Here is a 288358-nt window from a genome sequence, read left to right as displayed (position 1 = left end):
CCGATATCCAGTTGCTGCGGAGTCAGCCACTTTTCCACCTGTGTGTTCAGGGCGGACAGGAGTGCTTGTCCGGTGTGACTCTCTGCTTTCAAGCAAGTCAAACCCAAGACGGCGTGACACTGCCGTATCCGGGATGTGGAATAGTACCTGGGGAGCTGGGGGGTGCCGTTGATGTGGAGCAAGACGCAGCAGCAGAAGAGGACTCAGCCGAGGAGGTTATGGAAGAGGATGGAGTAGGAGGAGTAGAGGAGGTGGCAGCAGGCCTGCCTGCAAGTCGTGGCGGTGTCACCAACTCCTCTGCAGAGCCACGCATTCCATGCTTGGCAGCCGTCAGCAGGTTTACCCAATGCGCAGTGTAGGTGATATACCTGCCCTGACCATGCTTTGCAGACCAGGTATCAGTGGTCAGATGGACCCTTGCCCCAACACTGTGTGCCAGACATGCCATTACTTCCTTGTGCACAATCGAGTACAGGTTGGGGATTGCCTTTTGTGAAAAGAAATTTTGTCCGGGTACCTTCCACTGCGGTGTCCCAATAGCTACACATTTTTGAACGCCTCAGACTCCACCAGCTTGTATGGTAAAAGCTGTCGGGCTAATAGTTCGGACAAGCCAGCTGTCAGACGCTGGGCAAGGGGGTGACTTTCTGACATTGGCTTCTTACGCTCAAACATGTCCTTGACAGACACCGGACTGTGGGCAGATGAGCGGGAACTGCTCAAGGTGAGAGACGGAGTGGCAGATTGTTGAGAGGGGGCAAGGAGGTCAGCAGTGGTTGACGTGGCTGAAGATGCTGGACCAGGAGGAGGATGACGGCTTTGAGTTTGTGTGCTGCTTGTACTCATGTGTGATCCCATAGGCGTTTGTGATGTGCGATCATGTGCCTACGCAAAGCAGTTGTACCTAGGTGGGTGTTGGACTTCCCACGACTCAGTTTCTTTTGGCACAGATTGCAAATGGCATCACTGTTGTCAGAGGCAGACACACAAAAAAAATGCCACACTGCTGAGCTCTGCAATGACGGCATTCTGGTGGTGGACACAGCATGCGTTGATTGGCGTGCTGTCGGGCTGACCCCGGGTGCCGATGCATGCTTTCTGAGCCACTAGCTCCTTGCGACAACCTCCCCCTGCTTCCAACTCGTCTCCTGCTCCTCCTCTCTGTCTCCCCATCTGAACTTTCATCCTGTTCTTCTTCTTGCCGAGCGGGCACCCACGTGACATCCATGGACGCATCGTCATCATCAACCGCTTCACTTCTATCTGACAACTCAGCAAAGGAAGCAGCAGCGGGTACAACATCATCATCATCACACCGTACGTCCATGTGTGTAATGCTGCCTGCCTGAGACATATCCCTGTTATCTACATCCTCTTGTAATAATGGTTGCGCATCACTCCTTTCTTCAAACGGATGTGTAAATAACTCCTCTGACATACCAAGTGAAGCAGCTGTGGTGCTAGTGTTGGTGGTGGCGGCAGGCGGTTGAGTGGTATTTTGAGAGGTGCCTGAAGCTAAGCTGGAGGAGGATGGTGCGTCAAGGTTCCAAGCGGAAGCTGTAGAAGATTGGGTGTCCTGTGTCCTCAGAACTTTTCAAGTTCAGGGTACGTGGCCTCTGAAAACTGGGCATTATTCTAGGGCCAAAGGGAATCACAGCACCACGACCACGATGGCCCCTGCGGGGTGGTCTGCCTCTGCCTGTCATTTTTTTTTGGATTAGTGGTACTATGCGTGCAAGCTACTGTGAGACCAGATATGAGTGGCACTGTGCAGTGGCAGAGGTTGGCAGAGTACACGCTGTTGGCCTGACACACCCGCTTGAAGACAAGTAACTGCTATTCAATCTATAACAGTGAAAAACGTTTTTCTTTTTAAAGGCACGCTATAGTCACACCAGATATGAGTGGCAAAGTGCACTTGTAGAGGTTGGCAGAGTGCACGCTGAAGGCCTGACACACCAGCTTGAAGGACACTGACTGCTATTAGCTTACAGTGAAAAACCTTTTTTCTTTTTAAAGGCACGCTATTGTCACACCAGATATGAGTGGCAAAGTGCACTGGCAGAGGTTGGCAGAGTACACGCTGAAGGCCTGACACTCACTTGAAGGACAATGACTGCTATTAGCTTACAGTGAAAAACTTTTTTATTTTTAAAGGCACGCTATTGTCACACCAGATATGAGTGGCAAAGTGGACTGGCAGAGGTTGGCACAGTACACGCTGAAGGCCTGACACACCAGCTTGAAGGACACTGACTGCTATTAGCTTACAGTGAAAAAATTTTTTTTCTTTTTAAAGGCACGCTATTGTCACACCAGATATGAGTGGCAAAGTGGACTGGCAGAGGTTGGCAGAGTACACGCTGAAGGCCTGACACACCAGCTTGAAGGACACTGACTGCTATTAGCTTACAGTGAAAAACTTTTTTCTTTTTAAAGGCACGCTATAGTCACACCAGATATGAGTGGCAAAGTGGACTGGCAGAGGTTGGCAGAGTACACGCTGAAGGCCTGACACCCAGACGCTTGCAGACAACTAACTGCTATTCAATCTATTACAGTGAAAAAAAAATGTGTTTTTAAATGCAAGCTTAAGCTATTGTGACACCAGATATGAGTGGTGGCACTGGGCAAGTGGACACAGTATCCACTGTGAGCCTGACACAGAAGCTGGCAGACAACTAACTGCTATTCAATCTATAACAGTGAAAAAAAAATGTTTTTAAATGGCAAGCTTAAGCTATTGTGACACCAGATATGAGTGGTGGCACTGGGCAAGTGGGCACAGTATCCACTGTGAGCCTGACACAGAAGCTGGCAGACAACTAACTGCTATTCAATCTATTACAGTGAAAAAAAAAATGTTTTTAAATGTCAAGCTTAAGCTATTGTGACACCAGATATGAGTGGTGGCACTGGGCAAGTGGGCACAGTATCCACTGTGAGCCTGACACAGAAGCTGGCAGGCAGGCAACTGCAATTACATTACACAGAAAAAAAAAAAGCAGACTGATGTTCTAGCCCTAAAAAGGGCTTTTTGGGGTGCTGTCCTTACAGCAGAGATCAGATGAGTCCTTCAGGACTGTAGTGGACACTGAATACCCTAGCCTAGCTATCAATTTCCCTATCAAATGAGCAGCAGCTACACTTTCCCTCTGTGGCGAAACCAACCTCGCCACTGGGCCCTGGAGAAGCCTGTTTGCCCGCCTCCTACCTGCTGACTATGGCCCCATGTATGCTTGTCCTGTTTGAGCGGTGATACCGCTGTGAATGTGATTTATAGTTTTAAAGTTATAGCATATTTGTAAAAACTGACTATGGCCCCTGGATTATTTGGGGCATATTGTATTTTATTGTGCGACTGCTGGCCCTTTAAGAACTGTCTGGGGACATATTGAGACTTTGGGTAACAATACCCTTTAAGACTATGGCCCCTGAAAACGTATGGACTTTTATTGGGTGTGTATGGCCCTTTAAGAACCGTCTGGGGACATCTTGTGACTTTGCTGAACAATGCCCCTTTAAGACTATGTCCCCAGACCTGTAAAATAACTTGCCCCTGGCTTTCTCCCTCTTGGTTCAGTAAATAGGGCTTACTGAACCAAGTACCACACAGGCAGACCACCCAGAAGTTAAAGTGTGCAGGCAATTTACCTCCCAGGCTGTGAGGTTACTGCAGGTTAATTGCACGTGGCGGTCATCTTTGTTCAGTCGAATGCGGTCAGCGGTGTATGCTAAAGATTCTGTGGAACTAAAATCGGCTACACATTTTACCGAACACCGCTGACCCTTACCTTCTTCCATACTGAACTTGCAGCTCCAGAGACTAAGTCCCGGTCGTTTTTTCGCATGAAATTGACCGGCCGCACAGCCCAAATCTATGGAACTGTTTTGGGCAGGAAAATGTGCTTGCGGTCGGTCATAAAGGGACCTCCAGCTAACTTTTGATCCACTGGAGGGATTTGTCTGATTTTTGGAAGGGTGTATGTTTAAAGTGTGCTGATTCTAAATATGTGGTTTTTGGGAAGATTGGATGTATGGATTTAAAGTTATAGCACATGTATAAAAACTGTAGTTTTCCTGGCTGTAATAATTATGTTAACTGGTTATCTGAGGGGAGGGGATGTGTGGGTTGTACCATGTATGTTGTGACGAAACCAACCTCGCCACTGAGAACTGGAGAAGCCTGGTTGCTAGCCTCCTGCCCAGTGATTATGGTCCCTGGGAGATAGTGCCCTTTAAGGGACTGAATTGGGGCTTATGGACTGCTACCATAATGTACTGACCCTTTAAGAACTACTTTTGGGTAGGTGGATTGTATTATACTGTCCCTAGCTCTTTAAATACTTTGTGGACAGATTGGTACTTTTGTATATGGCACTTTGGACACATTCGAAGCTGTCGAAGCTGTCAAAGCTGTCGAAGCGGTCGAAGCTGTCGAAGTTACCGAAGTCGTCGAAGTGGCCGGTATCGGACAAAGGACCACGTGGCGGCGGCCATTTTAACTTCGAACACTGCCGACCCTTAACATCAACTCCACTTCGACACTTCGACTAAAGTCGAAGTACAGGCACACTTCGAATGGGACTTAGCCGTTTTTATGCCAGGAATTGACCGACAGCACAGCCCAAATCTATGGAACTGTTTTGGGCAAGAAAATGTGCTTGCGGTCGGTCATAAAACGACTTCCGTGTAACTTTTGATCCACTGGAGGGATTTGCCTGAATTTTGGAAGTGTTTATGTTTAAAGTATGCTGAGTCTGAATATGTGGTTGTTATGTGGATACGATGTATGGTTGTAAAGTTATGAAAGTTATGTAAAAGTACATTTTGAACTGTACACATAATGGGATTAAGTGTCACACTAAGGGGAGGGGATGTGTGGGAGGTAACATCTATGTTATTGGTTATTTTATGCCTCCCCCTGGGTGTGGCCTGTATGTGTACTCATGTAATAAAAACCAGGCTGGGTGCCCCAGCACCTCAGACCACTGCTTGACCCTCAACACGGAGCCTTGTCTCGTTCTTGGGGGGATTCACTGTATGCTGTTGGAGATTGACTGCTAGGAGTGTAAGCTGATGTCTGCTTTTCCTATTCATCTGCTAGCAGCTATTCGTGAGGTTCCAGCTTGGAGTGCTATCTTATTCCCTGGTATGCAGTTCGGGAGTTTGATGCATTCGCCTGTATCTAGTTCGTGAGTTTTGATGTTCTGCAGTAGCTGTGCCTTTCTGAGAAAAGGGGATTATCGCCTAAACGGATTTTAACCCCTCATATGCTGAAACGGTCCGTTACATATGTGATTGGTTATTTTATGCCTCCCCCTGGGTGTGGCCTGTAAGTGTACAAGTGTAATAAAAGCCAGGCTGGATGAGCCAGTCCAGAGTTCCTGTTTTACCCTCAAAGTGATGTGTCGTCTCATTATTGGGGGGGGAGGATTTATTGCATGCTGTTCCAGTTGACTGCTAGGAGTGCAAGCCTATTCGTATGGTTCCTATTCAACGGTCTACAGCATTCATATGCTTGAGGAGATTCATATGCTGAATCGGTTCGGTGATTGTGGTGTCTGCCAGAGTGCTTGGAGTCCTCAGGAAGCGCTAGGAGCATCCATTAACGGAGGTACCAAGTCGGGGTGCCAGGTGATCCGTTACACCCTCCTCTATCTAAGAATGCAGCTTCAGAATGAATCTAAAATGGATGCTGTACAGGAGTTGGGAGGGTCTGGAAGGGAGGGTCTGCTGCTAATTTGCTGGAATGTGTCTGCTGACCGTGAGGCACAGGATCAAAGTTTACTTATAAATAACCATAAAGATAAGCTAAATGACGTCAAAATAGCCACCAGGAAAAGTTAACTCTTTCCTGGATAGGAATGTTTAGTGTGACGAGACTGCCCTCTATAGACCAAATACTTAAATTGCTATCTGGAAGGTAACCACACCTCCAGTTTTCTATTGGTCTATCACCTAGTGAATTTTCAAAAAGTCAAGACAAAGGGAAGACAGGAAGGCAAAAGGAAGCAAATAAGCAAGGAGGTGAGCAGTCGGGGGCAATGCAGAGAAATCCATGACAGATATCCACTCCAGGGCACTCAGAATTTCTTACACACCATCACACATCCATTCAGTTCCTGAGACTACCTATTAATCTGATGAAAATATCTACTCAACTGGTAATTATACTGGTTTCATTTAATTAATCTAAATTAATTAAAATTTTCTAATAGCATGATATATGACTGGATAAATCACGATCAGATTTCGATATTTAGAAATCTTAGTTACTAAAGAATATATAATTAAGCATTCTATTCTGCAGATAGAAAGGAATAATTATATATATATTAATGTGACATATCACATGTTAGCATATTGTGATATTTATCCAGGTGTATTGATTTTCTCTAAAATAAGATAAAATATCTGTTTAGGCAAGTTAAAATACTGCTTATAGAACATGGTAGATTACTCTTATTGGATGGTTCCAGGAAATGACTAATGAGCTGGTTTAAATGTTATTTTATTTAAAATTACATGAGAATAGATCTTAATTACCTAGGAGGTCTAGCCAGCATTGAAAGGGTTATTCTAACTGTTAGCAAAAGTTTTTAGGGCCTTATGCTGCAAGCTTTGTGTAAGTTTCACTTTCGTTTCTCTGTGAAATACTATCATGGGTAGGGCCAGAAGGAGTATTGGGGCCAGAAGGGGCATTAGGGGTAGGGGAGCGAAACTGTGGGGGGTAGTGGGACTGCTGGGGTATCCGTGAGGGACCCTGGTAACCTGGGGCTTGTCCAGTCTGTGGTCTGATAGGGTTGGGGCACTCATTCCTCCAGTGTCCCTGCCGTCTACAGTTAAAACAACGTGTCCCTGTATTAATAAATGGTTGAGAACTATTTCCTCCACGTCCTCTCCCCCTTGGGCTCCTGAATCCTCTTTGGTTTAATCTCCTATCACCTCCAAAACCTCTTTCTCTTGCCTGATTAGGGTCACAATGCTGTAAACCCTGTGACTGATATAACATACTCTTTCCATCTTTACCTATAGCAAAACAACCTGCTGCTTCTCTCTCATGTATTTTCTGCAAAAATTTAACTGGAGTTAAAGTTGACCACTCTGAAATCAGCTGTTTAACTAGCAGTGAATATGCTGGAAGCATATTCCCAATGCAAGTCTGTATTTTTAAAGAACCCATACCACTCTCTTCTGAACCAAGTCCAGCTTCATCTTTCCAACATTTATAAAACCTTTTAGTGAAATCTGTCACTGTCTCCTTTGTGCCCTGTTTACAGGACAAAGCAGTGGAGATAGACTGCTTGTCTTTCCACAATCTTATCATCTCTGTTTTCACTTCATCCCACATAATGTCTCTCCCTTTTTCCGTGGCTAATGGATAAGTACTCACTGTGGTTCCATCAAGTGGGACACTCACAGTGGGCACTCTATTCCATTCCCACCCAGATTCTGAGTCATAATCTAATAATCCATCAATAATTAACTTTATGTCAATCTGTGTCATATTTTGTCCTTGGCACATTCTCTTCAAATACATAATACATGCAGAGGGATTCGTTCTAGGATTTGGAGCTCCCTTAATTATGTCCTTTAATTCTCCTGGAGTTAAAGGTTTCAAAATCAATTGATCTCCTACAGTCAGAAAAGGATATGTCTGCTGTGTGTCTAACTCATCAAGTTCTGCTTCCTCATCTTCCTCATCATCATCCTTATCTGTTCTTTTAATACCCAGTCCCATCTTTTTCTTATACCTAGTTTGGATACCCTTAGGGGACCTTCGCTGGATATGTTTAATCTTCTCATCTTGGGGGGAGATAGAAAGGGAGCTTAATGGGGCAGTGGCTACCCCCTGTGATCCAACAGCTATAGCAAGAACCAAATCATCATCATCTTTAGGTGGCAGGCTGGGATATAGTGGTCTATAGTATGGAGTGTAATTAGGAGGGGGCAGTGATTTGCAGCTATCAACAACAGTCTCTTTAGTTTTCTTTTTATTCCTTTTTATCCTTTTCCCCTCTTGGGAAACAGGGTACCAATGAGGTGCAATCTTAAGCCAATTCTCTCCCCCCCCCCCCCCCCCCCGTCTCATGTATTCCTTGTCCCATCCTGGATCTCCTCATACCAAGGAAAGGATTTCTTATCACCCAAACATAATCCCTTAACCATACTCAGAAAATAATCATCATTAGCCCCGTCTTTAGGGAAGGGAGTTTCACTACCCTGTCCTTGCGTCCACCCTGACATATTGTCCACCCAAGGATCCACTAAATAATCCCCCAGCTCACCAATTCTAGCAACATACTGTTTGCAGGTCTCCCCTGGATTAGGGCAAGGGTATTTTTTAGACTGGGAAGTACCCATTTCAAACTCCAAGAAAATTGGATTTGGAATAGCTGATTATTCAATGGTTAAAGAACAGCTGTCCGGAATCAAAAGTTCCAACAAAACTGTTACTTCTCCACGAGCTGTAGTGCTTAAAATCAGAAATTCCAATCTCTTGCAAAAAGCACAAAAGCCAACAGATATATCGCAAGCAAGCAAAACAGAGGTTGCAGGACAGCCAAAATACCCATCAACAGAGTACAGAGTTTAAAACAATTCCCTTTTTATTTTTTTATTTTTTTTTCTTTCTTTGCTAAAACATTACAGTTTGCAAAAGTTTTACCTGTACATAAACTACAACGCAGTCTGCCAAAGACTGAAAACTACAACTCAGTCTGCCAAAGACTGAAAATCTGTTTTACAACCTTAACAAAGGCAACCTCATACAAAGAGGGATCTCTTGGGACGTCTCCCAAACACAGTTATGTACAAAGACTCATCTCCTACGCATGGAGTGAAAAAAATCTCAAAAGTGAAATTCCCCTTTAAATAAAAACATAGATATGCAATGTGTAAAGGATGGTAAAAGACAAGTAAAAGAATAAAGGTCAAAAAAAGACACCGAATCCTCTTACCTTATCTCCTCCGTTCCTTTAATTGCATCCAACTTCTGACACCAAATTGTTGGGGATAAAATCAGCTATACACGAAACTCTCTTAGTTAGCTGGATATTTTGCTGGAGCCACACCCTCTTGGATAGACAGACAGGATCCCGGGAATCAGCCAAGAAGACAAGAGATGTGTTCTATAACCAATTAAAAGTTTATTTAAATGTCAGTAGCATATATACCCCATTTCCATGTCGGTGGGGGTCATGAGCATTTATTACATAATATGTTTTTCACAGGTTATAAACAGCTGTTTCTAGTTTTAATCTTTCGTCATATAACGCAATACATATTTGATTAAAACCAGATATTTACAAATACCGATATCTTGGACAATTAACAAGAACATTTCGAAATCAGTATTTTTCCCGTAACTAGGATTTTATATAAATCCTATTTCCGAGAAATAAAGATGAAATGCCAAATGTATTCTTTGTTCAAATTAACCCTTATATGGACAGCTAGGATAGATATCAAGATGGATATTTGTATCTACAGGGACAATGCATGGAAAGACTGGGCATAGTGTTTGATCATAAATGCCAGAGGATTGCGATTGCAGAAGTGGGTTTGCTGCCTTAGTTTTATGTACTTCCTGCGATGTTAGTCTATGCTTGTGGGGCTGGTAAGGCCCTTGACATTTAGGAAGAACATTTTTAAGAAGTTAGCCATGGTCGGGGTCAGGGTGTATGCTAATCTGTATTAGTTATGACACAGTTGAGGAAAAGTGGATTTTGGCGGCCTGGCCCGGTCTATTAGCCACTCTGCATCCTCTATGTCAAGCAGTAGGGATTTGCAGAGCCCCATGATCTAGCCAGAGAGGTTGTCAGGAGCCACAGTGTCTGGGATGCTACGGAAGCAGACAGTGTTTCGTCTTGAGCAGTCCTCGAGATCCGCCAACTTCCTTTTGAGTTGGTAGTGATCTTTGTCAACCACTTTGTTGTGTGCCGCGCATAGTTCGTCGTGCGGGCTTCCAGGCGGTTCGTTTGATCGCCGAAATGAGAGATCTCTCTTTTAATCTCGCTGGTTACTCACTTGAGGTCAGTTGGAAGTATAACCCAGAATTCTTGCAGCATGGCATATTGCCCCTTTTTTTGTGGCAGGTGCATCCGTGTAGTGACCCGCATGGGAGTCCATGTCCGGTTTGCCCTCTGAGCTGCTAAAGGCGCCATGCTTTCGTCGCCATCTTAAGTAGGCCTTTGGTGGTCTTTCTTGCATTGATGGATCGGGTCCGTGATTTTCGTATGTTTGGATGGTGCTATCACTTGTACTAAGATCTGGTACCAATTTGCAGGCGGCAGTATTGTTATAACAGGCTAACAGGTCATGTTGGACCTGGAGCTCTCACTCCATGCAATTAGCCACGCCCCCTGTGCTCTTTAGTTTTATTGGAAATTATTGTTGACTTTGAGAAAGAAAATATAAACTTTGTAGCAAAATAAAAAAAACATACTAGAGAAAGAAAGTGAATTTGACAAACAAAATATTGAATTACAAAGGAGAAAAAAACTTGTATTAGAGAATACAAAAAAAAAACAGATGAAAGGATTGCTGATACAAAAAACATGTTTAAGAGTTTTTTCCATAAAATATAATAATTGAACAGACATAAGAAGAAACAGTGCAAGAAATTATAAACCAAATTTCACTAACAAAAGGCTAACTAAACAGAGATCTAATACTGATCATGAAAAAAAAGTAAGATTTGACGTTAGCATAGACTAGAATGGACCCACTATGTCCGCTGAATATCCCAATTGTACAAATAGGGATTTTTTTTAGGGAGGGGGCGAGACCCAAACAAAAGGGCAATAACTAATTATTTTTCTCCAAGACAATCGAGGATAAGTCTAGCCAACCGCTTCACTCCCCTTGCAGATAAAAATACTCCAGACAAGAGGAGGAGAAGAATAATTGTAGAAAATGCGGAGTGTACCTATAATCTTAATTTTAGTAATGACAGGAGGCAAATATTTGCATAACTTTACTGAAAACTCCCAGCAACACAGATCTTAACAGAAGAACCAATCAGAAAACATTTCAACATTACACAAAAGACCCTGTGAGACTAGTCACTTCCTCTTTCTTTGTAGCGAACTCAAAACAATAAAGTCCAAATATAAAGTCAAACATCAAACAAGTGAAACTAACACGGCAATCCAGACTACAACAGTGAAAACAGAACGATCACACTGAAAAGAAACAGAAAGAAGGGAAATACATCTGAAATATGTTGCCCATCATACAACAACTGTTTACCACATATGTGAAATTAATGCAACAACAACTAATGCTAGCAATGCTAATGACAGGTATAATATGGAACAATAGTATTGTGACAAAACCCCTGTTTTGCTTGATCTCTGGAGTCTTTTATTTCGTATGGTGTTCGTGTGTTTGGCCCTTTCATGCTTTTATTAAAATAACCGAACAAATCACCGAACAGTCAGACCACCTACAATGGTCGTGTGCAGCTCATTAACCACCCAGCCATTGCGGTTAGCCACAAGTATTTGTCGAACAACTGGGTGGTCAGCGTTCGTTTGTCGAACACGTGGCAGCGGCCATTTTAAATCGTTGAACGCACAGCGGTGTATTGTCGTCGACAGTATGGAACTATTTTCGGACACATTTTTCAGACGAACATCGCTGAGGCTCACCAACACCCATCCCATTCATCTCCAAGTGCACGAACACTATATCGTTTGGGACATTTAGTATACGAAGGAGACCGACCCCAGGTAGCTGAATCCATGGAGCTATTTTCAGACACATTTTTCACGAACAGAAGGGGAACTAAACCTTTAGCTCCATTTGAACTGTGTTCGTGTGATCTGAGAGCTGTTCGGTTATATTGGGCGATCAGATCCAAGCTATCTGGGGGTATGTTGAACATGGGGATTCTGTTTGGCGAAATATAAGTTATGGATTTTAATACATTTTTGTTATACTGTAAAAGAAAGTATTTCTCTCTACCTGGAGATAATTAACTTTACTCCAACTACTTAAGCCAATTATCTCCAGGATAGAGAGGAGGGATTTCACTGTTTGTGTGGGTGTGTTTATTATTGCAATGTAAAATGATTGGTTACTGTATTTCTTGTCACAGTCTTCCACCAGGTCCCTGTGGGAGTAACCCTGGGTGGAAGATCATCATAAAAGGCAGAGTTGTGGCCAGCATTAAACCAGATCGTTTTACCCCTTCATGAAGTCTCGACTCGATGTTTGGGGGATTGGGAGCTATAATCACTACTTTGCTCTGCTTCAGCTGGGATTTCGGGAGAAGCTACAGGGATAGCAGGATCCGTTACAAGTATGATCTAAATAGTAGAACAAATGTTAGTGAATATGTAACCTAAGGCTAGTCGAGAACAATCAACCAAGTAACAGAAAAAAAAAAAACAGGGTGGTAAGAAAGAAGGGTGGGAAATATTCGCCTCCTGTCATTACTAAAATTGTAATTATAGGTAAACTCCGTTAGGATAATCTACAATTTTATCACATGACAGGAGGCTTCATATTTGCAGTTTTAACGCTGAGGATTCAGAATATTAAAAGGAGCGCGTCAGGATTGTCCAAAGTAAAACACGTGGAAAGTAGACTCCCGCGACCAATCTGTGCATCACATGATATCGACTGCCTATGCGCCTGCCAAAAAAACACTCGCAAAGCTGCAGCCCTGTGTACAGCGTGAGCTTAGCTGATACCTGATGTAATGGCACACCCAGGCATAAAAGGGGTTAAAAGCCATTTAGTAGATCTTCCCCTTCCAGAGACACAGGCACAGCTACTGCAGAACACCAAACTCCTGAACTCGATACAAAATAGCACTCCAACTCCCGAACTGGAACCTCACGAATAGCTGCTAGCAGATGAACAGGAAAAGCAGACAATCAGCTTACACTCCTGGCAATCAGTCTCTAACAGCATACAGTAAATCCCCCCCAAAGACGAGACAAAGCTCCGTGTTGAGGGTCAATCAGTGGTCTGGTTTATTCAGGGCTACCTGCCCAGTATTTATGCAGGTCTCTCACCTGGTGGACACTCCCCTAGGGGACCAGATGGAAGACTGTAACACAGACAGACATATATCACATTTCAGACACACAGAAGTAAAACATCCCCACAATGCATCCTAATTTCCCTCTCTCTATCCTGGAGATAATTAGGAAGTAATCCAATTATCTCCCTGGACAGAGGCAAAATTCCATTATACACGTGGGGACACAAATACAGTAAAATACAGTAAAACATATAATATTACATTTATTACACAAAACCTATACATGTCACATATCCCCAGATAGCTTGGATCTGAGCGCACAAAACTACCAAATTGCGCTCAGATCCCATACACATAGTTCAATTGCCATGGAGCCAAAGTCTTTAATTGCACGAATAGGCTCCATAGCATAGCTATCTGGTCAAATACATTCCCTTAGTAAAAGTCCCGATACATCCGGCGTTCGGCTAAACAGCCACGAATAGAAGCAGGGAAGGCTGGAGGTTCAGCGGTGCCTGCACGTAAAGTGTCCGCTTTTAGTGCACTGATTCTGGGCTGAGCACCACTGTCCCTCCGGGGAGCTCCATAACACCGCCACCTAGCGGCCGCTAACTGTAATCGCGGCCATCCAGTAACAGTCAATTAAGCTGCGGTTAACCGCAGCTACTGGGTGGTCAATCGACTGCACACGCTCGTTAAGCCGTGGTTAACCACGGCTTCAGGGAGGTAGATTGGTGGTACATGCAAGCTTCTGGGCGGCCAATTAACAGCGGCTCCCCACGGCTCTGGGAAAGCTAATAGAAGGCGGTTTGTGCGGTAGACTAAATCTAACGAACGGCTGTGCAGAAAGGCATGAATAAACCTTTCTGCACAGTAAAATGAACTGTTTAACTGCCGGTCCATAATCCAAAGGCAGCAGGCGGGCAACCAGGCTCCTCCAATGCAATGTGGCGAGATTGGTCTCGTCACACCTGATACCTAAATTGTCCGGCCAGACCTGAAGGAAGTGCAACACCAAATCGACGTCCCCAGGGAAGCCTGGACAACTCATCCCCCTCAAAAGGTGACAACTCATCTCCTGATCCACCGGGACATCCCCAAGAGGGATGTGAACCACTGCAATAGCCGAGTGCACCATGTTAATTGATCGGTATGAGTGACCCAACAAAAAAGGTGAGACATATAGTTTGGACTGGAAATAGTAGGTGTTGTAAAGGGGTCTGAACCCCTCTCCACACAACAATTACTCCAAGTATTCTAGGCGATAAAAGCAAATAAATCATACTGTATTTGTGTACATGACATGACCTTAATGGCACTTTACCAGAGAAAATGGATCTAATACACATAGGTCTAATGCCTGGAGACCATGAGTCCATAAAGGTCTTTAGTAGCTTGCGATAAGCCGTGGACCGACCAGGCATTTTGGAAGGTGTCTAAACCATGAGGTCCAGTTTCTATTCTTTTTTTTTTTTTTAAATTCTTTATTTTTGTTGTGCATATTGTGGTAACATCCAGCATAATACACTGCTGCGCTCCAACAGCTGCAGCGAGGTTTAATCAACATAAAACATTTGCATGGTTGAAACATACATAGCAATGATTGTCTTGCACTTTTTAATTGTTTAAGCGTGTGTGAGTTAGTGTCTCAGAGATGGGTTGTAGAGGTACTTGTGTGCGTGTAGTTTGTGCATATTTGGTCTTTACTTTAGATTGGTATTAAGGATGTGTCAGGTCAGGCTGTTTGGTGTGATGCCGTCTTATTGTCATATGTAGGAGGGTTAACTAGCCCGCCATAGGTGGTGCCCCTTATCGTGGGGGCCGCAGGGGGGGGGGGGGGGAGCTGGCCGGTGTGGAGCCATACGCCTGCCCTGTGGCGCCCGGGTCCTAGGTGTTGTGAGTTAAGGGGGGGTAGGTTCTCCGTGGGCAGATGTCGTGTGTGTGGTGCATTAACATTCTGTTGGTAACAAATTATGAACGGTTTATAAACAGTTCTGGTATAGCTCTTAGCGGCCTGGACTGCAGACTCTTAGGGTTTCAAGTTCCCGGGTCAGTAGCCGGTTTGGCGGCAGGAACAAATGGGGCAGCTCGGGAGGGGTTCCAACTCTGGGTGGTCGCCCGTCTGTCTTCATGTGTGTCAAGGGGAGGTAGGCCCAGCGCCGTGAGGAGGGTCGGGGCCTCTGTCATCGATGAGAGTTTATGTATTGTCCCTTTGTGGTTCACCACTAGTAGCCTGGGGGACATCCACCTGTATTTGATGCCAACTGATCTTAGCTGGCTTGTGAGGTGCTGCAGGGATCTCCGCCATTGTAGGGTGGACCTCGTGAGGTCCTGATAGAAGGTGAGGCTGGCGCCTTCAAAGAGGAGCGGTGTCTTGCCCTGCAGTGCTGATCAGATGGAGAGTTTGTCGTGGTAGTGTGAGCATCGCACTATGGCGTCCTGTACTGCCGTCGCTGGGGCTCTGTTGGATTTAGGCAGGCGGTAAGTCCCATCCAGGGTGACTTTTTTGGCCTGTGCAGCCGGCACCAGGCATCTCACATAGTGAGGGAGTTCTTCTGGGGTCACTGTGTCCGGTATGCCCCTTATCTTTAGATGGTTTCTCCTTGACCTGTCGTCCAGTGTGGCTAGGTGTATGGAGAGCAAGTGTTGCGAGGTTTCCAGATGTTGGATGGCTTCGTGTACGGTTTTCATACCTTGTTGCAAGTCAGCAATGTCTCCCTCTGCTGTTGTCACTCGGTCATTAACTTTCTGTATATCTGCCTTCATAGCTGTCACGTTAGCTGCCAGTAAGTTTTTGATTTCCCCCACCAGGTTTTGGAAGTCCTGCTGGGTGACTGGGGCTGATTCATCTCCTGCAGCCTGTGTGGTATGTCCAGCGTGCGGCTGGACAGGCTGTGAAGGGCTCTCTGGAGGTTCTGCGGCCTTGCCGTTCCCATACGGCGCCATTTTAGGCAGAGGCTGCCTCTGGAGCATTTGTTCGATGTGCTGCACCCCTGTAGGTGTATGTGCAGGTGATTTGTGGGATCTGCGTCCCATCTCGGCGGCAATTGCGTTCTGCCGTGCTGGCCGCTCTCCGGACCCACCCGGCGGTGTGAAGGCGCCAAATAGAGCCGCCAGGTCCAGGCTTTGGGTGGTGGGGTAGGCCCCGGTTTTCCGTCTCTTTTTTGGCGTCTTGGCCGCCTGGAAAAACGGCATGTGGTGTGACCGGGTCTCGCCCTTGTTGCTGACAGGTAGGGCACCCGTGTGTCTGGGTGATTTGGGGCGATTTTTATGATTATTTTGCCGATTTATGTCAGAGCTGAGGCGACTTGCGTCCTCTCCCGTTAAGGCTCAGGCTCCGCCCCTTTCCAGTTTCTATTCTAACACCAGCGGGTGAGGTTCTTTTTGAGATCCCGTCAGGAGAAGGGGAAAAAACGATGGCAAGATGATTGGGTGATCGCGAGATAGGTCCAGAAATCATACTTGGCGAGACGAGAAGGAAAGATCCTTTGTGGAGGTATAAATAGCAGATCACCTGTGTCAGCATTGATAATGTGGCCAAGTCTACAGGAGTGCATCCACCGCCTCGCAGTCCGGTTCCAGGAGTCAGCTGAAATACCTTGCGAGTAGCCGATTTGTCCTTGAGGTAAACAGGTCCACATGCAGCAAAACCCTGAGTTCCAACAGAGCGTGCAAATTTGAGCTATCTAGCTACCAGTCACCAGTGTCTCGCCAGTGGTGAGAAAATCAGTCCACTGTGAGGTTGGCAATTCGCGGGAGATACCCTGCATTTAGTATAATGTTGTGTGAGAGGCACAATAATAAATGTCTTTTGTTGTTTCCATGACAGTTTATGTATTGTACCGCAGAGATATTGTCCATGTGGAGCAAGAAGCAACAATCTGAAGGGCTTTTGGCCAGGCTGAGTATGTCAAATGATACAGCGATCAACTCCAGACAATTTATCGGCAACTCTGTCTATTCCTCTGACCAGTGGCCTCCTGTGGAGGCATCTGTGAAATAGGCTCCCCAGCCCCAAGGACCGGCTTGTCCAAATATTGCTCTGCCATTCCAGACTTGCATGTGCAGTAATCATAGTAACCACCTCCTGAGAGGCTTATCCAGTGACCGTAATAGTAGTAGTAGTAGTAGTGTAGATGTTTTGTCTCTAACTGTTGTGTAGCTCAGTACTGAAAGATTGCTTGGATTGAGGAGGACAGGAGGCCCACAAGCCATGTGAGGAGTTGTAGGAGGAGCGCATCCATGCAAAGAATCTGTTGAATCTCCTTTCAGATAGATGCTATCTTCACGGCAGGCAGGTGAAGACCACAGGGTCTATCTTGAAGCCAAGGACCTTGCTGACCTCTGTCTGTTCGCCACGGAGATGCAAAGATTCCAGTGAATGACAAATTAAGGGTGAACCAGTTGTTGGCCAACAGGAAAACCTGAAAGAGATGGATTCCTTCTATTTTAGAATATCGAAAGACGACACAATCATTGAGCTGATGGAAGGGGACGGCGGTCAAATTCTTCCAGTTGTGTGTAGGATCTGGGGCCTGTGGAACATATTTGGCTGGTGGCTTAGAGGGCCAAGGGAGCCCAGTTCCAATAGTTCAGAATCCACCCACAACAGTGCCGGCTTGCGTCTCTCAGAACAGAGGGTAGCATTGGTGTTACCTAGCAAGCAGATAGAGCTCTGTGCCTATTCACGGATGTCACTTGGATGCGATTGTGTGCCCAGGGCAAGGGCCAGATCTGCCAAATATTGCATCTTTGACAAAGGGCCAAGTAAATCTAGTAATTTGTCTTCTGTAGACTTAAGCTCTTTTTCAATATCCTTCTGTGGTATTTACCAGCACGGGCCATGAAGGCCACTACTGTGGTGTCATGAGCTGGACCTGGTGGTCTGGCAGGGTTCATTTGGACGATCTAGGGTGTCTTATAGTGCATGGATCGTTTTAACAGTGGTATACTCAGCACATCCAGAAAAACCACTACCACTTGCCACTCGTCCACCACATTGAGAGGCCTCTCTGGCTCCGTAGAGTCATATGGTATTTGGGGGTTCACCTCGGGTGGTGTGTCTTGTATAACAGAGGACACCCACTATGTTAGCAGTAACATTTGTAACAATGGAACGCTGGCCTAGTAGATACCTGTTTTCCTATTTTTGGGTGTTGAGTCGAACGATTCTCCATACGAATAGCAGTCTCCCAAGTATATTCTCCCAGACAGGTACCCAAACATCAGCCGAAACTAGATGAAGGGTGTAACAGGAATGATTTTAATGGGTGCCACACTGGCTTTTATGCAAGTCACCATGCAAGGGTTACTCCCACACAGGGCCGCCACCAGATATTTTGGGGCCCCTAACTCAGCTCAGGGTATGGGCCCCTTGGGGCCCACCTCCAAATACCACCCACAGGGTCCCCCTCCAAATACCGCCCACAGGAATACACACACAGACACAAACACACACACTGATACAAAAGGACACAGATACATACTGACACACACATACTGAGACATACACACATATACAGACACACAGGCATACATAGTGACAGACAGACACATACTAACATACATACAGACACACATGCATGAAGACATAAAGACACATGCATACATACACACCGACATACATACAGATACATACATGTACAGACACACACGTACAGACATAGATACATGCATATATACAGACATACTGACAGACATACATACATACTGACATACATGCATACAGACATCCATACACACATACACACAGACATACGTTCATAATGATATGCAGACATACATTCATACTGACATACATACATACATAATGACATACAGACATGCATTGATACTGGGATACATACATGCATACATACAGACATACATTCATATATACATACAGACATACATTGATACTGGCATACATACATATATACATACATACAGACAGACATATGCATACAGACATACATTGCTACTTGCATACATACAGACATACATTCATACATACATTCATAATAACATACATAATAACATACATACAGACAGACATGCATATATACATTCATACAGACACACACACAGCTCATTTCGAGCCACCCTCCTGTTTCTTACCTTTTTCTTTTCAGGAGGGTGGCTGGGGCTGATGGGGCTGGGAGTCGGCATGGCTCTCCCTCACTGCCTGGCTAGCGGTCCTCCGGCGCGGAGTGAGCTGGGAGGAAGTGACCACTTCCTCCCAGCAGCATATGCTGTGGCTGCGTTTTTTTTTTTTAAAAGGGGCCCGGTCGCGCTATACCACGGCCACAGCACTGACCGGGCCCTTGAAGATATAGGGCCCATCGGGTGGCCCTAAGTGCGTGAGCCACCCGATAGGCGCCGGCGGCAGTTCCACCGCTACACGTGGGGCCCGGGCCTGTGACAACCATTATGGTTGTCACCCCTTGATGGCAGCCCTGCTCCCACATGGACCTTGTTGGGGACTCCAACACAAAGTTGTACACCAATCATAACATAGTTTCAAAGTATAACACTCCCATAGTAAACATACAATTCCTCCTCCCTGCCTGGTAGATAATTGAATATACAAACAGAATATGTGAACACAACCCCAGTGAAAAAAGTATATAAACTTAAAACAAACCGGAACTTCCCTGTAATAGGTGAAGTATCCAGATAGGTCCCCAAAGACTTCCTCCTGTCTTCAGCAAATGTATATAGATAAAATAGGGGATAATCTGCTAAATACAGATAAAATGGAAAAACATAGCGTTTAACTGTGTGAAGGTGAGTGACACTCAGTGAATTACAATTGGCCACTCACAAATTTTCAGATGGAAAACAGCCTTGAATGAAATCCTTTCTTCAATGGTCAATGTACTTTCCCATCTTCACACTCCCATAATAGGGTTGGAATATGTAGCTCAGAAAGAGAAATATACAAAAGATGTAGTGCACTTCCAGAATGTAGTACATAAAATAGTTTTAATAACTTACATATAAGTATAAAACAAATCACCACTGGGCATCCTACGCATTTTGTCCTAAAACCGGATTTCCTCAGTGACTTGGTACATCAATGACAAGATTATAAAAAACACATTTCCCCCAAAACTTTACAAACACCCCAAAATACATAGCATCCTCTGATAGCCCTGATCTGGGTGACCAACATATCAAAAAATCACCCAGATCAGTTCAGGCTCATAGTAGCGTTTGTTCCCCTAGTTCGTGGGAACAAAACTACCAAACAGCGCTCTCCTAGCTGTTCCTGTGTTCCATGTGAACAAGCTGTTCCGTGTGAACAAGATGGCTGCTGTTTTCTCCTGCACGTGGCGTTCGACTATATGAACAGCGGCCACACCGGGAGAGCACTAATTCCTTGTTCTCTTTGTAGTTAACAATCCAGGGGGGTGGTCTGTGTTCGGTAATTTCAACTACAGAACGGAAAAAAGTTAAATAACAGAAATAACGGGGTAATTTCTTCACATCCCTGCAGGGTCTGCTTAGGCAGTGTCAGATCCTAGGGTGGTATTGTTAAGGATTCTTTTATGCAAACCAATAAGTTTGAATGACTATCTGTTCCTGTCCAAATTAAAAATAATAAAGTTGCGTGCACGCTGAAGTAAGTTCACACTGAGACACGAGGTTCAGGTTAGATGAAAGAACTTCAGAAAATGTAATGGCATCTGTTAAAAAGTGGGTGCGCAGACCCTTATAAAGGCATAATTACATCACTAAAGAATTCAAGATAACAACAAGTAAACATCATTAATTGGTTTAGGTGTTAAGTGGTTAGTTAAATGCCCTCCCAACTGGGTGTACTATCTCGTGTCACTATTGTCGTCATGAACTTCTCCTCCGGATTCCAGCACCATCTTGTTAACACAAAGAGCTCACTCGATGGGAGGGAGGGCGGGGGGGGGGGGGAGGGTGTGGGGGGGGGGGGGGCTTTGGCAGCCATTTTGAGTAGTTTGGCACTGTTAGTTTTCAAGGTTAGTTTTTCAAGGCTTTTAGTAACTTCACATTTTATTAAGACTATCTGCTACAATGTTTCACTCAACAGGATCCTAGCATTTCCTGCTGACACACTATTTCTATGAACAAAGCATTCTTGTAAGACTTGAACTTATGAGGCCTAAGAGAGAAATATAAGAGTAGAGATTTAAAGGGGCCTAATAATTCTACAGCAGTCCCCCCTTAAAATGTTAATTACTAAAAGATAAATCCCCATGACCGCTAATTTGGTGTTAATGCAAAGTGCAAGTCTATCCCTTGTCTGACCCTAACAGGCTGCAGCTCATCCGTCAGTACGGCTCTCGAACACTTCACTCCATGGGTATCCCGCGGTGGCTTGTCCACCACTTCTCCACACGGTAGACTAACCCATACAGACGGAAGCTGACCCTGAGCTGTCCCTTCCAAGAATTTCTGCACTTCGTCGTCATAGGGGAGGGTTTGTAGCGGAATGCAGGGCGATGTGAGGTCTTGATCACCAATTTCTAGATGAGTAAAGGTTGGTGTTGTTTGGTCTACAGTCTTCTGTAGGAATTTTCTGAGGCATGGGAGGACACAACAAACGAGAAGAACGAAAACAAAAATAAAAATTAGTAGAGCCATACCAATATGGACCAAAGCCTTCTGCCAACCAGTCATCCAACCAAACCATTTTTTCCCAGGGATCTGTAACCCCAGAATTCCTTTTCAACTCTGAGAGTTTATTCAATTTTTCTATGGCCAAGGTGACTTTACCATTGGGACCTGTGTTTTCTGGAATGTAGGTGCAACAAGTCATGGTATCGGGTAGTATTTTACATACACCCCCCTTTTCAGCTAAAATCATGTCTAAGGCCAGTCTGTTCTGGAAGGTCATGGGATGGGATGTGGCCTGTAATTGTTCGGCCAAGCCCTGGAGGGCATCCCTGGTGTAATTAACAAAGCGCTGTTGGTTGTAATAGATATAGTTAATCCAATTAAGGTTTTTGTTGGCAGTGACTATAGTGAACAGTGATTCGAATCCTACTGCAACTTCATCTCTAGCTTTAAATTCATTAGGTACCCCCCTAGGCACCCCTATGGCATCTATGTAAATGTGTGGGTCAAAACTGCCCTTTACTGGGGTTTCACGCTTGGTTCTGGCTGGTGTATGTGGGGGACCGGGTGTGTCAGAATGATTGTCAGAAATGATATGAATGGGCGTAATGACTTTGGCTAGGGCACATTCACCCCACCATTCAATCTCTAGTTTGGATCTTAACAGTAAATCCCCACATAACCAGTAAATATCCCCTAGTGACTTGATATGGTGTTGTAACAGGTGTTTAGGAACAGTTCTGTAGGTGGTACAATAACCTTTGGAAAAGTTACCCACAAATTTACCAGTTCTGTCGTAATTAGTATAACAAGTGTAATTACCTTTGTAAATTGTAACTCCATCGGGGGGTTTGACATTTCCAACTAAGAGAGGGTATTCTGCAGTCCATGCTTTGCAGAGGGACTGATTAGAACCATAATGATTGGCAAAAAGACCTAGAAAACAATTCTCTATTTCCAAAGGGATAGTTAATGGAACGGTGCCAAGATGGGGTCGGGCACCACCACATACATAGCATGCGGTTCTATTATGCTTATTGGCATTATATCTCATCCACTCTAACCATAAATTAATATCATTAAAGCCAGTTTCAGCGGCCATGGTATCTTCGAAGGTGGGGTTAGCAATGGCCATCATGTCCTTAAAGGACTGGATATGTGGCTTCAGCGGATTTGGGACCATATGGTCAGCCCCTTGCCACTCTGGAGAGTGGCACATATCTTTGAGATAGAAATGACCTAATTTGTTATAGGAACCTCTCTTCCAATACATTCCCATTACATATTGGTCAGCATCCTCTGGGCCAGGATGCTCAATATTTAACATCAATTTCATAGGTGTACCTCCTCCAGGCTTTCTTAAAGTCATTCTCTGAAGGAGGGATCTACCATGGTCATCTACCTTAGATAAGGCACTTTTTGGTTTGTAACCCCAGGCAGGTCCAGCATTCCATCCTGCGGCCCCCCAATGGTTACAATTGTTGTCGACCACACAAACATAGGGGTCTTTTGCTTGTGGTATATCTTTATAAATGGCTTGGATCTGTGACTTGGGAAATGGGCAATCTACAATGTCACAGTAATCAAAGGTAAATGTGGCTACACGGGTACATGATGAATTATACCAGAAGGTGTACCCATTAGCATCTTTAGTAATGGCCACTTGCTGGGCTTTAAGGAGGCCAATTAAGGGGATGATGTACCAGAAGTACATGGTTGTACAGAGTCAGCTTCCTCTGGGGCAGGTGTCTTCTTGCAATGAGAGGCGTGAATCCAGTGAGGCCTTCCAGCCAGCTTGACAGAGGTGGAGGTGATCAGAAGAACTTGGAATGGTCCGTCATATCTGGGTTCCAGGCTGTGTTTTCGCACAAATTTCTTGACTAGGACCCAATCACCAGGGAGCAGACTGTGGTTGCCTGTGTCAGTATCAGGATCTGGAATTGAAGAGAAAACTTGGGCATGGATTTTGTTTAAGGCACCTGCAAGTTCAGTTACATAATCTACCAAAACATCAGTTTGAAGTTGTAGTTGTTGGGGAAAATAGCAACCTAATCTGGGTGCAGTCCCAAATAGAATTTCATAAGGGGACAATGAGGGCTTTCCTCTGGGTGTATGTCTGACACTGAACAGGGCTATTGACAAGCTTTCTGGCCAGGGCATTTTTGTTTCCTGTGACATTTTTAACATTCTAGTTTTCAGAGTACCATTCATACGCTCCACTTTACCACTACTTTGTGGGTGATAAGGTGTATGAAAAGCAAGAGTGACTCCTAGAGCAGCCCAAATCTCTTTGGTTACTGATGCTGTGAAGGCCGGACCTTGGTCACTTTCAATAACTTCCGGCAGTCCAAATCTGCATACAATTTCTGTGAGTAGATGCCGTGCTGTTGTTTTAGCGGTAATGTTAACCACTGGGTAGGCTTCTGGCCAGCCTGAGAACATGTCCACTATTACTAGCGCATACTCATAGTTGCCACTCTTTTGCATCTGGATGTGGTCTATTTGAATTCTTTGGAATGGATACATGGGTTTAGCCAAGTGTTTCAAAGGGACTTTGGCTGTTTTCCCTGGATTGCATTTCGCACAGATGACACAAGCCTTGCAATAATTATTGGTTAGTGTAGGAATCCCAGGAGCTTCATAATACTTCTGTATAAGAGCATTCATCAGATCTTTTGACAAGTGTGCGGGACCATGTGCCCATTGAACAACTGCTGGGTACAAATTCTTAGGGAGGCAGAACCTGAGGTTGTTGTAATATTGATACCGGAGAAACTGACGGAAGCCAAGCACAGAGAGATGGACACAGGTTTCTTCAGGAAGGAAGAGATTCTTTATTCGATTCACCGACCGGGACTCAGAGGGACTAATGTCACCAAAAAACAGCAAAGTCTGAGTCCTGATCATACAGTGTAGGTCCCTTAAATAGGCATGTAGCTCCTCCCATAATCAGTTCAACCTACACATACTCTTATCTAATTCGGGGCCAATACAAACCATTGTGTGGAAATCTATTCACAAACCGGACTTTACATAGGACACGAGGCCATGCGTTTAGACTGGAAGAAAGAAGATTTCGTCTAAGGCAAAGGAAAGGTTTTTTTACTGTAAGAACAATCAGGATGTGGAATTCTCTGCCTGAAGAAGTGGTTTTATCAGAGTCCATACAGATGTTCAAACAGCTACTAGATGCATACTTGCAAAGACAGAATATTCAAGGATATAATCTTTCAATGTAGGGTAATAACTGCTTGATTCAAGGATAAATCTGACTGCCATTCTGGGGTCAATAAGGAATTTTTTGTCCTAGCTTGTTGCAAAATTGTGCTTCAAACTGGGGTTTTTTTTTTTTGTTTTTTTTTCTCTCTTTTGGATCAACAGCAAAAAACAGGTGTGAGGAAGGCTGAACTTGATGGACGCAAGTCTCTTTTCAGCTATCTAACTATGTAACTATGTAATCAACTGAATAGAGACTAAAATCCTGTTTGACCACATGGCTTGCCCAGCACAATGGAGGAGGGGAAATACTCGTATATCCTGTATTCCTACTTATGCTCCTTACACTACTGATTGTATCTTAGCTACGTGTAACTGACTTAACTGGTACATCAGCCTATGCAAGTGCACATACCACGTGGCAATCTTGTCCTAGTAAATTTATTTTTACTGAGATTCCACCACAATATACTCCATCCTTTAGGACTGCCCCTTTTTGTTTCCATTTTTGTATTTCCTCAGGGGCAACTGTAGCTTGTTGTTCCCGTAGGATTTTCTGGAAGAGTCTGCAGGATAAATATGGGAGTTTCTTCATTTCCGGACACTCTTCTTTCCACTACCTGTGGTTCTCTTGCAGCTTGTTTTGCGGCCTGATCAGCCAGATGGTTGCCCTTTGCTTCATCCGAGTCTAACTTCCCATGTGCTTTTATTTTCAAAACAGCCACTTCTTCTGGAAGTAGGAGGGCGTCCATCAGCTCCTTGATTGCAGAGCTGTGCTTGATTGGTGTACCGGCAATCCTTTTGTTTTCCAAATCAGTCCGAAGTCATGAGCCACGCCCAGTGCATGTCTTGAATCTGTGTAGATATTGGCGCGCTTTCCTTCAGAGATCTTGCATGCTGAGGTTAGGGCTTGTAATTCAGCCTCTTGCGCAGACTTTGTTGATGGTAATGATGATGATTCAATAATTTCTTATGTTGTGGTGACGGCATAGCCTGTATGATATCTTCCTTTTTCATCAGCATACCTTGAGCCGTCCACAAACAGGGTGATGTCGGGATCTATTAGTGGATCCTCGTGTACAGTTGGTAGATGTGTTGTTTCCATTTTCATCTGTTCAAAGCAGTCATGGGGTGTTTCTGGATCATAGTCATTTTCTATGGCTAAATCTTGAAATTCATTTTCCAGAAAGTGACATGGCCATGCCTCTAGATGGTCAGTTGTTGGATATTTAACAACGCCTTTTTCCTGCAGCTGTGATTCATCCATGGTGGCCCATAGTTTTGCCATGGGCCCAAGATCATTCCATGATCTTGTTTTTAATTTGGTAACAGGGACATGTGGAATAGCTGTGTCCCAATGGCGGTACAAATGTTTAAGTTCAGGAGGTAGTTGGACCAAGACCATACTGTTGCCTTCAGTATCACAGTAGAAGTCTTGTGAAATGAGTTTTACCTCGACCAGATGATAGAGCTCGTCTTCATAACAAGGTTCAGGATTAATGGTTGGTTTGTACCACATGGTGCAGAAGGCACATTCTGATCCATCACAGAGAGGTTCTTGGCCATCGCAAAAGGATAAGTTGGGATGCATTCTCTTGATGGTGTGGGCGAGGAGTAGGACATAGGTTTCATCCATGATAAAACCGTAGTATATACCCCCCTCGGGGAGTGGCAGAAGAGTGGACGGATTCAGAACCTGACATCTTTGGAGGGTGACATTGTCAGGTAACAGAAGATGACATTGGAGACGAAGGTGTCTAGCAGGAGTGACATGTTTGAGTTGAACCTGGTTAAGTATGGCAGAAATATAATGAGGAGCCAAAACAATCAGGGGATGTCCAAGAACCAGGTCCCCAGTTCTTTCAATGAGTTCACGAGCTGCAAAAACAGCTCGAAGGCAAGAGGGGGTTCCTCTAGCCACAATATCTAGTTGACAAGAGAAGAAGCCAATAGGCCTTTGGCGGCCTCCAGGTCCATGGGGTTGAGTAAGTACTCCTGTAGCGTGGCCTTGTCTTTCAGATACAAACAATTTAAAGGTTTTGGTATAGTCCGGTAGGCCAAGAGCAGGAGCAGAGGCAATAGCACGTTGAAGAGTACGGAAGTTGTCATGGGCTTCTGTAGACAAGCAGAACGGGTCTGATTTGAGGGCATCATAGAGTGGCTGCATGAGCAGGGAGGCTTCTGGGATCCATGCTCGGCAATAGGAGATAAGGCCTAAGAAAGCATGCAGTGATTTTGTGGTTCTTGGAGGTGGAATGGCCAAAACTGCTCTGACTCGATCACGGGTCAGGTGTCTGGTGCCATGGGACAAACAATGGCCTAGAAAAATAACAATAGGTTGACAAAATTGGAGCTTAAGACGTGATGCCTTACACCCTTGTTCTGCTAGATAGCAAAGAAGTTCAATAGAGCATTGTTCTGTCGTGGGTATGTCATCTCCACAGAGTAGTAGATCGTCTACATATTAAAGTAGGACAACTTCAGGATGGTCAGATTGCCATGGATCAAGGATGGAGCACATTGCTTTGGCAAACTGACTTGGTGAATTTTGTGCCCCTTGGGGCATGACAGTCCATGTGTACTGTTGTTTTTCATGCATGAAAGCAAACAGATATTGACAGGTGGGGTCCAGTGGGACACTGAAAAAGGCATTGGCTAAGTCAATCACTGTGAAGTATTCGGCAGAGGGTGGTACGCCTGAGAGTAGTGTATGTGGGTTTGGCACAATTGGGGTGTCCAGAACTGTGGCCTCATTTACTGCTCGAAGATCCTGGACCATTCTGTACTTCTCGGGTTCACCCTTAGGTGTCTTCTTCTTCACAGGGAACAATGGGGTGTTACAGGGTGATTCACATTTGACAAGAGCCCCTTTCTCCAGTAGTGCTTGGACTTGTTTTGTGATGGCTGCAGCTTGTGCTGGTTTCAATGGATATTGAGACTTTCTTGGTAATTTAGCTCCTGAAATTAGCTTTACCATCACAGGCGGGACTTAAAGGTGGCCTATGTCCTCTGGGCCTGAAGACCATAGTTTCTTGGGGACACTTGTCATTAAAGATTCTGGAAAATTGTTCCTCAGGTCCTTTGCCTCCCCATGGGGTTTTTCTAGATGAAGCATCAAAGGCAGGGAGCACAAGGCTGAGGTGTCTGAATCGGACAGGGGGGAAGATAATTCCACCTGACCGTCTGGTGTGAAGGTGATAGATGCCTGTAGGCGTGAAAGGACATCAGCACCTAGCAGGTTGATGGGGCATGTGGAAGATACCACAAAGCGGGCAAGTAGGCTGGGGTAGTTGCCAACCCGCAATGGAGTTGTCAAAGGACTTTGTCTTGGGAGGCCGTCTACACCAACGCAAGATACATCAATTTTGGAAAGAAATTAAGGATCTGGCAGGTCTTGTTCTCGCAGAACACTTCGGGCTGCACCTGTGTCAACAAGAAATGTAGTAGGTTGACCTTCAATGGGTAAAGTCACAGTGGCTAGTGCCACCCCTTGATCCCCTGAAGACACTGCCATGACAGGGGTTAATGACACAGGCTTGCAAATTTCCTAGTCTTCTGGTTCCTGGGCAGGTGGAGGAGCTTTTAAGGCCTTTGGTGCAGGTGTAGACTTGGGCACTCTCTTGGGCTCAGGGCATTCATTCCTGAAGTGGCCTTTTTCACCACAATTGAAGCAGTACCCATCTTCGGGCTTGGTGCCTTTTGGAACAGGGCCAGGGCGGGACACCATGAGAGGAGCTGAATTGGGTTTTTTAAGATTCTGTGCAGATTCCAGTCCTCTAGCCACTAGGAGTAATTTATCCAGAGGAACAACTCTATATTCAGGGCGTGCCGCAATGATACCCTTGCGTATAGAGTCTTTGATGCCTAGGACAAAGGCACCAGAAAGCATCTGAGAATGAATCTTATTAGTAAGATCAAATCCCAAATCTGAGAACACTTGAAACAGTCTAGCATGAAACCTCTCCACAGATTCACCTTTTTCCTGTATAACATCATTAAGGCCAGCAGCTTGGTCTGCAAGTTTGTCTTTAGCCCAGGCCTTCAGTTGGTTACAGAATGCTATTCCGGATGCATAATCAGTATCGGTCTCAAGCCAGTTTGTGCTGAGGTGGCGGGCTATGCTAGGCCAATAAGCATCTCCGGCTTTTATGGCACAGATGCTTAATAAATCACGCCATGCGGCAGAATACGTTTTCTGAATCTGAACTACCCCTCTATAGAAAGGCATAGGTTGTTTTCCCGGGTCAGGGAGTGATTTCATCAAGGCACTAGCCTGTGTGGGATTGAAGGAGACATATTTAAGGGGAACCTTCTTTCCCTGACCCCGGTATCTAAAAGGGTCGTTAAGGGAACAACGACGCAGGGGCTCTCTGGCATCTGGCAGAATTTGGTAACCATGAGAGCTAACCTCGTCAAATTCATCTTCATATGTGACTTTGACTCCTGTAGGAAGGGGAGCCGCCTGGGGAGTAAGAACCGGGGGATACGTGGGTATCACGGCCGCCGGAAAAGCCAGTGGGTTATTAGCTTGTGGTGAGAAATCATCTGGAAGTACCGGCATTAAGGGCGCTGGAACACTGGGGGCCGCCATATTGGAGGCGTGGAAGGAAGTGGCGTTTGGGTTAAGGGAAGTAGTGGCGATCATGTTGGATGTGGGCACAACCTGGACAGGCTGTGCCAGGGTAGGCGTGATCGGGGCCAGGGGTGTGGCTAAGGAGGGTACGTAGGGGTTCACTGGATAGGGCAGGGCTGTGAGATAAGGGTAGGCGTATGGCCAGGCCATCTGAGCAGGTGTCAGGGTGGAACATGGGTAGTGCGAAAGAGATGGGTAGGGATTAGGAAGGGAGGAAGGATATCCGGGATATGGGTATGGTGATGGGGAGACGGAAGTCTGGGTAGCGGGAAGAGTGGGTGGAGGAGAAGGTGGAGTAGGAGGAGAGGAAGGTGGAGTAGGAAGAGCGGAAGCAGGTGTAGTAGGAGGAGCGGAAGCAGGTGTAGTAGGAGGAGCGGAAGCAGGAGAGGAGGGGTTATTGTATTGGGCAGGAGTAAGACAGAGAGTGAACAGACAGAGAGTGGGCGTAGGGGAGGAATGGCGGACGGGAGAGGTGGTGATGAGAGTTGTAGGACTGATGGGGGAGAATAGGGATCCATCAGAATTCAGGACCGGGTAGACAGGGGCGGAGACTGGGTGAGAGCTAGGGGTGGGGACCATGGTCAGCTGCATGTCGGTCATTGCTGACGGAATTGTGGGAGTGGTCACCCCCTGGGCGCCATGACAGGGCGCTGGCTGAGAGAATCTCCCAGCAACATAATTATTATGATATACAAACAATCTTAAACCTTTGTGATCAATTTCCTCCTCAACCCATCCTTCTTGCTGAATACCTCTTGCTACTCTGTACCAGGCTTCTGCTGTACGGATCAAATCATGGTCTGCCAGCTTGCCTTTCTTTTCTATTAGTAGCTTACGCCAGCTCTCTGGCTACAATCTGCCGCACAGAGGTACGGCAATTCCACATACTTTAGCAATTTTATCAACATTCTTAACCATCTCTTCTCCTTCTCTATCTTCTACCAAATCGCATGCTAACCAACCCTTATTGGGTTTATCTAACAGAAAAAGGAACAGAATGTCTACAGTGCTCGACTGCTACGTAAGAGTGGGTTCCTACGTACGTCTTCCCAAAACGTAGACTAGTCACTGATTCCGCCTACCCAAGGTAGCCGCGGATTGGAGCGTGGCAAGAAGTGTGTGATCAATCACTTCTCTCAACAGAAAAAGAGAAATAGGAGGGGAAAGTGTAAATAGTACAGAGAGTAAGATAAAAGTAAGCACAGGAATCTGTGTGACAGACAATTAAGACAACATTTCAGTGTAAATACAGTGCATGCATCATAGTTCAAATAAAATCAACAGTAATCCCTTTCCTTTACTCGTGTGGACGAAGCCACCTCCTTCAACCTCGTAGTGTCCCCGCTCGAGGAATGACTACCGCTAGTCTCACTACCTGGCGGCGACGGAAAACAGCAGACACCGGCCCGAGTTCCGTACGCCTCCCTCGTTACAGTGGTTCGGACCCGTAACCACCTCTACCCTCACTGCCGTAGTGCCCCTGCAGACCCACCCACAAGTATCACTACCACGTGGTGATGGAGACAGCAATTCCTGCCCGAATCCACACGCCACAAAAGAAAAAAATTGGAATGTTACCAGCCTCAGCGCTCAAGGCTGGAATGTACCACCTCTCTGCAGCAGAGAAAATAAGTGTCCAATGAGGCTAGCTAAGCTGTCAAAGCGACACTATGGGGAACCCCCAGGAAGCAGTGAGTCTACACCGACCTCCACAGATCCCCCCCTCCTCTTTTTCCTAACTGCCGTAGCTACTCGGCACCTAAAAGAGGTAAACAGGTATTAGAGGATACCCAGGAAAACTTCCACAGATCCACCCCCCTCTTTCCTTACAGCCACAGCCACGTGGCTCCTAAAAGGGGTAAACAGGCAAGCACTCAACCCGGGCACTAAGCTAAGGACAACCCAATGCAAACACACCCAGGCAACATATAGTCAACATGTAGGTAAAATAGGTATTAACAAATAAGGTATAGGGTCTCTGGGCAAGCTATTACCTGACTTTGATGTCCTCTCGGCAGCCAATCTCAGACGCTGGGGCAGGTCAATCGCAGGGGCGGGAACATACCGTCCAGGTGCTGCAGCAAGCTCTACCGTGTATTCAGAGGTGATCAATCTCCTTCCTTCCCCCAGGATTCATCCACCCCGCATCTTCTTGGATGGCTGCCCCAGCAGGGCATAACCCAGAGCCCCACGTTGATGCGCCAAATGTTAAGGATTCTTTTATGCAAACCAATAAGTTTGAATGACTATCTGTTCCTGTCCAAATTAAAAATAATAAAGTTGCGTGCACGCTGAAGTAAGTTCACACTGAGACACGAGGTTCAGGTTAGATGAAAGAACTTCAGAAAATTTAATGGCATCTGTTAAAAAGTGGGTGCGCAGACCCTTTTAAAGGCATATTTACATCACTAAAGAATTCAAGATAACAACAAGTAAACATCATTAATTGATTTAGGTGTTAAGTGGTTAGTTAAATGCCCTCCCAACTGGGTGTACTATCTCGTGTCACTATTGTCGTCATGAACTTCTCCTCCGGATTCCAGCACCATCTTGTTAACACAAGGAGCTCACTCGATGGGAGGGGGGGGGGGGGGCTTTGGCAGCCATTTTGAGTAGTTTGGCACTGTTAGTTTTCAAGGTTAGTTTCTCAAGGCTTTTAGTAACTTTTATTAAGACTATCTGCTACAATGTTTCACTCAACAGGATCCTAGCATTTCCTGCTGACACACTATTTCTATGAACAAAGCATTCTTGTAAGACTTGAACTTATGAGGCCTAAGAGAGAAATATCAGAGTAGAGATTTAAAGGGGCCTAATAATTCTACAGCAGTATTAGGCTCTTGCGATCCCGCCTCTTGTGTATGGGGCAGGACCCGTAGTAGGGTCTGTGACAAAAGTAACCTTGCCACTGGCTTTTTAAAAAGCCTTTTTGCCAGCCTCCTGTGACTATGGCCCCTGTAATAAACTGTGGGTAAAGACACTGTATGGTTTGGTATACGGAATTTACTGTACAGATCAGGAATTTGGGTTAGAATACCGCATAAACCACTGAATGACTGGACCACCTGTACAAGAAGTGTACCACCTATTAATGTTATTCACTCAGTAACACTTCGAATTCTCGAAGCGGGTCGAAGCGGTCGGCTGGCATTCGAACACGTGTCAGTGGCCATCTTAAGCTGTGAGCAGAATGAGCGGTGTTTGGTTGTCGAGTACATGGAACTTAAATCGGACACTTGACGGCGCGAACCCCGCTAAACACATACCTTTCACTGATGTTCGGCTATTCGAATGGGAATAAACTGAGCCTACTCCCAAACCTATACGTATGGTATTTTATATTCTACTTTGAACCCCCATAGTCAGACCACACAACCTGATTTCCTGGAACTCTTTTCAGACAGTAATTTTGTGTGCGGTCGGTTAAAATAAGACCTTCATGGAAATCCTGAACCCTTGAACCGATCTGGGTGATTTTTGGATATGTTGTTAACCCAGATTGGGGCTATCAGGGGATATATATATATATATATATATATATATATATATATATATATATATATATATATATTTTAGGGTTTCCATGAGTTTTAGGGGTATTTTTGGGGTTTCATAAATATGTTTTTTTTCTGCCTGGAGATAATTGAGTTAATACAGTATCTGACTAAATTATCTCCCAGGCAGAGGGGAGGGATTGTATGTTTGTATATAGGAGTGTCATGCATTTAAACACTATTGTCACTGGTCTGTGACTTTATACTGTAGTTCCCCACAAGGTCCATGTGGGAGTATCCCTTGCATGGGGACTTGCATAAAAGGCCAAGTGTGGCCCCATTAAAATGAGTCCATTTCACCATAAACACACAGCCTCGTCTCGTGATTGTAGCGAACAGCTATACCTGCTTCAGATTACTATACTGGCTATAATCACTAGCTCTTGTAAGTGCTACACAGCCAGACCTGCTATACTCTCTGGAGGAGCTGGATCATTGTCTTAAGTCCAGAGTGGGTGGAGGATAGCGAGTCCCCAGCCAAGCTGCAGCGGCTAAGGGGCTACGGTGTTTATGGTGTCCTTTGCGGTGCTTATAGTACTCAAGGCAACTAGGAAGCAGCAATTGGTGGAGGCACCTAGTCGGGGTGCCAGGCGGTCCATCACAGGGTAATTTTAACTGAGTCCGTGACTGTGCTATTTATTGTTGCCTGAAAATCCTGCATTGGTGGGGGAGTGTCGCCCATGGTGTCTTGGTCTGTCCGGTAAAGAACAGTGACAATCAGTGGGTGCAGGTTAAGCAGAGACACATGCAAGGTGCCAAACTCCTTGCATAACTGGGGCTCACCCAGGAACCAGCTGTATGGTATCGCCGTCTATCAAAGTTTAGTGCCAAAAAAGAGGGGCTCATCCACTATGTGTACGAAATGGGGTTGCCCTTAAGTGAAATGGGAGACGTGGAAGTCTCATAATTGTGGGAATGAACCAAAATTTCCCCTGTCTGGGGTGGTATCAAGGAGGGGCTCACCCTCATAAGTGTTGCCAATGGTGACATATACGGTCAAGGAGGTTCACCTCAGTAGTAGGTCAAAGCTGTACCTCCGTGGTCAGCAATTATAACCAGTGTATAGTGTAATAGTTCTGCATAATTCAATATATATATATATTTGTGTAAGGGGCAAATAGCCGTATATGGAGTAAGGACCCAGCATAAGCATAGGATAGTATAAAGGGAGCAAGTCGGTTGTGGTGTGCCAAGACCAACGATACGGTAGGCCTGTAAATAAAGAGGGCCCACCAAGGAGTAAGAAAGTAAAGTAAATGGAAAGAAAAGAGAAAGTGTTGAAATGAGGAGTGGGTGGGAGGGTCATTCTGATGCTGACCTCAAGCGATATCAGTCACGTAAGGGGTGTCCCTCATATAGGGGAGTGAATTAATTTAAGCCCCTCCCACAAATACAGGCCAAACTGCCTTAATACTTGTGTAAGGGGAAAATAGCCATATATGGAGTAAGGACCCAGCATAAGCGTAGGATAGTATAAAGGGAGCAATTCGGTTGTGGTGTACCGAGACCGACGATACGGTAGGCCTGTAAATAAAGAGGGCAAAAATGAATAATCAAAGATTTAATACAGTCAACAAATATATACAAATTAACCAGACATTTCCTTAAATGCATTACAGTATTTAATTCCTGGATGGATTTTGTAGGAATCTAAGACCGAAAGTGGACACTATTTGTTGTGGGTAAGATAGTATGTTATCTCTACTGTTGGTGCGTGTTGACTCGTTTCAGAATGTGGTAGAGCCAATAGGTAATGATATATGTGTTTACGTACGTGGGATCGTTAAAGACAATGATCTGTCTGAGTGGTGGTGATGGTAGTGGATTCTCTGGCCTGAGAAAGGCATAAAAGGCAATGTGCATGGCTGGTAATGGCCGACTTGGTAGTATAATTGAATGGTTGTAGATCTAATAGGTCCGATAAGGATGAAAAGTTGGATGGCTATTGGTAATCTCTGAGAGGAACGTGGGGGAACGGATTCCTGAAAACCTCTGAGCATGTAAAATATATAATTAATTGTGTGTGAGAGAGTTTAAGTTCAAGGTGGCAAAAAGAAGCAAAACCTAGGAGAAATGTTATGACACAGGTTGAGCAATGTCATGTTCCAATGAGATTCTTTAAGCCAGGTGAAAAGCTGTGTTATTCATTCTACAAGTATGGGACGAAAGTGCTAGGTGGGATAGTGCACGCTATGCTGCATGAGTATGTCTAATCCATGATTTTGTCTCTGGAACGAAAGAGTGGCCGTGACTGTATGGGCGGCTGTAGGAAGCGTATGATGAACATGCCTGGAATATAAATGAGACAATTGTCGGCAGGGATGTATACCCCCGCCTGGTACATGAAAGTAAAAGAAATGTGATAAGTTGCCAACCAAGTGAGTTCCCCAGAAATATCATGACCTTATGGATGAGTAGTGGCGTTTGTTGATGATATGACATAGTTACATAGTTACATAGTTACATAGTTAGATAGCTGAAAAGAGACTTGCGTCCATCAAGTTCAGCCTTCCTCACACCTGTTTTTTGCTGTTGATCCAAAAGAGAAAAAAAACAAAAAAAACAAAAAAAAAAACCCCAGTTTGAAGCACAATTTTGCAACAAGCTAGGACAAAAAATTCCTTATTGACCCCAGAATGGCAGTCAGATTTATCCTTGAATCAAGCAGTTATTACCCTACATTGAAAGATTATATCCTTGAATATTCTGTCTTTGCAAGTATGCATCTAGTAGCTGTTTGAACATCTGTATGGACTCTGATAAAACCACTTCTTCAGGCAGAGAATTCCACATCCTGATTGTTCTTACAGTAAAAAAACCTTTCCTTTGCCTTAGACGAAATCTTCTTTCTTCCAGTCTAAACGCATGGCCTCGTGTCCTATGTAAAGTCCGGTTTGTGAATAGATTTCCACACAATGGTTTGTATTGGCCCCGAATATATTTGTATAATGTTATCATATCCCCTCTCAGGCGACGTTTTTCTAAACTAAATAGGTTTAAATTTGTTAACCTTTCTTCATAGCTGATATGTTCCATTCCTTTTATTAATTTTGTAGCCCGCCTCTGCACTTTTTCTAGTGCCATGATATCCTTCTTTAGAACAGGTGCCCAAAATTGCACAGCATATTCAATATGTGGTCTTACCAGTGATTTATAGAGAGGCAAAATGATATTCTCGTCCCGAGAATGAATGCCCTTTTTCATGCATGACAATACCTTACTGGCCTTGGCCACTGCTGATTGACATTGCACATTGTTGCATAGTTTGTTGTCTATAACAATTCCCAAGTCCTTTTCGTGTGTTGTTATCCCTAATTCGCTTCCATTAAGGGTATACGTTGCTTGTGTATTCTTTACGCCGAAGTGCATAACTTTGCATTTTTCAACATTAAATTTCATCTGCCATTTGAGTGCCCAGTCCTCCAGTCTATCTAAATCCTTCTGCAGCAAAGTAATATCTTGCTCACATTGTATTATTTTACAAAGTTTTGTGTCATCTGCAAACACTGAAACATGACTTTCAATGCTGTCTTCAAGATCATTTATAAAAATGTTAAATAGAAGGGGTCCCAGAACAGACCCCTGAGGGACACCACTTGCCACCTCTGTCCAGCTTGAAACTTTACCATTAACGACAACTCTTTGTATTCTTTTTTTAAGCCAATGTTCTACCCAAGAACAAGCATTTTCATCGAGACCGATTTCCTTGAGTTTGAACACTAATCTTTTGTGTGGAACTGTATCAAATGCCTTGGCAAAATCCAAATAGATCACATCCACTGCAACACCCTGATCTATACTTCTACTTACTTCTTCGTAGAACGCAATCAAGTTAGTTTGACATGACCTGTGCTTCATAAAACCGTGCTGATTTTTGCTGATAACCATATTCTTCTCAAGGAATTCTTGAATATTATCCCTTAATAACCTTTCAAATATTTTACCAGCCACAGAAGTTAAGCTCACAGGTCTATAATTTCCAGGCAAGGATTTTGAACCCTTTTTGAATATAGGAACCACATCTGCCTTCCTCCAATCCTCCGGAACACTTCCTGAAAGAAAAGAATCTTGAAAGATTAAAAACAGAGGTTCACTTATTTCTACACTTAGTTCCTTAAGTACACGTGGATGGATACCGTCAGGCCCTGGAGCTTTGTTTATATTAACTTTCTTTAGTTGCTGCAGCACATTGTCTTGAGTTAACCAATTACAATTATTCTGCAAGTTTTTAGTAGCAATCATTTGCACATCTATTGCCATGGGTTCTTCTTTAATATATACGGAGGAGAAATAGTTATTTAGAATTCCTGCCTTTTCTTGGTCTTCATTAACTAACACCCCCGTTTCAGTTTTAAGTGTACCTATACTTTCATTTTTGGGTTTTTTGGAATTTATGTACTTAAAAAATGCTTTGGGGTTGGTTTTGCTCTCTTTAGCTATCATTTTTTCATTTTGAAGTTTAGCAAGTTTAATTGCCTTTTTGCACGCATTATTTGCTTTCTTATATCTTTTATAAGATGCATCTGATTTGTCTGATTTAAATGCTTTAAATGCCCTTTTCTTATTTTTAATCTCTTGTTTTACTTCTCTACTAAGCCACATTGGTTTTAATTTGTTTCTTTTATACTTATTTCCCAATGGTACATACTGAGAAATGTACCTTTCTAATATTTGTTGGAAGATGATCCATTTATCCTCAGTGTTCTTTTCACTAAAGAGTTTATGCCCGTCAATATATTGTAAAGCTTCCCTTATCTTATTGAAATTGGCCTTTTTAAAATTATATGTTTTAGTATACCCCATGTGCTTTTGTTTTTTTGAGTTTATTTCAAAGGACACTATATTGTGATCACTATTTCCCAAGTGCTCACCTACTTGAATGTTGGTCAAAAGATCAACGTTGTTTGTTAAAACCAGGTCCAGACAAGCGTCCATTCTAGTTGGTGCTTGTACAAGTTGTGACATGAAGTTGTCATTTAACAAGTTTAAAAACCTAATTTCCTTTGCTGAGCTACTAGTCCCTATGTCCCAATTTATGTCTGGGTAATTAAAATCTCCAATAATTAAAGTGTTACCAAGATTTGCAGCTTTCTCAATTTGCTCAAACAGCTGTTGTTCCTCGTCAATATTAACATTAGGTGGTTTATAACATATCCCAACCAATAGTTGGTTTCCCTTCTTTTCCCCCAAGCAGATATTTACCCATAAAGCTTCCACATTTTCCTCATCGCATTCAATTTGCTTAAGATTTGGCTTTAAATCATGGTTGACATACAAACATACCCCACCACCCTTCTTGTTTTTCCTATCCTTCCTAAATAATGTGTACCCATTTAAGTTAACTGCCCAGTCATGTGTCTCATCCCACCATGTTTCAGTTATGCCTATTATATCATATTGTTTAGTGTATGCTAATGCCTCTAGTTCCCCCATTTTGTTATTTAGGCTCCTTGCATTAGTAAGCATACATTTAATATCATGCGTCTCTTGTTTATTTTGTGAATTACCAACATTACATAGCTTCTCTGTTCTGAGCTTGCCCCTCCCCCCGTCTCCACCCTCCTTATACTGTTCTAAAGCCCATCTCCTTTCTGTCCTATCTCCATTTTGTAGATTGCTATGACCCTCCCCCTCTACTACTAGTTTAAAATCTCCTCCAACCTTCTAGCCATCCTATCCCCCAGCACTGCAGACCCCCTTCCGTTTAGGTGCAATCCATCACTACTATATAGGTTGTACCCAATCGCAAAGTCGGCCCAGTGCTCTAAAAACCCAAAACATGTGCTTAGTTGTCTGAGTAACAACGGATTGATGACCCTGACCATGATTTACCCCATCCCACAGCAGCTGCTACAATGGGGTAGATCCCCCCAAAGGGGCTGAGGTGGTGGAAAAATTTCCAAACCTGGATGCCATGGCCAACAGCTCCAAAGTAATGGTTACCAGTAGATCGTGCCAAACCCCTGGTAGACGCCGTGTCTGACTATCTGGTTGGAGAAGTGTCAGACAATCCTGAAAGGAACATGCTTTTACCATGCCAAGTGGTTAAGAAATTCCCCCTCCCCATGTGCAGGTCTGCTGTTGCTGAGGTGTCTAGGGACATCCTCTGACTGTCATGTTGGAAGTGTGGAAAAAAGGGGAAAGTACTCTGGATGTGAAAGTGTGGTCTTGTGGTATGATTGGCATGGCAGGGAAGGGATTGTAGTTCCTTGCAGTTGTAAGTACTAAGCAGGAGGTAGTGATTGATGTAGTTGAGAATGTTCCCTATTTGTCTTGTGGTAACTTGCGTGTATGGATGCCGACTCAAGTCGTATGCCCAGTAATGTGATGATAGTGTCTGGGCCTTCTGTTTCTTATGGGGTACTGGGACGCCCAAGTGGCCAACCAGACTAAGCTGCCATGAGGCGTCTAGTGAAAAATATCTTATCTTTGATCAACAAGAAGTCTTCTAGATAGTGTGTGACTGTAAGGCCTCTGGATATGTTATCATAACCAGCACAGAGTATCTGCGAATATCGATAGTAGGCTAATCTGTAGCCCGAAAGTTGAGCAGGGAATGGATTGCCCATTTTATGCCATGTAAGTGCCAGTGTGTAGGGTAGATGGTAGCCGTTTACTGCGTTGATGATATTGGTCTTACTTAACCAAGCTTCAACCCATGCTTGAGTGATAGCTGTAAAGGTAGATCAACGGTGTTGTATAGTAAGGAAACTCCTCAGAGGGTATGAGGGAGTTGAGACTTGGGGTAGCGGAGGTGTGTGGTGCCAATAAATCTATGGTTAGTCTTTGTTTAAGGGAAGATTTCCTTGTGACAATACCAATGTGTTTGTGTTTGGTGCCATGCTGTAAAGGGTGGAGATTGGAAGACCCCTCTGCAAATCTTGGCTATGAGTGTGTTTACAGCCAATGGTTCTGTTGTGCTGACTGTAAGTGAGGGCATGCTATATTCCTTGAAGGTGTATTTAGGATACCTGTAAGGGAGCCCTTTGAAGCTCCAGATGTTTAGTAAATCTACTACAAGTCTGGAAGGGTGATGAGTCAGGAGTGTTGAAAATGCATTGGTGTGTACAGATGGTGAGTACGTTATTTGTAAGTTGTATTGGGACACATAGTTTGTCATGTGCCCTGAACCATTTGAACATATATGCAACAGTCTATATGCAATGCAACTACTCATATCAATTGTCTCTGGTAGTTCAGAGGTGCTGGTACCTGGAGCCTGAAAGTGCTCGTCCATTTGTTTGGGACAAAATCCCTTCTGTATGGGTACCTGCACAAATAAACATCTCTACATATTCCAAATGCCAACCCAACCAAGGGATGGTCAGTTCCTGATTTACCTGGAATCCCTGGATCTGACCATCACAGATACATCATCATACATATATATGCCTTGCTTCCCCAATGTGCTGGGATCATACATGCAGGGTTAACGTCTTGTGTGTCATAAGAATTGATTGTACCAGGTTACCGAGTTTCGGTTGGTGCTGGTTGTACAGTAGCGTGAGGCCCAGCCTTGTGAGGGCTGTGGTGACCGACTCGAGATTGCCAGTCTGTCATAAGCCGGGGTGCTAGGAAGAGGTGATTCTTCACCATCTTTTTGAGAAATATTTAAATAACAATAAAGATTGCAATTATTATTTGTACCCAGGGGTCTTGTACGGGCTTGCTAACTAAGCCATAAGGCGAAACGATTAGGCTTGGTGTTTTTTGGTGACTGGTGAGGCAATGCTAGTTGCCAAGTGGCTTGAGAGGCTCTATCTATGCTTGGCGCAAGGGGATTTTGTGTGGCCACCGAACGTTGTGGCAGGATGTTGGCCTCTCGGTGACAGTAACCAGAGAATAGGAAGGGGAGTGACAGGTGAGGCCCTCTCTATGATACAATGCGAGGCGGCTAGCTCACGATTGGCCCGAGGGGTGTATGCCTCCGAGTGTGAGGCGGGGTGTTGGCCTCGCGGGACCACTAACCGAAGCATAATGCAGAGAAAAAAGGGGGTAATACCTATTGGGCCCTGGAACCCTAGTTGCCAGTAAACTATTACTATTCCAGGGAAGGTAAGAGATGGATAACTACATGAGCAGGTGTATGTACCTGGTAGTATGGTATTGAACCTGACAATCCGTATAGGTTTTTTAGTAGTAACTGTATCCTGAATGGATAAAACCGTATGGCATAAGGAAATATGGCATAGACCAAGCTTATCTTAATACGTACAGGATATGTGAAAAGTAAAGTGCCATGATGTGTACATATTAAACATCGTAGCCATACTGGTTAAATATGTATCAATCTTAACCCATTAAGTGCCGTATGTACAAGTGAAAAAGTGGTCTCTCCCCACCTTGTATGTTGTATGTCCCCTTGCAAGGGGAAAGTCTGTTGTGTGAGCAGCGTGCTGTGAAAAATGTATGTGAACTATATTACCAGTTACGTATCTACAGATGCGTCTGCTACTGTGTAAAAATATATGTATTTATACCAGATGTTTGATATAGTACTTGCTATGTGAATTTTTGTATGTCTTATTGAATGGTAGGGGTCAGTGAACATGGTGTGCAAAATGCAAGTGCACTTGAAATCTGCCGAGTGCCCTATAGGTGGCAGTGTAGTTGGATACTGATTGGTATGTGAAATGTTGTTTGTCTATTGACCTATAGGTGTCAGTGTTTTGGTGTTTGTAAAACCCCATGAAAATTGTCAATGTACCTGACAGACCTGTAGGTGACAGTGTTGATAGAACCACTGTTGGTCTTGATGTGAAATGTAAATTATTGTGAATTAAACCTGAAGTTGAGCCCGTGCTGGAGTTTAATTTATGGTTTATGGTTATGTTTAAAACAATCTTAAGTATAATTTATATTGGCTGGTAAATTGTATATGACATGTGAAGACAGTTTTGCTGTTGACCAGTAGGGGTCAGAAATGCTGATTGTATGGTAAAAATACCCTTTAATTCTACCGTTTGACAGATAGGAGTCAGTATAACAGCGAAAATGGGGGGGCGTGGTTCCGGCTCCGTCTAAGATGGCCGCGTGAGGGGAGAGCTCCGCTCCGCCGAACCCCCACAATAGCATTTATTAGCGGCACCTTTGCCATCATGGGGCGCACCAAACGCCCTGAGCACTCCCAGACCTCAGGGAACCCCCAGCCCTCTGGACGGCTTCTTACAGCCGCAGCCCGGGGCGAGCGGCGACCCCGCGACCTCCAAGATGGCGTCGGCTCCAGGACAGGGCCCAGCAAACACCGCTCTGGAGAGGATCGAAAATTCCCTCCGGGATCTAACTGCTGCTATGGCTACTAAAGCTGACCTGTAGGACATAGCAGCGAACATACAAGACACTCTGCGGATGGAGGTGGCAGGGCTCCGCACCGAACTTACCGCACACGCAGGCCGCATCACCGCGATGGAGGAGGCGGACGCGGCCTTTACAGCCAGTATGACATCCATGGACACTGCGGTTGCCAGACAGGGAGAGATGATACTGTCCATGCGCCGCCACCTCGAAGATGTGGATAACCGAGGTAGGCGATGCAACATCCGCGTACGCGGTGTTCCAGAAGCTGAAAGGGCGGAGGAGGCGGCGGACACCCTCAAGGAGCTCTTCCACTCCATTATACAGTCAACATCGCCACCACAGATTGACTTTGAGAGAGCACACAGGGCTCTGCGGCCCAGGAACGCAGAACACGGCCCGAGGGACCTTATTTGCTGCCTGAGCTCTTTCCCGGTGAAGAATGCCATCATGGTGAAAGCCCGGGAACGATCATCTTGGCCCTTTATAGGGGCCCAAGTCTCGCTCTTTAATGACTTGTCCCCTATCACCCTGGAAGCCAGACGAGCCCTTCGCCCTATCACAGCAACGCTGCGGGACCATAATGTGGTCTACAAGTGGGGTTTCCCCTTTGCCCTGATGGCAAGGCATCAGAACCGGTGGATCACCCTGAGATGGCCAGAGGAAGTCCCACGGTTCTTGGGAGAACTGGGCCTCCCGTCAAAATCTGTCCCCAACTGGATCCTGGGCTCGCTGGGCCCCCCACCGAGACCACAGAGGGAACCTAGGCAACGGCCTGCGAGAGCTCCCTCTGCCTCCCAGGCTGGAAGATATCGGGAGCCGACGTCCCCGGAGGAATAATTGCACCCTCCTGCCTCTCCTATGTCGCGCCATCACCGACCCTGTGTAATGGACTCCTGCTTTTGATTGGCGATTCGTGTTCACCTCGACCACCCTGTGACGAGCGGGCTTAACACACAAAGGTACTTTGGGGCATATTTTCGGTGTTTGGGGAGGGGGGTATCGGGACCTGTGGGCCCATGTTGGGGACTTTCACACCTGTGGATCCCATAATTGCTTTATATTACGGCACTCCTGATTTCTAGATCCGTAATACCCGTTATATGCATACCTGTTGGGCTTTTGGGTGGGGGGGCCGTGGAGGGAGGGGGGGGAGATACTGCTTATCTCTCAGCGAGGTTACTCCTACTAACACCATGGGACTCTCTGCCACTGGGACTCCGGAAGGGTGCTGGACTTGGTGCGGGGACATGGGCGGGGGGTGGCCGGGTTGGTGTGGAGGGAAACTGGAGGGAGGGAAATGTTTGAATTTACTGATACTGCCTATTATTATTTGCTGCTACGCCCGGAGGGGCACACGCTGATGTACGTAGTTGTTTATTAGTTCAGATACCTGCGTGGGCAATGTTGGGAATGCTCCCTCGCTTCTCAATAATATTTTACTCTTAGGGCCTGCACACACATAGCCATCCCGGGAAGAACCTGCCTACTAACTTTGCTTCCTATCTGTAGCCCCCCTCCCCCCAGGCTACTGCCTGTTTATATTCGCTGCCATGCTCAGAGGTGCACACACAGTTATATGCAGCTGTTTATTAACCTAGATGTCACCATAGGTGCTGATGGTCACGCACACATGTCTGTCCCAGGAGGTGCCCGCCTACTAACTTTAATTCAAGTCCGATCTCTCTGGTGCATGGGTCCCCTCCCCCCCCGGTGTCTGGGCTGGGGGGGAGGGGGAACTGGGAAGAGGGAAATGATTGTGTTTACTGCTACTGCCTATTATTGATTGCCACCTTGTTCTACCATGTTTAGATGTACACGTGCCGTTATATGCAGCTATCTCTTAGTATCGTTATCAACAGGCTCCCATACGCTCTCACATACCAGGGGGTCTGACACATGCGAAATGTCCATCACTGTCCAACAAGATGGGTCGGCGGCCTGGTGAGGGACAACCGGAGTGGTAGGGGAGGGAGCTAGACGGAGGTGCTTTGTAATGGGGCGGTACCTGAGGAATACTGGATCTCACTGGAAATAGCCAAGTTGCCCTGGACTCTTTTAGTTAATGTCTCTGCTACCTAGCAAATAACGTCCGTAGGCTCTACCATTGATGGCACTCTATAGGGAATTCACACTGCCCACTTGATATAGATAGGGGGGCGGTTAGGGGCGGGAGCCTACTGTCTCTCCGTGAGATATCGTCCGAGCCGAGCTCGAGCCGTGCTTCCACACTTGTACACTTGTGCTGAAAGTGGTGCAGCCGAATAGAGGGTGCTTTGGTCTCCTGGGCTGGTACCGGAGCAAAGCCCCACTAGTGTCGGTTGCTGCACGAGACTACCCCCCTCCGCCCTGGGTAGGTTTGGGACACACCCAAATTCTGTGAGGGTATCGATGACAAGGATACGTACCTCCTTTTAATCACTTTAAGGACGCCTAGTCCTGTATCCCGGACGCCTGAGTCGGACTTATTCCTACACTCACTACACCTGTACTTGGCCTTATTTTCCCTCCCTTCCACCTTCTCCCCCCCCCCCCCCCCCCCCCGCCCAGCATTGGACTGACTGGCGCGCCAACTGGGTGTTCTTCTCGGAACCTCGACAACCCTAACTACCGGCGAATCTGAGTACTATGGCCTACCGCAATGCGCCCCTGAAGATTATCACACAGAATTGTAGAGGACTCAACATCCCTGAACGCAGGACACACCTGCTGAGGGAACTGAAAAGGAAGCAAGTGTCAATCGCCCTGCTGCAGCAGACTCATTTTAAGGAGGGGTCACAGCCTAAACTACGCAATCGGCACTACACCAATAATTACTTTTGCAATCACCCCTCATCACACAAGACCGGTGTGGCCATCCTACTAGCGGCCAACTTGGGTTTTGAAGAACTAGACCGAGTGCAGGACTCGCTAGGGAGATACCTCTTCCTTAAAGGGGTTATAGCGGACAAGATCTATACGATAGCCTCCATCTATGTACCTAACAAGAGGCAAGCTCCTTTCCTTCGCAACGCTCTTCATCAGTTGGAAGACTTCTCAGATGGAATTCTGATTGTAGGAGGCGATTTTAAAACCCCACTGGACCCGACATTAGACTCTTCAACAGGTCATAGTTTCATATCGCAGCGTCACATTAGGTCCATCTGACAATTGATGGAGGCTTTGAGATTGGTGGACTGCTGGAGGGCACTACACCCCTCAGTGAAAGACTTCACTTATTTTTCGGCACTTCATAACTGATACTCACGCATAGACTATCTCTTTGTCACTCAAAAGGGACTCTCCCACCTGCTAGGGGCTGACATTACCCCGTCCACATGGTCGGATCATGGATCTGTCGAAATGGAATTGTCCTCCCCTCTCTACAGACCAAAGGGATGGACCTGGAGACTAAATGAGGCCTTGTTGTTAGACCCGGATATCACAGACCAGCTGCACCAGGCATTGGAGCAGTACTTTCGGGAAAACGACACCCCGGGCATCTCCCCGATCTCCCTATGGGAAGCTCACAAGTGCCTGATTCGCGGCACATTTATACACATCGCCTCGCAGAAACGAAAAGCGTTCATGCACGAATTGACTGAGTTACACCATGCTATCTCGACGCTTGAGCGCAGTCATAAGAGGTCCCAACTGAATGCAGTATACGGCGACCTGATGGAGCATAGGAGGAAACTTAAAGCACTTCTTTTGAAAAGACACCTCAGGTCGGTGCAACAAACTAAGGGCTTTTATTATGCTCACGCTAATAAAGGTGGCAAATATCTTGCACGACTGCTGAAAGGCCCCATGCCCCATAGGCAAATCCGTCAGATACGCCTGTCCTCTGGGGAGGTGTCTCCCTTTCCGGAGAAGATCGCAGAAGAATTCAGGCTCTTCTATAGGAAACTCTACAATTTGTACACGCCTAATGGAGATGCTGAGGCTGCGCGGCACCGCGCGAAGATTCAAGACTACTTGTCTGAAATGGGCATGAACAGACTGTATCAGGACTCCGCAGCACTACTGGACACGCCAATTAGCGTGGAAGAAATAGCCGCGGCCCTGAAAACATCTAAAATGGGTAAAGCACCAGGCCCGGATGGCTTCTCTTTGGGGTACTATAAAAGTTTCTCGGGAATACTTTTATCACGGCTAACCAACGCCCTCAACGCAGTCAGCGAGGGGGGTCCTTTGGGCAGGGACTCGGTCGCGGCTACCATCCTGTACTTCTCAAACCTGGGAAGGACCCGCTGCAGTGCGGCAGTTACCGCCCGATCTCACTGCTAAATGTGGATTCCAAGCTGTTCACAAAAGTTTTAGCTACCCGCCTCAAACTCCTCCTGCCCGACCTGGTACATGCTGACCAGACAGGGTTCATACCAGGTAGGGAAGCCAGAGATAGCACTATGAAATTATTCGCCATCCAACACCACGTTCGGCGGGGAACCCGATTAATGCTCCTATCCACGGATGCGGAAAAGGCGTTTGATCGGGTCAATTGGTTATATTTGCTGGAGACGCTGAAATGGCAAGGCTGTGGAGAGAGGCTCCTTGCATGGATCTCTGCCCTGTACACAGACCCCCGAGCAACAGTACGAATCAATGGGGCCACGACCACCGATTTCACGATCCGTAACGGAACCAGGCAAGGGTGCCCGCTCTCGCCACTACTGTTTGCGCTCCACTTGGAACCTCTCCTGCAAGCGATTAGACGAAACCCGAACATACAGTGCTATGAATGGCAAGGGGTGCACCATAAAGTAGCAGCCTACGCAGATGACCTCCTCTTCTTTGTCCGCAACCCTCGAATCACGCTACCTTGCCTCCTCTCAGAATTCGATAGATTCGGACAGCTGTCTGGATTCAAACTTAATATCTCAAAATGTGAGGCACTGAACGTCACGCTCCCCACAGAGGAATTCCGATCCCTGGAGTTGCAATTCGCGTTCCACTGGTGCTACGGCAAAATGAGGTATCTAGGCGTCTGGGTGACCACGGAACCAGAGGATATATACGATTGCAACTTTACGCCCCTCCTCAAGAATATCCTGGCGGACCTATCCAATTGGTCTTATCCACATATCACGTGGCATGGCAGAGTTGCCGTGCTTAAAATGAATATCCTCCATAGGGTCCTCTATCTCATGCAAACAATACCCCTTGCCATACCAGTGACTTTTTTCTCTGCCCTGAAAACGGGGGTGCTTAAATATGTCTGGCGCAGAGGCCGCCCTCAAATTCGGCATGACATCTTGTGCCGACCTAGGACACAAGGTGGTCTGGCGCTACCTGATTTAAAAAAATATCAGGCCGCGGCAATGCAACGTGTACTGGACTGGCACTTAATGCCGATGTCCAAACAATGGGTGGCCCTGGACAGGGGCCTCATAGGTCCGGCACTGGAGGCAAAGGTTTGGGGGAGATCTGGGAGACGGACCACCTCGGCGAACAACGAGGGGCTGGTCTTGCAGACTCTGTTTAGCTGGCAAACACTGAGGGAGCAGGAACACGTATCACCAATACCCAGCCCAATGATGCTGATCACACACAATGAGGATGTAGGAGGTGGACTCCCAGCGGGAGCATGGCCCATCGAGAGTGAGCGTGCATATATACCCATATATACAGTCCTCGCCGACGGGAAATTACGGGATCTCTCATCACTGCTGGAAGATAGGCCGCGGACACTTCTTTTCCAATTCCGTTATCTGCAACTGAAACATTTTCATGCCTCAATCCCACACAATGAATGACTGCGCAGGGATCTCACGTGGTTCGAGAGACTCTGTGACCGAGGTACCGATCTAGACCACGCGATTTCGACGCTATATCAAAACCTGCTGACCGGAGGCACTCCTACACCGCTGGCGTTCAAACGGCAATGGGAAGGACAACTGGGGAAAGCACTTACCACCCAACAGTGGGACTCAGCGATGCTTTGGCAACATAAGAGCTCTATGAGCTTTTATTACCAAGAAATGAACTATAAACTGATATCCCTATGGTATAGGATGCCGGTACTACTACACCAAATTTTCCCATCAATCCCCCCGGTGTGCTGGAGATGCCAAGAGGAACGCGGCACGGTGTTACATATCTGGTGGGACTGCAGACTTATCACTCCCTACTGGGACATGATCAGGGATACGGTGACGCTTATCTTGAGAGACATACCTGACTGGGATGCAGAATTGGCCCTGCTACACATCTCCACCCAGCCCGTCCCGGTGTACAAGAAGTCGATATTACGACACATGCTTAACGCCGCAAAGGCCAACATTCCGGCCCATTGGAAGATGGATACAGTGCCGACTAGACAAGAGTGGATCCGCAGGGTGGAAGATATCCAGGGGGCAGAGGAAGCCCATGCCATCATCATAGGCCAAGGAACCAAACACGCTGAAATGTGGGCGCCCTGGTTTTTATATATTGCCAGGTACCGACAGGAGGGGGACGCTCAGGGGCGTGCTGCTCAGGTACCAATGCTTCCCCCCCCTTAACTTCCCGTCTTACCTTTCTCTCCCAGGTCACAGGGTCCTGAAGTGTCTGGGATCGGGGCTAGACAGACCGAATACAGGACTGATAGGCGACGCTATACGGCTTATGACAGACAAAGACACCAACAGTTGGAAAACTCATGAGTTAGGACTTGACAACAGACGGTAGATCTTGATTAATGGTGCTGCCTCCAGGGACTCATGCTGCCCTGGACACTTAACAACCTGGACAAGATTTACTTCATCTCACCGACGCCATGACTCCTGGACTGACAGGTGCTCAGTACATTCACGTACAATAGAGACAGTCACCCATGACTGGACATAGACAATCAGGTGACCCCACCACATGTGGGTAATCCAACGATGTGGGGGTGGAGGTGGCTAGTGAACATATCTCGAGCTCTGCTATGGATGATTGTTGCGGGGGAAGGGCCGGCACCCGCACTAGGACTAGGTTCCCTACCATAGGTTCTTGCACATGGACACCTTGGGTGGAGGTTTCGTGCCATGGGAGTGTTGAGTGATGGACCTCTAACTTAACTTAATCAGCAAAGGGTACCTAAGCGCCATTTAATTGATACTAGTTCCTTACACGCGCACCCCAGACCATAGAAAGGATCCCGCTCTTGACACTACCACATGTACAGACGACCCGATGGGGCTACCGGTAGGGGTCAGTGTGTAGGCGCAAATGCAGTGGTTCGTTGGTTTGTACATGAAATGCAATAATGTCTGAGAAGCTTGTAGTACACTGAATGACCGGTAGGGGTCAGTGTGTAGGTGAAAATGCAGTGGTTTATTGTTTTGTACATGAAAAGCAAAAACGTCTAAGAAGCCTGTAGTACACCAAATGACTGATAGTGGTCAGTGTGTAGGTGAAAAATGCAGTGGTTTGTTGGTTTGTACATGAAATGCAATAATGTCTGAGAAGCCTGTAGTACACTGAATGACCGGTAGGGGTCAGTGTGTAGGCGCAAATGCAGTGGTTCGTTGATTTGTACATGAAATGCGATAATGTCTAAGAAGCCTGTAGTACACTGAATGACCGGTAGGGGTCAGTGTGTAGGTGAAAATGCAGTGGTTTATTGTTTTGTACATGAAAAGCAAAAACGTCTAAGAAGCTTGTAGTACACCAAATGACTGATAGTGGTCAGTGTGTAGGTGAAAAATGCAGTGGTTTGTTGGTTTGTACATGAAATGCAATAATGTCTGAGAAGCCTGTAGTACACTGAATGACCGGTAGGGGTCAGTGTGTAGGCGCAAATGCAGTGGTTCGTTGATTTGTACATGAAATGCGATAATGTCTAAGAAGCCTGTAGTACACTGAATGACCGGTAGGGGTCAGTGTGTAGGTGAAAATGCAGTGGTTTATTGTTTTGTACATGAAAAGCAAAAACGTCTAAGAAGCCTGTAGTACACCAAATGACTGATAGTGGTCAGTGTGTAGGTGAAAAATGCAGTGGTTTGTTGGTTTGTACATGAAATGCAATAATGTCTGAGAAGCCTGTAGTACACTGAATGACCGGTAGGGGTCAGTGTGTAGGCGCAAATGCAGTGGTTCGTTGATTTGTACATGAAATGCGATAATGTCTAAGAAGCCTGTAGTACACTGAATGACCGGTAGGGGTCAGTGTGTAGGTGAAAATGCAGTGGTTTATTGTTTTGTACATGAAAAGCAAAAACGTCTAAGAAGCCTGTAGTACACCAAATGACTGATAGTGGCCAGTGTGTAGGTGAAAAATGCAGTGGTTTGTTGGTTTGTACATGAAATGCAATAATGTCTGAGAAGCCTGTAGTACACTGAATGACCGGTAGGGGTCAGTGTGTAGGCGCAAATGCAGTGGTTCGTTGATTTGTACATGAAATGCGATAATGTCTAAGAAGCCTGTAGTACACTGAATGACCGGTAGGGGTCAGTGTGTAGGTGAAAAATGCGGTGGTTCGTTGGTTTGTACATGAAATGCAATAATGTCTGAGAAGCCTGTAGTACACAGAAGGACCAGTAGGGGTCAGTGTGTAGGCGAAAATGCAGTGGTTCGTTGGTTTGTACATGACATGTGATAATGTCTAGGAAGCCTGTAGTACACCCAAAGACCGGCAGGGGGTTTAAACGAATGATATGCATGAACATGCAATGGTTTTAAAACAGACAGACAAAATGCAGCCGTAAAGTGAGGACCTGACCCGTGCATGGTGCCGTGGGACTGATGCCTGGCGTAACGGGTAGGTCGACTTACGGTTTGTGAGTCACTTGGACACCATCCACGGCGATGGATTGAAGAAAGAAGGTGGTAGGCCGGAAAAGCCTGTGGCTGGATTCATGACACAGCTCAGCTTAGAAAACCTCATGCAGTAATCAGGTAAAATGGCGTCTGGATGACCCGGAAGTGGAAATCATTCTCATGCTGACCTCAAGCGATATGAGTCAGGTGTCCCTTATATAGCGGAGTGAGTTAATTTAAGCCCCTCCCACAAATACAGGCCAAACGGCCTTAATACATATGTCAAGGTACCATGATGAGAAAGGCGGAACACCCCTATAGAGAGCAAGCAGAACACCTGATATGATATATGGGGGCTCACCCTAGGTGGTGTGCCTTGTACAATAGAGGACACCGACATATTGCAACTAGTGATGTCGCGAACATAAAATTTTCCGTTCGCATACGGCGAACGCGAACTTCCGCAAATGTTCGCGAACGGGCGAACCGCCATAAACTTCAATAGGCAGGCGAATTTTAAAACCCACAGGGACTCTTTCTGGCCACAATAGTGATGGAAAAGTTGTTTCAAGGGGACTAACACCTGGACTGTGGCATGCCGGAGGGGGATCCATGGCAAAACTCCCATGGAAAATTACATAGTTGATGCAGAGTCTGGTTTTAATCCATAAAGGGCATAAATCACCTAACATTCCTAAATTGTTTGGAATAGCGTGCTTTAAAACATCAGGTATGATGTTGTATCGATCAGGTAGTGTAAGGGTTACGCCCCGTTTAATGCACCGCAAAAAACCGCAAACAGTCCATTTGCACAACTGCAAATTCCCCATTTGCACAAGGTTGGATACCAAGCTAGCCATGTCCCGTTCCTTGTCCTCACTGATGTCATTGAAGGTCTCTTCCTCCACCCAGCCACGTACAACACCAAGGGTCCCCGAAAGGTGACAACAAGCCCCCAGTATTTTTTTTTTAATGTACACTACTGTTACACCAGATATGAGTTGCACTGGTGTGACACTGTGCCCTGGCAGGCCCTGAAATGCACACGTGTGAAGGAAACTGACTGCTATTATATTACAGTCCAAAAAGTTTTTTGTTTTTTTAAATGCAAGCTATTGTGACACCAGATATGAGTGGTGGCACTGGGACCACCTTAAAAATATTGGATATCGCTAAAAATCATGATCACTATATACTTTCTCTACAAACCTCTAAAACGAACCAAACTACTCCATCCGCTATACCACTTTATCCCACCTAGAACTAGTGCCCAATTAAAATACTTGACTCTTACTTGCCCACACTCAGTCATGCCACACACATTTCACCACTACTCTCACTGAATCCCTCTGACTACGGCTAAATTCGTCTTCTACATCAGAACACTACTCCTAAGATTGGGTTGTATCCAGGGGTGGGCTGGGAAGGGGGGCAGGGAGGCAATTGCCCCCCAGGCCGCCCTAAACCCAGGGCCGCCCGCATCCAGCAAAAAAGGTAAAAATCTGAATCCCCTGCCTCTGGTTGGGGACTCGGATTTTTCAACTTACCTCACTCTTCCTGCAACCTGCAGCCAGTGGAGTCAGCTGGCCTCTCCCGATGATGTCAGGAGGAGGGGGTGTGACTTCCACTGCTCTTCTCACAGGACCGCTGGGGAGTCTTGGAGAAGAGCAGAGAAAGTCACGCCCCCTCCTCCTGAAATCACCAGGAGAGGCTGACTTCACTGACTGCTGGCTGCTGTATGCTGGTTGCTGGTTGCAGCTGCCCACCCCTCCCTGGCCTAAGATGAGACTGAGGGAGGGGGGAAATACACTTTATTTTTTTATTCCCCTCCTCAGCCCTGTCCCCTACCTCAGCCCTGTCCCCTTAGTCAGCCCCTGTTCCCTTAGTCAGCCCCTGTCCCCCCTCCTCAGCCCCTGTCCCCCCTCCTCAGCCCCTGTCCTCTCCTCAGCCCCTGTCCCCCCTCCTCAGCCCCTGTCCCCTAAGTCAACCCCTGTCCCACCTCCTCAGCCCTGTCCCCTTCCGCAGCCCCATCCCCTTCCGCAGCCCCTGTCCCCTTCATCAGTCCCTGTCATCCTTCCACAGCCCTTGTCCCCTTGCTCAGCTCCTGTCCCCCTCCTCAGCCCTGTCCCCCCTCATCAGCCCTGTCCCCTTAGTCAGCCCCTGCCCCCCTCCTCAGCCCTGTCCCCTTCCTCAGTCCCTGTCATCCTTCCACAGCCCTTGTCCCCTTGCTCAGCTCCTGTCCCCCTCCTCAGCCCTGTCCCCCCTCATCAGCCCTGTCCCCTTAGTCAGCCCCTGCCCCCCCTCCTCCGCCCTGTCCTTTTAGTCAGCTCCTGTGCCCTCCTCAGCCCCTGTGCCCCCTCCTCAGCCCCTGTCCCCTAAGTCAGCCCCTGACGCCCTCCTTAGCCCTGTCCCCTTAGTCCCCCCTCCTCAGCCCTGTCCCCTTAGTAAGCCCCTGTCCCCCCTCCTCAGCCCTGTCCCCCTTCCACAGCCCCTGTCCACTTCCTCAGCCCCTGTCACTCTTCCGCAGCCCTTGTCCCCTTGCTCAGCCCCTGTCCCCCCTCCTCAGCCCTGATCCCTTAGTCAGCCCATGTCCCACCTCCACAGCCGTGTCCCCTTAGTCAGCCCCTGCCCCACCATTTCCCTGCTCCTTTCCCCGTCTCAGCTCTTGCCCCTTCCTCAGCCCCATGCCCCCCACTAAAGCCCCATAACATCCCCACTAGAGCTCCTCTCCCCCAATTGCAACCCATATCACCCACACCACAGCCCCTTTCCCAAATTGTAGTCATCAACCTACTTCAGCCCCTATCCCCCCTCTACATTTTCTAAACCCCCAATTACAGCTTATACTCTCCACTACAGCCCCTGACCCCCCCACTACAGCCCAGTCCCTTTACTCCGCCCTGTCTACTGTTTTTTAAAGTGTAAAGTTTGGTGTATGTGTGTGTATGAGTATGTCTGTGTGTGTCGTATGTCTCTGTCTGCGTGTGTGTGTCGGTATGTGTGTGTGTGTGTGTGTCGGTATGTCTCTGTGTGTGTGTCAGTATGTCTGTGTGTGTGCACCGGTATGTCTGTGTGTGTGTGCACCGGTATGTCTGTGTGTGTGTGTACCAGTATGACTGTGTGTGTGTGTGCCAGTATGTCTGTCTATGTGTGTGCAAGTGTGACAGTGTGTGTGTGCCAGTATGTCTGTCTGTGTGTGTGTCAGTATGTCTGTCTATGTGTGTGTCAGTATGTCTGTCTATGTGTGTGCAAGTATGACAGTGTGTGTGTGCCAGTTTGTCTGTGTGTGTGTGTGTCAGCCAGTATGCCTGTATGTGTGTGTCAGTATGTCTGTGTCTGAGTCAGTATGCCTGTAACAGTGTGTCTTTCTGTGTGTGTCTATGTGCCTGTCAGTGAGTGTGTTTTTTTTAGTGTGCGCCAAATCAGCAAGTGTGTGTGTGCCTGTCATTGAGTGTCTGTTTAGGTGACTGCCCCCCCTTTCAATTACATGGGAAAGGTGTTTTTACTCTCCTCTTGGTGCAATGGGCCACTTGACTGGATTTGCCCCCCAGGCCTAAGGCTGCCAGCCCTCCCCTGGTTGTATCCATGTCTCGGGTCTTTCATTTAGAATAGGGGCAGCTTCGGTCTCCTTCAACACTGACACTCCAGTGCATATTATTAAAAGATTGGGCAGATGGAAATCCTCAGTCTACAACCGATATATTCCTCATCCCGAGAAAGAAATGAGGAAAGCTTTTAAAAGTTTGGCTTTGTAAATTTGATGCAATAAGTGTGCCCCCCACTAAAGCCCCATAACATCCCCACTAGAGCTCCTCTCCCCCAATTGCAACCCATATCACCCACACCACAACCCCTTTCCCAAATTGTAGTCATCAACCTACTTCAGCCCCTATCCCCCCTCTACATTTTCTAAACCCCCAATTACAGCTTATACTCTCCACTACAGCCCCTGACCCCCCCACTACAGCCCAGTCCCTTTACTCCGCCCTGTCTACTGTTTTTTAAAGTGTAAAGTTTGGTGTATGTGTGTGTATGAGTATGTCTGTGTGTGTCGTATGTCTCTGTCTGCGTGTGTGTGTCGGTATGTGTGTGTGTGTCGGTATGTCTCTGTGTGTGTGTCAGTATGTCTGTGTGTGTGCACCGGTATGTCTGCGTGTGTGTGCACCGGTATGTCTGTGTGTGTGTGTACCAGTATGACTGTGTGTGTGTGTGTGCCAGTATGTCTGTCTATGTGTGTGCAAGTGTGACAGTGTGTGTGTGCCAGTATGTCTGTCTGTGTGTGTGTCAGTATGTCTGTCTATGTGTGTGTCAGTATGTCTGTCTATGTGTGTGCAAGTATGACAGTGTGTGTGTGCCAGTTTGTCTGTGTGTGTGTCAGCCAGTATGCCTGTATGTGTGTGTCAGTATGTCTGTGTCTGAGTCAGTATGCCTGTAACAGTGTGTCTTTCTGTGTGTGTCTATGTGCCTGTCAGTGAGTGTGTGTTTTTTAGTGTGCGCCAAATCAGCAAGTGTGTGTGTGCCTGTCATTGAGTGTCTGTTTAGGTGACTGCCCCCCCTTTCAATTACATGGGAAAGATGTTTTTACTCTCCTCTTGGTGCAATGGGCCACTTGACTGGATTTGCCCCCCAGGCCTAAGGCTGCCAGCCCTCCCCTGGTTGTATCCATGTCTCGGGTCTTTCATTTAGAATAGGGGCAGCTTCGGTCTCCTTCAACACTGACACTCCAGTGCATATTATTAAAAGATTGGGCAGATGGAAATCCTCAGTCTACAACCGATATAATCCTCATCCCGAGAAAGAAATGAGGAAAGCTTTTAAAAGTTTGGCTTTGTAAATTTGATGCAATAAGTGTGTTTTTCTTTAATACCTTTTCACCCTCTTTGCATGAACCCGATTTACATATATTACTAATATGTTTCTGAACATATATATTATATTATTCACTCACTCACTCACTCTCTGGGCCGGCCTAAGACATCATGCTGACCAGGTCCAACGATAAATGACTATGGGGGATAATGTATACCGTATATACTCAAGTATAAGCCGAGTTTTTCAGCCCATTTTTTGGGCTGAAAAACCCCAACTCGGCTTATACTCGAGTCAAGGTCTGTATTATGGCAATTTGCATTGCCATAATACAGACTGGGGGGAGAGGGGGGCTGGCAGAGCTGTACTTACCTGTTCTGCAGCTCCTGTCAGCTCTCTCCTCCTCTGCGCCGTCCGTTCTGCTCTTCTGTCAGCTCCCAGTGTAAATCTCGCGAGAGCCGCGGCTCTCGCGAGATTTACACTGGGAGCTGACCGAGGTGCTGACCGGACGGCGCAGAGGAGGAGAGAGCTGACAGGAGCTGCAGAACAGGTAAGTACAGCTCTGCCAGCCCCCCTCTCCCCCCCACTGAACTGCCACTGGACCACCAGGGAAGGAGAGCCCCCCTCCCTGCCATATATCAAGCAGGGAGGGGGGACGAAAAAAAAATAAATAAATAAAATACGAAATAATAATACAAAATTAATAATAATAAAAAAAAATTAATAATAACAAAAAAAAGGGGGATAAGGACCACTATGGGAGGGGGGGGGGGTATAAGGACCACTATGGGAGGGAGGGGGGTATAAGGACCACTATGGGAGGGGGGGGGTATAAGGACCACTATGGGAGGGAGGGGGGGTATAAGGACCGCTATGGGAGGGAGGGGGGGTATAAGGACCACTATGGGAGGGAGGGGGGGGATAAGGACCACTATGGGAGGGAGGGGGGGGGGATAAGGACCACTATGGGAGGGAGGGGGGGGGGATAAGGACCACTATGGGAGGGAGGGGGGGGATAAGGACCACTATGGGAGGGAGGGGGGGGATAAGGACCACTATGGGAGGGAGGGGGGGATAAGGACCACTATGGGAGGGAGGGGGTGGGATAAGGACCACTATGGGAGGGAGGGGGTGGGATAAGGAATACTATGGGAGGGAGGGGGGGGGATAAGGACCACTATTGGAGGGAGGGGGGTATAAGGACCACTATGGGAGGGAGGGGGGGTATAAGGACCACTATGGGAGGGAGGGGGGGTATAAGGACCACTATGGGAGGGAGGGGGTGGGATAAGGACCACTATGGGAGGGAGGGGGGTATAAGGACCACTATGGGAGGGAGGGGGGGGGGATAAGGACCACTATGGGAGGGAGGGGGGGATAAGGACCACTATGGGAGGGAGGGGGGGGATAAGGACCACTATGGGAGGGAGGGGGGGATAAGGACCACTATGGGAGGGAGGGGGGGATAAGGACCACTATGGGAGGGAGGGGGTGGGATAAGGACCACTATGGGAGGGAGGGGGGGTATAAGGACCGCTATGGGAGGGAGGGGGGGTATAAGGACCACTATGGGAGGGAGGGGGGGGGATAAGGACCACTATGGGAGGGAGGGGGGGGGGGGATAAGGACCACTATGGGAGGGAGGGGGGGGATAAGGACCACTATGGGAGGGAGGGGGGGGATAAGGACCACTATGGGAGGGAGGGGGGGGATAAGGACCACTATGGGAGGGAGGGGGGGATAAGAACCACTATGGGAGGGAGGGGGTGGGATAAGGACCACTATGGGAGGGAGGGGGTGGGATAAGGAATACTATGGGAGGGAGGGGGGGGGATAAGGACCACTATTGGAGGGAGGGGGGTATAAGGACCACTATGGGAGGGAGGGGGGGTATAAGGACCACTATGGGAGGGAGGGGGGGTATAAGGACCACTATGGGAGGGAGGGGGTGGGATAAGGACCACTATGGGAGGGAGGGGGGTATAAGGACCACTATGGGAGGGAGGGGGGGTATATGGACCACTATGGGAGGGATGGGGGGATAAGGAACACTATGGGAGGGAGAAGGGGATAAGGACCACTATGAGAGGGAGGGGGTGGGATAAGGACCACTATGGGAGAGGAGGGGGAAGTAAGGACCACTAGGGGAGGGGAGGGTAAGGACCACTAGGGGAGGGGTGAGTCAGGACCACTGGGGGGGGGGGTGAAGGAACACGGGGGTGGGGAGGTAAGGACCACTGAGGGAGGAGGAGGGGAAGTCAGGACATATGGGGGGGGGAGGGGGCGGCAACATTTTTTTTGCCTACGGCGGCAAATATCCTTGCACCGGCCCTGCACACACTGCATTCACACACTGCATTCATACACACACACACTGCATTCATGCACACACACACTGCACTCATACACACACTGCACTCATACACACACGCTGCACTCATACACACACGCTGCACTCATACACACACACATACGCACACACTGCATTCATTATACACACACTGTAAATAAATATTCAATTAATATATTTTTTTTAGGATCTAATTTTATTTAGAAATTTACCAGTAGCTGCTGCATTTCCCACCCTAGTCTTATACTCGAGTCAATAAATTTTCCCAGTTTTTTGGGATAAAATTAGGGGCCTCGGCTTATATTCGGGTCGGCTTATACTCGAGTATATACGGTAATAAACACAGGTTACTGGCTATGGGGGGGATAATGTGTAATAAACACATGACAGGTGTATAGTCGCCATTTTGGGCAGTCGGAATCCAGGACAAACCAAACCCATATCCTAACCCAATAACACACAGACACTAAGGAATATGGGGAAATTTGTCCACAGCTTTATTAACCAATAATAATAATATTAATAATAATAATAATAATAATAATAACGATAATAAATTAACAGATAAACATGGGTCATTGCCCCCTATACTCCGCCCCCTCGCATCCTGTTCCTTCGGCTACCATACAAAAGGCAATGACCCCCATATAATAACACATATACATATTTATAACATACACCAACATTATTCCAAAGTGCCAACCATCCATTAACCACGGCAGGGGTATACCCGGATACCCCTGCCCCACAAGGTTCTGAGCCACCTCCAGGACTCGAAACCTCTCAACCACCGATGACCACAATTTGTTTATTCCACCTCACGTTCATCCAGGGGAGCCTATTTCCTCTCCTTCAGCTCCCCGTCCCGCCACAAGCTCAGACCTTGACCCCTTAAGCTGTCTGAGCTCCGCCACCCCGAAGAAACAGTGCCATCCGTATACCATCCTGCCAACCCAAGTTGAGCAGGTCCAAACCCACATCCGAGAGATGAACACCATCCGAGCGGTAGTATCCTGGCAACCCTTCCTCCAGCTCAAGGTGCCTCACCACCACACCCCCTACCTTTCGGACAAAGCTTGCCATCAAGCTGTTCACTTTCTTCCTGCACCTATCCATAGCCACCGGATCCCGAGCGTGCCGCCACCGGCGCCGCGGGACAATTTCCGACCAGACCAACATGACCCCCGGAAGCAGGCCCCTCAACTTGTTGATGTCCTGCTTCATCCACTTCACCAGCCGGCGTTGCGGCGTAAGGCCCAGGTCATTACCCCCCACATGTAGGACCAGCAAGTCTGGCGTGTACCCCGCCGCCAGCATCCTAAACAGTGCACCACAAACATCCCCCCAGCAAAACCCCCGATACCCAAACCAACGAACTGCCAACTGGCCTCTCGGAAAACCCAGCTGCTGGCCTTGTGCTCGAGCTGCGGCCCTCCTCTCGGCCCAGAAGACAAACGAATGGCCCACGATCCATGCCACATGCCCTGGGGGGGAGAAAACAAATGGTGAGGGAAGTCTAACAGAGACCCCCACCCCAGCCCAAAACATCGCAGTGTACCATTTCAATTTAGTCAGTTAATTTTTTTTTTTATATATAAAACAGTCCCCAAGTCCATTACTCCAACAAACCCAACCGGACATAGGAACGGAATCTTACCGATTCCCACCTCCCTATCCGCTTCACCACCTCGTCCCCCAATCCCAACCGAGCCGCCTCCGTGGCCGCCCCAATACGGAACGAGTGCGTTCCAAATCGTTCAGCTCGAAGCCCCAACTTACCTAAGCCCAACCGAAAAACTTTCGTGAACTGGAACCGAGAAAGGGCCGATCCGTCAGCATGTACCAACAAAGAACCCCCTATCGCTGGCCTCCTCGCCAGGTACTCCGCCGTAGCAGCCAACGGGCACAAAGCCGAGCCCGGCAAGGCCCCCAGTGTCACGTCCCGGCCCACGCCGCGGACGTCCGTTTTGGATCTGCCAAGGTGCACCACTACCTTCCTATCCAAGACACGAACCCCCGAAAATTGCAGGCCCCCCTGCACCATCTTATTAGCACTCACCAATTCCCCTATTCGGAATGCCCCAAAAAACGCCAAAATAAACGCCACCTTGAACAGCGAAGCCTCGAACCCATCGAAACAGACCTCAGGCAATAGACCCACCAAATCCCCCAGCAGCTGAACCGACACCGGGCGCCTGGTATCTGGCGACCTGCGTCCCTTGCGATAGCCCTTCAGGGCTTGCCTGATGACGAAGGTCTTGGTAAAGTCCTCCTTCCCATGCCACCGAAACCAAAACGCCATCGCCGCCATGGACCTGTCCACCACGGCAGGGGACGGCCCTTTCGCCAGCAACTGACAGGTGTACCACAGGAAAGCATCCTGCAGGGCATCCCCGCCGACTATGGCCAACCCGTCCAGCGACCGCTCCCACAAGCCCCAAACCTTACTGTACGAGGCCCAAGTGGCCGGTGCCAGAGAAGCCTTCACAAGTCCTCCAAGCAGGATGCTCCCAGCTGCCAAATCTCGTCCGGGCAAGCCTGCCCTTCCTTCGATACCCCCGGCGCCGCCAGCCAGAATCGGGACCACTGAAAACGAGACAGAGCATCAGCCACCTCATTCAAATAGCCGGGAACATGGCGCGCGCAAAAAACAACATTCCGAGACATACACAGCAATACAAGTCGCCTAAGCAGCTTAACCACCGGCCTCGAGGCCGCAGACTGACGATTCACCGCGTGTACCACCGCCATGTTGTCCGAGAAAAAGACCACCTTCCGATCGCGCAGCCCGTCGCCCCACAGTGCCATTGCCACGACCAACGGGAACAACTCAAGGAAAGCCAAGTTGCGCATAAGAGGGCTCGATCCCCAAGATTCTGGCCACCTCTCCGCGCACCAGCAGCCACCAAAATATGCCCCAAAGCCCACACTGCCCGATGCATCCGTGAATAGCACCAGCTCGGCCGACGACTGGCCCTCCTGCCGGAACAACACCGTCCCATTAAAATCCCGCAAGAAAGCATCCCAGATGCCCAAATCCGCTCTCATGGCCGCCGACACCCGGATGAAATGGTGCGGGGACCGAACCCCCGCGGTAGCAGCCGACAAACTGCGACTGAAGACCCTCCCCATTGGTATGACCCGACATGCAAAATTGAGCAGCCCAATCAAAGACTGCAGCTGCCGCAGGGTAACCTTGCGCGCCCCAGCCACAGCAGCCACCGCCCCTCGAAGCCTGACCAGCTTATCCCGGGGCAGCCGACATTCGCCCAGCCCAGAGTCAATTTCCAGTCCCAGGAAACTCAGACACGTGGTCGGGCCTTCAGTTTTATCCGTCGCCAGCGGCACCCCGAAGTGGCCCGCCACCCACTCAACCGTCCGCAGCAGGCGCAGGCATTCCAAGGAATCAGCCGGCCCCACACACAGGAAATCATCCAAATAATGCACAATAGAACGATTCCCCGCCTCCTCCCGTACCACCCATTCGAGAAAAGTGCTAAATTTCTCAAAATAGGAGCACGAGATGGAACAACCCATGGGCAGGCACAAGTCCACGAAGTAGGCCCCTTCGAAGAAACACCCCAGTAGGTGATGACAGTCCGGGTGGACCGGCAGCAGCCGAAACGCCGCTTCAATGTCCACTTTAGCCATCAGAGCCCCATGCTCGGCCCTCCTGACCAGTTCGACCGCCCGGTTGAAAGATGCATACGACACCGAGCACAAGTCCTTACTAATACCGTCATTCACCGACTCCCCTTTCGGGTATGAGAGATGGTGAATGAGTCGAAATTTACCCGGCTCCTTCTTGGGAACCACCCCAAGTGGGGAAATCCGCAGGCCCTCCATCGGAGGCACTGCGAACGGGCCCGCCATGCGGCCCAGCCCGACTTCTTTGCCCAGCTTCTCCCTCACCACGTCCGGGAAGTCAGCAACAGACTTCAGGTTGCGCAGCCTCCCCGATCCCCCTTCCCGCTCCTGAAACGGAATAAAAAACCCAGTCGCAAAACCCGCCAGGAGCACAGCAGCATCCGCCCTGTTACCATAGCGGCTTAGCCACGGCTCCATTGCCCTTAGCCTCACTGGGGTTAAGCCCCGGGGAAGCGGATGCACCCCCTCCCCCGGCCGCGACAGCCGCACCGGCGCCTCCGGACTTACCCTTCTTGAAGCAGCGGTTGAGCCCATGCAGCCGGAACACTCGTGCTTGAAACGACAGGTGGCCCCCCATTTGCATTGGCCCTCATTATAGAGCCAGCATAAGCCCTTTGGTAAGGTGGCCGACGAGGCGGACTGCACACCTTGCGCCGGCCGAGTTCTGAAAGGGCTGCGCCTTCTGCGCCATCATCAGCTTCATCCACAGCCAGCCGTTGCCGAAATTGCTCGTCATACCGCCACCACGCCAACCCCCCGTAAGTATGGTACGCTTCCCAAATGCCATCCAGATAGCAAAACAGAGACGAGCATAACCCCGGCGATTTCTCGCCGAGCACGCTAGCCAGCACGCAAAAGGCCCTCAACCAATTACCAAAGGATTTCGGAATCTTGCGATACCGCTTCCTCTTCTCCTCCTCCTCCTTTTTCTCCTCCTTCTTATCCTCCTCTTTGAGGTCAATAAAGTCCTCTAATGGGAGGAGGGAGAAAATCTCACAGAACTCCCCTTTCCATATCTTATCCTTTACGTCCTGTTTCAAGTGAACCCCTATCGGGCCCGCAAAAGATACATACGCGTGCTGCCTAGCCGCGTCGGGGATACCCCCAGTCAACTCAGCCCGCTCACTCCCAGCCTCCCCTACTTCCTGCGGCACCACCATGTCCCCGCCCGAACTAGGCCCCGTGGAATTCCCGACCCGAGAGCCCGTAGCCACAGCTCCCGGAGCCCACACCTGACCAATGCCGCTAGTGTCACCCCCTGCCCCCAATGAGTGGAGTAGTGCCTGAAGTGTGGTAACTAAAGCGCTGGAGTGTAGTGACCCACTGGACTCACCGGCCAAGCCCCCCCGACACCGGAACGGTGGGGGCTGCAGTGCTGATCGCCCGACGTCCAGGAAGAGCAGGGGAGGGCTGGCAGCCTTAGGCCTGGGGGGCAAATCCAGTCAAGTGGCCCATTGCACCAAGAGGAGAGTAAAAACACCTTTCCCATGTAATTGAAAGGGGGGGCAGTCACCTAAACAGACACTCAATGACAGGCACACACACACTTGCTGATTTGGCGCACACTAAAAAACACACACTCACTGACAGGCACATAGACACACACAGAAAGACACACTGTTACAGGCATACTGACTCAGACACAGACATACTGACACACACATACAGGCATACTGGCTGACACACACACACACAGACAAACTGGCACACACACACTGTCATACTTGCACACACATAGACAGATATACTGACACACACATAGACAGACATACTGACACACACACAGACAGACATACTGGCACACACACACTGTCACACTTGCACACACATAGACAGACATACTGGCACACACACACACAGTCATACTGGTACACACACACACAGTCATACTGGTACACACACACACAGACATACCGGTGCACACACACACAGACATACCGGTGCACACACACAGACATACTGACACACACACAGAGACATACCGACACACACACACACACATACCGACACACACACGCAGACAGAGACATACGACACACACAGACATACTCATACACACACATACACCAAACTTTACACTTTAAAAAACAGTAGACAGGGCGGAGTAAAGGGACTGGGCTGTAGTGGGGGGGTCAGGGGCTGTAGTGGAGAGTATAAGCTGTAATTGGGGGTTTAGAAAATGTAGAGGGGGGATAGGGGCTGAAGTAGGTTGATGACTACAATTTGGGAAAGGGGCTGTGGTGTGGGTGATATGGGTTGCAATTGGGGGAGAGGAGTTCTAGTGGAGATGTTATGGGGCTTTAGTGGGGGGCATGGGGCTGAGGAAGGGGGCAAGAGCTGAGACGGGGAAAGGAGCAGGGAAATGGTGGGGCAGGGGCTGACTAAGGGGACACGGCTGTGGAGGTGGGACATGGGCTGACTAAGGGATCAGGGCTGAGGAGGGGGGACAGGGGCTGAGCAAGGGGACAAGGGCTGCGGAAGAGTGACAGGGGCTGAGGAAGTGGACAGGGGCTGTGGAAGGGGGACAGGGCTGAGGAGGGGGGACAGGGGCTTACTAAGGGGACAGGGCTGAGGAGGGGGGACTAAGGGGACAGGGCTAAGGAGGGCGTCAGGGGCTGACTTAGGGGACAGGGGCTGAGGAGGGGGCACAGGGGCTGAGGAGGGCACAGGAGCTGACTAAAAGGACAGGGCGGAGGAGGGGGGGCAGGGGCTGACTAAGGGGACAGGGCTGATGAGGGGGGACAGGGCTGAGGAGGGGGACAGGAGCTGAGCAAGGGGACAAGGGCTGTGGAAGGATGACAGGGACTGAGGAAGGGGACAGGGCTGAGGAGGGGGGCAGGGGCTGACTAAGGGGACAGGGCTGATGAGGGGGGACAGGGCTGAGGAGGGGGACAGGAGCTGAGCAAGGGGACAAGGGCTGTGGAAGGATGACAGGGACTTATGAAGGGGACAGGGGCTGCGGAAGGGGACAGGGCTGAGGAGGTGGGACAGGGGTTGACTTAGGGGACAGGGGCTGAGGAGGGGGGACAGGGGCTGAGGAGAGGACAGGGGCTGAGGAGGGGGGACAGGGGCTGACTAAGGGGACAGGGGCTGACTAAGGGGACAGAGCTGAGGTAGGGGACAGGGCTGAGGAGGGGAATAAAAAAATAAAGTGTATTTCCCCCCTCCCTCAGTCTCATCTTAGGCCAGGGAGGGGTGGGCAGCTGCAACCAGCAACCAGCATACAGCAGCCAGCAGTCAGTGAAGTCAGCCTCTCCTGGTGATTTCAGGAGGAGGGGGCGTGACTTTCTCTGCTCTTCTCCAAGACTCCCCAGCGGTCCTGTGAGAAGAGCAGTGGAAGTCACACCCCCTCCTCCTGACATCATCGGGAGAGGCCAGCTGACTCCACTGGCTGCAGGTTGCAGGAAGAGTGAGGTAAGTTGAAAAATCCGAGTCCCCAACCAGAGGCAGGGGATTCAGATTTTTACCTTTTTTGCTGGATGCGGGCGGCCCTGGGTTTAGGGCGGCCTGGGGGGCAATTGCCTCCCTGCCCCCCTTCCCAGCCCACCCCTGAGGAAGAGGAACTTCCGCCGCTGTCTCGCCGACCGGGGAGCCCTCCCGGTGACCTGCCTGCGAGGAGGCGGAACGGCTCTGAGACCTAGGACAAGGAGAAGAAGTCCGGGGTAGGGTGTAACGGACATCAATTCCCCTCCCGTCATGACCCCGGGAGCGCCTGCTCTGCACCGAAGCCTCCCGCTGAGCTCTACTACCACGCGGCACCTGGGAACCCCTGGGGCTGCGACTCCTCCCGTCTCTACCAGTAGGCCGCCCCCGCCGACCATACCTAGGGGCTGCCTCACCATCCCCTGCCGAGCTGTCCGAGGGGGAGCAGTGCCGACCTGACCTCCCCCGAGCATCCCGGGACCCCAGAGATCTAACTGGCGAGGGGCTGCCACTACTACTCCCAGAACCCGGGCCCCCCCGAAGGCCACAGCCCCCCTGCCGCCTACCCACTACAGAGGATCCTAATCCCCCGCCTACCCCACTTCTCTGCCTATCTACCTCCGGTACCTCCTTCCCCGCACCAACTGCCACAGCCCCTTTACCCTTCCCCCCACGCTTACCAGACCCTGCCGGCCCAGACCCACCATCCACTCCCTTAGGGGACCCGCTCACGGACCTGGCCGCACCCCGAGAACCCCCACGGCCCTTGGAACTCACCCCTTTTAAACCACACTTTCTCTTAGAGGCCCCAGGACCCTCCCCCCATACAACTAGGGCCCGGGCGCCCTCTACCGGCCTACTCCTGCCCCCCCCTGTGGCAGAGCTCCCCCTAGCGTCCTTCCCGCCAAGAGGGCCCTGGCCGGAGCCCTCTGCACTTGCCTGTTGCCTCCCAAGCCGGCCATGTGGTCTCCCGGATCCAGACTCATCCTCATCATCACTCTCCGATAGGGGGGAAGCCCTCCTGGACCTCCCCTTCGTGGTCCCCGAACCACCAGGGGGCCGCCCGGCCACCTCCGACCCGAAAGCAGCAGTGCCCCCGTCCACGATATCCTTCTGCCTCCGAGTGCTCATCCGAGGCTCCGGCCGCACACGGGGAGGCAAGGCCTCGACCACGCGGCTACCGGGCCTGCTGCCGGCCGCAACCGAAACTCCACTGCCTCCGGGGATAACTTCACCGGGCCCCGCGCCCGGACTTAGCCTCCTCGGGGGCCTCCGGGCCCGAAGCGGTCTACCGCCATCGCCGTCCCGATCCGCCGCCTCCGCCAGGGCCTAGCTGGGCCCGTAGCCAGTCCGCACCCTGATGCCTGTGCTGCCGACCTGATCCCCTCCAGCAAACGCTCCACGTCGTCCATTGGCCCTGCAGAGGAGACAAAAGAAATTCAACCAAGCAAAGCCCGCGCACACCGAGGTGAACACAAACTCAACCAGGTAGAAAGTTAGAATGACTCACCTAAAATGGCTGCTCATTTAAATAGCCAATCCTACTTACCCATAATTCCAACCCTTGCTTACTTCCTCCTAAGCCCGCCTCCTAACCCCTGTCAAGGCCTTTTTCCGCTTAGCTGCACTCTAGCTACATGGGGCTACAGGTTACTGTCTATGGGAGGATAATGTATAATAAACACAGGTTACTGGCTATGGGGGGATAATGTATAATAAACACAGGTTACTGGCTATGGGGAGGATAATGTATAATAAACACAGGTTATTGGCCATGGGGGGATAATGTATAATAAACACCCGGTTACTGGTTGTGGGGGGATAATGTATAATAAACACAGGTTACTGGCTATGGGGGGATAATGTATAATAAACACAGGTTACTGGCTATGGGGGGATAATGTATAATAAACACAGATTACTGGTTGTGGGGTGATAATGTATAATAAACACAGGTTACTGGTTGTGGGGGATAATGTATAATAAACACAGGTTACTGGCTATGTGGGAGATAATGTATATTAAACACAGGTTACTGGCTATGGGAGGATAATGTATGATAAACACAGGTTACTGGCTATGGGAGGATAATGTATAATAAACACAGGTTACTGGCCATGGGGGGGTAATGTATAATAAACACAGGCTACTGGCTATGGGGGGGATAATGTATAATAAGCACAGGTTACTGGCTATGGGAGGATAATGTATAATAAACACAGGTTACTGGCTATGGGGGGATAATGTATAATAAACACAGGTTACTGGCTATGGGGGATAATGTATAATAAACACAGGTTACTGGCTATGGGGGATAATGTAAAATAAACACAGGTTACTGGCTATGGGGGATAATGTATAATAAACACAGGTTACTGGCTATGGAGGATAATGTATAATAAACAAAAACAAATAATGAATGCAGCTTCAGAATTAATCTAAATTGTATGCTGTCTCGGAGGTGGGAGGGTCTGGGAGGGAGGGTCTGCTGCTGATTGGCTGGAATGTGTCTGCTGACTGTGAGGTACAGGGTCAAAGTTTACTCAATGAAGATGAATAGGGGCGGACCGAACATCGCATATGTTCGCCGTCCGTGGCGAACGCGAACATGCTATGTTCGCCAGTAACTATTCGCCAGCGAACCGTTCGGGACATCACTATCTGAGAGTAGTGGGGGCAGCAGAATAAGTAGCTTAGTATTCAGAAATCAACAAACAGCCATGGGGACAAAATACTTTGACCTGTGCTTGGCTGGAGCAGCAAAGAAAGAGGATGTGCAGAAGGGTTAGTCTGGCAGGGCCTTTTGTGTAATGTTGAAATGTTTTCTGATTGTCTATTCTGTTATGATCTGTGCTGCTGGGAGTTTTCAGTAAAGAGAGTTATGCCAATATGAAGCCTCCTGTCATGTGATAAAATTCTAGATTTTGAGCAATAAGAGGAGTTGGGCATTTTTTATATTTTTAAAGTTAATTTAACACAGCAGGAATGTTTAATTTTAAATGAAGGTTTAAAGGTTTCTCCAAATGTAACGTCAGATCATTTCCAACTTTTTATAGACACCCTAAAATTCATTAGAAAAATGAGTATTAAAATATTCTTTATTAAAAAAGAGAGAGAATATCCCCCTAAATATGATAAATTGATGGAAGAAAGATCACCAGATTTATTAAGTAATTTCAGACCTAAATCTTTGTTTATTCCAAGTGAAAAGGAAGTTAAGTGGATGTTTTTTAATAAGATGCTGATCAAATATTTATTGGGCTCTAGAAAAAAACTGCAATCAGCCATTTAATTTTTTTTTATTTAGATGATGAAAACACATATTCAAAGTTTTAAAGAAATCCCACTGGGGACTTCAATTAAGAATTTAAATGCCTGTTGGAAGAGGCAAATATAAAATATGTGATTAATGCTAAAGTTTTTTTATTTTTATTCCAACAGTTTCCTAGCATTCCAACCTTTTATTTCCTCACAAAGTACACAAGTCTAAATAGGGGTGGGTCAAGGAGTGGGGGCTGTGTCCTACCTTTATTAAATTCCCTGATGGTCCAGTGTCCTCCTGGTGGTCGGTGGGTTAATGCTCCGGTATGCAGCTCCTTCAGGTGCAGAGATGCAGACAGTGTGATAGAAGTCTTGCGATCTCCCAGAGTGTTGCCATGGTAATGCTCTGGGTGCTTGCAAGACTTCTATCACACGGTCTGCACTCTGCACCCGGCGACGCTGCAGACTGATTATAGGGAGCCCGGTGGCATACAGGGTGTCGGGCTCGCGGTCACATGCTCTGGGCCTAGCTAATCAGTCTGCCTGCACAACCCAGCGGTGTGGGTCAGCACGACCCACTGGGAATCGCCCCGTGACCCACCAGTGGGTCGCGGCCTACACATTGGGAAACCCTGGAGGCATTTTGCCAAGACAAATGTGCAGCTATGCCACCTGCAAGATTTAGGAGCCTTATAGACAACGATTACAAAAGACTACAAGCTGTCATTGATCCTAAAGGGGCAATACACAGTATTAAGAACTAAGGGTATGCAGACATTTGAACAGGGGTCATATAATTTTTTTTTCATATACTGCTGTGTGTGGGTGTGTGTAGGCGATGTGTGTGTAAGGGTGCTGTGTGTGTGAAGGCGTTGTGTGTGTGTGAAGGTGCTGTGTGTGTGTGTGTGTGTGTGAGGGTGCTGTGTGTGTAAGGACGCTGTGTGTGTAAGGGCACTGTGTGTGAAGGCATGTGTGTGTGTGTGTGTTAAACCTGTGTGTGTAAGGGCGCTGTGTGTGTAAGGGTGCTGTATGTGTGTAAGGGTGCTGTTAGTATGTGTGTGTATATGTAAGGGTGCTGTGTGTTTAAGGGTGCTGTTAGTATGATGGTGCTGTTAGTGTGTGTGTGTGAGGGTGCTGTATGTGTAAGGGTGCTGTTAGTGTGTGCTGTGTGTGTGAGGGTGCTGTGTATGATGGTGCTGTTAGTGTGAGGGTGCTGTTAGAGTGAGGGTGCTGTTAGTGTGTGTGTGAAAGTGGGTGCTGTGTGTGTAAGGGTGATGTATCTGTGATTGTACTGTGTGTGTGAGGGTGCTGTTAGTGTGTGTGTGTGTGTGTGTGCAAGGGTGATGTGTGTATGAGAGTGCTGTTAGTGTGTATGTGTAAGGGTGATGTGTGTGTGTATAAGGGTGATGGGTGATGTGTGTGTGCGGGTGCTGTTAGTGTGTGTGTGTGTGTAAGGGTGATGTGTGTGTGAGGGTGCTGTGTGTGTAAGGGTGATGTATCTGTGATGGTGCTGTGTGTGTAAGGGTGCTGTGTGTGTGAGGGTGCTGTTAGTGTGTGTAAGGGTGATGTGTGAGGGTGCTGTTAGTGTGTATGTGTGAGGGTGCTGTTAGTGTGTGTATAAGGGTGAAGGGTGATGGGTGATGTGTGTGTGTGTGAGGGTGATGTATGTGTGAGGGTGCTGTTAGTGTGTATGTGTGAGGGTGCTGGGTGTATGAGGGTGCTGTTAGTGTGTGTGTGTGTGTAAGGGTGATTTGTGTGTAAGGGTGCTGTGTGTGTAAGGCTGATGTATGTGTGAGGGTGCTGTTAGTGTGTGTGTGTAAGGGTGATGAGTATGTTTGTGTGCTATGTGTGGGGGGTGCTGTTTGTGTGCTGTATGTGGGTGCTGTGTGTGCTGTATGTTTGGGTGACTGTGTGTATTGTGTGGGGGCCGTTTAGTAAATATCCCCCCTCCCTTCTTACCTTATGTAGGGAGGGGGGATCCTGCTGCTGCTGCCATCCATCCCTGGTGGTCCAGTAGAGAGTGAACTCTAGCCTGCGGGGCTAGAGTTCACTCTCGAGAGATCTGAGCGTTGCCGTGAACTCACGAGAGGAACATGGCGGAGCTGCGCGGGTCCTCTCCTGCCTCCCTACCTGCATGTGGGCCGGTGAGAGGAGGCTTAGAGCAGAGCCGGCGCTAGGATAGTGCCGGCTCTGCATGAGCCGACAGGGGAGATCCTGAGATCTTCCCTGACGGTCTCAATACATAGACTTGCCGCGGGATTAGGGTGTTTCCAAAGGTATGCAAACTTTTGAGCACAACTGTATGTAAGTAAATTCTTGTTTTTAGGTCATCTTTCAAAAATTGATTTAACATATTTTTGTAGTCAGATTTTTAAATAGTTTTTGTACTCAGCAGGGTCTTCTAGTTGTCAATAGGCTTTTTTGGTGTACATTTGGCATAGTTAATAGACTTCCTCCTTTATTCACTGGATTGATAAAACTTTAAGCTTATGTAATACTGTTTGATTTTTCATCTCCCCAGACCCAAGATGTTAATTTGATTAGGATGTCCCACAGCACATATACTCTTCAGATTTCCTAGTTCCACTCAAAATCACATGATCATGATTAGAATAATATTGTTAAATCCCATCCGTCTAAGGCTGCTCATGTTCATGTCACGTCTAAACATTTGTTACGAAGGAACACAACTGCAGATTTCTTATAGTTTGAATATTTATTATAAAAAGTAAGAGGTATTGACTTTAATTCCAATTTACAGGCACTGTAGCTTTAAGTAATAAACGATAACTGAAGTCCACAATTATAGGCACTGTAGCTTTAAGTAGTAAACGATAACTGAAGTCCACAATTATAGGCACTGTAGCTTTAAGTAGTAAACGATAACTGAAGTCCACAATTATAGGCACTGTAGCTTTAAGTAGTAAACGATAACTGAAGTCCACAATTATAGGCACTGTAGCTTTAAGTAGTAAACGATAACTGAAGTCCACAATTACAGGCACTGTAGCTTTAAGTAGTAAACGGTAGTAATTAGCAGACACTGAATCAGAAAGAGTCTTTTAGTAGTATTAATGAATTAGGTGATAAGAAGTTACAATAGCTGTTCCATAGACTTTAACTGAAGCAAGACAGATGCAGCTAACTGAGATAAAGTATGAGTTGAAGTTAGCTGTAACGGGTTTGTTTTATCGAAGGACTTTGGAGACAGGAAATAACAGCTTTGAGATGCAACGCTTATCACAGAGGTTTTACTTAGCTTCCGGCACATAGAACACTGGTTCCCGAGATCTCCTCAGAGGCGGTTATCCTGAATGGAGAGAGTTCAGCTTTAGTCGTGGATGAGGAGAGGTGAAGGGAACTTGAAGTCTTCCAGTCCGGTCCGGTAACAGAGGGCTTTCACAACGATGTTGTAGCCGGTTCATGAGTACGGAACGTAGTTCAATAATCCAGCGTCGATCAGCTGGTGCGGTCGGATTAAATAGGGAGACCGTGTCATAAAGGGGTGTGGCTAAGCTCCGTGGAACCAGGAAGTAAGAGGATACCATAGTTAAGGCATGACAGTATCCCCTCCTTAATGAGCAACCTCTGGGTGCTATTGACTTGGTTTAGAAGGGTAACGCTTGTGAAATTTGGAAATCAATTTGTCAGCATGAACGACAGAGGAGTTTTCCCATGTATCTTCATCAATTCCATATCCTTTCCATCTGATGAGGTATTGTAAGGAGCCACGATGGATCCTTGAATCCAGTATACTTTGAATTTCGTATTCTTCTTCACCCTGGACCAATATGGGATCAGGAGAAGTAGTGACATTTCTTTGGAAAGGGTCAGGATGATGAGGCTTCAGCAAGGACACATGAAAAACAGGATGTAGCTTCAAAGTAGGTGGAAGTTTCAATTTAACAACATTACGGTTGATAACCGATATTATTGGAAAAGGACCAAGAAAAAGGGAACTTAACTTCTTTGATGGACGGTTTGTAGAGATGTTCTTTGAGGAAAGCCAGACAAGATCACCGATTTTATAAGAGGGTGAAGGTTGTCTTTTTGTATCAAAAAACTTCTTTTGATTGGAGGAGGCCAATTCTAGATTTTCATGCAATTTCTTGAATAAAGAGGACATATGAGAGATTTGATTCGAATCGGAGAGATTAGATGAAGAAACTGTCTGAGCAGGAAATGAGGAAGGATGAAATCCATAAGTGGATAGAAATGGAGTCATTTTGCTGCTGGTATGAAAAGAGTTATTGTATGCGAATTCTGCCATGGGTAACCATGTTATCCAATCGTCTTGTAAGTGAGAGCAATAACAGCGTAGATATTGTTCTAAGCATTGGTTGACTCTTTCAGTTTGTCCATCTGTTTGAGGATGATATGCAGATGATAGTTTACGTTGGATATGAAGAGTAGCACATAATGCATTCCAGAATTTGGAGGTAAATTGAGTTCCTCGGTCTGAGATGATTTCGTCTGGCAGTCCATGAAGTTTAACTACGTTGTCAAGGAATATTTTTGAAAGTTCAGAGGATGAGGGTAACTTCTTTAAAGGAATGAAATGAGACATTTTCGTGAAGCGGTCTACTACCACTAAAATGGTGGTATGATGATGAGAAGGAGGTAATTCCACCAAGAAGTCCATAGAAATGGATTGCCAAGGTCGTTCAGGAATCGGTAAATTCAATAATTGACCGAATGGTTGATGATGGACATGTTTGGATCTTTGGCATACAGAACAAGATTTGACATAAGATTTAATAGTTTGGTCTTGACGAGGCCACCAATAGTATCTTTTAGACAATTCAAGGGTCTTTTTTATACCTGGATGACCTGCCAGAGGAGAATCATGAATAAATTCGAGTACTTTAATTCTGAAAGAGGGAGGTACATAAATCCGGTCTTTAAAATAGTAGAGACCGTTTTTCTTGGATAATTTAATTGATTTAGGAAGTTCAAGAGCATCTTCACTGAGATCTTTAATGTCGTCAATAAGAGAAGATAAGATTCCAATGACTGTAGGCGAAGGAGGTTAAATTTTAGTGTCTTTATGGATCCTGGAAAGGGCATCAGCCTTTTTGTTTCTAGACCCAGGTCTAAAGACGATTTGGAAGTTGAACCGGGAAAAAAAGAGATTCCATCTTACTTGTCGAGCAGACAGTGTTTTATTGGAGTGAAGATATTCGAGATTTTTATGGTCAGTATATATGATTAAAGAGTTCTGAGCACCTTCAAGAAGGTGTCTCCAGGTTTCTAAAGCCACTTTGATACTTAATAATTCTTTTTCCCCTGTAGGATAATTCTTTTCGGCAGGAGATAATGATCGTGAGAAGAAGGCGACAGGATGAAGAGGTTCGTGAGGAGTTTTGTGTTGAGAAAGGACAGCTCCAATTGCAATTTCCGAAGCATCCGTTTCAAGGACATAAAGATATGAAGGATTTGGAAGTTGAAGAATAGGAGCTGTTGTAAACTTTCTCTTTAATTCATTGAAGGCAGTTTGAGCCTTCTCGTTCCAATTGAAGGGATGTTTTTTACTGTTAAGTTGATTGAGTGGGTGAGCTATCTCAGAATAGTTTTTAATAAATTTTCTGTAGAAGTTGGCGAACCCTAGAAATCGCTGTAATTCTTTTACTGTAGAGGGAACAGGCCAGTTGATGATACAATCGACTTTTGAATTATCCATACTTATTGAATGAGGGGAAATAACATAACCTAAGAAGGTTATTTCTTTGACGTGAAAAATACTTTTTTCGGGTTTAGCGAATAGTTTGTGAGTTCTGAGTCTGGATAACACCCATCTGACATGTTTTCTATGTTCATCAGGAGTGTTGGAATATATGAGAATATCATCTAAATAAATGATGACACAGACGTCCAATAGGTCTCTAAAGATATCATTTATGAAATGTTGAAAAGTTGCAGGGGCGTTGCAGAGGCCAAAAGGCATCACCAGATATTCAAAGAGGCCATATCTTGTTCGGAAAGCAGTTTTCCATTCATCATTAGCCTTTATCCTGATGAGATTATATGCCCTGCGAAGGTCAAGCTTAGTGTAGATGGTAGCAGTTTTCAATCGTTCAACCAGTTCATTGATGAGGGGAAGAGGATAACGATTTTTAACTGTTATTTTGTTTAAGGCTCTGTAATCAATGATAGGACGTATAGTCTGGTCTTTGTTTCTCACAAAAAACATACTTGAGGCAGCAGGTGAACTAGAGGGTCTAATGAACCCTTTCCGTAGGTTTTCATCCAGATATTCTTTGAGAATTTGCAATTCAGCCTCAGAGAGAGGGTAGATGTGCCCAAAAGGTACTGGGGCACCAGGTATGAGGTCTATAGGACAATCGTAGGAACGATGAGGTGGGAGCGTTTCAGCTTCTTTTTTACTGAATACGTCTGAAAAGTCTGAATAACAAGAAGGTATCGTTGGTTCTTTGGAGATCTGAAGAATAGGAATTTGCTGTAAACATGTTTCTTTACAATAATGTGAGTTAAAGTTGAGAGAGAAAGGAGACCAAGAAATTTGAGGGTTATGGTTCCTTAACCAGTTGATCCCTATTATAACGGGATAGAGAGGTGATGGAATAACATGAAATACTAGAAATTCAGTATGAATATGATTGGTGGTTACCTTTAGAGGGATGGTTTCATGAAGAATCGGTCCCGAGGAGATAAGGGAGCCGTCAATCACTTTAATAGAAACAGAAATGGTTTTTCGAACACAAGGAATTTTATTCTTTGTTACAAAGGTTGAATCGATGAATACTCCATTTGCACCAGAATCGATGATAGCTTCAGTCATAATTCTCACCTTATCCCACTGTAGTATAAGAGATATAGGAGTGAACTGAGTGGTTGGTGTAGAAGGGAGTGCACTGAAGATCGCAGAGGTATAGGCTTGCCTACCGGCCTTTGTCCGTTTTAATAAGGGACAATCAGAAACTAAATGATCTTGAGAAGCACAATACATGCATAGGTTTAATTGACGTCTTCGGTTCTTCTCTTCAGGAGTGAGAGGACTTCTTATTACCCCTATTTCCATAGGTTCACTTGGTAAGGAAGTCTTTTCAGGAGCTTTTGAGGGAGTGAAAGGTTTGCGGTCTTTAGAATGTAAGAGGGCTTTTTCGGCCTTTCTTTCTCTTAATCTTCTGTCAATGCTGATTGATAAGTGAATTAGAGCGTTCAAAGTAGTAGGGAGTTCTGTTCTAGATAGTTCATCTTTTACAGCTTCAGATAAACCAATTCGAAATTGGTTGCGCAATGTGATGTCATTCCATTGCGTTTCTACTGCCCATCTTTTAAATTCAGCAATGTAATCTTCAACGGGTCTATGTCTTTGCTGTAGTGTTCTGATTGTTAAATCAGCTGTTGCTTGTTTGTTAGGATCTAAATAGAGAAGAGACATGGCTTCAAAAAATTCATCCAGTGAGTCTAAGATGGGGTCATCGTTTTCCAGAAAGGAATGGGCCCATGACATAGGTTCACCTCTTAGAAAGGAAATAACCGAACAAACCATAGTTCTTTCTGTAGGATAAGATCTAGGTTTCAAAGCAATTAATAGTTTGCAAGAGTTGAGGAACTCCCTGTATTTAGAACGATCTCCAGAGAACTTTTCAGGGTTACATACAGCAGGATCACTAGCCGAGTGCAGAATAGTATGAGGAGTATGAGTTTGTAAATCTCTGACATGAGTGAGAATTCTTTCGTTAGTAACTTGCAGGTCTTGCACACCTTGGGCTAGTGTATCAACTCTTTGATTCAGCGTAGTTATCGTAGAATCGAAATCTGCTGGATCCATTACAATGGCTGGATTATTCTGTCACGTCTAAACATTTGTTATGAAGGAACACCCCCCCCCAAAAAAAAACTTATCTCCCTACCTACCCCCCTCACCCTAAAAATAATGAGGGGGGACCCTTTAACTAAAAACCTGTAAAGAAAAAAAAATAAGATAAAAACAACTTACCATTCGATGTTTTCTTTCTTCTAAAATCTTCTTTCTTCAGCCCCAAATAAGGCCAAATAAAAATCCATAATAACCGACGCAATAAAAAAAAAAAAAAAAAACCCGAGCGCAAAAAAAAAAATCCATCTTCACCCATGGAGGGCTCCGCGCAGACTGAGCTCCGCAGGGCGGGGGAAGGCTTATAAAGCCTTGCCCCGCCCTGCAATTAGGCTAAGAACACTCTGATTGGTGGGTTTAAGCCAATCAGAGTGCTCTTTGTCATTTTACAAGCGTGGGAAAATTCCAAAGAACTTTCCCACGCTTGTAAAATGACAAAGAGCACTGTGATTGGATGGCTTGAAATCCATCCAATCACAGTGCTCTGTGTCATTTTACAAGCGTGGGAAAATTCCAAAGAACTTTCCCACGCTTGTAAAATGACAAAGAGCACTGTGATTGGATGGATTTCAAGCACAGGGGTGGGGGCCGGGGGGGCAGTATGTGCCCCCCTTATTTTTAGGGCCCCTACCCACCGCTCAGGGGTGGGGGCCGGGGGGGGGGGGGGGGGAGGAGAGTAGGTCGTCGTCCCCCCCCCCCCCTCAACCACTATTGTGGCCAGACAGCATCCCTGTCAGCTGAAGCCACGCCCACAGCAGTGCTGACAGGCTGTCAGCACACAAAGCGCGTTCACAGTGCTTTGTGTGCTGATAGCCCGTCTGATGCATTCACCCAGAATGCATCGGATGAGAGGCCTTTTTAGGGCCTCTGAACTCGGAAGTCCCTCTGGTGGCCGTCTGATTGACTGCAACAAGAGGTGTTCCAAGCTTCCAATGTAAACACTGCATTTTCTCAGAAAATACAGTGCTTACAAGAAAAAGGCTCCGGGTAGCTGTAGCACTCACCTAAACAACCTCATTAAGCTGAAGTTGTTCAGGTGACTATAGTGTCCCTTTAATTCCAATTTACAGGTACTGTAGCTTTAAGTAATAAACGATAACTGAAGTCCACAATTATAGGCACTGTAGCTTTAAGTAGTAAACGATAACTGAAGTCCACAATTATAGGCACTGTAGCTTTAAGTAGTAAACGATAACTGAAGTCCACAATTATAGGCACTGTAGCTTTAAGTAGTAAACGATAACTGAAGTCCACAATTATAGGCACTGTAGCTTTAAGTAGTAAACGATAACTGAAGTCCACAATTATAGGCACTGTAGCTTTAAGTAGTAAACGATAACTGAAGTCCACAATTACAGGCACTGTAGCTTTAAGTAGTAAACGGTAGTAATTAGCAGACACTGAATCAGAAAGAGTCTTTTAGTAGTATTAATGAATTAGGTGATAAGAAGTTACAATAGCTGTTCCATAGACTTTAACTGAAGCAAGACAGATGCAGCTAACTGAGATAAAGTATGAGTTGAAGTTAGCTGTAACGGGTTTGTTTTATCGAAGGACTTTGGAGACAGGAAATAACAGCTTTGAGATGCAACGCTTATCACAGAGGTTTTACTTAGCTTCCGGCACATAGAACACTGGTTCCCGAGATCTCCTCAGAGGCGGTTATCCTGAATGGAGAGAGTTCAGCTTTAGTCGTGGATGAGGAGAGGTGAAGGGAACTTGAAGTCTTCCAGTCCGGTCCGGTAACAGAGGGCTTTCACAACGATGTTGTAGCCGGTTCATGAGTACGGAACGTAGTTCAATAATCCAGCGTCGATCAGCTGGTGCGGTCGGATTAAATAGGGAGTACGTGTCATAAAGGGGTGTGGCTAAGCTCCGTGGAACCAGGAAGTAAGAGGATACCATAGTTAAGGCATGACAGTTCACATCATAGGCGTGCGCAGCCTATTGTATAAGGGTGTGCACCCTAAAGCACAAACACATGCTGCGTGTGTAAGGATGTTTTGTGTGTGAAGGCGTTGTGTGTGTGTGAAGGTGCTGTGTGTGTGTGTGTGTGTGTGTGTGTGAGGGTGCTGTGTGTGTAAGGGCACTGTGTGTGAAGGCATTGTGTGTGTGTGTGTTAAGGCGCTGTGTGTGTGTTAAAGCCTGTGTGTAAGGGTGCTGTATGTGTGTAAGGGTGCTGTTAGTATGTGTGTGTATATGTAAGGGTGCTGTGTGTTTAAGGGTGCTGTTAGTATGATGGTGCTGTTAGTGTGTGTGTGTGAGGGTGCTGTATGTGTAAGGGTGCTGTTAGTGTGTGTCTGTGTGTGTGCTGTGTATGATGGTGCTGTTAGTGTGAGGGTGCTGTTAGTGTGTGTGTGTGTGTGTGAAAGAGGGTGCTGTGTGTGTAAGGGTGATGTATCTGTGATGGTACTGTGTGTGTAAGGGTGCTGTGTGTGTGAGGGTGCTGTTAGTGTGTGTGTGTGTGCAAGGGTGATGTGTGTATGAGGGTGCTGTTAGTGTGTATGTGTAAGGGTGATGTGTGAGTGAGGGTGCTGTTAGTTTGTGTGTATAAGGGTGATGGGTGATGTGTGTGTGTGTGTAAGGGTGATGTGTGTGTGAGGGTGCTGTGTGTGTAAGGGTGATGTATCTGTGATGGTGCTGTGTGTGTAAGGGTGCTGTGTGTGTGAGGGTGCTGTTAGTGTGTGTAAGGGTGATGTGTGTGTGAGGGTGCTGTTAGTGTGTATGTGTGAGGGTGCTGTTAGTGTGTGTATAAGGGTGATGGGTGATGTGTGTGCTGTTAGTGTGTGTGTGTGTGTGTAAGGGTGATGGGTGATGTGTGTGAGGGTGCTGTGTGTGTAAGGGTGATGTATGTGTGAGGGTGCTGTTAGTGTGTATGTGTGAGGGTGCTGGGTGTATGAGGGTGCTGTTAGTGTGTGTGTGTGTGTAAGGGTGATTTGTGTGTAAGGGTGCTGTGTGTGTGAGGGTGCTGTTAGTGTGTAAGGCTGATGTATGTGTGAGGGTGCTGTTAGTGTGTGTGTGTAAGGGTGATGAGTGTGTTCAGTACCTGCATGTGGGCCGGTGAGAGGAGGCTTAGAGCAGAGCCGGCGCTCGGATAGTGCCGGCTCTGCATGAGCCGACAGGGGTGATCCTGAGATCTTCCCTGCCGGTCTCAATACATAGACTTGCCGTGGGGATTAGGGTGTGACCCGGCACACCCCGTGCGCAAGCCTATGGATCATATGATCATAACCAACCTTTAAGTTGTCATTTAGGTCTTTTTACTGTTCCACGTCCACTGCATTCGTATAATGCCTGTATTTCCCTCTTTCCTTAGTATCCCTTTTCATCACGCTCCATTTCCCATGATTCCAATTGCAATCACATAATCATGCCTCTTTCCATAAGGACTATATTTCCCACATTGCCACCAACGTAAATCTTGTAGAGTTAGTATTTTTTCAGATAATTACTAATTTAACTTCAGCTCCCTTTTACCATTTATATTCAAACCTCGTATTTTATCATTTAACCAAATTTCGAGTGTAAGTTTTTAAAGCGATTTACATTAAAAAATATGTATGTTTGTCTCATACATGTTATAGATACATTTATATATTTCCTTATTTTGTTAAATATAAGTGGGTTTTGGCTCTTATTATTATTTATAAAGTGCCAACAAATTCTGTAGGGCTGTATAATGGGTGTTGAAAGATATGGTATACAATATACACCAATTAGTGGAACGCTATATAAATTTAATGTGATAGAGGGGCTCACTTACCCCATCAATTTTGTGTACACTTAAGGATACACACTTGAAAAAACAAAGAAATATATATAGATGGTCTTTTATACTAATAGGTGATGAAAGTAGAATAACTAGAACCACTCACATGGTCTGGAGCCTATATTATATTGGCTCCGTAAAATTAGCCTTTATGCTATTTGGGCAGCAACACACCCCTTTCCTCAATGGTATTCCTCCAAAGTGTTATGTTTCCTATGGATTTGGAGTGGAACTCAACTGCAGAAATATAGTTAGGAGAACCCTTAGGGTTTTTAGAATAGTAATTAGAATTTAGATGGAACAATTCCTCATTAAGGAGTTTTACGTGAAGGAGGATTGCAAAGAACAGATTTTGTAATTTAAAGGAATACAATACGAAGATAGTTTGAAGTTAACAGTTCATGTAACCTTAATGAATACAGTTTGAAGGTAGATTGATGAGAAGAGTTCCCGTAGCTTTAAGGAATACAATATGTAGAGAGTTTGATGAGAGAGTTCCTGTAGCTTTAGGGGATACAATATGTAGATAGTTTGATGAAAAGAGTTCATATAGCTTTACAGAATACAAGATGTAGATAGCTTGTCCACTAATTGAACTAAGGAGGCACGGAAAATAATTAAGCAGTAAGTATTGAAGTGCCAGTAGGAGGATTAATCCAAATCTATAACTGTACTTGGAAGGTTTCGCAAAGCCGTAAGTATTCCAAAGGTTATCTAAGGTCAATAGAAGGTGGATGGAGATCCATGGTATGAACAGTCCAGGTTCGATACACGTTCAGAAGTTTAGTGAGAGATTGCTTGTAGCCGGTCAGAAGTTCAGGAAGCTTCAAAATAACCAAGCACTTTGAATTTGGCGCGGTTCCTCTAAGTAGCGTGAGAAAGCCGTGTCAGAGAAGGGGGCGTGTCATTGGTCCGTGAACCCGGAAGTGTCAGATTATCGGAGAAGCCGATAGTTAAGTTCTGACACAAAGAAACAGGAGAGAAGGGAAATAGACCAGATGAGTAGCACTGTGCAAAAATGCGGTATATATACTTGTGGTAAGTATTGTGCTCACCTTATTAAGAGCCTTAAGTTCCTGGCTCTGAGGGTGTTCAGCAGTGTGCCAATTTCTGGGATGGCACTTCCCTCAAAGAATTCCTAAAAGGGTTCAAGTACTTAAATAGTATAAAAAGTAAATGTATTGCTTCCAAATTAAAACTCAATATTGTGGAGTTTTGATTTAAAAAAATAAAAAAGATGGAAGTGTAATTTACAAAGTCCAAATAAAAGTCCAATGTCAGCCAAAACGCGTTTCACTCGTCTGTGAGCTTCATCAGAGGCTTTAATGTAGCCTCAGGAATCTTTTTCTTTTTAAATATTCAGTCATTTTCTTAGTTCCTCCTCTTTAGAGTCACATGTTGTGTAGTTAGCCAATCCTGAATGCAGATTTGCTGGAATTGCTGATGTGACCTGGAGACACCTGTGGTTGGGGAGCCCCTGTTGGATAATTGGCTCTCCCATCCATACTTGTATAATTTAGCAATTAATCATTGGTGGCTCAGAGGTATAAAAACGGGTTCATGGTTGGCGGAAATTACATCACGGGAAACTCAGTTCGTCAGATTCGCCATCCACCACCGGAAAAGATAATCCTACCAAAGTATATACATTGATGGTCAGAGGTGTCAGTCATGCACCCTCCACCCTCCTTCCTCTGACTGGCAGAAATGACGCGGCATTCCGAATATGCCCGTCACACACGCCAGTCCTTGGTAGTGCCACCTCCTAATTGTGCTAGGGGAAGGTCCTGGCGCCTGTATAATGGGTGGACTAGCAGACAAGTATTTGTAACCAGACAAGTTGGATGCACAGGAACAGAGGATGTTGAGGGCCCTGCTCAAAGGAGGGCCATGCTAGAGGTAATGGGACATATTGACAAAAAAAAAGGTAATGGTAGGGTAGAAAAGTAGGTTGCTAGAATAGTTTTCACTGACATCTTAGTGTTTTTTATTTTTGCATGACAGTTGCTGAGAGGAAGCAATGTGTGGGGAGGGAAGGCTAATAACAGTATAATGATATGCTTTCCTGAAGTACTGTTTTCAATGATATTTTTAACGTGATGGAGACTGAGAGTCTAGTGGAGTTTAGGATATAACCATACAAGTATAATGTGATTATGATGTATGTAGTGGAGCTCCCTGTACCCCTGGCTGGGTACCTCCGCCAAGGATCGCTTCCTAGCTGGAACAGGGAACAAACCGCAGCACTTCTGCCCACAGTCACCATGGCTTGACTGGGGTCCTCGAACCGCTCCCTCCTGGAGCTGAATGGGGAATTTGCTCTAGACACCCCCAGGCAGTGGACGACACTCAGTCCTGGAAGCTCTAGTCCTTACAAGGACTTTCCTCGTTGAATCGCCCACTTTGGAACAGTGATTAGTGATTAGCCCTTTCCCCTCCCAGCAACTAGACGACACATAGTTCTGGGAGTACAAGCTGAAATATTGGCAGCCACAACTGACCTGAAAATATACTAATGTAAAAACATACACACGATTACATTGGCTCTCAGGTCCAGGACACTCCCATATAAAGCAAGATAGTCCCTCCCCTGTGCCTGAGAGATAATTGAGTCAGCACTGTATTAAACTCAATTATCTCCAGGGACAAAAAACACACATTTCCCAAACACCCGAAAAGTACCTTAATACATGAAACTCCCTAAAAGCTTGGGTGACCAACATATCCAAAAATCACCCAGATCGGTTCAGGGGTTCAGGATTTTCCTGGAAGTCATAATTTGATTGACCGCACGCATGGTCCTATCGCGGTTAAGTGCCACTGGGGACCGACCGGGAACCGCAAAGTCTTCATGCAGAAAGTAGTTCCATAGAATCGCAGCTAAGTGCTGCTGGGGACCAACCGGGTACCTCAAAGTCTTCATGCCGAAAATAGTTCAAGAGAATTTGCGGTTCAGTCCCCCTGAAGTCTAGTCGCAGTTTTGGTCTATGCGAACGGCAGCCAGGGGGCTAGCGTTCGGTTCTATGCGCACAAATGTAAATGCCGAACCAGGGGGAATAAAAGATGGGTCTTTACAGTCACTGACCTGGCCCATAGTCAGTGGGCACTGGGCCAGCTTCCACACTCCTCCAGGAGTTCATGACAAACATCTGTGGAAAGCGGCATTTGTCACAATGCAATTTACGTGCCAATTTCAATTAGGATTTATATTACTTGCCAGATGAGTACACCAATATTACTCAGAGACTTTGAAAAAGCCTTGGTTTTATGTGAAAATCATTAGTGTACTACTGTACTAGTGCAATACTGTTATATATTTTCATAGGCTTAAATTATTTATTTTATAATTACATCTTAGATCCTCACTGTTCTGCTGCAGCAAGGATCAGGGAAGGTTTTCAATTAGGTGAAAGAGGCTGCAAAAACAGGAAGGGGCAGCAAGAAGCAGGAAGGGGCAGCAAGAAGCAGGAAGGGTCAGCAAGGAGCAGAAAGGGTCAAAAAGGAGCAGAAAGAGTCAGCAATGAGCAGGAAGGGTCAGAAAGGAGCAGCAAGAATGGGCAGCAAGGAGCAGGAGGGGCCTGCAAGAAGCAGGAAGGGGCAGCAAGAAGCCTGAATAGGGAGCAAGGAGCAGGAATGGGGAGCAAGGGGCATGAAGTATCTGCAAGGAGTAGGACGGGTCTGCAAGAAGCAGAAAGGGTTGGAATGGAGCTGGAAAGGGCATTAAGGAGCAGGAAGGGAGGGAAGTAGCACACAGTGAAAAGTAAAGTAGGTAAAGTAGGAGAAGGACCAGAAAGGAACAGAAAATGAGCAGAAAGGGTCAGCAAGGAGCAGGAAGGGGCAGCAAGGATCAGGAAGGGTCTGCAGGGAACAGGAAGGGTCTGCAAAAAGTAGGAAGGGGCAGGAAGGGGCAGGGAGAAGCAGGACGGATCTGCAAGGAGCAGAAAGGGTCAACAAGGAGCAGGAAGGATCAGCAAGACGCATGAAGGGGTAGCAATGAGCAGGAATGGGCAGCAAGGGGCAGGAAAGATCTGCAAGGAGCGGGAACATCTGCAAGGAGCAGGAAGGGGCTGGAAGGGGCAGCAAGGAGCTGGAAGGGTCAGTAAGGAGTAGGAAGGGTCAGCAAGGAGCAGGAAGGGTCTGCAAGAAGCAGAAAGGGTCTGTAAGGAGTAAGAAGGGTCTGCAAGGAGCAGGAAGGGGCAGCAAGGAGCAGGAAGAGACCAAAGGAGCGCAATGGTAAAGGAGAAAAAGGTGCAGAACGGGGCAGCAAAGAGCAGGAAGGGACAGCCAAGGGCAGCAAGGAGCAGAAGGGGACAGAAGGAGCACAAAGGTAAAGTAGAAGAAGGGGCAGTAAGGAGCTGGAAAGGGCAGCAAGGAGCAGGAAGGGAGAGAAGGAGCACAATGGTGAATTAGCAGAAAGAATCAGGAGCACAAAGGAAAAGTAAGAGAAGGAGCAGAAAGGAGAAGGAACAGAAATGAGCAGGAAGGAACATCAAGTAGCAGAAAGGGTCAGCAAGAAGCTGCATGAAGCAGGAAAGGTCTGCAAGGAGAAGGAAGGGTCTGGAAGGAGCAGAAAGAGTCAGCAAGGAGAGGGAAGGGGAATAAAGGAGAATAAAGGAGCACAAATGTGAAGGAGCAGAAAGACTCAGAAGGAGCACAAAGGTAAAGTAGGAGAAGGAGGAGAATGGAACATGAAGGGACAGCAAAGTGCAGAAAGGGCAGCAAAGAGCAGAAAGGGACAACAATGACCTTGAACAGGCATACGGTGCACAAAGGTAAAGTAGGAGAAGGAGCACAAAGGGCCAGAAAGGAGCAGAAGGGCGCAAAAGAAGCAGAAAGTAGCAGAAATGTAAAGGAGCAGAAGGAGCCAAGGAGGAGAGAAGACGGTGTCAGACGAAAAAGAAGACTGTTAAATGAAGGAGAAGAAAAGGAGATTGGAGAAGGAAGGACAAGTGAAGTGATCCCTCCACTTCATTCTGGACACCACATCATAAGGCTTTGGTATCTGGGCTTGGCAGGGACACTTTGGACCTTCTCATCTCCCCAGGTAAAAAAAATATCAGTGTTAATGTGTTGACTTTTATTTACTCAGTGTCAGGAAGCACAGAGTGCCACTGGGTAGGGGTGCCACTGATTGGAAGAAGCGGTCAGCTGGCACTCTAAGCCAATCAGTATCTCCCCATTCATAAAAAAGTAAAACATTTTTATGAACCAGGAACTAGCGATTGACTTAGAGCGTCAGCTGACCACTCTAGCCAATCAGTGGCACCCATGCCTGACGTCAATCTGCACTTCCTGACACTCTGTTTCAGAAGCCGAATACCACTGAGCGACCTGGAACTGGAGAAAGCCTTTGGGGTTAAACCATTTGAGAGTGGGTTTAACCCCTTAAAGAAAAGAGAATAGAATAGGGAATAGAAAAATATATTCCCGACACCACAGTTGTGAAAATGCTATTTATCCTGGCTTTATGTGATAATGACTATGCCCCTTCCCTTTATGACACTGTCAAAAGGGGGCCAAGTATGGATGTCATTACAATTATGCCCCACACCCCTGCAGAAATTCCTGTGGCTTCCCATGGTTATGCTAAAGTTAATTGTGTGGTGGCTGGCTGGTACTTCCTAGCCAGCCACAATATTTAAAAAGTAGTTTTTTTTTTAAATACATAAATAAATAAAAAAATTATGGTGTCAATAAGACCTCTATATTACTATAATGGAGGTGTTTTACTCCATTGCCTGCTGAGAAATACAGGGAGGGAGGGGCACTGTCCCCCTCTGTGCAACCATTTCTGGGCATCAGGTGGAGGCTACTTTAAATATAAATTAAATATTCAGAAATTAATATTAGTGCCCACACCCATAGAAAACACTAGGTCCCCAACTTTATTATTATTATGATTAGGGCCCTTACTCCTTTCCCCATGGGTGGGGAAACTAGGCCCTCCACCATTGATATTTAAACTAGGGGATGCACATGGGCTTCCCAGCTGCTAGTTGTAAACATGTATTGGACATTCCCCAACCTGCTTTATGACATGTGGGGGCACATGGAAGTAAAATACCTCCATTATAATAATATGGGAGTCCTATTGATGATTTTTATTTACTTAATTTTTTTCAAGTGGTGGCTGGCTAGCCGCCCCATAATTATTCCTCACAGAGTGGAGTTTTTTTTTCACTATTTACCCACAGTGGACAAGAAGCAGGCAATAGTACATCAAATTATCATTAACCTGCAAAAAGCAAGACCGGCCAAATATTGACTGCATTTTTTTATGTTGTTACATGATCTTTAAAGACGGTGTGCCATTTTTCAATTTAATCTTGTCATATAAGGTACATATTTGTGATGGAACAAGCTTCTTCAGATGTCTAATTTGTACTTTACTTGAGCAAAAGTTATAATAAAGTTGTAGTTTTACTCAAACTTTCTTCCCTAAAAGTTCACACATTACAGCTATGGGATGCCACCAGTGTAAGTAAGGACATGCTGTCCAGGAGGATCATTCGATTAATCAATGCAATTAAGCGGATATTAGCCTGCTGTTTTGACATGGAACTGAACTAAAAAACAATAAAATGTTTTAAAGTGGGCTAGTGGACCCTTTTTGATATGATGAGAAGTCCAACTATCCCTATCCAACATGCTTTTGATGGTGAAAGTTGGACCTGCTACCCGAGAGTTCTTTTTGTCGGGATATAAGATGTCTTATTGTACATTTGAGATATCATATTGTACATTTGGAGTGGTAAAATGGACAGCTCTTGGACTCAGTCATCTAAAGGTTAATCTTTTATTGAACTGGTTTGATGAGGAGTCCAACTATGCCTATCCAACCTGCTTTTTTCGACAACTGGCACAATCTTTAACAAACCCCATGTTCTGCATTAGTGTGGTAGTAGTAGAAGAGTAACTGCTGTTGCTCCATAATTTTTAACATGCCTGTCATTAAACTGGTTTCACCTTTGTTTTTTTGTGAAAAATTTGTTGCTCCTTGATGGATTTTCTACTACTGCAACGTAACACTGTACAGTGTTACAGAAGGTAGCGCTGGTGCTACGTTGTGACAATTGAACCTGCTACCTGCCCTAGTACTTTCTTGTTCTGCTTCTTCTCTCAATAATACATACTTGTGGTATCTTTGCAGATGTTGCTTCATACCAACACTCACTTTCCTCGCCACACAATGTGCACTTTACAAGTCAGTCTTCTTGGAGGCACTCCATCAATTGAAGATGCAGGTAGATTTGCATTGGTGACCGAGAAGCTGTTTGAAAACTAGTTTTTTTTGTTTGTTTTTTAAGTGTCTCTCGCCCTCAAATTGTGTGGAAAATCCTACATTGAAGTACAAAATTGCTTTACTGCACCTCCCTAAATTTTTCAGTTGTCACTTCATCTGTGGAAAAAAAAAGTATTTTTTTTTTCTACCTCTTGATTGGACAGAAAATGTGGCCTATATGATTGGGCAGACCTCTTTTCCATTATGGACAGCTTTTGCTTATTTGCACCCCCACCAAAATTATAAAAAATATGCCTCTTTTTCATTCCATCCCCTTTTTGTGCCAGGAATGGTACTGTGATTCATGAATGAAAAGTAACATGTTTGGGCTTGGGCTTGCATCAGTCAACTTTCCCGAGAATCTGGCATGTGGTAGCTCCCAAATTGGAATTTTATTCGATCACCCAATTTACCAAGATTCTGAACGGCTTGAATATTAAATTCTACTATAGAGATAGGAAGAGACATAGAAAATAGGAACAGTGTAGATGGAAAGTGTGATGGTAGAATAGACTGCATATTGTTTTAGGAAGAGTGTTTTTTATTTTACAGAAAATTGATTTGCTTGAAGACAACATGCTGTCACTCCCTTGAAACAGCTTTCTTTTTGCAAACACGAAAAACATTGATAGGATGAATAAACGCCAAGAGCCCCAGGATAAGAAGTGTGATATCCACCTAGAGAAATATAAAGAAAGACAGATATTAAAAATCAAGTTGTCCTCAAGGCAGTGATCATCAATTGTTATTTAACCCCTTAAGGACCAAACTTCTGGAATAAAAGGGAATCATGACATGTCACACATGTCATGTGTCCTTAAGGGGTTAAAAGGTGCTTTAATTAGAGCACTATCTTTGAGTTCCATGTTGAGTTTTTTTATTTATTTTTTGTGTATAACTTTTTATTGATTTTTGAACGGATGGTACAGAAAGGAAGGGTTGTGGGGGAGCAAAGGCATATGTCAAGTAGCTTGTTATATTTTTGCATAATTTCAACATGTTCATCCTTCATTCGATGGTGACGATGACACAGCATCAAACAGCATACAAATTTCAGGTTTACATTCATAGATTCGTGAAGTACATGTGGGCCAGGTTTGTGAGCATCAAGAGCTCATATATAGTGGTGCTACAGAGGTGTATTGGTATAGGCCTGTTGATCTAGGTTATTTGTCTTATATGATAGGTTTGTGTAAATCTCCCTTGAGTGCAATAAGAGTATTGCCATCACTAGAATGAGAGTTCTTTTTGTTGTGATCTAAGAAGTCTTATAGTACATTTGAGATATCATATGGTACATTTGGAGTGGTAGGATGGACACAGCTGCTGGACTCAGTTGTCTAATCGTATCTGATCTAATCTAATCGTTAATCTTTTAATTGCCGTTTATGTTTGCTTTAGGATTTAACCCCTTAAGGACCGCTGTCCAGTGGAATTACCTGCTCGCTGGCGATCCCCCGCCGGCGATCGCAACGGGGGAACTTACCTGGCATCCCAGGCAGTCCCCCTGGATTTGATCCGGCCCATCTGGGCCATGTGATCGTGAGGTCCTTAGCAGTGCCAGCAGGGGGAATGCCTGGAATGACAGGTAGTCCCCCTGCTGCCTGAAAAAAAACGTTTAATAAAGTTTTAAAACAGTTTAAAAATAAATAATACATACTTAGATCATATATACACATATACATACACACACACAAATATAGGGAACAAGAGGCAAGCACTCACGGTCTTTTGGTTTCTTTAAAACGATTTTCCTTTTATTTCATTGCTTAAAACTTGATCGACGTTTCAGCCACAGTGCATGGCTTTCATCAGGATCTCTTACAGCTCAGCTGAGCTGTAAAAGATCCTGATGAAAGCCATGCACTGTAGCTGAAACGTCGATCAAGCTTTAAGCAATGAAATAAAAGGAAAATTGTTTTAAAGAAACCAAAAGACCGTGAGTGCTTGCCTCTTGTTCCCTATATTTGTGTATATTATGGCATTGGCTTAACAGCACCAGGCAAAAATTCACATTGAAGTGTGTGCAAGGAGACAATAGGAATTTATATATATATATATATATATACACACACACACACACACACACACACTTACACATTCATACACATACACTGTCTAAGTGTATTTTAATATTCATATATACATTATCTCCCAAAAGTGAGTCACATGACATTGGGGAGGGAAAATGGCTAAATGGGCCCAATTTTGACATTTCCACTTAGGGCTGTACTCACTTTTGTTGCCAACGGTTTAGACATTAATGGCTGTGTGTTGAGTTATTTTGAGGGGACAGCAAATTTACACTTTTATACAGACTGTACACTTGCATCTGACAACTCAGCAAAGGAAGCAGCAGCAGGTACAACATCATCATCACCACACCGTGCGTCCATGTGTGTAATGCTGCCTGCCTGAGACATATCCCTGTTATCTACATCCTCTGGCAATAATGGTTGCGCATCACTCATTTCTTCAAACAGATGTGTAAATAACTCCTCTGACATACCAAGTGAAGCGGCTGTGGTGCTAGTGTTGGTGGTGGCGGCAGGCGGGTGAGTGGTATCTTGAGAGGTGCCTGAAGCTAAGCTAGAGGAGGATGGTGCGTCAAGGTTCCGAGCGGAAGCTGTAGAAGATCGGGTGTCCTGTGTTAGCCAGTCAACTATGTCCTCAGTACTTTTCAAGTTCAGGGTACGTGGCCTCTGAAAACTGGGCATTATTCTAGGGCAAAAGGGAATCACAGCACCACGACCACGATGGCCCCTGCGGGGTGGCCTGCCTCTGCCTGTCATTTGTTTTTTGGATTAGTGGTACTATGCGTGCAAGCTACTGTGAGACCAGATATGAGTGGCAATGTGCACTGGCAGAGGTTGGCAGAGTACATGCTGTAGGCCTGACACCCGCTTGAAGACAACTGCTATTCTATTATTTATTATTATTTAACTGCTATTCAATCTATAACAGTGGAAAAAAGTTTTTTGGTTTTAAATGCACGCTATAGTGACACCAGATATGAGTGGCAATGTGCACTTGCAGAGGTTGGCAGAGTACACGCTGAAGGCTTGACACCCGCTTTAAGGACTGTAACGGATCGCCTGGCACCCCAACTGGGTACCTCCATTAAAGGATGCTCCTAGCGTTTCCTGAGGACTCCAAGCACTCTGGCAGACACCACAATCACTGTATCAGAGAAGCATATGAATCCTCTCAAGCCTCTGAATGCTGTAGACAGTTGAATAGGAACCATACGAATAGGTTTGCACTCCTAGCAGTCAAACTGGAACAGCATGCAATAAATCCTCCCCCACTAATGAGACGACACTTCACTTTGAGGGTTAAACAGGAACTCTGGACTGGCACATCCAGCCTGGCTTTTATTTCCATCTCACACATATAAGACCGCCCACAGGGGAGGTGTAAAATATCCAATAGCATCACGGGTGCAACCCACACATCCCCTCCCCTTAGTGTGACACATAATCCCATTATTCATACAGTTTAAAATATACTTTTTACACAATATCTATAACTTCTACAATATTCGTGTCACAAACATAAAACATACATTTTCTGACTCAGCATGCTTCAATTAGGAACACTCTCAAAAAATTTTCAAATCCCTCCAGTATATCAAAAGTTACACGGAAGTTATTTTATGACCGACCGCAAGCACATTTTCTTGCCCAAAACAGTTCCATGGATTTGGGCTGTGCGGTCGGTCAATTTCCTGCATAAAAAGGCCTGACACCCGCTTTAAGGGCACTGACTGCTATTAGCTTACAGTGAAAAACTTTTTTTCTTTTTAAAGGCACGCTATAGAGACACCAGATATGAGTGGCAAAGTACACTGGCAGAGGTTGGCAGAGTACACTCTGAAGGCCTGACACCCAGACGCTTGCAGACAACTAACGCTATGTTCGCCAGGAACTATTTGCCTGCGAACAGTTCGGTACATCACTAGTCTCAGCCAATCGTATGGGGAAGCACTGTGATTGGATCAGGCTACCACTTCTGATGATGTCAGCAGACTGTTTTTTTTTGTTTGTTTTTTAGGTAAACAGCATTCAGAGTTACAGATTTTGGCTTGAATACAGTAAGATTTTTACTATATTTATGGAGGCATGAGGGACCCAGGGGGCTAGATGGTGGTGTTAACACTATAGGGTCAGAAATACATGTTTGTGTTCCTGGCCCTATAGTGTTCCTTTAAGGACCAGGACTCTTTTTTTTAAATTTCTGCAGTGTTTGTGTTTAGCTGTAATTTTCGTTCTTACTCATTTTCTGTACCCACACATATTATATATAGGTTTTCTCGCCAATAAATGGTCTTTCTAAAGATTCCATTATTTTCATCATATCATATAACACTATAAAAAAATATAAAACAAATATAAAATATGACAAAAATATAAAAAAACACACTTTTTCTAACTTTGACCCCCAAAATCTGTTACGCAACTACAACCTCCAAAAAAACACCCATGCTAAATAGTTTCTATATTTTATCCTGAGTTTAGAAATGCTCAATGTTAACATGTTCTTAGCTTTTTTTGGAAAGTTATAGGGCTACAAGTACAAGTAGCACTTTGCTATTTTCCAAACCATTTTTTTCAAAATTAAAATTAAGTTACATTGTAACACTGATATCTGCTAGGAATCCCTGAATAACCCTTCACATGTATATATATTTTAAAAGAAGACAACCTAAGGTGTTAAACTTGGGGTATTTTGACTCTTTTCATGCAACCATTTTACCACCAATCTATGCCAAATTCAAAAAATAAAAATAAATAATTGGTGATTTTTTGACACACATAGCAATTTAAAGGGACACTATAGTCACCCAGACCACTTCAGCTCAATTAAATGGTCTGGGTGCCAGGTCCCTCAGGATTTAACCCTGCAGATGCAAACATAGCTGTTTCAGAGAAACTGCTATGTTTACATTGCAGGTTTAAGCCAGCCTCTAGTGGCTGTCTTCTGGACAGCCACTAGAGGCGCATCTGCGACGCTGGAAGCATTTAATGCCTCCATCACGCAAACCATCTATAGGAAAGCATTGAAAAATGCTTTCCTATGGACACTTTGAATATGCGCATTCGGCTCCGCTGACGTCGGCAGAGGGATCTGACGTGGGCGGGGGAGGAGAGGTCACCAGCGCCGAGGGAGCCCGGCGCTGGAATAAGGTAAGCTGCTGAAGGGGATTTAACCCCTTCAGCGCCACAGGAGGGGGAAAACCGCTTAGTTTTCCTGACACTATAGTGATCCTTTAAGAATACATGTACGGAGAACTTTAAGGTTTATTAACACTTTCCATGCACTAATAATATCACCAGTCTTTGTCAAACCTTTGGTTAGTCATTTTTTGTGTTATTTTTCACATTGTACTTTAGGCATGGATTCTTAGTTCCTGTTATGTGTTACTGAAAAAGAACAACCCGATATGTGTTCAGCAACATCTCCCAAGTACAACAGTGCCCCCAATGTACAGGTTTTATGGGTTTTTACAAGGGTCAAATGTAGGGCTTTCCCCTTTTCCATGTTTGCACATTGAAATGTGCCAGATTGGTTTGCTTGGCCTGTGTTGCATTTGAGACTGTATAGCAGCCCAGGAATGAAAATGAACCCCATCATGGCACACAATTTTTACACAATTTGTAAAAGAAGACAACCCACGGTATTCAAAATGGGGTATGTCCAGTCTTTTGTAGTAGCCACTTAGCCACAAACGCTTGTCAAAGTTAGCATTCATATTTGTATTCTGCATTCTTTTTCTACACAAAAACTGCACTTTTACTGGTGATTTAATCGTTGTGATACGTTTTACTGTTTTAAACACTCATATTTGTGTTCAGCGAAGTCTCCTGAGTATAACAATACCCCCCATGTACAGGTTTTATTGTGTCTTGAAAAGGTACAGCGTCAATATAGGGCTTGCCCAATTCAATTTGCAAGATTGGTTTGCTGGGTTTGTGTTGCCTTTTGAGAGCATATGGTAGCACAGGAATGTTAAATAACCCCATCATGGCATACCATTTTCTAATGTAGATAACCCAGGGTATTCCAAATGGGGTATTTCCCGTCTTTTGTAGTAGCAACTTAGTCACAAACGCTGGCCATGTTAGCGTTTGTAATAGTTTTTTTCTATTTTTTTCCAATTTATATTTTTTTTATATATATATATATATATATATATATATATATATATATATATATATATATAAAATACGTTTGTATGTATATGTGTATATATATATATATTTATATTATATGTGCGTGTATATATATATATATATATAAATATTCTAAAATGCTTTAATTATTTTATAATATATTATACATATATATGTATTAAATATATATATATATATGTGTGTGTATAAAATACATATATATATATATATATTTTTTTTTGTTTTGTTTTTTTAGCAGCCTGCAGGACTGTCTGATAGCTTATACAGTCCCCCTGCTGACAGCTCCTAGACTCCTATTGCATGGTTGTTCTAACGTGAGAAAGATGTCATATGAGAAAAGCGTGATCTTGTGGTTTTCACCCCCTACTTTAAAACCATGCATGTCTGAATTATCTCTTATTGACTGTGTTAGAGGTTCTAGGCTAAGGATGTAAATAATGGGAACTCTGTCTTGTTCCGTTGGTAATGTTGAATTGCTTTGAAGTGAAACCTCTATTCACTACTTTTGCTGTGGGTCCGAAGTGCAACGCAGAAATCAGGGAGATGAACTGCTTTTGGAATCCAAATTTTGCAAGGACAGAGTGAAGGAAGGGCCATTGTAGCCTATCAAACACTTTCTCTGTGTCTAGGGAGACAAGCACTCTCACTCTCCTCGCTCCATAAGTTCAGCAGCTTCCTAGTCTCCTCCAGTCCCTGCCTCCTCCCCACGAACTCCACTTAATACTCGTGGACAATGGTTGGAATGATAGGAGATAACCTATTAGTATATATTTATAGTAAGAACTTGATATCGCTATTAAATAACGAAATTGGCCTTAGGTTTTGACATCTATTGGGGCTTTTTCAGGTTTGGGCAAAGTGGAGATATATGCTAAGAGCATTTCCAGCAATATGGTGCCTATATTTATAATGTTGTTGAATACTCTTTCTAATTTGGGAGCCAGAATATTTGCGAATTGTTTGTAGTAGGAGTTTGTAAAGCCATCCAGGCTGGGAGATTTCCCTGCAGGTAGGTTTTTTTATGGTTTTTTTATGGTTCTCCTGAGTGGTGATAGGGGCAGTTAAGATGTCTTTTTGCATTTTCATCAATGACATCAGATTGCTACGTGTCAGGAGATGTTCAATTTTAGATGTGCTTGGTTGATGTAGTGTTTTGTTCTCTTGGAGGTTGTGCAAGGAGTGGTAATAGTCTGCCATGGTGTTGTTAATGTCCTGGGGTTGGTATATTTTTTGACCTGTTTTTGTTATCATGTTTTGAATTTTGGATTGGGAGTGTTTAGTTCTCAACATGTTGGTAAGCAGTTTTCCTGCTTTGTGTGTATGTCCTTACTTTCAAGTTCTGTAGTATGCATGAAGATTTCGCTAGATGTATGTGGTTTAATTGTTACCTTGTTTGGGTTATGAGTTGTGTGTTTTTGGTCTGTGGGGTGTAAGTAGTTGGCATTTGTGGCATCTCTCAATGTTCTGAGTAACGTTATATATTCTGTTTGTAATTGACGTTTGAGGTAGGAAGCTCTGCTATTTGTCAAACCTCTGACCGATTTGTGTGCCTGCCAGAGTAATAATGGAGTAACTTCGGGAGTATCATTAATGTCAAAGTATGAGGTTATGCAGTCTTTTAGTTTATTTACAAATTCCTTGTTGTGTAATAGCGTATCATTTAAGCGCCATGGGGCTAGGCCCTGAAATTGAAAGTTATCTTGTATTGTTATTGTCACAGGTGCATGGTCATACCATACTATATCCCCTATGCTAAACTGCATGACATGTGGAAGCAGTGTGCCCGACACCAGCAACAGGTCAATCCTAGAATGTGTTTTGTGGACTGATGAGTAAAATGTAAAATCAGTGTCATGAGTCTTACAGTCCATGTTCCGCAATCAGTTTAGTTATAGCTTTACAATGGTTTGAGAGTGCCTTGTAACTTGTGGATTTGTTTGTGTCTAATCTGTAGTCAAGTTCATGGTTGAGGTCTCCACATATCGTAGAATTAGTTTAGGATTGGGGCATTTTTGGGAGCACTTGACGTAAAAAGTTGCGTTGGTGGGCATTAGGACTAAATATCTCCACTATAGTGAGAGGTTGGGCATTGAGGATGCAATGTAGGATTAGAAATCGTCCTTGACTATCTCTTCGTATTTGTAGGAGTTCAAAGGCGACTGATTTGCGGATCAGGAACGAGACACCTCTACATTTTGATGTGTGTTGCATGGTATTGAGTTGAGTATTCATTCAAGCCAAATTTAGGTACCCTGTTAGTTATGAAATGTGTTTCTTGAAAGCACAGTATTTCAGTGTGATTGCGTTTGGCATCGTCTAGTAGGAGTCGCCTTTTATGTGGTGTATTCATACTGCGTACATTATGCAATATATATATTATATTATATTTTCATATTGTATATTGATGGGAGTGTGTGTAGCTGGGCAGGTCAAGATTCGTAATAGTAAACCGTATGGTTTAGTGGTTGATGTTGTAGTTTTTTTTTTTTTTTTTTAATTTGTATTTTATTCGACTTAAAATAACATATACATCTGTTCCATTATATTCGTTTAAGTATACAGCGTGTACATATTTATGTCATAATGGGTATATTGTTGGCAACAGGTAAAACAATAGGGATCTCTGGCCATATGTTGGTCATTCTTAGTTGTCTTTATGGTGAAACTAGGTGGCTAAGTCCCGTAGACCATTGAGTAATAGTGTCCTTTAGAGGGTCTTTGTGCTCTTTCCGACTCTGTGTGGTCTCCGCTACTTGTTGGGTCTTGATTTAGCAACCTTGGAAAGTGGAGTCAACATCTTTACGGTGCTGCTGGACGGTGCGCTGTGCCATTTTTCGATGGTTCTCTCTTGTTGCACTTGATTCGTGGTGGGAGGTGATGTCTTTTGCTGCGGCATGCGTGTCAAACCGGCTTTTTGTAGGAAGTTTTCCAGGTCATCCTCTGAGGTGAGCTCGTATCTCTCTCCCTCAACTTCTGTGAGGAGGGACCCCTCTATGCCCCAGCGGTACCTGATATTGGCGTCCCTTAGTGTCCTGGCTATAGGTGCTAGTTGTCTTTTCTCCACAAGTACGGAGAATGGTGTGTCTGGGTATATGGCTACCCTGTGGCCCTCGATTAATGTTGTTCCTAGTTCTCTGGACTTAGACATTACGGCAGATCTAACGGAGATATCCCGAGTCAGCACAATAACATCTCTGGGTGCCGCGGTGGGCGCTGCAGCAGACTTCCTTACCCTAAACGCCGAGGTGATCAGAGGTAGGTTATGTGCGTCTGTTATTCCCATGGCTGTCAGGAGGGTGTGAGTATAGGGTAGGAGCTGTGTAGTGCCGATCTCTTCTGGGATGCCTCTAAGGCGTAAGTTTCGTCGCCTGTGTCTGACCTCCATTGTGGTGATTGTGCGTCTAATTTGTTTTACCTGTGAGGTAAGGTCTTGTATGTCTCGACTTGAGGTCTGGAGTTTTTCCTCACTGGAGGCTTCCCTTGTTTCCAGGCTACTGATTTTTTGCCGTACCTCCTCCACCTCTGTCTGCACTGTCTGCAGGTCGCTCCTCCAGATCCGTCTCATCTCCGTCAGGAGCCTTTTAATGTCACCTTTTGTGGCAGGTGCTTCGTCCTCCTCAGACTCTGTGGTGTAGGATCGAGGAGAGGGCATTGAGTCTTCCTCCTCCTGAGAGGCTTCAGATGCCTCGGGTGTTTCGCGGGCCTCAGGCGCCATCTTGGATCTCTGTGAGGTCGCAGGCCTCTCGAAGGCCAGTCTGATATCTGGCTCCTGGGGCTTGGTCGGACCTTGGTGTCTCTTATTCTTCTTCCCCATTCTCTCTGCTTGGCGGGGTGTCTGTCTCTCGGGTTGGAGTGCCGCGATTTTGCTGTATTTTCAGTGATTTTTCTCTGTGTCTGAGCGGAGCTCCGTGAAAAGACGTCCGCTCAGTTTCGTCATAGGCCACGCCCCCCCCCCCCGATGTTGTAGGTTTTGATGCTGTGTTGGTTTGAACACTTGTGCCTTTTTTGGATTGGTGGGGTAGGAGAAGTAGAGTAAAATGAAGGCAAGGGGGAAAACGTAAAATAGGTAAACAGAAGTATTTACAAAGGAACTCTCGTTGATGTGGGTGTGAGGGAGAGCATCGTCTCCCGTTGGGTGGCTCGGTTTGGTGGGTTGGTATCAGAGCCAAGATGTGGCTGGAACTAGGATGTTAGTGCCTAGAGGGCTAATAGTGGGTTTGCACTTGTGGCAGATAGATTGTTACAAGATATGTTAAAAAATATATAGACAATGGGTTAATGGGATACCTGAATTTAGCATAGTCTCTTATCGAATATGTATCAAATAACATTACATGGTAATTCAAATACATAGGTGTGAATAGGCTCAGACAAACATATTCTGTCATTTTTTTTCTTTTCTCTTTCTTTTCCTCTCCCCTCTGGGCAAGGTGAAAGTACCCATGTGCCCTCATTGAACAACGGGCTGCATGGGTCTGCATAGCCTATCCTAAGGTAATACCAATGCTTACCCCTATATGCCAAAGGGGTCCTCTATATACATAGGCGAGGAGTATGGACTTCAACAACCCCAACCCAGGACCTCTCCTCAGGATCATATCCCTTCCAATGAATAAAGTATTGAAGAACACCCCTGGAGTGATAGGAATCCACAATAGACTGGACTTCGTATTCATCATGCCCCTCCACCACAACAGGAGCAGGAGCAAAGAAGGGTCTAGTGAACCTTTTGCAAGAAAAGGGTTTCAATAACGACACATGAAAGGTATTCGGGATACGCAAAGCAGAGGGCAATTGTAAGGCCAATTTTCTGGAAGGCACTTTCGGGTTGATTTTCTTGGTACTGAGCCAAACCCTATCACCCTCTTGATAAATCGGAGCATCTTGTCGTTTCTGTCGGCGTATTTTTTCTGCACGGCGACTTTATGAGCCAGGATGTGTTGAACCTGCTCCCACGTGGCCCTGAGGCCACCCAAATATTCCTCTACAGATGGTATCTCCAATGAAGGAAAGACAGCTGGAAGGATGGAAGCCATAGTTGAGGTAAAAAGGGCTGCGGCTCGTGGACTCTCTTCGGCAGGGCCGAATTAACATAGGGGCTGATGGAGCTGAAGCTCCAGGCCCAGGCCCATGGGATAGGCCCATGGATTTAAAAAACAAAAAACAAAAAAAAAGTTTTTTTTTTTTTTTTACTCACTACTCTTAGGGTTGCCAGGTATTTCTCATGTATTTCTTATGGTTGCCAGGTATATTGCCAGAAATATTTCTCAGGTATTTGAGGCTGCCTAGCCGGTGCTGGTATTGCAGAAATAAACAGAGTATAAACAGAGATTATTCTGCAATACCAGCACCGGCCAGTAGGGCCGTTTTTTGTGGAGAGAGGCAGGGATAAGAAGTTACAGCATCTCCCTCCCTGCCTCTCTCTACTCACTGATCCGTGGGGGAGCAGCTCTGCACAGAGAGGCCAGACAGCAGCTCCGGGCCTGCGAGACATAGGGACGGTGAGAGACTTGGGGACGCTGAGACATAGGGACACTGGGGAACATGGGGACCCTGAGACACTAGGGACACAGTGACCCCATGTCTCCCAGTGGCCCCTATTCTCTCAGTGTCCCCATGTCTCCCAGCCAGTGTCCCTAGTGTCTCAGTGTCCTCATGTCTCCCAACGTCCCTGGTGTCTCTCAGTGTCCCCATATCTCTCAGTGTCCCTAGTCTCCCAGAGTCCCCTAGTCTCCCAGAGTCCCCATGTATCTGTGTCCCCATGTCTCACAATGTCCCAATGTCTCTAAGTGTCCCCCAGTGTCCTAGTTACATCGGGACCCTGGGAGACATGGGGGCAAAGACTCTAAGGGACACTGGGAGACATGGGGATACAAACACTAGGGGACACTGGGCAACATGAGGACACTGAGACACTAGGGGACACTAAGAGACATGGTGACACTGGGAGAGATGAGGACACTGGGCGACTTTGAGACCTGGGAGACATGGGGCACTTCCAGTGTCCCCATGTCTCCCAGCCAGTGTTCCTAGTATCTCAGTATTCCCATGTCTCCCAGTGTCCCTGGTGTCTCTTAATGTCCCAGTGTCCCTAGTGTCTCAGTGTTTCCTAGTCTCTCAGTGTCTCAATGTCTCCCAGTGTCCCCATGTCTCCTAGTGTCTCAGTGTCCCCTAGTATAAAAGAATCTCAGGCACTCACTGTGATAGATTTAAGCAGGTTTATTGGACACCACAACGTTTTGACCTGTACCCAGGTCTTTATCAAGTCTCCAGTGTCCCCTATGTATCAGAGTGTCCCCTATGTATCAGAGTGTCTCAGTGCCCCATCTCTCCCAGTGTCCCTGGTGTCTCTCAGTGTCCGTAGTGTCTTAGTATCCATAGTGTCTCAGTGTCCCCTAGTCTCCTAGTGTCCCCATTTCTCACAGTGCCCCCAAGTGTCTCAGTGTCCCCTAGTATAAAAGAAAAAAATCTCAGGCACTCACTGTGATAGATTTAAGCTGGTTTATTGGACACTGCAACGTTTTGACGTTTTTACCCAGGTCTTTATCAAGTCTCCAGTGTCCCCTATATATCACAGTGTCACCTATGTATCACATTGTCTCAGTGCCCCATGTCTCCCAGTGTCCTCTCATGTCTCAGTCACCCAGTGTCCCCAGGTCTCCTATTGTCCCCATGAGTCTCAGTGTCCCCAGGTCTCCCAGTGTTCCCTAGTATCTCAGTGTCCCCAGGTCTCCCAGTGTCCCAATGTCTCTCAATGCCCCCTAGTGTCCTAGAGACATGGGGACACTGGAAGACATGGGGACACAGAAATGCCCCATTTTTGTGTATGTTCATCCCTTTCGGCAGTTCTGGTTATGTGATTTGTGTAAGTTGCGCAGCCTTTTACCCCATCCATAGACTTCCTTATTTCCTGGACACTGCTGTTAGGGGGTATGGGTTTATTTGAAAGCATGAGATTAGTATGTGTTTTCTCATAGCTGCATCCTATGAGTTTCCCTCCAGCATCATCTCCATCAGATACATGACGCTTAGGAGGTAGGACTGTTTTAGTGTTTTTGGTCAATAAGATTTTGTAATTAGGCCCATCATAATTGTCAGCACCAGGCCCACTGGGCTCTTAATCTGGCCCTGCTCTTCGGGTACAATTATGAGCAAACTCAGCCCAGGGAAGCAGTTTCGCCCAATTATCCTGGTTGTCAGAGATAAAACACCGTAGGTAGTGTTCCAAGAATGGTTAGTCCTTTCAGCAGCACCGTTGGATTGAGGGTGATAGGCTGAAGAATGACATAACTTGATATCAAGTTGGTTAGTAAATGCCTTCCAGAATCAAGAGATAAATTGAGGACCCCTATCGGACACTATCTCTTTGGGTATGCCATGTAAGCGGAATACTTATCTAGCAAAGATATCCGCTAATTCGATAGACGAGGGAAGCTTAGGCAAGGAAACAAAATGTACCATATTGGAAAACCTATCTGTGATAGTTAAGACCAAGGTATTACCCTTCCATTTAGGTAATTCTACTATAAAATAAATGGATGTGCTAGACCATGGTTTTTTTTAGGTATGTCCAAAGGTTGCAACAGACCACAGGGCAAGGCATGCGAGGTTTTAGATCAGGCACATACGTGGCATGTTTGTCCATAATCCTTCACATCCAGCCAAAGGTAGACAGGTAGAAAGTCCCTAAACCGGTCCTTAGAATGGCCAGAATAAAAGAAATTACAAGAAATGCCAGAAACAAGCCAAGGTCAAAGCAAGCTAGAAATACACAATAGCGAGGAACGTAGCCGAGTCAATTCATCATCAAAGAATTCATCTTTGTCAAAAATGTTTAACCAAGGGGGCGGGGGCCTGGCCACCATGCTAGCAGGCTGCATGCAAGAGTATCTCCTGCAAAAAAGAGGCCTATTTTGCTGATAACAGCCAAAACATTAACCATCCAGCAACAAATATATGATGATATATTTGACAAACAACTGCAGGAGCTGGGTATATGCCCAAAATAAGGTGATTTTTGAGTTCTTTAGAGGGAGAACTGCTGCTCCTGTGACTGAGGACTACTTGGACAGTGAGCAGAGTGGATGGCCCCATCCTGCTCCTTTGCGTAGGGGAATCACACAGGCTCTACAACACTACATCTTGCTGGCCCCGTTACCTCCCCCTTTGGACTGGCGAGGGTTATCCAGGTCCCCACTGGGGAAGCTGCCCCACTCACCTGCATCTGCATCGAAAAATATTTGTACACAGAGGCATTTAGGGCTGCTTTACAAAATGGCAGTGTGACACCATGTAGCTGACTTAGCCCTGCAACTAGCCACTGACCTCACTAAATATGACTGGCTGTTCGAGCACTTCTGGGAGATGTTGCATCAACAAGCCGGAGACTGGCACCCTCGGAATGCCAGTCTTGAAGAATTGAGTTTTACTCCTGCCACTGGGTGGCAGAAGCACCTTCCCAGACTGGGAACCAAATGGGGTAGATGCCCCCCTTGTTGTCTCATAAATGCAATGACTGTCACATTTACTCTTGATGATATGTCAGTAAAAGTTTCTATGTCTATCGATGCACTACAAAAATAAAGAATTATAACAAATAAAAACGTTTAGCCAGTCATTCCAGAAAATAAATTCCAAATTATTCCAGTTAAATTGATTTAACACTCCTTTGTCTTTTAAATGATTTTTAATAGTTTTTTAAGTAATAATAATAAATATAACAATTATACATTTGTGTCAATGTTTTAACAGTCAATAATGTTTTAACAGTTTGATATATATTATGTTTTAGACATGTGCATTTGTTTTCGGACGAATATGATTTCGTCCAAAATTTCAGACTTTTTCGTATTCAGTTTTTGTTATTCAACTGTGTGTGTGTGTAACCTGTTACTTTGTGCCTGGGACTGTGTGCATGTGAATACACTTGTATTCACACATGGGCCTGCATACATACTTTTATCTGAATGAAATACCTATCACACACAGCAAATAGTGATGTCCCGAACGGTTTGCTGGCGAATAGTTGCTGGCGAATAGTTCCTGGCGAACATAGCTTGTTCGCATTCGCCAGGGATGGCGAACATATGCGATGTTCGGTTCGCCCACTATTCGTCATCATTGAGTAAACTTTGACCCTGTACCTCACAGTCAGCAGACACATTCCAGCCAAACAGCAGCAGACCCTCCCTCCCAGACCCTCCCACCTCCTAGACAGCATACAATTAGATTAATTCTGAAGCTGCATTCTTTTTTTTTATTCTTTTTTTTTTAGACAGAAGTGTGTTATATTTGAGCATGCTAGGCTGAACGTGCGTATATCATATCTAGTTGCACTGAGGGTATGAGTATGTAGCAGTACATTGTTGTGAAAGATGGCTGTCATGTTTAGGGTGTGGCTTGCACGTTATCAACTGTGTATTTATATCAGCAGCTCCACCACTAGTTATAAATCAAGTGTGAGTCGCCCCATGAGATGAGACTAGTGAATAACATAATACATGAACGGTTAAGGTAAAGGCATGTAAGGAACTACGACAATAAACTCTTTAGGAGGCGAAATAATGACATGTTTAAACGCTTGCTACTTTACGATTAGTTAATGTGCAGAGAGCAGTTAATGTGATCAAAGGCATGGTGTGGAGGATATATAGTGGGACTATAGTGGGACATGCTTGGCAGGCTGCTGTTTTACTGCTTGTGCTCATCCGATCCCTTCTGGGCACCAGGTGCAGACCCTAGGAGTCCCTGATACCTGGAACAACAAAGGCAAGTCTCTGGCTGAGTGCCGGGTTCGCGGCTTGAGGTGGTGGAAGCTTGTTTTGTCGGGTGGTCGGATCTGTCCCGGTGGTGCTTCACGTCCGGTGCGGGATTGTGGTGGCTTAAGGTGGAGGCGAGTGCTTGACGTGGAGCAGGCTCTGCATTTCTGTTTGTGCCTCCGGTCCCGTCTTCGATGCCTTTTGCGTTGGTGGATTTTAATGGGGACTGCTTCACTTAGCTGTGGTGGAGCTTGTTGGGGCTGTGGTGGAGCTTGTTGGGGCTTCCTGCTTGTTATTTGCTTCCAAAATTGATTAAAGAGTCTGTCCAGCTTTGACTCAATATCCTGCCATGCTTTGCTGGTACCAGGAGGACACGTGGCTGCCGCCATATTGGGAGAGTCGCAGATGAGTATGTCAGCCTGGGCGGCTGTGCTCTGTGCGTCCATTAGCTCCAGACAGCCTCTTAGGGGTGGACCGGGATAACCCCCACCGGTCCGAAAGGGGGGTAACGGAGCTCCTGCCGGGAAGTAGCTGCTCCTGGGCATCCCAGGATCAGGAGATCGACTGCCTCTCCTGCCCGGTGAGCACCAGGCCACACTTGCCACGCGGAGATAAGTAAGACTCTGTCGAGTTGCTGACCGCTATTAAGCATGTTGGGTCGGTCAGGTAGGAGCAACATTGCTGGGGTGAAATTCGCTTGTTGATAGCTGCTTAAAGTGAGATATTGAGGGAGCTCACACGAAGTGCTTCTTTCCTTCATGACAGCTAGGCCCCGCCCCCCGGAAGCTGCATTCTTAGTGAGAGGAGGGACAGTATAGCTGCTGATGATTCAATAGGGAAATCGATAGCTAGGCTAGTGTATTCAGTGTCCACTACAGTCCTGAAGGGCTCATCTGATCTCTGCTGTAAGGACAGCACCCCAAAAAGCCCTTTTTAGGGCTAGAACATCAGTCTGTTTTTTTTTTTCCTGTGTAATCTAATTGCAGTTGCCTGCCTGCCAGCGTGTGTGTCAGACTCACAGCGTATACTGTGCCCACTTGCCCAGTGCCACCACTCATATCTGGTGTCACATTTAAAAAAAAAAACCACTTTTTTGACTGTAATATAATAACAGTCAGTTTCCTTTACACGTGTGCGTTTCAGGGCCTGCCAGGGCACAGTGTCACACCAGTGTAACTCATATCTGGTGTAACAGTAGTGTACATTTAAAAAAAACAAAAAAAAAAAAACAGGGGACTTGTTGTCACCTTTCGGGGACCCTTGGTGTTTTGTACGTGGCTGGGTGGAGGAAGAGACCTTCAATGACATCAGTGAGGACAAGGAACGGGACATGGCTAACTTGGTATCCAACCTTGTGCAAATGGACTGTTTGCGGTTGTTTGCGGTGCGTTAAACGGGGAGTTTGGTCTGTCACTGTGAAGCGGGCGTAACCCTTACACTACCTGATCGATACAACATCATACCAGATGTTTTAAAGCATGTTATTCCAAACAATTTAGGAATGTTAGGTTATTTATGCCCTTTATGGATTAAAACCAGACTCTGCATCAACTATGTAATTTTCCATGGGAGTTTTGCCATGGATCCCCCTCCGGCTTGCCACAGTCCAGGTGTTAGTCCCCTAGAAACAACTTTTCCATCAATATTGTGGCCAGAAAGAGTCCCTGTGGGTTTTAAAATTCGCCTGCCTGTTGAAGTCTATGGCGGTTCGCCCGTTCGCGAACATTTGCGGGAGTTCGCGTTCGCCGTTCGCAAACGGAAAATTTTATGTTCGCGACATCACTAACAGCAAATAAACCCAGCACAAATATCACACACATCCAATACACACATATATCACACACAGTCAATACAACCACTACGAATATTACAGTGCCGAATTGCGAAAATCCCGAATTTCGGAATGCCGAACCGAATATTTTTCCCATGCACATGCCTATTTCTCAGATAACAGGGTTATATCTGTCAACTGTTTAAAGTAGACTTACAAATCACATGGAGCAATGGAGTAACATTATTAATATATTGTTACAGATACTTAATGAATGATTCTTTGGATCGTAAATTCTACAATAATTGGCCAATTCTTGGATGACATAAAACAAAACAGCAAAATTCTATCAAAGTATCTATGTATTACTCACATACAAGGGGTCACTCTGTAGATGCGTCCGGATAATGTAAAATGCTGGATATTGCAAGAGCAACACGACAGCTGAAAGAGACATTACGAGTCCAAACAGCTTCCCAAAATGCTGGTTTGGAAATCTAAAACACCAAAAGTAAGTGGAAAGATGACATCAGTATCAGAACAAAAAGGAGAAAAAAGAGAAAATCATCACAATGATTTTTGTTTTTAGCCAGATGATTAGTTATTGAGTTTAATGTTTATAGTTTGGTCTCTTATTGTATTAATCATTGAAACATACTGACATGTATAGATTTATTGCATAAAGAATGAGTTGTGATAAGGAGACATTCACAAAACTGAAGCTGAATATTTAAGATTTTTTACAAATATTTAACCCATGCAGGGTCGGAATTACCATAACACCACGAGGCAGTGGCTTTGGGACGATAGGCATGAGAGGGGTGGCATGGTCAGCGTGGAAATCAAAGATCACACTCATTGGCCAGGAGAGCAGTAGTGGTTGCTGGGGCAGTGTGTGCAGCATCCAACCCACACAAAAAGGAGACTACTGGCTATTGGCAAACCAGCAGCTTAGTATGCTCTGATCCAATGGGCCAGTGTGCATATGTATGTGTAAAAAGGACAGAATAATCTATCCAGAACAGAGTGGAAAAACAAGGATTGAACTGGGTATATACTTGAATCACAACTCTCAAAAATTTCAACTGGTTAGATAAGCCCCCATTAATAGCTTAAAAAATGAACGCATGTATTAGCTATAAGGGTCAAAAAAAGTTGGTGCATCAAATAAGACATACAACATGAAATAGAAAATGAAAATAAAATGCAATAGAATAAAATAAAATAAAATATCAGTTCATAGTACCAATGTAGCAAGAAGTATAAAATGTGAAACCAATAACAAATGATAATAAGACAATGTATCAATATGTACCAGCTTAAAGATATCAGACTCCTGCTGCTAAATAGTAGGAGCTGTAGCCACCTGTGGCCGATATATTATATAGAACCTATATTTGCAAATATAAGGTTTAGGTACAAAGTCTTCTTGTTCCTAATTACCTATTGACCATTAAATCAGTCTCTTCAATCATGGATGTCTTATGATCTATAGGGAACAGAAAATGGAGACATAGTTCTCTCTGTTTTCCCTTTATTCAAATTAACAAACGGTTAAAAACACTTACAAAATGTATGGAGTTATGAGCATATCTGTGGTAACAAAAGGAGTCCTGGAGCCAGATTGTAGAGAAAGCGCACACTTAGTTAGTTAACTTAGATTTTTATAATTCAGTAGATAAAACTACCGACCACCGACCACCGTTCTGGCTCATTAACTACAAAGAAAAACAACAGATTAAGTGCTCTCCCTGTGGGGCCGCCGTTCATATGACTGAACGCCATGTGTTGGAGAAAACGGCGGCCATCTTGTTTGCACAAAAGAGGCAGCGGGACTTGGCCATTGAGTGTCTGGAACTAAAATCAGACACTCAACTTCCCAACCGCCGGTCAGCACTATAGGTAGTTTTGTTCCCATGAATTAGGGGAACAAACGCTACCCATGAGCCAGGTTAGGTTTTTAGACTTCCCGAAATGGAACAACCACTACCTCTGAAACTGTGGAACTGTTTTGGGTATAGGATCTTGTGCGCAGGGAATATGATTTTTTTGTGGAGTTTCTATGGATTTCAAGGTACTTTCTGGGTTTTGTTGACATGTATGTTTTTTTGTGCCTGGAGATACTGGAGTTTAGTACAAGCCATGACTCAATTATTTCCCAAGCATAGGGGAAGGATTATCCTATTTTATGTGGGAGTGTCCTGGACCTGAGAGCCAACGTATTTACAGTATGAATTTTGTCATAGTCCCCTCTCAGGTCCATTGGGGAATACCCCTGGAATATGTCACTGTAAACCCTTTTGCATATAAACCAGCCAGTTGGCCTGCATAAAGTCATCCCTGTTGTACCCTTCATTTAGTCTTTGTGGGGAGGTCAGTCTGTGTGTGTATGGGTGTGTGGGGGTCAGTCTGTGTGTGGGAAGGTCAGTCTGTGTGTGAGAGGTTCAGACTGTGTGTGTGGGGGTCAGTTTGTGTGTATGGTTCAGTCTGTGTGGGGTGGGTCAGTCTGTGTGTGTATGGGTGTGTAGGGGTAGGTATATCTGTAACTGGTTACGAATGATATTACAGGTTACATATTACAGGTTACAATAATTGCACATGATTATTTCTATTTTTATTTAGAGTTGTTATTTCTGATATATTACCATTTGGTTGACATCTTATGTGTCACATCCTGTTCCTAGCTGTGGATCCTTCTGGCTATGGCTTCTGGTATCCAGTACTCGTTTTACAATTCTTGTTTAGTTTTTCTTGGTTTTTCTGGTTTTCTATTCTATGTCTGGTTTTCTTTTTGCTGGGTTTTCTGGGTTCATTCCTGGAATTCCCAGTCTCTTTCCTTTAAATGTTTGTTTTATGTTGCCACACCTGTTCCTTTTCCATGATTCCTTTTGTTTTGCAGGCAGTTGCTCAAGTCCTCTGCCTTTTCTTGCAGGTAAGTGCTGTATGTGCTTTATTATGGTTTATTTAGCAGACATTAGGCAGAGTAGGACCTGACAAATATGGGTTACATTGGCGTTGTGGCAGGCTTATGCAATGTATGATCATATAATGTAACTAAATCCCCATAGTTTTTCCCATATAGTACTTTGTTATGTCTCCTCTTGTTTTGCCTTGTATCTCTAGTTTTGTTTTATTTTGTCTTGTATTCCGAGTTCATGTACAGTCCTGTCCTGCCCTGTTCTTGTTTTCCTCATGTCTTTTGTACGTGTTCTGGGTTCTGCTTTCTGTCCTTCTCCGGTTCTGGGTTCTCCTAGTTTTGTCTTGTTTTCTTGTTTGGTGCCTATCCTAGCCTTGCCTTGTTTCTGTACTGGATACATTCCTGCTGCAGAGCCTCCCTATTCAGCTCCTGGGAGGTCTGCTTATTTCCAAGCTCCTAGTTCCTGGGATCCGCTGTAGCTGCATCAGGGTCCTGGTAAGTGGCCGCACAAATGCTGGTGCTCAACACCAGGGGGCGTGCAGTTACCCTGCACCAGTCCCTGCTAATCCACTTCCACTGTGACTCCTACTTCAACATCAGGCATACTGGGTCCCGGTCATCGGACTGCCACCCTGACATTGTCATTGTGATGTTCTTCCCACAGGTGCATTTGGGAAGATTAGTCAGAGGAATTGTTCCTGCTTTGACAAATGTGTCCTTTTAGGTTGGTAATTTGGTTTAAGTTTGGCTTATTTCAATAAACCTTTTGACTTTACAATTAACATGTAAAATTCCTTTGGTGCTTTTGTCAGACCAGAACTGTAGCATTTACAAGTGTCTTCTATTCATGCCAGCTTTTGCCAATTTCACTCCTCGCATCTAGGTTCTGGGTAGGTTACTCTATTATTACTCAGGCCCACGATCTGGCCCACATCACATGTTAATGTGATGTATGAGGCTTATAAAACGCCTCGTGCTGTTGGAAGCCTGTCTGCCTGCAAAAAAACCCTACCTGGTCTTCATTAATCAATTTAGTAGCTATATCTATTAATCTGTTGGCGAACACCTTCGCATACATTTTTGTATCAGTATTTAATAGCGAAATAGGCCTGAAGTTTTGGCATATATCTGGATCTTTACCTGGTTTTGGTATGTTTATTATTCTAGCCTGTGTGGCTTCTGGGGACATTATACTATTGTTTTTATAGAAATTAAATAATTTGGTTAGATATGTGAATAAAATATTAATACATTTTTTGTACTAGAGCATGGTAAACCCATCTGGGCCTGTGGCTTTTCCTGTTGAGGATTCTTCAATAACTTTGATGATTTCGGATGGGTCTATATCTTTATTAAGTTGTGAGATTTGGGTATTATTCATTTTTGGGATTGGGAGTTTATCTAAAAAAAAATCTTATTTTAACAGTGGAAGGTTGTGGGGTGCTTGAATCGTTCTTTAAGTTGGATAGTGATTGGTAATATTTGTCGAATATGTTGCTGATTTGTTTCGGGTGAAATATTTTTTCACCTATTTCGTTTATTATGTATTCTGTCCTATTGTGGCTGGTTAAATGTCTGAGCTTAGAGGCTACCATGTAGTAAGTGATCACCTAACTTCCATGATCTTGTGGGTGCATCCGCGTATGTTTCTTTTAGGTGTAATATAATCAGTGTATGGTCAGACAAATCAATGCGTAATATTTCTGATTAATAACGGAGTCCAAAGCTGATTCATTCAATAGAAATCTATCTATTCTGGAGTACATGTACCATAGAATAATAGGTATAATCTTTTTCTCCAGAATGTGTCAATTTCCATGAGTCAAACAACCCACATTTTGAAGTGGCCTTTTATTGTGGCCAGCCTAAGGCACACCTGTGTAATAATCATGCTGTCTTATCAGCATCTTGATATGCCACACCTGTGATGTGGATGGACTATTTGGGCAAGGGAGAAGTGCTCACTAACACAGATTTAGACAGATTTGTGAACAATATTTGAGAGAAATAGGCCTTTTGTGTACATAGAAAAAGTCCTAGATCTTTGAGTTCAGCTCATGAAAAATGGGGGCAAAAACTAACTAAAGTGTTGAGTTTATAATTTTGTTCAATGTATTTCAGCAAAATAAAAAGTGACTTTTTGGACGATTTTACCGATGGACATAGTACTGGCTCAGCTGACAGTCACTCTGCCATACTCAGGACTGATTAACCGTCCAAAAAAACAGATGATTTCTGTGGCACGCTCCTCTGTGGCCTATTGGGTGGCTTGGCATGGAGAAGCGGCTGGTCTCTTGTTCTGAGGTGTCCCGTTATCATCTTTGCTCCGTTACACAACCTTAGGGCCAGCATGGTGATCCCAGCCTACACTGACCAAACCAGCACCTCACATGGCTAACTGTTGTATACACCATCATAACTTGACACAACACGTACCTGACGATCCTAAAATGACTGCCAAGTGAGAAATCCTGCAGACTTTCGACCGCTTGTGCCAATCCTTCTGGCTGTGGATAGCTATCCCCTCTGCACCTACTGTGCCGCAACATCCTACCCTGCTGCAGCGCGATACATGGAGTATCAATACATGGCTTCAGAGGGTCATGGAATCCCCATCGGCAGCAACTGCGAAACAAGATGGCGCTGGATGGGTGAGGCCGACTTTCTTCAGGCTTTGGGCACGTTGGGTCTCACAACCCCTGTACTGCTTCCACACTCAGCAGATTCTGATGTGATGGCCGACTGGCCACCCTAATTGACGCATTACAGCACACGAGACAACTAGGAATGCCAGTTGCGCTCTGGCATGAGAGCATGTACCAGTGCCTGGAGGGTGCTTGGGGCTTACCTGCCACCACAGGAGGCCACTGGTCTATTGAGGAGGAGGCGATCTCTGGGGTCCCTGATTACCCCTCAAAGGGGAGTTGGATAAACTCTAGTTACTCTGCTCTATCACAAAGTTCTTTTTTGGTGCTGAAGCTCTTTCTTTAGGTCTGTTTATGGTTTTTTTTTTTTTTTTTTTATGTAGTGCTACTACTAAGCCTTCTCAACCAATGATTTCTTGATGCCAGTGAGATGTATAATATTTTATCTGATTTACTATCGGTGTTTTACTATATTAACTACTTACTAAGTGTTATGTCTACCTATAGTAAGCTCACGCTAATAATTGACTAGCTTATGGTTAAATGACCAATACTTTTTATTTTATCAAATGTTTGCACTCTTATTCTTCTGTTACTTTACCATGTCAACCTAGTTTTGTACGCAGTAAGTTCACAAATCAAGTTAAGGGGCACTTAATATAGACTGATTTCATGTTCTGCTAAAGATGTCTGGTTTTATACCTCGTCTTTGGTTAATCTTAAACCTTGAATGCCTAAGCTACACACTTATTTTAGTGAACAGTCACACATGAGGAACCTGCCTGAATTATTATTGTTTTGGGGGGTTTTTCTTCATAGAATTGTGCAAATACATTCATAACAATATGAAACCATATATTATTAAAGCTTGAGGTTGCTGTTGTGGCGTTGCAAGCCTGTTTGTACTCTTTTGCACAGAAACAAAGATTGACATAAAAAAGCACTGCCTAATTAGATATTGTCATATAGATGAAAATTAGCTTAGGTTAAGAACTTGGTTAAAGTAACCCTTTACGTTCTGTTTCCTGTTCTTTTTGCTTGGATGTGAGTAGCTAGCTAATGGTGCCATGATTTAACCAAGTCAAGAAAATTAAGACAGGTATGTATTTTCTATATTTTTGTTACACCTTAGCTCTTTTGCTTTCTGACTATCCATCATTTTCACACATTATATTTTTCTCACTCATGTTTTCCAACTTTTCTCTGTCTTTCTGCCTTTTTCAATGTCATGTCTGTCACACACAGTGCCTGTCTTTATTTTTACAGTTTTGTCTTTGTCAATGTTACCCCATATATTTCAGGTTCTCTGTCTTCCAGTTTACTAAATCTCTCTTGCTACTCATTTTCCTCTCCAATCTGTCTCAGTCATAGTTATTATAAATGTAAGAAGAAAACCTTACGCTATTGAGAGAAATGCTGCGTTGCCTCCATACAGGAAAGAGCGGTTTAGAACTTGCAGGATAAATGTTGCATAGAAGGCAGGGAGTATTGATAGTGTGGCACTGATTGAGAAAAGCATGCATTGTGTAGCAGTGATAGCCAGTGAAACCACACAGGAATGTAGGTCTGCCGTTGAGTCTGAAATTGACAGAAAAAGAGATTTATGATGCATGATCATGACTGCTCTATGTTCATAAAATACTTATGTTGTTGCATGCTTGGTTGGTGTTTCAGTAATTGTGGTTTTATATATAAGATCAGAGCACACAAAATACAAGGAAGATAGGTTTTCCAAGTTTCCTATATGTAGATTTGTGTTCACCAGGCTCCCTGTTCAGTCTGAAAAAAAGTTTCATGCAATGTCTCTTGGTGTGACATACTAGACAAACCAATAGCTTCCTCAGGAAAACACACTCAAAACACAAAGAAAACACAACAAAAGAGGGCAATCTAACTTTGAGTAACAAGTAAATTAGGCAGAAAATACAGATACTTGCAGACCTGCATGTTATTATTGCAGACCTCCCTTGATCTTAGCTGCAAGCAGAAGCATAACTAGAAACCATGGGGCCAAAGTGTTAAAATTGCCCCCGCCCCTCGATGTGTCTCATTGCCTCCCCTCAGCCCCTCCATGTGTCTCATTTCCCCCCTCCCTGCAGCCCCTTCCATGTCTTTCTTACCCCTTCCCCTGCAGCCCCTTCCACGTGTATTCCCCCTCCCCGCAGCCCCTCCATGTGTTTACCTCCCTCCAGCCCCTTCCATTTGTCTCCTCCCCCCTGCAGTCCCTCCATGTGTTTCTCCCCCCTCCAGCCCCTTCCATGTGTCTCCCCACCTCCCTGCAGCCCCTCCATATGTCTCCCCACCACATCCCCTGCAGAAGAGAAAGAGACACAAAGAGAGGCTGGAGGGAGAGAAAAAGACACACTAAGGGGCTGGGGTTGTAAGAGACACTAAGGGGGGTAGGGTACACTAAAAGGGGATATGATACACTAAGGTTGGTGCAAGACAGACAGATGGGCATATATAATGGGACTGTAAGACACAACAGTGGGATAAATTATACAAAAGGGGTAAGACATTCAAAATAGGGGAAAAGAAACACAAAGAGGATAAAGGGGTGAGAACTTCAAAAGGAGGTTAAGAGACACACAGATGAAAATGCATTGGGGGAATGTAGCCAAACACCCTTGCTCTGGCCATGCCCCTTAGCCAATGTAGCCAAAACTCCTTGCTCCAGCCCTGCACCTTGTGTCTTTCTTTCCATACCCCCTCCCTCCCTTGTGTCATCCTGCCCACTGTTCCTTTTCCACTTGGACCCCTTTAGCCATACCACCTTAATTTCCCCACTTGTGGCCTCTGCTCTACCCCCTCTTCGACTACTATCACAATCCATCTTCTACGTTATGATTGGTGGCTGACAAGCAATGGAGTTGTAGTCCTGTGAGCATACATACTCTTGCACTGGAAGCTCTGTGCATAGCGAGAAGATATAACTTCATATTCCTGCACCCTCTATTGGCATACACAGTCCAGCATCTAACTGAAGACTCTATCCCAGGACTCTGACTATATTACCGTCCAGTTTGCCCACCAATGCCAAATAAATAGTGACTAAACATAATGGAACATGCATCACCTGGCTTCTTCTTTTCTTTTTTTTAAGCCAGAAAACAAACATTTTACACACACATAGAAACTCAAATAAAGCATAGGTTGAAAAGCATATAATAAAGTTGAAATGTAAGATAAGGTTATAAACTTACTATTAAGCAGGAACATTGCTAGGCACAAAGACCAGGGGCTTCAGACCAAGGGTAAATTTTATAGCCTCACTACTTTCATATTACCTCAAGCCCCGCCCAAACCCCACCTAATGCCCCACAGTAAACATACTCTAAATGCATAAAGCACATAGCGTTATGTATGAAGAGTATGTCCTCTTTTTTCGTTCTACAGTTGGTTCTGTTACTTCCTGGCATTTTAGCTCCGTGGGACTAATCTCAAAAGGCAAGCAGAATGCCTGCTTTGCATTGATTTTTAATGAGCTGTAATATAACTTATTTAAATCTGTGATTGGACAGCCAAATAAAGTCGGTGCTAGGGACAAAGGGGAAGGTTTGCAATATCTGCAGGTAGTAGATATGAGACTATTGAAAGGCAAGACTGTATACACTTTGCAAAAAAAAAAAAAAATGCATGTCTGTTGTCTTGTAAATAGTTTTTCTTTGTTTCTTTATTTGAAGCATTCAGCTTGCATACACGTGTACATACTTTGTGCACAAAACCTATCAAGTTCAAATTTAACACCCTATTGCAGTGTTTAATGTTATCTTTGCTTGTGGTACTACTGCCAGTTCTTTTATGTGTAGGCTCACTTGTTCCATCTTGAGTCTAATGGTTCAATGTTTCTACGTGTAGCTGACTTCTAATAATTATTTATGAAATCTGTGTGGATGACAATGTAGGAATATATGGGCTTTTTTGTTGTTTGTAGTTTTTACCTTTGTATTTGCCTTTAAATCTGTCTATGATAATCCCGTTCCAAGGAGCACATAGAATTCCACAAAACTGAGACACAGCAAAAACATTGGTGTAATGACTCACTAGAAAGTAAAAAGGGAAAAAAAGAAGAAACAAGTGAGAAAATACAATACACAAAGAAAATGCAACTATAAAACAATCCCTCAAGCTGCAACAATGCTGCTTAGCTGACTACGTATAATGTATCAACTGGATGAAATATCTCAAATATACAGGGTAATTCACTAAAATGATAATTCCATTTGAATTCAAAATGTCAAAACCAAAGTAGCTGACCTGAAGGCATAACCGACAGAATTTCTTTTCAGTTGAGTTATTTTGGAAATTTGTCAGTTTTGCTCATACTATTAATCAATACACAATTTTGGGGTTTTGCCAGTTCTACAGGCAAACAGTTGTTTTTTGGAAATTTTTAATTTTTTATTGTATAAAGCTTCTTTACATACAATACGCACATGGTATACAATACAAAGGGAAAGACAAAAACAATAAAACTGAAAAAAATATATATTATGTAAAATAAAAATATATTGTGCTCTATGTCATCTTATATTTATCCAATATTAATATTATCTAAAATTCACAATTGTACATAATAATAGAAAATGTATAACATGTTATTACATTGTATGTAGATTTATATGTTCTATATTAAAAAATAAAGATATACCGTATATACTCGAGTATAAGCCGACCCGAATATAAGCCGAGGCCCCTAATTTTATCCCAAAAAACTGGGAAAACTTATTGACTCGAGTATAAGACTAGGGTGGGAAATGCAGCAGCTACTGGTAAATTTCTAAATAAAATTAGATCCTAAAAAAAATATATTAATTGAATAATTATTTACAGTGTGTGTATAATGAATGCAGTGTGTGCGTATGTGTGTGTGTATGAGTGCAGCGTGTGTGTATGAGTGCAGTGTGTGTGCATGAATGCAGTGTGTGTGTGTATGAATGCAGTGTGTGAATGCAGTGTGTGCAGGGCCGGTGCAAGGATATTTGCCGCCGTAGGCAAAAAATGTTTTGCCGCCCCCTCCCCCCCCATATGTCCTGACTTCCCCTCCTCCTCCCTCAGTGGTCCTTACCTCCCCACCCCCATGTTCCTTCACTCCCCCCCCCCAGTGGTCCTGACTCACCACTCCCCTAGTGGTCCTTACCCTCCCCTCCCCTAGTGGTCCTTACTTCCCCCTCCCCTCCCATAGTGGTCCTTATACCCCCCCTCCCTCCCATAGTGGTCCTTATACCCCCCTCCCTCCAATAGTGGTCCTTATCCCCCCCTCCCTCCCATAGTGGTCCTTATCCCCCCCCTCCCTCCCATAGTGGTCCTTATCCCCCCCCTCCCTCCCATAGTGGTCCTTATCCCCCCCTCCCTCCCATAGTGCTCCTTATCCCCCCCTCCCTCCCATAGTGGTCCTTATCCCCCCCCTCCCTCCCATAGTGGTCCTTATCCCCCCCTCCCTCCCATAGTGGTCCTTATACCCCCCTCCCTCCCATAGTGCTCCTTATCCCCCCTCCCATAGTGGTCCTTATACCCCCCTCCCTCCCATAGTGGTCCTTATCCCCCCCCCTCCCTCCCATAGTGGTCCTTATCCCCCCCTCCCTCCCATAGTGGTCCTTATCCCCCCCCTCCCTCCCATAGTGGTCCTTATCCCACCCCCTCCCTCCCATAGTGGTCCTTATCCCCCCCTCCCTCCCATAGTGGTCCTTATACCCCCCCCTCCCTCTCATAGCGGTCCTTATACCCCCCTCCCTCCCATAGTGGTCCTTATACCCCTTTTTTTGTTATTATTATTTTTTTATTAGTATTTCTTATTTTATTTATATTTTTTTTTTTCGTCCCCCCTCCCTGCTTGATACATGGCAGGGAGGGGGGCTCTCCTTCCCTGGTGGTCCAGTGGCAGTTCAGTGGGGGGGAGAGGGGTGCTGGCAGAGCTGTACTTACCTTTCCTGCAGCTCCTGTCAGCTCTCTCTTCCTCCGCGCGGTCTGTGCAGCTCCCTTTGTCAGCTCCCACTGTAAGTCTCGCGAGAGCCGCGGCTCTCGCAAGACTTACACTGGGAGCTGACCGAGGTGCTGAACGGACGGCGCGGAGGAGGAGAGAGCTGACAGGAGCTGCAGGAAAGGTAAGTACAGCTCTGCCAGCACCCCTCTCCCCCCAGTCTGTATTATGGCAATGCAAATTGCCATAATACAGACTCTGACTCGAGTATAAGCCGAGTTGGGGTTTTTCAGCCCAAAAAATGGGCTGAAAAACTCGGCTTATACTCGAGTATATACGGTACTATATTTCCTTTTTCCTTTTCTCTTCTCCTCCTTCTTGTCTTCCTTTCCTTTTCTGTTTTTTTCTTTGTCCCTTCGTTAGTGCAGAGTATAAATGGTTTATTACACTTTTTCCTCTATTTTTCCTTTTATTCCTTTTTTCCACTTTAAAATAACGCTACATAGATATTTATCAACAAATCTCAGTAAAATAAGAATTTCTGAAGAGTTAGGGATCATAAAACCAGTGCATGAAAAAAAAATCTAAGTAATTACTTGGACCCGAATTTGGATAATTTACAATAGCCCCACCAAATATGAGCCATAGAACCTGGATCCTTGATACATCTCAAACATTTATTTGATGTAGCTGGGTTTATAATAGCCAAACTGGATGGTATGTGATACCATCAACAGAACATCTTACAAAGTAACTCTCTGTATGAGGCATTAAAAGTTAAACCTTTGTAAATATTTATTGCTTGTAGCCAGACTGTGCCCGAGATAGGGTGACCTAATTCCCTCTCCCACACTTTGGCACAAGTTATCATACTAATACTAATTTATTTTTTTCTTTCTAAGAGTTTGTAGATTAATTATATTGTTTTTTCTACTGGTAACATTCAATATGTGTCAGTTGTTGCTCATTTACAGTAGAAGGATGCAATATGTCGGATGACATATTGGAGCTCATGGTTCAGCAAACAAATTTGTTTTCCAGGCAGTACCTCTCTGCACATCCATGGTCACATTATAATAAAAAGAAAATGTGGAAAATGTGGCACCCCACAGATGGTGCAGAGAAAAAGCGATCTTAGGCTTTAACCCTAATGATGGGTATCGTAAAAAAGCCAAGTACTCAGTACAGCGAGCTCACTGTAACACACATGCGCACTACAGAAAAGCTCACTGTCACACCAATGCTCACTACAGACAAGCTCACTGTCACACCAATGCTCACTACAGACAAGCTCACTGACACACTCAAACTTACAAAAGAAAGGCTTGCTGACAGACACATGTTCACTACAGTCAACTTCACTGACACACATGTTAAGTACATACAGGCTCATTGACACACATGCTCTCTACAGACAAGATGACTGACACACACATGCTCACTACAGACAAGATGACTGACACACACAAACACTATAGTAAGCTCACTGACACACGTATGCTCGGTACAGCAAGCTCACTGACACACACATGCTCACTACAGAAAAGTTCACAGACACACATGCTCACTACAGACAAACTCACTAACACACCCATGCTCACTTAAGACAAGCTCACTAACACACCCATGCTCACTTACAGACAAGCTCACTAACACACCCATGCTCACTTACAGACAAGCTCACTGACACACAAAAGCTCACTAACACACAAGCTCACTACAGAAAAGCTCACTACCAAAAAGTTCACGACATACGCATGCTCACTACAGAAAAGCTTACTGACACACATATGCTCACTACAGACAAGTTCACTGACACACACACACACACACACACACTCACTACAAACAAGCTCCCTGACACACAAAAACTTACTACAGACAAGCTTACTGACACACACTTGCTCACTGCTGACAAACTCACTGTCATACACATGATCACTCACACACATGCTAACTACAGACAAGCTCACTGACACATGGAAACTCACCACAGCAAGCTAACTGACACACACATGCTCACTGACATACACATGCTCACTACAGACAAGCACACTGTCATACACATGCTCACTACAGAAAAGCTCACTGACCCATATATGTTCACTACAGACAAGGTCACTGACACACAAAGGTTCATTACAGAAAAGCTCACTGACACACACACACACTCACTACAAACAAGCTTACAAACTTACTACAGACAGGCTCACTGTCACACACATGCTCCCTACAGAAAAGTTCACTGTCACACACATGCTCACTGAAGATAAGCTCTCTGGCACACATCCTCAATACAGACAAGCTCACTAGACATGCTCACTGACACACACACGCGCGCGCTTACTACAGACAAGATCACTGACACATACAAGCTCACTTAGAAATCAGTTGACTGACACACACAAAGCACACTTACAGATAAGATTACGGACACACACATGCTCACTACATACAAGCTCAATGACACACACAAACTCATTACAGATAAGCTTACTAACACACACATGACATACAAGCTCAATGACACAAACAAACCCATTACAGAGAAGCTCACTGACACACATGCTCACTAAAGCAAGCTCCCTGGCAAATACATGCTCTCATCAGAAGAGCTCACTGAAATACACATGCTCACTACTGACAAGTTCACTTACACACATGCTCACTGCAGACAAGCTCACTGACACACAGATACTCACTACAGATAAGCTGACTGACACACATATGTTCACTACAGACAAGCTCACTAATACACACGCTGCCTACAGACAAGCTCACTGACATAAACATGCTCACCACAGAAATGTTCACTTACACACATGCTCACTACAGACAAGCTCACTGATACACACACACACGCTCACTAGACAAGCTCACATACACACATGGGCTAACTACAGAGAAGCTCACTGACACACACATGCTCCCTACAGAAAAGTTAACTGACACACACATGCTCATGCAGACAAGTTCACTGACACATACAAGCTCACTACAGACAAGCTCACTGACACATGTTCAGTACAGACAAGCTCACTGTCACACAGATGCTCACTGACACAAACAAGCTCATTCACTAGCAGGCACATACACAAACTAAATCACTGTCATGAACTGAAGCCTACCTGGCACTGAACGCTGTGGGAGCCATATATTGACCTCTTCCAGCAGACGAGGTCAGCTGCTTGAGTGCAGGAGTGGAGCTTGTGTGTAGACAAAGCTTGCATGCAGAAGACGGGACCTGTGTGTGGGCATAGCTTGCAGGCAGAAGGCAGGGCTTGAATGCGGATGTGGTGGTGGAAATTGTGGGTTGTGACCTTGAGTTGTTCAATCCCATTAATGTTTGTCAAGGAATGGTTCTCCTTGGATTCCCCTGTTGTGAGTTTGTCAGAAAGAACATTGAAATTTCTTTGCTGAACTAAAGTATTCTCTCGTAGGCTTATATTCTCCATGTAATATTGATGCTAGTTATTGTAAGTATTGTAATTGCTAGTGGAATGTCTCTTCAATGCCCACCATTCTACAAGGTTTAATCTTACATACCATTTTTTACTTTATGCCAGAACAATAAGGGATCCCTAAACATGAAGATAATAGTGGGACTTCAAGTGGATTCTACAGGTATCCTACTATCTGGACTTTCCAGACAATATGTGACTTTAAGTTGGGGAGTCATCCTGTATAATATAATATTGTAACCTGCTTGTGAAAAACATTTGGCTGATATTTTTCACACTGTCTCTATACCTAGATTCATATACAGTATCTCACAAAAGTGAGTACACATTTTTGTAAATATTTTACTATATCTTTTCATGTGATATCACTGAAGAAATGACACTCTGCTACAATGTAAAGTAGTATGTGTACAGCCTGTATAACAGTGTACATTTGCTGTCCCCTCAAAATAACTCAACATACAGCCATTAATGTCTAAACCATTGGCAACAAAAGTGAGTACACCCCTCAGGCCCAAAAGTCTCCAAGTCAAAACGGCAAGGGAAGGGCTCCAGCCCCCCTGCCACTAAGGTCAAGGGCAAGACGCCCATCAAACAGACCAAGTGGACGGAGCACCGGGAATCCAAACCCCATCCACCACAATCTTCCGACAAAGAAGACTATTACCCACCACGCACTTTGGACATGGTAGATGAGTGGCACGAAGACTACTTGCTATCTGAGGAAGAGGAATGGCAAGACCTACTCCACACTTCCTCGAAGTACGTTAGGGAAACCTTACTCGGTGACGACGGCTGAGGCAGAGATGGCAGTAGCGGCACTAAACCAGAGTAGCCGAAGACGGAATGTTCCTGGACAAACAAGGGGCCCCACTCTACGACCCCCGTAACATCATGCATCTGCGGTCTTCAGAGTGGAGCCTCCCGGACCACCTAGCACGTTTCGTGCACTATTGGTTGCGCAGCCCTCTGGAGATGGAAGTACGCGCATGCCTCAAGGCCGAATACCCCAGACCACTGCTACCAGACAATGTGGCAGTTACGCCCGAGTTCAACAACACTGTGGTAGTCTTCATTGCACGCTCGGGACGAAACCCCCGCAATGGTGGGGAGAAAGGCCTGAGGTCGACACACTATAAAGGACTTGATTTACCAGGCCTAATTGCAAAGATGCTCTATTTTGCGGATCTGGCGCTCAACCAGGGTACACAACTCAACCCTAACACCATCAGAGAATGGGCTCAATGCTCGATATGCCTCCTGGGCAACGCAAATGACGCACTATGCGCCGAAGGATGCAAATCTGCACTGGTCCGCATCGACAACACACTCTTGGACTTAGGAACGAAAGAATTCGGCCCAAAAGCACAAGGCCTACTATTTGACGAAGCGTTCATTGCAGAACTCAAGAAACATGTGAATTTATTCACCACACTAAATTAAGCCCAAACCTCGCTAAAACAAGTCTTACGGGGGCGGAGCCAACGGCGCACCGAGGCAGTCGCCATTTCTGAGCGCTCCGCATAACGGGCACTAAAGACCCCAAAAACAAGCAGACCCGACACCCATCGACCCAAACCACCGACGGGCACAGCGTCTGGGCATCCTGCTGCACACGCAGATGCCTTTTTTTCAGCCGTCGGGCACGAAACGCCGGAGCAAGGGACAAGGGGCCTACCGCACACGCGACCAGTACCTCACCAGGGAGCTGACAACGTGGCTTGAACAAAGCCCGCAACCCACAGAGGTAAACTCCCCGACAGCTGCAGATATGGGACGGAGGTCCAACAAACTGTCAGCAAGCACCCCCACACTTAACAGGGACAGCAGCAGCATATTGCAGCATCATCCACCCGCACAGGCCCAGGCTCCAAAGGCAAACTCACCTAGACGGTCTGACGATGAGGACTCCATACACAGCACAACTGAGACCACTGCAGGCACCTCGGATGCACAAGCCCATAGTGCAACTACCCCAGCGACGAAAATGGACATCCAGGCCATGTTGCTGGGACTCCAAAGTAACCTGCAAATCATGTGGAAAGCAGACCTGAAGGGGTTGGCAGCAGAGGTACAGTCACTGTCGGCCCGAACACCGACCACGGAAAAAGAAGTAAAAGACCTGAGCCAAGCCCTGAACTCACTGACGGACAAAGTGGCCCAGTTACAAACTTCACAAGCCTCTGTTGTCAGACAGGTAAACATCCTCGATGATAGGGGTAGGAGGAAAAATATTAAGATCAGGGGGGTCCCAGAGTCCATACCTTTGGACGAACTACCCCACTTTGTAAGACGCCTGGTGGCCTCGCTCATCCCTAACAAGCAGGCGAAGCATTTTACGTTTGACGGGGTGTACCGTATTGCTAAACCCCAAAAGGCACCCAAGTCGGCCTCTCGGGACATAATCCTCCGCTGCCAAACCGTCACAGATAAAATAGCCCTAATAACGGCCATAAAAGGGAAAAAGCCATATGACTTTGAGACTCATCAAATCACGTTTTTTCAGGACTTATGCAGAGATACACTAACATGGCGTAAGAGTATGCAGACCATAACCACCACCCTACGCACAGCGGGCTTGACTTACAGATGGGCAACCCCCAGAACGATTTGGGTGACCAAAGGAGAGCAACACTACAGAATCACTAACGGGGAAGAAGGGCAGGCCTTGCTGCACACGCTGGGACTCTACAACAACACTACCGGTGAAGACGACTCGCACCCAGAACCGATTCCCTGACACATGAACTGTTCAAAGCCCAGAACTTTGGTTCCTGTTATTGCTCAAGTTTTTCTATGCTCTACTCTCCTGTTTAATGCACCACATTGAGTTATGTTTAACCTGTTTAACCTGTATACAGTCAGCTCCCTTTAACAACGTTAGGTTGTAACCAACCGGGTGCCCGTAAGGCAACGCGGCAGCGGACTGTCGCCGACCCCCCCCCCCTAATGTCTCAGGGTTAAGAGAAGTAGCAACCGTTGGAACACATTACACCCGAATGGTACAAGCTTCCACTCACACAGACCTCCATTGCCATCCTCGAGAACCCCCCCTCCACACGGCTCAGACTCATATATTTTGGGTTATAGACAACCCACACATAGACGATACTCAAACTCCTAGTTCCTACACTAGCGCATTCACCTATGCCTCCCCACGTCTAAAGGGGACAGGTGTCTTAATAGCACAACCCCGTACCAGTACCATCTCGTTATAGGTGCAACACCCTAATTTCACACTAGACATGATACGCATAGTTTACACTGATACTGAGACCATGTCGTTATAACTACTTAGCCTTGTATGAAAAAATGTGTACGATCACTCTAGCCCCAATGGCAATATATATTGATTGTTGAAACGTTTTGTAAGACTGCTGTTGTGGCATATTTCAAATTTGTAATATTGAACCGGCACTGAAAAATAAAGATTTTAAAAAAAAACAAACAAGTCTTACACACCCCTATGGGGAGAGGTGTTTTTGGGAGGACTGGTCGGTAGCGGAACCGAGCCACCAGCCGCTTCTGGGCGACAGGTTCCAGATCGTATACACAGTCCTCATATTTCTCCCATCTACTACACAAAGGACCTCATCCTACAGAGGCATGGACCTAACTGTTTCCTAACTGTTTCCAAACTGTTTCCAATTTTATGACCAGCAGCCTGTCTCTGTTTTACAGAATTGGGAGACAATTACCAAAGACACCTGGGTTCTCCAGACAGTACAAGGCTACGTCAGAGTTTTTTATCACAGCCATTCAGGTCCCCCCTTCACCTCCAATATGCATGCTGGCGGAACAGGAACACCTTGTGGACAAGGAAATCTGCACCCTCTTCAAGAAGGGCGCAATTCAATATGCACGGGAGGGGAAGGCTTCCTCAGCAATATTTTCCTGATCAAGAAGAAGCCAGGAGACTACATCAATTGAACTCCTACGTGGTATACAAACACTTCAAGATGGAGGAAATTCATCTTCTACAAGACCTCCTAAGCGATAACGACTGGTTTACACATCTGGACCTCAAGGACGCATACTTGTCAGTATCCGTTGCCCTACACTGCCGACGTTTCCTCCGATTCCAGTGGAGAGGACAAACATGGCAGTTTACGACTCCGTGGTGCTCACGAAGCTACTGAAGGGCAAGCATCCGAAAATTTGGGCGTGCGATGTCTCGTATACCTGGAAGACTTGCTGATCCTTTGTGAATCCAGGCTACGATTGCAGACAAAATTTGTTGTTCACTTTCTGGAATCCTTGGGTTTTGTAGTACACAGACAAAGATCGCTTCTCCCTCCGAGTCGGGCCAGTTCCTCGGTTTCGACATCGACTTGGAGAACTGCGTTCTGCATCTGTCTACTGCAAAGATCGCCTCTATAAGGAAAGATATCAGACGCGCTCTAAGGTTGGATACGATTCCTCTCAGGATACTCGGATTGTGGGACTCCTCTCCTCCTCCATACAAGGGATATTCCCGGGCCCACTACACTACAGGGCCATGCAACGACTGAAGGCGAGATACCTACGCACCGGTCACTCATACGACTACTGGATCCCACTGTCAGCAGAAGTGAGGACGGAATTTCGATGGTGGTTACTTCACATACAAGCTTGGATTGGCAAAGCGATCTTTGGCTCTTCCTCCGGATCTGAACTGCGAAGCGGTGGATGAATCCCTGCAAACGTGACCCAGCCGTTCTCCACGATAGCAAGGGTGCTTCGATACACACGCACCCACAAGATATCGCTCCTGCTCATAACACCCCTCTGGCAGAGCCAACCGTGGTTCCCGGATCTCTTGGAGACATCTCACGAAAAACCCCTACTACTCCCTACCTTCCCTCTACTTCTGACGGGACCTCAAGGGGAAGCCCATTCCCTCGTCCTGGAAGGACAACTGGCGCTAGTGGCCTGGACGATTTCAGGGGATCCTGGTCAGTCCACGGCCTATCACAATCAACTAAAGACCTCCTATGGGACTCATGGGCTCCCGGCACCAGGAAATGCTATATTTCCGCCTGGTCGACCTGGAGTGATTGGTGAGTGGAAAGGGATTCCGATCCCTTTACTGCCCCTGTCTCACTGATCCTTAACTACCTATCTTATCTGTTCTCGCTGGGACGATCATATCGATCCCTCAATGTGATCAGATCTGCCATATGGGCGGCACACGTTCCGGTACAAGGCAAACCAGTAGGTCAAGATCCACTGGTTTGTCGGCTACTGCGGGGTGCCAAATTAACGAGACCCCCAGCACCCAAGTATTCACGCCTCTGGCAGGTGGATGTGGTGCTGAAATTCCTTAGGGAATGGCCGGACAACCCCTATCTGTCGCTGAAACATCTCTCAGCCAAACTGGCCCTCTGGATATGCCTCGTCTCATTTCGACGGGTGGCAGATGTTAGAGCGTTCGATGTGGACAGTTTCTCTCTCACACTGGAAGGAGTTACCTTTTCCATATCGAGACGAACTAAGTCAGATTCATCTTCAGTGTCATACCCGTATTTTGGGTCAGACCCCAAACAATGTGTTGTCAGGACACTAATGAGGTATACAGAAATCACAGCTCCCCTTCGAACTAATTCGACGGGTCAACTCCTGATTTCTTATGTAAACCTCACGGGCCGGTGTCTATGACAACACTGGCTAGATGGGTCCACTGGCTATTATCGTTAGCGGGCGTTGAACCTTGCTTCGGGGCACACTCGGTCAGAGGGGCGGCAGCCTCCGAAGCCTTAACGGCAGGCGCCTCCCTAACCGACATTATGCGCTGCGCGGATTGGACGCAAGAGAGTACATTTAGGACGTTTTACTTTCGGCAAACATCTCCTTCCTTTACATTAGTCAATTCGAAGCTTTAAAAATGCAAATATGAAGCCTCCTGTCATGTGGTAAAATTGAAGATTATATTAGCTTTAGTGTACTAATAATCTTAATTTTAGTAATGACAAGGGACAAATATTTCCCGCCCTATAGGATCCCTCCCATGTCTTACTTAAGTTAAACAGAATACGTCTTTTATGTTCAGGAAGACGCGTACGATATATGGTTGTATGTTTAATACTTAGACATGTATCTTGAGAGGATTGTATAGGGTGAATAATTAGACATGTACCTTGGAATATGTTGTGTATATTTATTAAATAACATTTATTTAGAATGAATATATTGATTTATTACCCATTCAGGCATCCATTGTTATGTCAGATTCTTAATGTTTATTGTATGCGGACAAATTATCACGCCAGAGACCTTTCACCTTTTTCTTTTCTTGCAGTGTGAACGTCTTCTCAACAAGACAAAGATTCACCTTCCATACCTCTACATCACGGAACTACTGGAGTTGGATATTCTATTATGGTATTAAACTGTTGGCGTTTAATATGATTATGTTTTATAGTTGTTATTTGTTGTTTCGCTTCAAAGAAAGAGGAAGTGATGTCATAGTCAGGGCCTTTTATGGGCATCATAACTTTTTTCTGATTGGTTGTTATGTTTCTATGCTGCTGAAGTTTTCAGTAAAGAAAGATATGCAAATATTTGCCTCCTGTCATTACTAAAATTAAGATTATTAGTACACTAAAGCCAATATCTTCAATTCTATGCTTGGGCTGGTGTTAATTTCTTTGCACAAATAAGCTGTACTAGGATCTAAAAATCACCATAGGCTCTGTGTGCATAGTCTTTAATCACTATCTGTCTCCCTCCAAGTCAACGGCTCCACCATCACCTCTACCTTGCAGGCTCGCATCCTAGATGTTCTCTTTGACTCCGACCTCTCCTTCACCCCTCATGTCCAGACGATTACCAAATCCTGCTGCTTCCATCTCAAAAACATAGTTCGCATCCGCCCCTATCTAACACCAGACACGGCTAAGGTGCTGGTCCATGCCGTTGTTCTTTCTTGTCTCGACTACTGCAATCCCCTTACGCGTTCCCAGATTGCACCGCTGCAATCTATTATGAATGCAGCGGTAAGGCTAACTTTCCTGCCCGCCCGCACCTCCCATACCTCCCCCTTCTGTCAGTCCCTACATTGGCTTCCAGTTAGATATAGGGCTTAATTTAAGAATCTGGTGCTTACTTACAAGTCCCTACATAATGCTGCTCCAATCTACCTATCCTCCCTAATACCCAAGTATGCCCCGTTGAGTTCCCTGCGCTCTTCCGAAGAACTACGTCTATATTATGTCCATACTCCCACATCTGATTTTCGCCTTCAGGACTTATCCAGGGCTGCACCTTTTCTGTGGAACTCCCTTCGCTTCTCCGTTAGACTTTCACCCAGTCTCCACTCCTTCAAAAAATCTTTGACTACACACTTCTTCAGGAAAGCATATCATTTAAACTGTTAGTGGATTTTCATCCCCCCCCCCCATTGCAACTGTCAAAAATTGCAACTGTCAAAAATTACCTACTAAGTTCCCAGTGAATACTTTTCTAGCAACCTATTTTATTACCCCTACTTATCCCCTTTGTGTCACTATACCCCACTCCCTCTAGCATTCCCTAAATTGGAATAAGGGGGGACCTAATATCCTCCCCCCTGGCCCCCAGCCCTGAGTGGCGGGTGGGGGCCCTAAATGCTATTAAGGGGGGACCTAAGGTCCTCCCCCCTGGCCCCCACCCCTCAGCGGCGGGTGGGGGCCCTAAAAAAATGTCCCCCCAGGTGACTAGGGGTCCCCAAGCCCTTAGTCACCCCACCCCCCCAAAAAAATATTTCCCTACCTACCCCCCTCACCCTAAAAATAATGAGGGGGGGACCATTAACTAAGTAGCTGTAAAAAAAAAAAACTTACCATTCGATGTTTTCTTTCTTCTAAAATCTTCTTTTTTTCAGCCCCCAAAAAGGCCAAATAAAAATCCAGAATAACCGACGCAAAAAAAAAACGAGCGCAAAAAAAAAAAAATCCATCTGCAACCATGGAGGGCTCCGCGCAGACTGAGCTCTGCAGGGTGGGGCAAGGCTTATACCGCCCTTCAATTAGGCTCAGAGCACTCTGATTGGTGGGTTTAAGCCATCCAATCAGAGTGCTCCCGCTCAGGGAGTTTTTCTTAACAGTGAGCAGCCACAGGCTGCTCACTGTTTAATAGACATGCCCCTACTCGCGGTATAGCGAGTAGGGGCACAATTTAATAATTCTAAGTAATCTTTACTTAGTATTAGTAAATTTGGCTGAAAGACCAATTTAGGTCTTTCAGCCTTTTAGTAGATAGCTCCCTAATACCGTGGGAATTAGGGAGTTATCTACTTATTCATTCCTGTCATTACATTGACTGGCCAAGTAACTTACATTTTATATGAATGTGTGTTACTTGATTGTTGTAAGTGTTGCAAATGCTTACAGCTGAATCCTGGCTATGTTTGTAAACGTATTATTTAAAATTGTATACAATGTAACATTCTTCTTCTTTCACTGGGTAAGTGTATTAGTACTTAGGCAATACTGTGCTTCGGCACTTCGACACTTTGGAAATTTAGGAACTTCAGGACCTCGGCAATTCGGACATTCGGACGTACCCGAATGTCCAAATTGCCCGAAATTCGTCCGAATTCATATTCGGACCAAAACGAATTGCACATGTCTATCATGATCTTAATTCTTACCTGGGATTATAATTCTCTAGTATATTCTCTATATTTGAATACCAGGGGTTTGCTGATCAACAAACAGCCTCTGGAGTACAATGACTTGTCTGAGCAGATATTATGATGATATACTATTGATTACTAGTTTGGCATTTGATAAGGCTTATTAGGTTTATGCAGCTCAATACTGGTTTTTATAACTATTAGCTGTATTTTGACTCTGTGACGGACCGCTGGCACTCCGACTGAGTACCTACGCCAATCGATGCTCCTAGCGCTTGCCGAGGACTCCGAGCACTCCAACCGACACCATCAGCACTGCGGACCTCACTTCCAGCGAGTCTCACCATCTCTCACCCAGCCTGGATCCACGACTAGGATCCAGCTCCCAGTGGGGGAACCTCTCCTAAATCCAGAGAGCGTAGCAGGAACAAATCAAGCTCTTACAAGAGCTTACTCTGTATTCCTTCCCCCAAACATGAGCCAAGGCTTCAAGAAGGTGCAAGTAGGTCTGGTTTATTGAGGGCTACCTGCCTGTTATTTATTCAAGTGTCCACCAGGTGGACACTCCCCTAGGGGACCTGATGGAACAATGGGACACATATTGGATATTAGCCAATCACAGACAATAGAAACAAAACACTCCCACAGTGACATCACAATTCCTCCTCTCTATCCTGGAGATAATTGGGAAGTAATAAAATTATCTTCCAGGACAGAAGCAAGACCCTATTAACCACATGGTTACAAAAATACATAAAATTACACAATGTTACAATTACTACATAAAACATATACATGCAACATGTGTCGAGATAGCTTAGATCTGAGCGCATTATTACTGAATGGCGCTCAGATCACCTACATACAGTTCAATCGCCATGGAGCCAAAGTCTTTTCCATAGTCTTTCGTTACACGAATAGGCTCAATGGCATAGCTATCTGGGGTAGCACTACTCACATACTGAAAGTCCCGAACGCCCCGGCAGAAATGCACAAACCTTTCAGCAGGGTAAAATACAGCTATCAGTACAGGGGCCATAGTCGGAAGGCAGGAGGCTAGCCAGTAGTCCCCTCCAGGCACAAGTGGCAAAGGGCACTTCGTCACAGACTCTATCCCTCCCACACTATATAATGCTTGGGTATTACCCATAAGTAAATGCTACCATGTATGATCAGTAATAAGGAAAAATGTTTCATACTAACCGTAATTTTCTTTTCCTGATCATTATACATGGCAGCATTACGTTCCCTACTATGAGCGCTGTGAAGCTACAAAGGTTTGCCTGATCGTAAGGGGATGGATTTATTTATACCAATTTCTATTCTATTCCCTGTCTTCTCTTCTGTGAGGGGAGGAGATGACACATGAATTAATGCTGTCATGTATAATGATCAGGAAAAGACAATTATCGTAAGTATGAAAGAATTTTCCTTAATTTGTGAAGGTAACTATTTACAAAAATAAATCTTTTTTTTTTTTTTTTGTAAATATAATTTTTATTAACGTATTTTCAATGATTTTACAATACGAGGTAAGCAAGAGGGAACAGGACTCGCAGGTCCCTAGAAACAGTAACAAATAATAGTTGCTGGTGGGCTCGCAGTCCCCAATAATACTATAGAGACTCGCAGGTCTCTTACTTTTTTGATCGACATGTTTAGAGTTGTTTTTCATTAGTTGTCTTAATGGTGAGACTCGCAGGTCTCTTACTGTACTAGACGTTCGTGGATGTGCAGATCCAGTTGGTGACAATTACAGCTTCAGGTATGTATAATGTACAAGAGCCCTGGGGCACTTGGTTAGTGTCGTGAATGGTTATCCTTAGCTTACTGTCGTGATCTTTAACATCCTAGCATTCTAAGGTTCTACCCCCTTCTTCCTTAACAGTAGATAGTTGTATTTAGTAGGTCATGTCTCAGCTGGGTTAGCCGAGTGAGTTCCACTTTATGTCATACCCTTAGTCCAAGCTCGTTAGTCCTCTTCAGTGACTGACCCGTGTGTCTCTTTTTGTAAGTGTGGAGGGTGACTCTGTCCATTGTCTCTAACGTGTGTTTAGTGTGTTTTCAGCCTTGTCTTAGCGGTTGGTGTCCGTGTTCCACCTCGCCATGTTAGTGTGGCGTTGGTGGCCTGCGTCTTCATGGTGAGCCGTGGTGTGTTTGATGCCCTCCACTGATATGCATCCTTAATTGTGCCATACGGCACCCTATCTTGGTTGTGTGTGATAGTGCTGTCGTCGGGCTATTGTACGTCCCTGGGTCGGTTTCGTGTCTTGGTTTAGTGGGGGTGTAGCTGAGTACGGGAGGTTGGGTTTCCCTGTCTAGGACGGTCTGATTGTCTCCGTCAGATCGGGCCTTCGGTTCGTCCAGGGTAGTCCCCCGTCCCTTTCTCTGAGTCTCTAAGGGTGCAGTCACTAAGTGTCCATGGCGTTGCTGGTGGTCTCGGGGGTGTCTTTGTGTCGGGTAGCATTGACCTTCGGTGCGTGTATACTGTTAAGTGGGGTCTGTCGGTGTTTTCTCTGTAGGATTGGGGGAAGGGTAGGTGGGGGTGGGGTGGTCCAGTCCGTCGTCAGTCATCAGTCCTCCGTCTCCCTGGGTGTTTAATTCCCGTTTTTAGGTTGGGTTCTGGAGGTGAGCGTCGGTGGTTGTCCTGAGGTCTCGTTGGAATTTCGGTTTCGCTGTCTCTAGGATCCAGTATGTCCATATGTCAGTGTATGTCGTCGGGGCAGTGTTCGTCGTCAGTGTGAGTTCCTCTATTATCCTTAGTTCCTCCATTTGGTTGAACCAGGACAGCAGTGATGGTGTCACAGGTTTCTTCCAGAATTGGGGGAGTACTCGTTTGGCTACATTTAGTATCCTGATGGTCATGGATTTTTTATATTTTGAGTGGGGAACTGGTGTGTGGTGTAGGAGCATCGCGGCCGGTTCCAGGGGGGGTGGTCGTTCTGTGAACTTCCCTAGCATTTTGTGTATGCCCCGCCAGTATGGGGTGATCAGTGCGCAGTCCCACCAGATATGTTTCAGTGTGCCTTCCTCTCTTTCGCATCTCCAGCACAGACTGGATAGGCTTGGGTTCATTCGGTGTAGGAGATGCGGTGTTTTATACCAGTACGTCAGGAGTTTGTAGGCCGTTTCCTGCGTTTTACTATGTGTGGAGCAGTGGTGTGTTAGGTAACATATCGATTCCCATTCCCCTTCCGTGAGTGTGATTCCTAGGGCTGTTTCCCATTTACCCATGAAACGGGGTGGTTCGGTCGGGAGTTCCGACTGTAACATGGAGTACAGAGAGGATATCCCGTGTGGGAGTGGGTCCGGTTTTGCGCTGAACCTCTCTATTGTGGTATATTCCCTTCCAAGCGCTGACCCCTGTGGCAGGGTGTGAATGTAGGCTATTAGTTGGGCATAGCGAAAGCGGTGCATGAAGGTGGGGGGCGTGTCCTCTAGCATATCTGTAAGCTGTTTGCAAACCCCACCCTGTAGAGTGTGGTGTAGGCGCGGGGATGTGCTCGGGATGATGTTTCTGAGAGCCCGTGGGTCTAGACCTGGGGGAAAATCTTCGTTATGTGTCAGAGGCATAAGGGGGGAGGGGTATGGTGACAAGTTCCCCTGTCGTTTGGCCTTCCGCCATACTCCCAGGGTGTTTTTCGTATATACGGACATGGCGTGTCCGTCCGTCTGTTCGCGTCTCCATGGAAGTCCCGCAATCGGTCTACCTGCCTCCATCTCTTCTGCCGTTTTCCACAGCTTGTGGACCCCTTCCTTGGACCATTCTACAACCCTCTGTAGGTGTGTGGCCATATAATAGAGTCGAAAATCTGGGAGGGCCAGTCCCCCTTTGTCTTTGGGTCTGGTCAGTATGGAGAATTTTGCCCTAGGTTTCCCCCCGCCCCATATGTATCTGGTCATTTCTTTCTTGAGCGTGATGAAGAAGGGTCTCGGGATTACAGTGGGGATGGCTTGAAAAAGGTACAAAAGGCGCGGGAGGAGATTCATTTTTATGACCTGTACTCGCCCTAGCCACGAGATATGGGGGTATGACCACTCCCGCATGTCTCTCTGAAATGTCTGTAAAATGACCGCAAAGTTGTCCCTAAACAGGTCTTCTGTGCGTTTGGATAGCCAAATGCCAAGATATTTAATCTTGTCCTCGGCCCATTGAAAGGGGAAGCTACTTCTTAGGGTTTCTGCTCTCGTGTGGGGTACGCTAACGTTTAGGATATACGATTTTCCGTAGTTAATTTTCATGTTTGATAGGTCCCCGAATGCCTGTAGTTCTCTCATGATGTTCGGTAGTGTGATGGTAGGGTTGGTCACCACAAAGAGTAGGTCGTCCGCGTAGGCCGCTACCTTATGGTGTACTGGGCCTGTCGTCAGGCCGGTCACGTCTGCGTTGTGTCTGATGTGTGTGAGAAACGGCTCCAGTGCTAGAGCGAACAGGAGCGGCGACAGGGGGCACCCCTGTCTGGTGCCGTTACGGATGGTGAAGGCGTTAGTCAGTGCCCCATTAACTAGTACCTGGGCAGTGGGCTCGCTGTATAGGGCTTCTATCCATTTCCTTAAGTGGGGGCCCAGTCCCATGTGTGCGAGCGTCTCAAAAAGGTATTCCCAGCGTACTCTGTCGAAGGCCTTCTCCGCGTCCGTGGACAGCAGGAGGAGGCCTCCTACGGCCTTTCCGCCGCCGTGCATGAGGGTGAGTGCCCTGATGGTGTTGTCTCGGGCTTCGCGCCCCGTCACAAACCCCACCTGATCAGGGTGGATCAGTGATGGGATGTGCTTCGTGAGGCGCGTGGCGAGGATCTTCACCAATAGTTTGACGTCGCAGTTAATTAATGAAATGGGTCTATAGTTCCCACAATGTTCCCTGTCTTTGCCCTCTTTGGGTATAACAGTTATGTGGGCTGTCAGGGCCTGCTTAGGGATACGTTCCCCGTCTCGTACCGCATTGAACGCCTCCACCATAGGTGGAAGAAGCTCTTCTGCGTATGTCTTATAATATTTCACCGGCAGGCCGTCTGGCCCTGGGCTTTTACCGGGTTTGGTGTTCTTGACTGCTATCGATAGCTCCTCTATAGTGATGGGCTCGTCTAGCGTTTCGGCGATTTCTGCGTCTAAGGTCGGCATTGGGTACCTCGTCAAGTATGTTTGGATCGCGTGGCGAAGGCGGGCTTTCGCCGGTTCGGTCTGTGGTTGCGGGAGGGTATATAGGTCCGTATAATATGCGCGGATTGTGTTCATGATGTCCGCCGGGAGTCGGTGTAAGGTCCCCGTTTTGTCCCTGATCCTGTCTATATATGTGTGTAGTCTCTTTTTCCGTAGCATAGCAGCCAGAAGCTTGCCGCTCTTATTCCCGTGTAGGGTAAAGAAAGCTTTATGTCTCGCGGCGTCTCTGTGGTGTTTAGAGTGGATTAGCGTAGCTAACTCTCTTCTGAGTTGTAAGAGTCGGGATTGGAGTGTGTGGTCTGGGTCGAGTTTGTTTTGGTCATCTGCGTTGTGGATTTCTTCGAGGAGGCTCGCCTGTCTCATTTCAGTTCTCTTTTTTATGATCGCCCCTTGTTGAATGTAATGTCCCCGTATCACGGATTTGTGCGCTTCCCATCGTATTGTCGGGGATGTGTGTTCGGCAGTGTTAAGGGATAAGTAGTCTCTAATTTTGTCGCCTATATGGGTTACGACCTCCGTGTTAGTGAGTAGGTATTCGTTTAGTCTCCATTTCGGGGTAGTGGGGCGAAAAAGTGGTGATTTTAATTTGAGGGTGACAGGTGCGTGATCTGACCAAGTCGCCGTTCCAATCTTGGCTTCGGTGACTAGGGAGAGGTCGTATTGTGTGGTGTATATGTGGTCTATCCGGGAGTATGAGTTGTGCGGGTGGGAGAAGAAGGTGAAATCCTTTGTATCTGGGTGGTGGGCTCTCCAGCAGTCAACTAGGCGGTGGCTGCGGAGTAAGGTTTTAATGTTTTGCCGTTGTTGCGTGGGAATATGGGAGGAGCCCGATGATGTGTCCCATGTCGGGTCTAGTGCGATGTTGAAGTCCCCTCCCAGTACGAGGGTCCCCTCTCTGAACTCCATGAGTTTGCGGAGTGTTTGCTTGAGGAAGCGGTAGTGTCGTGTGTTGGGGGCATAAACTGTCGCGAAAGTGTATTGGCGCTCAGCTATTTTCCCCTTAAGGAACAAGTATCTGCCCTCCTCATCCGTCATACTCGTGCCCCCCTGGAACGGCACGCTTTTATGTAGTAGGATCGCTGTTCCCCTAGCTTTACCCCCGTGATAGTCACTGTAGTAGCCTTGTGTGTAGTGGTGGTTAGTAAGTTTGGGCCTGGTTCCCTTTTTAAAATGTGTTTCCTGTATCATGACTATTGAGGCTCTCTGCTTATGAAAGTCCCTTAGCGCTCCGGATCTTTTCTCCGGTTTGTTTAGTCCCTTTGCGTTGATAGTGATGACGTGTAGAGGTGCAGGTGTCAGGGCCATTTCTCTCGTCATGTGTGTATCGGGTGAGCGTCTCGTCTAGTTCCTAGTCTCTTTTGTATGGGAGGTGTAGTAGTAGTACGTGTGTCGTAGTCGGTAGGGTTGTCCGGAGTCCAGTATAGGTGGTAGTAGGGTGTACGGGGGGGGAGGTAGGGTAGGATAAGGGGTATGTCTCGGTCTAGCGACCGTTAGGTATAGACGTCGGGGAGTCACAGTCCGCGGCACCACCTGTGGTGCGCGTGGGTTGCTCACCGTTTGGTCGGCGTCTCTCCTACTAGGCGTAGGTCGGGTGTCCGGGCGTCAGTGTCGGCGTCTCAGTGACATGTCCCCTGGTGTCCCTGTGCGGCTCTGAAAAGGTGATTAGATGGAATGTGTTCGGCTTCCCCGTCTCGAGGTGTTCCTTTCTATGGGTTTGTGCGTGTTGGTCAACTCACGTACGTAGCATGTCCGGTCGCTACTGTTAAGTGTGGTACAAACAACAGTATTAGCATTATATCATTCAGTACAACAAGTATAAACAGTTAACTAGCATTTCAAACATTATTTTTTAACAATGGGAGAACATCAAGAGTGCCGCTACCCCTCTCTCCTTCGGTCCCCCCGGCTGAGCTAACTGGTGCATCGTGTCTGTCAGTGTTTCTTTCCTGGCTATTATCCCTCTGACATCTCTGTTGGCTGGGGTCCCCGCCCCGGGTGGGCCCCGCCGGTGCCACCGCCCGCCCGCTCCCCGGAGTTCGTCACGGGTCAGGCGGGTGGCAGCGGCCGGGCCCAGCCGGCGCTCAGGGCCCCCCTCAGCTTATGGTAAACATCGCATTTGAAATTATGAGACATCACATTGCTTACAATTCCCCCCCGCTGCCCCCCTCCCCCCCAATGAGAGTCCCAGCAATGTCTGTGGGGTCCGTTAGGTTACCCTACTCCACTGAGCCGTGGAGCCCTTGATGTGTGCTCGGTCTTTGTAGCTTCTTCGTCTCCGTAGGGGGTCGGGTCTCCCTCTGGGGTGGCCAGTGGCCGCGTAGCGGGATCTATTCGGTGTGTCCGAGGGCTCTGGTTTCTCAGGTCGGTGTTAGGATTGAGTGTTCAGTTTGGTAGCGGTGCCGGTGGTGGGCCTCAGGATGGGGGGTTCATAGTGCTCAGTCCTTTACATGTTGGCGCCTGAGGGGCGCGTGGTTTGTTGCCTTGTTCTCCGAGGTCTCGGTGGTTGCTGCGGCCTGGTCTGCATGTCGGGTGAGAAGGTGTAAAAGGCTATCGGGTCCGGCCAAGGCATGTGTATCTGTGGCAGTTGAAGGTCCCGTACAATGTCTCTGAGGTCGTCTTCGCTCTTTACCATGTAGGGGCCTGTATTCGTAGTGATTTGTAATCCGGTAGGGAAGCTCCAACGGTATCTAATTTTGTTGGCTTGTAATACTCTCGTGAGGGGGCGCATGGCCCTGCGGTACGCTAGGGTTGCTGGTGATAAGTCAGGGTAAAGTTGCAATTCCGCGCCTTTGTGCAGTATTCGCCTTTGGTCTCTGGCGGCTCTCAGGATATCTTCCTTAACTTGGAAGTGTAGTAGGCAACAGATGACATCCCGTGGGGGGGACTCCGGCGGGCCTCTGGGCCTAAGTGCCCTGACGAACTCGACGGGTGTATTGGGCGGCCTCAGCAGTAGGGCATTAAATATTTCCGTGAGAGTTTCACGGATCGGCGTGGTCTGGTCTAGTTCTTCGGGCAGGCCCCGGATTCTGAGGTTCTGCCTTCTCCCTCTATTATCTAGGTCTTCCATATGGAGGGCCATTTGGCGGAGCTGTGTTTCTTGTCTGTTTAGGGTGTCTGCGGTTGCATTCTGCGCTGATATGACATGGTCGCAGTCTGCCTCTAGCTGTGCCACTTTGCTGTGTATCCCCTGTAAGTCTTCCCTCAGGGCCTGCAATTCCCCTGCAATCGATTTGTGGAGGGCCTCATTGGCCTCTTTGAGGTCTGTTTTCGTGGGCAGGCTGCTCAATATAGTCGCCCAGTCCAGCTGGGGAGGGGGTGGATCGGGTGGTGTTAGTACCTGCTCTAGGTGTCCGCCGCATGGCAGGGCCGCATGGCTTGTGCCTGATGTTTCTGCGTCCCCTGAGGCCTGATCGGCCTGTTCCGTTTGGGCCGTTAGGAATCTGCGCATATTCGCAGTTTGAGTCCCCCTCGGGGTGTCGGTGGTCGTAGTGGCGTGCTGGGACCGGTGATTTCTTCCCATATTTCTGGTGTTGAAGCTGGTGAGACGGGTTTTGTGATCTTAGCCTGCAGGGAGCTCCTGGTTCACGCCGCCATTCCGCTCGGCGCTCAAGCCACGCCCAAAAATAAATCTTAGTCACTACCCATAAGTGAGTGGAAAGTATCTCCAATGATGCCATGGCCTCCCAAGCCAATGGTAGTACAAATCAAATAGGCATAAAAACAGAACAGAACTACAAAATAACTATTTTATAATATACATTCTTGTCTATTTATAAATAAAACTGCCGGTGTCAATCCTTTTGCAATTTGCCATCCACAGAGATTTTTTTTTTATGACCCCACAGAGCATGCAAAAAGGAGGGAAGAGTACTATTCTACAGATATACAAACAGGGCCGGACTGGCCCACCAGAAAATTACAAGCAGGCAGCCCTAAATGGGTATGATTGAAACCCTGAATTCAATAATTAAGAGTCCCATTACCTTTGTCTATATAGTGTATAATTGACATGCCTGTACTTAATGTTTATATGTATTGAGGTCACATACATAATTATTTTTAAAGTCTAGTGGTATTTTTCAATAGGTTCCCAAAAAATGCAATCAGATAGTTACATAGTTTCATAGTTACATAGCTGAAAAGAGACTTGCGTCCATCAAGTTCAGCCTTCCTCAGATATGTTTTTGCTGTTGATCCAAAAGAAGGCAAAAAACCTAGTCTGTAGCGCTTCCAATTTTGCAACAAACTAGGAAAAAATTCCTTCTTGACCCCAAAATAGCAGTCAGATGTCTATTTGGCTCAAGCAGCTATTACCCCACTAATTAGAAATTATATCCCTGTATGTTATGTTTTTGCAAGTATTTTTCCAATTTCAGTGTTAACATCTGTATGGACTCTGATAAAACCACATATTCAGGCAGAGAATTCCATATCCTTATTGCTCTTACTGTAAAAAAAACATTTTCTTTGCCTTAGCTGAAATCTCCTTTCTTCCAGCCTAAATGTGTGACCTTGTGTCCTATGTATAGCCCTGTTTATGAATAGATTTCCAGATAGTGGTTTGTACTGGCACCAAATATATTTGTTTAATGTTATCATATCCCTTCTGAGGCGCTGTTTTTTTCCAAACTACAGAGATTTAAGTTTTTTAACCTTTCTTCGTAACTAAAATGCTCCATTCCTTTTATCAATTTTGTAGCTCGCACTTTTTCTAGTGCCATGATATCCTTCTTTAGAACAGGTGACCAAAATTGAACAGCATATTCAAGGTGTGGTCTTACCAGCGATTTATAAAGAGGCAAAATTATATTTTTATCCCGAGAATTTATGCCCCTATTTATACATGATAAAAACCTTACTGGCCTTAGCAACTGCAGATTGACAATGCATATTGCTGCCTAATTTGTTGTCTATAACAGTTCCCAAATCCTTCTCGTGTGTGGTTATCCCTAATTCACTACCATTTAGGGTGTAAGTTTCTTGTGCATTTTTGACCCCGAAGTGCATAACTTTGCATTTCTCTACGTTAAATTTCATCTGCCATTTTAGTGCCCAATCCCCTAATCTATCCAAATCCCTCTGCAGCAAAGCAATGTCCTACTCACATTTTATTACTTTACAGTTTTGTGTCATCTGCAAACACCGAAACATGGCTTTCAATGCCCATTTCAAGATCATTTATAAATATGTTAAAAAGAAGCGGTCGCAAAGCTGAACCCTGAGGGACACCACTTACCACTTTTTTCCAGCCTGAAAATTTACCATTAACGACAACTCGTACTCTATCCTTAAGCCAATGTTCTACCCAAGAACAAGAATATTCATCTAGACCAATTTCTTTTAGTTTGAAGACTAACCTATTGTGAGGAACCATATCAAATGCCTTGGCAAAATCCAAGTAGATCACATCCACTGCTACACCCTGATTTATACTTCTACTTACTTCTTCATAGAATGCAATTAGGTTAGTTTGACATGACCTATGTTTCATAAAACCATGCTGATTATTGCTAATAACAAAGTTCTTCCCAATGAATTCCTGAATATTATCCCTTAATAGCCCTTCAAATATTTTCCCAGTCACAGAAGTTAAGCTCACAGGTCTATAATTTACAGGCAAGGATTTTGAAATCTTTTTAAATATAGGAACGACATCTGCCTTCCTCCAATCCTCTGGTACAATACCTAAAACAAAAGAATCTTAAAAAATTAAATACAGAGGTTCAATTATTTCCCTACTTAGTGTCAGGGTACCTGAGGCCTCTACCTCTAAGGGAGGTAGAGACTTGGTGGTGTATCCGTCCAGGCGAGCTGTTTCCTCCGTTCCTCGCGGTTCATCCAGTCACTTAAACACCGGCCGCGAGGAATCCACGTCCTTTTCTAGCAGGACGCTCAATACGTGACGTCATGACGATAGCACGAGCAATCTGTCACTCAAGTGTCCGATATCCAATCGGTACTTGTCAGAGGCGTGATTTCCATCCAGAGCCAGGGTATTTAAGCTTACTCCTTACTTCAGCTCATTGCCCTGTCGTGGTTCTAGCTTGTCTAGTCACTCAGTGCTCTGGTATTCTAGTTTGCTCTTTTGGTTTTGACTCGGCTCGTTTTACTACCCTGTTTCTCTGTTATCCCTTGACCCGGCTTGTCTCTCGCTTATCTGTCTTCTCGTTCCCTCGACCTCGGCTTGTCTCTGACTATTCTTTACTCTCGGTACGTTAGTCCGGCCATTCTAAGGCCCGGTATACGTACCTTTCCACTCTTTGTACTCTGCGTGTTGGATCCCTGTCCCGATCCTGACATTACGACAGGGCCAATGGATCCTGCAGGTACAAACAGTCAGCTTGGTTCTTCGGATCCCAGGTTTGACGCCATGGAACATAGGATGGATCAGATGGCTTTGGCACTACAGGCACTTTTGTCTCGTGCTAGTAATCCACCTGAGGAGACACGTACTCCTTCTATCTCTCCTGCAGTCTCAGGTCTAGAGGTAGCCACTGTAGGTGCTTCTTCCCGTATTACCCCACCAGTACGTTATGGCGGGTCACCGGAGAAGTGTCGTGGCTTTCTAAACCAGATTAGCATCCATTTCGAATTACAACCCCGCTCTTATCCTACAGATAGAGCAAAGGTTGGATTTATTATTACTCTGCTCATTGAAAAAGCTTTGAGATGGGCCAATCCTTTATGGGAGAATGATAACCCACTAGTCTATAATTATAATGCCTTTGTAGCTGCGTTTAGAAGAACTTTTGACCCTCCTGGCAGAAAGGTCAATGCAGCTAGATTAATGTTGCGCCTTAAACAGGACAATCGAACACTTGTGGATTATGCACTAGAGTTCAGATCCCTGGCGGCAGAAGTTAAGTGGAACGAACAGGCTTATATAGATGTGTTTTTGAATGGGTTATCAGATGTAATTCTTGACGAGGTCGCTACTAGAGAACTCCCTGAAAATTTGGAGGATTTAATTTCTTTTATATCTCGTATTGATGAACGCTTAAGAGAGAGGCAGAACACTCGAGATAGGACCCGTAGACCCTCCTTTAAACTAGCGCCTACCTTTCAAATCTCTGAGTTCGAAGACTTACGTATTCCTGAACCTATGCAGATAGGCAGTACTCATCTCACTGAAAGGGAGAGACAGTACAGGAGAAGGGAGGGTTTATGTATGTATTGTGGAGTCAGGGGTCATTTACGCCTAAATTGTCCCAATCGTTCGGGAAACGCTCGCACCTAAGTTCCTCTAGAGGACAGGCCTTGGGTGTTTCTACTTTGTCCTCTATTCACAACTACAAGGAGCTCAGGCTTGTGTTACCCGTTTCTTTAAAGTGGGAGAAGGGAGTAGTTAAGACTATGGCACTAATCGATTCTGGAGCTGCTGAGAGCTTTATAGATCAGGGTTTTGCTGCCAAGCATGCTATTCCATCCCAGTTAAAAGAGACACCTCTGGCTGTCGAGGCCATCGATGGTAGACCGTTACTTGAGCCTGTTATTTTCCATGAGACCATACCGATTAACTTGACTGTTGGCATCCTGCATAAAGAGGATATATCCTTAATGCTCATTTCTTCTCCGTCTATTCCCATAGTCCTGGGGTACTCCTGGCTGAGGAGACACAACCCTATTATTAATTGGGAATCAGGGGAGATAGTTTCGTGGGGAGAGAATTGTCAAGAAAAATGCTTGCGGAAGGTCTTACCTCTTGGATTAACTAATACATCGAATACCTCTGACAATCCTACAGAGACACAAATTCCGCCTCAGTATCTAGATTTAAAGGCAGTATTTGACAAAAAGAAAGCCGATACCTTACCCCCACACAGGTCCTTTGATTGCAAAATTAACCTACTCCCTGGTACCATGCCTCCCAGAGGTCATGTATACCCATTATCTATAAAGGAGAACTCAGTCCTAGAGGAATATATTCACGAGAACTTAGACAAGGGATTCATCAGGAGGTCCTCCTCCCCTGCCGGGGCTGGATTTTTTTTTGTTAAAAAGAAAGATGGTTCTTTGAGACCTTGTATTGATTATCGAGGCTTGAATAAGATAACCATTAAAAATGCCTACCCGATTCCCTTGATCACCGAACTCTTCGATCGTTTGAAGGGCTCTACAATTTTCACCAAGTTAGACCTCAGAGGGGCATATAACTTGGTGAGAATCCAGCAGGGACATGAGTGGATGACGGCATTCAATACTCGATATGGCCACTATGAATATACTGTCATGCCTTTTGGGTTATGCAATGCGCCAGCGGTATTCCAAGATCTGATTAATGAGGTTCTTAGGGAATTTCAGCAAGAGTGCGTCATTGTATACCTAGATGATATACTCATTCATTCTAGTGACATTGAGATTCATCACAAGCAAGTCAGGAGGGTTTTGCACAAGCTTCTCCAGCATGGCTTGTACTGCAAGTTGGAGAAATGTAGCTTTGATCAAACCCAGGTAACCTTTCTCGGCTATGTGATCTCTGGGGAGGGATTTAAGATGGATCCGGATAAGCTCCAATCCATTCTAGAGTGGCCTTTACCCACAGGTCTTAAAGCCATACAGAGATTTATTGGTTTTTCCAATTATTATAGGCGCTTTATTAAGGGCTATTCTTCCATTATTGCACCTATCACTAACATGACCAAACAGGGGGCTGACACTAAGAATTGGACTACTGAAGCTCTCCTTGCGTTCAAGACTCTCAAGGAGCTTTTCGCTTCCGCTCCCATTTTAGTTCACCCTGACACTTCTCTGCCTTTTTTGCTCGAGGTAGACGCATCAGAGACTGGTTTAGGTGCTGTTCTATCTCAAAGGTTGGGTGTTGATAAACCATTACATCCATGTGGATTTTTCTCTAAAAAATTGACCGGTACTGAAAGCAGGTATGACATTGGTGACAGAGAATTACTAGCGGTTATCAAGGCTTTGAAAGAATGGAGACATTTATTGGAAGGTACATTACATCCTGTTACCATCCTGACAGACCACAAGAACTTGTCCTATATCGGAGAGGCCAAGCGTCTGTCCTCCAGGCAGGCTCGTTGGTCGTTGTTTCTTACCCATTTCAATTACGTTCTGACTTACAGACCTGGGTCAAAGAATTCTAAAGCCGATGCGCTATCTCGCCAATATGAACCCTCTGCTTCAGTTGAACCACTTTTGTCTTCCATTGTACCCAAATGCAATATTATTGCTAATACCAGTCTCAAAATTCATTCTCCGCTACTTGACCAGATCTTGAAGTCACAACATCTAGCTCCCGGAAACACTCCTGAGGGAAGAAACTTTGTTCCTCCTGAACTTCAACTGGAGCTCTTACAATGTTTTCACGAAAGTAAAATAGCTGGTCATCCTGGTATTCGCAAGACATACTCTCTGATATCCAAGGATTTCTGGTGGCCTTCACTTCGAAAGGATATTGAGGAGTTCGTCGCAGCTTGTGAGACTTGTGCCAAGACTAAACTACCTCATGCATCCCCATGTGGCCTATTACACCCCTTGGACATTCCTGAGAAACCTTGGTCCTGTTTGTCCATAGACTTTATCGTTGATTTGCCTGCTTCCAAAAGACAGACTGTTATTCTCACGGTGGTGGATAGATTTACTAAGATGGCCCATTTCGTGCCATTACCTAAACTTCCGACTTCTCCTGAATTGGCGGAGATTTTTGCGAGAGAAGTTTTTCGCCTACATGGGATTCCTTCAGAGATTGTTTCTGATAGAGGTTCTCAATTTGTCTCACGTTTCTGGAGATCCTTTTGTTCTCAAATGGGCATCAAATTGAACTTTTCCTCTGCCTATCACCCTCAGTCTAACGGAGCTGCTGAACGCACTAATCAAAAGATCGAACAGTATCTGCGTTGCTTTGTTTCCGAACACCAGGACGATTGGGTCGGTCTGATTCCTTGGGCGGAGTTCGCACACAATAACCTTGTTTGCGATTCAACTCGCTCTAGCCCTTTCTTCATGAACTATGGCTTTCATCCTTCGATTTTTCCTTCGGTTTCCTCTTCTCAGGGGATACCGTCGGTTGATGATCATGTCGCCAACCTGAAGAAATTATGGGATCAGACTCGACAAATTCTATTACATAGTTCCTCGCTGTTCAAGAAACACGCTGACAAACATAGAAGAGCGGCTCCTGTTTTTGTTCCTGGGGATAGGGTATGGTTGAGTACTAAGAATATTCGCCTAAAAGTTCCGTCCATGAAATTTGCTCCTCGCTACATAGGTCCTTACAGGGTTCTCACTCGTATCAATCCGGTTGCGTATCGCCTTGCTCTGCCACCTGCCTTACGCATTCCTAACTCTTTTCATGTCTCCTTGTTGAAACCCCTCATTTGCAACAAATTCTCCTCTAAGGTCCCCTCGCCTCGTCCTGTTCAGGTGGAGGGTCGGGAGGAGTACGAGGTCAGCTCCATCATTGACTCCAGAATTTCAAGGGGAAAATTGCAATATCTGGTCAACTGGAGGGGATATGGTCCTGAGGAGAGGAGTTGGGTACCTCAGGAGGACGTCCATGCTTCTCGCCTTCGCAGAGCATTTCACCTCCGCTTCCCATCTCGCCCCGGTTCATTCCGCCCGGTGGGCGTATCTGAGAGGGGGGGTACTGTCAGGGTACCTGAGGCCTCTACCTCTAAGGGAGGTAGAGACTTGGTGGTGTATCCGTCCAGGCGAGCTGTTTCCTCCGTTCCTCGCGGTTCATCCAGTCACTTAAACACCGGCCGCGAGGAATCCACGTCCTTTTCTAGCAGGACGCTCAATACGTGACGTCATGACGATAGCACGAGCAATCTGTCACTCAAGTGTCCGATATCCAATCGGTACTTGTCAGAGGCGTGATTTCCATCCAGAGCCAGGGTATTTAAGCTTACTCCTTACTTCAGCTCATTGCCCTGTCGTGGTTCTAGCTTGTCTAGTCACTCAGTGCTCTGGTATTCTAGTTTGCTCTTTTGGTTTTGACTCGGCTCGTTTTACTACCCTGTTTCTCTGTTATCCCTTGACCCGGCTTGTCTCTCGCTTATCTGTCTTCTCGTTCCCTCGACCTCGGCTTGTCTCTGACTATTCTTTACTCTCGGTACGTTAGTCCGGCCATTCTAAGGCCCGGTATACGTACCTTTCCACTCTTTGTACTCTGCGTGTTGGATCCCTGTCCCGATCCTGACACTTAGCTCTTTAAGTACTCGTGGGTGAATACCATCAGGCCTCAGAGCTTTATTTACATAAATTTTCTCTAACAGCTGTAGCACCTTGTCTCGAGTTATCCAATCCCAAGTTATCTGCAACTTTTTTGCAGCAATCATTTGGATATCTCTTGCCATAGGATCCTCATTAATATATATATATCATATATATACTGAAGAAAAAGTTATTTTACATTTCTGCCTTTTCCTGGTCTTCATTAACTTACAGGCCCATGGGGGGGCGAAGCCAGCAGCGCAACGAAGCGGTCGCATCTCAGCGAGCTCCGGCTCCACATCGCCTAAATAGAACCATAAATAGTGCAATCCACAAGAAAATCAATCTAATAATACGACCACAGAAGTAAAGCAGAACATGGGCAGAAAGTCCAAGAAGCCAAAGGCGGATAAAAGCCCTCCCGGACGGGATATTGCCGAAATGCTGCGGAACACGCAACAGGCCGCATGGTCCAAGATGGCGCTGGAGGACGACTTCGCCTCGTACTCCTCAGAGGACTTTGACACAGACCTGATGTAGGGGGCGTCCTTCAGACCGGCACCAAAAAACATCACGGCGGCTAACTCACCCGGAGACCCGGTCACTGCAAGCCAGCTTAAAGAAATGCTAGCAGAATTACGCAGAGACCTGTCCGCAGACATGGCCTATTTTAAAGCAGCCATAGAAGGGGCCCAGTCGAAGATCACCCAACTAGAGGCCTGTGCGAGCACCCAGGACTCCAGGCTAACGGCGGTAGAGCAACAAGTGGCTGACCTATCAAGGCAGCAACAGGCCACAGCAGACCGCATGGATGGAATGGAGGACCAAAGGAGACGCCACAACCTGAAGATAAGGGGGATTCCAGACTCAGTGAGCCTCACTGAACTACCCCACTACACCAGACGCCTCCTGAGTGCCCTACTCCCGCCAAAACAGGCGAAGTCCCTGAGGCTCGACGGGATATTCCGACTACCGAGGCCGACCCGGGCTCCAGCAGCCACATCCGCGGACCTTATCATTCGCTTCCAGAGCATATCGGATAAAGCGGCTCTTCAAACCACACTGAGGGGCAAAACTCCCGTAACGTTTGAGGGCAGCAAACTTACCTTTTTCCAGGACATCACCAGGAATACGCTTACTTGGCGGAAATCTTTACAACCGCTGTTGCAACACCTCCGCACCAGAGAGCTGCCCTACCGCTGGAGGACCCCGCGAGCAGTACTACTCACTATTAATGGGACCCCGCATAAAGCACAGAGCTACCAAGAACTGGAAGCACTCCTGCAATCTGCGGGTATACTTCAAACGGCACCCGCGAAGAGAACGGAACTGTCCAAGATCAACCCAGCTACCGTGCGGGAGTTCACCCCGAGAGCACCTCTGGGACCGACACTGACCACCCTGCCGACTTGAGCTATTTGGGACTATAGATCTCAAGATGACACCTCTCACCCTCCATCAGCGAAACCCAAGTTCAACAAAGTTTTAAACCCCCATTCGCATGCACGCCCGAGACTGGCACACAATACGGACACCGGCTGGAAGCGGCAGGACAACCCACCGCAGCTTAGTAATCCATGTTACCAAACCCCTAACACCTGAGAACACAGAGTCGAACTTGTAGAACCAACCTGGCCGCTCCATGTTATTGTTCCTGGGATGCTGTAAATTTTTCGTCTCTCTCTTACTATTCTACAGGCAGGGTAACTAACAACTGTCTTACCTGGGGAGCATACCGGAAGCGCCAGGACTTATCCGGCATATACGGTAATTGTTCCTTCTCCTGTAAAAACTCGTAAATATGCTTTCCGACCAATTGCAGTACACCACACTTCGTATAACCCTGCATGTAACATAGGTTTAAGTTATGTTTGTTTTATTTTACTGTTCAATACTCATGCTCATTAGTATAAATCACTGACCGATTAGGCCAGAGTTACACCTGCAGCCTATAACTCCACAGTCCACTGGGTCTAACGGTAACGGGCAGATTAACACACCGCCTGCTTTAGACCTTAATCTGTACCAAGGGTCACACACAGTTTTAGTGGACCTCTCTCTAACAGCGCACACCCGGATGCACCCAAAGGGATAGCAGACTAACATGCCTCTAATTTACCATGGTGCTACTTAAAACCAGGCTATCCCTAACATTCATACATAAACTGCACCAGCCTGCATATCCGGCATAGCACGGCACCGCTAGCTCATTTAGCCTACCTAACGTACAGACTTTACCTACATATGCCTCAGCACAAGCCTGTACAAAGTCCCACACTCTGTTCACTGTACTCGCTGGCGGATTTGTGCCAATACGCTAGGCAGCACTGTAATTACCTGGTACAAGAAAAGCTAGAATTCCAAACTTTGCATAGTTCACGGTAAGATAATGCGCCTCACTGCAGTTTCTAATGCACACTGATACGCCCCTGCATAACTCAACCAACTTACCTATAATGACTACACGGTTGGCACACTAGCCTGGCAAATTCAGAATACGACAACTTACCTACTTTAGCTCTATTAAGCGTTAACCTTCTCATTTTATTTCAATGTTTAGCCTATCAGATGACTGTTAGACTTATATAAAAAAAAATGTGCAAGATTTCATGCCACTGTTTATTGTAAGTATGTTTTCAGATACGCTGTTGTGGCGTCCGACACTACTATGTATAACATGCACACAAAAATAAAGAATTAAAAAAAAAAAAAAAAATTACAGGCCCATCTCTGTTTCCAGTCTACTTACACATTCATTTTTTGTTTTTTTAGAATTGATGTACTTGAAAAACTTTTGGGGGTTGGTTTCCTAAATGCTCCCCTACTTGATGCCTTAGAAATACTCATAAGAAAAGATAGTCACATACTGAATATTTATTTTTGGCATGTCTATTATATGTAACAAAAAAAGTATTGTCTATAAACATTTTATGTTTAATTACTGTGCCTGATGAACAAATAACTTAAAGTTAAGTGTGTAAAGTTACGTGATAATACTTGTAGTTTTCTCAGAATTACAGTCTAAGTCTACGTTTGTTGGTTTAACAAACTGTATGTTTATTGTGCATTCCATGTTACAAATATGCTTTCTAATAAGGACACTCTAATCGCCAAAACAACTTTAGCTTAACTGTTTCATGATATTAATGCCGTCTTCCACAGACTAAGTTTTAGCACAACATAGAATATCCTGCAGGGTTAAATTCCGTCTCACACTGGGGAGATCCAGGTATTAATCAATTCACTTTACGCTTATTACCCCTTGCACAAAAGCCTCTAACTCCTTCACCCACAAAGGTCAATTTTACGCTTGGACACACTACAGCTCCTCGCCCTTTGCATCCACAACAGCCCCAATCCTTCATGTATCCACTACAGTCTCTATCCTATACCCACCACATAATCAGAATGGACGATCTCAGCCAATCCAATGCTTTGCTATTGTGATTGGCTGAGATCGTCCATTCTGATGATGTCAGCCAAGGAGGCAGATTGGTGGCGGACCAGTTGACCTGCACAGCGCTGGAATAAAGGTACATTTTTACTTTAATTAAGGCAGACAAAGGGGCCAGGGGAGCTAAAATGTTTTTAGTTTTTTTGTGTTTTTTTAAATAGGGTAAGAATACACATTTGTAGTGTTCATTTAAGCTAAAGTTCATTTGGTAGTAAAGGATTATTGCAATACTAATACTAGCATGACATTCAAGTATTTGGAAGTGCTGTAAGAATATAGGGCATATAACTGGTTACGGTTTTATCTTAATCATTACTAGAATATAATACAAACCGGTTAGAGGATCTCCTCCACTTAGGCGGGTTAGTGTGGGGTTGAGTGTAGCAATAAACATGTAGTGTCTCAATTGCATAACAGAAAGCCAGATGAAGTGGAACCAAAACAGAGAAGATCGTACACAGCTGATGAATGAGACATCTTTTGTTTCTGTTGAAAACAGAATTAAAAAAAATAATTTTTTTAATTGTGTGCAAAATAATACAATGACAAAATTCATACTTTTCCATTAATTTATGAATTTACATTCACTTAATTTCACTTAACTTGCTTGGAAACTAAAACATTTAAACAGTGAGATACAGTTAAAGGAACACTATAAGCAGAAGTATGAATTTCTGATTTTTTAGCACTTAGTGTCAGTTACAGATCCAGGAATCAAACATGCAAATGAATGTGCTATTGAATCACCCCTCTTATATGTGTACGGTTATTGTCTGTGTCAATTTTGCAATGCTAGAAAGACTAATGGACGATGTTGCAAAAATGACACAGAGGTATCAGAGTTGGAAATAAAACAGGACATCAAGTGAGTATCATCTAAGAAAAGAAAATGTTACCTGCGCTTTCTCCTTAATCCCTATGTATATTTAGACAAATGGAGGTCATTTAGTTGCTCCAATGGCCATTGGAGGGAATGCCCGCCTGCCAACGTCAAGGCAGACCCCCCCTAAGCGGGTCCTAACACTGACCCTTCAGCCTGCTTCCTTGAGCTTCTGGCAAAGATATCTCTAATGAGACAGAAAGGGGTATTTTTAATATACAGCGGTAATGGGACTAAGCGCAGGACTTCTCTTTTTGTATTTGTATTTACTTTGTATCACACAGCCTGGTTACAATGCTGCTGCCCATCCCATGTGTTCCCTATTAAGGGTTAATAAGTATAGGGGTGTAGCTGCGAGGGGAGGCTGCAGTCCGCTCGCGGCACTCACCCTCCAGCCGTCCACGGTCCCCTTCCTGGCGTGCGCTTGGCATCCTCCCAGCCACGGATGCCGTCCGCGTCTTCCTCTACGTCCCCCAGCGGCAGCATGCATGACGCTGCACGCTGGGAGACCGCCCAATTTATTAAACGCCGGAAACAGCCACCTGACCCGGCGTTAACGGCACAGTGCCTCAATCACAGTGGGAGGTCTAGATATCTCCCACGTGTGATTGTTAATTCTGATTGGAAATTATCCAATCAGAATTAACCTTATGATTTAAATACTTACCTTTCCTGTTCCTCCCTGCCCTGTTGTGGTCTTTGCTTGCTTGCATTGCTACTGAACTTGTGTTTCTGGTTACGTACTCTCTGGCTTGTTTATCTGACTTTGTGACTTTCTCCTACCCTTTGACCTCGGCTTGTTTCTCGTTATTCGGTTCCCCTTACTCGGCTTATCTCCTGTCTATTCTTTGTGTGCTTAGCCCGGCCACTTTAAGGTCCGGTACTGCACCTTTTCTGTGTGTGTGTTAGCGTGTTTGGTTCCCGGAATCATGACAGTCAGTGTCCCCATGTCGCCCAGTCCCCTAGTCTCCCAGTGTCTGTGTCCCTATTTCTCCCAGTGTCCCCATGTCTCAGTGTGTCCCGTGTCACTAGGATACTAGGGGACACAGAGACATGGGGACACAGAGACACGGGACTAAGAGACATGGGGGCACTGAGACACTTGGGGAGACATGAGGGCACTTGTGGATACAGACATGGGGACACTGAGAGACATGGAGACATGGGGACACAGACATTTGGGAACACTGGGAGAAATGGGGTCACAGACACTATGGACACACAGACATAGGGACGCAGACACTGGGAGACATGGGGACACAGATATGGGGACACAAACACTGGAAGACATGGGGACACTAGGGACACTGGCTGGGATACATAGGGACACTGGGAGACATGAGGACAAAGACACTGGCTGGGAGACATGTGGACACAGACATATGGGGACACAGACATATTGGGACACAGACATATGGGGACACAGACATATGGGGACACAGACATATGGGGACACAGACATATGGGGACACAGACATATGGGGGCACAGACATATGGGGGCACAGACATATGGGGGCACAGACATATGGGGACAATGGGAGACATGGGGACACAGACATTTGGGAACACTGGGAGCCATGGGGACACTGAGACACTGGCTGGGAGGCATGGGGACACTGGGAGACAGGCCGGTGCTGGTATTGCAGAGTAATCTCCGTTTATACTGAGAAAAGTATTTGTATTTGTATTCCTGGTATTAATACCATCACGGCCAGGCAGCCTCAAATACAGGCTGTGCCTTAAAATACCAGTCAGGTGGGACGGAGCTTCGCGGCGAAACGAGCCGGACGCCATTACAGGCTGCTCTGTGCAAATGGCACGGACTCCGCGGCATATCTGCCAAACTACATGCCATCCAGGCAAAAAACTACCGGCACTACAAAGGGGAGACCATCCTGCACAACCCAATGCCATTTCGGTACACACCGAGGCAGGCAAAGCCCAAACGCAAAAACCGGGCCTACCTCACACCAAACTACCGCGGCCTGGAGTACCTGTGGGGCGGAGAAAGCCTGGGAGACTACAGTGATGAACCACTGCAGGACCTTGATCACATCCACAAGGAGATGGGGCGCAGATCGCAAAAACCACAGCAAGGTACAGCACAGTCAGACATAGGGGTAATGCTGCAAAAACACACCCCAGCCAAAATGGCGGCTGAACAGGGCCTAGACCCTCCACAGGCAGATACCCCTCCAGCCCAAACCACCTAAGGGGAAACAGGGAAAACCCTGCAACCCACACAGGCTATACCCAGCCACCAAACAGGATCTGCAGCAGATGCAGACTATGCTGCAAAATATCCAACGCCTGCTGGCAGCAGACTTACCAGCGCTCAAAATGAGCATGCAGCAGATCACAGAAAAAGTGACCAACACAGAGGGACAAGTCAAAACAATCCAGGGAGAAATCTCCACACTGCAAAACTCACTCCACCAACTACAACAAGACCACCAGCACATGGCAATCCAACTAGCAGTACAGGAGGACAAAAGCCGGCGTAACCATATCAAAATAAGAGGAATCCCGGCCTCGGTGAGCAACGAAGACCTACCGCACTACGTGAGGCGACTCACACAATCACTACTTCCTTTGGCAGTAACAAAGAAGCTCACCTTCGCAGGGATCTACCGACTACCCACCCCACCCAGAGCAGCAGCAACACTAGCTGGAGACGTCATCATTCGCTGCGTCCTACCCCAAGATAAAGGGCATATCATGAGTGCGCTCAAGGGCAAGACCCCGCTTGATTTTGAAGAAGCCCAACTGACCTTTTACCAGGACTTATCCAAGGCCACCCTCCAATGGAGGAAATCGCTTACTGAACTCACCAGCTAACTGCGCACGGCGGGAATACCATACAGGTGGGGAAACCCACGCTCCTTACTTGTCACCCACCAGGGGGGCAACACATAAACTCACCTCTGGGACTGAGGCCTCTGAACTCCTCACAAGGTTGGGCCTACAGAACCTGCCTGCCCAGGGCACAACCCACGACTGGAACATATAGAAACATAGAAACATAGAATGTGACGGCAGATAAGAACCATTCGGCCCATCTAGTCTGCCCAGTTTTCTAAATACTTTCATTAGTCCCTGGCCTTATCTTATAGTTAGGATAGCCTTATGCCTATCCCACGCATGCTTAAACTCCTTTACTGTGTTAACCTCTACCACTTCAGCTGGAAGGCTATTCCATGCATCCACTACCCTCTCAGTAAAGTAATACTTCCTGGTATTATTTTTAAACATTTGTCCCTCTAATTTAAGACTATGTCCTCTTGTTGTGGTAGTTTTTCTTCTTTTAAATATAGTCTCCTCCTTTACTGTGTTGATTCCCTTTATGTATTTAAATGTTTCTATCATATCCCCCCTGTCTCGTCTTTCCTCCAAGCTATACATGTTAAGATCCTTCAACCTTTCCTGGTAAGTTTTATCCTGCAATCCATGAACCAGTTTAGTAGCCCTTCTTTGAACTCTCTCTAAGGTATCAATATCCTTCTGAAGATAGGGTCTCCAGTACTGTGTACAGTACTCCAAGTGAGGTCTCACCAGTGTTCTGTACAATGGCATGAGCACTTCCCTCTTTCTACTGCTAATACCTCTCCCTATACAACCAAGCATTCTGCTAGCATTTCCTGCTGCTCTATTACATTGTCTGCCTACCTTTAAGTCATCAGAAATAATCACCCCTAAATCCCTTTCCTCAGATGTTGAGGTTAGGACTCTATCAAATATTTTGTACTCTACCCTTGGGTTTTTACGTCCAAGATGCATTATCTTGCACTTATCCACATTAAATGTCAGTTGCCACAACTCTGACCATTTTTCTAGTTTACCTAAATCATTTTCCATTTGGCTTATCCCTCCTGGAACATCAACCCTGTTACATATCTTAGTATCATCCGCAAAAAGACACACCTTACCATCAAGACCTTCTGCAATATCACTAATAAAAATATTAAAGAGAATGGGTCCAAGTACAGATCCCTGAGGTACCCCACTGGTGACAAGCCCAAGCTTCGAATATACTCCATTGACTACAACCCTCTGTTGCCTGTCACTCAGCCACTGCCTTACCCATTCAACAATATTCGAATCCAAACTCAAAGATTGTAGTTTATTGATAAGCCTTCTATGTGCAACAGTGTCAAAAGCCTTACTGAAATCTAGGTAAGCAATGTCTACTGCACCACCCTGATCTATAATTTTAGTTACCCAATCAAAAAAATCAATAAGATTAGTTTGGCATGATCTCCCTGAAGTAAACCCATGTTGTCTCTGGTCTTGAAATCCATGTGTTTTTAGATGTTCAACAATCCTATCCTTTAACATGGTTTCCATCACTTTCCCCACTACTGAAGTAAGGCTTACTGGCCTATAGTTGCCCGACTCCTCCCTATTACCTTTCTTGTGAATGGGCACAACATTCGCTAACTTCCAATCTTCTGGGACTACTCCTGTTATCAATGATTGGTTAAATAAATCTGTTAATGGTTTTGCTAGTACACCACTAAGCTCTTTTAATAGCTTTGGGTGTATTCCATCAGGTCCCATTGACTTATTTGTCTTTACTTTTGACAGTTGAAATAGAACCTCTTCCTCTGTAAACTCACGTGTAATAAATGACTCATTTATCCTTTTTCTTAACTGAGGTCCCTTTCCTTCATTTTCATCTGTAAATACCGAACAAAAATATTCATTGAGGCAGTCAGCTAGACCTTTATCCTCATCTACATACCTTCCTTCTTTTGTTTTTAATCTAACTAATCCTTGTTTTACTTTTCTTTTCTCATTTATGTATCTAAAAAAAGTTTTGTCCCCCTTTTTTACTGACTGTGCTATTTTCTCTTCTGTGTGGGATTTGGAAGCTCTTATAACTTGCTTAGCCTCTTTCTGCCTAATCTTATAGGTCATTCTGTCTTCCTCACTCTGGTTTTTTTTATAATTACTAAATGCTAACTTTTTGTTTTTTACTATTTTGGCCACATCTGCGGAGTACCACAGTGGTTTCTTGAATTTTTTGCTTTTACTGACAAGCCTAATGCAATTTTCTGTTGCCTTCAGTAGTGCAACTTTTAAATAATCCCATTTATTTTGGACTCCATATAAATTGCTCCAGTCTGATAATGACTCCTTTACACATATTCTAATTTTAGAAAAGTCTGTTTTTCTAAAGTCTAAAACTTTTGTTTTTGTGTGGTGTGACTCAGTCACTGTTCTTATATTAAACCACACTGACTGATGATCACTGGATCCTAAACTTTCACCTACAGTAATATCTGATACCAAATCTCCATTTGTTAACACTAAATCTAGTATGGCCTCTTTACGAGTTGGCTCCTCAACGACTTGTTTTAGAGACAATCCCAGTAGGGAGTTTAGAATATGTGTGCTCCTGGCACAAGTAGCTATTTTTGTTTTCCAATTCACATCAGGAAGATTAAAGTCACCCATGATGATAACTTCCCCCTTCATTGTCATTTTAGCTATTTCTTCAACTAGTAAATTATCTAACTCTTCAATTTGTCCTGGGGGCCTATAAATCACACCTACACGAGTTACTGTGTGATTACCAAATTCTAACGTAACCCAAACGGACTCTATGTTTGCCTCACTAACCTTTATTAGGCTAGATTTTATGCTATCCTTTACATACAGGGCCACCCCTCCCCCTTTCTTGCCTTCCCTGTCTTTTCTATATAAAGAGTACCCTGGTATTGCTATGTCCCAGTCATTTTTCTCATTATACCATGTCTCGGTAACAGCGACTAAATCTACACTATCAGTTGCCATTATTGCCACAAGTTCATGGATCTTATTCCCTAAACTGCGAGCATTTGTAGACATGACTCTAAGCTTATCATTGTTTAACCCACTTGCTACAGGCACCTTCTGTCCTTGTTTTGGGGGACAATTGGATTGATGTTTTATCACCCTTTTGCCCGGAACCCGGCAACCTCAGAAACATTTGTGCCAAGAAGACAGAGAACCAATGCACAAGCCACCTGACGGACAGGGGGGGAGAAGTCTCTTGCTCCTGTCCGCTCAACGGCGACACTACTTTGCCATGTTTAAGGTTTAATGTATTCTGTTTTCTCCCCACCCTCCACGCACTATAACCTCAAAGTTTAATACACCTGTTTATCACATACTAGCGGTAACGGCCGACGCAGACGCACAACCGCACCACCAGTACATGGAAACCGCAGCTCAGGACGACACCAACCCCCCGGACAGCCCCATGGTTAGGGCCACCACCCCTCACGAGTAGTCTCCACCGACACTGACCCATTAAACCCCCACGGGGCGTAGAAACACGCACTACGGCTACTCATGCGACTTACCAACCGACAACACAACACTCACTGAACCAACCCAGGCCCCGAAACGCGCTATGAGTTAATGAGTTAACAGCTTAGATGGGCCCAGAAATCCACTACAACCCAACACCTAGGCAACAAACCCACGAAAGACTAACTCAACTACACTCCTACAAAACCACACACTATACCTAGGATTTCATACTAGTAACAAAAAATTGTGCTGAAACCGGCTGAATTCATCAAACAACTACAGTTGTAACCTGCTATACTCTCATGTGATACATATGTTGTACCATATTTATATCTCTCATGCACGCAAAAATAAAGAATTAAAAAAAAAAAAATACCAGTCAGGTGGCAAACCTAAGAGTCGTGTGTAAAAAAAAAAAAAAAAAGTTTTTTTTTTTTTTTTTTAAAGGGGCTTATTCCATGGGCTTGGGCCTGGAGCTGCAGCTCCATCAGCCCCTTTGTTAATCCGGCCCTGCATGCAAGGCAGGTGCATATGGTTCAAGTGCATCTTGGATCTTGTTGCCAAAAATACGTGAGTAAGGAGAACCTATAGGACATTTTATGGGAGAAGGTTACATCAATGTGAAGTAATCCTCCTCAAGAAATGCCTCCGGAAGGAGGGGGATGTGTTTGGCAGGGAATCTGGCATGAAAGGGTTTTGAGGAGATAGCATAGAAATCAGTAGCCAGTCCCCAGGAACGGTCCGTAAACTTTCCAATATACAAGATACTGCAGTTTCCATGCAACCAGAATAGATCCCTAGCAATATTTTAGCTAACATAAGTACAAAATGGGCCATCTTGAGAACCAGTTTGCAATCATAAGAGTGGTGGTAAAATCATTCAATGGAGGGTGGCATTGTTCGGCACTTAAAGAAAATGGCAGCATAATTTAGAGCTTTGCTCTATTAAGGCTGCTAAATGGCTCATTACCAATCGCCCTATGTTACTCTGCAAATCTCTCCATGGCAAGAACTGAAGGCACAGGCTAAACTCTATACTTATAAAGGAAAAACACAGGTTGCGCTAAACAACAAATAAATATTACAGGAAATTGAAAATTATGAAAAAAAGAGTCTAAACAGATTGTCTGTATCCAGTAATCTTGCTTCCAGTAAAGTAGGACTTAGAGATCCACACGTACATACAAAAAAAAACAGAAAAAAAAAAAAACACTGGTGCAGATTTGTAGAGAGGGAGGAGCACGCAGATCACGTGCACTTTGTAAATGCCCACTCACACTTTACAGAGCTTCTAGCCAGCTCCAGTTTGTATAGCATGCAGTAGGAAAAATCCAATAGTGGGTGCATGCTTCTTGTGAGTAACAGCCAGTAGTGACCAGTGGTAGGCAATAAAAAAGTTCTCAAAAGAAAAAAATGAAAGGCTATAGTGCAATACTGTAGTTACACTGCGGATTCCCCTAGCGCTTATCCATAAGTGCATTTATACATTGCTTTTTTTGTAAATGTGTGGAATATCAGGCCTTGGTTTCAGACTTAACTACTACAGGAATTATTAGAATATGACACATTCACCGTAAGAATGAGAACTTTTATAAAAGACCTCAGTAGAGATCTCCAGGCAGATATCTTGCAATATACCAGCAAAACATGTGCCAAGCATCACACAACCTTAGTGAGCACACAGATAAATTGGAATCCAAAGTGGTTGAGGTGGCAGTCCCCACAATGGGGACAAATGTAAGTAGCAAAGGCTGGAACAAAAATGGGCAGATGTTGAGGAAAAATTGAGAACAACATTTGTATGAGAGGCATTGACACATGCATACACCAACTCTCCATGCAAACACCAATGCAGTCACACATGTAACAAAACATTCACTTTTCACAAAACCACCTACATTGACTCACACAGTGACACTTCACACCAATACTCTCCTGTGCTTATGGTGCAGTTTGAGTTCTCTTTTTTCCACTCTTACATATAGAAGCTCCCAGCAATAAAACAAAGAGTAATATGATTTATTTATTTATTTATTTAATCCACTCTTCAATTAATTTTGACTGGGCTCTGGATCCACCCCTGTCTGTACCCTGTTGTCATCACAGATACAAGTGAAACACATGTTGAGGTCAATTGAATGCAAAAGATTGAGGTCAACAGGTGTTTCTGGCCAGCCCGTGAAGACATCCATTGGTACTTGTTGGATTACATTGTGTGTATCATTCTACCCCAAGGCCAATCACAGGTCGTTACATGGAATATGAGAAAGAAGTCTAAAATAGGGTGCGAGAAAATACTGAGATCAAACAACAGATCAAATAACTTGCCCTATGGTGGGTGCCTGCTCAGTTCATAAACTAGTTTTATGTCATCTTGTGCCATTACAGAGAGAACCTAAACCATTTAAACAGAGGAGACATTTATCTGAATGTATTGGATATAATGGTTAAACTCACAAGATTCAAGTAATTGGAGCTTCAATAGTAAGTGGTTCCACCCTGAGTATCTTCATCTAATTTTTGATGACATGTGGAAAAAAGCCATGGTGCAGTATTTCAAAACATAACATACTGCATTAATGGTAGAAAGCATACAAGAAAGACAATAAATGCAAGACCATCAACATAAGTCTGGAAGCAGGAAATCCGAATACATTCGTAAAGTGCAAGAAAAAGTAATCTAAAAACATTAACTATAATGAATAATACAACTTGAAAAAAACACAATCAATAACTAAAAAAGTGTTTCGTCTGATAGGATAAGTCTGTCCTTAAGGGCAAACATTTTTAAATCCCAGGCTAGTGCAGCATAATAATGTCCAAATTCTTTAGAGGTATAAATATCCACGAGATCACTTCAGTTAATCCGAACACAAGGGGCTCAGTTGTATCCTCTTTAGACTTGATTGGTCGTATATGGCGTTTATTAATCATAGTGGAATGCATATGCGTTCCACCCGCATCATATCCTTAAATCTCTCAATCCAGTCTCCGGCTATTGAAGTACTTCTGGGTTGATTGGATGGGTTGGAACACATATGCACTATACTGGCATAATTTGTTGACGTCTCTCAGTTTAGTCGATAGTCAACAATGTATTGAAGGGTCCATCAGAGCATCAGGTCCATCAACAGAATGCACAGGTTGGCTGTGCAGGAAGAGCATGAAGATCAGAGCTCCCTTGCCTGCAGCCCCCCATGCATAAAAGCTTTTGCACGTGCCTCGTGGGGAGCCATAAGGCAGTCAGTAGCCTCTTGGGCCCCCTGTGACAGATGGAACACATAGGGCCCAGTCGCACTTCCAACCTTTGCAAGGCCCAATGTTCCCCCACTGTGTCCATATATGTTTCTGGGTTGTAATTGTATGTCTGTATGTTTCTGGGATGTAGAAGTAAGTGTGACTATGCTTATGAAGGTGTAATTGAACATGTTCGTGTGTGTGTATATTTCTGAGTACATAATTATGTGAACATAATGTACTACAACTTACATGACTTGCAAATGCCCAACACGGTTAGGGTGGCCTGCCCACAGAAGGGTTGTTTCAACCTGTCATGAATGGTATGTCCCAACCAGGGCAGAAATTGAAGAGCGTGCCAACGTAGCTTTCCTGCATGGTATTAGTGCCCTCGGCACAAGCATGTCTAATGATTCACTGGATGGGGACAGCTCCCTATTGCTTGTGAATGCAGGACAACAGGGAACAAAATTAGGATGAGTGGACATGACACCCAAAATTGTGGCTATCCTGCCTAAATCAGTACAGTTCGAATGCCTGTATTATTAAATATTGATAGGGCTATAAGTTATATGACATTTTTCTTAGGGCAGTGGTTTTCAGGCGGGGAATAGTGGACATGGTTATGGAAGCTGGTTGGCATGGTCAACACTTCTCTAAAGTGCTTACTTGATTGCTCTACAAAAAGTGTCCCTAGATATTTTTTTTTCAAATTTTGGAAACTATGCAATATAAAGAAAAAATGGAGATACAGAGAAAGGGACAGCACTAAGATCACTTACTAGAAAAAACAATAATATTGGGAGGCAGCTAACCCCAAAAGTAGGGATCCCTCTTCCCCACTAATAGAAACAGAATACAAAGTAAAAACAATAGAAGGGGTAGCGCCACAGAATAAATGTACACTAGGGTACAGTAAAAAACTACTTAAAATAGTAAAGATATATATATGTCCAAATAATAAAGTCCAGAGGTCAAATAAGTCCAAAAGGGGCCGCATGAGAGCTGAGCTCTGTATGTAACTGGGAGAGATCAGTGAAGCCCGGTGTGGCGAAACCAACTTCGCCACTGTGAACTGGAGAAGCCTGGTTGCTCGCCTGCTGCCTTTAGACTATGGACCAGATTTTTAAAAGACTTATTTTCCCTGCAGAAAGACTTATTCGTGCCTTTTCTGCCGGGGTGTTCGGTAGATTTTATCTACTGAACAAACTAACGAATGAGGGACCACCTAGGAGATGGAGTGTGCCGTCAATTGACCACCCAGACGTTGCGGTTAACCGCAGCTTAATTGACAAACGCTGGGTGGCCTTTGTTTGTCAAACGAACACGTGGCGGCGGCCATCTTAGCTCCCGAACAGCGGTGTTTTGCCGTCGAGTGTCTGGAACTAAAATCAGACACTCGACTAAGCAAACACCGCTGAGACCTCTAGACTTCCGTGGATTCGTGCTTCAACTACCGAACGAGACGCCGTTCGGTAGAAAGACTAATTCTTACATGGGGAATCCAACAAACCCAAAGAAACCCGCGGATGGCAAGCCGTATGGGAGTTTTAATACACTAACAGAGACCGACCGCAAGGCCAGGCCAAACCTTATGGAACTATTTTCGGTTACTTTGCCTGTGCGGTCGGTCAATACTTTAAAGTCCCATAACTCCCGAACCCTTTATCCGAATGGGCTGATTTCCACATATGTTGTTCCTCCAGACTATGGCTATCTGGAGATACTGGAGTATACCCAAGTATTTAGGGTACATCCAAGACTTGGTTAAAACTATGTCCATGTTAATTGTGTTAACAGATGGGTTTTATCCTGCTGTGGGCGAAATGGTCCACAACACCCGGCTTTTAACCGCAGCAATGGCAACCAAAAATCAGCGCACCACACGCAGGGAATACCACTGCCACAGACCACCCGTCCTCAAAACCCTCTCTGAGGAGGTTTTTTACAGAACAGGGATGCTCCCTCTCCCCCCTACTATTCGTCCTGGCCATAGAAACCTTCCTGAAGGCAATTCAGACTAATAGTAACATTCGCTTTTGCGGACAACGTCCTCTTTACCATTACTGACCCAATTCGTACACTCCCACATGTGCAGACGGAGATTGGGAAATTTGGGGCCCTGTCCAACTTTAAAATTAACACTGTTAAATGCGAAATCCTAGGGATTTTAGTACCTCCGTACAGGCAAACACGTATCCAATAAGCGCACAAATTCAAATGGATAAGCTCTGGACTAACATACTTAGGGATACACCAAACCACAAAAATGAAAGGCCTATACAATTAAACTACCCTCCCCTCATTGAAAACATCAGGCGGGATCTTAAGAAATGGGACTTACCCCACTTTTCCTTGATGGGTAGAGTCAATATCCTGAAGATGATGATCTTACCAAGGGTGTTGTATATATTCCAAACCCTTCCTATCCTCCTTCCAATGGGATTTTTCCGAATTATGCAGACACTGTTCACGAAATATATATGGGGCAATAAGCTGGCAAGACTGGCTTACTCCACACTGACGTCCACTACAGGCAAAGGAGGACTGAGCTTGCCTCATTTATACAGGTAGTACGTAGCGGTTATACTCACTCGCATAAAAGAGTGGACAGACACAGACAGGAAAACATCGTGGTACATTTACTACCCTGGCAGACTTGCCAAATCAGGGAACTCTCCCAAACAAACCACCCACTCATCCAACACATCCTTCAGATATGGAGGCAACACAAGAACACATGGGGGCTGTCCCCAGGACTCTCTGTATTTTTCCCCCTAGCAGCTCCCAAAATTTCCAGGGGAGCAGTATATTATCCCGAAGAACCTGTATCCAAGCCCAGACATAACAACAATCCTGACGGCTGACGACCCCCCTAAAATTAGGGAATTTCCCAGACTGAACTGACGGATGACTTTACTGGACACTATAAGCAGGACACAACTGAGTAACTTTCTGATTAAATCGGTCCTCCCCTTTTGGTTCCCAGGGAGTGACTCTAAACGCCCTCGGTCTAAAATATATCGTATTCTCCAGACAGCAATGGGGTATCAACAAGAATCTCCATTCCAACAAAAATGGATGAGAGGCCTATGCATCCACATGTCTGATAAGGATTACTAATTAAAACCCCAGTTAGCGTTGCCTGCAAGGAGACCTTCTACATCATGCTTCTGTGGACCCGCTTGACCCAATCCCAGGTCTTACTAAGTTGGCCCTGTTTTTTTAAAGAAACACTTGAACAGCAATTATTGAACCTATTTCTAGGAGAAGCTAACGCCCTTATCCCAATGTACTGGCGTCAAACACACATACCAACTAGAGAGCAATGGGTGCAACGGGTGGGGAGAACAAGGAAAATGGAGGAGATACACTGGTCAGTTCTCAGGAAGAAAGATAAATATTTAAAAATATAGGAACCCTGGATTAATTATTGGAAATTCCCCCTCCCCTTCTGCTGTGGTAGGAAAAACTCGTTCCTGTGAGTTATACCTTGCCATATGAGAACTTCTACCGCTGCTGCACGAGACATCTAAGATGTTGGTTAAATTACAAACTTAGCAGGATATCCCCTACCCCCCAACCACCCACTCTTTTCTCCCTCCCCCACCCTGGTTTCAACCCTTCCCTGGTGTACAACCACCATAGGGCAAACACATCACAAAAGATGCATACACAGGTGACACTAGGGTTGCTCACGACTACGGTGATACCCATTGGTCTCAATGCTAACCGCAACCTTAAAAACTCTCCTGGATGTAGGATGAGATACATGTTGAGATAATGAAGCACAAGACTTAAATAGAAACACGACAAATGTAATATAGACAGGAAGACGTTTGTAACCCGTATTATGTCCCTGAAAACTGTAACATGATGCTGATATTGATATAAAACTGCTGGAATATAATTGTTATTTAAATAATTGCTGGAAATTAAATAAAACACTAAGATATGGGTATGTAGTTGCTAAATATTGATATAAATGGTGAAAACGAGGATTATTTTTAATGACATTTAGGAAAACTTGTGATCATGTTATCAGCGGCCATTTTGGGCCTGATCAGTATTGGATTCTGGGATTTGTAGTGTGGCTGAGAGGTACCGAAAAAAATGGTGGCCGGGGAGGGGCATGGGGGGGGAGGTGAAAGGAATGGGTGGATAGGATGGGCAAGATGGACGGGTAGGGAAAGTGGGAAGGGACGGGGAGGAGCGAGGACAGCTTGTGCAAGTGGGATGAGATGTGGACGTGGTCTGAGTGTATCCGGAATAACTATAGAGTGAAGGAGATGGGTGGGAAGAACGTGCAGGGATGGAACTGACTTGGTGGGGGCAAGGATAAGTGGAATGGATATGTAAAGTGGGCATGCGGAAGGTAGATATGCGGGCGGAGAGGAAGGGGAATGGGATGGGTGAGAAATAGGAAATGGGATGTGTGCAAGGACGGCTCGTGCAAGTATGCCTCTGTGCCAGTATGCCTCTGTGTGTGCCAGTATGTATTGTGTGTATGTCAGTATGTCTGTCTGTGTGTGTGCAAGTAACGGGGCAGACTATGTCGGGTCCTGGGTCACTGACCAAGGACCCGACACCAGGAGGGTGCTATGATATGCTGCCGGGTGAGATGTCCCTCCTGCGCCCATCGCAGAATTTGCACCTGTCGTGGATTCTCTGCGCCCGAAGGGTATGCGCTACACATGGGGATTCCCAACCAAACTGCTGGTCATCAAAATCCGCAGTGTGCAGAGCTGCAGACCATGTGTTTCGCGAGATCTGATCAATCAGAGCATTGCCGCAGGTTATCACGGCAACACTCTGACTGGGTCTCGCAAGATTCATGGTCTTTTCATTCGGATTCATCGGATATTATGGCCATTGGACCAACAGGGAATTACGGTATTTAGTCCCCCCCCCCCTCTCCCCATCCCTTACACCATCTCCCCCCTCTCCCTCTCACATCACCCCCCTCTCCCTCTCACATTCCCCCCCTCATGATCACTCCCTTCCTCTCATCATCACCCCCCTTCCTCTCATCATCACCCCCCTCCCTCACACCATCACTCCCCTCATCATCACCCTCCCCTCCCTCACACCATCACACCCCCTCTCACATCACCCCCCATCCCTCACACATCACCCCCTCCCTCTCATCCTCATCATCAGCTGGGGGGGTGCCAAATATAGGATCCGCCCCAGGTGCCAAATGCTCCAGGTACGCCCCTGGTCTGTCTGTGTGTGCGTGTCTGTCAATGAGTGTATGCATGTGCCTGTCAGTGAGTGTGTGTTTGTTAGTGTGTATCAAATAAGCAAATGTGTGTGTGTGCCTGTCAGTGAGTGTGCCTGTTTAGGTGACAGCCCCCCCCCCTTTCAATCACATGGTAATATCAGGAAGTATTACTTTACTGAGAGGGTAGTGGATGCATGGAATAGCCTTCCAGCTGAAGTGGTAGAGGTTAACACAGTAAAGGAGTTTAAGCATGCGTGGGATAGGCATAAGGCTATCCTAACTATAAGATAAGGCCAGGGACTAATGAAAGTATTTAGAAAATTGGGCAGACTAGATGGGCCAAATGGTTCTTATCTGCTGTCACATTCTATGTTTCTATGTTTCTATGTTTTTACTCTCCTTTTGGTGCAATGGGCCACTTGACTGTCCCCTGCTCAACAACAACTGCGTTCTATTAGACCTCACCATAGTCTCCAAGCCTGTCTCCACAATACCACTACAAGCGGTGCCTGAGAATGTCTCCACAACATCACTACACTAGGTGCCTGAGCCTGTCTCCACAACACCACTACCCTCAGTGCCTGAGCCTGTCTCCACAACATCAATACCCTCAGTGCCTGAGCCTGTCTCCACAACACCAATACCCTCAGTGCCTGAGCCTGTCTCCACAACACCACTACCCTCAGTGCCTGAGCCTGTCTCCATAACACCGCTACACCTGGTGCCTGAAAATTTCTCCATAACACTATTACACGCTGAAAGTGCAGAAAATGAATTATGTAGAGCAACAGACTGTGCAATATGCCTTTTATCCACAACTCTAAGTCTACCAGATCCTACAGTAATCCATCTGCCATTCCTAGTACGTCTCTGCGGCAATAGCTTTACAGCAGTTCCAGCCTGAGTTTGTTTACCAGATCATTTAAAAATCTCAGACTACAATCTCCTGCCGCAATATAGTGAACAGATTATACAGTTTACAGCATCCAAATCTCAAAAAAGTGGAACGTGAAACAAATGCATAATAACTATTACACTGAACTAAGTCTGCCATTTTAATGAGGTGAATAATTTAAATCAAACAAATGTTAACTTTTTTTGTCATTTTGTATACCTCAGATTACCTCCAGTTTATCTCCAATCACACACTTTGAAGCAGCACTTAAATGTAGCAACCAAGCTATATTTGCCAAGCTAATGACCACTCCTAAAAGCACCACCCACAAGAAATGTTTAATACCTGGGTAGGCTTTTTTGCAAACAATAGTTAATTAACCAACAATCAATAGCAAACACCTAGCTACTCAAATGCCTTACCAATTACCAACAGGAAATCAAACTTTGTGCAATCAGTAATCTTTTCCTACAGATGAATCTTACCTGTGTCAGTAAAAAAAAAAAAACTCTTAGCAAAATCTTAGACAGTTGAAAATTCTGTAAAACTTTCCAGAATATCTCCAATCACACACTTGGAAGCAGCACTTAGATGAAGCAACCAAGCTATATTAGCCAAGCTCATGATCACAAACCGTATATAACTCCTAAAAGCACCACCCACTAGAAATGTTTTACACCGGGTAGGCCTATGCTTATTTGCAATCAATAGCTAATTAACCAACAATCAATATCAAACACCTAGTCTTTTCCTATAGATGAATCTTACCTGTAACAGTAAAAAATAAAAAAAACTCTTAGCAAAATCTTAGACAGTTGAAGATTCTGTAAAACTCTCCAGAATATCTTCAATCACACACTTTGAAGCAGCACTAATATGTAGCAACCAAGCACCGGATGACTATCCCATGGTGAAGCTATTTGCGGATCTCTCCGCAGCTACACTTCGCAGGAGGAAAGAATTTGCACCTGTCATGGATTCTCTGTGCCCGAAGGGTATGCGCTACACATAGGGATTCCCAACCAAACTGCTGGTCATCAAAGATGGGGGGATGAAGGCCATATTATCCCCAGAAGATGGCGCCCGCAAGCTGCACTCACAGGGAATTGATACACATCATGGCGATAGTGGGACTTCACCGCCGACACGACTCCGGCTAGAATGGAATAAGATGCCCAGCAGCCGCTGACAAAATTTGGATCAAGAACTGTGCTTGTACCGCAAGTACCTTCCATGCATTAAACCACACATGGTTTTCTGACAGATTTAAAGGTACATACACCATATACATAGTAGTTGCCTGGTATTCACACTGGTGACTCAAGCCTTTTTAAGTGGAATTAGCTCCTGGGTTCACCTATATCATTGCACCCACAATGATATAACTGTATTAAACCACACATGCTTAAAATCTAGTTTAAAACTAGACCGCCATGGCCTGACCGCCATGCTGACCAGTAGTGGAGTGGATTCCTTTGCCGTGACTTTATCAGCACTACACTAAGCCGGGTTGGCGACAGATGTAGACTGAAGCTATGATACCGGGTGAGCCGGTCAGCATACCTTCAGCAGCTGCAACGTGACACTGTGCCTGTGGGCTTGTGGCGGTTTGCCTTTTGAGGACCCAGTGGATTATTTCTGTTTGTTGCTTTTATTTAAGCGTTTACTTATATTTGTTTTGCTTTTAAATTATATCTAAGTGGGCATAGGTTAGCATACCCCTACACATGTAAACTGCTCAGCTGGGTAAATTTCTGGGTGAATTTCTTTATCAGTGGACAAACGTTCAAAATCAGCAGGAGATCAAATACTTTTTTCACTCACTGTATATATGAATATAAAAGTTCCAATAAAAATAAAAGTTTACTTTTTAATTTGCAATACCTTCAATATCGCTAACATTTTCTCCATGCCTGATTTTAAAGGACCACTATAGTGCCAGGAAAACATACTCGTTTTCCTGGCACTATAGTGCCCTGAGGGTGCCCCCACCCTCAGGGTCCCCCTCCTGCCCGGCTCTGGAAAGGGGAAAAGGGGTAAAACTTACCTTTTTCCAGTGCTGGGTGGGGAGCTCTCTGCCTCCGATCCTCCTCCGTTCCGCCCCGTCGGCTGAATACTCACGCGCGGCAAGAGCTGCGCGCGCATTCAGCCGGTCGCAAAGGAAAGCATTATCAATGCTTTCCTATGGACGCTTGCGTGCTCTCACTGTGATTTTCACAGTGAGAATCACGCAAGCGCCTCTAGCCGCTGTCAATGAGATAGCCACTAGAGGCTTTGGGGGAAGGCTTAACCCATTTATAAACATAGCAGTTTCTGCTATGTTTATAAAAAAAATGGGTTAACCCTAGATGGAGCTGGCACCCAGACCACTTCATTAAGCTGAAGTGGTCTGGGTGCCTAGAGTGGTCCTTTAACATGCTACTCTGAACTTGGTTTGCCTTCTTTTAAAGTTGAAGTAGCACATAGAAATAACTCACATATGTTGTCTGTGGCTGGGCATGTTACAGAATAACATGTATAAAAAAGCTGTTTTACATACATACTCACCAAGCAATGATGTACTATTTATGGATAGTTGTCCCTCTTCAGTCTTAATAGCAAGGTCTTCTTCACCATTTGAAATTGTTGTGGGTTTTGATGCATTGTTTTTCTTACATTTCAAACTGGAACAAAGAAGACATAATAAATACGGTGCAATTAATATAGTACAAGCCAAACATCATTAATCATACCCAAAATATCTAGTTTTAACTTTTGTTTATTTTTAAATATAAAAGCATTTTTAAAAATATGGCTATATTCATAGGCATGTGCATTGGATGTTCCAAGATGTCTGTGATTGGCCTGATGTTCCCTTGTTCTTATGAGGGTGCTTGGGGTCAACACCACAGGCAGATGCAGATCATTTTAATTCTCCCTCATGGTCTCAGTCTGGAACAGTGTCCCATTGGGCCACCATTCCAGTACATTGGCCAAATGGTCAGTGTCCAGCAACACAGCATACCATACTCCTATCAATAAATGCATAAAATGAATTTGCTAGCATTGGGTGTGGTTTAATGCTACACGCATTATGTGGCCATATTCGACAAGGCATTAGTGAGTGAGACATGGCTGAATCATCACCATCTTAATGTAGACAATTTGCATCCAGTTAGGACCATATATGGATAAGAGGTGTGCTTGGGCAATTAACAAACCTGTGCTTAATGAAGCCTATTTGTAGGGTATATTTGTCTGTACTAGCAGTGTGTGTCTAGATTTTTACCTGAGAAAGACCTATATTGGTCGAAACATGTTGTTTTGTTTATTTTTAATTGTTTTATCTAACTTTAATGATAATAAAGTTTATTCAATTTAATTTTGATTCCATATTCTTCTGGATATCCTTCAGCTCCAATGGGAATTCATCTATACCCATCTATCACTATTGTGGATGAATTGCATCTATGTTTCAGAGCCAATCTTTAAAATGACCTTAATATTGTTTTTTACATATTACACTGATATTTTTTAAGCTTATACTATATAGGGCCTGCTAATACATTTTTACTGAAAAAAGACCTGTCTACCATATTATAAAAAGGTAAAATATTATTGTGTTTGCTTTCACTGTTTGTACTTGTTTTTATTGATAGCTACGAACATGAGTGAAATCTCAGCTGATTTCCTTACAAAAAACGTAAGGCTTTCACATGAGAAAAAGAGGCTAAAATATCTAGGCATACAGTAGCTGTAACTATAGAGATAAAAAAAAAAAAACTATAGAGATTTAATAGAAGTCAATTATCTACCTTTACTAAAACAAAGTAATAAAAGCCTCTCCTTAATTACATAATTAATATTTTAAGGGCACTATTTTCCCAGACAATTGTTTAGCATTATTACAGTCAGCATTTATAAAATGCGTTTGGGGAGGAAGGAAAGCAAGAGTGAAAATGAAAAATCTAGCTAGGAAAAGACAAAATGGAGTTTTGGGATGCCCAGAGATACACCAATGATTTTGGGCCAGGATACCTCTTAATATAATGTTAACACAAAATATCTCTGTAACAAATGAAAATGGTATAAAATGGAGGCAGGGCCTGACAGCCGAGCTAGCCAGACATGTTTGAAGAGAGAAAAAAGATCCAAAGTGTGCTTGCACTCAATCACAACATAGGTGCAGGTATCTGGGTCACCACCAAAGACCCCAAACAATATATATCAAATTATACCGCATTTAAAATTTGAGAAAATGCCCAAAATATAGTTTATTAATACAATCTAGCCACTATTGGTAAAGTCCAAGAGTAAACCTTTAAATCATTAACATAAGACTAAAATATTATCCTGTCCACCAAAACGAAAGTGCATAGAAAGATGTAAAGTGCTAAGTGCCAAACCACTATACTACCTGTAAACCTTTACATATACTATATAGTGCAACAACAAATACATACATTTTTCATCTAATACTCTGATGAAAAATCTCTTAAGCAAAGTTTCTGGGATATTCTCTTACAGTCCTGCAAGCTGTACCAATAATGCATTTACTCCAGCCCATCCAGAAATGCCAAAATCCAGAAAAAAAAAAAAATAGAAAAAGGGAAAAAAAAAGTGGGGGAGAGTGAGGGAAAAAAATAAGAAAAAATTGAAAAATGCTGATACAAAAAAAAAAAGTCCTATGCAAGGGTCTTGGTCTGATCTTACCCATAATACATCATGGAGACCTCCTGATGGTATAAGGAAGTGTATCAATGGAACTTGGTCGTATGGATTTCTTAAGGAGCAGAAGGCCATTTAAAGGGACGTGACTTCCCGAGCGTGCAGCCACAGAACTGCCTCCCCTCATTTTCCTGAACTTGAAGGACTTCACAAAGATACCCACATAGTGATAACACCCTGGGATTATCTGGCTTTCTTCCTGCTCCTTAAGGAATCCATCCGATCAAATTCCATTGATACACTTCCTTATACCATCAGGAGACCTCCATGATGTATCTGGCACCTGCAGAAAGGTGGACTCATGTCCCCAGGGTTGACAGTCTGCCATCAATAAGCATTGGTTAAGCATTCCCAGGCACAGGCAACAGAGCCCTGAATGCACAGCTTATTTCCATTGCTTAATATGTCTGATTTGCTTCTCTGTGATAAGCAATAATTCCACTGGCTCATTCTCATTCTCCCTCTGTATGATCTCAGGTGGAGGTACAGCCCCTAAGTTATTTCATTTTAATTTCATGACTCACCAGTCACACCAGTTCTGTAACCAGTTCAGGATCATTCTTATTTACACCTTGGTAGCATCTCACTAAAACAATGCAGCTGTACAACACTGCCTCTAGCTTCCGTGGGAATTTTTATTTTTTTTAATAAGTGTATATGCCAGTCAAGCTAATTTAACATGTTATTTAATGCTCATAACCATCTAATACCATGTCTAGTAATTTTTCTTTAATGTAATTGTTCTGCCATTTTCAGTTAGCATGACAGGACAGCCTAAACATGCTAATTACACTAACCTATAAAACCGTGCTCCACCACTGAAAATGTATGACTTCAGGTACCCTGTAATTTGTAATTCCATGACAACAGCCAATCTTTTATCTGCAGTACTGCAACAGCCAGATTGACCCATGTGGGATCCTTACCTTGGAAGCATATGTCCCAGATCATACCAACCAATCTAGCAGACATTCCTCCCACTGCTGTAGATATTATTTTTTTTTTGGCTCATGACGGGCATGCTAGTTTTATCAGCATCTTAAAATATGCAATTTTCCTATGCTTTAAACCTAAACATATTATCCAGCTGCTACCAAGCTCCAGAACTAACCAGCATGTTATATAAATCTCTCTTCTTTGACAACGTTAAAGGGACACGATGGTCACCAAAAACAACTTTCGCTTAAAGAAGCAGTTTTAGTGTATAGATCATGACTTTGAAGTCTCACTGCTCAAATCACTGCCTTTTAGGAGTTAGATCATTTTTGTTTCTGTTTATGCAGCCCCAGTCACACCTCCCCTGGCTGTGACTCACACAGCCTGCTTGAAAGAAAATGGTTTCATTTTCATTTAGAAGGTACTTACTTTAAAAGTTTTTATCTCCTACTCTGAAAATTGAACTTTAATAATGCACAGGAGGCTCCTGCACGGTCCAGCAAGCTTTTAACAGAGCAGGAGATAAGAAATTCCCAATTAAACAGAATTTGCAATAAAGGAAATATGAACATTAGATGACTATTTACAGGAAGTGTTAGGAAGGCTGTGCAAATCGCATGCAGGGAGGTGTTACTAGGGCTACATAAACAAAGTGATTTAATTCCTAAATGTTGGAAAATTCAGCAGTGAGACTGCAGGGGCATGATCAATACACCAAAATTGCTTAATTAAGATAAAGTTATATAGTGTCCCTTTAATGTCAGCCTACACAAGATGTCTCAATTAGGCTTACTGCAAGATGTCTCAATTAGGCTTACTGCCTTATCATTATGTGACATAACTTTTATCAGCCTGTTTATTACTTTAAAAATGTGCAGTTCTCTTATATGCCACAATATTATGCCTCTTGAAATGCCCGTATTTGCTGTTGTGGCAAAACAAGCCTGTCTGGCAAGCTTTTGCACAACAAAAATAAAGAATTACAATATTTTTTTTTAAATGGTCTAAAATGGAAAAAGATATAACTGGGGTAGAAAATGTAACTTCACTATTTTGGGCATTAGATATTAATAAAAAAATCTATTTTAGAGGCAAGATTCAATACACTGATACTTAGGGACTTGGCGAGCTGGTAGAATAGACTAATAAGAGAAACAGGACTTAAAAACAAAATAATTGGACACACAGACTACAACTAGACCTATTACACTGGACGTAATGGCTAGTAGAAATTACGTTAGACCTGTTATTTTCAGTTAACCCTTGCTCAGTTACTGATACGTGTAATACTACCTGAGCGGTTGTATGTGGAAAACGACAATAATGTGTGGAACGCTATGTAACAAAACGTCTTCCCTACTCCACCCCGCGACAGCATATTGACGCGCACAGACGTTAAACGTGTAACTATACTTACCTATGTCGGCCCTGTATAACCTAGCAGGTCAGTCTTATATGAATACCAGCATGCCTACTTAAATCAATGCAGGTCATCAAACTAACTAGAAGCATCTTCTGTTAAAGCTATTATGCTAATTTATTATGTTAACCTATGTCAACGCTACCTTGTTTTGCATAACTCATGGTTAGACACCATGCTGACTTATCTGACAAGCCTGTTTATTTCTCAAGCATCAAAAAAAACAAAAACAAAAAAGCGCATCAAATCATCTTTACCGTTATGTCTTTGTGCCGACTCATGTAACCAGTTAAATGCCATAATTTTACGATGCAATTGACAATGCGCTTCAAAAATAAAGAATTTTAAAAAAAATAAATAATAATTGACCCTCTACTATTCTCTATCATTACGGATATGCTAGAAAATATCAAATTTAATTCCTGGCTGAGCAAAGGTATAAATAAAATTAAAGACCTTGTAGAGGATCACATAATTAAGCCCTTTCAACAAATGGATTAAAATAGCTGTTCAGAATAAATCTAGTTAGAAATCAACCACATTGGACACAGAAGTGTTATATCACCCACATATGTTTTGTAATGTTATGTCATCATAATGTTTGAATCTGAATAAGATGAATGTACATATTTAATAATATTTATTGAATGATCCATATTTTGTGTCAGGGCCGCCATCAGGGGGTGACAACCATGACGGTTGTCACGGGCCCGGCGGTCCTGGGCCCCACATTCCCTCTCTGCACATATATAAAGCGATGATCGCTATATATATGTGCAGCCGCGGGCCTCCGGCTCCCTACACTTGCAGAGGGGGCCCAGCGGACTGCAAATGTACTTACAAGCTCTTCCCTCTCTGTAACTCCCGCGAGACCCACGGGCATCAGAGCGTTGCCACGGGTTATCGCGTGGCACACACACCTCGCTCGCGGGAGTTACAGAGAGGGAAAAGCTTGTAAGTACACTTGCAGTCCGCCGGGCCCCCTCTGCAAGTATAGGGAGCCGGGGAGCCCACAATGCCACCTAACCACCAGGGATCATGGAATCTCTCTGCTCCCTGGACCAGGTAAGAACCAGGGAGGGGGGATAACATTTTTCACTTTTAAAGTGGGGGCGGGAGGGGGGGGAGGAGGGGAATGCTCCATTTACACTATATGCATACACTACACTGACTCACACTCTGCATTCATTACACTAACACACACTCTGCATACACTACACTGACACACACTCTGCATACACTGCACTAACACACACTCTGCATACACTGCACTAACACACACTCTGCATTCACTACACTAACACACACTCTGCATTCACTCCACTAACACACACTCTGCATTCACTGCACTAACACACACACACACACACTCTGCATTCACTCCACTAACACACACTCTGCATCCACTACACTGACACACACTCTGCATCCACTACACTGACACACACTCTGCATTAACTATACACACAGCATCCACTACACAAACATCACACTACATCCACCACACATTCAAACATTCTGCATTCACTATACAGAGACACTGCATCTAATACACACACTACATTCACTACAGACACTGCATCCACTAAACACATTGCATCTAGTACATACAAACACTGCATCCACTACACAAACACACAAACACACACTACATCCACTACTCAAACACACTCTGCATTCACCATACACACTGCATCCGCTACACAAACACACACTCTGCATTCATTGCACAAACAGTATCTAATACACACAAACACTACATCCATTACACACATTCTAATTCACTTCCACTATACACACCACATTCAGTCCTGCATCTTTTGCAGCGGACTAGGTAGGAGTCCTGTGGGCGGGCCGGGCGGGAGGGATGGGGCGCAGACCTTGTGCTTTGTCAATTTCTGGTGGCAGCCCTGTTTGGTGTTTGAAGTTAATTCATCAAATAAAAAAAATAAAAAAATGAAATTAGAGGTTGGAAGATTTTATTAACTGTAAAATGGCCAAAAATTTTAAAACAAAGTTTTAATAATCATTTCACCTACCATAACTGCTGCTAAACTATTTATAGAAAATATCCACAAATATCCCAAGTGTCCACAAATGTCTCACAAGTCATATGACAGTCAAAGATGGAAAATTGACACAGGCAGAAAGAAGATTGGCACAACTGGTTAAATAGGTTAGGACTATCTCTATATCGGTGGTTATAATAAGAATGGAGAGAAAATAGGGTAAGCAATTGTGGGGGTTTTCCCTCTTTTTAATCGTCCCTCTCTCTCTCTCTTTTCCTTTTAAAACAAAAGATAAATTATGTTTATAAATATATTAAAGAGATTACCCTAACCATAGTAAAATGAAAAAGACAGCTATCAAGATGTGATGACAATGGTATTGATGCCTGCATAGAATATGCACTATTATGGCAAATACCGGTCCAAAAAGAAGAAAAAACAAATCTAAAGGCCACCATTTTATACTAATTCTTTTAAACCTTTCTACTGCCGTTGACACTGTTGATTACGCCCTCCTTCTCTAAACTCTTCCCATTGGTCCCATTCTGTTTTTCTCTTCATACTGCATCTCTTCTGTCTCTGATTGAATATCCTTACACATTCTAAAATTCAATTTATCTAAACTTTGTCCACAAGTTGTTTGGTGTAGGGGGTTGGATGGATTACATTTCTGACTATCTGGAAGCTACTCTATATACCCTTATCATGGGGGTGTTGGTGTTGGTAACATTATAATTAGGAGATTAAAAATGTGATCTCTAGATTTGAATTAAAATATCATTTGAGATTTCTTGACACTGGGTGGTATGAATTATTTTCATAATTGTATACCCTTCCACTTATAAGCTAGTTTAGCTCATATGTATGTGCACTAGCAAGTGAGCTATATTCAATTACTAAATTAAGATGTTTTACTCTATTGGTATTGTGAGCGAAAACGTGGAATAGTGGTTGATGGAAGATGCATCAGGCCTGATTTGCTAAACAGCAACCAGAGAATTCTTAGTTAATTGCCTCACCTCTCCTGGAGAGGAGAGGAGAGGAGAATTGTGTTTATTGCAAAGCTATTTAGTTTTTTTGGGAAAATTGGTAAGTGGGAAAGCCACCCAATTACAGATAGTGAAATCTGTCTAGTAAGAGCTCAGGTAAGAGCAAGGAATTTTGTTTTGTTTATTATTTAAAGCAGCTGTTTTTCCTATCAAATAAAAAAGGAAAACCGAACTGAATGTGTCCTGGACTTTGTATACCCTAGAAGGCTGTGGTTTATTGTAAGATCTGTGACAAACTCCTACCTGTAAAAGAGGTGGTTTGCTACAGTATACATGATTAAAGTCTGAGATGGCTACAAAATTTAAAAACCAGATTCAGTATTAAGTGCTATTTATTATCAGCTACCTAGCAGTTTACTGACATCTAGTGGTAAAAATAAGAATCTATGAATCTACCATCTGTATTTGTCTAGGCTTAAAGGGACACTGTAGGCACCCAGACCACTTCTGCCCATGGGAGTGGTCTGGGTGCCAACTCCCACTACCCTTAACCCTGCAAGTGTAGTTTTTTTTTTTTTAAAAACTGCAATAATTACCTTGCAGGGTTAACTCCTCCTCTAGTGGCTGTCTACTAGACAGCCACTAGAGGGCACTTCCGTGTCTATAGCACAGGTTTTCTGTGTTAGAGCGTCGCTGGACCTCCAGCGTCACTCAATTCTTCATAGGAAAGCATTTTCAATGCTTTCCTATGGAGAGCTCTAATGCGCGTGCGCATTAGGTCTCCTCAGCCAGCGGGCGGGATAAGTCTCGCCCACCAGCTGACATAAGGAAGAGGAGTGGCGGCGAGCAGAACTTCATAATTTCGCACTTCGGACATTCATAAGCAACCAAATGTACGAATTGCACAAAATACGTCCGAATATACATTCGGAACGAAGCTAATTGCACTTGTCTAAAGGGGTGGTTGCCGAGGAGTTCTCATGTGCGTCAATCCTGTCCCCTTAGCAGAAAGTCACCCCCAAAGCATAATGGTTTCACCTCCATGTTTGAAATTAATAAAAAAATTAAAGATTAAAATGGTTTAAGAATAAGGTGCTCCTATCACCAATGTGAGTCACTTATCACATAGAATAATACAAAATACAAACAGAAGTGGGTGGTGAGAGTACTCTAATAAATATTACCCTTCTCTGGTAACATATAGTTGTCTTGTTAACCTAAAAACAAAATAAAATAAAAACGTTACCTGCGCTTTCTCCTTAATCCCTATGTATATTTAGACAAATGGAGGTCATTTAGTTGCTCCAATGGCCATTGGAGGGAATGTCCGCCTGCCAACGTCAAGGCAGACCCCCCTAAGCGGGTCCTAACACTGACCCTTCAGCCTGCTTCCTTGAGCTTCTGGCAAAGATATCTCTAATGAGACAGAAAGGGGTATTTTTTATATACACCCCTATACTTATTAACCCTTAATAGGGAACACATGGGATGGGTAGCAGCATTGTAACCAGGCTGATGTGTGTTGTAGTCCTTGCTGCTTAAGCACAGGACTTCTCTTTTTGTATTTGTATTTACTTTGTATCACACAGCCTGGTTACAATACGGTTATGGCAGGAGACATGCTCTTAGGAGGTATTCTACTGTTGGAGTCCCCCAGTGTTTACAATGTTGATGAAAAAAATATCATTATACAAGAAAAACAAACAATATTTTTAAATAGGTATTTCCAAAAGTAAAGGGGAAGGGAGTGGGCGAAGCTGAACACAACATGGGGATGTAACAGCCATTCTTATTTCATGAAGTTTACATGTCGATAGTCATCCCAACCACCCACCCCCTCACCACTAATGTACAGTATGCCAGTAAGAGTAAAAGTATAAATAAGAAAAATACAACTTTTGGCTAAACAGTGTAATGAAACTTTAGAAGAGTACTTTAAATGCTTATCTCTTTAGGAGTAAAATGTTCAAGATTGATATGTTTCTGATGAATGATTATCCAAAAGATAACCAAGATGATGTCAAACGCATTGCAAAATTTAGTTAGCTCATTATACAAAAAGGTAAATGGACCACTTCACAAGAATTTTCTGTGATGTAATTGCACCATCTACTGACCAAAATCTAGATGATAGTCTGTAGGGAAGACACGCTCACCTTACTCTATTGGTCACTATCAATTGGTGACGTATAGAGAACTTCTCCTTTAAAAATTAAGGACAAAGGAGAGAGGGACACTCTCTAAACACTCACACTCTGAGGATGGACTCACACCTAACATCTAAGATCTGACATCTGGAGCCAAAGCTGGATACATCTAACTCTTTTCCAACTAACATTTAACTTTGAAATTATTTAAAATTCAGAACTCTGAAACTTTTCCTTTTTCCCACAATTCTCATCATACTAGCATTCAAAATTCCTGGGACATATCTTCCAGACTAAAAATAAACTCTACAAAGAGCTGGTAATTATACTCGTTTCATTAAATTAATTTACACTAATAGATTTTACTAAAAGGCAGAATATACTTGGATAAAAGCTGGTGATTCCAACATTAAGTCATGATACGTTAATAATATATAGAATTGTAGATTATGCTAGCTTTAGTGTACCTATAATCTTAATTTTATTAATGATAGGAGGCGAGTATTTGCTTAAGTCTCTCTTTACTAGAACTCCACAGCAGCACAGAAAACAACCAATCAGAAAAAAGTTAGGTACTATAAAGCTCCCCTCCCCATGCATCATTTCCTCTTTCTTTGCTGCTCCGCATCAGTACAGGTCAGAGTACCTCTGCCTCCTGCTAATATTATTTGGGGGCTTTGGGATCTAGTTTGACTTATTTAGAATTATATTTTTTGTTTATGTGTTATTTTATTATTGTATTTTATGTTTCTGGTTTTTAGTTCTGTCTATTATAGTTTACTTCAGACTATTTATTTTACTCCTTGCTTATTATATTATTACACGTTGTATTTTTGTATTTACTTTATTTGATATAAATTTTATATTCCCTTCTATATTTTATGTCTATGGTTTTTGTCCATCCATTAGATTTTCCTTCATATCGTTTATTTATTAGTTGTGTATTGTATTTTGGTTTTTTATATCGGGATTCTACCCGTTTTTTCTCTCCTGCTTCCCCTGTTCTTGGGGACGTTTGCGTCTGCTAGCGCTATTTGAGGGTCCCTGGGGATGCATAACGGTTTGTCCCCCCCCCTCCCTCCCACCCCACTCCCTGGCGCCGTTCTATTAGCCCCCCCCTGTGGGGCTGCGGGCGCTCCGCTCGGGGTGTCAGGGGCCTAGCCACCTGGCTGCCCCCTCTGACTCACCGAGCTCTAGTGTGAGCCTGCCGGCGCCCGGGGTTTTCTCGCGGTCTGACGCGAGCACCCCGCGAACGGGTCTGCTCACACACGTGGCCGCCTCGCCTGATATATCTCACAGATTCTGTGTGCATTATTGCCCTATGTATCACTGGTTCTGTGTGCTTATGGCACTATATATAAGATTCTGGGTGCATTATTGCCCTATGTATCACTGGTTCTGTGTGCTTATGGCACTATATATAAGATTCTGTGTGCATTATTGCCCTGGGTATCACTGTTTCTGTGTGCTTATGGCACTATATATATGATTCTGTGTGCTTTATGACACTATGTGTCACTGATTCTGTGTGCTTATGGCACTATATATAAGTTTCTGTGTGCTTTATGGCACTATGTGTCACTGATTCTGTGTGCTTTTGGCTCTATATATAAGATTCTGTGTGCTTTGTGGCTCTGTGTGTCACTGATTCTGTGTGCTTATGGCACTATATATAAGATTCTGTGTGCTTTATGGCACTATGTGTCACTGATTCTGTGTGCTTTATGGCAGTATATATCACGGATTCCTGGGAGTTTACTGGCAGTATATATCTCAATCTGGGTGTTTCTTGTATATACGACTCTCAGTGCGCAGGCTCTGTTCAGAGCCAGACTGCTGGTTGGCGCTAGGTGTGTGTGTTTCACAGTATAGATTTCGGCCGGCCAGCTATGGAGTCCCAAGTGAGTCTCCTCTGGTATGATTTTACTGTCCATGACAGATATTTTAAGCCAACATGCCTGGCCCTGGTTCAACTGGTATGGGAGACCAGTCAACACTGATATTCTATCAGGTTATGTAGGGAGACTCATTGTATTGGCTATGGTTTAGCCCTACTCCAGAGATAGACCATGGGTACAATACCCCTCAGGTGGTCTGATGATCTTTATTATGTGGAGAATTCTCACAGATCTGTATGTACATGTGCATACCTTTGCACAGTTTAAGGAGGATGTCGGTCAGTATATCGTGATTTTATGGACACTATTACCACTGGATCAACTTCGGCTTAGGTCCAATAAACTGGAATACCACTATTTGCCTGCTGGGCATTTGGGGACTGCCAGTCCCGGTGCAGGTTATTCACACAACATTACGCTGTCTAAAAGGGTTGATGTCTGGGGACCCTAGGTCACAGGGTGCTCTGTGGATCTACTATTTTTTGGGGAACTCTGCCCAAGCTCAGAGGTCCCCATCACTCATTCAAGACCCATGGTAAAGCGCTGCGGAATTGGATGGCGCTATATATAAATAACATATATTCATATAATACTGATATGCAACCCAGGATTGGCCTGCTATGCCTGTGCCCCATTGATTGGCCTGCTATGTCTGTGCCCATAAGAACGGCCTGCCATGTCTGTGCCCATAAGAACGGCCTGCCATGTCTGTGCCCATAAGAACGGCCTGCTATGTCTGTGCCCATAAGAATGGCCTGCTATTGTCTGTGCCCATAAGAACGGCCTGCTATTGTCTGTGCCCATAAGAACGGCCTGCTATGTCTGTGCCCATAAGATCGGCCTGCTATGTCTGTGCCCACAAGAACGGCCTGCTGTGTCTGTGCCCATAAGAACGGCCTGCTATGTCTGTGCCCATAAGAACGGCCTCTGTGCCCATAAGTACGGCCTGCTATGTCAGTCATGATACGTTAATAATATATAGAATTCGTAATTCCATTCCTGCAGGTGGACCAATGAACTCTATATTAACTTTAAAATTAGAATACCAGACAATTGTATTAGCTTACCTAATGTAGAAATAGTAAATCTTAATTAGGAAAGTTAAAATTCTGCAAACGTAAAATCTGGTTAGAATTATTCTTATTGGATGGACATAGGAATGGTCAAATGATCTAGTATGAGAAATATTGTATTTGTAAAATTGTAATATAAAAATATATCTTGCCAATGAGAATTGTAACCAGCAGTGAATGAGTTAATTCATTGTGATTTGACTGTCAGACAAATTTTTTATTGCTTTACGCTGTGCTGCTATGAGATGCTTTACGCTGTGCTGCTGTGAGTGTTAAACTGTTTTCAAAGTGAAGTGTTCTATCGTAAAATCTTGTTAAAAACTGCATACATGTCGATATAACTATTCTATTTAGCTGTCTGTAATTTGTGTTAAATCACTGCCATTTTGTATACTTATGCTATACCTAAATATCCACTGATTATTGCCAGGCATGTTACATATTATTATTATTATTATTAATTATTGTCACAATAAACTATATTTTTATAATTAGTTCGTGAATAATGTGTGAAATAAAAATCCTCTAATAAATGTACTCCAGGATCTATGAGAATTAAAAATAGTGGGTTATTCTCAGCTTTAAATCATTAATTGGTAAAACAGTGCCAATATATAATTTTTAATATAATAAAAAGTATTACATTAATTTTTGATAATTTTTATGAAAATATTATTAATATTTATCGCCCCAAAATATCCTCACAGTACAGATGGGGTCACCCGGTCTGCCTCATTATCCAACATAACGGGACATTCACCCAGAGGAAATGGAGCAACGACAAACAGAGGGGGAGAGGGGACTTTGCAAACGAGCCTAAAACCACAAGAACATCTCGCAGACCACCCGTGACTAACCAACAGCCTCCACTACACTGCAATTTCCATAAAGCAACTCACACTAGATTACAAAGTAAAAGACAATACCCAAACAATGGAAACACATCACCACTCCACTTAGTCTATCCACATTAGTAATCAAATTATCTTTGACAGGTAGGAAACATACTGGTGACAGATATGCGTGTAGCCCATACATTTTCAGATACAGGAGCTCCAGTATTGTAACATGCATGCTAGTATTGTAGTTTGGTACGGATTACTAGTTAACCACTAAAAACTATATTGGGCTAGTTGCCCGCAATGTTATGTTACTTTGTTTAATGAACAGTTGTGTACAAATGCCAGCCTCTACAGTACCAACTCTCGGTACTAAGCCCCTCCTGGGCATGGCGGTCCTCAACGCAATCTCTCTCTCTTCTCTACTTCTAACTGCACTATTCCCCCCCCCCCCAACCTTTGCCTATGAGAAGGCACAAGCTGTTAACCCTACAACACCGGTTGAGAAACGAGCACGTCAAGGGGAGATATGACTAAGATGACTTGGGCCACAGGTACACACTGCACCATACACATAAATATCACAATACCCAAGCGGGCCTAATGGAAGTGTACCTGTGGAAAACTCAGTAAACATTACCAGCGACATTACACGCGAACCTCACTTCAATTCCCTTTATGAAAATACTTAGTCACAATATCAGGTGGTTAAACACTCCAATTAAACGCCATCGCCTATACCGTGACCACCAAAAAACTGCTGGTGAAAAAGTAAAATAAAAATGTTTAATAAAGGAAATAAATATTATATACCGTATATACTCGAGTATAAGCCGATCCGAATATAAGCCGAGGCCCCTAATTTTACCCCAAAAAACTGGGAAAACTTATTGACTCGAGTATAAGACTAGGGTGGGAAATGCAGCAGCTGCTGGTAAATTTCTAAATAAAATTAGATCCTTAAAAAATTATATTAATTGAATATTTATTTACAGTGTGTGTATAATGAATGCAGTGTGTGTGTGTATAATGAATGCAGTGTGTGTGTGTATGAGAATGCAGTGTGTGTATGAGAATGCAGTGTGTGTGTATGAGAATGCAGTGTGTGTGTATGAGAATGCAGTGTGTGTGTATGAGAATGCAGTGTCTGTGTATGAGAATGCAGTGTCTGTGTATGGGAATGCAGTGTCAGTGTATGAGAATGCAGTGTGTGTGTATGAGAATGCAGTGTGTGTGTATGAGAATGCAGTGTGTGTGTATGAGAATGCAGTGTGTGTGTATGAGAATGCAGTGTGTGTGTATGAGAATGCAGTGTGTGTGTATGAGAATGCAGTGTGTGTGTATGAGAATGCAGTGTGTGTGTATGAGAATGCAGTGTGTGTGTGAGAATGCAGTGTGTATGAGGATGCTGTGTATGAGTGCAGTGTGTGTGTATGAGTGCAGTGTGTGTGTATGAGTGCAGTGTGTGTGTATGAATGCTGTGTGTGTGTATGAATGCTGTGTGTGTGTATGAATGCTGTGTGTGTGTATGAATGCTGTGTGTGTATGAATGCTGTGTGTGTGTGAATGCTGTGTGTATGAGAATGCTGTGTGTATGAGAATGCTGTGTGTGTGTGTGTGTATGAATGCAGTGTGTGTGTGTATGAATGCAGTGTGTGTGTGTGTATGAATGCAGTGTGTGTGTGTATGAATACAGTGTGTGTATGTGTGTGTGTAATGCAGAGTGTGATGCAGAGCCTTGGTGGGGGGTGGGCATTTTTATTTTTTAATTATTATTTTAATATTTTTTTTGTTTCATTAAATTTTTTTATTATTATTTTTTTATTGTATTATTTTTTATTTTATTATTATTATTTTTTTTATTATTATTATTAATATATATAAATTTTTTTTGTCCCCCCTCCCTGCTTGCTAGCTGGCCAGGGAGGGGGGCTCCTTCCCTGGTGGTCCAGTGGATGGGCACTGTGTAGGAGGGGGCTGTGGGGGCTGCAGAGAGATGCTACTTACCTTTCCTGCAGCTCCTGTCAGCTCTCTCCTCCTCCGCCGGTCCGTTCAGCACCTCGGTCAGCTCCCAGTGTAAATCTCGCGAGAGCCGCGGCTCTCGCGAGATTTACACTGTGAGCTGACAGAAGAGCTGAACGGACCGGCGGAGGAGGAGAGAGCTGACAGGAGCTGCAGGAAAGGTAAGTAACATCTCTCTGCAGCCCCCACAGCCCCCAGTCTGTATTATGGCAATGCAAATTGCCATAATACAGACAATTGACTCGAGTATAAGCCGAGTTGGGGTTTTTCAGCACAAAAAATGTGCTGAAAAACTCGGCTTATACTCGAGTATATACGGTATATATAAATCCAGAATTCTGGCACTCTTCCCATAAAACTTCAAACCAAAATCAGTAAATATAGGTGTATATATAAGATATATATATATATATATATATATACACACACACACACACACATTTATATAAAAAACTACACACACATATATATATATTATAAAAAAAGAATAAGAAAGAAAAAAATGGATAAATGGAAAAAAATATATCCATATACATAATTACATAAATAATTTCATAAATATACACGTAGGCTTCAAATATATAAATATGTATATATAATTAAATTCTACGTGCCCATTTAATGTCATATTTTTACATAATTGAGTACTTTTATTGATAGCAATTTGAGGGACCTGCCTGACAACCCAGGCCGAAAGTCAAGAGAATTTAATTTGCTAGCACTGTATTTAACCCTGTAACTTTCCGTGACACCCTAAAACCTGTACATGGGGAGTACTGTTTTACTTGGGAGACTTCGCTGAACACAAATATTAGTGTTTCAAAACAGTAAAACATATCACATCGATGATATTTTCAGTGAAAGTGACGTTTTTAGCATGTTTCACACTCAAACATTAAAACATATCACAACAGATATCATTCTTGTGATACGTTTTACTGTTTTGAAACACTAATATTTGTGTTCCCCCATGCACAGGTTTTACAGTGTTTTTGAAAGTTACAGGGTCAAATATAAGGCTTAATCTTCACATTTTTTCACATTGAAATTTGCCAGATTGGTTATGTTGCCTTTGAGACCGTATTGTAGCCCAGGAATGAGAATTACCCCCATGATGGCATACCATTTGCAAAAGAAAACAACCCAAGGTATTGCAAATGGGGTATGTTCAGTCTTTTTAGTAGCCACTTAGTCACAAACACTGGCCAAAGTTAGAGTTCATAATGTTTTTTTGCATTTTTAACACATAAACAAATATGAATGCTAACTTTTGCCAGTGTTTGTGACTAAGTGGCTACTAAAAAAGACTGGACATACCCCTTATTGAATACCCTGGGTTGTCTACTTTAAAAAAAAAATCAGAGGTGTGATTCAGAGATTTTTGACAGATAACAACAGTGTTACAATGTCACTATTGATACATTTTAAAAATATATATTTTGAAACAGCAATGTCCTACTTTTACTTATAGCCCTATAACTTGAAAAAAAACAAAAAACTAAGAACATGTTAACATTGGGTATTTCTAAACTCAGGACAAAATTTATAAACTATTTAGTATGGGTGTTTTTTGGCGTTTGTAGATGCATAACAGATTTTGGTCAAAGTTAGGAAAAGTGTTATTTTTTAAACTTTTACATAATTTTTTTTATAGTAAATTATATGATATCATGAAAATAATGGTATCTTTAGAAAGACCATTTAATGGCGTGAAAAACAGTATATAATGTGTGTGGATACAGTAAATGAGTAAGAGGAAATTTACAAATTAACACAAACACAGCAGAAATGTAAAACAGCCCTGGCCCTTAAGGGGAAGGAAATTGAAAAACGTTCTGCTCACTAAGGGGTTAAAAAAGGCAATTTTCATTAAAATAAGGGCAGCTTTAAAACACATTGATTGGTATAAACTCTCTAGTGGAAAATAAATCGATAAATCTTCAAACAAATATTGAAAATGTGCACTTTTCTGTATATACTATTGGTCAAAAATATATAAAAGAAACTAACTAAAACCAATGTGATTTGTTCGGAAGTTAAGCCACAAAATTAGACATGAAAAGAGCATTTAAATATTAAGTCAGAGGCATCCTATATAGGCTATAAGGAAGCCAACAATACCTTTAAAAAGGCTTAAACTGGGGGGTGGGGCCTGACCAGCAAGATGGCCGGACAGCTCCGACACTATACTACATAATCTCAAGCAAAACTGCCTACAAATAGCAAAGTGACCCACCTGGAGTACCGGTGGACAGTCACTGCATCTACCGGCACACACCGTACACCGGCATCATTCCAGCCAGAGCTACCTCTGCAGCCCACTGTGCCCGGTGATTGGGGGAGGTGGCCGATCTCCTGACCCGGCGAGCACACGGCTCAGAAACCACTCTACAGCCTCGAACCCCCCTCTGGACCGGTGGGGGTTATCCTGGTCCCCGCTGGCGCACCTACTGGCTCACATCCACAAGCCCTGACAGGGCACACGGAGCGGCTGTACAGCGGCCGCCAGTGGAAAGCCTGAAGCAAAGCACCCGCAGGGAGAGGACCGCATAGCTCAAGCCTTTGAGAGATTCTGGACGCAGTTCTGGAGTGCGGTCTACCCTCAAGCGGAGACACGAAAAGACGAAACGTGACGAAACGTGTGGCTCCAACCCGACCGCCCGGACACTGTACCGTACTGCAACCCACTAAAAGAGGCCCAATCAAGGCACCAACAGAGCAGCGACAGAGGAAGAGAAGGCAACAGGCCTCTACCCGCCAAAAGCCCCGACCTGCGGAGTTCCTACACAGCTACGGACAGCAGTCTATAAAGAGACATTCTCCTGGAAGCTCATCCTTTGCCCAGAAAGCCAGATCCCAGAGCAAAGGAAGCAACGTGGAGGAAGATCTCGAGCCCTGAACCCAGCCACAGCTACAGATGGAATCCCTAAGACTGTAATGCTGGACTGTGCAAAGGTCTGGGGGAGATGGGTGGCTGATCGGGGAGGCCCATACTACCTACCATTCTGCGGTGGGAGTCTCTATGCGGAGGGTATAGGTTAAACTTTATCAGTGTTTAGGGATCACCACCCTGTCTCGCACGGGTATTAACTCCCTCATGTTATTTTACTGTTAGTGTGCCCTGCAATACTACCGTATGTTATTAAGCCCTAAGCCTTATATGTAAATCAGTATGCCTAACACAAATGCCGATGTATTCAACGACAGGCATCAATTATTTTGTTATACTTTATGCTAATCAATCATTTTTTGACAACGTAACCGTTTCTTTAAACAAGATGTACATTACACAATATAAAAAATGTGCACATTTTTCTGCCACTGCATAATTACTGTAACCTTGAAATACGCTGTTGTGGCGTCCGTTAATAATCTGTAACCACCTGCACAACCAAAATAAAGAATAAAAAAAAAAAAAAAAGGCTTAAACTAGAAAATGAGAAAATAATAGCCAACTCCAAAATATTTTTTTTTTATGTACATAAATTGTAAAAAAAACTGAAATTAAAAAAAAAAGTATAGGTACACTAAAATTAGACATAAGTGTGTGAGTAATGAAGATCAGGAAAAAGCAGACATGTTAAATTATTTTTCTTCAGTATATTTGAAGGAGGAACCTAGGTAAGAGATAAGCAAATTATTGCTGCCAAATAACTTGCAGAAAAATTGTGATTGGATTAATCAATACAAGGTCCTGCAACAACTAAAGAAAGCGAATATACACAAAGTCCCTGCACCTGCGGGTATTCACCCATGAGCTTAATGTGAAAATAAGCAAACCTCTGTTTTTTATTTTTCAGGATTCTTTCCTTTCAGGAACTGAACCAGACTATTGTAGAATGGTAAATGTGGTTCCTATATTTATAAATAATTCAGAATGTTTGCCTGAAAAAGAGCTGTGAGTTTAACTACTGTCCTTAGGCAAGTATTTGAAGAGTTATTAAGAGATAATATTTAAGAGTTCATTGGTAACAACATTATGATTAGCAAACTCACTACGGTTTTTAAAACATAAATCATGTCCCACTATCTTAATGAATTATATAAATAAGTAATTAGAAGCATTCATCATATTGTTGCAGTGGACAGGGCCGGATTAACATAGGGGCTGATGGAGCTGCAGCTCCAGGCCCAGGCCCATGGAATAGGTCCACTAAAAAAAAAAAAAATGAATTTTTTTTACACACTACTCTTAGGTTTGCCACCTGACTGGTATACCTGACTGGTATTTTACAGGCACAGCTGGTATTTGAGGCTGCCTGGCCATGCTGATATTGCAATAATACCGGCAATACAAATGCAGATATTTTTCTCAGTATAAATGGTGTTTTTTACTGCAATACCAGCACCAGCCAGTAGGGGTCACTGTGTGTGGACAGAGTCAGGGATAGGAAGTTACAGCATATCCCTCCCTGCCTCCCTCTACTCACTAATCCACAGGGGAGCAGCTACACAGCACAGAGAGCTCAGACAGCAGCTCCCAGTCTGCAGAGACAGCCCACAACTCAAGTAAGTGAAGGATGGGGGGGAGGCAGCAGGGAAACATGGGGACACTGAGACACTAGGGGACACAGACACTAGGGGCCACTGGGAGACCTGGGGACAGTGAGACACTAGGGGACACAGACACTAGGGGCCACTGGGAGACCTGGGGACAGTGAGACTCTAGGGGACACTGTGAGACATGGGGATGCTGAGACACATGGGGACACTGTGAGACATAGGGACATTGGGAGACACATTGGGACATGGAGACACAAGGGACACAGTGTCCCCAAGTCTCCCACCCAGTGTCCCTAGTGTCTCAGTGTCCAAATGGCTCCCACTGTACCCTAGTCTCCCAGTGTCCGTGTCCCCATGTATCTCAGTGTCCCCATGTCTCCCAGTGTTCCCAAATGTCTGTGTCCCCATGTCTCTCAGCCAGTGTCCCTAGTGTCCCTTTTTCAAATGATTTAGGTAAACTAGAAAAACTACAGTTGTGCCAACTGACATTTAATGTGAATAAGTGCAAGATAATGCATCTTGGACATAAAACCCAAGGGCAGGGTACAGAATATTTGATAGAGTCCTAACCTCAACATCTGAGGAAAGGGATTTAGGGGTGATTATTTCTGATGACTTAAAGGTAGGCAGACAATGTAATAGAGCAGCAGGAAATGCTAGCAGAATGCTTGGTTGTATAGGGAGAGGAATTAGCAGTAGAAAGAGGGAAGTGCTCATGCCATTGTACAGAACACTTTTGAGACCTCACTTGGAGTATTGTACGCAATACTGGAGACCGTATCCAAATACGTTTTAGCCGTGAGGCAAACAAGGCATTTGCGGCCAGTGGCGTACACACACTCCATGGGGCCCCGGTGCAAAACTGATCCGTGGGCCCCCCCCCTACCGTGAACCTCTCCCCCCTGACTGTGGGCCCCTCCCCCCCCGACACATACATACAGACACAAACACATACACACATACACACATGCAGACACATACAGAGACACACACGCAGACACATTCATACAGAGACACACACAGACACATACAGAGACACACACAGACACATACAGAGACACACACAGACACATACAGAGACACAGACATACACACATACAGAGACACAGACATACACACATACAGAGACACAGACATACACACATACAGAGACACAGACATACACACATACAGAGACAAATACATACATACACACATACAGAGACACAGACATACATACACACATACAGAGACACAGACATACATACACACATACAGAGACACAGACATACATACACACATACAGAGACACAGACATACATACACACATACACAGACATACACACATACAGAGACACAGACATACATACACACATACAGAGACACAGACATACATACACACATACAGAGACACAGACATACATACACACATACACAGACACAAATACACAAAATGTTTCCTACCATGTGTGGGTCCAGTGGTGGCTCAGCCTGATGGGAGTCAGAGTTCCCACTCTGACTTCCTCCTCCTTTCAGTTTCCTCCCACGCGGGTTCTCAGTATGCTGGGAGGAGTGACGTGCGGTCACTTCCTCCCAGTAGTGATGATGTCATCACAGGGGGCCCAGTCGTGCACTTAAAGCGCTCAGCGCAGACCGGGCCCCCTTAAAATCCATGTCCATCGGGTGGCCCTGACAGCATGGGCCACCCGATGGACCCCTTGACATGCGGCCCCGGCGGTTTGCCGCACGGGCCGGGGCCGCAAAGTGTGGCAGCTGCTACCCGGTTGCGGGGGGCCGCAGGGCGGCCGGGCCCCCTGGAGTGCCGGGCCCGGTCGCATCTGCGACCCCTGCGACCGCGGTACGTACGCCACTGTTTGCGGCTAACTGACAAGCCAGACGGGCTGCTGGGCGGGCGGTTGGCGAGGGAGCACTTTCCTCTGAGCGGTCTGCTCAGCTCCCTCGCACGCCACATAGTGAGGCTGGGAGCCGGAATATGACTTCATATTCCAGTTCCCGGCATCACTCTGCGGCGCGCGAGGGAGCTGAGCAGATTGCTCAGGGGAAGTGCCCCCTCGCCAGCCGACCGCCAGCGCCGCCCACCCAGCAGCCACTGGACCCCCAGGGAGAAAGAGAACCACCCCCAGCATTCCCAAAGGTAAGGAGGCTGGGGGGGTTAAATAAAAAAGAAATGTGTTAATGTGAGTGAGTGTGTGTGTGTGTGTGTGTGTGTCTGTTAGTGTGTGTGTGTGTGTCTGTTAGTGTGTGTGTGTGTGTGTCTGTTAGTGTGTGTGTGTGTGTATCAGTGTGTGTGTCTGTTAGTGTGTGTGTGTGTGTGTGTGTGTGTGACTGTGTGTGTCTGACAGTGGGTGGGTGTCTGTTAGTGTGAGTGTGTTTGCCTGTGAGTGTATGTGTCTGTTAGTGAGTGTGTGTGTGTGTCTGCTAGTAAGTGAGTGTGTGTCTGTTAGTGTGTGTCTGTGTGTTTGTCGGTTAGTGAGTGTGAGTGTGTTTCTGTTAGTGAGTGTGTGTTTCTGTTAGCTAGTGTATGCATATCTGTCAGTGAATGTGCGTGTGTGTGTATTTAGACGGCGGGGCGAGGGGGAAGGGTTGGGTGGGGGTGGCGCGGTAGGAGAGGGGGGCACCTGAGTTTTGTCCTGCTTAGGGCAGCACAAAACCTGTATCTTCAGAAGGATATTGATACTTTAGAGAGAGTTCAGAGAAGGGCTACTAAACTGGTTCATGTATTGCAGGATAAAATTTACAAGGAAAGGTTAAAGGAACTTAACATGTGTAGCTTGTAGGAAAGAAGAGGCAGGGGGGATATGATAGAAACATTTAAAGACATTAAGGGAATCAACACAGTAAAGGATGAGACTATATTTAAAAGCAGAAAAACTACCACAACAAGAGGGAATAGTCCTAAATTAGAGGGGCAAAGGTTTAGAAATAATATCAGGAAGTATTACTGTACTGAGAGGGTAGTGAATGCATGGAATAGCCTTCCAGCTGAAGTGGTAGAGGTTAACACAGTAAAGGAGTTTAAGCATGCGTGGGATAGGCATAAGGCTATCCCAACTATAAGATAAGGCCAGGGACTAATGAAAGTATTTAGAAAATTGGTCAGACTAGATGGGTCGAATGGTTCTTATCTGCCATCACATTCTATGTTTCTATGTCTCCCAGCCAGTGTCCCTAGTGTCTCAGTGTCCCCATGTGTCCCTAGTGTTCCATGTCTCCCAGTGTCCCCAAGTGTCTCAGTGTCCAAATGCCTCCCAGCCAGTGTCCCTAGTGTCTTAGTGTCCCCGTGTCTCCCAGTGTCCCCGTGTCTCTCAGTGTCCCTAGTGTCATAGTGTCCCCATGTCTCCCAGTGTCTGTGTCTCCATGTCTCCCAGAGTCTCCATGTCTGTATCCAGAAGTGCCCCCATATCTCCCAGTGTCCCCAAGTGTCTCAGTGCCCCCATGTCTCCCAGTGTCTGTGTCCCCAAGTCTCAGTGCCCCCATGTCTCCCAGTGTCTGTGTCCCCATGTCTCTGTGTCTCCATGTCTCCCAGAGTATCCATGTCTCCCAGAGTCTTCATGTCTGTATCCACAAATGCCCCTATTTCTCCCAGTGCCCCCAAGTGTCTAATTGCCCCTATGTCTCCCAGTGTCTGTGTCCCCAAGTCTCAGTGCCTCATGTCTCTGTGCCTCCATGTCTCCCAGAGTCTCCATGTCTCCCAGAGTCTGCATGTCTGTATCCACAAGTGCCCCCATATCTCCCAGTGTCCCCAAGTGTCTCAGTGCCCCCATGTCTCCCAGTGTCCCCAAGTGTCTGTGTCCCCGGGGAGCTCAGCTTCCTTATGTCTCACTGTGTCCCCATGTCTCTCAGTGTCCCCTAGTATCCTAGTGACACTGGGAGACTAGGGGACTGGGTGACATGGGGACTCTGACACTGTAATACATAGGGACACTGATGCCAGGCTGGCCTTCCAATTCTTTGGACAGACATGCCCTCTTTCTGGGCATGTTTGCCCCTTTTGGCAGTTCTGGTCACGTGATTCGCATCAGTGGCCCACCCTTTTACCCCGCCCATTGACTTCCCGCTTCACTGGACACTGCTGTTATTGGGTATGGGTTTACTTGAAAGATGAAAGCATAAATTAGAGAGAGATTAGCATAGAGTATGTGTTTTCTTATAGCTGCATCCTTTGAGTTTACCTCCAACACCATCTCCATCAGATACATGATGCTTGGGAGGTATGACTGTTTTAGTGTTTTTGGTTGATAAGATTCTGTAATTAGGCCCCATCATAATTGTCAGCACCAGGCCCACTTGGCTCTTAATCTGGCCCTGGCAGTGGATATGATCTACCTGGATTTTGCGAAGGCATTCAATACAGTTCCTTAGAGTTCAAACTAAAAGAAATTGTTCTAAATGGAAGTTCTTGTTCTTGGACAGAACGTGGGCTTTAAGATAGAGTACAGAGAGTTATCATTAATTGACGTTTTTCAAGCTGGAAAAAGTGGTAAGACATGTCCTTGAAGGTTCTGTTTTGGGATTGCTTCTATTCAACATATTCATAAATGATAATGAAATAGACATTGGAAGTCATATGTCAATGGTTGCAGATGACACAAAACTAGGTCCTTACAGTGTGAGGAGAATATTACTTTGCTGTAGAGGGATTTACAGTTGTGCTCTAAAGCTCGCATACCCTTTGAGAATTGGTATTATATGTACTATTTTTAGTACATTTTTAAACATGAGTGGGCAAGCAAAACACATTTATTTTAACTGTAAGTTTCAACAGAAAGGTACAATCATAAAACAAAACGTAGCAACAAAGAAAAAATTAAATGACCCATGTTCAAAATACTTACAAAAATAAAAAATGACCTTAGTTCTTAATACTGTGTATTGCCTCATTTAGCATCAATGACAGCGTACACTATTTTGTCTATGAGGCCCCTCATTCTTGCAGGTGGTATAGCTGCCCATTTGTCTTGGCAAAATGCCTCCAGGTCATGCAAAGTCTTTGGTAATCTTGCGTGAACCATTTGAGATCTCCCCACAGTAACTTGATGATAATAGGGTCAAGAGACTGTGATGGCCACTCTAGAACCTTCACCTTTTTCTGCTTTAACCACTAAAGGGTCCACTTGGCCTTGTGCTTAGGGTCGTTGTCATGCTGGAAAGTCCAAGAGTATTTCTTATGCGCAGCCTTCATGCACAAGAATACAAATTGGCTGCCAGTATTTTCTGATAACATGCTGCATTCATCTTGACATTAATTTTCACAAGTTAGCCACAAACATGCTTCACAGTGGGGATGGTATTCTTTTCACTATAGGCCTTGTTGACCCCTCGCCAAACATAACGCTTATGGTTGTGACTATAAAGCTCGATTTTGGTCTCATCACTCCAAATTACAGTGTCCCAGAAACTGTAAAGCTTGTCAAGGTGTTGTCGGGCATATTGTAGCCGGGCTTTTTTGTGGAATTGGTTCAGTAAAGACATCTTTCTGGCAACTCGACCATGCAGCTCATTTTTGTTCAAGTATAATCGTATTGTGCTCCTTGAAACAACCACACTGTCTTTTTCCAGAGCAGCCTGTATTTCTACTGAGGTTACCTGTGGGTTTTTCTTTGTATCCTGAACAATTCTTCTGGTAGTTGTGGCTGAATTTTTTCTTGATTTACCTATCCATGGCTTGATATCAAGAGATCGCTAAATTTTCCATGTCTTCATAAGTGATTGAACAGTACTGACTTTTATAAAGTTCCATTATCTTGTTACGCAGGTCTTTAGACAGTTCTTTTCTGCTCCCCATGACTCTGTATGTAGCCTGCTCAGAACATCCACATAAGAGCTATCAAACTCATTGACTATTTATACACAGACACTAATTGCAATTTAAAAAGCTACCGGTGTGGGAAATTAACCTAAAATTGTCATTTGAACCTGTGTGTGTCAACTTGTGTGTCTGTAACAAGGCCAAACATTCCAGGGTATGTAAACTTTTGATCAGGGCCATTTGGGTGATTAATTCTCGAAATTAAAAGTATAACTTTGCCTCTTTATAAATCACTGGTAAGAGTGCAGAAAGAGTGCAGAGGTGGGTTACAAAAAAGAGATAAAAGGAATGGAGCATTTTAGTTATGAAGAAAGGTTAGCAAATTGAAATCCCTTTAGCTTTGAAAAAAAGCGCTTCAGAGGGGATATGATAAAATTATACAAATATATTTGGGGCCAATGCAAACCATCGTCTGGAAATCTATTCATAAACACAACTTAAAATAGGAAACAAGGTCATTAATTTAAACTTGAAGAAAGGAGATTTAGTCTAAGGCAAAGGAAATGTTTTTTTACAGTAAGAACAATAAGGATGTTAAATTATCTGCGGTTACTGTGCTGTGAATTGTGGGAACCGCGAGGGAGCATGGTAGAGAGACATGCTCCTCCCTCCTCCTTCATGCTCTTCCTTCCTCAGCATCAGAAGTGCCGCCGGACCGGCGAGGCTGCCACCCGGTCCGGCGGCACCAGCGTGGAACGCGGCCGGCCCCCTCTGACTCCTCTCAGGGATAATAGAGAGAGACAGAGGGGGAGGGAGAGTGCCACAGGGAAAGGAGGGAGAAAGAGACAGAGGGGGGAGAGTGAGACACAAGGGGAGGAAGAGGGGGATAGAGAGATGGTAGAGAGGGAGAGAGAGAGAGAGAGAGAGAGAGAGAGAGAGAGAGAGAGAGAGAGGGGGAAAAGGGGGAAAAGATACAGAGGGGAAGAGAGAGATACACAAGGGGAGGGGGAGAAAGAGGCAGAGAGGGAAGAGAGTGACTGGGAAGGAGAGGGGAGACATGGACACAGAGGAGCAGTGAGGGGGAGAAAGAAACATATATATATATGACTGGTGGATCCAGGGAGGGCAACGGGCAATTGCCCTTTCCCCCCCAGATGCTCTCCCCTGCTGGTCAATGCAAGGCTGGCACTATCCAAGCACCATGTGCCTTCACGGACGGGAGGGGAGATCAGAGATCTCCCTCCCTGTTCTGGAGGCACCACAGAACTTTCCCACGCTGTGTAAAATGACACAGAGCACTCTGATTGGTGGATTTCAAACCAACCAATCAGAGTGCTGTGACAGGTAAATGTAGAGACTTACCTGTCAGTCTCTTCATTTACCTGTCAGATCATTCTGATTGGATGGCTTAAACCCACCAATCAGAGTGCTCTGAGCCTAATTGTAGGGCGGGGCAAGGCTTTATAAGCCTTCCCCTGCCATGCAGAGCTCAGTCTGCGCGGAGCCCTCGCCGGGTGAAGATGGATTATTATTTTTTAGCGCTTTTTTTTTATTGCGTCGGTTATTATGGATTTTTATTTGCCCTTTTTTGGGGCTGAAAAAAAGAAGATTTTAGAAGAAAGAAAACATTGAATGGTAAGTGTATTTTTATTTTTAAACGTACTTAGTTAAATGGTCCCCCCTCATTATTTTTAGGGTGAGGGGGGTAGGTAGGAGTTTATTTTTTGGGGGGGAGGGGGTGACTAGGGGTTTGGGGACCCCTAGTCACCTGGGGGGAGGGGGGTTAAATATGTATTTAGGGCCCCCACCCGCCGCTCAGGGGTGGGGGCCAGGGGGGAGGACATTAGGTCCCCCCCTTATTTTTGTTTAGGGCCCCCACCCACCGCTCAGGGGTGGGGGCCAGGGGGAGGACATTAGGTCCCCCCCAATTTGTGTTTAGGGCCCCCACCCACCACTCAGGGGTGGGGGCCAGGGGGGAGGACATTAGGTCCCCCCCTTACTTTTGTTTAGGGCCCCTACCCACAAGTCAGGGGTGGGGGCCAGGGGGGGGGAAATTAGCCCCCCCCCCAATTTGTGTTTAGGGCCCCCACCCACCGCTCTGGGGTGGGGGCCAGGGGGGAGGACATTAGGTTCTCTCCCCTTACTTTTGTTTAGGGCCCCCACCCACCGCTCAGGGGTGGGGGCCAGGGGGAGGAAATTAGGTGCTTTATGATATTTTAACTGTATACCCCTGATGAAGTCTGGTTCTCCAGACGAAACACGTAGGGCTGTTTTTGTTTAATTTATTTCTATCTATTTTTTATTTTATATTTTGACTTAATTTGCCCTTTATATTTCGCTGTGAAGACGGAAGTCCATTTTGTCCTGCACCTGAACTTTACCACAGAAAAGTTTTTTTCGCTTCCTGACCTTATTTGATGGCCTTGGAAATACTGTCCTCTTGTTTTCCCTATCTTAAACTGTGTGCTCCTTTTGATATACTACACCATAATTTGTGTCTTTCTTCCACATGTCCTTTATCATCTTTGAGTACAAGATTTGAAGGAAAGGAATCAAGAAACCACTATGGTACTCCGCAGATGTGGCCAAAATAGTAAAAAACTAAAAGTTATCATTTAGTAATTATAAAAAAAAAAACAGAGTGAGGAATACAGAATGATCGATAAGGTTAGGCAGAAAGAGGCTAAGCAAGTTAAAAGAGCTTCCAAATCACACACAGAAGAGAAAAGTCAGTAAAAAAAAAAAGGGAGGACAAAAAATTTTTTAGACACATAAATGAGAAAAGGAAAGTAAAACAAGGATTAGTTAGACTAAAAACAAAAGAAGGAAGGTAGGTAGAAGAGGATAAAGGTCTAGCTGACTGCCTCAATGAATATTTTTGTTCCGTATTTACAGATGAAAATTAAGGAAAGGGGCCTCAGTTAGGAAAAGGACAAATTAGTAATTTGTTACATGTGAGTTTACAGAAGAAGAGGTTCTATTTCAACTGTCAAAAGTAAAACAAATAAGTCAATGGGACCTGATGGAATACACCCAAAGTTATTAAAAGAGCTTAGTGGTGTACTAACAAAACCATTAACAGATTTATTTAACCAATCATTGTTAACAGGAGGAGTCTCAGAAGATTGTAAGTTAGCGAATGTTGTGCCCATTTACAAGAAAGGTAGTAGGGAGGAGTCGGGCAACTATAGGCCAGTAAGCCTTACTTCAGTAGTGGGTAAGGTAATGGAAGCCATGTTGAAGGATAGGATTATTGAACATCTAAAATCACATGGATTATGGGGATATGATAGAAACATTTAAATACATAAAGGGAATCAACACAGTAAAGGAGGAGACTATATTTAAAAGAAGAAAAACTACCACAACAAGAGGACATAGTTTTTAATTAGAGGGTCAAATGTTTAAAAATAATATCAGGAAGTATTACTTTACTGAGAGGGTAGCGGATGCATGGAATAGCCTTCCAGCTGAAGTGGTAGAGGTTAACACAGTAAAGGAGTTTAATCATGCGTGGGATAGGCATAAGGCTATCCTAACTAATGAAAGATTTTGAAAATTGGGCAGACTAGATGGGCCGAATGGTTCTTATCTGCTGTCACATTCTATGTTTCTATGTTACTATCATCTTATTTTTAAGAGTAGCCTGTATCTGTTTGCCTTTGTCTTTGTCAGTCCATACCTGCTTGTGTATGCTTGAGTCTCCTTCTGTTTATCTGTGTTCCTGTGCATTCATGTTTGTGTTTCTGTGTGTGTTTGTGTGACTGTATGTATATCTATGTCTCTATGTGTGAATCTATGCATGCCTATAAGTATCCAATTGCGAGTGTGTGTGTCTTTATATGTGTACCCATGAGTGTGTCAAGAGACATCTTGCCATTGTTAAAGGAACACTGTAGGCAATATAACAACTATAACTTACTTAAGTTGTTATAGTGCCTTCAACCCTAACCCCAAAAAACTTTTATTTTAATAGTTTCAAAGTTTGGAAGCACTTCAAAGCCATGCCTTAAGATCCTCTGGATATGGCTGTAATTTCCCAGCTCTCATACCAGGGGCGTATTAGCCGCGAGGCAAACAAGGCATTTGCCTTGGGCGGCATTTTCCAGGGGGCGGCAAAAAAAGCCGCCCCCAAATGCCCAAGGCAAATGTCTTGTTAGCCTTGCGGCTAACAGACATGCCGGCGGGCTGCTGGGCGATTGGGCGGCACTGCCTGGCTGGGGTGGCCGGCCGGCGAGGGAGCACTTCCCCTGAGCTGTCTGCTCAGCTCCCTCGCCAGCCGCAGAGTGAGGCTGGGAGGCGGAGCCGGAATATGACGTCATATTCCGGCTCCCAGCCTCACTCTGTGGCGCGCGAGGGAGCTGAGCAGACAGCTCAGGGGAAGTGCTCCCTCGCCGGCCGCCCGCCCGCCCGATCGTCCAGCAGCCACTGGACCACCAGGGAGGAAGAGACACCCCCCTCCCCAGCATTCCCAAAGGTAAGGAGGCTGGGGGGGGGGGTGTTAAATAAAAAAAAAAATGTGTTAAAAATAATTTTACAAAAAAAATGTGTTACAAATAAATTAAAAAAAACGTGTTAAAAAAATGTGTTAAAAATAAATTAAAAAAAAATGTGTTACATTTTTTTTTTAAAAATGTGTTAAAAATAAATTTTAAAAAATGTGTTAATGTGGGTGGGTGAGTGTGTGTCTGTGTCTGTTAGTGTGTATGTCTGTTAGTGTGTGTCTGTGTCTGTTAGTGTGTATGTCTGTTAGTGTGTGTCTGTGTCTGTTAGTGTGTATGTCTGTTAGTGTGTGTCTGTGTCTGTTAGTGTGTGTGTGTCTGTTAGTGTGTGTGTGTCAGTGTGTGTGTCTGTTAGTGTGTGTGTGTCTGTTAGTGTGTGTGTGTCTGTTAGTGTGTGTGTCTGTCTGTTAGTGTGTGTGTGTGTGTCTGTTAGTGTTTGTGTCTGTTAGTGTGTGTCAGTGTGTGTGTCTGTTAGTGTGTGTGTGTGTGTCTGTTAGTGTGTGTGTGTGTGTGTGTGTGTCTGTTAGTGTGTGTGTGTGTGTCTGTTAGTGTGTGTGTGTGTCTGTTAGTGTGTGTGTGTCTGTTAGTGTGTGACTGTGTGTGTCTGTTAGTGTGTTTGCCTGTGAGTGTGTGTGTATGTCAGTGAGTGTGTGTGTATGTCAGTGAGTGTGTGTGTGTGTCTGCTAGTTTGTGTCTGCTAGTGAGTGAGTGTGTGTCTGTTAGTGAGTGTGTTTGTCTGTTAGTGAGTGTGAGTGTGTCTGTTAGTGTGTGTGTGTTTCTGTTAGCGAGTGTGTGTGTGTGTGTGTGTTAGCGAGTGTGTGTGTGGCGGGGGGAAAGGTTGGGTGGGGGAGGGGGGGGCGCCTGAGTTTTGTCCTGCCTAGGGCAGCACAAAACCAGGATACACCACTGTCTCATACCCTGATATACTGTGAAGTCACAAGCGAGTGCGCAGTGCCATCACAGTTTGCTATAGAAAATCATTGTATTCAATGATTCTCTATGGCAGAAACATAGGCACATGCACAATGCACCTGCAGTCCTCAACGCTCCTCTATGAGAAGGCATGCAGCAGACTGTGCTGGAGAGAAGGTGAGCAATTACATTTTTTTCCGTTAAATTTAGTTTTTATAACGAACATTGGTGGGGAGGGCCTGAAACTAACTAGGGACATTAAGACTGCATTAGGAATACACATATGTATGTCTAATGCTACAGTGTCCCTTTTTTTGTTGTAGTGGGGAACTGGGTTTTGGACTCATCAACCCCTGGGTCTTTTTTAAATTCACCACAATTCATGTTTATACATAATACAGATTAAGGAACAGCACACACATAAAAATACATTTGTAAATGTGTTAAGGTTACTTAAAATGATGTATCTCAGCAAACAAATATGGGGATTTATTTCCACAATATGGTCATATTGGATTAAGACTATCACTACTTCACAGTACCCTACACTAATTCCAACGTGGGAGACAAATTAAATAGTGCTAGCGAAAAATAAGCTTAAGCGTATTTTAATAATCTGTTGAAAGAGCATTGTGAATAAATATAATGCAAAATGAATGAAACACAATTTAAAAGAAAAAACGGTGTCAAAACTAAACAATTAAAGTGATGTATATTGATGTATATTCTCACAATGACATTCCTATCCAAAACTTCCCCAAATTGTCTTCACAATTCATGTTTAGTTATAAGCCATATGATAATAAATATGTTGTATATAAATGGAATAAAGTGCTGTATGCATTTTGCCTGTACAAAACCATTGGTTTTATGTACCGGTATATCTAAATAAAATTATCTACCTTTTCATTTATGTCTAATACAATTCCCATGTTCTTTACACTCTTTTCTTTTCTTTTATTATGTGGCTTGAATACTTGATACCATACAAACTGCATTCAATATGGTTCTGTCACCCTCCCCTCCCCCCCCCCCCAAAAAAAAAAAAAAAAAAGATAAAATCTCAAAGAGATTGCTCAAAAAGACTGTTTGGGAATTATGTTATGCTGAAATTCCCACCCAGTCAAGTTATAACTCATAAGACAAAGTAGGGACTATGTATTTTTCCTGCATGTTACAAGCCTTGACAAAATGCAGAGCTACCTTTTGTCAAGCCTCGTCAAGCCCTCAGCCAGATAAAAAGGCTCTTTCTATGGAGGATCACAGGTTCCCCCATAGACAGCAGTGTTGTACTCTCGAACATGTGTGAGTTCAGTGCTGATGTCAGCTCCTAGCAGATTAAGCAACAGGAGCTGAAAAGGACCTCACAGAAGAATTGCACCTGAAAGGGAAAGGTTCAGATAAGCGAGACTACCTTCCCCTGCACACCCAGACCACCGTAATACCAACAGAGCAGTCACCATCTGGGGTGTATGCAATATATTCAAAGACCCTAGAAGGTGACAGAGCCTATTTAAGGCTATAAACCAACGCTAATACAGTTTAAATAATTTACAGACATTTCCTAATTTTCTCTAAACTCATAATGTGTTATTGCCTTACAGATTCAATGCTTTGGGTAACTTCTATACTGTTTCTAAGCCATATAATAAACATTTCAAACTTACGTTATTCAGTAATTACATTTATGATAGCTGGACACACTGGCACAAATGGGAAACTTAAATATATCATAGTTAACACTTACCCATAGCTGTAGCCTTCTGGCAAAGGGTATGGAAAAAAAGTGTTTGGCATAAGAAAAAGTGTCCTTGCAATATGCCAAACACTGCAGCAGGTGATGAACAGAAATGTTGTACGCAGTGAAACACCATTTTGGTACAGCACCTACAAAGAAATGATAGAATCACATCCATCAAGGCTTTTGGTAGTTGCTTAAAATTGATGATACGCTACTTCATTAATGCATAACATACAATTAAACATGATTGCAATCAAACATATAGGTTGGAAATATTTTGTTCATTGTTTACCTCTATATAATCATCCTCTGTGCTGCACAGGTAACTTGTTTGCAAGACATTGTGAGAATGGAGAGTTGTAAATATGGTATTTAGATTAGTAATCTGTTATTTTTTTAATACTAATCTCATCTCATCTTACTAGTACACTGTAGTAGTTATGGTGTTAGGACTGCCTTGGCACCCCCACTGAAAGTGGTAAAAACATTTTAAAATGACCTGACTTCTTACTTGGGGTCCATCAGACACTGGTCCCAACTTCCAATATTTTCTGATAACCGGAAGCGCTCTGTCTCAGTGAAACCCAGTGCAGGCCTTAGTTCACTGGCCTAGAGCAATTAGCTGACACTTTAGCTCTCATTTAAAAGGAACCTATTGAGTACCATACATGTGATTTTGCATGGTGTTGATAAATCTTGTGACACGGTATATCAGCTGCCTGGCACAAAGCTATCTGGGAGCAGTATGAGGTCATCTGGGCTGCTGATTGCCTGGGGTGAATATGGCGAGAATACACTTACTTTCACTGGGACTATCTATGGCCTCATGAATGCAGACATATGACTTTATATATTATTTGTTCTCATGTTTACATACAATATGAACAACCAGCATTATTTACAGCATTTTTGCAAACTGCTGGACAGAGTTAATTTAATGTGCCTTACTTGTACATAAAACTGGTAATAAATAATTTAGTAACATAGTGCTTTTGATCTATTCTCGCTCACAAAAAAGGTTGGATTAGCACTAGGCCTGGACTGGTCATCGGGCCATCTGGCAAATGTCTGGTGGGCCGGGATGGCCATGGGCCTAGGTCGGCAGGAGAGATCAGGGGATCTCCCCTGCCGGCCCAGGTAGAAGTTGCTGGGAGTATGGCAGGGCTGTGGTGCTTTGTCTTGTAAGTAACAACGTTTTGTCAACTTATTTGAAGGGATCTATTAAATGTGAACCCCTTTATGCTATTATGCCGCCTCTCTCACTGAGCTCACATCCAAAGACTGCTGCTATCACGGTTCTGACTATCAGTGAACCCCCTTTGCCACAACTGTCCCTGGGACCACGTCAAAGGTTGCTGCTACTGTCCAGAGATAATAGCCTCGTTTAGGGTTTGTTGGGATTAGGGTGAGCCAGAGAGAAAGGGGGTTCGCTTAAAGTCAGAAAAGCGAAAGTGGCAGTATTTGGATGTAAGCTCAGGAGAGAGGTGGTTGACTGGCAGACAGGCAGTCACTCTTATTAGGTCCCTGCAAAATGTAATGAAACACTGCACTCATAGCTTACATCCAACAAGACAAAGAGATTATAACTCAGAACTGCAGCAGTAGGGAAAAAGGTGGAAGACACGCAGAAATGTAGTTAACTGAGTCAGAAAAGCGCCAGCACAAGCCCTTTGGATGTGAGCCCAGGGACAGCAGTGGCCGTCACTTTTACATCAGGTCCCAGAACAATGTTAATAATAAACTGCAGTGCTTTACAGGGTGAAGCACTGACCCCAATCCCCAAATGGGTATATTTACTCACAACAGTAGCTCAGGGACAGAGGTGAGAAATTGGTAGAAAGGAGTCAGAACAGTGGAAGGCGTTTGGATGTAAACCAAGGGAGGTGACAAACTGTCAGATATGCAATCACTTTTATTAGTTAATAAAACATGGTGGTGCTTTACACTACAAATTATAGCAGTCATAGCTTACTTTAACAACCTCCAAAGGGGGATAATTTAATAAAGTGTTCTTGCATAGCAAGACCACTTAATGTTATCTCACATATATATAATTATAGCCAAATTTACCACCCTAACTCCTCCCACAGTTTTTACACTACATAGACAAAAATATACCAAAACGTGCAGATTGTTCCCGATCGGATTGCTATTACTTTGTGGAACGTTTTGTCGAATGGTTCACGGAATATCGTCGTTCTTGTGGTGAAATTTGTCCCATAGGAATGAATGGCAAAGCTAGAGTGGGAGGTGGGAGCTGGCAAAAGCTGAAAAATCAGGACATGATTTCTAAACTGCCACCACTCCCTCATTTTCAGGCCCACCTACACAAATCTTATATCAAAACGTTCAGCTATCCCTGCTGCCACTAAAAATGTCCACAGCTAAGCCATAGTCCTGATAGTTTTCACAATATGACCATTTGTTTGCAACTCACGCAGTCCATTGACATTCATTGAAACTCCACTCTGCAAAGCTCACATTTGAAGGGCAATTTCTAAACTGCGACTGTGCCTTCATTGTTAATATCTCAGAGACATACTATACATCAAAATGTAGGTCTGGGTCTTGTGATTCTCACAATATAAAGCTCTTCACCGTAGGATTTATAGTTTTTAAAATACGACCGTTTGAAGATGGCAACCGTCAAAATACTCTGACCTGTGCCAGGCTGCAGCAGCAAGTGATGTCATAGACAGGGCCTTTTGTACACCTGCTAATGTTTTTATAAATGTATGGTTTCATGTAACTGTGCAACAACGTTGCAATTAGATGTGCTATATAAATGATAACAGTTACTCCGCCCACTCCAGTTGTAGACTACTGGTGGAGGCAAGAACACTTCACACAATTTCCCCAGAAATTGTAGCTTTTCTAGTTATTATTATTTTTTTTTTTGTAACACAGCTAATAAACTTCAGCTTTACAGGGCTTAGCCCCATACCATAAACTGACATCTGACACTACATTACATTCTTGGCTTGTACTATGAAAATAACTACTTGGAGATTGGAGAGAATAAACCTCCACTGTCTAAACTATTGAAAAAAATGGAAAAATTAGACACTCTCTCTTATATATATTTTGTTTCACCAGCTAGCTCAATGTTACTCTGACTAGTAGCAAGCCTGTAAATTGTAAATAGTACACAATCCAATCTAACTTGATGCTGCCCGATAGTTCACTGTCTCACATGATTAGTCACTAAAGTTAGAATTTTAATTAATTTTAAAATGTTAAAGAGACACTGTAGGCACCCAGACCACTTCAGCACATTGCAGTGATCTGGGTGCCAACTCCCATCACCCTTAACCCTGCAAGTGTAATTATTGCAGTTTTTATAGACTGTATTACCTTGTATTATTACAATAATTACCTTGCAGGGTAAAGTCCTCCTCTAGTGGCTGTCTATCAGACAGCCACTAGAGGGACGTCTGCTAGGCATGAGGACGTCCAGCTTCACCGGAATCCCCATAGGAAAGCATTGAATAATGCTTTCCTATGGGGAGGTCTAATGTGCGTGTGCAGCCATTGCCGCACATGCGCATTAGGTCTCCCCCCACCAGCGGACGTCAGTGGGGGAGGAGCATGGGTGGAGCCTGACCCAGCGCCGTGGGACATCGGCACTGTGGGACATCAGCGCTGGATTAAGGTAAGTTACTGAAGGCGTTTTAACCCCTTCAGCGACGTGGGATGGGGGCACTCCAAGATTCTACAGTGCTAGAAAATGGGATTGTTTTCCTGGCACTAGAGAATCCCTTTAAGATCAAAAAAGATGAAATGGAACTATTTTCTAGGTCATTTAAAATTCACTTTGGTTTCACTTAGAATTCTCACTTTAGTGAAAAACCCTGTCAGTATTTAAAGCTATTTCCCTGCAAAGAAGTAAATAAAAACTGCAGAAAACTGTTTGACATTAACAGGCTTATTCACTAAACACCGGATTTTGTCCAAATGGAAAAAATCTGGTGAAAATTACAGAGTCCCTACTGCATTGTCAATGTGGAGATTTATTAAAGCCAAATGCAGTCAGTATTCTGTTGGTCTGACCGATTTTGTAACATCCATCCGGAAGTGGACAGAAACTCAGTAATATCTGCATCTGAACCAATATAAAACAAGATAAAATGAATGCTTCTGGCATACAAACACAGCATTCTAATAAAACACTAACATTATATATAAACACACCACAGCATTAAAACACACACACACACAACAACTTAACACAATGCTGTTAGTTTACTGTCTCAGTCAGTGTTCAAAGTTAAAGGGACACCCTGGGTACACATTTTGGCCTCATTACTGACACACATTTTAATGCATTACTGACACACATTTTTGCCTCACTTATATAAACACAGTGCTCAGCTTTACACAGGGCTAAAACTAAAAGCACTGTCCAACAATTCTTCAACAGTCAGACATCCTTTCCCTACACCTTACTAACACTATGACTACAAAGGTTTAGATTACAAAAATGATACTTTTTAAACATTTCCTTGTGTATATTTAACATTGTTTTATGATAAACATCTTACTTTTACAATCAGGAATACAACTGAAGATGAGTCGAAGGCCCCATTGTACAATGTTATAACTGTTGAACGGTGTGACCCAAAGAGATTTCCCACCTGTAGAAAAGAAGAGAACACGTGCCATTTGTAATGCAATACCAAGATTGTGTGTGTCATGTCAGGAGTAGATACATACTAACCTGCATATTAGTTATCATAAGAAGTATCCCTCCTGTTGTCAGTAGTGCTAGTGCAGGAAACAAGACTATTGCAATGTCTGAAACCAATATAAATGTAGATGTAGGTATGAGTTAAAACACTGGCAATATATCAATGAAAATGGTGGCATGCATAGTGATAACAGAATGGTAATAGTGGGTAAATTATTAATTAAAAAAGAATGCACACAAGTGAAAAGAAATCTCAGTGTTGTGATAGTGTAATATTAGTATTAGAAGGATGTGCAGACTGAGTACAATGAAAATGTAGTCTAGATATAGTTATATCTGAAGTAGACATGGGCACATCGACATTTTCGTTCTTTGCCTTCAGATAAAAAAAATATTCTAAATATGCAAACAAAATTTTGTCCATTTACTTTTTTTTTTCCGGACAATATTGGACTTATATTCAATTTGGAAATTCTATTCAGAAAAATGGAAATGCTTCGAATGAACATTTCAAAATAATTTAAACAGGGTTATTCCTCAAAGTCGGAATAGCCCGAACCGAATAGGGCAAAACCATTTGCTGTTTAACGGGGTCAATATGACTTAAAAATCTGGACATTGTTCACTATTCATTCAACAATTTCCGGATTTAGCATATATGACCCTGAATGAGACTGAATGGCGACCAAATGGCAGCTGGACCAAATGCTTAAGATGAGCAAACCAATTTGTTATTTTTTTTGTATTCTTTATTTTTGATGTGCATCCACATATTAGAGTATCCAGAAAATAGTACAGGAGTACAGTACTGCACTTTTTTTTTTTTTTTTTAAGTAAATGTAATGACAGGTTAGGTAATTGCATTAATGTTGACTGTGCCAGATGTGGGGAAAGTAGAGTAAGACATATGAGAAACAGGCTAGTCTAGTCTACTACACTGATACTACTGGTACTGATCCAGAAGTTAGGCTTAAAGCTCCATATGGTCTGCATAAAATTAATAAGCGTAATAAGAAATATGGCTGAGCAGAAAAACAGAAAAAAAAAACAGAAAATACAAACAAGATTGCCTCTTGAACTTTCACTGGGTCAAATGCATGAGGCAGGCCTGTTTTTGGTTTGAGCAGAGGCGTCAGCCTAGTGTGGAATACAGCAGTCCATAGGGGGGTGCAGCTTGGTAGCGTTGGATCAGGGTGTCTTCACCTCTCCAGGTATGGGCAAAACTCATAACAGACTCGAGCACTGAGAATCTGTGTCTGTAAAGTCCACAAATACCTATTATTTCTCCGCTGCTGCTGCAGATGGCATCTAGATCTCCACTTGATCAGTAGGTGGACTACGCTTCTTTACCACTGCAGGTGTTGGAGTGTGATCTCACGCTGCCGCATGTGGTGAAGTGCTGCTCTTTGCCATTGTAGCTGATGGTGTGCAGCTCTATGCCTTCACAGCACATGGGAAGAGGTAGAGTCCCTGTCAGAGCACAGCTTTAGGTATGTTTTCAGGAAGAGGAGCAAGATGTTGGTAATCTGATAGATAGTGGGTTTTGTCCTTGGACTTGATTTTGAGGCATCAGTGAGGCGGTCTCCAAGTGCCTTTCCAGCTGGGTCCAAAAGTCCTGGAGTATTGCCTCCAGCCCCAGCAAGGGGCACCCAGTGAGGTTGCTTACATTAGCACAGGTTAATGTCAGGCTCTGTGCCGTCGAAAGGCCTCCCTGCCATTTAAGAAAGCTTGTTTAAGCGCACATTAGTTGCAGGAGCTGTCCGTTATGGCCCCACAAGTGTATAGATCAGTCCAGCAGGGAGCGGTATTACCTCCACCGGTGCAAGGGGAGGGGGGGATTGGAGTTAAGATAGGCCACATGTCAAACTTGAGAGTGGGGAAGTTGGTGGCCTTCCCCAGCACAGCCATATGTAGGCCTCAGCAAGCCTATTCAGTCTCTCCAAAGTCGGAGGTATCCGATTAACATATTGTTGGGTCCTCCACAGCACCCTCAGTTCTGGCTGTGTGGAATAACTCTGATTTTAGTGTAGTGGGTGAAGATTACCCCCAACAGTTGGTGAGCCAAGCGAGAGTTCGTCTGATACACGTCTGGTCAGCATGAGGCTAGCAAACCAATTTTAAACATGCACTGGCAGTACTAGTAACACCCAAACGCTTACTAAACATATTTGCACTGAGCACATATCAACCAAATTTGATTGTAAATTATGTTCTCTTAGGCCCAATCATGACATGCTATACTGATTGAGGTTCAACAATATCAGTTTAGAACTCAAAACCAATCATGAATTAGCAAATTAAAAAGACCTATACATATTGCCAGACAAAACTGAAAAAAAAAAAAATAACATGGAGTGCCAGAGCCAGCATGTTAGTAAAGCTTAGCTAGCCTGCCAGACATCCAGGCGTGCCATTCACCAGGCCAGCCAGCCAAAAATGCCAGCCAGACACTAGACCAGCCACCAGCCAGCCCCTCATTCTCTAGTAAAATGGACGCAATGGAGGGGGCCATAGCCAGCAGCCAGCGAGTGAAAGAAGCATGTCAAAGCTGAAAAGCCCAGGAAATTGAAGTCTGCATGTGCTAGGAGGAAAAAGTATCCCCATAGTTATGGTCAAGAGAAGAATACAGCACTGGTCACAAAATTGTGCTTGTATTATAAATATATTTATGGGGGAGCAGCCAACAGGACTATCTGTGGAGGAATATTATGGTCCAAGTTAACACTGTTGGAAGAAACAAAATAGACTTGTAATGCCTACCTGCACGTGGTGTGGGTTGGGACAGGGTAGCAAAAGTACTTGGAGGGGGAAAAAAAAAATATTTATTTTATGTGCTTTTACTACCCACCACCACCATGTGTAGCTAGGCTATACTATTATTTTTTGTTCTCCATATGCTTTTGCTACCTTCCCTCCACCCTTCAATTTACAGCTAGGCCTAAACTGCGTCATGCATTAGTCAGTGTATTAATCATGTAAATCAACATAATATAAAAACAAATGTATAGTATCTATCTATCTATCCATCCATCCATCCATCCACATGTATGTGACTGTACAGTAGAGGAAGTTAATGTAGCACATACATGTATTTTAGATCATTCGAAACTCGTTCTTTACTGAAGAGATTTCCCACTAGCAGCTAGCCAGTTATGTCAAGGAACAGGGATCCACTGCTGATCATATGTAAAACATGCTCATGTCATCTAATTAAATAGGTTTTTGGACCAGTCATATACTGCTTCCATAATTAGCTGTATATAATCTCAATATTTCAAAATGTATATGTAAATAAGTTATTGCAATAGATCTATAGATCTGTAGCGGTAATAGTGTAGCAGTAGTCTCTGTATTCTCCAGCCATTAGTTGTAGTAGTAGTACTTAGGCATAGTAATAATATGTACAATGTAATTTTTAAGGAATAGTAGCACCAATAATGGAGCTAAAAACCCAGTGCTGCTAAAATAATCACCCAAGTGCTAAATTACTAAAAACACTTAATACATACGTAAACTCTGGAAAAAAACGAGGTGATAGCGCACACAATGGTAAAGTGCTTTACAATGTTATGGCTGAATGGAACCTATACAGTTAAAACATAAGATGCCAACAAAGTGTAAAACTGTATGAACATTTGGTTGTAAGTAGATAACTTGGAACACTCACAAATTTTTGAGCCCTTAAGGTCGGCTCTGAACTCTGCAGGTATTATAATAATCTCAGGTTGATGTAAAGTGCAATGTTGCTGATCTCAGGTTCCGGCTGGTATTCCTCTTTAAATTATAGGAGATTAGGAACCAATATTAAGGGTAAAAAGTGCACTATATTAAACATCAAAGTTAAAACAATAAAGCTGAGATGAAGTAATAGCACAATGCGTTTCGATCTCTCTAGGGGTCTGTCAGGGTACCTGTGGTCTCTACCTCCGAAAGAGGTAGAGACTTAGCCGTTCCTTCATCCAGACGGTCTGATGGCTTCCTTCCTCGCGGTCTATAGTTAATTAAGGGTAATTATTTGTGTTTTTCCACTAATTACCTACTAAGTGTGTTTTCTATCTGCACACAGGTGAATTCGAATTTATTGTTGCTTGCTGTAAAATCCAGAAGCGCAGTACAGATTAAGGGGAAATCCAAAGGCAGGGTCAGATGAGAAGCAGAAGTCAGGGTTGGCAGCGGAGTAACGTAGTCCGTAAAGCAGACAGAGGTCAGAGTTCAGGAAATCAGTCAGTAGCGAAGCAAAGATCCGGCAGGAAACACCAAACAGGCAAAATGACCAGATCCTAGGTTTCAGGATTTTACAGCCTGCTAATTAGATGCAGCTGACCCTAATTGGAAAAGAGTAGCAGGTGGATCAGTACTGCTCATTCCAGGCAAGGGGTCAGGAAGCAGAGTAATGCAAACAGAAACTGAAGCCCCCTGGTGGATATCATGGCAGAGAACCTGACTGGGATGCTGGAGATGTGAGTTCAAACCCAGCCAGGTCTCTTAAAGGGACAGTCATGCCTTGCAGTCTGCAGGGTTCGGGCTGCCCTGTGACAGAACCCCCCCACAAGGCGTCAACTAGTCCAATTAAGGTTCAGACAGGAAATCCAGGTCTGTATAGGCATCAGAATCTGAGAGTGTTCCGAGAGGAACATTTTGTTATTCTTTGAGAAGGCAGTGGAGGCAAGGAGGCGAGAAGGGGATGCAGCTCTGGCCTTAAGAGCCTGTTCAAAGACCTTTAGATCTTGCCTGCGGACCCCGGTTCCATTGGAGGCAGTTACACAGTCTGGGGAGAGATCCTCTGGCTGGCCACCAACAGCCCCCCCCTCAACAAAGCCATCACCAAAATAAAAGTAAACTGGAAGACTGAAACAGGTCAAGCAATTGACGAATAGGTTTTGTACTCAGACATTCCTCGTATAACAATATCAGAAGGATAATAAATAAAACCAAAAAGATCAGCAAGCATTTATAGTTATATTAGTAGAAGCCGAGAAAGCATTTGACTGGGTGTGTTGGGTTGTCCAGTTTCAGTCCTTGAGTTCATTTGGAGGCAATGGTTTCATTCACAGTTCTATTAAATCTTTATATATGTTGCCCACAGCAAGAACTATAAGTAAAAAAATTCAAGCAGATTTGTTTCCATTTGTTTCCATTGAGTAACGGAACATGGCAGGATTGACTGCTGTCACCCTTATTATATATTTTGATAATAGAATTACTAGCCATTAACTTCAGAAAGAACGGAAATTAAAAGGATATCCTATTCTGCAGGTTTAGTTTAAAATCAGTCTTTACGCAGATGATATTTTAATTAATGTGACAGATCTGGTTGATTTCATAAAAAAATTGAAAGTTACATGCTGGTATGTAATTATAAATGAAATATTGAAAAACAATGATATACTCTAAAAATTTTGACAGAGAATCCTCAGATCTTTGTCATAACAAATTAAAATTTAAGTGTGTAAATAGTGAATTCTATATTTGGGAGAAATTATAAATTCAGATTTAAATATTATGATTGAGAGGAATTTTATGGCAGTTAAAAAACAAACAAAAAACAATCTATTGGTAAAAGAGTGTAAGAATTTGGCCTTGTCGTTGATTGGAAGGATACGTGTCTGTAAATCCAATGTATGTGAAACCAAACACATAAAAATTGTACACTCGCCAATTCACAGGTAGTAGTCAGACATCCAATAGAAGGGTGGTCAGTCATGATCTATTCAAATGTGGCAAAATAGTGAGCATGCCTGCTAACACGGATAGCAATATTCTTAATGAAAATAATACATGGTTTGTGAATTTAGTAAAGCATACCTTTTATTTAAGTTGTTGAAAAAAAGAAAAATAGGGACATAGCAGCATAAACAAACAAAAAAAAAAGTTTCTCCCAGGATAATCTCCTAACACATTGTAGTACTACTTTTCTAGCGGGCACCCACGTGACATCCACGGACGCATCGTCATCATCAACCGCTTCACTTGTATCTGACAACTCAGCAAAGGAAGCAGCAGCGGGTACAACATCATCATCATCACACCATACGTGTGTAATGCTGCCTGACTGAGACATATCCCTGTTATCTACATCCTCTGGCAATAATGGTTGCGCATCACTCATTTCTTCCAACTGATGTGTAAATAACTCCTCTGACATACCAAGTGAAGCGGCTGTGGTGCTAGTGTTGGTGGTGGCGGCAGGCGGGCGAGTGGTAACTTGAGAGGTGCCCGAAGCTAAGCTGGAGGAGGATGGTGCGTCGAGGTTCCGAGCGGAAGCTGTAGAAGATTGGGTGTCCTGTGTTAGCCAGTCAACTATGTCCTCAGAACTTTTCAAGTTCAGGGTACATGGCCTCTGAACACTGGGCATTATTCTAGGGCCAAAGCGAATCACAGCATCACGACCACGACAGCCCCTGCGGGGTGGCCTGCCTCTGCCTACCATTTTTTTTTCGATAAGTGGTACTATGCGTGCAAGCTACTGTGACAACAGATATGAGTGGCACTGGTGTGACACTGTGCCCTGGCAGGCCCTGAAACGCACACTCGTGAAGGAAACTGACTGCTATTATATTACAGTCCAAAAAGTTTTGTTTTTTGTTAAATGCAAGCTATTGTGACACCAGATATGAGTGGTGGCACTGGGCGAGTGGGCACAGTATACGCTGTGAGCCTGACACACACGCTGGCAGACAACCAACTGCTATTCAATCTATTACAGTCAAAATTGTATTTTTTTTTTAAAAATGTACACTACTGTTACACCAGATATGAGTTGCACTGGTGTGACACTGTGCCCTGGCAGGCCCTGAAACGCACACTCGTGAAGGAAACTGACTGCTATTATATTACAGTCCAAAAAGGTTTTTATTGTTAAATGCAAGCTATTGTGACACCAGTGAGTGAGTGGTGGCACTGGGCAAGTGGGCACAGTATATGCTGTGAGCCTGAAACACACGCTGGCAGACAACTAACTGCTATTCAATCTATTACAGTCAAAATTGTATTTTTTTTTTTTTTTTTTTTAATGTACACTACTGTTACACCAGATATGAGTTGCACTGGTGTGACACTGTGCCCTGGCAGGCCCTGAAACGCACACTCGTGAAGGAAACTGACTGCCATTATATTACAGTCCAAAAAGTTTTGTTTTTTGTTAAATGCAAGCTATTGTGACACCAGTGAGTGAGTGGTGGCACTGGGCAGGCCCTGAAACGCACACTAGTGAAGGAAACTGACTGCTATTATATTACAGTCCAAAAAGTTTATTTTTTTTAAATGCAAGCTATTGTGACACCAGTGAGTGAGTGGTGGCACTGGGGAAGTGGGCACAGTATATGCTGTGAGCCTGACACACAGGCTGGCAGGCAGGCAACTGCAATTACATTACACAGAAAAGAAAAAAAAAGCAGACTGATGTTCTAGCCCTAAACAGGGCTTTTTGGGGTGCTGTCCATACAGCAGAGATCAGATGAGTCCTTCAGGACTGTAGTGGACACTGAATACACTAGCCTAGCTATCAATTTCCCTATCAAATCAGCAGCAGCTACACTGTCCCTACTCTGACTAAGAATGCAGCTTCACAATGAATGTAAAATGGATGCTGTCCAGGAGGTGGGAGGGTCTGGGAGGGAGGGTCTGCTGCTGATTGGCTGGAATGTGTCTGCTGACTGTGAGGTACAGGCAGGGTCAAAGTTTACTCAATGACGACGAATAGGGGGCGGACCGAACAGCGCATGTGGTCGCCGTCCGTGGCGAACAGTTCGGGACATCACTACTGGTTATGTATCTGCTTTTGCGCTCATTCTTTCAAAAAGAAAAGCCTGGTTGCTGCAGGCAGTACAGCAAGCAAGGAAGGCAGGCACTGTGTGGCAAATTGACTCAGTCAGCAGAACAGTAATGCACAGCTGACAAAAATAAAAAAATGTCTCTGAAAAAAGTCTCTCAACACGGTCAGGCAATCTCCAGTTACTCCTTGGGTTTTTACGCCCAAATGCATTATCTTACAGTTATCTACATTGAATGTCAGTTGCCAGAGCTCTGACCATTTCTCTAGTTTATCTAAATCGTTTGCCATTTGGCTTATCTCTCCTGGAACATCAACGCCAGGGCTCGAGTCCTACAGGAACGCAGGGCAATGGCATTCCTGCACTTTTTTCACAGCAGGAACGCCGTTCCCCCTGCAGGCACTAACCAGGAGGCACCCCCAAATGCTGTGTTCCCCCTGTCATGGGGGGGGTCACCTGATGGACCACCCAGCAGGCGGCTGTCTCCCTGTTACACGCGGCGAGGGAGCTGTGTCCTCTCTGCTTTGCTCCCTCGCACACCATTTGCTGATGCTGGGAGCCGGAATATGACGTCATATTCTGGCTCCCAGCATCAGTACACAGCCCGCGCGAGGTAGCAGAGCAGAGAGGACACAGCTCCCTCGCCGCATGTGACAGGGAGACAGCCGCCTGCCTCACTGCAGCCCCACTGGATCCCAGGGACCCATCCATGCCAGCTTTCCCAAAAGGTAGGGTGGGAAATGTTAATTTTAATAATATTAATAATTTGTATATATGTCTGTTAGTGTGTGTGTGTGTGTATGTCTGTTAGTGTATGTATGTGTGTGTATGTCTGTTAGTTTATGTCTGTTAGTGTATTTGTGTCTGTTAGTGTATGTGTGTCTGTTAGTGTATGTGTGTGTTTGTGTCAGTGTGTGTGTGTACGAGTGTATTTACGTCTGTTAGCCTATGTACGTGTGGAGTGTATGTGCTTCTGTTAGTGTATGCATGTGTATGTTTCTGTGTATGTGCTTCTGTTAGTGTATGTGTGTAAGTGTCTGTCAAATCAGTGAGAGTCTGTCATTTAGAATGTGTGTGACTATTAATTTGTGTCTGTCAAAGTGTTTGTGTGTCTCTCTGTCAATGAATGAGTGTGTGTCAGTGAATGCGTGTGTGTCAAATCAGTTATGTCTGTGTGTTTGTCATTGAGTGTGTGTGTTACTTTCAGTGCGTATCTGCCAGTGTGTGTCAGTGAATGTGTGAGAGAATGTGTCTGTCAGAGAGTGTGCTTAAAGGGACATTATAGGCACCCAGACAACTTCAGCTCATTGAAGTGGTCTGGGTGCAGTGTCCCAGTTCCCTTAAACCTGGAAGTGTAATAATTGCAGTTTCTGAGAAACTGCAATAATTACCTTGAGGGGTAACTCCACCTCTAGTGGCTGTTTCTCAATGTTTTCCTATGGACGCTCTGTGCGATGGAGGCATAATATGAGGATGGCTTAACCCCAAATGTAAACATAGCAGTTTCTCTGAAACTGCTATGTTTACGTGGGAAGGGTTAAAACCTGAGGGACCTGGCACCCAGACCACTTCATTGAGCTGAAGTGGTCTGGGTGCCTATAGTGTCCCTTTAAAGTTTAATAGCTTTGAACAAACCAGAATAAAAATACTCCCTCAGCACACAAGTAATTGATATTTTGATGAAGAATATAACTAATGTGATTGATCCATTTTAACAGATTTGGAAAGCAGTATCACTTTTACACTGATTTAAATCTCCTCTATAACATCTCAGCCTTCATAATTTACCAAATCAAAACCCCAAACTTTTTTGTCTTGGACATTATTAAATGTTTATCCATCCTAATTTAAGTACTTACATTTCACCCTTATCCAGCCATTTTGCATCTAGCATTCTTAGCAATAATTGCGTGGCATTCCAATCAACATGAAAATCCTATTGCTTAGGAATTTCTGCAACTCTGGACACTTTCAAACCAACACATTCAGCTCTTTTAATACTTAAAAAAGCATTAATGCTAAATGATATGACTGCTGCAGGTCAAAGTTCATCGACCTCCATCATACTACAATCGCAATTACACATCTTAATACTGACGTTCAATTGAAACTAATAACAAAGTTTCTTCCTACACTAATATCGAAATGCATCCATAGATATACTAGATGTGATGAATGCATTTTTTTTTCTTTTCTGGCACGTTCTCCTCTTACTATAATTTCTAATAGTCATCATTTGCTATTTCTGTGCATTATTGGTAGATTTATTGAGGTGAACAAATGCTGTTCTAGGGCAAAAAGGAACAATCACCAAGGAAATCAATAGAATGTTTCTCTATATTTAGCATTTGCACCTAATCTAGCTCTTATGTTACATTAATAAATCTCCTACCTTATTAGGCACACTGTTTGTTTCTATACAAGCCATCACATATTTCAATCTTTTTCAGTATGTTTCTATATGCAGTTGCTTACAAACATTATCATCACGAAATGTATAAAAAACATCATCATGAATCCACATAATTGGAGATTTCTGCATAAAACAATAATCCTATGCTCTTCTTGAGGCCTTACCTTCATTGGACAGTGCTATGAGTATTGTAGCTACAGTGTAAATGGATCTAATTGGATAAAAACAAAATATATTTTGAGTTACGTTATTAAATCATGGTCTCAATTTAATATTTTTAATACGTTTTTCAAATGATCAATCGGTTATAAAAACTATTTAACCCCTTAAGGACACATGACATGTGTGACATGTCATGATTCCCTTTTATTCCAGAAGTTTGGTCCTTAAGGGGTTAAAGTTTACCTGCAAAAATTTCTATACTTTCCTTATTAGGTCAAAGATTGACATTGGAAATACAGATTAAGAAACAATGCACACACAAAAATACAATTTAAAATGTTACAAAGTTACTTAAACTTACGTATCTCAGCAATCAAATATAGGGATTCAGTTCCCACAACAGTACCCCCAATATCGATGGGTTATATATATATATGTAATTAATGCTAGTGCTAAATGAACTAAAGTGTGTTTAATGCATCTGTTGTAAGAGCATTATGAATATTTATAATGCAAAATTACTGTGATCAAAAACACAATTTAAAAAAATACAGTGTCAACGCTTAACAATAAAAGTTGTTTTGCTTTGGTGTATAAGAGGCAGGGCTGGCGCGTCCATAAGGTGGCACAGGCGGCCGCCTTAGGGCGCACCGGCTCTGGGGGCGCAAAATTCCAGTGACCGGCAGGAGGGAAGTGCTCCCTCCTGCCTGGTCACCTCCTGGATCCCCGGAGCTGCTGGGAGGCGTGCGGCTGAAGTTGCTTAGGAGGCGGCGAGGGAGCTCTCTGATCTCTCTGACCGGCTCCCTCGCGCGCCTTTTGCTGATGCCGCGGGAGCCGGAATATGACGTCATATCCGGCTCCCGCGGCATCAGAAAACAGCCTGCGAGGGAGCCGGTGAGAGAGATCAGAGAGCTCCCTCGCCGCCTCCTAAGCAACTTCAGCCGCACGCCTCCCAGCAGCCCCACTGGACCACCAATGAGAGACCCACGCCAGCACTCCAGGTAGGGAGGCTGGGTGGGACATTTAAATGTAATTTATTAGTAATTACTTTATTAATTACTGTGTGTGTGCATGTGAGTGTGAGTGTCTGTCAGTGTGTGTGTAAGTGTGTCTATGAGTTTGTGTGTGTGTATGTCAGTGTGTATGTGTGTGAGTGAGTGTGTGTGTGTCTGTCAGTGTGTGTGTAAGTGTGTCTATGAGTTTGTGTGTGAGTGTGTGTGTCTGTGAGTTTGTGTGTGTGTGTGTGAGTGAGTGTGTGTGTCTGTCAGTGTGTGTGTAAGTGTGTCTATGAGTTTGTGTGTGAGTGAGTGTGTCTGTCGGTGTGTGTGAGTATGTCAGTGTGTGTGTGCGCATGTGAGTGTGTGTGTGTGTTCGAGTATGTGTCTGTGAGTTTGTGTGCGTGTGTGTGTGTGTGTGAGTATGTATTTTTCTGTATGCCTGTCTGTATGTATGTATGTATCTGTATGATGGTATGCCTCTGTATGTATGTATGTGTCTGTATGCCTGTATGTCTTGTACGTATGTTTCTGTATGTCTCTGTATGAATGTCTGTATATATGTCTCTGTATGCCTTTATGTCTCTGTATGTACGTATGTGTGTGTCTGTATGTCTTTGTATGCATGTTTCTGTATGAATGTGTCTGTATGACGGTATGCCTCTGTATGTATGTATGTGTCTGTATGCCTGTCTATATGAATGTGTCTGTATGACGTTATGTCTCTGTATGCATGCATGTATCTGTATGTATGTATGTATGTATGTATGTGTCTGCATGCCTGTATGTCTCTGTATGTATGTTTCTTTATGCCTGTATGTCTGTATGTATGTGCCTGAATGTCTTTGTATGTATGTTTCTGTATGCCTGTCTGTATGTATGTGTCTGTATGACGGTATGCATGTATGTCTCTGCTTGTATGTCTCTGACTGTATGTGTCTGTATGATTATTGCTGTCTTTGTATGACAGTGTACCTGTATGACTTTGACTGTGTGACTGAAAAATTATGCCTGTGTGCCTGTGGCTTGGGAGGAAAGACACACAGGTGAAGATGCATTTTTTTTTAATGAGGGTTGGGGGCGCCAAAATGCATCTTTGCCTGTGTAACTGATAAGAGGCATTGATGTCCAAAAACCTCCTCAAATGTATACTTTCCGAAGGTCACCTCCAAAGGGTCATTTGAAGCTGGGGGCATGGTTGTGTACTCAACCAAAAAGGAGTCTGATCTGAACTACATAATAAGTGTAGGTGTAGTTAATATGAAATAGGTAAATTATGGTGGTAAATTATGGTAAATTATAACAAACGTATAGCTTAAAGGGATACTCCGGGCACCCAGACCACTTCTGCCCATTGGAGTGGTCTGGGTGCCAACTACCACTACCTTTAACCCTGCAAGTGTAATTATTGCAGTTTTCATAAACTGCAATATTTACATTGCAGGGTTAAGTCCTCTAGACCAGTGCTCCCCAACCTTTTTATCGCCGCGGACCGGTAAACGTTTGATAATTTTTCCGTGGCCCGCTTGTTTTGATTTAATAAGACAAAAAAAACCCAAACAGTCACATATATTAAAAAAAAACACGCAGACACATACATAGTCAGAAAATCACAAACACAGTCACATAAAGACATAGACTCAAAATTGTGTGTATGTGTGTGTGAGCGGTGCAGTGTGTATGTGAGGGTGGCAGTGTGTGTGAGAGTTGCAGTGTGTGTGTGGGGGGCAGTGTTTGTGGGGCAGTGTGTGTTGTGTGTGTATGGGGGAAATGTTTGTGGGGCAGTGTGTGCAGTGTGTGTATGGGGGCAATGTTTGTGGGGCAGTGTGTGTATGGGGGCAGTGTTTGTGGGGCAGTGTGTGTAGTGTGTGTATGGGGCAGTGTGTGTAGTGTGTGTATGGGGTAGTGTGTGTATGGGGTAGTGTGTGTATGGGGCAGTGTGTGTATGGGGTAGTGTGTGTATGGGGCAGTGTGTGTATGGGGCAGTGTGTGTATGGGGCAGTGTGTGTATGGGGCAATGTGTGTAGTGTGTTTATGGGGCAGTGTTTGTGGGGCAGTGTGTGCAGTCTGTGTATGGGGCAGTGTTTGTAGTGTGTGTATGGGGCAATGTGTGTAGTGTGTGTGTGGGGCAGTGTGTGTATGGGGACAGTGTTTGTGGGGCAGTGTGTGTAGTGTGTGTATGGGGCAGTGTTTGTGGGGCAGTGTGTGCATGGGGGCAGTGTTTGTGGGGCAGTGTGTGCATGGGGGCAGTGTTTGTGGGGCAGTGTGTGCATGGGGGCAGTGTTTGTGGGGCAATGTGTGTAGTGTGTGTATGGGGCAGTGTGTAGTGTGTGCATGGGGCAGTGTTTGTAGTGTGTATGGGGCAGTGTTTGTGGGGCAGTGTGTGTAGTGTGTTTATGGGGCAATGTGTGTAGTGTGTGTGTGGGGGCAGTGTGTGTAGTGTGTTTATGGGGCAGTGTGTGTATGGGGGGTAAGGAGGCTTTTTAAAAATTTATTTAATTAAAATTAAGATATTCATGTCCCCCCTCCCTTCTTACCTTTACTGGGAGGAGGGGGGACATTTCTTAGTCCCTGGTGGTCCGGTGGGGATTCCCTGGTGGTCCGGTGGTGGTGAGGTGAACTCTAGCCCAGTTACAGGGCTAGAGTTCACTCTCGCGAGATTTGGAGCGTTGCCGTGGTTACCGCGGCAACGCTCCAAATCTCGCGAGAGGAGGACCCGGAGGAGCTGCAGGTAAGAGCTCCCGGGTCCTCTCTCACTCCCCTGCCGGCTGTCAGCACAGTGCCTGCAGACCGGGGAGGGAGATCTCTGATCTCCCCTCCGGTCCGCAGGCACATTGCAGGGCTGGCACTTGGGCAATGCCAGCCCTGCATTAGCCGGCAGGCTCGCACACCCCACACCCCTGGGCGGCCCGGTACCGTTTGATCCACGGACCGGTACCGGTCCGCGGCCCGGGGGTTGGGGAACACTGCTCTAGACATCCACTAGAGGAGACTTCCGTGTTCATAGAACACGAAAAGTGTTTTAAAACGACGTCTAGTTGTTCAGAGCTGTAGAATATGTTGGTGCTTTATAATAAAAATAATAACTTGGCTAAATTCTAAAAAAAATTAGACTAGTCCATTTGTCCTAAATCGTGCAGCTCCTGTCAAATCATCACAACTTGTCCCTTGATTTCTAAATTTTACACACTTAAATAAACAAGTAAGTTTCACACTTACATGGCTATAAAACGAGTCACAGCAGTTCCAAAGTGGTCAAAGATATATCCACATGGTAATGTAACAAAGTTATTCACAAGACCAGCAACGGTGAATATAAGAGAAAATTGTTCATCCTGTTGGGAGCAACCTGGAAAAAGTTGAAAGTTTCTTTCAGTGATTCATCAAAGCAGATATGATATGATATCTATAACATATCTAACATATAATAATGTTTATCTACTTTAATAAGTAATACAATACAATACAATTCAGGTTAAGGAAAAATTATTGCAAAATGCGTCTTGTCAAAGGATTTTATGTAGTGCATTCTTTTAATCTTAATACATATTTGACTACACTTTTCATTCAGTTTGCCTTTTCAAACCCATCTCTGCTAAAATTTCCGTTATCTATCGTCCCCCTGGTTTCCCTCTCCTCTTCCTTGACCACTTTGCTGCTTGGCTTCCCTACTTCCTCTCCTCTAATATTCTATCCCTAATTCTTGTGGACTTCAACATTACCATTAACCTATCCTTGTCCTCAGTAGCCTCAAAAGTGCTTTCAATGACCCCTTGGGCTATCACAGTGGGCTAAGTCCCCCACCCATGTAGCTGGCAATACTCTTGATCTTATTTTCTCTCATGAATGTACAATCTCTAATCTCTGTAACACTCAATTTCTTCTCTCAGATCACCACCTCTTATCATTTGCTCTCAACAGCCCCCTACCTCATCATCCTCAACCTAACCCCATTCAACTATAAAGAAATCTGAATTATGTTGACCTCCAGCAGCTATCAGCTAATATTGATTCCCACTCCTATCCAACCCTACTTTCTCCTGTCCCTCACTTGCTATCTCATCATTAGTGATGTCGTGAACATAAAATTTTCCGTTCGTAAACGGCGAATGCGAACTTCCGCAAATGTTCGCGAACTGGCGAACCGGGCGAACCGCCATAGACTTTAATAGGCAGGCAAATTTTAAAACCCACAGGGACTCTTTCTGGCCACAATAGTGATGGAAAAGTTGTTTCAAGGGGACTAACACCTGGACTGTGACATGCCGGAGGGGGATCCATGGCAAAACTCCCATGGAAAATTACATAGTTGATGCAGAGTCTAGTTTTAATCCATAAAGGGCATAAATCACCTAACATTCCTAAATTGTTTGGAATAACGTGCTTTAAAACATCAGGTATGATGTTGTATCGATCAGGTAGTGTAAGGGTTACGCCCGCTTCACAGTGACAGACCAAACTCCCCGTTTAACGCACCGCAAACAACCGCAAACAGTCCATTTGCACAACCGCAAACTCCCCATTTACACAAGGTTGGATACCAAGTTAGCCATGTCCCGTTCCTTGTCCTCACTGATGCCATTGAAGGTCTCTTCCTCCACCCAGCCACGTACAACACCAAGGGTCCCCGAAAGGTGACCACAAGCCCCCTGTATTTTTTTTTAAATGTATACTACTGTTACACCAGATATGAGTTGCACTTGTGTGACACTGTGCCCTGGCAGGCCCTGAAACGCAGCCCACGTGTGAAGGAAACTGACTGCTATTATTTCACAGTCAAATTTATAGTTTTTTTTTTTTTAAATGTACACTACTGATACACCAGATATGAGTTGCACTGGTGTGACACTGTGCCCTGGCAGGCCCTGAAACGCACACGTGTGAAGGAAACTGACTGCTATTATATTACAGTCAAAAAAGTTTTGTTTTTTTTAAATGCAAGCTATTGTGACACCAGATATGAGTGGTGGCACTGGGCAAGTGGGCACAGTATACGCTGTGAGACTGACACACACGCTGGCAGGCAGGCAACTGCAATTAGATTACACAGGAAAAAAAAAAAGCAGACTGATGTTCTAGCCCTAAAAAGGGCTTTTTGGGGTGCTGTCCTTACAGCAGAGATCAGATGAGTCCTTCAGGACTGTAGTGGACACTGAATACAGTAGACTAGATATCGATTTCCCTATTAAATCAGCAGTAGCTACACTGTCCCTCCTCTCACTAAGAATGCAGCTTCCGGGGGGGGGTGGGGCCTAGCTGTCATGGAGGAAAGACGCACTTCGTGTGAGCTCCCTCAATATCTCATTTTAAGCAGCTATCAACAAGCGAATTTCCCCCCAGAAGGGGATGACCCAGCAATGTTGCTCCTACCTGACCGACCCGACATGCTTAATAGCGGTCAGCAACTCGACAGAGCCTTACTTACCTCCGCGTGGCAAGTGTGGCCTGGTGCTCATTGGGCGGGAGATGCTCAGGAGCAGCTACTTCCCGGCAGGAGCTCAGTTACCCCTCCACCCCCCCTCAGACCAGTGGGGGTTATCCCGGTCCACCCCTGAGAGGCTGTCTGGAGTAATGGACGCAAAGAGCACAGCCGCCCAGGCTGACATACTCATCTGCGACTCTCCCAATATGGCGGCAGCCGCGTGTCGTCCTGGTACCAGCAAAGCATGGCAGGATATTGAGTCTAAGCTGGACAGACTCTTTAATCAATTTTGGAAGCAAATAACAAGCAGGAAGCCCCAACAAGCTCCACCACAGCCCCAACAAGCTCCACCACAGCTAAGCGAAGCAGTCCCCATTAAAATCCACCAACGCAAAAGGCGTCGAAGACGGGACCGGAGGCACAAACATGTCAAGCACTCGCCTCCACCTTAAGCCACCACAATCCCGCACCGGACATGAAGCACCACCGGGACAGATCCGACCACCTGACAAAACAAGCTTCCACCACCTCAAGCCGCGAACCCGGCACTCAGCCAGAGACTTGTTCCAGGTATCCGGGACTCCCAGGGTCTGCACCTGGCGCCCAGAAGGGATCGGATGAGCACAAGCAGTAAACAGCAGCCTGCCAAGCATGTCCCACTATAGCCGATCCTCCACACCATGCCTTTGATCACATGAACTGCTCTCTGCACATTAACTAATCGTAAAGTAGCAAGCGTTTAAACATGTCATTATTTCACCTCCTAAAGAGTTTATTGTCGTAATTCCTTACATGCCTTTACCTTAACCGTTCATGTATTATGTTATTCACTAGTCTCATCTCATGGGGCGACTCACACTTGATTTATAACTAGTGGTGGAGCTGCTGATATAAATACACAGTTGATAACGTGCAAGCTACACCCTAAACATGACAGCCATCTTTCACAACAATGTACTGCTATATACTCATACCCTCAGTGCAACTAGCCATGATATACACACGTTCAGCCTAGCATGCTCAAATATAACACACTTCTGTCTAAAAAAAAAAAGAATGCAGCTTCCGAATGAATCTAAAATGGATGCTGTCCAGGAGGTGGGAGGGTCTGGGATGGAGGGTCTGCTGCTGATTGGCTGGAATGTGTCTGCTGACTGTGAGGTACAGGGTCATAGTTTACTCAATGATGACGAATAGGGGGCGGACCGAACATCGCATATGTTCGGCATCTGTGGCGAACGCGAACAAGTTATGTTCGCCGGGAACTATTCGCCAGCGAACTATTCGGGACATCTCTAGCCAGGATAGATGCCTCTGGAATGGGAGGTACAGGTTGAGATGGTATGCATACCAGTGTCTCAGGGGCCAAATAAGCATTTCTGGACAAAAGTGTCTGATGGGCCTTGGCAATCTGATCCATACGGTGATCCGGTTCTTAAAATCTTGCCTCATAGGAGGCCATTTGCTGTCCTAAACCTGCAGGGCCCATGGTCCTATCATAATGTCATGATGTGATACCCCAACACGCAGAGTTTAGGATAGCAAGGGACAAGACTAGGATATAACTTATTACCTGGACTTAGAATGGCCAGACTAAACGTCAGACAGAGATAAAGCGTAATCAGAAACGAGACGAGGTCATGGTAACAGAGAGACTTCGAAAACAAGCCAGAGTCAGGTAGATGGTAATCAGTCACACGGGCAAACAAGACAGGAAAGGGTTAAAGATAAATTTAGAGTCAAGAACAAAGCCATGGTCAATACCAAAATAAACAAAATAGATCAAGGAAGGCACTAAAGGGTACTGACACAGAAACCACGATAGGACAAAGTGGATAGGGAAGTGTAAATATCCTTTAACATTTGATTGGCCCACGTCATGCCTATGCCCCCAAAATGTTCGTGTGTGGGGGTGCTGGAATACGTGGGCCAATGGGAGCTTGAATCAACTTTTGGCTCCCACTGCCCCTTAAAGAGCGAGCTCGTGACTCGAACCATGCTCCTAGTGCAAGGCGAGCCACGTGACCGATCACTGTGGTCAGTGCACGCGGCTAAGTCAGAAGAGGAGATCAAGCCGCATGCGGCTCGTGTGGAGGCAGGAGTGGTCCAGCCACGCGCGGCTCAAGCTTAGGAGCCAGGTCGGTCCCAGGATAAGGTAAATACAGCCACAACCACTTATCCCAATCACACACCTTTCCTAATGTCCTATCCCATTAAAAGCATATTACCGCGTATTTAATAAAACAGATAGACCCCTTACTTCATCCAGGTTACCGATCGATGGTTCGATATTCTGAGCCCTCTCTGATTTACTGTACACGACTATTCGATATTCCCACAAATTTTATATAGCATTTTATGTTTGTTTGAGACCACCTTAAAAATATTGGATATTGCTAAAAACCATGATCACTATATACTTTCTCTACAAACCTCTAAAACGAACCAAACTACTCATCCATCCGCTATACCACTTTATCCCACCTTGAACTAGTGCCCAGTTAAAATACTTGACTCTTACTTGCCCACACTCAGTCATGCCACACACATTTCACCACTACTCTCACTGAATCCCTCAGACTACGGCTAAATTCATCTTCTACATCAGAACACTACTTCTAAGATTGGGTTGTATCCATGTGTCGCGTCTTTCATTTAGAATAGGGGCAGCTTCGGTTTCCTTTAACACTGACACTCTAGTGCATACTATCAAAAGATTGGGCAGATGGAAATCGTCAGTCTACAACCGATATATTCCTCATCCCGAGAAAGAAATGAGGAAAGCTTTTAAAAGTTTGGCTTTGCAAATTTGATGCAATAAGTGTGTTTTTCTTTAATACCTTTTCACCCTCTTTGCATGAACCCGATTTACATATATTACTAATATGTTTCTGAACATATATATTATATTATTCACTCACTCTCTGGGTCGGCCTAAGACATCATGCTGCCTAGGTCCAACGATAAATGACTATGGGGGGTAATGTATAATAAACACAGGTTACTGGCTATGGGGGGGTAAGGTATAATAAACACAGGTTACTGGCTATGGGAGGGATAATGTATAATAAACACAGGTTACTGGCTATGGGAGGATAATGTATAATAAACACAGGTTACTGGCTATGGGGGGATAATGTAGAATAAACACAGGTTACTGGCTACGGGGAGGATAATGTACAATAAACACAGGTTACTGACTATGGGGGGATAATGTATAATAAACACAGGTTACTGGTTGTGCGGGGATAATGTATAATAAACACAGGTTACTGGTTGTGGGGGGATAATGTATAACAAACACAGGTTACTGGCTATGGGGGAGATAATGTATAATAAGCACAGGTTACTGGATATGGGGGGATAATGTATAATAAACACAGGTTACTGGCTATGGGAGGATAATGTATAATAAACACAGGTTACTGGCTATGGGGGATAATGTATAATAAACACAGGTTACTGGCTATGGGGGGGATAATGTATAATAAACACAGGTTACTGGCTATGGGGGATAATGCATAATAAACACAGGTTACTGGCTATGGAGGATAATGTGTAATAAACACAAACACAAAAAAAAAAAAGAATGCAGCTTCAGAATCAATCTAAATTGTATGCTGTCTAGGAGGTGGGAGGGTCTGGGAGGCAGGGTTTGCTGCTGATTGGCTGGAATGTGTCTGCTGACTGTGAGGTACAGGGTCAAAGTTTACTCAATGATGACGAATAGGGGGCGGACCGAACATCGCATATGTTCACCGTCTGTGGCGAACGCGAACAAGCTATGTTCGCCGGGAACTATTCGCCAGCGAACCATTCGGGACATCACTACTCATCATATAACACTACCCTCACCTCTGCCCTGGACACTGCAGCCCCACTCCAAACATGCACCTTGAGGAGAACACTCCCCCAACCATGGCACACTAAATCAACATGCTTCCTACAAATTCACGTTGCGTTCATACAGCACAGCCCTTACCTTGCCAAACAGTCATACTTTTCCTCCATCATTAGCTCATGCTCCCACAATTCCAGGCATCTTTTTAATACCTTTAACTCCCTTTTTTGCCCTGCTGTGGCCACCCCCTAAACTAACCTTGCAGCTGATAGCTTTGCATGGTACTTTACCGACAAGATTGAACAGCTAATGAAAGAATTCTCACCACCTTGCCCCTCTCTTTCTCAACCACACCTAGGTCATGCCTTTCCTACCCTTCAGACTTTCTCCCATGCTACTAAACAAGAGGTGGCTGCGCTTCTCCTTTCCTCTCGACCCACCACTTGCCTGCTTGATCCTGTCCCGTCTCACCTTATCAGATCTCTCTCCTCTTGTCTTGTGCCTTCCTTAACAGACATCTTCAACTGCTCTCTCTCTTCTGGTGTTGTCCATGCTGCCTTTAAACATGCTTAAACATGTAGTACCCATCTTGAAAAAAACAACATCTCTTGACCCGTCCTCCCCTTCTGACTTTCGTCCCATATCCCTGCTCCCTTTTTCCTCAAAGCTTCTGGAAAGACTTGTCTTAATCCATCTGACTTGCTTCCTCAATTCCAACTCTCTCCTTGACCCTCTTCAATCTGGCTTCTGCCCCCTCCACTCTACTGAGACGGCTCTGATTAAAGTCGCTAACGACCTAATCTCAGCTAAACCCAAAGGGCACTACTCTATACTAATTCTTCTTGACCTCTCTGCTGCCTTTGACAATGTTGACCATGTTCTCCTTTTCCAAACTCTTCAATCACTCTGTCTCTGTGACACTGTCATCTCTTGGTTTTCCTGCCATCTCTCCCAACTCTCATTCATGGTTTCCTTTTCTAATGATACCTCCTCCCTTCGTCCTGTCTCTGTTGGAGTCCCCCAAAGCTCTGTACTTGGTCCCCTTCTATTTTCTCTTTATACTGCCTTTCATTTGGATTCCAATACCACCTTTACGCTGATGACACTCAGATATACCTCTCCTCCCAGGACCTCTCCCCTGCCTTCCTGCAACGTGTCACTGCTTGCCTTTCTTCCATCTCTGATTGGATGTCCTCCCGCTTTTTGAATCTCAATCTATCTAAGACTGAACTCCTTGTCTTTCCTCCTCCAAATACTGATCCCCCTCTTTCGCTCTCCCTTTAAGTGAGTGGTACCCACATCAGTCCATCCTTGCAAGCGCGCTGTGTCAGGGTATTTATATCGGCAGACATTTTGTGCTATGATAGAAATTAAAATGTATATTGTCAGAGTCACTCTGAACAGAGTAGACTCCATTTTGTTATTTTCAAGCTAACAAAAGACACACAATTTCTATCCTTTCTGTAACGCTAACTACTGAGCTGGGAGCTTAGGAATGTTTGTATATACAAATCAAGTGATAAGAAATGAGAACGGGGAATGGACAGACTGTCTAAATGCTAATGGAATAGAATTAATTCTAAACCCAGACATTTGTGACAGAGAAGATTAAATAATTTAATTTTACTTTCGATATTGTATAAGGTCCCATTGTAATTTAGAGGTCATATTTAGTTATAACTGTCATATTAGAAATTATAGCAGAATTTGCCAGACACATAGTCTGACGAAAGCCCAAAGAAACTCTTTGAACTGACAGAAAACTTACATTATAAATAACCATAAAGATGAACTAAATGACGTCAAAATAGCCACCAGGAAAAGTTAACTCTTTCCTGGATAGGTATGTTTAGTGGGACGAGACTGCCCTCTATCGACCAAATACTTACATTGCTATCTGGAAGGTAACCACACCTCCAGTTTTCTATTGGTCTATCACCTAGTGACGAACAGAGAATTTTCCCTTTAAAAAAAAAAAAAAAAAAAAAAAAAAAGGAAAGGGAAGGGAAGCAAAGGAGTAAGCCAGGGGAGAAGAAAGACAAGGAGTCAGAAAGAAGCAAGTGAGTCAGAGCGAGAAAGAGACCCATGACAAACATTCCTTGACACTTAGCTACCTGAGAACATCTGATGAAACCATCTCTTCAACTGGTAATTATACTGGTTTAATTTAATTAATCAAATTTAATTAAAATTTTCTAATAGCATGATATATGACTGGATAAATCACGGTCAGATTTCGATATTTAGAAATCTTAGTTAACTAAGAAGTATATAGTTATAACCATTCCATTCTGCAGATGGAATTAGAATAATTATGAATTTATGTGATTTATCACGTTAGCATATCGTGATATTTATCCAGGTGTATTGATTTGCTCTAAAATAAGATAAAATATCTGTTTAGGCAAGTTAAAATTCTGCTTATAGAACATGGTAGATTACTCTTATTAGATGGTTCCAGGAAATGACTAATGAGCTGGTTTAAATGTTATTTTATTTAAAATTACATGAGAATAGATCTTAATTACCTAGGAGGTCTAGCCAGCATTGAAAGGGTTATTCTAACTGTTGGCAAAAGTTTTTATGGCCTTATGCTGCAAGCTGTGTGAAAGAAAGTTTCTCTGTGAAGCCCATCATAAATCATTGTCTTGACAATTGGCTGTGTTAACCATTGGAATGTGTATTGCCACTGTATTGCATACCATGTTATACTAAATATTCATTGATTACTGTCACGCATGTTACTTATTATTATTATTTAAATTGTCACAATAAATTGTATCTATTTTTATAACAAATTGTGATTTTATTTATATGGAATACATTTCACTTACACGATAACGATCTTTGGGATCTGAGAATTGAAATAGTGGGCAATTCTCAACTGTTTACTATTATTATCCCATAAATATCCCCACAGCTGTCTTGGTGTTGTTCTTGATTTTGGCCTCACATTTGAGCCTCACATCCAGTATGTCAGAGTAACCTCTACCTCACATACCGGTTCCTTTCTCTCTCCTAGAGGGCAGCACTCTATTCTCTCCTCCAGCTCTGCTTCACTCCACCTTGTTTGATTGCTACCTCCTGTCCTGTTGGGTTTTACGTCCCACCTCCTATAGACTGTAAGCTCGTTTGAGCAGGGCCTTCTTCAACCTAATGTTCCTGCAAGTTTTTGTAATTGTCTCATTTATTGTTAAATCTCCCCCCTTTGATAACATTGTAAAGCACTACGGAATATGCTGGCACTATATAAATACCAGTAATAATAATAATAATAATAATAATAATAATAATAACCTAAAAGCCAGGGTTACATTGGGCTCTGTAGAAATTGAGCGTTTTACTATTTATCACCCAAACAGAAATTTAATAGATATTCTACTATTGGTCCCCCTTTTGTGTCCTATGTTCCGTTGGGATCTGGGAGAAACTTTAATAAGATAGTGCTGCCATAAAAGCACAGTTGAGCAGTGGATTGAGCAAACCATACAAGCTCTTTTCAATGTAAGTGGTTTTGCACATATTTATATTGCCACTTTTGTATTACCATATGCACTATTGGCATTTTTTTTTATTTTGTGTCCTTTATGTACTTATTGTGAATCATCAACTTACCCACAAATTGCCAAGGGTAAGAAAATTATTATTTTATAGTGCTCCACTATACCCTTAAGGTGTTTTTCCACTTGTAAGACCTTCTGGCTGGAATACTGTGGCAAACCTAGCCACTTAAGACTATTGTGATGTATAAAGATTGCCCTGGAGAGACTGCAGATATATGGCTTATTTTTTTTTTTTTTTTTTTAAATTTTTATTATTCAATTTTGCACTTTACAATAAGTGAACAAATGAGTCAATACATTTCAGAACAAGTTCCATGTTACAGTATTCTGGGGTGAAATAACAGTTATATATAGCTGTATAATTAAAGAATGTCGAACCTTTTAAACACCACTATTACAATATTGATAACGATAAGTATACATTCAGTGAGGTACCAATAGCGTTACTCTAAGGGTTGACTTCAGCCCGGAAGGAGCTTCGTCGAACTCGCCCATAGTTATCATTGTGGACTAGGTATCGTGGAGAGGGGATAGTGCTGAGTCTTTGATATATTTATCCCAGGGTGCCCAGGTGTACGTAAATACATCATACGTGACCGCTATAGAATGTGAGAGTTCCACCATCTGCCTGATGGAGTCTACCTTGGTGATCCATTCTCTAATGGATGGAGGTGTGGTTTGCTTCCATTTGAGAGGAATTAGGGCATTAGCTGCTGTAAGCAGGTGGTGGAGCAGAAGGCGTGTAGATTTTGGTAGAGGGGTGGGATATAGCATGAAAAGGAGGACCTCGGGAGATTGCGGAACCGCATACTTCGTTATAAGTGTCATTATGGTGGTTAGTTTACTCCAGTATGTTTGAATTATGGGGCAGAACCACCAAATATGGCCCGGAGTCCCTACATCCATTTTGCATCTCCAACAGAGGTTGGATGTGTTCGGGAAGAAATTGCGTAATCTGGTTGGAGTAAAATGCCATCTAGAAATGCGCTTAGAATTGCTCTCTTGGGCAATGGTGTTAGTAGTGGACTTAAAGGTGTTTTTAAATATCGTTTCCCATTCGTCAGATGTTAATGTAATCTTTAGGTCTTTTTCCCAGGACTTTGTGAAATCTGGGAGTTGGGCATGTAGGTTCATCTGAAGTATTTTATAGAACACGGTGATGTGTTTCTTTTTCATTGTCCCTAAGAGGGCCCTGTGCTCGAATGTGGACAGTGGTCTGTTACCTTGTGAGAGCGACTGGTGCGCTTGTATGAAATGCGAGAGTTGTGCATAATTGTAGCATTGCATAGGTGTGTGCGTGGGCGTTTGGATTAGATTTGATAGTGGGACTATTCCCTCCCTATTGATTACATCTTTTAGACGTAGTTGTTCTTGTTGGTTCCCAAAGTTTCGGTAGGCGTGTTGTGAAAGGCCCGGTTTAAAATATGGGTTATTAGTTATCGGGTATAGTGGGGAGGGGTAGGGGGCAATGTTTTCAAGTTTTTTGATAGTGTTCCAATATCTCAGAGTAGGGATTACTGTTGGGTGGTCTGAGTGGTTTTGTCTAATCAATGTCAGGCCCGTTTCATGCCAGGGTATTGTGCTGATGTGAACTTTTAGGCTTGTCGCTTCTATTTGTACCCATTGTTTCTGGTTATAGGCATTAGTCCAATCATAAATTCTGGAGAGGACCACCGCCTTGTGGTATGTCTCTATGTCTGGTACTCCTAGGCCTCCGTGGGACTTATGTCTCGTCAGTTGTGTATATTGGGTTCTTGGGCGTTTACCGGCCCATAAGAAAGTGGAGAGGATGTGTTTTACCGTCTTAAAGAAAGCGTCTGGTATTTTTATAGGCAGTGTTTGTAGTGCATGTAGGAATTTTGGCAAGATGGCCATTTTTAGTATGTGTACTCTGCATAGCCAGCTGAACTGGGGTTTGTTCCAATTTTTTAAGTCCCTATCTATGTTGGCCAATAGTTGGGGGAAGTTGAGTTCATATGTTTTGTTTAGTGTATTTGTGAGTTGTATTCCTAGATACCTTACTGAGGTCTGTGGCCAGTGGAAGGGGTACGTCTGTTTAAGTCGGGACCCTAGCTCTTCTGGGATGGTTAAGGGCAGAATCTCACTTTTGCTACTGTTCATTTTATAATTGGACACCAAGTTATACTGGTCAATTTCCCGAAGCAGGTGAGGTAGTGAGGTTTCGGGGTTCCGTATTGTGTATAGAAGGTCGTCTGCAAAAGCAGAGACCTTATACTCCCTGTCTGCTATTTGTATACCTTGAATATTCGGGTTGTCTCTGATTCCCTGGAGGAAGGGTTCTAGTGTCAGGATGAACAGAAGGGGGGAAAGGGGACACCCTTGTCTCGTCCCATTGGAGATGCGGACTGTGTCCGTGAGTTGGCCATTAACCCTTATTTTAGCCCCCGGTCTGGAATAAATGGCTGAGAGCCAAGTTAGCCAGTTGGGCCCAAAGCCCATGGCCTGCATTGTAGCTTTTCACAGGGCCCAGTCCACCCTGTCGAACGCCTTTTCGGCGTCAATCGTGAGGATAAGGCTCGGGTCCCTTTCCATCTGTGCATGGTATATGAGATTCAATATTTTGGTGGTATTAGTCTTGGCTTCTCGGCCAGGCACGAACCCTGATTGGTCTGGGTGGACTAGTCCCTGCAGGTAGGGCTTGAGACGGACCGCCAGTATCTTTGTAAAGATTTTTAAGTCGACGTTTATTAGGGAGATGGGCCTATAGCTGCCACATTCCGTTGGATCTTTGCCTGGTTTGGGAATGAGTGTAATATGAGCTTCAAGTGTTTCTCGTGGCAGGGTGTGACCTTGGTTTAAGGAGTTAAAAGCCTGTAAGAACGGTTTGTTCAGGGTTGCGGAAAATGTTTTAAAGTATTTGGCCGAGAAGCCATCAGGCCCTGGACTTTTTCCCAACGGCAACTGTCGTGTGATTAGCGAGAATTCCTCGGGTGTAATTGGGGAGTCTAGTATTTGTCTGGCATTGGGTGGTATCGTCTGTGCTAATCTCTGAGTGAGAAAGTTTTGGATGTCCTCTGGGTCTGGTGGTTGGGGCCTGAGATTATATAGGTTCGTATAGTATGAGTGGAATTCTTTCATTATGTCTGGCAATAGGTGAGTCACAGTCCCAACGGAGTTTTTGATGTGGGTTATGTATGTTTGTTGCCTCTCTTTTTGTATCGCCCTGGCCAACATGCGGCCACATTTTCCGCTCTGGGTGTAATATTTATGTTTGGAGTAAAAGAGTGACTTCTGGATTTTTGCGTTCAGTAGTGTTTGGAGAGAGGAGCGCTTGTCCACTAGTTCTTTGTAGGTATCTAGGTGTAAGTGGTGTTTGTGGGTGCGTTCTAGGTGTCTGATGTCTGTCGTGAGGGATGTAATCTGAGCCTCCCTCGCCTTCTTTTGTCTGGAAGCTAGGGCAATTATGTGTCCCCGTATTACAGCTTTGTGGGCCTCCCAGATAACCGTGGGCGATACTGCCGGGGTGCAGTTTTCTTCAAAATACTTGGTAAGTGTCTCACGTAATGAGGCTACATGGGCCGGGTCGTTGAGTAGTGTATCATTAAGCTTCCATTGTGATCTTGATGGGATCAAGTTTGGTATCTGAATTGTCATGGAGAGGGGGCCATGGTCAGACCAGGTTATAGGGCCATATTCACAGGATTGTATGAGGTGTAGGTGCCTATGTTGGAGGAAAAGCATGTCTAATCTTGAGTAGGTATGTTTTACCGCTGAGAAAAAGGAATAGTCTCGAGAGGTGGGGTGTGTCACACGCCAGCAGTCGAAGAGATGATGCTCGTCTAGGAGCTGGACAATTCTGGACCTGGAGGTTGCATTGTACTTGGTGTATTTGGAGGTTGTGTCTAAGTCAGAGTCTATTGAAATGTTGAAGTCTCCCCCTAAAATAAGGATCCCTTCCGTGACTTTGTCCACTGCAGTAAGGTATTTGCGGGTGTGTGTGCATTGTTTGTTGTTGGGGAGGTATAGGTTGGCGAGAGTCACTACTGAGTTCCCTATCTTTCCTTTGACTATCAGGAGCCTGCCATCTGCGATTGATTGGTGTGACAGGTACGTGAAGGGTATATGTGCATTTATGAGAATGGCCACCCCTTTTGATTTGGAACCTTCATAGTTGCTAAAGTAACCTATCGGGTAATGTTTATTGCGTAGGGTTGGGGCTGAGTCTGCTTTGAAATGTGTTTCTTGTAGAAACGCTATATCTGTTCTAAGATCGTGAAGTTCCCTGAGAGCTAGAGATCTTTTGAGAGGGGAGTTAAGTCCTCTCACATTTAGGGTCGTTATACGAATTGTAGCCATGGTGGATTGGTCAGAGAGGGGGACAAATTTCACTGCTTCAATGAGTGTGGAGTATTAGGATTGTGTAAGTAGTGGATGCCCAGTTATTAGTATGTGAGAAGAGGTGACTCCAAGAAAATTAAAGTAGGTGCAATTATCAACGTAACAATAATAATAATAATAATAATAGAAAAAAAAAAAGAATAAACCGGATTAAATCCAACTATATACAAAGACTTTGGATAAACTCTGGAGCTAGCGAATGAGAGTGCTTTAGTCTTATGAATGGGTAAGCCCTTTTAGCCGGTGGCTTTCCCCTTGCGTGTTGGGTAAACACGGGGAGACAGGTAAGGCACCGCTTGGGCTTGTATTGCTGCTACAGAGGATTCCACAGTCTATCTGTGGTGGGGGGGGGGGGGGGTGGGGGGAAGTCTAGTGTGGCGTGTGCGAAGTAGGGGTGGTGGCGGGTAATCCACCTGTTTAGTTAAGAATGGATCTGTGTGTCGGGCGTTGTATTGCTGTAAGGAATTGGGACCATTTTATGCACTGCGAGTGGGCCTCTGGGCCCGTAGGGTATTTTAGAGCAGCTTATCTATACAGGGTTGTTTATGATTTTACACTAGGTTAGCACTCTCTCTCGCTCTCTCTTGGTCGTAGTATCCCTCGGTCCCCACATCGCCCCCATTTACCCACAACCCTCCAATATCCCTCCAATACAGGTTATAACACAGCGATAGAGAGGTGGGGATGGAAAAAGAGCATGTCGTGGGGGGAGAGGACCCGGGGTCGCCCCCGTGGGTCCCTCCAGCCCCCCATCGCCCCTGAGGGTCATAGCACGCGGGGGGAAGCGGTTCAGAGGGGGGCAGTAGGTTAGCCAAAGGGAGGGAGGGTAGGAGAGTGAGTATAGAGGCAGATTTGATCAAAAACCTGTTAAAGTGATAAAACTTGTTAAAGTGATAAAACACAATCGGTAGACCTTTAGGTAAATAGGCATCCTCAGCTCCCCGCTCTGGCATGTGCTGAGGAGGAGGAGGCACTCCAAAATACAAGTTGTGTGTTACCTATCCCATTCTAGTGGTGAGAGTCACTGGTTTGGTTCGGTAGGTCATTTTGATGTTGCACAGTCTCGTCTTTCGATGTTGTGGTTGAAATGCCTCTATCTTTTCATCTGTCGTCTCCTTGGCAAGGGAGGATTGCCCTCCCCAGTGGTAAAGTCCTCTTGTGAGTCTCTTGAGAAACCTTTGTGTTGGAGTCCTTGTTACTGATGGGGAGAGGCATGAGGGGCCTCATATAGTGCGAAATCAAAGTTCGAGTCTTTTTTGCTGGTTGTCTGGAACGGTCATAAACAGAATGGTGGTCTGTAAACAAAAAATAAGTTACTTCTCATTGGTCGTTTACGTGGTTTTCCGATCATCTCTGGTGTAATCTTGTCTTGGGTGTCAGATTCGGTGCGGTTCTGCTTGTTGCCTTTGTGAGTTTCGCTGAGGAAGTTGGTTATCATTACGACGCCTCTTTGGCGGTGTTTGCCATCTCGATCTCTGAGGGCGGGGGTAGTTATGAGGTGCTTGGATCGGGCCGTACCAATCGGGAAACTGCACGTCGGGTAAGTTTAAAGGAGACGTGAATATGGCGATATCCTCTGCAGTAGTCACTGTAGCGGTGGTTCCGTTGTGCGTGGCAGTTAACGAGAGGGGGAATCCCCATCTGTACTTGATGTTTCTGGCACGTAGTAGATCTGTCAGGGGTCTAAGAAGCCGTCTTGCTTGTAGTGTCATCCATGAAAGGTCAGGGTAAATTTGTATTTGGGCCCCAAGAAATAGCAGCGGTTGGGACGTTTTTCTTAGTTCTCGAAGTATTTCTTCTTTTGTTCCAAAATAATGTAAACGGCAAATTATGTCTCTTGGGGCGTCTGAGGCTGGGCCTCGCGGTCTCAGCGCTCTATGAGCTCTATCAAACAGAATGTGCTCCGCTGGATCTTTGTGGAGTAAGTAATTGAATAGCTCTTGTAGTAATTTAGGAAGGTTTTCCCCTTCAACTTCTGGTATGCCTTTTAGCCGCAAGTTGTTGCGCCTTCCCCTGTTATCAATATCATCAATAGCTCTGTACATCATGGCCATCTGTGTATTTTGAGCTTCTAGGGCTTGTTGAACCTGCTGAACTTGGGTGAGTGTGTGATCTTGGTTGTCTTCAAGCGATTCTAATCTTTCCTCTACCCCTTTAACCTCTGCCGCCATATTGTCTAGTTTATTTTGGAACGAGGATTCCATTTTCTGGATCAGAGCATGGATATCCTGTTTTGTTGGCAGATTGTTAAGTATAGCTCTCAGATCTGCATCTATGTGTGTGGAAGCTGTGTCCGAGCTGGCTGGGCTTAGTGGGGGTGAGGATGGAGAGTGCTCGTTTAAAACTTCCGCCGCCATTTTGGGGCCTACTTCGTCGGCGTTTTTCGCCGGATTATCTTTAAAAAATTTGGTGAGAGCGCCCGTTTTTGCTATGGACTGCTTCTGAGAGGTTTGAGCAGGGTTGGTACCTTTTCTGGGGTGTCCCATATTGCGTTGTTCGCCCGATGTTGGTGGATTACCCGCGGTCCCTGTCAGAGCTCAGCTACAGCACGTCCAGCTCGGCTCGCGGTTGGCTCCGCCCCCCTGATATATGGCTTATTTTATGTTGTTCGGTCTTACATGGGCTAGAGAGCATTCGTATGCTAGCGGCGCGAAAGCCGCTAGCATTCCTATGGTAGTTTCACGAACAGTGACTTTCAACACTGTTCGTGAAACGAACCAAGTACCGAATGGGAAACCACACACAGGGGGTCGTGTGGCTCCCATTACGGATTGCAACATTGTATCCACCCACTGTTCTCTGGGTGGTCGCCGTTCGTATACCAGATACGCGGCGGCGGCCATCTTGGATCCTTTTTAGCCCAGCGGTGTTTGGTCGTCATGTGCCTGGAACTAAAATCGGCTACTCAACGGTACGAACATCGCTGAACTTCCAGACCGTTCGGGACCAACGGTCCTTCGGTATTTTCATACAAACCGTCCATTTGTAATGCTTTCCTGTGTGTTCGTATTAAACGATGTTTCGTGTGGCATTCGGCTAATTGTGCTGGGATCTGAGCGGTAGTTCCCCGAAGGATGCGCTCAGATCCAAGCTATCTATACAGATGTTTTTCGGTTAAATGGCACGGATAACGTGCAAGTTATGTATGTTTATTTGAAAAGACAGGTTCTGCTGTACAGATGGATAATCCAATTAACAGTATAGTGTTATGGGAGTATCCCTCTAGTACAGCAATGCATGGTGGGAAAATTGTCCTGTATGCTCAGTTCCCCATGTAGTCCCCTACTGTACAACACCTGCAAAGTCACTCCGGAAGCCCCTTGCATTGGGAACTGCATAATAACTGACCTGTGAATAAAAGCTCAGTTGACTCCCAGTCTATGTGTCGTCTAGTTCTTGGGGGAAGAAGGGATTATGATAACGCTACCTGGACTATTGTATGCTGTTCCTGTCTACCAGCGGAGATACTGTGGATCGTACTACCTCTCCGCTACAATTGGTGGCAAGCGACAGGATTTTAACCGCACAGCAAACCAGCGTTCGGCAGTAACCACACGAATAAAGAGGAAAAGCAGCAGTTCAGCAAGACAAACCATTCGAATAAAAACAGCGTTCGGTATACGTCAAAATATACGAACGACTGGTGAAGGGGGACAAACTATGCAGCATTGAAACGGGCTACAGTGAAGGAGTTATTGGAAGCAAGAGGAGGAAGCACAAGCAATAAAACAAAAGCGACCCTTGTGACAGAACTCATGGAGGGGGACAGAGCAACCACTGCAGTGAACCCACCGGAGGCAGAACCCAGTGAATTTACCAAAGAGCTCCAGAGCAGGTTAGCTTTTTATGCAGAGCCTCACACCAAAGAGACAATGGACAGATTGATGGCGGATGTTCAGGAGTACCTGGTGGTTAGACACCAAACCACTCAGCGAGCCGAGGAAAGAGCCCCAGCCCCCGCCAGCATTCCACCGGGGAAAACAAAAATCCCCTACCAAGCCTTCAAAAGCTATATGGAAGCTGACGGCGAAATGACTACTTGCAGGATTTCGAGAGGTTGTGCAAACTACACGACATCAGCTCGGCAGATCAGGTACCCCTACTGACCGGGAAACTGTCCGGCCATGCAGCAGAGGCGTAACGGGCCGTGCCAGACGAAGACATCAGGGATTACCCCAAAGTAAAACAAGCTATTCTAGCCAGGTATGCTATTACCTCGGAGGCATACCGGCTAAAGTTTCGGGACATTAAGAAACTAACCAAAGACACGCACACAGAGTCGGCACATCGACTACAGCGGGCCGCAAAAGGATGGTTGGCAGCCACCCAAGTTACCACCCTAGAAGATCTGTTCCAGTTAATGGTAATGGAGCAGTTCTTTGACGGTAGGGGTACTGCTGTGGGGGGGGAGGGGTACTGATGGGGGGGGTAGGGGTACTGCTGGGGGGGTAGGGGTGCGGGTGCTGGATGTCAGTATCCCCACCTCCCTCCTTCTTACCTTTTATGAAGTAGGGGGGGCGGCACAGCCATCCCTGGTGGTCCGGTGGTGGTAAGCACTGCAGGGGGAGGGATCTGTGAATCAGCTCCCCTGTCATCCCGCGCGATGCTGTGTGGAGCATTGCCATGGTAACGCTTGGCAACGCTCCACACAGCATCGCACGGGAGGACAGGGAAGCTGATTCACAGATCCCTCCCCCTGCCTCCCGACCCAGAAGCAGAGTAGGCGCCTGCTGTTTCGGGCAGGCAGGTGCCTACTCTGCATTGATGCTGAACCTATGGCCGCGTGCCCACAGAAAGGGCCCTGCATGCCACCTGTGGCACGCATGCCATAGGTTCGCCATCACTGAACTAGACTGTCCCCGCAACCGGCCCCGACAAAACTGGAACAACCCAGCACCCAACAACCGAGCAGCAGTACACAAGCCGATTCCCCATAGTAGCATCTCTAATCGAGGAACCCTTGGGTATCTTACACAAAGTCAACCTTGTCCAAGCCGCCTCCGATAATCGGCAAGGACATCGGCAGGAGGTACACCTAGAGGGAATAGAGGGAAAGGTACAAGGATTCTCGATCTAATCCGAGAACACTGGGCGGGACGAGTGACAGCTAATTGTACCCCTATTGTCCCATTTGTGCTAGAGTTTAGGGAATGCTTGGAGGCTCTGACCCGGACGGTAAGCGACAACCTCCAGGCGGCCCAACAACGACAGCGCAGATGGTACGATAGGGGGGCCAGGGACCGCAGCTTTCAGGTCGGGCAAAAGGTATTAATCCTACGGCCCGTCCACAATGACAAGCTGCAGGCTTCCTGGCAGGGTCCATACAAGGTGGTAGAGCAGATATCCAACACCACTTATGTGATTGGCCCATGCGGTGGCACAGGGGGAAGATGCATGCTCCATGTGAACATGCTGAAGCCCTACCACGAGCGCACTGAAGAGGTGACCGCTATTTGCGCCCCAGCCACCGAGGACCTTGATAATTTATCTCTTACCGACCTCTTAGAGAAAGAGGGCCAGGACGGGGACCTGGGAGAGGTACAGTTAAGGGAGCATTTAAGTACCCAGGAGCAGGCACAAGTTCGGGGTTTAATTAAGGAAAAAGGAGCCACCTTCTCTAACCTCCCCAGGTATACCCCATTGGCCACCCACAAGGTGGAAACCCCAGGGCAGGCTCCCCTTTGCCAACCTCCTTACTGCATACCAGAATCAGTAAAGGAACACATGCTGAAGGAGATTGAGGAAATGTTGCAGTTAGGAGTGATAGAACACTCCGACAGCCCTTGGGCCTCGTCAGTAGTTCTAGTTCCGAAACGGGATGGGACGACCCATTTCTGTGTAGACTACCGGAGGCTCAATGACAAACTATATCCTATGCCTACCCTTTGCCCCGGATAGACGAGCTCCTGGACAAAATGACTCAGGTCCAGTACCTCACCACCACAGATCTGTGTAAAGAGTACTGGCAAATTCCCCTAGCCGAGGACGTCATCCCCAAGTCGGCGTTTATCACCCTGTTTGGCCTGTACCAATTTAAGGTCATGCCATTCAGGATGAAAAACGCTCTGGCTACCTTTCAGAGGATGGTGGATCGGCTATTGGATGGATTCCAGGAGTATGCTTGCGCCTATCTGGATGATATAGCAATTTTCAACCACTCCTGGACCGAACACCTGACCCACATAGGAGCCGTACTAGACTGGATTAGGGAGGCAGGATTAACCCTTAAGCCCAGTAAGTTCCACATAGGGATGGCAGAAGTTCAGTATCTAGAGCACAGGGTAGGAAGTGGTCAGCAGAAGCCAGAGCCTGCTAAAATAAAGATGGCCGCCAAATGATTAACCCCCCGCACTAAGACCCAAGTCTTCGCTTTCCTTGGTACAGTGACTTTCAACACTGTTCGTGAAACGAACCAAGTACCGAATGGGAGACCACACACAGGGGGTTGTGTGGCTCCCATTACAGATTGCAACATTGTATCTACCCTCTGTTAATAGATTCTCAGGGTGGCTGCCATTCGTATACAGACCACGCGGCGGCGGCCATCTTGGATCCTTTTTATAAAATACATACAATGTAGGAGATGATTCACACTTCTAGAATGGTTCTGTAATATAAAAAGCAATATAGTGTAATATGCTAATACAATTGTATCAATCGAAATGAGCGTCAGGTACTCACAAGCCTAGAGCCAAATTTCTGCATATGGCTCTCATGGATAGCGCTGTGGGACTTTTCAGGATGTCCCTCTCCTATTCCCAGATCACTTATATGATGCTCCGGTTGGGTAATAATCCAGGTTCCACAACTTGACTTGAATTTTTCAGGAGAAAACTTTATTGCTCCCCAATGTGGAGTAAAACATGGATAAAATTGAAATTTCGATAAAATAAATAAAAGATAGAGTAACTGTATATAGTCCTGCCGATTGGCAAAAGTCCAAATATCCGACATTTGGACTTTTGCCAATGAGAGCCATATGCAGAAATTTGGCTCTAGGCTTGTGAGTACCTGACGCTCATTTCGATTGATACAATTGTATTAGCATATTACACTATATTGCTTTTTATATTACAGAACCATTCTAGAAGTGTGAATCATCTCCTACATTGTATGTATTTTATGTTTGTATTTTATAGAGTGGTGTAAGGGGTTTCCACTCAGGTGATCTGTGGCATTTATTGCCACCACACTTAATCCCACTTTGTTTGTATATTTTGTGTTTCACTTACTATTGGATCCTTTTTAGCCCAGCGGTTTGGTCGTCATGTGCCTGGACCTAAAATCGGCTACTCGACGTTACGAACACCGCTGGACTTTCAGACCGTTCGGGACCACCGGTTCTTCGGTATTTTCATACAAACCGTCCATTCGTATGCTTTCCTGTGTGTTCGTATTAAACAATGTTTTGTGTGGCATTCGGCTAATTTGCTGGGATCTGAGCGGTAGTTCCCCGAAGGAAGCCATCTATACAGATGTCTTTCGGTTAAATGGCACGAATAACGTGCAAGTTATGTATTTTTATGTGAAAAGACAGGTTCTGCTGTACAGAGGGATAATCCAATTAACAGTATGGAAGTATCCCTCTAGTACAGCAGTGCATGATGGGAAAATTTCATGTATGCTCATTTCCCCATGTAGTCCCCTACTGTACAACCCCTGCAAAGTCACTCCGGAAACCCCTTGCATGGGGAACTGCATAAATACTGTGACCTGTGAATAAAAGCTCAGTTGACTCCCAGCCTATGTGTCGTCTAGTTCTTTGGGGAAGAAGGGATTATTATAACGCTACCTGGATTATTGTATGCTGTTCCTGTCTACCAGCGGAGATACTGTGGATCGTACTACCTCTCCTCTACAAATACCAATAAAAACTACTTAAAAAAAAAAAAAAGAAGTGGAGGGACCTCTATCTAGTAAAAAAAAAATATATATATATATTTTTTTTTTTAAATGACTCACAAATATGAAATACATTTTGTATATTTTTTTTTTTTAGCATCATGTTATATGTATTCCTGTAAAATTCATCTGAAAAGAGTCCCACAAAGAGGCTTTTTGCATTTTTCAAATAAAGCATTTTTTTTTTTTTTTGCTTTTATCTTGCAAGTATGGTACATGTATTTTGCAGGACAATATTATTTTCTTTCTGTTACCAGTTAGGTACAATTTTTCGCAAGACAATAAAATGTACAAGGTTATTTACTAAAGTAAGAATTCCACATGGTTCTTTCATTTTGCTACTTTGACCTTAAGTTTAAAATTCTCTTTGAATTCTCACCTTTTCCATTTTTCATTGACTCTTACCTCTGTCTCATAGGTTTATTCACTAACATGTGACTTGTCAGGAATTCAAAATAATTCCAAAAGGGGTTATCCACTAAACTCTGAATAGTAGCAAATTAAAATCCATTTAGCACAATTTAAGCTTAAATAGAAAATTATGAAAAGTTCTACAACTATGTCCTGGTTATATTTTGGCTATTTTATTCTTAGTTTTGCCATTTGTATTTTAATATGCTACACATCAGTGTTTAGCAAATAAACCCTAACGTGAATTTCAAAACTATGCCAAAGGAGCTGAACTGAAAACATAGGTAGCTTGAAAAATGTTTTAAATATTACTGCTGTGGCTGTGAAATTGAATTTACTTTGAATTCATGACAATTCACAGATTAATGAATAACCCTGTGTATATATTCTTCTTTGTTAGCCATTAAAGCACGTTACTACAAGGGTTCCTATCATTGTTTTGGTGAGAATTCAAAGTAAATTGTAAATTAGAGTCAAACTATATGAATTGTAAACATTCCCTAAATCAGCTATGACCTTAGTTTGGCTACTATATAGTCTTGAATTTTAAACTCGCTTTGATTTCACTCTGAATTTTCACTTTATTAAATAACCATGATAACGGTGGTCCACAGCCACATAATAAACAATACATTTCTTGTTCAGTTACTGGAATACAAATAGATCATTTAATTATCATTTCACAGTTACTTACTGTCAGTAGCATTAATACTTTGATTTCCTGGAGAAGGACAGAGATCCTGAAAATACTTCTCATTTTTTAGCACAAATACAAGAGATGCCCACCCGAAGAGGACACCTGCAAAGAACATACATTCTACCAGGCCGCTGAGAAGAGTGAAAAAATGCTGGAAGCGCATCTCTGTGGAGAAATTTTATACATAAGGCATCTGAATGTAATAACAAAGTAGAGTGAAAGGCATCTAGTTGTAAAGATTTGTGAGTGAGGAACATTATAGGAGGAGACATGAAATAGCTGCAGGGAAATATTTCAATGAGAAGTTGAAAGGAATGTCGTCTGACAAAGTTGCACAAACAAAATCAGCTCAGTCAATTTCGGTTACTGGATATATACATGCTTTTAAAAATAATGTAAATTTAATTTAGCTTGATTACATGAAAATGACTCACTTTGCATGATTAATTCAGACCACATTGTAAAGTGTATACTAAAGTGCAACAGATCTATCTGTCTGTTAATGAGGACTATCTTACAGCAGCTTATGTCCCTTGAAAAATGTGATCAGTGGATATGGGAAAGGGCCTTGTGAGGGGACCCAAAAGGCACAATGAAATCCCTTTAAATAATCAAAAGAAATATTTTAAAAATCACAGTTTATGGAATACAATTATAAATACAGGAACTATGCAAAAGAAAATAGAAAGAACCAATAATAAAAAATAAATAAAAAGCCAATAAGGCTTTGTGGGTAATGAGGGGATCACTTAAAGGATCACTATAGTGTTAGGAAAACACACTCATTTTCCTGACACTATATAACCCTTAGGTCCCCCCCACCCTCAGGCCCCCCTCCTCCCTTGGCGGTGGAGGGGTTAAAACCCCATCCGTTTCTTACTTTAATCCAGCGCCGGGCATTGCAGCTCTAAGTCTGCCCTCTGTGGCTGTCTGCCAGACAGCCACTGTGGGCACTTCCGGAATCTAAACCGACTTTTGGTCTGCTATCTGACGCTGGACGACCTCATGGACCTCCAGTGTCAGATTTCCCCCATTTAATAATGCATTCCTATGAAGCCGTCTAATACGCATGCGGCCATTGCCGCGCATGCGCAATAGGTCTCCCCCGCCGGATGACTCGGCGGGGGAGGAGTGTGTGCGGAGCCTGACCCAGCACGGATGTCCCTAACGTGCATAATAGGTGATAGTGCAAAGTGGCAAAAAGTGGACTATTCCTTATAGTATAAGGGAATTGAGTGTATGAGTGGGGGTTTGTTGGTACCGTAGGGGTAGAAGATTGCAGTATATAGGAGGCTTACGAACGCACTTGGACAACCTGTGGGATGAGCAGCATTATTATTTAGGCAGTCAGTACTAGTGTATAGACAGTTTATTGTCAGTGACAGCAACCAGTGGTGGTAATCACATGGATGTTGTTTGTTTCCAATTTTTACCTAGACATGTCCTTATATATTTGCTACCAGATAAGGGTTGATTCTGGATTGTTATAGCAAGGGCTCTATGATATATTGGACATTGTCTAAAAAGTGAACAGCATGTTTCAGTTTTTCTTTTCACTTTTCCAGCTTTTGCTCATTGTATATCTACATTGATTCACTTAAGTGATCCCCTACTGACCCTCCCTCAATACTCACAAATCCTTATTGGCTTTTTTTTTATTGGTTCTTTCTATTTTCTTTTGCATAGTCCCTGTATTTTTTTTATTATTTATTTTTATTATTTAAAGGGACCTTATTGTGCATTATGGGTCTTTCATAGCCCAATAGACACTTATTTTTTTTCATTATTGCCTTATAGGGTTAACTCCTTTAGGTTCCTATAACACACCACCAAATCCCTTAAAGGGACTTCTCTTTCTAATCATGCTTAATTGAACAATTTTTTTAGTTTAAATGGGTTTAAATGGTAGTTTAATGAAGTTAATAATCGTTTTAGTGTTGGTCTAAAATAGTATATGATTACAAATATCAGTTCAGACAAGATACATTTCTAAATTAAGCGGTAAGCTTTCATTATTGAACACAAAAAAAATATTTTCTTTTCTTTAAAGGCACACTATAGTCCCCAGAACTACAGCTTAATGTAGTTGTTCTGATGTTTATAGCCTGTCCCTGCAAGCATGTAATGCCTAGGAACAACTCTAGTGGCAGTCATTCAGACAGCCACTAGTGGTGTTTCCTGGGTCCGTGCTGCTTTTTAGTGTCACCACACTCTGCATGGAGGTACTGAACGTTTTTCATAGTTATTACATTAATTGTACTTCTGAGATCCCAATCCCCTGCCTTTATCTCAAACAACCTGTCCTGCAAGTATCTAGTCTAGTTGTGTCATGTCTTCTAACACTATTAGTACTGTATATCTGGGATTGAATAACTGTGAATCTATTTTGCCTTCAAGGTACATTACTCTTTTATCTGTTGGGTAATTACTTTCTATTTAAACTGTAAGTTCATTTGAGCAGTACCTCTGCTGCTAAATACCTAATTTATTTTGTCACTAAATATTTGCTTGCTTTGTTTACTGACTTTATTATGTCTGAAAATGTTGCAAATGTATAAATCTTATTAAAAAATATGCTTATAATTTTGTTAATATTCTTCATGAGACATTATAGTCACCAGAACAATTACAGCTTAATATAGTGATTCTGTTGTCTATTGTATGTCCCTGCAGGCTGAGCAATGAAAGCGCTATCTTTTCAAAGAAAAGGTAGTGTTTACATTGCTGACTATTACCACCTCTGGTGGCAGTCACTCAGAAGGCCACTAGAGGTGCTCCCTTTTTCAGTGCAGCACCTACATTCAGTGTAATGCTGATCACTCTCCATAGAGATGCATCAATTCAGTGCATCTCTATGAGGAGATGCTGATTGGTGCAGAGTCAGTGGCGTTCTAAGGGGGGCAGGAGAGGGCCGCCCCGGATGCCACTCACTATGGGGGTGCAATGACTGCCAGTGTCATGAGTCACACCCAATCAATTCATATAGTGCGCGCCGCGGAGCCTTTGCGGCTGCATCTGTGCCTGGCTGCACTATTCTACACTGACTGCAGTAATATGGAGGAGCAGGAGAGGGGAGTTTTGCGGCGTTGCACAACTTGACGCCGATGTCACGCCAACGTACGCTGACAACGCTGCCACCTGTCCACCATTAAGGAGTGGAAATATCCATTATCCTGTGAGGCACCAGTGGTCGAAGGCTCGGAGCAGAGCAGGTCAGCGCAGAGGCATCATCAAATGTGAGTAGAAAATAGAATTGTATGTAAAGGTGAGGGAGGGTTTGCAGTTTTTTGTTTTTTGTAATTAAGGGGGGTGTGCAGGTTTTTTTTATTAAGGAGGTGTGCAGGTTTTTTTTTTAATTAAGGGGGTGCAGGTTTTTTTTTTTTTTTTTTTAATTAAGGGAGGTATGCAGGGTTCTTTTTTTAATTAACGGGAAACTCCAGTGCCAGGAAAACAATCCGGGGAGACCTAATGCCCAATGCTTTCCACATAGCGTGAGGATGTCCAGCGACGCTCTAGCACAGGAAGTGCCCTCTAGTAGACAGCCACTAGAGGTGGAGTTAACCCTGCAAGGTAATTATTGCAGTTTATAAAAAAAACTGCAATAATTACACTTGCAGGGTTAAGGGTAGTGGGAGTTGGCACCCAGACCACTCCAATGGGCAGAAGTGGTCTGGGTGCCTGGAGTGTCCCTTTAAGGAGGGGTGCAGTTTTTTTTTTTTTTTTTAATTAAGGGGGTGTGTGCAGGGTTTTTTATTAAGGAGGTTTGCAGGTTATTTTTTTATTAAGCGGGGTGTGCAGGGGATTTATGTGTAGGGTGGGTGTATGAATTTGATGTGTAGGGGGGCAGAATTTGTATGTGATGGGGTGCAGGGTTTTTATATGAAGGGGGGGTATGAATTTGATGTGTAGGGTCGGTGCAGGGTTTGTATGTGTGGGGGGTGCAACATTTTCTATGTGCAATAAATATTCTTGAAAACACTGAAAAAGATTTCTGTTTTTTTTCTCCCATTTTTAAGGGGATGAGGGGTAAGGAGGGGGGGGGAGGGGGGGGAGGGAAGACCACCCGCCCCAGGTGACAAATGCTCTAGGTACGCCTCTTGCTGAGATTGTCAAGATTGATTATCTCAGCCATGGAGGTGGGACCAGTCCCGGTGTGACCAACGCAGCGAAGGAGAAAAGATAAGTAAAATACATTTTAACTCTATTCTAAAGGAACAAAACACTCCAGCACTATAACGTTATGAATACATGTTTGTATTTATGACACTATAGTGTTCCTTTAAGAATTTTTTTTCCAGTAAACAAGCAAATAAAGAGAATAAGTGCCAGTGCAACCACTGATATTGAGTGCCTCCCACAGCGAATGTATAGGTATCAGAAATCTGAGAAGTAAAAGTCTAGCTTAGTTAGCCCAAAAAGTTAAACTATTAATAAAGAAACCCTTCACTTGATTAGATCTCTGCTTCATTGGGTTCTCCTCCCCAGACCCTCCATGTGTCTCATTCCATCCACCACCCAGCCCCTCCATTTGTTTCATTCCCTCCCCGCCCCCTGCCCCTCCATGTAACTCCTGGCAACCCACGTTTGCAGGGGTCACAGCTTTTGCAGGTGTTACTGGTTGTCTCTTATAGAAAATTCAGACAAAATTAGATTTTCATTAGGTCAGGATGGATCAAGTGTTTATTTTTTTTAGTTCTAATACCCAAAGATGTATTCAAAATTGTTTTTGGGGAACCCCGAAGACAGATAAAATGTATTTATTTAGGTTGATAGGCATTCACTAGAACAAGTATGAGCAGTCCATTATTTTGTCAGATCTAGTCCATTATTTTGTCAGATCTAGCCTAATTCATTGGAACTTTATACAGCTGAATAACTATTCTTTACATTGCATCTATACATCACTATAGAGCAAAGGGGTTTATGTCTCGCAGAGACATGTGCCCCACCCCACCATGGATGCCACGGTGGAGGTGGTCTCTCACCTTCTACTATAAATGGTCAGAAGGATCTATTTGCACTAATGTACTCCCCAGGCAAAATGTAAGGCTCAGGGAAGGGGAATACATTTTTGATGTTTTTTTTATTTTATTTATTATAAAATTATATATATATACATATACATATATATATATACACACACACACATATACATACACACATAACCCCTATCTCCTATTACTGCCCCTTCACGGCTGCTGCTCCTCACCACTGCCCTTAACTCCTTATAACAGCCCCTATCCCCTCATCACAGCCCCTAATAACCCCTCTAACTCACTGTTGTCCCCTGCTCTCACTACATTCCCTATACTCCTTGCACCCACTACATCCTCTAGCCCCTATGCACTCATTAAAGTAACTCTGCCCCCTGTACCCACTAAAGCCCTTTTACCCCCTGAACCCAGTAAAGCTCCTGTTCCCACTGTCCACACAATTTCCATATTCTCCTACACCCACTACAGCCCCTATCCCCCATGCACCCACTAAATCCCTTATTACATACTGCACATACTAGATCCCTTAATACCTCATGCACCCAATAGTCAACCAACCAACCAAAAGTCATGATGCTCCATACAATTACTTCAGCCCCTATGCCCCCTATTTCCACTACAGCCATATTACCCCCAACACCTAGTAAAGCCACTATTACAGCCTGCACCCACTAGAGCCACTTCCCACTGCTCCTCCCACACCCACTACAGCTCCTATCCCCCTGCACTCACTACAGCCCTTATTACCCCTCTGCACCTACTAAATCCCTAATACACTAAAGCCTCATACACCTATTACAGCCCCTATGTCCCCTATTCCCACTAAAGCCCTTCTATCTCCTGAATACACTAAAGCCTCTATTCCCACACCCTACACCAACCCTTATCCTCCTACACCCACTACATCCCCTATCTCCCCTGCACCCACTAAAGCTATTTCCCCACTGAACCCAGTAACCCATATTACAGAAGGTAGACTTTGTAGAACTATTCCCATGATACTTTGCACACATTTGGAATCTTTTAGAATGGCAAAGCATCTACTCTGTAGTTTAAAAACATCTACCTTTTCAGCATTCCTGGCCTATTACATCCTGCACATACTAGATCCCCTACTCTCCATGCACCCACTAATGCCATTATTTCCTATACACCCACTACAGACCACATCACCTCCAGAACCCACTAAAGCCCATATTACCCTCTGTACCCACTAGAGCCTCTCTTCCCCCTGCACCCACTACAGCTACTATGATCCATCTGCCCCACACCAGCCTTTATCCTCCTTCACCCACTGCAGCCCCTATTCCCATGCATCCACTAAAGTCTCTAATAACCCACGCATCCACTAAAACCATTATGCCCAATGCACCCACTACAGCCCGTTTGTCCCCTATTCCCCCTGCACCCACTATAACCCTAATTAACCCCTGCACCCATTACAACCCTTATGCCCCCTGTGCCCACTACAGCCACTATGCATCAATAACCACTACAGCCCCTTCCCACTGCCCCCCCACATCTACTACCACTTCCCCCATTAATTATACCACCCATAAAATCCCTAATACCCCTGCATCCACTGAAACCCATATTCCCCTGCCCCACACCAGTTCCTATCCTCCCCCATGTACCCCCTAATTCCGTAATATGCTCTGCACCCACTAAAGCTCATATTACTCACTGCAATCACTACAACTCATTTGCCCCCCTGCACCCACTAAAACACCTTACCACTGCACCCACTACAGCCTATATTGCCCCATTTACCCACTATACCACTTGCATCCACTACATGCCCCTATGCCTCCCGTACTAATATCCCCTGTATTAAATAAAGTGCCTCTTACCCCTGCATCCACTATAGCCTCTATCCACTGGTACCCACTAGAACTTCTATCCCCCTGCAACAACTACACCCCAATACACCTATTAAAGTTCTTAATCCCCCTACACCCACAATAGCCTCTATCACCCCTGCAGCCACTACAGCTAGTATTACCCCCAGTACTCATTAAAGCCCCTACTGCCCCATAAACAAAAAGGTTTTAAAAAACTCATGCACCAACTAAAGCCTCTACAACCACATGCCCATACTAAAGCCTTTATTAACCGCTGCACCCACTACAGCTTCTTATCAATGAAAAGGCAGTGTTTACATTTAAAAGCCTGGAGGGACAGGCTATAGACACCAGAACCACTAAATTAAGCTGTAATGGTTCTGGTGACTAGTGTTCCTTTACATCAGCTAGCATAAGCTTCAGATTTCCTGTTTGAAGACTTTGCAAGCCCTTCCTTTTTAACTCAGCTCAGAGTTTCTGTGGATGTCCAATTTTCTTTGTAAGACAGGTGCTCTGAGCAATTACCTACCTCTTACATGTAGGTCCACTGAGCTAAACACCCAGGAAGTTACCGGAAATTTTGTCTTACTGACAGGCATGGAGGTATAACAAAATTAATTTATAAAAGTGCCAATTGTTTTAAAATCTGCACTTTTATATTTGCAAAAAGTTGTTTAGGTGTCTAGAGTGCCCATTTAATAGTCCATATTCTTTCAATATTTAGCTTAATGAAGCAGTTTTGGTGTATAGAACATGCCCCTGCAGCCTCACTGCTCAATCCTCTGCCATTTAGGAGTTAAATCCCTATGTTTATGAACCCTAGTCACAACTTCCTGCATGTGACTTGCACAGCCTTCCATAAACACTTCCTGTAAAGAGAGCCCTATTTAGGCTTTCTTTATTGCAAGTTCTGTTTAATTAAGATTTTCTTATCCCCTGCTATGTCAATAGCTTGCTAGACCCTGCAAGAGCCTCCTGTATGTGATTAAAGTTCAATTTAGAGATTGAGGTGAGTTGTACTTACCTCCGCCGCGATCCTCTTCTGGGGGGCTGCCTGACAGCCCAGGCAGCCCCCCTCCGGCAAATGAGGCCCCCGGGGGCCATGTGATCGCTCTCAAAGAGCGATCACATGGCCCCCTATAGCTGGCTATGGATCTGCCAGCAGGGGGACTGTCTGAAATATCAGACAGTCCCCCTGCTGGTAGGAAGAATAAAAAAAAAAAAATAAACATGTTTAAAAATAAATTAAATATATTTTTATATATGTATAATATGTACAGGGAGTGCAGAATTATTAGGCAAGTTGTATTTTTGAGGATTAATTTTATTATTGAACAACAACCATGTTCTCAATGAACCCAAAAAAACTCATTAATATCAAAGCTGAATATTTTTGGAAGTAGTTTTTAGTTTGTTTTTAGTTATAGCTATTTTAGGGGGATATGTGTGCAGGTGACTATTACTGTGCATAATTATTAGGCAACTTAACAAAAAACAAATATATACCCATTTCAATTATTTATTTTTACCAGTGAAACCAATATAACATCTCAACATTCACAAATATACATTTCTGACATTCAAAAACAAAACAAAAACAAATCAGTGACCAATATAGCCACCTTTCTTTGCAAGGACACTCAAAAGCCTGCCATCCATGGATTCTGTCAGTGTTTTGATCTGTTCACCATCAACATTGCGTGCAGCAGCAACCATAGCCTCCCAGACACTGTTCAGAGAGGTGTACTGTTTTCCCTCCTTGTAAATCTCACATTTGATGATGGACCACAGGTTCTCAATGGGGTTCAGATCAGGTGAACAAGGAGGCCATGTCATTAGATTTTCTTCTTTTATACCCTTTCTTGCCAGCCACGATGTGGAGTACTTGGACGCGTGTGATGGAGCATTGTCCTGCATGAAAATCATGTTTTTCTTGAAGGATGCAGACTGCTTCCTGTACCACTGCTTGAAGAAGGTGTCTTCCAGAAACTGGCAGTAGGACTGGGAGTTGAGCTTGACTCCATCCTCAACCCGAAAAGGCCCCACAAGCTCATCTTTGGTGATACCAGCCCAAACCAGTACTCCACCTCCACCTTGCTGGCGTCTGAGTCGGACTGGAGCTCTCTGCCCTTTACCAATCCAGCCACGGGCACATCCATCTGGCCCATCAAGACTCACTCTCATTTCATCAGTCCATAAAACCTTAGAAAACTTAGTCTTGAGATATTTCTTGGCCCAGTCTTGACGTTGCAGCTTGTGTGTCTTGTTCAGTGGTGGTCGTCTTTCAGCCTTTCTTACCTTGGCCATGTCTCTGAGTATTGCACACCTTGTGCTTTTGGGCACTCCAGTGATGTTGCAGCTCTGAAATATGGCCAAACTGGTGGCAAGTGGCATCTTGGCAGCTGCACGCTTGACTTTTCTCAGTTCATGGGCAGTTATTTTGCGCCTTGGTGTTTCCACACGCTTCTTGCGACCCTGTTGACTATTTTGAATGAAACGCTTGATTGTTCGATGATCACGCTTCAGAAGCTTTGCAATTTTAAGAGTGCTGCATCCCTCTGCAAGATATCTCACTATTTTTGACTTTTCTGAGCCTGTCAAGTCCTTCTTTTGACCCATTTTGCCAAAGGAAAGGAAGTTGCCTAATAATTATGCACACCTGATATAGGGTGTTGATGTCATTAGACCACACCCCTTCTCATTACAGAGATGCACATCACCTAATATGCTTAATTGGTAGTAGGCTTTCGAGCCTATACAGTTTGGAGTAAGACAACATGCATAAAGAGGATGATGTGGTCAAAATACTAATTTGCCTAATAATTCTGCACTCCCTGTATATATATTATATATATATATAATATATATACATATTATATATATGTACGTCATACAAAGTGTATTTTAATATTAATATAAGTATATATATTAATATTAAAATACACTTAGAATGACGTTACATATATATAATATGTATATATATTATATATATATAATAGATGTACATATATATTATATATAAATATGTATAATTAAAATAATAAATAAATAAAATAATAAAAATAAATAAATAAAATATTGAAACAAAATTTAATATAAATTATATATGCATATGTAATTTCATTCTAACTGTATTTTGTTATTAATATATATATATATATATCAGTAACAAAATACACTTAGAATGACATTCTATATATATCTATCTATATATAAAATGCAAATAACCGCAAATATATATATATATAGATAAATACATATAATTACATAAAAGATGACATTAGTATACACGTAGAATTTAAATACCTATAAATGCATATATATTAAAATTCTACGTGTATATTTAAATCATCTTTTAACGTAATTATGTGATTTGATTAATTAAAATTTGATTGACATGCCTGACAACACAGAGAGAAAGTGCAGATAATTTAATTCGCAAGCACTATATTTGACCCTGTAACTCTCCAAGACACCATAAAACCTGTACATAGGGGGTACTGTTTTACTCGGGAGACTTTGCTGAACTCAAATATTAGTGTTTCAAACTGGTAAATTGTATTACAATGATGATATTTTAAGTAAACGTTTTTCAAATTTTTTACAAGCGAACGGCACTTTTATGGTCTATATTATTGTTGTAATATGTTTTACTGTTTAAAAACACTAATATTTGTGTTTAGTGAAGTCTCCCGAGAATACCAGTACCCCCCATGTACAGGTTTTATGGTGTTTTGGAAAGTTAGAGAGTCACATATAAGGCTTGCATTTCATTTTTTTCCACATTGAAATTTGCCAGATTGGTTATGTTGCCTTTGAGAGCGTATGGTAGCCCAGGAATGAGAATTCCCCCCATGATGGCATACCATTTGCAAAAGTAGACAACCCGAGGTATTGCAAGTGGGGTATGTCCAGTCTTTCTTAGTAGCCACTTAGTCACAAACACTAGCCAAATATTCTTTTTTTGCTTTTTTCACACAAAAACAAATATGAACGCTAACTTTGGCCAGTGTTTGTGACTAAGTGGCTACTAAAAATGACTAAACATACCCCACTTTAAATTTCTTGGCTTGTCTACTTTTTCAAATGCTATGCCATTATGGGGGTAATTCTCATTCCTGGTACTCGTGAGACATCGCTGATTACAAATATGTGCATTTTTGTGCAGTAAAACCTAACAGTATTATGCCATTCACAGTTAAAATGGCAGACGGAAATGCAAATTTAAAAAAAAAATCTTATTTTCTCACATTTTTTTTAATTTTATTCATAATAAATTATGTTCCATATATGAATAGTTAATGATAGATTAAAGCCCTGTTTCTCCTGAACAAAATTATATATAATAAGTGTGGGTGCATATAATTTGAAAGAGGTGAATTACAATTGAACAGACATATAGCGCAAATTCCAGTTTTTGTTTACGTTTTGTTTTGATCAGAACGTGCACTATTGACTCTGTCCTGAAGGGGTTAAACCAGGTATAATAGAGTGTTTAATAGGACTTGCACATTTTAGTCCATAATAGAGGAATAGGAACATGTTTCCACTGTAGCTTTTTCAACTAAAATTTGAAGTTTCTGTGTTAATTCTCTATAATACCTGGTTTACTAAATAAGTGCCATTCTGTACTAGTTCCTTTTCTAGTACTGTTGTTTTTCTCGTATCAAAACTCTCTCTTTCCTGCTTTATATGTTAAAACCTCTAAAACTGATTATCCAGCCAGACACATTTTATCTTCTTACCTCTTTTTCTTTTTTTGACTGCTCTGTGGTTTCCTGTAATAACTTTCTTACCTTATTTATATTGTAAACTTTTTTAGCTGACGTCTCATTTTATCTTCACGAGATGAGGGTGACTGAAATGTGATATGTGATATACTGCTCCTTCCTTCCTCTTCTGAAACAGCTGCAAATTTGTTCATTTCCCACCCACAGAGGTCTCCCTTGTAGACACGCAACTAAAAAGCAAGCGTAGGTTATTTGACTCAATAGACTTAATGCTGTTGTTGTTTAGCTGGCCTTTGTTGCCCTTGTTTTTAATAAATGTCCCTTGCAGTAAGATAAAGGGGATACAAAGTGATGTTAATTAAGACACTGCCATACCCATACTGTGTGTGTTCCAATTTGCAGATTCTATAGAAGTGTGGTAGCATAGGTAGGTCCCACATCCTCTTTACACAATGCTTACAAGTATGTCTGAAACTAAAACATTTGTTCATGCATCCAGAGGACAACTTACCAAGTGATGTCAGCCTGATGTTTCACTAGTCATCACAAAATGTAAATTAAGACCCTAATCAGCTAACTGAAGGAAATGGTGCAATGGAATAGTGACCATCATACACGGTGCACTGGAAGCCCTCACAGTTTTGGCACCCCCATAAGTACACGCTATGAACCCAGTGGGCCTAACTGGACAGTTACCCTAGCGCTATGTTAGGGGTAGAGTGTGTGGTCTTTTTTTTATTTTTTTCTGTGCTATATTCTCACTACATAGAAAGGAAACCTGTGTTTTTACTTTGCATGCAGTCAGAAAGAGAGAATGGATCAACATTTGTTTCATTGGCTGGGCTGATATGTTTGAAAGAACACTCCAAGCGTCATAATGATGACAGCCCGCAGCAGTATTTATGGTACCAGAATTGCCTTGCCCCAATGTATTTGGTAAAACGGTTTTAGAGCGGTTTGACAACTTACCTGGGTTGCCTAGATTTTCCATAGAATTAAACAGGGCTGATTCAGGACTGTTTTCACTGGTTGAGAGCATTTACCTAACACTCTCAGCCAATGAGCCCTGTATTGCATGAACTTGCTTAGCTCTGTGGAGGTAACCCAATTCTCCCTAAGGAAAATCCCAGAGGTAGGGCATATGTTGTGGAGTCCTAGCATATACTTGTGGATATGCTGCTTCAAGTGTTCTTCTAAATCTATAACTGTCTCAGTTTGGAAATGAAGAAAGCTTTTATTGAAGAAACAAACCATTTGATGGGAAGCATAAACATTTGAAGAATACATAGTAAGTCAATTGTTCCTATCTAACTTAAAAGAACAATATAAGAACCATAAACACTACAGCATGATGTAGTGGTTATGTTGCTAGGAGTGCTCATGTGCTCTCCCCAATGTAAGTTACTAAACTAATAAACACTTTATTTGAAACCAGAAATTTAGTGAAAAATATTTAGTCAACGTTGGCAAGAAAATGGGCCTAACCCCTAACCCAATATAGTTGCAGATAAAGTAAAACTATAAAAAGGGTCAGAACTTCAGAGAAAATGCCTTGATAAAAAAAATCACTTTTATTAGCTATTTCCCAAAACATACAAGAAAAAAAGTAAATAAACAAACAGTGAAGTGATAAGTAAGCTGTGACACTATATTGCAAACAGAGTGGGAATTTAAAATGTTATCCGAGTAGGCTGGAAATTAGATAGTGATTACTATATATGCTGTTGAAGTCAACAGGATTTGCCCAGACTTCTATTACAATTATTGAAAATTCAGGCAAAAAAATAGAACTCTAGGTTTAGACATTTGCTTTCGGGTCTAAAATATATGTTGAGTATTTGTATCTAGTTCAAGTTAGCCATGGAGAATTATGTTAGCAGATACAGAGCACGCTACAGTAATTCCACAAAGGGTAACGGTCCAGACATGCCAAAGTGAATAAACCACTAATTACACTAAATATTAATGTATGGACAATCCATCTACTCAAATGGATTGGTCACTGAGATGTTAACAAAATAAACTGCCACAAAAAGTAAAGTAAACAAATACTGCATGTTTAATATAAAGACAAGCCAAAGGATCGTCTAGAAAACTATTAGAATTGAAAGGGGATGGGGCTAAAGTGAAAATTCAAAAGTGACCACACAAGTTGTTTTTTGTATTTTTGTTACTCTTTAATTTTCTTTCATTATTATATATGATGTTTATGTTTAAATTTGTTTAAAAATTCCTTAAGAAAGGTGTTGCTTTTTTAGGGGGAAACCCCCGAGAGGGGGAACCACAGAGCCAACAAAGGACAACCCGCAACAGGGGGAGGGCCCGCAGAAGATATTAGGGGGCCAGATGAAAGTGATCAATCTGTCCGATATACCGCTTAATCCCACTCAGAATAGGGTTCTACTAATGGGTCTAACATTTGTACCAATCCCTCCCTTTGACCACTTTGAATGGGTAAAGGATATCAACCTATTCGGGAGGAGATTGGCCCTTCATAAATTCTTCCAAATTAGAGAAGAGAAGAAAGCAAAAGAGTTGGGCTTTAATCTCAGAGAGTATCAGTGTTTACAGGACCTGGTGTCCCTATTGGAGCAGAATGACACTAGTGTGAGTGGTCCGTATACGGATTTCCGTTCTAAAAGTACCTTCACTCCAAATTTCTGTGAGTTCAAGAACATAGATGTGTTTGTTGAATCTACCACTAACCTTATCAAACAGATAAACACCAATGCCCTAACCATACAACCAAAGGGGAATTTAACCAAAGCTGAATGGAAAGCACTGAATGGCCTAAGAGCTGATGAGAGTATTATAATTAAACCGGCTGATAAAGGGGGTAATGTGGTAGTAATGAACCGACAACACTACATCCAAATGGCTGAAAATATTCTCCACGATAAAAACACGTATAAAATGCTACCAGGAGACCCTTCCCAAAAATATCAGAGTGAATATAAGTCCCTGCTGGATAATGCATTTGATCTGGGCGTCCTAACCAAGGATGAATATGCATGCATCTTTGTGAAGGATCCGACTATTTCCACCTTTTATTGCCTTCCTAAGGTACACAAGCAGTGTGAAGTCTTAACAGCACGCCCGATAGTGTCAGGACCATATGTGGAGAACCTGAAATCGTATCTTAAAGATACCAAGGACACACTGAGATGCCTGAGAGGTATCAAAGTACCACCAGGAGCAACCCTTTGCAGCTTAGACGTAGAAGCGTTATATTCCTCGATACCTCATACGACCGGTATTAACAATGTAGGTTTGTTTCTGGCATCTAGAGGGATGGAACATCTGCCACATACCACCTTTGTCATAGACCTCCTGAGGTTTGTACTTACTCATAATTTTTTCCTCTTTCAGAATAGATTCTACCACCAGGTGCAGGGTACAGCGATGGGGACATCTTGTGCCCCGTCGTATGCCAACCTGCACCTGGGATGGTGGGAAAATGAAGTTGTAAGTTCCGAAGCGTTTTCACGATATAGGGACAAGGTCTTCCTATGGAAACGGTTCGTAGATGATATACTAATAATTTGGACTGGAACAGGGGAACTCTTTTTAGAATTTGTGAATAATCTTATTATTAATACTCTTAATCTTAAATTTACCTCAGAGATTGGCAACCCCTCTTTGAATTTCTTGGACTGCACACTCACCATATCAGACAACGGTGAAATCATCACCACTCTCTATCGGAAACCCACATCTACCAACAGTATGTTAAAGTGGGAAAGTTTTCATCCAAACACACTCAAACGTGGTATTCCGGTAGGACAATACTTAAGACTGAGACGGAACTGTTCCTCTGTAGAGGACTTTAAAATAAAGGCAAAAGACCTTAGAGTGAGGTTCAAGGAGAGGGGATACCCGGGAAGATGTTTGAAACAAGCCTATCAACGGGCATTATTAAATGATAGGGAAAAACTTCTTGATGACACCCCGAAACCAAACACTACAAAAATGATACGCTGTATAGCCAAATATGATGCGGGATGGGATGTGGCAAAGAAAATTATGGGCAGGTTTTGGCCCCTCCTTACCCAAGAACCCCATCTAAAAAATGTACTATCCCCCACAGCATCAATCACGGCTAGGAGAGGAAAGAATCTGAAAGAGATGCTTGTCCCAAGCCATTTACAACCTTTAAATAAAAATAAGGGAAGTTGGCTTACGGTACATGGCACGTACAAATGCGGCAGATGTGTCGCATGTTGTTTTATGGCCAGGGACTCTAAAACACTATCTGACTCTACAGGTACAATTCAAATCACCATAAAACAATTCTTCAACTGCAATACTGCAGGTGTGGTTTATCTCCTAACCTGCAGTTGCGGTATGAAGTATGTGGGAAAGACCATACGTCCATTCAAGAGAAGGATAATGGAGCACATCCACTCGGTAACATCATTGAAAGATACCTCAGTAGCCAGACATATGAGACAACATCACAATGACTCATTTGCAGGCATTGAACGAGTCTGGAAGAGTAAAAGAGGGGGAAATTTTGATCTGATTCTAAGAAGAAGGGAATGCTTCTGGATAAATAAACTGGATACAATGTCACCAAAGGGACTGAATGAAGGGTTTTCCTTTACCCCATTCATCAATATCTAGACCAGTAATAATAATATTAATAACTTTTTGGTCTCACCATTTATAATGAATAACCTATATTGCTTCTTTATGTTAAATCTAAACACTACAACTGAACCAGAATAGCCCCCTTTAATGTCATTATTGCCAGCCCAGTAATACATCTCATATTGGCCTTTCTCATTATTTGTAAATGCTTATTTACACATCTTATGATTACCTCAATGGTTATTATCATCAGGATTAAAAGTGCAATTTAGGGCGTCATTTCAATACCACCCTTTTGGCACATAAAGAGTTAATATGCAGGATCGGCTACTTTTTCAATTGTACACCCTAGCAGGCGGGGTTTCGCCGAGGGTGCATTTGAATGGGCGGATGTGTGGGAGGTGGAGCGGTGCGTTTCAGCACGCTGCGTTCCAAGCCTCGTTTTGGTGTGAACCCGCCCACCATCATTGATTGGAGAGCGGAGCTCTCCCTACACATATAAAAGGACATCGGGGTATCAGTACGGTTCACTCTGCCTTTGACAAAGGCGCTTCTAGCAGCGCCGAAACGCGTTAGGCATTATGCTATTTTTTTGTTTGCACCATGCACATTTTATTTAGCACTTTTTCTTTGTTACCAAGGGGGGATTTTGCCAGCCATTATTAAGAGGCTTTAGGTTGCAGTATTCGATAGGATAGGGGGGCATCTCTATTTGAGTATCTACCGAGTTTTTTTCACGGTCGGTCTCTGAGCGTTATAACGTATCTAGGACAAGTTCTCTGCAGCTGTAGCTTTCAGATAGATTTTTTCTTCGTTTATTATGCAGCTTAGATTTGTTAAGCTAGACTCTATCAGACTTTTACTCAGAACCCTCTCTCCTAAAGGGTATTAGGTTACCAGTCCAGTATGTATTCAGTCAAGCGTGTTTTTTATTGCAATTGTTGCAATCTCTAAGCTAACACCTTTGCAATACTGGCTACATCCTGATACTCATTTGAAAGATTTCTATTTTTGCAATCACACTGTGTGTTTATATGTCTTAGGGGCTTGACAGGACTTTCTTCTATTAGCATTTCGCTTATATTTAGGGAGGTTCTTTGTAATCATCCCTAAAGTACCCCTTTGTATCCTCCTCTAGACATATTGTTCTTACAGGTGGCTCAGTTAGGCTATTTGGCATTATGAGTTTCCCCTCTCTGGGATTCACTATATGGTGTTTGTATATAGCAGGTAGTTACAATATTCTTCAATAAAGCATTTTTTTTTTCATTTTATTGTATGCAGACCAGTCTCTAATTTTATATCTGAGTTTTGATCTAGGGTCTACTTGTTTGAACCCTTGATCACCTTTTTTTCTGTTTTCAAGTTACTAGGGTTACCCCCTGCCTCTTGGATATCTAGTAGACATCACACATTCACCTTATTAGGAGTCTGTGTTCTTTTTTGTTTTTTCGTGTAAAAATATGTAAAGAAAAGAATTTGAAAAGAAAAAAGTGGCATCTGTCGGGGAGAAGAAGATCTCCCTGACATTGGTGCCTATGTCCCGCCCTAATAGTCTGTCAGTGAGTGTGTATGGGTTACGTTGTGTGTGAATGTGTATGAATGTGTGTGTATGTGTGTGTCAGTGAGAGTGTACGGATCGTAGTGTGTCAGTGAATATGTATGTATTATTGGATGGATCATCTCTTATTACCTCAATATCACCTTGTCTCCCCACCCATAATGGTGTGTTTCTTTCTTTTTTTTTTTTTTTTCTAACCCCAGACTTTATATTTCAGACTGGGCCCCAAAAAACAGCATTTATTAACTACACTCAGTACGCACAAGAAACCAAGCCCTGCAGAATCTTCTAAGCAGAGGTATCATCTCTGGAAGGCTGCCCACCCCACCCCACCCCATGGTCATTACCATACTTATAGATGATCAGCTGGTTTTCAAAACACACCAAGCAAGACCTCTCCTCACCTGAACTCATTCTGTTAAAAAAAAACTGCACCCTTAATCATGGTTTAATCATTTATAGGTATATGTGTTGTGATAAAGTGAAGGCAGAGAGGCCATTTAACCCCAGGGGGAGTATATGTAGTTTGTGTGTTGCACAACACAAAGCTAGGTTTAGTTATGGGCCCCTGGGGTGGAGCATTTGGACTGTCTCCAACCCACTGCTCAGCTGCAAATAAACAGCTGTAGCAGTGGGAATAAACCCCTCCCTGCTAGGCAGGTAAAGGGGGATTGCTGGCTTCCTCCCAGGAAGCAGGTAGGAGAGAGGCTGTTCTCTCCAGTGGGAGAGTGTCAAGGAGACTGTGTGTACTGGGAGTGCAAAAGGAAAGCAGTCAAGGCTGGCTTGGAGCACTGGGAGTGCAGAAAGTGAAGCAGTCAAGGCTGACTTGGAGCACTGGGAGTGCTGAGAGCAGACAAAGAACTAGGTTGGTGAAACCAATATTGTTTTGTTCTAGTTTAACCCCTGAGAGATAGGGAACCTGAAGTGAGTCAGTGCTCAGACGAGCTAGGTTTTTGTTTAAAGGGGAAACCTGTTATATTTATGTTTTCATTTGCTGCTGTCTCCTGTGTGGACTTACAAATAAAGTGCCTGAATTATATGAAAATAAAAGGACTGTGCCTGTTGTTTACCCTAGAGAACCGTGCTATCTACAAACAAGGATCACAGTGTGTATGATTATATACATGCATATGTATAATCTTCATATCTATACAACAAAACACAGTTTCTCTAAATAATGTTCTCCCTTCTATTTTTCACTTTCACACTAACTTCACTCATTACTAAAATATCCCTATCCTTCTGCTCACCTGTCCCTGGCAACACCATCTTCATTACTTTACTCCTCTCTATTCATCCCATGCACTCTACATATACCTTTCCAGCCTATTTCCTCTAACTCCTGCTAAATCCTCTATATACATACCCTCCTACAAAACTTTCAAATCCTTCTCCCACCTTTTCTTCCTTTCTATCCTTCTGCTCCTAGCAGCTGGTGATGTCTCTCCAAACCCAGGTCCCATCTCGGCAACTCACTACGTACTTGCTCAAGTAACCACAACAATCTCATGTTACTCTTCCACTAACTCCTCCTTCAATAATGCCCTCTGGAATGCACGCTCTGTTTGCAATATTACAAGACACACCGCTGTCCACAACCTCTTCATCTCTCATTCCCTAGATTTAACACGGCTCTCCCCCTCTGACACTGCTACCCCTGAATCTTTATCCTTTGGTGGTCTTCAACTTACCCACAACCCAAGACAAAAAAGGTGGTTAGGGTTTCTTCTCTCACCTCACTGCTCCTTCAAACCTCTACCCACCCCCCTCCCTAACACTTAACACAGCCTAACACCGCTCAACTCAGGAGAAATCTTAATTCTATTGACCTCCAGCAGCTGTCAGCTGATATTGATTCACAACTGCTATCCATCCCTTCCCTCTCCTGTCCCTCACTCGCTATCTCCACATATCACACTACCCTCACCTTTGCCTTGAACACTGCAGCCCTGCTCCAAACATGCAACCCGAGGAGGGCATGCCCCCAACTGTGGCATACTATATCAACACGCTACCTGCAAAGAGCTCCCGTTGTGCTGAATGCTCCTGGAGAAAGTTTTGCACCCAGTCAGACTTCTCCATTATAGATTCATGTTGTGTTCATATAGCACAGTCCATTAATTCATGCTCCCACAATCCCAGGCATCTCTTTGACACCTTTTTAATTCTCTTTTTTGCCCTGCTGGGGACACCCGCCAAACTAACCTTACAGCCACTTTGCATGTTACTTTAACAACAGGATTGAACAGCTAAGGAAAGAATTCTCTCCACCCTGCCTTTCTCTTTCTCAACCACATGTAGATCATGCCTTTCCTACCCTTCAGACTTTCTCCCCGGCTTCTGAAAAAGAGGTGGCTGCACTTCTCCTTTCCTCTCGCCCCATCACTTGCCCGCTCAATCCTATCCTATTTCAACCTTATCACATCTCTCTCCCCTTGTCTTGCGCCTTCCTTAACACACACCTTTAACTGCTCTCTCTCTTCTGGCATTGTCCCTGCTGACCTTAAACATGCCACTGTAGTACCTATCCTGAAAAAAAAAACATCTCTTGAACCGTCCTCCTCCTCTAACTATCATCCCATATCCCTTCTCCCTTTCTCCTTAAAGCTTCCGAAAAGACTTGTCATTGTCACATCATGCCTTGTTCTGCGGATCAGTCTGGTGATGGCTTCTGGTATCCAGTACTCTTTTTACAATCCTTGCTTAGTTTTTCTTGTTTTTTCTGGTTTTCTATTCCATGTCTGGTGTTCCTTATGCTGGGTTTTCTGGGTTCATTCCATTATTCCGTCCCTGGAATTCCCAGTCTCCTGGATTCATTTATATGTTTGTTTTATGTTGCCACACCTGTTTGTTTTCCATTTTCCTTTTGTTTCAGGTCTCTGCCCTTTCTTGCAGGTAAGTGCTATTGTGGTTTAGCATGGTTTAGTTTAGCGAACATAAGGCAGTGTAGGACCTGCCGAATATGGGGTACATTGGCGTTGTGGCAGGCTTATGCAATGTATGATCATATAATGTAACTAAATCCCCATACTTTTCATATATAGTGCTTAGTTATGTCTCCTCTTGTTTTGCCTATTATATCTTGTTTTGTTTTATTTTGTAATCCCAGTCCATGTACAGTCCTGTCCTGTCCTGCCCCTGTTTAGTTGATGTTCCCTTATGTATTGTGTACATGTTCTTGGTTTAGCTTCCTATCCTTCTCTGGTTCTGGGTTCTACTAGTTCTGTCTTGTTTTCATGTTTGGTGCCTGTTCTAGTCTTGCCTTGTTTCTGTACTGGATACATGCCTGCTGCAGAGCCTCCCTATTCAGCTCATGGGAGGTCTGCTTATTTCCAAGCTCCTTATCTGCTGCAGAGCCTCCCTATCTAGTTCCTGGGAGGTCTGCATATCATCTAGCTCTTGGGATCCGCAGTAGCTGCAACAGGGTCTTGGTTTGTTGCCGCACAAACGCTGGTGCTCAACACCAGGGGGCGGGCGGTTACCCTGCACCAGGCCATGATAATCCACTTCCATGCTGTAGACTCCCAACTTCTCATCAGGCACTCAGGGGTCCCGGTTTTCATACCGCCACCCGTGACAGTCATTACCCGTATGTCTCAATTTCAACTCTCTCCTTGACCCTCTTCAATCTGGCTTCCACCCTCTCCACTCTACTGTGACTGCTCTTATCAAAGTTACTAACAACCTAATCGCAGATAAATCCAAAGGCCACTACTCCATACTAATTCTTCTTGACCTCTCTGCTGCATTTGACACCTTTGATCATGCTCTCCTTCTTCAAACTCTTCAATCACTCGGCCTCTCTCCTGGTTTTCCTCTTATCTCGCCCAACACTCATTCAGCGTCTTCTTTTCTAATGATACCTCCTCCCCTCATCCTGTCTTGGTTGGGGTCGCCCAAGGCTCTGTCCTTTGTCCCCTTCTATTTTCTCTTTATACTGCCTCTCTTGGCTAACTTATTACCTCTTTTGGATTCCATTACCACCTGTACGCTGATGACACCCAGATATATCTCTCCTCCCTGGACCTTCCCCCTGTCGTCCTGCAACGTGTCACTGCTTGCCTTCATTCCATCGCTGACTGGATGTCCTCCCGCTTTCTGAAACTCAATCTCTCTAAAACTGAGCTCCTTGTCTTTCCTCCTCCTAATACTGATCCTCCTCTTTCACTCTCCCTTCAAATTAGTGGTATCCACATAAGTCCATCCTTGCCAGCTTGGCATCATACGTGATTCTGGCCTCACATCCAGTATGTTGCCAAATCCTGTAGATTCCATCTTAAAAACATAGCCCGCTTCCACCCCTTTCTTACGCAAGATGCTACCAAGGAGCTTGTCCATGCTCTAGTAATTTCCCACATGGATTATTGTAACCCTCTCTTAATTGATCTTCCCAAAAGCCATATTGCCCTGCTACAGTCTGTTATGAATGCTGCCACCAGACTGATTTTCCTCTCTAAACAGTCCTCTCACACCTCACCCCTCCGTCAGTCCTTACATTGGCTTCCTGTATCCTATAGGAGTCAATTCAAAGTGTTAACCCATACCTATAGAGCTCTGAACAATTCTAGCCCCTCTTATATCTCTTCACAGATCCTGCTCGGTCTCTCCACTCTGCCCGTGACCTTCTCCTGTCCGCTGCTCGCACCAGTACGGCCAACTCACGCTTACAGGACTCGCGGGCGGCTCCTTTCCTTCGGAATAGCCTGCCTACCGCCATCAGACTCTCCCCTAGTCTTCAAACGTTTAAGAAGTGCCTTAAAACCCATCTCTTTAGGAAAGCTTATGGCCTCCCAAAGTAACCTCTACCTTACATACCTGTCTCTTGTTCCCTCCTAAAAGGCATCACTCTACTCTCTCCTCCAGCTCTGCTTCACTCCCACCTTATTTGATTGCTAGTTCCTGTCTATGTGCTTTATACCCCACTTCCTATAGACTGTAAGATTGTTTGAGCAGTGTCCTCTTCAACCTATTGTTCCTGTAAGTTTTCTTGTAATTGTCCTATTTATAGTTAAATCCCCCCCTCTCATAATATTGTAAAACGCTACAGAATCTGTTGGCGCTATATAAATGACAATAATAATAAGTGTCCGTGAGTGTCAAAGGGCCACTGTATGTATGTTTCAGTCAGTGAGCGTATTAGTCACTGTGTGTGCAAAACGTTTAATCAATAAAATGTGTTTTAATTTATGTGATTTCTGAGAGTATTTATACATATATTTGCATATATGTTTATATATGTGTTTTGTTATTATGCATGTATATTTTATAGTCATCGTTTTGTAAATTATGTTTATAATATATATATATACAAATATTAATAAAATGCACATACATGAATTTAAAACATATTTACCAGGATGGTACCAACCCCCTCTGTCCCTTAGTGCTCTCCCCTACCCTCCTGTCCCTTAGTGCTCTCCCCTACCCTCCTGTCCCTTAGTGCTCACCATCCCCTCCTGTCCCTTAGTGCTCTCCCCTACCCTCCTGTCCCTTAGTGCTCTCCCCTACCCTCCTGTCCCTTAGTGCTCTCCCATCCCTTAGTGATATCCCATCCCCACCTGTCCCTTAGTGATCTCCCCTGCCCCCTGTCACTTAGTGCTCTTCCTTGCTCCCCTGTCACTTAGTGCTCTTCCTTGCTCCCCTGTCCTTTAGTGCTCCCCACTGCCCCCCTGTCCTTTAGTGCTCCCCACTGCCACCCTGTCCCTCAGTGCTCTCCCCTGCCCCTTAGTGTGCTCCCCTTCCCCCTTCCCCCTTCCCATACTGCTCTCCCTTGCCCTCCCCATAGTGCTCTCCCTCCCCCTGTCCCTTAGAGTTCTTCCCCCTCCCCCATCTTTCCCTTAGTGGTCTCTCCAGGGCCAGATTAACATAGGGGCTGATGGAGCTACAGCTTCAGGCCCAGGCCCAGGCCCAGGCCCATGGAATCGGACCATTTTCCACAATTTTTTTTTTTTTTTTAATAATACCACCCTCTCGCTTTAATTGATCTCTCAAAAAGCAATAAACAACTCTTTAAATGGCGTTTGTGAATACCTTGCTACAGTATATAAAATACATGAAATATGGAAATGATCAATTCAAAACATGAGTTTCAGAGTTTATTCGCTAGACATTGAACTGAAAACCAAGGTTAGAAAAAAATGTTGCGGCAAAAGAGCCAAGCTATAGCTAGCTGAAAATGTTGCCAACTTAAATGAAAAATTTAGGTTAAAACAGTCAAGTGTTTATGAAATAACCAGTTTTTCTTTATACAACAAACTGGAAAGGGAGTACATTTTATAAGTAAGTACATATAAAAGGAACCGAGAAAAGATTATTCAAACCGATTACGGTAACTTAATTAACTTATCACTGCAGGCTTGAAAATACAAACTTTTCATTTCTTAGGTTAAAAAAATAAAAAAAATATGAGAAAGGCAACTTTTAACCTTTTAAATTAAAACTCCAAGCACCATGACGACTACCGCCCATTGTAGTGATTATAGTGCCAGGTGTGTCCTGGCACTTTCACAAAGTAATTTGTCAAACCGTTTTAGAATAGTTACTTATCTGGGCGGCAGTGGTCATGGCGCTTAGAATATTCCACGTTCTGCAAGTCATTTTCATTGCAATCAACAGGCCCTTTTTAGGATCCAAAAATTGATCGTTTACTATATACCGTATTTATTGGCGTATAACACGCACTTTTTCTCCCTGAAAATAGGGGGCAAATGATGTGTGCGTGTTATACGCTGATATACCGTATTTTTCGCTCCATAAGACGCACTTTTTTCCCCTCAAAAGTGAGGGGAAATGTCTGTGCATCTTATGGAGCGAATGTGAAGGTTTACTTACCTGTCTTGAAGCCTGGGCCGGTGTTCAGCGCGCACCGCGGTACTGGAACTTCAATTTCAGGTTCCGGTTTCCGGCGGGACTGAAAGGAAGTGCGCACTCAGTGTGCACACTTCCTTTCAGTCCCGCCGGAAACCGGAACCTGAAATTGAAGTTCCTGTACCGCGGTGCGCGCTGTGAAGCCGGCCCAGGCTTCAAGACAGGTAAGTAATTATGGGATGGGGGTGGGGGGGGGGACACTATGGGATGAGGGGGGGGAAACACTATGGGATGGGGGGGGAAACACTATGGGATGAGGGGGGGGAAACACTATGGGATGAGGGGGGGGAAACACTATGGGATGAGGGGGGGGAAACACTATGGGATGATGGGGGGGAACACTATGGGATGGGGGGGGCACTATGGGATGAGGGGGGGAACACTATGGGATGAAGGGGGGAACACTATGGGATGAGGGGGGGAACACTATGGGATGAGGGGGGGAACACTATGGGATGAGGGGGGAACACTATGGGATGAGGGGGGGAACACTATGGGATGGAGGGGAACACTATGGGATAGGGGGAACACTATGGGATGAGGGGGGGGCACTATGGGATGAGGGGGTGGGAACCACTATGGGATGAGGGGGTGGGAACCACTATGGGATGAGGGGGGGGGAACCACTATGGGATGAGGGGGGGGGAACCACTATGGGATGAGGGGGGGGAACCACTATGGGATGGGGGGAACACTATGGAGAGGGGGGGAACACTATGGGATGAGGGGGGGGACACTATGGGATGGGGGGGAATACTATAGGAGGGGGTGGAAATTTCCTTCTTAAAATGAGGTGCGTGTTATACGCCCGTGCGTGTTATACGCCGATAAATACAGTAATATGAACACAAAATATAAAAAATTAGGCTAACCAGAAAAAGTAAATTTAATAAACAATGTTAAATAAAATTGAGAGCCACATTCTGGGGTGGGAGGGTTGGTAGGTCAGGATGTGTCATTGATATTCATTGCTAAGAATAAGGAAGGCTCTCTCTCATTTGAAGAGTCACTGGTATAAAACATACAATACAAAGGTACTTTTCTTGGCCTAGCACGTGGTTTATGTTACCTAAAAATCATGCCAAAAAATATTTAATATTTGATGCTATCTGTTCAGGTTCCCTAACCTATGGTTTCATTAGAAAGGTGGGCTATGCAAATATAAGCAATGAGAGGTTCACAAGGATTTCTTTGTTAAATGTTCACACTCAAATTTGCTTTGTTTACCAGTTTGAGGGTAATCCATGCACTCCTCACATGTTTGGGGCAATTTGAGAATAATTCTGGGTGAGATTTTTAAGTCATCTTCTTTAGCTTAAAACATTTTTTTTTTGTTCCATGAGCCTACCTTTTATATTAATCCCTCTCAATCTAGGGTCCCCCCTCTTTCTCTTTGCTCAAATACTTATGTCATTAATTTGGGGTCCGGGAGTTGTAATTCACTTGTTAGCTTTTACCGGCACAGAGTCAATTAACCACAACCGCAACTCCGTTGCTATACCCATAAACACTACTTATGTTAAATTAGTTAGCAGTGCTATAAGAAAGATAAGTAAGCTGCATTGAGAAGTCGGAATGGACAGTCACAGTAAGTCTGTGCTGGGGAGGGGTTGCGGTAGCTTGCCCATATTGATCTGCAGCTACTGCAAGCCAACACTTCATATACCCACAAGAAAATATGTAAAACAAATTGCATGCATATTTTCTATGGGGGTATATCAACTAAATTGTGCATTTAAAAATATACACAAAGGTGTACAAAAAAGTCAAAATAATAATGTTCCTTGGTTTATCCTGAATCAACCGATTACCCATAAGATGCAGAACTATTAGCCATAAGAACAAAAATAAAAAATAAAAACATACCTGCATGAATGCTATACATCCATAAGCTCCCACCTTTTTTCTCCAGTTAGCAACTCTAATACATCATAAGTACAGACAGGATCAAACCCATTCAATTACAGTTCGTGTTTGCTGAAGTACACCTTAGTATCAAAGTCCCTATAGTTATATAAAAAAATGATAAGAAGTCTCAAAGCCATATAAATTTAAAAGATTAAAAGACAGGCACTGATGTTTTATATTTGTTCCACTGAGTTTTGTTTTCAGCTCGGGTCTCTATATAAAGAAAAGAAAAAAAACAAAAACGTTTGACAACTATAATTCAAAAGCTAGATTGTGTTCAAGCTATTTAGAGTAATGCACGTAAGATGTACGAACATGGACTGGGAAATAAATAAACTAGAAGTAACTGGAAAACTTTCTAAAGAATACTGCTACACGTGACCACTTCTCAACAGGTGAAATGTGAAGATTCTTCACGATTAAGGTGATTGCTCAACAATTGCTCAACACTGTTATAAATCAAAACATGAATAATTCACATAGTTCTTGGTCCAATTACTGACAGAGAGAGTTCCGCTGTCCCATTCACAACTGGGAAAAGAAAAAAAAACACAAACAAACCAAAACATAGAAAACAAGACACACCATGGTAGATTATCAGAACGCAACCACACAGGTTGTAACACTTAAATGACAAGTCTTATTGAGGACTGCTCATAGTACCTACAATACGGTCATTCATGGTCAGTAATTATTATTTTTACACCATTGCCTGGTGTATGGACATTATAAAATGAGTGGTGAATACCATATAGTAATTGACTTAGTGTTCACTCAGGCACAGGCTACTCAAAAAAAAACAAAAATAAAACACATTGTTGAAAATCCACACACTTTTTCTGTGTTCAACTGTCTCATGATGCAGTGACTGTGCAGGAAATGCAATCCTTTGGCTTTCTCCTTTTTTTGTTTTATTGCTGTACAGGGGAAAGTGCATCTTGGCTCTCCCATATTGCAGGAAGACATGTCGACGTTCCTCCAGCATTAATGCAGTGGGTTATCAAACACCGTGTCTGGTAGAATGGAGATTTTCAGCTTGTTTGCCAGCCAACTGTATTCCTTTGGTAATTTTAGTTCCTCTGGAGAGCTTAAATCTTCTAAGTCTTCCAGCATTTTTTCCACCAACTCCTCAGTCAATAAAATTTTTAACCACGGACCATGTGCTGCATATGGGTGTTCCTCTGTGGCAAAAGCACCTTCCACTCCCGTGGACACAAATGTGATTGCAGTGTCTCCAGTAATACTTTTATATGTAAAATGTCTTCCATGTAACAGTCTTCCCCTTAAACAAAGGGGAATCAGTGTTCCAGACTCCTGGTTAAACTTGAGGTGAACACTCTCGAGTTGTCTTGTACGTATTAACTCATGAGGAATAAGAGCTGCAGAGCTTTCGCTCTCTAAGCTATCTTTTCGACTCGGCGCCCGGTCATGGTTCATGCCATTGTGTCGCTGTGAACTCATAGGAGGTAGAACAGGTTTACTGTTTATTTCAAGGCCTCCTGTAAAGCTTCTCTGATTTGCTCGGTGTCTTTGCCTGACAAGCGTCGCGGCTGTGTGCCAATGCAAATGCTCCGACTGTCATCTTCATCCTCCGGGGGGCGACTCAGATCATCCCACGCACATTTAGCGCTCACACCACTAAGGTTCGATCCTTCTGTTTCAATACCCTTATCAACTCTCTCCTGTTGCAAATGTGGATCAATTTCAAATATAGTTTCTCCTCTTCGCATATCGGTTATCAACCAGGGTCCTCCAGCAACAGGAACAGTGCGGAGGAGCTCCAGAATCCCCTGTCCATTCCATTGCTGGGCTGCATGTAACTCCTCTGTGCATATGCCAATTATCTGTAAGAATGATACCATTCCAAATGGAGTCTGTACTGGCTGCATCTGAGGGTCTTCTGTCAGGAGCATGTGTTAAATTCGAGACTCACTGTTGTCCAGAGGACTGTGCCATGATACATGATCACCACTGCAGAATGTGTTCTCAGATTGAAAGACATATCGCGCTAGGCCTTGCATAAGGTCTGCCGGCCATGTTGGGGGAGCAGATTCTTCTGCCTCTCTCTTCAGTCTGAATGTAAGCTCAAAGCCAAAGCCACTTGGGCCATCAGTTCCAGTGTATTCGTGTACTCTGTTATCACCGTACAGATCACTCAAACCGAAGCTGACATAATGCCAGTGTTCTGGAACACCACGTGCGGGACTCCCAAGATATCTGTACATGCTTACATAATCTAGAGGGTCTGGTCCACCCAGCTTCAGCATTGTACAAAGTGTATATTTTCCTCACTCCACAGACCCGGTTTGAATTCTGTATATTTTCCTGACTCCAGGAGCAGTGTGGAGGTCCAAAAAAGGCTTCTCATAGGAGTATCGCCTCCTGATTCCATCTGATATTTTGTTATTGCTTCTGTCTTCTCTTACTCCCTTTCTCCGACTGAATGTGTTTTGCAGAAGGCAAAGGCAGAGAGCGCGCAGGCGCACGCGCTGTCATGTTGAAGCCATCATTTCCCCCCCACCCTCCATCCACACTTTTTTTTTTTTTTTTTAATGCACTACCTGGCTGATATTTATTTGAAGCTGCTTGGCCGGTGCCAAAATTGCAGTATTATCGTCAACATCCAGTCATTAATAAGGAATGACCACATGAAAAGGATCGTAAGAGAAAAGAGTGTGAGTGCAATCACCACATCTCCTTTCCCTCCACGTTTCGAACTGCTGGCCTCAATATCCCCGAACACAGATCATGCCTCCCTCTGGCCATATATTTATTCCATAGAATGAACCGTTGTCAGAAAGGCATTGAACCATTGTCAATAAGGCATGCCATTAGGGCTTCAGTAGCTTTTAATCTCTTCTATCCTATCAAAATATAGCTGCTTTGTATACATCTTGGGACATTTCCAGATGACAGGCACTAGAGAGTTCACTGCTTTTAGTAAGTGCCAAAGTATTGATTTTAAAATTTTGAGACCATCAAGAAAAATGCCTTTGGTAAAGTGATCAGAATTGTTTTGAAATAGGTAGAAGACCTGTGCAAACTGTTCATTTTGAGAACTGAAATCCTCCCATTTAGGAAATATATGGATAATTCCAGTGTCTTTCTATCTATCTATAGTTTTGTTTATAGAGCATCTCTGGGTCAGTGGTGACCCGGACCCCTTTCAATAAAAGGGGAACTATGTATGCAACAAGTGAAATTCTCTTTGGAGGGTCATAATATTAAGGACTTTTCAGAGAGAGCCAAACATTTTAATGGCATGCCAACAGCATGAAAAGGGGCAAGTCCACCACCTGACAAGCAGCTTGGCTGGCCCCCAGCTATCAGGACTAGTGATGTACCGAACTGTTCGCTGGCGAATAGTTCCCGGTGAACATAGCGTGTTCGCGTTCGCCACGGCGAGCGAACACATGCGCGGGTCGATCCGCCCCCTATTCGTCATCATTGAGCAAACTTTGACCCTGTGCCTCACGGTCAGCAGACACATTCCAGCAAATTAGCAGCAGACCCTCCCTTCCAGACCCTCCCACCTCCCTCCCAGCATCCATTTTAGATTCATTCTGAAGCTGCATTCTTAGTGAGAGGAGGGAAAGTGTAGCTGCTGCTCATTAGGTAGGGAAATTGATAGCTAGGCTAGGGTATTCAGTGTCCACTACAGTCCTGAAGCACTCATCTGATCTCTGCTGCAAGAACAGCACCCCAAAAAGCCCTTTTTAGGGCTAGAACATCAGTCTGCTTTTTTTTTTTTTCTGTGTAATGTAATTGCAGTTGCCTGCCTGCCAGCTTCTGTGTCAGGCTCACAGTGGATACTGTGCCCACTTGCCCAGTGCCACCACTCATATCTGGTGTCACAATAGCTTAAGGTTGCATTTAAAAACAAAAAAATGTTTTCACTGTAATAGATTGAATATCAGTTAGTTGTCTGCCAGCTTCTGTGTCAGGCTCACAGTGGATACTGTGCCCACTTGCCCAGTGCCACCACTCATATCTGGTGTCACAATAGCTTAAGCTTGACATTTAAAAACTAAAAAAACTGTTTTCACTGTTATAGATTGAATAGCAGTTAGTTGTCTTCAAGCGGGTGTCAGGCCTTCAGTGTGTACTCTGCCAACCTCAGCAAGTGCATTTGCCACTCATATCTGGTGTGACTATAGTGTGCCTTTAAAAACAAAAAAAGTTTTTCACTGTAAGCTAATAGCAGTTAGTTGTCTGCAAGCGGGTGTCAGGCCTTCAGCGTGTACTCTGCCAACCTCAGCAAGTGCACTATGCCACTCATATCTGGTGTGAATATAGCGTGCCTTTAAAAACAAAAAAAGCTTTTCACTGTAAGCTAATAGCAGTTAGTTGTCTTCAAGCGGGTGTCAGGCCTTCAGCGTGTACTCTGCCAACCTCAGCGGGTGCACTTTGCCACTCATATCTGGTGTCTCTATAGCGTGCCTTTACAAAGAAAACAAGTTTTTCACTGTAAGCCAATAGCAGTTAGTTGTCTTCAAGCGCGTGTCAGGCCTTCAGCGTGTACTCTGCCAACCTCAGCAAGTGCACTTTGCCACTCATATCTGGTGTCTCTATAGCGTGCCTTTACAAAGAAAAAACTGTTTTCACTGTTACAGATTGAATAGCAGTTAGTTGTCTTCAAGCGGGTGTGTCAGACCTACAGCATGTACTCTGCCAACCTCTGCCACTGCACAGTGCCACTCATATCTGGTCTCACAGTAGCTTGCACGCATAGTACCACTAATCCCCAAAAAAATGACAGGCAGAGGCAGGCCACCCCGCAGGGGCCATCGTGGTCGTGGTGCTGTGATTCCCTTTGGCCCTAGAATAATGCCCAGTTTTCAGAGGCCACGTACCCTGAACTTGAAAAGTTCTGAGGACATAGTTGACTGGCTAACACAGGACACCCAATCTTCTATAGCTTCCGCTCGGAACCTTGACGCACCATCGTCCTCCAGCTTAGCTTCGGGCACCTCTCAAGATACCACTCGCCCGCCTGCCGCCACCACCAAAACTAGCACCATAGTCGCTTCACTTGGTATGTCAAAGGAGTTATTCACACATCCGTTTGAAGAAAGGAGTGATGCGCAACCATTATTGCCAGAGGATGTAGATAACAGGGATATGTCTCAGGCAGGCAGCATTACACACATGGACGTACGGTGTGATGATGATGATGTTGTACCCGCTGCTGCTTCCTTTGCTCAGTTGTCAGATACAAGTGAAGCGGTTGATGATGACGATGCGTCCATGGAAGTCACGTGGGTGCCCGCTCGGCAAGAAGAAGAACAGGACGAAAGTTCAGATGGGGAGACAGAGAGGAGGAGGAGACGAGTTGGAAGCAGGGGGAGGTCGTCGCAAGGAGCTAGTGGCACAGTCAGACAGCATGCATCGGCACCCGGGGTCAGCCCGACAGCACGCCAATCAACGCATGCTGTGTCCACCACTAGAATGCCGTCATTGCAGAGTTCAGCAGTGTGGAATTTGTTTTGTGTGTCTGCCTCTGACAACAGCGATGCCATTTGCAACCTGTGCCAAAAGAAACTGAGTAGTGGGAAGTCCAACACCCACCTAGGTACAACTGCTTTGCGTAAGCACATGATCGCACATCACAAACGCCTATGGGATCAACACATGAGTACAAGCAGCACGCAAACTCTAAGCCGCCATCCTCCTCCTGGTCCAGCATCTTCAGCCACGTCAACCACTGCTGTCCTCCTTGCCCCCTCTCAACCATCCGCCACTCCGTCTCCTGCCTTGAGCATTTCCTGCTCATCTGCCCACAGTCAGGTGTCTGTCAAGGACATGTTTGAGCGTAAGAAGCCAATGTCAGAAAGTCACCCACTTGCCCAGCGTCTGACAGCTGGCTTGTCCGAACTATTAGCCCACCAGCTTTTACCATACAAGCTGGTGGAGTCTGAGGCGTTCAAAAAAATTTGTAGCTATTGGGACACCGCAGTGGAAGGTACCCGGCCGAAATTTCTTTTCACAATAGGCAATCCCCAACCTGTACTCAATTGTGCAAAAGGAAGTAATGGCATGTCTGGCACACAGTGTTGGGGCAAGGGTCCATCTGACCACTGATACCTAGTCTGCAAAGCATGGTCAGGGCAGGTATATCACCTACACTGCGCATTGGGTAAACCTGCTGACGGCTGCCAAGCATGGAATGCGTGGCTCTGTAGAGGAGTTGGTGACACCGCCACGACTTGCAGGCAGGCCTGCTGCTGCCACCTCTACTCCTCCTACTCCATCCTCTTCCATAACCTCCTTGGCTGAGTCCTCTTCTGCTGCTGCGTCTTGTTCCACATCAACGGCACCCCCCCCAGCTCCCCAGGTACTATTCCACATCCCGGATACGGCAATGTCACGCCGTCTTGGGTTTGACTTGCTTGAAAGCAGAGAGTCACACCGGACAAGCACTCCTGTCCGCCCTGAACGCACAGGTGGAAAAGTGGCTGACTCCGCAGCAACTGGATATCGGCAAAGTGGTTTGTGACAACGGAAAACATTTGTTGGCGGCATTGAAGTTGGGCAAGTTGACACATGTGCCGTGCATGGCACATGTGTGTAATCTGATCGTACAACGCTTTGTGCATAAGTACACAGGCTTACAGGACATCCTGAAGCAAGCCAGGAAGGTGTGTGGCCATTTCAGGCGTTCCTACACTGCCATGGCGCACTTTGCCGATATCCAGCGGCGAAACAACATGCCAGTGAGGCGCTTGATTTGCGACAGCCCGACACGTTGGAATTCAACACTCCTAATGTTCGACCGCCTGCTCCAACAAGAAAAAGCCATTAATGAATATTTGTATGACCGGGGTGCTAGGACAGCCTCTGGGGAGCTGGGAATTTTTTTGCCATGTTACTGGACGCTCATGCGCAATGCCTCTAGGCTCATGTGTCCTTTTGAGGAGGTGACAAACCTAGTCAGTCGCACCGAAGGCACCATCAGCAACATCATACGATTTGTTTTCTTCCTGGAGCGTGCCCTGCGAAGAGTGCTGGATCAGGCCGTAGATGAGCGTGAAGAGGAAGAGTTGTGGTCACCATCACCACCAGAAACAGCCTTATCAGCATCGCTTGCTGGACCTGCGGCAACGGTGGAAGAGGATTGTGAGGAAGAGGAGTCAGAGGAGGAATGTGGCTTTGACGAGGAGGAGGAAGACCAACCACAGGCATCCCAGGGTGCTCTTTGTCACCTATCTGGTACCCTTGGTGTTGTACGTGGCTGGGGGGAAGAACATACCTTCATTGACATCACTGAGGAGGAGGAACGGGAAATGAGTAGCTCGGCATCCAACCTTGTGCAAATGGGGTCTTTCATGCTGTCGTGCCTGTTGAGGGACCCTCGTATAAAAAGGCTGAAGGAAACGACCTTTACTGGCTGTCCACGCTACTAGACCCCCGGTATAAGCAGACAGTGGTGGAAATGGTACCGAATTACAAGTCGGAAAGGATGCAGCATTTGCAAAATAAATTTAAAAGTATGCTTTACACAGCATATAAGGGTGATGTCACAGCACAACGGAAATCTAACAGGGGGAGAGGTGAAAGTCATCCTCCTCCTCCTCCTCCCACGACCACGCCATATCTGCCAAGTGACCCTATGTAGGGGGAACAGTCTCTATTCTGCTCTGTGTCAGTGTGTATCAGGGATCCTTAGGATAGGTGTCAATCCATATCTGCCAAGTGACCCTATGTAGGAGGAACAGTCCCTATTCTGCTCTGTGTCAGTGTGTATCAGGGTCCCTGAGGACAGGTGTCAATCCATATCTGCCAAGTGATCCTATGCAGGGGGAACAGTCTCTATCCTGCTCTGTTTCAGTGTGTATCATGGTCTCTGAGGACAGGTGTCAGTCCATATCTGCCAAGTGACCCTATGTATGGGGAACAGTCTCTATTGTGCTCTGTGTCAGTGTGTATCAGGGATCCTTAGGATAGGTGTCAATCCATATCTGCCAAGTGACCCTATGTAGGTGGAACAGTCTCTATTCTGCTCTGTGTCAGTGTGTATCAGGGGCTTTGAGGACAGGTGTCAATCCATATCTGCCAAGTGACCCTATGTAGGGGGAACAGTCCCTATTCTGCTCTGTGTCAGTGTGTATCATGGTCTCTGAGGACAGGTGTCAATCCATACCTGCCAAGTGACCCTATGTAGGGGGAACAGTCCCTATTCTGCTCTGTGTGAGGAGGAGGAACGGGAAATGAGTAGCTCGGCATTCAACCTTGTGCAAATGGGGTCTTTCATGCTGTCTTGCCTGTTGAGGGACCCTCGTATAAAAAGGCTGAAGGAGAACGACCTGTACTGGGTGTCCACGCTACTAGACCCCCGGTATAAGCAGACAGTGGCGGAAATGTTACCGAATTACAAGTCGGAAAGGATGCAGCATTTGCAAAATAAATGAAAAAGTATGCTTTACACAGCGTATATGGATGATGTCACAGCACAACGGGAATCTAACCTATTCTGCTCTGTGTCAGTGTGTATCAGGGTATCTGAGGACAGGTGTCAATCCATATGTCAAGGTGTCAATCCATATGTCAAGGTGTCAATATGTCAGGTGTCAATCCATATCCATTGTGATTTAGGAATGTTAGGTGATTTCTGCCCTTTATGGATTAAAAGCAGACTCTGCATCAACTGTGTAATTTTCCATGGGAGTTTTGCCATGGATCCCCCTCCAGCATGCCACAGTCCAGGTGTTAATCCCCTTGAAACAACTTTTCCATCACTTTTGTGGCCAGAAAGAGTCCCTGTGGGTTTTAAAATTCGCCTGCCCATTGAAGTCAATGGCGGTTCGCCCGGTTCGCGAACGTTTGCGGAAGTTCCCGTTCGCCGTTCGCGAACCGAAAATTTCGTGTTCGCGACATCACTAATCAGGACCATGCATTGAGCGCTGTTGAAATGTTTCTTGCATGGTTCTGTGCCTGCTGCACAGAGCAAGTACAACTAATGATTGGGCTGTGCTGCCCTGGGGACAATTCCAGGTGTCCCCAGATGCAAGACACCAGGGAATTAATGAGGGTAGGTGGGGCAGCACCCCAAAATAATAACTGTTGTGCCGAAATCTGGACTGTTGGGAGGCACGGTAGAGCTATTGTGTCAAGAATTCTGGATTCTAAAGTTAATGCTACAGTTTAAACTAGATTCAATGCATTGAATAATATTTACAAAAAAAACCTGGATCACCTGACAACTTAAAATAGGTCGTTAGTTGGTTAGTAGAAATGTTCAGTGTTAAGTTTAACCTCTTAAAGTGACACTAATATTACTTTAATGCATTTGATTTTGGCCTCATTAACATGCTGTTTTTTTGCATGCTCAAATCTTTATAGGTTTGCATAGAATAAATAAATATTTTGCAGAATGGTGCCCAATACGCTTGCTATTTAGCCACACACCCTCACTCGAGAAAAATACTGTGTTATCAATAAGTACATGCTCACCTCAGCCACTGACATCACTATGATCTGAACAGCAAAACAACCTGCATTAGAACAAGAGGACACCCAGGGAGGCATGTACAGGATTTGACAGGTAAATAACTTATTTGTTGGTAGTTCAATGTTTTGTTGCAGGTACATATTATAAATGAGTTGTGGGTAATTTTATCATGGGTAATTTTATGAAGGAACAACAAGTAAAAATTGTGAATTTTATTTTCAAAACTGAGACAACCGTACGCAGGTGAATAATTTAAAGAAATTCCCAATTTCATTGGCTGCAATGTTCAGCTGACCTTTTAGCTCCTGATTCAAATCTGTGGGGATGTCTAAAGGAGTATGTGAACAAACCACGTACACTTGAGCAGCTCAAGGAGAATATCTGTGCAGCAATGTGAGTGCTAGAGCCACAAACTTTAACTAATATGAACAATGCAATCGAAAGAGCCCCCAACTTGGCGAGGCGGCAAACGGTGCTCATTTAAAGATGTCATCTTCTGTACCTATTTAAACAAATCTCCATACATTAAAGGACCACTCTAGGCACCCAGACCACTTCAGCTTAATGAAGTGGTCTGGGTGCCAGGTCCAGCTAGGGTTAACTAATTGTTTTATAAACATAGCAGTTTCAGAGAAACTGCTATGTTTATCAATTAGTTAAGCCTTCCCTCTAATCCTCTAGTGGCTGTCTCACTGACAGCCACTAGAGGCGCTTGCGTGATTCTCACTGTGAAAATCACAGTGAGAGCACGCAAGCGTCCATAGGAAAGCATTATGAATGCTTTCCTATGTGACCGGCTGAATGCGCGCGCAGCTCTTGCTGCGCGTGCGCATTCAGCCGACGGGGAGGAACGGAGGCGGAGAGGAGGAGGAGAGCTCCCCGCCCAGCGCTGGAAAAAGGTAAGTTTTAACCCTTTTCCCCTTTCCAGAGCCGGGCGGGAGGGGGTCCCTGAGGGTGGGGGCACCCTCAGGGCACTCTAGTGCCAGGAAAACGAGTATGCTTTCCTGGCACTAGAGTGGTCCTTTAAACATTCAGTGCATGTACTATAATTTAAAATGGTTAATTAATAGATATTGAAGGCTCAAACCCGTCTCTGAATTTTGGCCCACCCTGTAGTAAGGATATCACAACATGTTTGCATATTCTGCAGCCAGATTGTGAATTAAAAAAAACTCACTTAATGCTGTTTGGGCTGATATTGTGTGCATACGTTTGAAAAGGAAGTCTTTCTGGCATGATTAGGCATGGCTGAGGAGGCAGGCTTATGGTGCAGCTAAAAACTACTATGTATTAATTAGGCCCAAATCTATCAAATGCATTAATGTTGTATTGGTGCTGGAGTGTCCCTTTAAGGACAGAGGTGATTGTCCAATATCTGAATCAAAACAGTACCTTTTAATTTGTGTTATATGGTTTTTCATTTGTTTTGAATAATGTCTTAACAGTAGGCTCTTGCATTCTTTGGGACATAATTATGCGTACATATGTATTTTTAAAGACAATAATCCCAAACATACCTCAAATTCCACCATTTTGAATATGATGGCAATGATTTTATCAAAAAGCTATTTGTGTTATCGTATGATTTGTTTGGAAAATGATGTAAGAATAATTGATTAAACTTCTTCTTAAATTCTATTTACCGTATTTATCGGCGTACAACACGCACTTTTTCTCCCTGAAAATAGGGGGGAAATGATGGGTGCGTGTTATATGCCGATATCCCATATTTACTTACCTGTCTTGAAGCGTGGGCCGGTGTGCAGCGCACACCGCGGTACTGGAACTTCAATTTCAGGTTCCGGTTTCCGGCGGGACTGAAAGGAAGTGTGCACACTATTGTGGGTTTTTCACAACCTCCTTACCTTTGGGAATGCTGGGGGGGGGGGAGGTGTCTCTGCAGAGGTGTGTTTCCCTGGTGGTCCAGTGGCTGCTGGGCGGTCGGGCGGTGCGGCCGGCGAGGGAGCACTTCCAGAGGTATGTTTCCCTGGTGGTCCAGTGGCTGCTGGGCGGCGCGGACGGCGAGGGAGCACTTCCTCTGAGCTGTCTGCTCAGCTCCCTCGCGCGCCGCAGAGTGAGGCTGGGAGCCGGAATATGACGTCATATTCCGGCTCCGCCTTCCAGCCTCGCTCTGCGGGCGGCGCGCGAGGGAGCTGAGCAGAGAGCTCAGAGGAAGTGCTCCCTCGCTGGCCGCGCCGCCCAGCAGCCACTGGACCACCAGGGAAACATACCTCTGGAAGTGCTCCCTCGCCGTCCGCGCCGCCCGACCGCCCAGCAGCCACTGGACCACCAGGGAAACACACCTCTGCAGAGACACCTCCCCCCCCCCAGCATTCCCAAAGGTAAGGAGGCTGGGGGGGTGTTTAAATAAATTTGTAAAAAATTGTTAATGTGGGTGAGTGTCTGTTAGTGTCTGTGTGTCTGTGTCTGTCTGTGTGTGTGTGTCTGTTAGTCTGTCTGTCTGTGTGTCTGTGTCTTTTAGTCTGTCTGTGTGTGTCTTTTAGTCTGTCTGTGTGTGTGTCTGTTAGTGTGTCTGTTAGTCTGTCTGTGTCTGTTAGTGAGAGTGTCTGTTAGTGAGAGTGTCTGTTAGTGAGAGTGTCTGTTAGTGTGTGTGTCTGTGTCTGTTAGTCTGTGTCTGTTAGTCTGTGTCTGTTAGTCTGTGTGTCTGTTAGTGTGTGTGTGTCTGTGTCTGTTAGTGAGTGTCTGTTAGTGAGAGTGTCTGTTAGTGAGAGTGTCTGTTAGTGAGAGTGTCTGTTAGTCTGTGTGTCTGTGTCTTTTAGTCTGTCTGTTAGTGTGTGTGTTTGCCTGTGAGTGTGTGTGTATGTTAGTGAGTGTGTGTGTGTGTGTGTGTCTGCTAGTTTGTGTCTGCTAGAGAGTGAGTGTGTGTCTGTTAGTGTGTCTGCTAGTGAGTGAGTGTGTGTCTGTTAGTGTGTCTGCTAGTGAGTGTGTTTGTCTGTTACTGAGTGTGAGTGTGTCTGTTAGTGTGTGTGTGTGTGTGTGTGTATTTAGAATGCGGGGCGGGGGGGAAGGGTTGGGTGGGGTGGCGCGGGGGGAAGGGTTGGGTAGGGGTGGCGTGCGGGGGGGGGGGCGCCTGATTTTTGTCCTGCCTAGGGCAGCACAAAACCAGGATACACCACTGATGGGAGGGGGGGGAGAATACTATGGGAGGGGGGGGGAGAATACTATGGGAGGGGGTGAAGAATACTTTGGAAAGGGGGGGAACATTATGGGATGAGGGGGGGGGGGATACTATGGGAGGGGGGGAAATTTCCTGGAATTTCCTTCTGAAAATGAGGTGCGTGTTATACGCTGATAAATACGGTATGTAATTTTCTGATCTGCTTAAATTGTACCTGATGGTTAATGTAGATCTTAGGTTGGTACAGGTATTATACAAATTGAAGTTTGCATATTTTGGTACTACAGTAAAGTATTTAAAGTGATTTAACCCCCATTGAAAACCAGGTGTATTGTCAAAATGTACAGACTTTCAGCTGTTTGCAATAAACAAATAAAACAAAAGCAATTGAAATAGCTGAACACAACAAATGCATCAAGTGGTTTCCCCAAATTCAACTGAAAATGCAACTTATAATGACTTCCCCAGTCTCAAAATGTTTCAACCCTTTCATGGAAAGCATCTTTAGTACTTAGTAGAGCACCCTTTTGCTGTTATGACCTGCTGCAAACAAGATACATAGCCAGACAACAGCTTCTGGCAGCATTCCTGAGGAATTGTAGCTAATTGTTGAGCAATGGCCTCTAGTTCACAAATATTTTTGTGTTTGCATACTGCAACCGCCTTCTTCAAATCCCACCAGAGATTTTCTATAAGTTCAAGTTAGGTGACTGTGATGGCCAATGTAGAATTTCCAGAACTTCATCTGCAACCAAGCCTTGGTGGAATGTGAGGTATGTTTGGGATTATTGTCTTGTTGGAAGGTCCTATGACATCCAATCTTCGGCTTCCTCACAGATTTCCTGATACTTCAATGAATCCATCTTGCCTTTCACACACTGCAGGTTTCCAGTGCCAGAGGTTGCAATGCATCCTCAGAACATCACCAACCCACCATCATGCTTAACTGTAGACAGAGTGTTTCTTGCGTCATTCTTCCTCCTCCAGACATGAAGCTGATCCATTGGGCCAAAAAGTTCCAGTTACATCGCTCCACAGAACAGAATCCCAAAACTTCTGTGGCTTATTTATATGATTTGTATGATATTGGTGCCAACTTTTCTTGTGATTTTGGGTCAGTAGTGGTGTATGTCTTGGAATTCTGGCATGGAAACCTTCTGCATTTAGTACGCGCCTTACTGTGTTCATTGAAACCTTAGTGGGTTTTTCACAACCAGTGTCAGAAATCTGGTTGCAGCTATTGATAGCTTCCTTTTTCTGCCCTATGCAGGTAGTGTAACCACTGTTCCTTCAACTTTGAACTTGTGAATTTTGCTTCCAACAGTGTCTCTAGGAACATTCAGTGCCTTCACTATCTTTTTGTATCCTGTTCCTTGTTTATGAAGTGTGATGATCTCTTCTCTTAACTTTGTGGACCTTTTTTTTTTACTTAGCCATATTTCTAGCATGCAGTTAAAAGTGACACTCAACAAACTTTAGACAGTTCCGGTATTTCAAGTGTTCCAGCTCAAGCACACCTGGCACAACTAATGAAGCCCTTGATTAGTTGCATCAGGTGTGCTTGAGACAATACCTGTTTTGCATATGTGTGCTGTTGTGAGGGATTCTATTCAGGGGTTTAATAATTTTGAGACTGAAGAAATCTTTATAAGTTGCATTTTTAGTTGAATTTGGGGAAACATCTTGACACATTCATTGTGTTGAGTTATTTAAATTGCTTTTGTTTGATTTGTTTTCATTGCAAACAGCTGGAAGTCTGTAAATTTTGATAATAAATGTTTTTCAGTGGGTATTTTCAGTAGGTCTGACAGTTCTATAAACACCTCCTAGTTCAGACTTTTTTTTTAGCCTTGTATTAAGATGTGCCTTTGTGATAAAATGTCATGCTTGGAATTGCTCAAGTGAAGAGCACATACCATGTACTTATTTTACTTTTGTTACCTAATGTGTGGCCTTTATATTAATTGTAATGTTGTATAATATGGTTTAATATAGTTTGCTATGTGCTTTAAGTTTTAAATGTAATGCCATATGATTTAGATGTATTTTCCAATAGGATGTATGTGGCCTTTGCAGTTGTTAACCTGGCTTTTATATTTCCTCCAGACAATAGAGAGGTGCTAAGCTTTGAGAGTTAGCATCAGCTGGTAAAGAGCAGCTACAAGAGTGAAAATCAATCAGAAATAATTTGCTACGTATTGGTTAGCAGATCCCATAATACTTTATAGCAGTTACCAGTCTTTATTATTCTCTGTATTAGTATGAGGATGTACCCAAGTACATGGACCAGACTGATTCAGAAAATGGGAAGTAATGGCTGCAGAATAATGGCTCCCTCTAGTGGCTAAAGAATCAAATACATGTACACAACTATAGTAGCACACCAAAATGCTAAAACATAAACCTTATGCAATATGAAAAATAATGTAAAAGTATCATTCTATTTATTGTGACATAGGAAATAACACACCAAATCAATAATATACAGATCACAAGGTATTAAAATAAAGATCCACAAAAATAAGTTATGGTAAAATTATGTATTAACGAAGCATAGTGCTCTATATGCAGCCGATCTAATATCAGAATATTACCTTTAGTGTGCAATAAAGTGGCAGAGAGTTAATATTTTTTGGCTTATGAACCCTTTATCATGGGATAAGACTCTATCCACTTTCATTTAGATATATAGTATAGAAAACACAGAAAGAAATTGAGAAAAGTCATCACATGCCCTTTTAAGAAGGCGTGAGTAAGTTCCAGCCAATAATTAACGTTGTCTACATAAGGTTGTCATGACTACAAAATGCAGATTAGACTAACCCAATAGCATATAATAGTGTAAGCCCAAAGTGTAAAAATAATAAAACTGCCCAGACCCCAAATGCATGGGAAATGAACGTTTACCTGCATAACAGTATCTAGATTACAGGAGGGAGCAAGTTCCAATCGAGCACATAGCAGGCATATGTTACAAAAAATATCTGATCCTGCAATACAGACAAAAGGTAAAAAAAAAATTGTATTAGTAGGAGATATGTAATAATCCAAAAACAGCATAGAGCCCTGAGGTACACTTGTGACTGTAGGAGTGAGGTAGTTAGGGATAACAAAATATAACAGGAGCACAAAATGCTAACATTATGCACAGAATAAAAGAAACATTTTTTTTTTTAAATGAAAAAAATAGATGCTTAAACCCTGAAATGGATAATAACAAAAATGAAAAATGAAAAAAAAATAAAAAATTGGAAAGATCATGTTAGAAGATGGGCTAATAACGTACAGTCAAAAGACACTAACACACACACATCAATGCATGACAGAGGATTAAGACAACCAATAAGCCAGTAACATTGTAAAAAGAAAAACAAATGTAAGAAAAAAAATTCATAATTTAAATGTAAAGCTTTTTATGAAATACTTAAGGAAAAAATGTGAATGGGCTCATCTATACATAATTATTGCCTACATACAGTATGTTCATGTCAGGATCTGGACAGGGATCCATACGCAAAGTACAAACAGGAGGTAGGTACGTATACCGGACCTTAGAATGGCCGGACTAACGTAAGGAGTAAGCAAAGAATGGTCTAGAGACAAGCCGAGGTCGAGGGAACGAGAGAGCAGATAAGCGAGAGACAAGCCGAGTCAAAGGGTAATAGAAGAAAGCAGGGTAGAACAAACAAGCCGGGTCAAAACCAAAGAGACAAATAGATAACAAGAGCACTGAGTGACTAGACAAGCTAGAACCACGACAGGGCAATGAACAAATGCATAAAGCCCTACTTTATACCCTGGTTCTAGATAGGTAATCACGCCCCCGACGAGTCCTGATTCGTGGTCGGGACTTGATTGACAGGTCGGAACGGATTGTCGTCATGACGTCGGCTGCTGAGCGCCGCGTCATAAAAGGAAGCGGATCCCTCGCGGCCGGCGTGTAAACGGCCGAGAGAACTGCGAGGAACGAGTGAGTCAACCCCTCTGAGAGGATGAACGTCTAAGTGTCTCACCTCCTCTGAGGTAGAGACAACAGGTACCCTGACAGTACCCCCCCTCTCAGAAACGCCCACCGGGCGGAAGGAACCGGGGCGAGATGGAAAACGAGAGTGAAAAGCCCTGCGGAGGCGAGGAGCATGCACATCCTCCTGAGGTACCCAAGTCCTCTCCTCAGGACCATATCCCTTCCAGTCAACAAGATATTGTAACCTCCCCCGAGAGATTCGAGAATCGAGGATGGAGTTGATCTCATACTCCTCCTGACCCTCAACCTGAACAGCGCGAGGAGAGGATACAGTGGAGGAAAACTTGTTACATACTAGAGGCTTCAACAAGGAAACATGAAAGGAGTTAGGAATGCGTAAGGCAGATGGAAGGGCCAGACGATACGCAACTGGGTTAATTCGAGTCAGAACCCTGTAAGGACCAATGTAACGAGGAGCGAATTTCATAGAAGGAACCTTCAAGCGAATGTTTCTGGTACTCAGCCATACCCTATCACCTGGAACAAAAACCGGAGCCGCCCTTCTACGCTTATCAGCGTGTTTCTTGAACAACGCGGAATTATGCAGGAGAATTTGTCGAGTTTGATCCCACAACTTCCTCAAATTGGCAACATGAACATCAACCGACGGTACCCCTTGGGAAGGAGAAACCGAGGGAAGAATGGAAGGATGAAAGCCATAATTCATGAAAAAGGGGCTAGAACGAGTAGAATCACAAACGAGATTGTTGTGTGCAAACTCCGCCCAAGGAATCAGACCGACCCAATCGTCCTGGTGTTCGGAAACAAAACAACGCAAATATTGTTCAATCTTTTGGTTGGTGCGTTCAGCAGCTCCGTTAGACTGGGGATGATAGGCAGAAGAGAAATTCAATTTGATGCCCAGTTGAGAACAGAAGGATTTCCAAAAACGGGAAACAAATTGGGAACCTCTATCAGAAACAATTTCGGAGGGTATCCCATGTAAACGAAAAATCTCTCTCGCGAATATCTCAGCAAATTCGGGAGAAGATGGAAGTTTAGGTAAGGGCACGAAATGAGCCATCTTAGTAAACCTGTCAACCACCGTGAGAATAACAGTCTGTTTTTTAGAAACAGGCAAATCGACAATGAAGTCCATAGCCAGACAGGACCACGGTCTCTCGGGAATTTCCAAGGGATGCAAAAACCCACATGGAAGCGTATGAGGTTGTTTAGTCTTCATACAGACCTCACATGCTCCGACGAAATCCCTAATATCCTTACGTAGTGAAGGCCACCAGAAATCTTTAGAAATCAAGGCACACGTCTTGCGAATACCAGGATGCCCAGCCACCTTACTGTTGTGAAAGCACTGTAACAGTTCCAGTTGGAGTTCAGGAGGAACGAAATACCGTGCCCCAGGACCCTGTCTAGGAGCCAGATGCTGTAATTTCATGATCTCGGCAAGCAACGGAGAATGAATCCTGAGACTCGTGTTGGCGATAATATTGCACTTGGGAACTATAGAAGACAAAACCGCCTCAGATATAGTAGAAGGTTCATGTTGGCGAGACAAAGCATCGGCTTTAGAGTTCTTAGAACCAGGTCTATAAGTGAGCACGTAATTGAAATGAGTGAGGAACAAGGACCAACGAGCTTGCCTGGCGGACAAGCGCTTGGCCTCCCCAATATAGGACAAGTTCTTGTGATCCGTCAAAATAGTAACAGGATGCAAGGTCCCTTCCAATAAATGTCTCCACTCCTTTAAAGCCATGATGACCGCTAGTAGTTCCCTGTCACCAATGTCATATCTGCTTTCAGGCCCAGATAATTTCTTGGAAAAAAAACCACATGGATGTAACGGTTTATCCACACCTAACCTTTGAGACAAGATAGCGCCTAAACCTGTCTCTGAGGCGTCTACCTCGAGTAGAAAAGGCAAAGTCGTATCAGGGTGAACTAAAATTGGTGCAGAAGCAAAAAGTTCCTTGAGTGTCTTGAAAGCAACGAGAGCTTCAGTAGACCAAGTCTTAGTGTCAGCCCCCTGTCTGGTCATATTGGTAATAGGAGCAATAATAGAAGAGTATCCTTTAATGAAACGCCTATAATAATTGGAGAATCCAATAAACCTCTGAATGGCCTTGAGACCCCTGGGTAATGGCCAATCTAAAATAGACTGGAGTTTATCCGGATCCATTTTAAACCCGTCCCCAGAAATCACGTAACCAAGAAAGTCTATCTGAGATTGGTCAAAACTACATTTCTCCAATTTGCAGTACAACCCATGTTGTAGAAGTTTGCGCAATACCCTTCTGACTTGTCTGTGGTGGGTCTCAATTTCTCTAGAGTGTATTAGTATATCATCCAAATATACAATAACGCAATCCTGTTGAAATTCCTTAAGAACTTCATTGATCAGGTCCTGAAATACTGCCGGTGCATTACAGAGCCCAAAAGGCATTACCGTGTACTCATAGTGCCCATAACTGGTATTGAACGCTGTTTTCCACTCGTCTCCCTGCTGAATTCTCACCAAGTTATACGCCCCTCTGAGATCTAACTTGGTGAAAATCTTGGAGCCTTTTAGACGATCAAAGAGCTCAGTAATCAAAGGAATCGGGTAGGCATTTCTAATAGTTATTTTATTCAAGCCTCGATAATCAATGCAAGGCCTTAACGTACCATCCTTCTTATTCACAAAAAAAAACCCGG

At 44.3% G+C, this 288358-nt stretch overlaps 1 protein-coding gene and 1 pseudogene across 1 annotated transcript; both read right to left on the bottom strand.

The window, feature by feature from the left end:
* Positions 1–87874: 87874 nt before the first annotated feature.
* SLC43A3 (solute carrier family 43 member 3) lies at positions 87875–254327 on the bottom strand. The gene is made up of 13 exons (XM_063434833.1): positions 254236–254327; positions 242602–242769; positions 219629–219758; positions 215417–215463; positions 205098–205174; positions 204922–205014; positions 200387–200526; positions 167481–167596; positions 148733–148885; positions 114581–114682; positions 112040–112217; positions 105451–105574; positions 87875–88032 (listed from the first exon to the last, which is right to left on the bottom strand). Exons 2-13 carry the CDS (start codon positions 242765–242767, stop codon positions 87937–87939), a joined length of 1422 nt encoding a protein of 473 aa, XP_063290903.1. The 5' UTR covers positions 242768–242769; positions 254236–254327; the 3' UTR covers positions 87875–87936.
* A 15693-nt stretch (positions 254328–270020) lies between these two features.
* On the bottom strand, positions 270021–271362 carry LOC134574784 (suppressor of fused homolog; annotated as a pseudogene).
* Positions 271363–288358: the final 16996 nt, after the last annotated feature.

The sequence above is a fragment of the Pelobates fuscus genome, chromosome 10 (assembly GCF_036172605.1).
Source record: "Pelobates fuscus isolate aPelFus1 chromosome 10, aPelFus1.pri, whole genome shotgun sequence".
Taxonomy (NCBI): Eukaryota; Metazoa; Chordata; class Amphibia; order Anura; family Pelobatidae; genus Pelobates; species Pelobates fuscus.
This window is presented reverse-complemented; position numbering and strand designations above follow the sequence as displayed.

Bases quoted from the DNA above. Each gene is read 5' to 3' on its own strand.
- SLC43A3 (XM_063434833.1), bottom strand. From the start codon at position 242,767: ATGCGCTTCCAGCATTTTTTCACTCTTCTCAGCGGCCTGGTAGAATGT. The intron at 167,597-200,386 runs GTAAGTGTTAAC...TCTTTGTTCCAG, and splicing joins CCAGAAGGCTACAGCTATGG to TTTGAAATGTAAGAAAAACA. The intron at 114,683-148,732 runs GTTTGTATTATA...TTTACTTTCTAG, and splicing joins TGGAGGAGATCCTCTAACCG to TGAGTCATTACACCAATGTT.